The following is a 288358-nucleotide window of genomic DNA, read 5'->3' as shown; positions in this document are numbered from 1 at the left end:
ATACAGGCTGGGGATGTTTGGGGTCAGGGGGTCTAGGCAACTCTAAATTTTGTAGAAGAGTTGGATCCCAGAAGAGAGACTTGCTTCCACTTATGTCATTAGCCACTGTGCTTGACTGCATTCAAAATAGATGGTACCTTTTCTAATGCAATTTTAGGTGCCATACGTGAGGCCAGCAGTCCTGGTACAACCTCTCAAGTGTACCACCCAACGTTTCCCTGTCCAAATTGCCTTTGTCTAAACTGCCACTGTGGATCATGGTATAATGTAGGGCTCTGCTTTCCGGGGAGCCTGAAGATGGCTGCTCTTAGACAGTCTTGTGAGGCATCATTCACCCTCTTCAAAAGCTTCCATAATGCCCCTTCCTCACAGTGTATTCTCCTTAGAGGAGATTTGTTTATACACACACACTCCTCCAAGAAAAGAAGTTTGCCTTTAAGGTTTTCTACCCAAACCTCACAACATATAAGTTCCTAGAAATTTTTTGGCACTAAAAAAGTCAGGATTTTCTTCACAACAACCACATACTATGCACATTTTTTTATAGTGCTTGGTGAGGTAGCAAGAGGATGGGGGATGGGAGCAGGGGGGGGCACCTGGGTGGCTCAGTTGGTTAAGCATCTGCCTTTGGTTCAGGTCATGATCCCAGGGCCCTGGGATCCAGCCTTGCATTGGGATCCCTGCTCCTCAAAGAAGTAGGGGAGCCTACTTCTCCCTCTCCCTCTGCCACTACCTCTACTTGTGCTCTCTCTCTCACGCTGTCAAATAAATAAATAAAATATTTAAAAAATAAAAAGGAAAGAAGACTGGGAAGAAAAGAACAATATGTAATGAATGCTCACTGTGTTTTAGGTGCTTAATATTATGCAATTTCTTCTAATACCCTCACTATCCTAAAGTGTTATAATTTTTTATCATTTTTGGAACAAGAAGAAACTAAATTTCAGTAAAATGAAATAGCAAAATCAAGGTATGCGCCATTGCTAGTTCCATCTGAATTTCCACACAATTTCCAGCCGATCCTTGTTTTGTCTCATGCAAAGAGAGAAAGGTGAAGTCCTCACTTCTCTAGATTCTTCTATTTTTTATTCATCAGAGAGATGTACCATATACAACATCAGAGTCAAAGGGTCATCTTTTCATTTCTTTTAGAGATTAAGAGTCTAGGTAATAAAATTTGAAAAATTTTGAAAACATTTTCCTGTTACTCCATAAACAAATGTGGTAGAAAGAGAATGCAGACAGAAATGAAAAACAATGCAATAGGGAATTGAAAAGATGGGACTATAAACAACAGACTAGTGGAAAGGGGGTAGAAATTACAGAGAGGCACAAGCTGGCATTGGCTGATGTTACAAAGTTGGCGCAAGAAGCAGGAGCTAGGATGTGGACAGAACAGGTTGGGCCTAGCCAATAGGACTGGCTGCTTTGCAAGAGATGGGTGTAGGTGCTTTAAGGGATTATCTACTTAAAGCCAATGAGGTTCAGACAGTTAAAAATGTGAGTGGAGTACAGGTAAGCCCAATTTGAGGACAACACCAGGAATGGGAAAAGTAAGCAAACTAAAGGAGCTAAGAAATGGGAATAAGGTCTAAAAGTTTGAAGGGAGGAATGCTGAGGGGAATGATAGTGAGAACTGAGAAGCTATAATGACAGGAGCAGGGGCTGGTCAAAACTTCACTTCCAGAGAAGGAATGGGACCCAAGTCTTTAGAGGAAGTAGAGGAGTTGAGGTTTTGACTTTTAGGGAGGGAAGAGCATGGGTTTTAGTAATGGATCTTGGAAAGTAACAAGCCAGGACACAAGTGAAGGAAATTTGTATAAAATATTCAGGTGCAAAAAACATGAGACTAAATGATTCCTCCCCTTAGGCCTGTAATGGGTCAAATGACTTCATTAGTAATTTCAGGGGAATTAATTGCACATGAAGCATATTTTAACCAATGGGACTTGGGGAGCAAAAGGAGCCCAGAAGATGAATTCTCTTCCCTACTTTGTTTCCATGGACTACTCTATAGCGTGACTCCCCTTGATGTGTGCCCAGAGGTCTTAAATGGACCATTCTAGACACAGCAAGAGACTGTGTATCTTTCCAATTTCTCTTAAAGTGGTGGCAAGTGCTGTAATGCATGTCTCCATTGGCTGACATTCTTTTTATTCCTAGTACTCTTTCTCTTCTCCATCTTGGATTTGCACGACCCATCTCCCTCAACCAATAGCATTGTAACTTTCACCTTTGTTTTGGGTCATATTTCTAGATAACTCTAGCTAAGGCAACCACATAAAAGCTATCTCCTATATCTGAGACATATTTCAGAAAACACTGCAATGTGTCATGTTGATTCCTATAGGTGTAATGGAAAAGAGAATCTTTTAAGTTCCAGTACTTTTATTTGTCATGCGGCTTTTCAGTCTTTTGTCTTACTGCTTTTTAAAACTCTAATAGAGATGATATCACAAGATGATTTAACTATAGCATAGAGTTGTTGACAATATAAAAAAAATAAGTCAAAGTCTATATTACAAAGCAAATTCACTCAAAAGTTTTCATAGATATAGTTCATGAAATTAATTATACATTTTATATTTTTACATTAATATAATATACTATAATACCATATATAACTTCTATTTTATACTATGAAGTTTGAATATAAAATTGGAAGCATTACAGAGAAAAGGCTGACCTATATATGATAATATAGTTTGCCATAATCTAATCCAATATGTAATTGCTATTTTTTTCTAACATAAAAAATAAAAAATGTTAGGAAGGAAGAAATGGAGGAAGGGTGGAAGAGAGGGAAGAAGGGAAGAAGAAAGGACAGGAAGGGAGGATGGAAGAAAAGCTGGGAGAAAGGAAGAAAGAAAAATAGGAAAGTATTCAATTTATATTCAGGAGGCATGTACCAGGAAATACTCTTTGCTTCTTTGTAAGGGAAAAAATAGACTCTCGATTCACTGAATTTCAGGTTGTTGTTGTTGTTGTTTTTAGATTTTACTTATTTGTTTATTCATGAGAAACAGAGAGAGAGAGAGGCAGAGACACAGGCAGAGGGAGAAGCAGGCTCCATGCAGGGAGCCCAACATGGGACTCAATCCTGGGGCTCCAGGATCACACCCTGGGCCAAAGGCATGCGCTAAACTGCTGAGCCACCCAGGGATCCCTGAATTTCAGTTTTAAACTAAACTTTAGATTTTAAAGGATCAACGAGTAATCCTAATTTTACTTGTTGGCATCAATTGTATAAGAAAAATATATTGTTTTTCTGTTAATCTCAATTTTGACTTGCCACAAAAACAGTATTTATTTTGGTTAAATTTGAAGTTTTAGGCAAACACATCCTGTTGTACTGAGGTCTGTTTTCAGTTCTAAACCAAAGTTTCTTAATTAAAACAATTTTAACTCATACACAGGACCTAATATCACCTTCTTGACTATAATGGCTTTATTGCATTCTCTCGGTTCACTAATATCTGGATGCAATATAATTAAAATTAATGAAGGAATTCTAAGGTATGCTATATAGTAAATTTCCAATTCTATGTTGGCTTCAAAAGATTGATATGTAAAGTTTTCCTCATTCATTTTTTTAAAAAGGCTAAAAGCAGAAAACATGCTCTCAGGAATAGAAAATAGCTATAGAAGCCATTCCTCTGAATTTCTGCTCTAAAAACACACATTATTTTAGGAAAACTTGTCCAGTGCAATATTTAAGAGAGTTCATCATTAAACTATAGTTTGTACTACTATAATTTTTTACTGTAATAGAAGCCCATATTTTATCTATTTTTAGTTTTTTTATCTATGCTTAAGACAGTGTAGGAATGTAGAAATACTAATCATATAATTATTTCTGTGTACCAAGAAATGTTCATTTTTAAGATATGATACAGATTTGCACTTATCTAAATCTCCCCTAGGGAGTATCATATAAAAGCTAACAGGTGATACATTTTCCCTGAATATTTTTAGAGATTGCTCCAAAACCAGTATTTTAAATAAGGCAATGAATGTACAGTTTATGTCAGAGAAAGAGAGAGAGAGAGAGAGTGAGAGAGAGATGCAAGAATTTTCCATTACTTGCACTTAAAACTTAACAACGATTGAACTCCAAAACTACCTACTTGGCTGTTCATCACTGTGTTTTTCTGTCTTGAGAGTCCCAAATACATGAGCTTAATCCTCTGGAGTTTATAATCAATTGTGGCAACAAAATACATGGCTTAATTTTCCATTGAATTTTAATGTTTTCCTTGGGCCTCCCTATTATGTCTTCTCAAACTGATTTTATCACCGTAATATAAAGCAATTGAATTAAATATGTAAATCTTTGGCTGCTTACAGGTTTGCTTTTCTTCTGAGCCAAATTAAAATAGCATTAAATTTAAAACTTGTAAGTAGGTTTAGTTAAAATCTTCAAGAACTGACTTTCCATGCAGTATACTTTATTTTGAATGTCTCATTTCAAAATTTAGAACATAACATTCTACTACTTAAACAAAATATATCAATCCATAGTCCAAGTTACTGGACATGAAAGGAAAAAAGTAACCACTTACTAAAAGACAGAAAAATAATGCAATTTATGTGGACATACAAACCTTGAAGAAATGGTGACTGATAATCTGTGCCTTTAATGATTGCTATAATGTTAAAGATATCTTCCAGCTAATACACTATTTTATTTTTATTATTGTTATTTTTCTGTTTGCAAAACAAACAGAAACACAACTAAATTGGAGGTTATGATTTGGTAAAAATATATTTAGGGATTTAAAGTTATGCCAGTTTTAAAATATCTCTTTAAGAATGAATTCATGTAGTATACACCATTGGATATTGGATATTCACTAGGCTTTATTGAATAAGACTGTGAATTACAAGCAGGAAATAGTTATGCTTTTTAATATAATTTAAAAATCACAAAAAAATGTTAGCTGTATAGTTATAGTAAATCTAACATATATTTTAACTTCTCTTCCATATTGCTGAAACAGATACTAGATACTAAAGAATAACAAAAATAGGGGATCCCTGGGTGGCGCAGCGGTTTGGCGCCTGCCTTTGGCCCAGGGCGCGATCCTGGAGACCCGGGATCGAATCCCACGTCGGGCTCCCGGTGCATGGAGCCTGCTTTTCCCTCTGCCTGTGTCTCTGCCTCTCTCTCTCTCTCTCTCTGTGACTATCATAAATAAATAAAAAAAAAAAAAAGAATAACAAAAATAACTTTAAAGAGATCCACAAGGCATAAAAGTAAATAATTCCAAATCATTTAAAACAAAGAGAAAAGAAATGAGTTAAGTTAAAAATTAAGTGTCTGCACAGGTAACATCATATTCAATGATGAAAACCTGAAATGTTTTCCTCAAAGATTGGGAACAAAACAAGGATGCCCACCTTCACCAATTCTATTCAATACAGTACTGGAATCTAGCTAGAGCATTCAGGTAAGAAAAATAAATAAAAGGTATTCAAATTGGAAAGGAAAAAATAAAATTAACTCTGTTTGCAGAGAGAATGATCTTCTATATAGAAAGTCTAAAGATTCCACACTAGAACCAAACAATGTAAAATGAAACAAAAACTGTTCAAATAAACAAGTTCAACAAAGTTGCTGGATCTGAAATCAACATGCAAAACTCAGTTGCATTTCTTTACACCAATACTGAACAGTCTGAAAAGTAAATCAGAACAATTCCATTACATACAATACCATCAAAAATACTGAGGAATAAATGTAATTCTGATTATAAATGATTTTTACAGTAAAATCTACAAAATGTTGAAAAAAATTTAAAGAAGGCATGAAGAAAGGGAAGGGTATCCCATCATCATGGTCTGGAAGACATAATATTATCCTAACCAAAATGTTGTTCTTAAGAATTACTTTAAAGCTACAGTAATCAAGAAAGTATGGTATTGTAATAAGGGTAGGTAAAAAGTATTATTGGAATATAATTGAGATTCTGGAAAGAGATTGATACACACATATATATAGTCAACTGGTTTTTTAAAAGATGCCAATGTAAATAATCCATTTTGGGAAAGAATGACAAATGATACTGGAAGAATTGGATATCCAAATGAAAATTTATGCACATAACAATTTCAACAAAAACTTGGCCTTACCACACACTATGTACAAAAATTAACTCCATATGTAAGATCCTAGAGTTAAGTGTTAGACCTAAAACTTTAATACATTTAGAAGAATAGAAAAGGAAAAAATCTTATATATCTTGTTTTAAAAACATATTTCTTAGATAAGAAAAAGAAGCAAGAACTAAAAATTAAATGGTAAATTGCATGTTTCAACTGAAAACTATTTTACACTTTATAGTATACTTTAAGAAATTAAAAATTCAAGCCATCAATTGGGAAAAAGTATTTGCCGAAAGTAAACCTGATAGAGGGACATGGGTCCCCAAAAGATAAAGAGCTTTCAGAGTGTGATAATAAGATGGCAATCACCTTGATTACAAACATGGTTGCATAATTTGAAGAGGTAATGTTGAAAAAAGATTTAAAAATGAAGAATAAGTACATATACAGATGGTCAACATCATCTATCAGTGGGGAATAAAAATTCAATCATAGTAAGATATTAATACACAGAGCAGTGGTAAAATTAAAAAAGACTGACAGCATTTAATGTCTCATTAATTGATAGTGGTAATGAAAAATAATACATCTATTTTGAAAAACATTTTGGCATTTTCTTATAAATTTTAACATATACCTCCCCTCAGTGCAGCAATCCAACTCATTTACCCAAGGTAAATGAAAACATTTGTCCATAAAAATACTTGTATCCAAACATTCATAACAGCTTTACTAATAACTCATTTAGAAACAATGGAAATGCTTATCAGAGGAAAATAATAATAACATCTGGTATGTCCATAACATGGAATACTACTCTGCAATGAAAAAGACCAAACTACAGACACAGGTAGTAATCTAAAAGAATCTCAGAATCATTATGCCAAGTGTAAGAAACTAACTTCAATATGACGTACTTCTTATTCTGTTTTTATGAAATTCTTGATAAGTCAAAATTATAGAGCATAGCACTGTTTACCAGAAGCTAGTGCTTGGGACAGGGATTGACTCTAAGGAGGCATAAGGGAAATTTTTGGCATAGTAGATATGATCTAATGATTACAATAGCTATTGTGTGTCTAAACTCTGAATTGGTTAATTCATCATAAGAAACTGGAAAGAAAACTACCTAAATTAGCTATCCTAAAAAATATAGACTAATTACAAAGTCAAAGTAGGAAAAATAATTTTTCTATAACATTGTTTTGAGGCAGAGACATTCTATTACATTTTATAAGTTTTCATTGCTACTCTACTTTTTATACTTAAAAAAGATGTTCATAAAATTACACTGATTGTAAAGCCCTATTCTACTGAGAAAAAATTTGAAAATATACTGATGAATTTCAAGATTAAGAAAAACATTTTTTTAAGGCAAAGAAGTTGAAACTCAAAGAAGTTGTTTAAAGAAGGAAAAATTATTCTAAACATTTTAGTGGTCAGGTTATGAACATTTCAATTGAAAATAATGATAGGCAGTAAAACTATGGAATTATTAAAATATGAGATTAAGAAATAATGCCTATATTACCTAAAATTTAAAACATAATAAATTAAAGCATGGATCTTAGTACTGCATATTGCTCCAAACACTAAAGTATTCCAATCATGTTATTAAAATATCCAATCCAAGATCAAGAAATAGTGACTTTTTGTGACCTTGTAGGTTTTCCTAATGCTCTCACACTGCATGTTATTAGTGATAAAATATGGGGTCACATCCATATATTTGAATAAGTGGGAAATATTTGGCTAAGTAGTATATGATTTTGATGCTACAGTTTCTAAGGAAGTTGTAAAAGTTTTGGAAAAGCTGCCTTTCCTGACCAAGATTAAACACTTTGTGTGATGCTGTCATAAGAATTTTAATATTCCCTGCAGTTGATGTTTCATCATCGATCTGACAAAGTCAGAGCATGGTAATAACATCTCCTTATTTTCATTGCTTGAATAAACCTAGAGTCACCAACCAGGAAAGTCCCCCTTGTATTGTGCCCAACTTTTTCATTCATTCTTAATAATTATTGGTACTTTTTGAAGGAAGAATTCATTAGCATTTATATTGCTGTGATTTTTTACCAACACTTAAAATGACTATCTAGACCTTTTAGTAAGAGAACTATGCGATGTAATCAGGTTGGGTAATACATATGTCATTCAAGAAAAAAAATTGGCTAACAGAATGAAAGAAGACAAAGGGTGTGGCTAGAACTTCCATTACCTATAAAAAAGGGAGAATTTTAGTTAAAAATATAAATTTACAATTTTGCTAGTGTTTTTTATTTATTTAATTTTTTCTTGTTTTGCTGGTTTATTCATTTTCTTTCTTAATATTGTGAGGGAGAAAATATGAACCCTCATATCAAGTAAGGATTATCAAAAAATATTTTAAAATAACAATTAATATTAAAGAAACTAGAATAATGGAAAAAATAACACTTGAACAATTGGAAGAAACTTTCAATATATGTGCAACATATAGGACATAACGGGGAAGAACATTAATCAACTAGAATCCTGTATGCATCGGCTTTAGACAGAAAGGCACTTGTACTGTGAATGCAAGGAATCTAGAAACTTTTCCTCTTGTTCATTCTTACTTTCCTTTCAAAACCCTTAAACTTTTTAATAAGGCTCACTCACTTAAATTTACCTATTAATGCTTTATTTATAAAATTTGAATCATTTTCAGTTATTGGGGAAAAACATTAAAAATATTAGTTAAGGACAATTAAAAATTTATAGGAAAAGGAAAAAAAGCATATAACCTATATTAACCCCACCAAAAGCTACAATTACATCTGACATATTTTTTTTTAAGATTTATTTATTTGACGGGGAAAAAGGACAGATGGAGAAGGAGGGAATCTCAAGCCGATTCTGTCCACACTGAGTGTGGTACCTAACACAGGGCTTGATCCCACAACCCTATGATCATGATCTGAGCCCAAATCAAGAGTCAGATGCTTAACCAACTGAGCCACCAAGGCCCCTGACATTTGATATATTTTCTTTCTGACTTTTCTCCTATGCATTTATTTATACAAGTGTAATTTTTATGTTTCACTTTTTCTTTGATAGTATATCATATATATCTTCCCATGAAGAACTCCAAACAACAGGAAATATTTTGAGAAACTGAAATGACAGTCCTTTCTACTTCCCTCTACCTTTAGAATTCAAGAACAAAAGCTTATTTTCTTGGATAAAAAAAGAAACAAAAATGCAACAGAAGTCCTCGGGCTTTGAATTTATCAGTTGTATGATTTTAATGCCCCATCACATTTTGCCTGTGTGTACACAGAGCAATTTTGACTTGAATATATAAAGAGGTTTTATAATACTTTAATAACAAAAGTTTATTTTTACCCACAGCACAATTTCTCTTCGGGGGAGTTGTGTAAGAATAAAAGCAACTCTATTTCACCACAAACAGATCATCATATTAGCAGAAGCATCATTGTGATAATTAAGATGTTTTCAATAACTACACAAATGTTTTTATAAAAGGTGTATACTATAAAGCCATTAAAAAGTATAGCAAAGCAGAAGTAAGAAACTTAAACCCTAATTCATAACACCTCCCAGAAGCCGGTACCAACCTTGGCATTGAGTTGTCATACTATAGAACCAGATGGGAGCTCAGTGATCATTAAATGTTAAGTATAAATTCCCTATTTTAACAGTTGAGAAGGCTGAGGTCTGGAGACCAGAATTTGTTCTGAAAGGCTAATTTTCTTCATTACCCATCCAGCTATGTTTCTATTCCCCAGACAGCGGCAGAGTCTCAATGAGTTTACTGCAGGAGCAACTGTTCTGTGGAAAGTGGGAATGCAGAGGAAGCTGGAAAACATAGTCATAGGTAGTAGTAGTACCTATGTACTACTAGTAGTCATAGTAGTAGTAGGAAGACTTCTTAACTTCACAGTGAACAAAAATCATTCATTCCTCCCAACCCCAATAGTTGCCATTATTTATGTCAGGGATGTTAAGTAATTTTTCTTTTCTTTTCTTTTTTCTTTTTTTTTTTTTTTTTAGTAATTTTTATTTCATCATGAGTTTGAACAATTAAGATTCACTGCTAGGAACATTACGTTAAAGGAGGATTCTGAAAAAGTGCCATGAATTCTTAGCTAAAATGGTACTAAGCAAAAGAGGGAATGATATATTTCCTATATCTAGCTTAGATACAATTTGAAGAGGATAAAAATAACTGATTTTAATATTTGCAAAAGCAATTAATTCATGCATTGTTCTGAGGACTAACATCTTAGTCGACGACAAAAGTAATCCTGAATATGTGTTGCAGTTATTTGGGTCACATTATACTTAGGTTAAGTGCAACTTCATAAGGACAGCAGTTAAAGTATGGGTTTTAAAAACTTAGAGACATGAATGAGATGAATTTAATCTGACTAACTTCTCTGAAGCAAAACACTGCGAGAAGAAACAGAGCTGACAGCTGACTACTAATTTCAGAAAGCATAGAGGATGGCAGTAGTGGGGTGGGTACTTAGATTTACCAATTGGTCTTTAAAACTTCCCTTTATGTTCAATTTAACTTATACCTCATGCAAAAAAATCAAGAATAGAATGGAAAACATTTACAAATATAATTCACCAGGTTCTCACAAGTCCCTAAAAACAAATGTTTATTTGTTTTATATCACAATACTTGGTTAGGTAGTAATTTGGACATGATGTAAATATCATGGGAAGAAAAGAGGTTTGGGGTAACTATTTGGGAGTTGGTGTTGTAAGTAGCATGTTTAGTTTTAAGAAGTTTAGTACATATAGCTTTCTAGCTACTTCCTGGGTATAGGTAATAGCCCTACATCATTATTATATAAAATAGAGGTAAAGTAATGTAAGAGTCAACTCTAATTTGTATGAGTCGGTTTCTGTTTCTGATAATGTATTTTTTCCTAAATTAGCCACACTAATTACTTTCATTCCCCTTGGTTTATATCTCTGTTGATTTGTCTTTACATCTAAAATAGAAACTATTTCCCCTTAAATCATAATAAGGAAAACTTATTATAAAACATCATTTTGAAAGAAAGAAACAAAGGTCACTATGGTAGCTAAACAGACTGTTCTGGTAAGATTTTCTTAGTTCTAAGACCTATTTCTAATCATTATGTAGCTATTCTTCTAATATCTTTTCAAATTTAAATTTTAAAGCCTAGTTCCTACGGAAGAAAATACACAAAATCTTTACATAACAGCCAATTTCTTTAATATATTCTATTTGATACAGACTCCAACAAGGTACCTTCATTTCTTTGGATACTATTTCATAATAGGTGTCAACCACCCCTAGTATGCTGGTAGTTTTAATGGTGTCCCTAATCTATTCCATATTTCCAAAACTAAAATGGTTCCCCATGTGAACATGAAGATTAGTATAATATTGGTATTTTTTGTTTTATTTCCTCAGGATGAAATAAAAGCTCTGTACCTTGCAGCTGGCTCGGCCCTCTGGATAAATGACTCTTTCTTGCCTGCCAACCTGTACATACTCATTAAGCTTAGAATGTGGGGCCAACTTAGACCATACAAAAGAAAAAAAAGGTAAGTAAAGAAAAAAGAGAAAAGTATGTCATGGATAGGGTACAAAAATGCTGTCTTTGGCAGGCAAAGAAGTAAATGGAGCTCAGCTGCAAGAACAAAAGGTATCATTCAATGTGAAATTACTGTATCTTAACCCCAGGCGCACTTTGATGAGGACTTTTGCTCCATAGACTGAGAAAAGGGAAAGCAAGTGTTGAGAAGCAGAAGCATAGCACTAACAAGTGATATGCATAACCATACACTTTATCCTGCAGAAATATTTCTTTAAAAAATTAATAAACAGGAGAAAATGAGGAAATGGCACCAACTCCACAGAGTATTTAGAATTTTTTTGTTGTTAGTTTTGTTAATGAAAACATGCCTCTGATAATCTGAGAAGAGGGAAAAACACATAAAAGTTGAAGCAAGTGTTTATTTTACTTAAGGTTATAGGTTTCTTTTTCCACAAGTGTGTGAGAGAGTACAAATATGAGATGACCAGGGGCCCCCAGCAGCCCTTGCCAATTTTAAAATCAATGATGCATAAGAAAACATCTAGAAGCACATTTTTCTTAGTGATGTATGTTATCTTCCAAACTGGTAAAAATAGAACATAAAAGGAAAGAGAATGAGACAAATGATTAATTGTCATTTAAGGGAAATAAAAAAAAGTATCCAAAAAAATCATTCTTTTTTTTTGGGGGGGGGGGGAGGGTGCTTGTAAAGTCACTGATTATGTAATAATAATTAAATAAATAGCAAAAGTCTAATTTTGCTTTTTTTGAAGTTGACAATAGGGGAGATAGGGAGTGGAAAATTGTGTTTCTCATGTCTTCGTAGACTAGTCACTTAAGTAGTTTAAGTGACCACGGAAGTGTTAGAAATCACTAAGAGCCTCTTCTGAAAGATGTTTGAGACTGGATAAGCTATCGTTCTGTAAAGGAAGTTCAGGTGAATACAAGCAGTGATAACTAGTAGCATAATTAGCTTTACTAACAATCAACACTCAGTGGCCCCAAAGGTGTGAAGAAATTAAACTAAATGGACATATAAAGTGAACTTAGGCAATCAGCATTTATTTTGGGAGATTACTTCCATGCCTAAGAGAGGATGCTTCTCTGTGAAGATTTCAAAACCCATAGTTTATTTTTGATGCCTTCACACAGGCACATGGAGGAGACAAAAGAATGCCCAGATGAAGCGATGTTTTGTCAGCTTTATCTGGGTGACAGGAAAATCAGGAAAACAAAGTGTAAAACGTAATGTAAAATGTGGGCTTTAGTATATATCACTTGTATTAGTAAGCAATCTGCATCAGGCTCAGGAAAATACATAAGATAGAATAAAGGTTTGAGTGATTTATTCTCCAAAAGGAAATACTGACTGCATTCATTAACCATGTCTCATTCAATCTTTACTGAAATTAGAATATGTTTAAGATCTATTTTATTTATTTTTATTTTTTTAAAGATTTTATTTATTTATTCATGAGAGACACACAGATAGAGAGAGGCAGAGACACAGGCAGAGGGAGAAGCAAGCTCCATGTAGGGAGCCTGATGTGGGACTCGATCCCGGGCTCCAGGATCAGTCCCTGGGCTTCAGGCAGCGCTGAACCACTGAGCCACCAGGACTGCCCATTAAGATCTATTTTAAATTTATACCTTAATATTTATTGGTATACATTTACTGCTATATGGCACTCCATCGCATATACTAACTCATGTTTTATAGACCCATTTCCAGGGATGGGCTTCTAGGTTATCTGAAGAGCTTCACTTCTACAAAATAAACACCATACTTACAGAAATATTTTTCCATATCAATTTAAAGACCTTTTTGAAACTGCTTTGTGAATGGACTCCCCTTCTGTTCCCAATGTAAGAGTCCACAAGGTCAGTCTTTCTCCACTGCATAACAACAACCAGTTGGCCTCCCATTCCTGAGGGAAGCTTAATGGGAAACAAACCAATTTGAAAAGCAGCTGAGGAAATCCACACAGCCACCTAGAAAAATCAATATAATTCTTCATTCTTAACTACTCTGGCAAGATCCCATATTATTAATGACCCAACAAGAATCACATTTTAGGAAAATACATACTAATGTAGGAGAAAGACTGCAAATAAAAAAAGTCCCTTAATGGTTGATGAAACAAGAGATCTTTAAGAAGATAACTTTAAAAACACTGTGATATATAACCTCACCGTAATTTTGAGAAGATGAAAAGGATGCTAGGAGAAAGTCTATTTAAAGAAAAAGAAATAGATTGGACTTTAGGAAATCGAATTGTTAAAATAAATTCAACAAAATCTGTGAGATGTTAAAGAAACATTTAATAATACAGAAGAAATGAATAAACAAAATATAAATATATTCCATATGGAAAACAAGGATATATAAGTGTCATATAAGTAGTTTTAGTTTCCAACTAATAGGAAATACAAAATCTGACAATGAAAACTTATAAATGTTGCACTAAAACTAGAAGACATTGTCTTGGAATGAATAAAATATATAAATCTTATATTGAAAAAGTCTACAAGATCTAGGCAGAGATTAAGAAAGAAGTCACATCCCCAGATATCTAGACTAATACTTTAAATACTCAAAATCAAAAGGAATATTCCACAGGTAGTTAAAAGCAAGAAGGACTTTTGTACAAAGAGTTTAGTTTTCTTCTGTCTGGCTGCATCAGAAAATAAGATGCAGACCAATGTCATAAAATTTCACTGTGCATAGAAAGAAGAAAATTAAAGAGCTGCTGAATGTGATAAAATAGTTAAAAGAAATAAAGAATGGTAAAGAACTTTGAAAGGGCATCATCAACTGATGCCATTAATACTCCATTTAAGGACTGTGCTTATAGTAATACTTGATAGTAATTTAATTATTAATATGTAGGCTGTTACAATATTATGTAATTTATGAAAAAATAGGAAATTTAAGAAAAAATTGCAAGAGGATGTATTTTGCATTTTGATCACTATTTGTGAAGTACAAAAATAACAAAGAATAACAATGTGATAGAGATTTCAATTTGGGGGTTCATATGTATTCTAGAAAAAAACGAATGAAAATATTCTGATTTTAGAGAATACATAAGCAACTTTTTTTTCTAACCTTTTATAGCATATTATTCCAAGATGAAGAAAATAAAATCTATGATATCTTTTAGCAGACTTATTTTTCATATTTCAGATTGTTTAATCTGTTGCAGAAGTAAGAGGTTTCAGTAAAAAGCATAACAGATGTGATTTCACCAATAAGAAAATGAGTATTTAAATGTTAAGATGTGATATATGTTGGGAAGAAAATATTAAACCAATGAAAAGAAAATCATCTCTATTTATGATAACTTAAACTAGACTCTATGAATATCACAGGAATCTAAAGGAAAGTATCTTGCTTTACCTGTTGTCTGGCACTGCCTAAATCAATTGCTCAAAATCAAAATTAAAGGAGAAAAAGCAGAAAGATAAAGGCTGGATTTTCCCCTTCCTCCACCAAATTATGGTCATAAATATTACATCAACAGAGAGGAATTTATAGTTTCTCAAAGATGCCTTAAGCAACTTCATATGGCTCTTGGTCCATGAATATCTCCCATCAGTCTTACAAATAACCCCAAAGGATTATTTTGTGAACAAAAAGTCTTATCAAGTAGTAACGTTCCAACTTTTAAAGGAAAAACTCATCATTGCCACTTATTTCCTTTTTGAATATTGGGGAAAAAGAATAAAAGATAAAGATCTTAATGTCATTAAGATCTTAATATCATAAAGACACACACAAAAGAAGGTTTGACATGGGAATTCTACAGATCCTTTCTCTGTTTCCACTGTTTGAGTGAACATTTTTTAATGTCTATATATATACATATATATATGCTGTGACAAATAATACAGCTACACTTGTCCAATCCTGGATTCTTCACTATGATTAAATAAAGATGAGACAAGATTAGAAAGTTTCTGAAGATGCAGCAGATTTGCTTGCTACTTTCAGCTAATTAAATCCATCTGGGGTAAAAATATACCAATGTGAATTTACACAGCCGATGAGTTTCCTGTCTCATATGCTACGACAAAACAGTGTTCCAACATGCTGGTCTGTCACGTGAAGAGGAATTGTCTTATCTGCCCATAGCAACTATAATCTCACAGAGCATCTTTCAAGTAAACCAAACTAAGCAGATACAGAGTCTGGTGCTCCTTTTGGATTCCAAATCTCATTCCATTTGTTTAGAGTTCAGGGAATCTGAGGGAGTCTTTTTTTTTTTTTTTTTTTTTTTTTTTTTTTTTTTTTTTTTTTTCCCTGAATGGCTAGAGATAATGTATTTATGTTCTGTCTTTCTTATATGAATCATCTTTGGAGCAATGTTGATTTTAACATCGCCTTTTTTTCCTTTTCTTTTTCACCAACCACTTAAATATTATCTATCCTATGTAGTTTTGCTTATCCCTTGCAGAATTAGCTCATAGTTCCTTGCCTCTTCTTTTTCTAAAATTGATCTTTATTTCATTAGGAATAATAAACATGCATAAATCATGTGCCATTCTTTGATTATTAGAATTTATTTCTGCCTGTAAGGAGTTTATGATTTAGTTTGTGATTTAGACACCAGATGAAAAACACAAGGTGGCAAATCCTATCTTATGAAGTCTGAAGAAGTTATCCCCAAAGACTGAAGAATTCAGGGAGGCTTCCTCTAAAGGACAGTTTTTAAAGTAGTCCTTGAAACTGGACCCGGGCAGTAAGAAGTGCTCCAAAAAAAAATAAATAAATAAAATAAATAAAATCTCTAAGATGAAGATTTGCACAGTGTCTTGATGAAACCAACTAAACACTGGGTTTTTGCAGGATGCAGAGAACAAGACCTGAGCGCTACATAAAGCTGAGTGAGTTAGCTCCTAGACTTAGGAGACTTTGGTGGGAAAAAGCCAAGAAATACAAATAGGTATATTTCATGTTTATTTCAGAATATTTCATATATATTTCAGAATACTTCTTCCTTTGTCATACTTGATTGAGCATCAAATGATATATTCAAGAAATAGACAAGCACTTATGTCTCATGTGTTTAATATTCTTATACTAATTGAATAATCTCTTATTTTTATAATGATAGATTTTTCTCAGTGATATTTTCATAATTTTTATTTAATTTTTAATAATATGATTTTCTACCGGAAAAAGTCATTCACACTTATTATTGTTATAAACCAAAAAACCCTTCTCATTTGGTTTGGGATTGAAAACCCTTTTTGGTTTTGTTTTACTTTTCAGTTTAAAATGGAACATACTTTCTTATTTTAAGGCGATTTTGTGAAAAGTTGGAAAGCGTCTAAATAGTTCCTCTGAACTTTAAATATAATCATGGAAAATCATTTTTAAAATATTAAACATTTCAAAACTTAAACACATATCACAAAGTCAAAAATGGATGAGGCTTAAAATTAAGAGGGCCTGGACAAACAGGTCTAGTTTTTTATACTTTTTTAAAAGTGATATTCTTCTTAAATAACTTACCATAAGATCTACTTACTAAAGATATAACTTCTAATAATTTAATAGTTATGTTGGTTGAGATCTGATATGTGGAAATTTCAAAAGGGACAGAACAATAATAATAAAAACAAACAAATAAAACCTAATGATGACAAAGAGCAGTTACCAGATAACTTGGAACCAAGAAGACTGCATTAGTTGCAGGGAAAAGTATGCAATAAAAAGTTTTGCTAATTAATTTTGAGTTCAAAAGATTCTGCAATTATAATGTCTTGCTAAATGGGAAAACTGAAATGCTTATGCTCTGAGTTCTACATTCAAATTTAATTTATTAATGATGAAAATTCTTATGATAATGAAAACTGTGTTGAAGGTAGTAAGGATTTGGCATTCATGGATTTAAAAAAAATCTTATTGATTTACAGAAGGAAGGATTTTAAATGTCCTATTGAGACTAAAAGGGATATCAGGTAGATAGGTGGAAGGAGAGGGGTAACAATTATTAAATACCATGTGTACCATGTGCTATAATTACCATGTGCCATATTCATTATATAGAATACTTTTTAATTTACTCAAGAGTCTACGGTCATTGAAGTAACTTCAAGTCAGGGTATTTGCCTAAGTCCACACATCTGGGTAAGAAACATAACAAAGAATCAAATTTTTCTGCCTTAATATTCATGGATATTAAGGCCGATGGACCTTAACACCCATACTGATTTTATTCTAATCAAATACTTCTATGCAGGAGCCAGCTCTCAGATATTATTTGTCTTCTGGACATACTATTCCCTGAAAATGATTTAAATACAGTAATATTATTAATAGAGTCATTCTGTAAAACTATAGCATAGACCAAAGCAAAGACTGAAATTTCCATAACCGATAAGATTTTTTCTTCACACTACAAAAATATTCCTAATTTCATCAGAGAGAGTAAGTCTGCATTTTACATTTTCTCTTGCAGACTGGAGTACTCCTATAACAGAATTCTAGTGAATGCGATATAAATGGAAGTTGTTGATTGTACCTTTGATGAAAATTCCTTAAAATGTATGAGTGACAGGATGGAGGGTGATTGACTCCAAGGTGTGTGACATTTTTCCCTTGCCTTTCCTGTCAGATAAACTGTTTTAATGCCCAGAAATAGGAAAACATCTTGCAACTACAAGTTAACTTTTCACAAGTTAAAAATAAATGATTAAAAATTTAAAGGATTCTACATCCTTCATGGCACTGTGGAGGCCTCACCAGTTCCAGCTACATTTTTCTAAATTTCTCATGATAGAGACAAAAAAAAAATTAAATGTACAAGTCAATATTTTTTCCCAGACTTTGCAATCTACAGGCTAAAACAAAGCCCCAAATTATCAATCTACATTAAATCTAATGCCAATCTACATGAAAAGCTGTCTCTCAATCACTGTGTCTATGTGGCATAAAATATCCAGATAAGTTTTTTTAAAGAATTTATTTATTTATTTGAGAGAGAGAGAGAGAGCACACAAGCAGAAGCAGTGGCAGAGGGAGAAGGAGAAGCAGACTCCCTGATGACAGGCAGTCTGATGTGGGGCTTGATCCCAGAATCCCAGGATCACAACCTGAAATATAAGGCATATGCTTAATTGACTGAGCCACCCAGGTGCCCCTCCAGACAAGTTTTTTAAAGGCAATTCAAGAAATGTTGTTTTTCTCATCTAATTTTTATTTGTGTTTTTCTCATCTTAATGTCATAAAGATACACATAATGGCTGGTTTTCCTTCATGTAATTAAGCCCGGCTTCAGACTGAAACTAACCATAATGTAAAAAATTAAAAATGCCACTTATAGAAAATTTATTAACATTTAACAATTAGAAAATTACAGGAATAAAATATAGTTGAGTCCTAAATGATCTAATCCATTCCATCACCCTACAATGTCTATGAATCAGGTATAATTGGTTATAGACACTTTGAAAATAACAAGTTATGGTATCTCAACTTTCTGCAATAAACTTTTATGAGGAATAAGAGTAAACAGTCTATGAAATTCCATGCCAACATATTGCCACATAAATAAAAATATCAATATTTTATAGCAAAAATTGTATACAGGTACCAAAAACACTAGCCTAGTGTTTTTTACAGGGTTGACAGCATTTCTCATTTACATCTTCAATTATCAGTTACTAATTTTACAGATACAGAAGTATTTTGGTCAATTCTTTTTTCTTTCTTGTATCTATTATAGTTTTTAATCTATGAATCCTTTTTTTAGGTTTTTAATTTTAATTCCAGTATTGTTAAATACAGTGTTATATGAATTTCAGGTGCACAATAGAGTGATTCAACAATTCTATACATTACTCAAATGTCATTGTAAGTATATTCTTTAATCCCCATTACCTATTTTACCTACTTTCCTAGGTACCTTCTCTCTGGTAACCATTAGCTTCTTCTCCATAGTTGAGTCTTCCTTGGTTTCTTTCTTTTTTTTTTTTTCTTCCTTGGTTTCTTTCTCTTTCTCTCACTCTTTTTTTTCCGTTTGCTCATTTGTTTTGTTTCTTAAATTCCACATCTGAGTGAAATCATATAATATTTATTTTTCTGATTTATTTTGCTCAGCATTATACTCTCTGACTCCATCTAGGTTGTTTCAAGTGGCAAGATTTTATTCTTTTGTATGGCTGAAAAACATTCCATTGTAGTGTGTGTGTGTGTGTGTGTGTGTGTACACACACACACACATATATCTCACATATTCTTTATCCATGCATTTCTTGATGGACACTTGGTCTGCTTCCGTAATTTGGCTACTGTATGTAATGCTGCAATAAACATAGGAGTGCATGCATCCCTTGGAGTTAGTGTTTTTATATTTTGGGTGTAAATATCCAATACTGCAATTACTGGATCCTAGGGTAGTTCTGTTGTTAAATTTTTGAGGGACCTCCCTACTGTTTTCCACAGCAATGTAACCAGCTGCACCAGCTTGCATTCTCACCAACAGCATACAAGAGTACCTTTTTCTCCACATCCTCACCAACATCTTGTTGTTCCTTGTGTTGTGGGTCTTAGCCATCCTGACAGGTATGAGGAGATAACTCATTAGAGTTTTGATTTGTATTTCCCTGATGAGGAGTGATCTTGAGAATCTTTTAATATGCATGTTGGTCAATTGCATGTCTTCTTTGGAAAAATGTCTATTGATGTCTTCTGCCCATTTTTTAGGTGCGGCATTTGATTTTTGGGTGTTGAGTTATATCAATTCTTTATATATATTGTATACTAACCCTTTATCAGATATGTTCTTTGCAAATATCTTCTCCCATTCAGTAGATTGCCTTTTAGTTTTGCTGATTTCTTTGCTGTGCAGAGGATTTTTATTTTGATACAGTCCAAACAGTTTATTTTTGCTGTTATTTCCCTTGCCTCAGGAGACATATCTAGGAAAATGTTGCTATGCCCAATGTCAGAGAATTTACTACCTCTGCTCTCTTCTAGGATTTTTATGGTTTCAGGTCTCACATCTAGGTCTTCAATCCATTTTTGAGTTTATTTTTACATATGGTGAAAGTTGTCTCATTCTTTTGCATGTAGCTGTCCAGTTTTCCCACATCATTTGTTGAAGAGGCTTTTTTATATTGCATATTCTTTGCTGCTTTGTTAAAGATTAATAGACCTTTGAATTGTGGGTTTACTTCTGGATCTTCTATTCTGTTCCCCTGATGTATGTATCTATTTTTGTGCCAGCACCAAGATGCTTTATTACTAGAGCTTTGTGATATAATTTGAAGTCTGGAATTGTGATAACTCCAGTTTTGTCTTTCTTTTACAACATTTCTTTGGCTATACAGCATTCCATACACATTTTAGGATTGTTTATTCTACTTCTGTGAAAAATGCTTTTGGTATTTTGATAGGGATTGCATTAAATGTGTAGATTGCTTTGAGTAGTATAGACATTTGGACAATATTTGTTCATGCAATCCATAAGCATGGAATAACTTTCTATTTCTTTGTGTCATCTTCAATGTCTTTCATCAGTGTATTATACTTTTCAGAGTACAGGTCTTTCACCCTTTTATCAATTCTTGTTATAAATATGTCAACTCTATTCCTATAGGTCTGAAGTATATATATATATATATATATATATATATATATATATATATATTTTAAATTTAGTTATTTATTAATGAGAGACACACAGAGAAAGGCAGAGACACAGGCAGAGGGAGAAGTCCTACATTGGAGCCCAGTGTAGGACTCGATCTCAGAACTCCAGAATCACACCCTGAGCCAAAGGCAGATGCTCAATCGCTGAACCACCCAGGCATCTCAGGTCTGAAGTATCTTCTATGATCGCTAATATTAAATGTGTAGGCAATACAACTTAAATGATCACAACATCTTTAAACTTGAAATGTGCTTTTAAAATAATTTAAAGAGATATTGCCTAGTTAATTAAAATGTGTACATATAAACTAAAAATTTCAAAGATTATATTCATTTAATTTTTTAAAGATTTATTTATTTTAGAAAGAGAGAGACAGCAGGAGGAGGGGCAGAAAGAAAGGAGAGAGAAAAATCCTTAAGCAGACTCCCCACTGAGGGCAGGGCACAAAGTAGGGTCTGATCCCAAGGTCATGGGATCATAACTTGAGCCAAAACCAAGTTGGCTCCTCAACTGACTGAGCCACCTCGCCGCCCCATGTCCGTTCAATTTTTACTGAATATCTGATAAAATGTAGGATGTAATGTTATCATGATAAAATATTTTGTTTTTCAATTTGAAAATATAAAAGTTTCAAAATATTTTTCTTGGATGTCTCAGTGACTTCAAATAATTTTAATTAATATTCTTTGGGAATGTAATCCCATAGAATTTCAAAAAACACAGTCAAAAGAAAAATACTTTGGAATTATTTTTTCGCTCAATAGATACTATTTAACAGAAAGGAATAAAAATATGTTTCAAATTAAAATAAGTTTGTCACTCACCTAAAAAGACGAATATATAATTTCTTTGTGTTTGTTCAGAAAACTTGCATACAATTTTTAATTAGATGTTCATCAGAGCAGATTGAAAAGACTAATTTATTATCAAGGTCATCTTTTCCTAAGGGTTATATCTAAACACTAAAGGTATACTTTGAGAGAGAAATGAAATGGTATGCTATTGAATAGAAGAAAGAACTGACAGGGAGACCCATATTCTAACATTGCTTAATTAATATGTAGTGTCTGGCCATTATATCTTTAAACATAGATAAACAGAATATTGCTCTTGTCATCTTTACAAAATATAGCTAAAATAGACCAACATGTTTTTTCTTCCTGTTTTATACTCATTTCCCTGATGAAGTATCAAGCAGTTAGCTGGATGCCATTGATTGTTTATTTGTCTTAAGTATTTTCATTTCTTCTCTTATTTATTAGTTATTCTAAATGCATCCAGATGATTAAACTTAACATTGTAGTTAAACAAAATAAAATATTTTATATAAATTTTTTTTAAATTTAGGTTACATATAATAAACATACAGGATTTACACAATCCTTTTTTTACACAATCCTTCTTATATTTACTTATATAATAATATAATATAATAGTTGCCTGTATGAAGCAAAAGTTCATATATATATATATATATATATATATATATATATATATATATAGAGAGAGAGAGAGAGAGAGTGTGTGTCTATGTTTCTTTTTATAATGGCTTATACTTTCAAAATCTTAAGTTTACAAAAAATATAAGTACTAGATTATTTGAAAAAATTGAGGTAATATTAATTTATAATATTTTATTTATTTATTTTTTAAAATATTTTATTTATTTATTCATGATAGAGAGAGAGAGAGAGAGAGAGAGAGAGAGAGGCAGAGACGCAGGCAGAGGGAGAAGCAGGCTCCATGCACCGGGAGCCCGACGTGGGATTCGATCCCGGGTCTCCAGGATCACGTCCTGGGCCGAAGGTGGCGCTAAACTGCTGAGCCACCCAGGCTGCCCAATAATATTTTATTTTATACACTCATTCTTAATCCACACACTAATGAATTGGCATTAATGATTATAAAATACAGTAATATTCAAACACAGCTGGATAAGTTTGACATCCTGTTCTCATAAAAGAAATATATGAACAGTATAAAAATGAGTTAGTTTGCTAAAACATAGAGGGTTGCTCATAGAATATTTACTAAGATTCAACTTTATGTCTCGTATCACAGCCATTTGAACTAGCAAGGAAGAAAAACTCCTAAGTGATTTTTCAAATTCTGTTTTTTCTGAGTAGGGGCAGGTAACTAGAGGGGGGACAAACAACACTGAAACATTTTTACCAAGTACACTTATATCACTTGACATAAATACCTTAACTCCTACTAAAAAAAGTAGGAATTAAATCTCCCATTAAAGCTACATTTGCATTCTCTCTGCTAATACATTTAGCTAGCCATTTGATTAGGGTTGAGGAGTTCAGTATTCTAAGAGGAATACTGGTTTTTCTTTCAGCACTGATGTTTATTATATTCTTTCTGGATGACAACCCCATAAGTTTGATGTATCATATTAATTTGTTTTGTAGGAGTTGATCAATTAACTTGAGAAAACTCTATGTAGTGTTGATTCAATCATATAACAAGCATAATTTAATATAAATGGTGCATAAGACATTGATTTTGCCCAACTGCTCTGTAGAATTAGTGTCACTAAAGAAAGCAGCCAAGCTGAACTAACAATATTAAGCATTTGTGCAATTTATCTCTTGCTATAATGAACAGTAAATGATATAATGACCAACAAGATTAATGATAAAACAAACATGCTAGTTAGATTCACGCTATAGAAGACCAATTCACAATGTTACTTGGTAATCAATAATTTGAAGATTAATTTAACCAATAGGAGTATAAAAATCAAACAGGGGAAATGGAAACCTTTCCTGGAACATGTTCATTGCTATAGCCATTTAAAAATGTATTCAAGATTGAATATGCTATAATTAATCTACTTACTTTATGATAAATTTATTTTCTAGAGTTGTAACCTAAAATTATACACTATGCCAAATAAATTATTTAAATTTCCTAAACTGATGAACCCCCAGATAGTTAGGGATGCCTCCTTCCTGATTCTGCCACAAATATTTATCAATAGAAGTCATTCACAACCAGTGCGCTTTCCTTTGAGTGGTTTTGCTGAATATAATTAACTAAAGGAAGAAAAGTGTGTCCAAGACCAAACACATGGGTGATATATAGGAGAAATCTCTTAATAGAAAATAATAAAGGTGAGAAAAAAATCTTATTATATTTCTTTCTAGTCCTCTCCAATTCATGAACTTTTTTTAGACTCTCACAAATTCTTTAACCTTTATCCTCAAATTAGGGACAAAAAGGCAGTAACCATACATTCAACAGTAAATTGGAAACTTTTAAATTTCAAGCTCTATGTTTCCTTAGAAGGACATAATCCAAAGTAGTTCAAAGCCTCACAGTAAGTAGAAACGTTCCCTTTGATTCCATGTCTTCCAAGGAATGAAATGGCTGTAAGCTAATACTCTGCAGTTCCTTTACGCTGTGTGTCTGTTCATGACTTGAACTACAGCCAATAGTGACTTCCTCTCCAAAAGAGAGTTATAAGTATTATTCCCATGGTCAACTCCACTATAAAAACAAAGAATTTGTATCTTGGCTCTGTTTTCATTCAATATAAAACCATACAAACTAAATTTATGTGAATAAATTCTCAAAGAACTAAACATTCAGTATTAGTGTCTATGTTATTATTATATAAGCAAGAGCATTATTTTCTGACACGAGGAGATTAGGACAGTGTTTGTGGTTAAATGTACAAATAATGAGTATTTTAGCATGTGATTATGATAACATAATAATAAATAAAATTAACACTGAGATCTTATATTCCTTAGGTACTCCTCTAAGCACTTCAGCAGCAATAACACTTATTCATTGTATTAACTCTCTGAGATAGGTACTGAGATAGGTATGAATTTTGTCCTCATTTTGTAGATGTCGAAATAGATACAAGAAGGTTAAGTAACTTGCTAAAGATCTCACAGCTTTTAAGTGGAAGATTTGTAGTTGGAGCCAAAATTTACTGTCCTTGCTCTACTAGTATTTCTGCTTAAACTTGAAAAAGAAATCCCCATTTTACTGCATTTTCTAAAGATAATCAAAAGTTTTGTTTTGTTTATCCTAGGCTTCCAGAAAAATCTATACCTTGTCATTTATCTAATTAAGTTCATGTGCTTGTGAAGAACACAATTTCAGATGTATTGTAAGAAGCCAAACATCTCCTAACCTCAAGAAGGGCAGTAATAGGAGTAAAATATAGCTACAGGCTTTTCACTCTGATGTCTACATTAACAGGCCACCACTACTCCCTATACTTCTTTTCCTTGTGCTACAACTCCCTTGTGTCCTCCACTGTGTGAAGGCATGTGTTTAATTTATAGATTCGGTTTTCTCAAGCTTTGGCCTCTTCATAATTGTAACTTATGTTTTCTTAAAACTTTGGTTTCTATTTGTACTTATAACATCTTTCACCATAAACTGTCATACCTAAGTGTTTAATTTACATTTCCACAAAAGGATGTCTGATTTTGGCTTAGCCAATTTTGACAGACTAGATCAGATGGGGCTGGACAATATACTGATTGGCTCTTCTTTGGTCAGGCTCCAGAGCATTGTTACAACGAGGTGGTCATGGGTCCTTTTTCTTTAGTGTCTGTGAGTCAGTTGGGTGAGGATCATTTACAAAAGGCTATAGGCTAGCAGCCCGCATGCTAACACAAGTATCTAGCTTGTGCCAAGCGCAAGCCTGTGCCAGTGCTTTCCTAAACAATATAAAGATCTCAGATACTATCATACGTGCTTTTAAGAAATGTTCATGTATATCCTTTTATAACTCTACCACTTGTTCCAGCATTGGTTTTGGATGCTGTATGCAACCAGTCAGTGTTCTATTAGACAGTGTTCAGTTTGCTTGGAGGTAGCTGGGTAATCAAAAATGTCTACTCTCTGATTCAATGTGAACCATAAGAACTTTATGACCAAGAGTCTGAAAAAGCTTTCTGTTAATGCTGTCTAGCATTTGTTTGATATCATTACTTTTCACCTTTTGAGCCTGAAAAAGAGTTCTGGATTGATGCAATGGCAACAATAAACTTGCCATTTAAATTTATTCAATAACCCTACATCATCAAGGTGTCTGTCTGTGTCAAACCTGTGGCTACTCTATATGCACTTTGTTTACTCTTTATACAAATAAATATACTAGAGACTTAAAAAAAAACATCACAAACATCACTATTCACAAACATCACTATTCATCATTGTTTGCATGTGTCACATGCCAAAAACCAAGAATAATTTAAAAACAAAACAAAACTGAGCACCTGGGTGGCTCAGTTTGGTTAAGTGTCTGCCTTTAGCTCAGGTCATGATCCCGGGGTCCTGGGATTGAGTCCTGCATTGGGTTCTCTACTCAGCTTCTCCCTCTCTCTCTCTACTCCTCCCCCCTATTTGTGCTCTCTCTCTCAATTTTTGTTTTTTAAAATGAAAACAAAACATACCCAAGAGCTATTTTCAGTGTTTTTCAGTTTTATACTAATTATGGCTGAACAAGATAATTCAAGGAAAATATTTCATGAAAACATTTTATTTGATACACATGGTTGTATTATTTTAAAAAGTTATCATTCCTATCTACTACTTATATGTCTCAATGAACTGTTTTATAATCTTCCATTCACACTGGTATTTTGGAATATTGATGTTAAATAATTCAAAGGAATTACCAAATATATCATATCAACAAAAATAATTTGACATTTAAAAGACCCCTCAAAACATAATGATTTTTAAAAAGCTCAATCTGTGGGTTTTGAACATGCAGAGATTACAATAATCCCTTCTTGTTCCTCCTTTCTTAGCACTCGCAATCCCTTTGGAATCCTAGAGTAATTAAAACACCACCACCAACAGAGATGTTTAAAAAAATGTTTTATAGACTTTCATTGACCTCTTGATGTCTACTGACAATTAAAGTATAGCCCAACTTACGTTAATGTACAAAACTCATATTTAGATTGTATCATCTTCACGTTACCTATTTTTTCAGTCTTCAGAGTTACCTCTTTATCCTCTAATGACTATTACCAGTAAAAATGACTGACTGACTTTGCACAGCTTTGTTCATAAATCTAAAACAGGTAATTGTTCTTGAGTTTATACTCAGGAAGGTGGTGTGAAAGTGCCTTCTCAGAATCACAGTTGTTCTTCATAAGGTCTTAGCAGCTAAGACTGACAGAGCAAATAAGGAGAAGGTAAATGAACCAGCTCTATCAAACATGGTAGCCCAATAACAAAGTAAGATTAGGTTTAAAAGGAATGCTCTATGGCTAAGAGCATATGGAACACCTTTCCAAAGAAAGAGAACTCATATTCTGCTCCTTAACTTAGGTGCATTGTACCACTCTTCACCTGTGAATGCTCCTTTTCAATCTCATGCAACGGGGAATACTGTAGATTTTTCTAAATAAGCAACAATTACGCTATGTCTCAAAAAAGCCTAACAAAATTTATATAATATTCAAGGTTCTTCCTGAACCTTGAATCAGGTCTCCTGATTGTACATTTGTCCCTATTAATCTGAAGAACTTCTCTATACCTAATTTCTCATTTTCAAGTTATTAATACAATACATTGTACTCATAACATTCTCTCTGTATGTGCATATACATACACACATATGTATGCTAGAGACATAGAGTATTAAAAAGTTGTACACATTTTTCTAAATGAATACATTACATGTTTATTTAAAATAAATCCAACAGAAATAGTACTGAGTAAAAATAAAAGGTATGGATAACATTTGATTAAAGATACTATGTGATCTGCTTTGGGGAAACCACTAAAAATCTCCATTATGTGTTACACAAAGTAGAATATGAATGGAACTGTTTCAGTAAGATTGGTCCATATTGATGTCACAATTATAAAAGTATTTCTTTTCAAAATTTGTGTTTTTGGATGCTTACATGGCAAGTTAATAAGAAATCGCAATAGACTCGATTATATAGTAGGAAATAGTGAATTTTTTTTAAAACAGGGCCACTAAAGATCATTATAATTTTCAAAAAGGCACTGAAAAACATTACAGATATCCAATATAGTCAGTCAGAAGAAAGACATTGATGTGATGTAAGAGACAATAAAGAAAGTTATGAAATATAATCCAAAAAAGCTATCTGATTTTTCAGTTTATCTCTTCTGTAAAACCAATCTATTTTTCCCCAGGACTGATTCTCAGATAAAACTTCCTGAAAGGGAATATACAAAAAGAACTGACATTATTTAAATTTGATAAGAAAAATTATGTTTATAACAAAAACATATTTAAATTCTTAAGAGAATACTTTCGTCATAGGAAATTTTTTATCTTATTTTAAAATGTAAACATTTGACTATTAACAGTCCAGTCTGGTACAGAGTAGGAGCTCAATAAATACTAGTTGAACACATTTTTTTAAAGTTCAGTTTATATCTACTTATCACTTTTATGTTTTTAAACATAATATTGACATTACCACTGTGATGTCTATTTTTTTAATAGAGTCAGCTTATTACATTTTTCTGCTTTATGACATTTAGTACCTCCAGCATTTGATGGTTAAACCAGAGTTGTAATGTCATTCAGTAAAATTACATTCATGGGGTCTGGTATATAGTATATATTGAATAAAAACTATTTTATTTCCATTGTAAATATCAACCCCTTTTTAAATTTTATTTAAACTCAATTAGCCAACATATAGTACATCATTAGTAAATACCACTCTTAATAAAAAATAAATATGTTCATGGCATTTAATTCACATGACCATTACTTTGAATAGTTTATCAATAGTGACAAAAATATGGAAAATTCTTAAGAACACTATTTTTCTTGTGTTTTTCTTTGTACAATATGATTTTCAGTTTTGTAACTGGTACTATCATCCAAACATCAGTTATACATGAACAGATATGAAGACTGAAATAATTTGAGAAAATAACTTCTTAGTAGGTGATTTAAATATTTAAAAAAAATCTTAGATTGAACTACTTATTACTTAAAAGAGGTATTATTTCAAGAAATTTTGAAATTTTGAGATTGATCTAATAAATTAAAAATTCTTTGAAAGAATTTTAATATCTGAAATAAGAGAAATTCATGACCATTCATGCTTTATATATCTTTTAATCCTGTCAGTTTACTCTGTTAAACTATCTTTCTGAATTATCATCTCCTACTTTAAGACCATACCAAATTTATATCCTGTATTTCATCTACAAAGTTGTAATCATAGAGACATAATCTGAGATATTTGAAAGCTCTTAACTTCTCCTACAACCAAAATCCCATCACACATAGAATTTCATAACACTGAAATTTCAATACTTTTCATTCTTGCTTAGAATTACTTTCCCCTATTAAACTCAATAAAAATATATTTATATTATAGTCCTATATTAATTTTTGTATATTTATAAACATATTAATGATATCCATATATATTATGAATAATTATACATATTTATTTTTCCTGATTATGATTCACATGTTAGGAATATAGCATGGGAATCATGGTCAACTAAGTAAGGAAAAACAAATATGTATAATTAATAATAATACTTTGTTGAAAGTTATCTTCTGGCATTTTGAGCAGGGCTTAATGAAACACTAGGGAAGGAAGCAATTAATTCTGCTGGGGATGTAATGAGGTGCAGAAATTTTTCTTGAAGAACTAGATACAATAAACATGATCTAAAAAGCACTTTTTGGTACTATATGAAGATGGTATCCTCAGTATCTGGTACACTGGACCATGATATATGAGAAATAAACAGGAAGTGATATTTGAGGCAGCAAAGTGTCTGATTTGGGCTAGGTCCTGTGCCCTTAAATATTAGACTTTAGTGTATTAGCCTCTTTAAACTTTGATTCTGGGAACTCATAGAAACCACATTGTTCAGTGCAACCAACATTTCTGTCTGGGTCTTGTTTTCAACTGAACAAATTTCTTGAATTCTTGGGAACAGACTATCCTGAGAGATGGCTGATCACTTCCACCCCATTCAACCCTTCCATCATGCACTCCTCTGTCCAATACATTGGACAAAAATGGTTTAACTGGAATAATGGACTTGGAAAGAAACTAACAAAAGACCAGAGATTTGTATTTATCCATTTCTCTTTCCTTAATATTAGGACTGAGCTTACACAAGCAAGTATACCCTTCGCTCTGCCTCATTCCTCCACACTTTGTTTTACAGGGGTCTTCCTCCATCGTGGAGCTTGTGATGGCCCATCAGCTTGCCTAACTGAGCAGGCAAATTGATCTAGTTCCAGGGTTCATAAAAATTGAATTTGGAAATATCTAAGACACATATTCAAGTATAAATTATATTGGAAATAAAATAATGTTTAAGTCTCTATCTACTACATTATTTTTTAATTGAGTCAGAACTTGATAGGGGGAAGGCTCAGTTTTTCATTGGAAACCCAAAGTCCAACTTACAGCATTCCATACAGGTATTAGTTATATGAAATCAAACTGCCATAGGCCACAGGGGAAGAACAGGAACTAAAAAACAGAGTTACTGAATAAATTAATATCTTAAATCAGGGGTTGGTAAACTATGATTGTGGACCAAATCCAACCCGATTGTTTTCATAAATAAAGTTTTATTAGAACACTGCCACACTCATTTATGTATTGTCTGAGGCTGTGTTCACACTACCATGGAAAGGTTGAGTATAACACAGCAAAGTCCAAGATATTTACTACCTGCCTTTAAGAAAAAAAAGTTTTCTGATCATTTCTTATTGAAATTTTTAGAAGATAGAAGGAAAATGGATTGTAATGCAATTATGCTCCTGGTAATATATATTACAAATATTTCTCTAGTTTGAATAATGAGTTTCTAAAAATGTTGAAATAGTAATTATTTCATCATCACCCTTGGGGTAGAACATAACTCTGTGAGGGGACTTAGTATTTCTTTAAGAGGTAGTCATCACTCCTTTCACTCACATTGGAAAGAGGCTGATAATTAGAAGATGAAGATGCGTAACGGAAGCTTTACATAGGTAGTTTAAAAAAAAAATACCCTTCCTCTTTAGGCTTACTGTCCTGCAGTTTGTCTTTCAGAGGGTAGACGTCTGGCTTCTGAACAGAAGGCGCTAAGATAGCATCCTATGTATGGAGGAAGATCAAGAGATCGAATGCAAAAGCAGTGTCTGCAACCCCTAGTAAAACGCAATTGCAGGAGTTCAGACTGTCAAGGTCTAACTCATATTCCCTTTTCTGTTATTCCAAGCATTTAAAAAATGTATTTGTGCATGGTGTAAACTTATTTAATCTGTATAAACAGGTATTTGATTGAGTAATATTTGTTGATTTAAAAAAAATCCCACAATTTCAGTGGCTTAACACACAAAAATAGCTTACTTCTAATTCTTAAAGCAGTTCAATGTGAGTGTTATAGTTGGCAGGCAGGTTTCCTTTATGAGGTGATTCAGAGACTAGGTTTTATCCATGTTATAATTTTTCTATCACATCACTCCACTTGATGCCTGGAGACCACAGTAGAAGGGGGATGATGGGGAAATGTATGTCACTGAGCAGCTACTTCACTTATATTAAGGAAGAAGGTTCAATTTTTTGTGGCTTACAGTCTTTATCATCAATCAATCAACCAATCAATCAAGAACTATAGTTTAGTTACCCATGACCTATAGTTGGAGTAAGCGATTCCTGAAGCCATCTTGGTGAAAAAACAAATGTGTAAGGAGAAAGTGAATCTTGAAAATGAGACAATGAGGCCAAGCCAAACATTCTCCTTTGTAGGCAATTTTCCCACGATCAACTTTCATTTACTTAGCTTCATTTTATTAATAAAGACAGTTTTCTTGAGTGGGCCCAAATAAAATAGAGTGGAATAAATGTGCAGAAATACTATTGGGGCAGGAAGTGGTACAAACTCTGGCATCTGGTGAACAGAATTAATATTTAGAAAACATGAAAACTCATAAAAAAGAAAAAACACAGGAAGGTCCAAAATAAACTATTTTATATTCATATGTGGTAAAAATTCTCCAATAATGAATAGATTTTCAACAAAAAATATAATTTAAAGCTTTTTATTAGTGACTTAGGGTTTATATTCCTAGGAGTTTTCTTATGATGTCTTCTATTATTTTATTTTATCAATTATTTTAATGGAGAAAACTAAGCCTATAAAAAGTTGTGTGGTTTGCCTAAAGTCACATAATCGGTAAAAGAAGACACCGTTGTTTAGTCCAGGTTTTCTGACTCTTATTTCTATATTTTGTCTATTATACTACGCTGTGTCCATATAGTCAGAATAGAAAATATAAAGCACACATCAGTGTAGATCAAAGTGCTGAATTCACCAACACCATGTTTTCTTCTTTGGTGTGTGTGTGTGTGTGTGTGTGTGTGTGTGTGCTGGAAGAGGAGGCAACTTGCTTTTGATAGTAAAAAAATAGGTAGAAGATCTTCACCTAAAACTCCCTGGAAGAAAGTAAGCCAAATCTGATAGATTGATGCCTTTATTCTGTATGACTGGGTCAGACGGAGTTAATTAAGCACACTCAGGGCCCCCAAGCTAGAAGTGCTTTTGGATGAAGTTCAGAGAAAAGTCCCCGAAGCTAGCATGGAGCTGGCCCCAACATCCTCATGTTGGCCAATACAAATATTATCATTGGTCCTATTAATCAGTTACAGTTTTGACTCTATGACCTTCTAAAGGCAATATATTTCCACAATGTTGTGTGAAGTATTTCCTTTTATTTGCTCAAATGTATTTGATAATAATTTCTTCTAAGGCTTTCATATATACTTTGTAAAAACAGTAAAGAAACAATATGGATCAATTTTTACTACATCTTTCTTGAACTCACATGACTCATTCAGTTTCCACTTCATTTCCTATTTCTGGAAAACAGGAAAACACAGTCTCTAATATATTTCTAACCTTACTTTCTCATAAATAGTACTATGAGAACTGACCTTTTCAGGATACCTGATGACATATTCCTTTACTGAAATCATCAAATTAAATTCAGTACATTGACTTTTGTTTATTTTTACATTAGTTCAAGTTTTGTTTTTATATACTAGGAAGTATTTATAATATTCATAACCATTTTTATAAACCCTCCTATTATTTCTCTTAATAGATCTTTATATATCAGAATCTATTTGTGAAAAAAAATCACCAAATTACCTTTACCAATAAATCTGTATTTAATCAGAATTTTCATATTATTATGCTGGCCTGTGATTTTGGCTTTATCTGGACTTTTTGCAGACTCTATAAGTTTTTAACTAAGAGTAACGACTTAATAATATCAGCCTACTTCACTTTACTATCTGTTTCCTCCTTTAAATCATTAATTTCTATAAACAACTGGGTAAATCTTAAATGGTTTCTCATGTTTCTCACAGATAACATTTCTAGACATGGAGGGACAGAAAAAAGAAACCCCAGATTTCTACCACACAAGTAGCTAAGTGTATAGCAAATGGCATTGATACATGATTGCTTAGTACTGCTTGATATAATCATCATAAAAAGCAAGCAAATCACTAATTTGCACGTACTTATGCTCACCATATTTCAAAATGAATTTATACATGTAAAGTCATTTTAAAAATATTTTTGTAAATATGGTGCATACTTTTTGTGCTTTGTAATTAAACACTCTTCAGCAAATTTTATGAATAGGAAGTGTGATATCAACAAGGTTCAAAATGTATTAGAACACATTTATCTTTCCAAGATTTTTAGGAAAAAAAAGAATAAAATTATGCAGATTCCTTATTCAAAATGCACTTCGGTTATGCAGCTTCTCTTTTGAAGATGCTTTGGCATTACGATTATGGTTTAAAATCTTCTATATAGATTATTATAGTTGATTATGGTAGTTTTATTGTCAGCATGTGTAAGATCCTTAAGATAGTAATTATAACTCTAGTCCTAGATACTTCTAAGATTACATCCACATACATGCACATATACACAGGCTTCAAAGTAGGGTCTGTGAATTTTAGCTTTGATAATAAAGAGTTTGGGGCAGGCATGTTATTTATCAATGAACTAATATTTGTTGGTATGTTGACCAAGCATATAAAAATAACTCAATAAATGTTTGTTTTTATAATATCTAGGATAATTACAAATTATTTAAGCTTCAACATAGTTCAGTAAATGCACAGAATAATTTTTAAAATCAATTTTATAAAATGTATAAAGCCATGAAATTCTCATGGTGACATTGTATACTTTCAAGCATCTCAAAGGAAAATTCATTCTATAACTTTACCATTATTTCAATGTCTTTTTACCTGTCATAATGTCTCTACCAACAATAATCTAAAAAATATTTATTGAATAAGAAATGTAATATCTCAAGGCCTGAAGGCAGCTGTCAGTCAGATAAGACATTTTCAGGGTAAAGTTACAAATGCAATGAAAAATAATCTGGAAAATATCCCATGAGATGAGGTCCCTTTGGTAGATATATATGAATTATAAAGGCTCTTTTATGATTTTTGTTTCAATTCTCCTCTTTCCATGACTAAGAAATCTAAAAAGTTTGGATTTCAGATGAAAGTTTCAAGTCCTTATCTGCATAACAGTGCTAACATTTGGACAACAGAGGAAAGAATCAACATAGTTCAGGAAATACACAGGATGTACCCATATTGCCCATAAGAAAAAAGGAGGGGAGACAAATTTTCCTCATAACTCACTCAAATAGAAGGCTACTAAGAGAAGGCTATAAAGTAAGAATAAAATATAAAATAATATGGGAGGATAACACCAGTGAGTTAAAAAATGGAAATGCTTTAACTTAAAAATTAAGAGTCAGAAGGTCTGTATTGAGGGCAAACAGTAGTATTGATTCTTATGTTGTTTAAAAAAGATTCACCTAAAAAAAATCTAAAAATGTTGAAAACACAAAAGTACAAAATTTGAGAAGTGAAATATAAGTGAAAGTAATAACATAAATGTACAAAACCGTTTTCTCTGTATTATACCTCAATCCAGCATTTCCTCAGTAGTCATATCAAAATAAGAAACTTATAAAGTTTCAATAATATTAAATTTATAAGGAATGATTAAACAGTAAACTTTCATAGTAATTTTTAAGTAAATTTTACCTAAGAATGATCTTTTTTTATTTTTTGGCCAAAAAATATACTCTATTATGATTTAATTTTATTTAAATTATGATTTAATTTTATTTAAATGTGAAGTTTATATATTTCCTGCGCCGGCATTCTTTAATACGTTCTGCTATTTTATGCCCACCTTCATGTCAAGAATATAAATTATTTTAATTCCTGGTTTAAATTAATTTTCAAACTTGGCCAGATTCACAATAGGAAGTCCAAATTACTAAAACAAAACTGATCAAACCTTACAAGTAATCAGCAAAATCTCTATCAAAAACTGACATCACCATTTACAAATTGAAGTGACAAAGGTAACACAAAATAAGGCTTATTTTTGGAGAAGATATGAAGAAACAGACAATACTTCCAATAGGGCTATGAATTGGTTTATTGCAAAGGGTGATTTGAGTAACAGTCCCTGAGTCAGCAATTTGTCTAGAACTATAAAGCCAGGAAATCATTGTATGTAGTTGTATGTACAAAACAAAGCACGTAGCATCATGGTTTGTAATTTAGAAGCATATAAATGGGCTTTCAGGTAAAAACCAAGAAATGTGCTAAATTATGGTTCGTATCCATAAAAATAATACTGTTGGGTAGTTAAAATAATAAAAATGGTTATACTGGAATAAAATATTTTAATGAAATTGTGTGGAAAAACAGATTAGATATGTCACACTCTCTACCTACAGGTATAGTTTTTCACAAATATTCTGGCTTTCTCTAGAGACACGTGGTAAAATTCATCTTTCTTACCCATTTGACTTTGGGTTATATAACTAAATGGCTTAGTGATATGTGTCCCTTCCAGGCAGAAGCTTAAAAAGTCAGCACATGGTTCACTACCTTCTCTTCCTCTGCCCAGGGAATAATAGTCACTCTGTCAGCTTGGATCTCAGAGTGAAGAAAACAAGTACATGAATAACAACCTTCTAGTTGACTGGTGATGGACATGTAGCTTAAGCAAGGAATTACGTTTTGGTGTTTCAAGAAACAAAGGCTGTGGTTCTTACCACACCAAAATCTAGTTAATCCTGATATTTCTTAAAGTGTAATATCAAATATAGATACTAGAAATAAAATTATTCAGATATATCTATCAATTTTATGGATTTTGATATGACTACAGAATCAGAAATAAATTTGGAGGGGCATGAAACTCAAAATTTTGCTCTCTGACCCAGTAATAAGGAGGAAAAATATCAGGATTGTAAAATTTAGAATAGTTTAGACTTTTTGATACAAAGCATTGGGTATAAAGGAACTGGACAAAGTAAAATTGGACTGTGAAAGTTTACAAGTCCAAAGACAAGAGAACATCAGAAACTCTACCTCTGCGGCCGACATAGGAAGAATTTGGAGAAAGCAGATTATCTATCTATCTATCTATCTATCTATCTATCTATCTATCTATCTATCTATCTCCTCTTCATCTATCATCTATTACCTACTTATATACAATTTTTTAAAAGCTAAAACAAATCAAGAAGGACATGAACTGAAAATCACAGCATGGGGATATAACAAAATGTCAATATTTTTTGAGTCCTATTGTCCCTGCAAAATTTTGCACATTTAAAATGACTTCAAGATCCACAGAGCCATATTCCAATTACAAGAAGAAAGAGAAATTCACATACCATAAAATAATAATAATGCTTAATTTTGGGGGTTAAGAGTTCAGATACTGCTTTTGTTTACATATATCCTATATTGGGACGCCTGGGTGGCTCAGCAGTTAAGCGTCTGCCTTCAGCTCAGGGCCTGATCCTGGAGTCCCGGAATCAAGTCCCACATCGGGCTTCCTGCGTGGAGCCTGCTCCTTCCTCTGCCTCTCTCTCTCTCATGAATAAATAAATAAAGTCTTAAAAAAATACATATATTCTATATTTTTCCACAGTGCAGCTACGATCCTTAAAATACTATCTTAAAAATTTGGCCTTATTATTTATTGTTAATAAGCAATGCGTGCAGTGATTGGTTCAGTTATAATTGATTTATAATTAAATCCTCTCCAACATGCTCCTCTCCCCAACTGAAAAAAAAAAAAAACTGGTATCTTATAGAAACATAAAGTTTGATTCGTTTTTCATTTGGTGAATAGGACTTATAATTTCATTTGGAACTCAGGATTTTGAAAGTATGAAACCAAGAAAGTCTTAAAATTTGGGAATACAGAGAACACTGAGATCCAAAGGTTTACAGGCAGATCTTTTTGTCTGTTGCTAAGGTCTAAAAAGCATATCTCGGGAAAGTATGGAGATTGAAGGAAAATAGCTCCTCAGGACTGGTGGGCTGCTCTCTGTCAATTCAATAGTTAGAGATATTTTATGCTTTAATTGGGGAATTCTAGAGTAGAAATAGTCTGAACCAATGCATAATCAGAGGCAAGGTGTATGATAACCAAACATTTTATTATTAGGTGGTCATTGGGTCATTTTAGAAAAACAACCTGTTTGTAGGGAAATGGTTCTAAATTCTAACCTTGGTTCTGAGTAGTGGCTATTTCAGTCAAGTCCCTTAAACTCTAAATCTTGCTCCTCTGTGAAATCAGGGGGTAGGCAGTAGGCAGGGTATTTCCTTTCACATTTTTATATTCTGTCTCTCTCAAAGTCATAATTTGAAGCATACTTAAAGCTACATAGATTCTGAGAATAAACCTTACTTTTAGCACAGATCTTTGCATGACTTTTATCTCAGCATTCAGAGATCATTAGAGGACTGTAAAAATCATTGCACTAACTTTATGCCACTTTTTAAAATGCATTTTAAGAAGATCGGAAGGCCAGACCTACAATTATGTTTGGGTGTTTTAACTAATAAGTGATTAGCCATTTTGTGAGTTTATACAGGAATCATTCTCTAGTCACTCTCTGCAAAAGAGTTGCAGTCAACACCCACCAACAGCAAACTATGCCCTTGCCGTTGCCCAAGTAACAGGAGCTGTAAAAAGCCGTCACCAAATTTGGATAAAAGAATTTTCAGCATGATTCATTTGATATAATAACATTATAGATATTTGTAAGTAAAAACATCATAAAATAATTAGGAAGGATAAGGTATATAAATTAGGTATATGATATTTTTTCTTCTAAGAGAAGAAAATTAATGCATACTTGTTGAGATTCGAAGAAAAAAGGAAGGTAGGTTAGATAGATATTCCTTCTTCAAAAAATACCAATTTTGAACAATATCAAAGTGTCAGCTATCATTCCCTGCATTACTGATTCACATCTTTTAGTTCTTCTAAAAGGTGATTTTTATTTTCCCATTTTACGGATGAGGGAAAAAGGAATGAAGATAAATCTCTTAAAGGTGAAGTCATTTGCCCAAGGTCATAGAATTAATAAGGGTTCAACATTTCTAATCCTCTGGCTTTTCCTTGGACATGAAGCAAAAATGTCAGCCACACATTATTTGGTGAATAGGGTATTGCTATTACGTGAGAACTGTTTTTATGTTTTTATGCATGTGTGTGCTTCTGTGTGTGTTTTGATTAATCTCAACCACTTAATCAGCATTAAGACATGACATGTCTTTCAATAGAATTGATATCTAATGACACAGCCCTGTCATTCCGAAAAGGTGGATGTGATTAACATTTCATAAGACAAGCATTTGAACATTTGCTCACGTTTATTATCAGATAATATGACTTATTTTTTTGCTTGTTAGATTAGGCCCACCACTGTATCTGAGTAATGTATGTTTCCTACATTCAGTAAATATTAGTCTTTGGATCTGATATTTTTAATAACCATACATGCTGAGAACCATTTGGTTTGATATAAAGAAATGACTTCGTTACAATAATATTTGTAAAAGGCATTGATATCTTTTTTCCACCCACTTAACATTACAGCGCTTTGAGATACTGCCTCTAATTAAGCCCATGTGTTGATAGCCACAATTGGTCTATATAAAGTGTATAGTTACTTAGGAACTATTATTTAGGTTGCAGTTTTGTAAAAAAGGAAGGCTGATAGTTAAATCAAATAACTCTTTGATATAAAGAAAAAATACAACAGCTAAACATCAGTAGAGTAATTAAAAACTCAGGAGTTTAATATCCTGCAAATAGAAGTGACTATTACAATGTAGGTCAAAATAGATTACAGAAACGCAGGACTTTTTAACTTCGGAATAAACAGAATTTTCCATATACAAGAAAAGTTATGCCTGAATTGCAATATTTCTCAAGATTACAGATAGGTACATTTAGTTATTGGCTAGAGGGCATGCTAATAAGAAAATTACCCAATACCTTGAGGAAAAAAATTGCCTAGTGTAACTTTTCTTACTCAACCTAAAATAAGACATGGGCAATGGGGAATGAGTATTGCCATTTTTTTTTCCAAGTGTGGACATTTAAAGAGAAACAAACCAAGTTAACAGAATATAGTCCTACTTAAAACATGGTAAAAGGTAGGTCAGGACAAGTAGAATACCTAAGACTCACGGTGACAAGTTTATAAAAGAGATATTCCTCCCATGTCACCCCCACTCATATTCTTGACCTCTTTCATATCAATCTCTTCTAGTTCAAGAAAAAAATAGTGGAAAACAACTTTATTAGTCATAATCAAATTTTTTCATGTTTATATTGTAAAGCAAAAGTCTCCAATGTGACTTCATGTAGAAGATCATTCATTTCCTTTCTCTCTAGATTTAATTCCAAAAAATAAATCAGTACTCTAAAATATTTTAATATGTGATTCTTTTTTCAAGGAACTCTTTTTTCCTACTTTTAGGGCTCAAAGATGAGGGGGAGAGGGAATCTCTGCCTTGATGACAATGGAGAATGTAAACTTGCTAGGGAAATCTTTAAAAAACAAAGTCCATCAGGGCACCTGAGTGGCTCAGTGGTTGAGCGTCTGCCTTCAGCTCAGGTCACGATCCTGGGGTCCTGGGATCGAGCCCGCACAGGGTCCCCACACGGAACCTACTTCTCCCCCTGCCTATGTCTCTGCCTCTGTGTGCCTCTCATGAATAAATAAATAAAATCTTTTTTAAGAAGTCCATCAAAATGGACTTTTCCTACTTTGGAATTCTAGCAAAATGTGATAGAAAAAAAAACAACAACAACAACAACAAAAAGCAATCTTCATTGTAAGCAGTTGCTGAAGGGTATAGAATTATTTTAAGTTCTAAAGTCTTTTTAATACATGAGCTTAAGTCATGGGATCTTAGAAGAACTCAGATATTCTGCATTTATTTTTATTTTCTAACAGTAAATATTGTTAGTGGGTACAGAAGAGGTAAGGGAGTTATAAAAGCAAGATGTTTTATTTTTTTTCTGGGGATTTGTATTTGCTTTTTGGTTTTTATTGGAGTTCAATTTGCCAACATATAGCATAACACCCAGTGCTCATCCCAGCAAGTGCCCCCTCAGTGCCCGTCACTCACCTTCCATCAACTTAAATTTACCCAATATGTGAAATCAAAAGAGGAAACTCACTATATTTTTTCTTTCATTTCTTGACAAGATTTTACTTAGTGCCCTTTTTCTTTCACTGCTCTATGAAGGTATAATTAAAAGTATACTATATACATTGAAAGTATACAGTGTGGTGATTTGAAATACATATACACATGATATATATTTGATATATATATATATACACACGTGATATATGTGACATATATATGCATACACACACACACACATTGCAAAAGGATGCCCCCCACCATTGAGTTAATTAATACAGCCATCACCTCACAGAGTTGCTGTTTTTTGAGTGTATGTGGTGAGAATGCTTAGGACCTAGTCTTGTAGCAAATTGCAAGCCTATAATACAATATTATTAACTATAGTCACCATGCTATATATTAGACTCCCCCAAATTTATTAATCTTATAACTGGATGTTTGTACATTTGACCAACATCCAATTATTTCCCTCACCCATTAAACTCTGGTGAGTACCATTCTACTCTAGTAGTTCAATTTTTTTTTTTTAGATTCAACACATAAAGTGGGATTATATGGTATTTGTCTTTCTTTGATTTATTTCACTTAGCATAATGTCTTTCAGATTTATCTGATTGTTGCAGATGATGGAATTTCTTTTTATGGCTATATAATATTCTATCATATATAAATACCATACTTCATTAACCCATTCATCCATCTACAGGTACTTAGGTTGTTTCTGTATCTTGGCTACTGTGAATAATACTGTAATAAATATGGGAGTACAGATAATTGCTTTCGACAGCAATTTCATTCCCTTCAGGTATCAAGCAGTAGGATTGCTGAATCATATATAATTTTATTTGTAATTTTTTGAAAAGCTTTCATACCGCTTTCCATAATGGCCATACTAATTTACGTTCCCACCAACAGGGGACAAGGGTTCTCTTTTCTCCACACCAAAATATATCTCATCTTTTTGATAATAGTCTTTCTAACAGGTGTGAGGTAATATCTCACTGTGGTTTCATTTGCATTTTCCTGATGATTAGTGATGGTGAATCTTTTCATGTACCTGTTGGCCATTTGAATAATATTCAGGTCCTTTATCTATTTTTTAAATCAGCCTATTTAGTTATTTGGCTATTGATTGTATGAATTTGTTTAAATATATTTTGGATATTAACCCCTTATTCAATGTATAGTTTACAAATATTTTCTTCCATTTGTTTGTTTTTGCCTGTGCTTTTGGTGTCATAGTCAAACAAACAAATAATCATTGCCCAGATCAGTTCCGAGGAGATTTTTCCCCCTATCTTTTGTTCTCGGAGTTTTATAGTACCAGGATTTATATTTAACTCTTTAACCATTTTGTAAGTGGTGTAAGATAAGGGTTCAGTTTCATTCTTTTGCATGTAGATATTCAGCTTTCCGAACATCATTTATTAAAGAAACTGTAATGCTAAACAATGTAGATACAACATTAAGTACATTTTGGATAATTCTGGCATCCTTGGGTTGAACAGGGATGGATGAAAGAGGGCTTTCAGGGTTTGGCTAGAGAGTTAATATCTTGTATTTATATTTCTATACTTCACTTGTACTCTGAATTCTCCAGACAAAATTCACATAATTCATTCTGGTTCTTGATATTGATAGTAGTGCTTCCTTCAATCAGTTTCATACAGTTGACCAATTAGTTTTGATTTTCAAAATAGAATCCAAATACTAACAATATCATCACTGATAATTCCCTATAAATTGGATTTTCATATTCTCCATCTGCAGTTTTAAGTTATTATAAGCCAATACTTAGTGAAAAAATTCCAGTAGAATAAAGTGATCGGCAAATCAATGAGTGGGATACAGTTCTTGTATTGTTTATGAAAGGAATGTTTCAATACTCAGTGTGTTTGTATAGAACTCGACACTTTGAGTATAAACACACAGTCATGATGTTTGGAGCTAGTTAGTTAAACAATTAGGTAGTCAGGGCCAGGGTTCCCCCTAAAAAAAAAAAAAAAAAAACACAGGGAGCCAGGACGGCTAAGACAAACCCGCTCTAGCATCCTGTTTTACCATTTACACAAAATCACAATAGCATTCTCTGCAGAAGTGACTTTTGCAAAATATCTTGAGACAAAATAAGTAACCATTAAACACTGGTCACTATTGCAATTTGAGGCAGTTAGCCTCCAAATGCGAGGCCAAAAGACCATCAGCACATAAGCAATAACCTGATAGGCACAGGGGTATATGATCAAAGCCTGAATGGCACACCTTAGCTGCCTATCTGCAAGGAGTCCATGCTCTGGTTACTTAAAATAGTTCTGCAAAAGAGCTTGTAAAAAAATGCCAAATTTGAATGCCAGAACAGCAACTCTCTCTGGTCCCATCCCTCTCTGGGAACTTTGTGGTGTTGCTCAATGCACTTTACCCTGCTGCCCACCACTCTGCATCTGGTCCACCTTCTTCATTCTTTGGAGCTGCATGGCCAAGAATCACAAGCACCAAGGAACAGAAATCCTGTAACAATAATTGGAATTTCAAGTTCCAACTTCCAAAGATTTTAAAACAATAATGCACCTTTCCTCCCCTTTAAATTACTTAAAATGTCACATAACTCCCATTTACTGTTAGCAATGGTAGTTTAGACCTATTCACTGCTTTCTCTATTATAACTTACAAACTTGGGAATACCTATAGAGCCCCAGGTGGCTTTAGCGATTTTAGCCTAAAGAAGGAATATCTATCTAACCTACCTTCCTTTTTCCTTCGAATCTCAACAAGTATGCATTAATTTTCTTCTCTTAGAAGAAAAAATATCATATACCTAATTTATATACCTTATCCTTCCTAATTATTTTATGATGTTTTTACTTACAAATATCTATAATGTTATTATATCAAATGAATCATGCTGAAAATTCTTTTTTCCAATTTAATTGTCCAACTAGCTCCAAAAAAAATTCTTTTTTCCTTCTTGTTTTTCTCTATCAAGTATGTTTTATTAACTCCAAAGTATCTACTACTTTTCCTCTGCTTCTCTTACATAAATATGACCACACTGTAGTCATATTTTCAGAAAGATTACTCTTAAGTGCTAAATTGTAATGCCAAGTATTCTCTTCATTTCTCCTTTAAGAAGTGTCTGATTTCCTGAGGTTAATAACCTGACTATTCTACACATACATGCATGTGTACACATAAGTTACACCCATGTGCACACATACATGTGACCCTTTACCTTAAGATTTAAATAAAAAAGTCTAAAGACATCAGATGAATGGTGCTTAATGTCAGGTATAGGTGGATACTCTATTTTAATTCACATATTTCTCCTAACCATCCATGACAATGCACCTATAAACACTTTCACCCCAGATTAATGAATGCAGTTAAAAAAAAACATTTAAATCTCTTTCCTAATCTTACAACCATCTTCTCATTTACTCATTTCAACAAAACTTTAGGACTAAATGACTACATGACATTTTTATGTAGTCCTATTATCAAATAATTCTTGTTGCTAAATTCCCTTCACTGCAATTTGTAACCATTTCACTTCTTTCAATATTCTTACAACAAACACTCAAATTCCTAGAGTTACTGGCATTGTCCTTTACAACTAGCTACTACAAATATCATATTCACATATTTCCCTGCTTTTTAATTACATTAAGCATCTTGGCAACATATAGAGAAGCCGAGCCAAAACAAAACCACAAAAAAATAAATAAATAAATAACCCACCGTTTTTTTTTAATTTATTTTTTATTGGTGTTCAATTTACTAACATACAGAATAACCCCCAGTGCCCGTCACCCATTCAGTCCCACCCCCCGCCCTTCTCCCCTTCCACCACCCCTAGTTCGTTTCCCAGAGTTAGCAGTCTTTACATTCTGTCTCCCTTTCTGATATTTCCCACACATTTCTTCTCCCTTCCCTTATATTCCCTTTCACTATTATTTATATTCCCCAAATGAATGAGAACATATAATGTTTGTCCTCCTCCGACTGGCTTACTTCACTCAGCATAATACCCTCCAGTTCCATCCACGTTGAAGCAAATGGTGGGTATTTGTCATTTCTAATAGCTGAGTAATATTCCATTGTATACATAGACCACATCTTCTTTATCCATTCATCTTTCGTTGGACACCGAGGCTCCTTCCACAGTTTGGCTATCGTGGCCATTGCTGCTAGAAACATCGGGGTGCAGGTGTCCCGGCGTTTCATTGCATCTGTTATCTTTGGGGTAAATCCCCAGCAGTGCAATTGCTGGGTCGTAGGGCAGGTATATTTTTTGCATGTTATATTACATTAAATGATTCTCCTATAATGCCATCCATTTCTATATAAAATATCATAGCAAAACCCACTAAGTCTTAACAAAACATATAACATTTTTAATATTAGGATGACCATAATCCAACTGTTTCTATATCTCACGAAGCAAAAACAAATATAATAAAATAAATTGTAGTATGGTATTACTGAATAGTCAGCATATAATGGTTACATATCATGATAAGAACTTCATATGCATTTATTTATAGTGTTTACATTGATTTTATGGGGTATTTTATATTATTTGCACCATTTCCATATGATATAACCAATCTTTATGGAAGCTAACTAATTTGGCTGAATTTACCCAGGTTTGGGTCAAGCCAGGTGTGAACCCAAAATGCATCTGACACAGAGGTATATTCTCTTAACTGTTTTGTGATATCAAGGATATAGTTTTTTCCTGCTTGTATACTTCAGTCAAAGGTGCTCTCAGCTCAGAGTATTCTTTTTTTTTCTACAATTAAGAACTAATGTTAGATTCTTATGCCTCTATTTGTTGCTATATTAATACTGCAAAAAAGCATCAGTTATATCTTTCTTTTAAAATATTACATATTTGAGTAAAAAACTGAAATGGGAACTCATCAGAGAGGAAGAAAAACCTGAGAGACTCTTAACTATAGTAAACAGATTTGACGGAGGGGAGGTGGGGGGGTAATTTGGTGATGGGCATTAAGGAGGGCATGTGATATGATGAGCACTGGCTATTATACACAATTAATAAATCATTGCATGCTACACCTGAAGCTAAGTAGGTACTTCACGTTGGCTAATTGAATTTAAATTAAAAATAATTTATCTAAATTTTTTTAAATTATAAAAATATTACATATTTAACCAAGTATAATAGAACAGATAAACAACAGCAATTAAAAGCAAGTAAAACTTATCACACTACTTTAATTTAACCTGGCATCTGTGAACCTTAGCGTATGAGCTCTTATTTTTACACAACTGCCTTCAATACAATTTTTGTAGCATTTTTAAAAGATTTTTTATTTATTTATTCTTGAGAGACAGAGAGAGAGAGAGAGAGAGAGAGAAGCAGAGACACAGGCAGAGGGAGAAGCAGGCTTCACGCAGGGAGCCCGACGTGGGACTCGATCCCGGGTCTCCAGGATCATACCCTGGGCCGAAGGCAGAGCTAAACTGCTGAGCCACCCGGACTGCCCTTTTTGTAACATTTTGACATGCTATTATTTATAAACGTTTCTTTATATATACACAGTCCACATATTTATCACCTAATAAGAATATTTATTTTACCATGTGTCATGGATTTGTAAGCATATTTATAAATTTCATTTCACTATTATAAAACATGCAATCATTAATATTTTTAAAAATATGTTGCTATTTTTTCATTTGAAGTTTATATAAGCCTTTAGACTTAAAGAATTCAATAGAAAATAAAATTTTATCTTTTTGCTATTCATTTTATAGACAATGTAACTGAGAATTTGATAAGTTTATTACGTTGCATCATATAGCATAAGTAGCACTAGCAGACCTGACACTGAGACTCTGGGTGCCTAGGCCAGTGTTCTTTCTCTGATATTATAAACTTTATATTGCCTCAACTGTCTTTTAATCCTAGCCTTATAAATACAAAAATTCTGGTTTTCTCTTTACCTGTATTTTAAAAGCTATGGGTAATTAAATAAAATATGTAATATACTGTATCTTACATATTTATTTTGTTTGCTATAATCTCAAGGTTTATTTAAAGCTAAAATAAAACTTTTCAAAGAGACTTAAACTTCTTTTTTTCTGAAGTAACTGTTAAGCTCCAGACAGACAACATTAATACAATTTATAAGATATGCTAAACATTAGCTACTAAAATCTGCTAATGCAGCATTTAAGCAGAAAAGATAGGTCAGGAAATTCAAAGTGATGACTATGTACTATTGTTCATGCAAAACTATATTCCAAGTGACCAGGTCACCATAGAAACTAGATATATATGTATACATAATACATATTTTCTAGACTTTATGCATTGAAACTACCAAATTATATTAAGTTTGTTTATATGCATTCTTATTTTTATTATAAGCATAGATCAAATTGTATTCAAAGAGAGTTTAGAATACATGAGGATACTCAGATAACCAAATGGGAGGAAAACACAGCCTGTGTCTTTTTGGCTGTCATTGAATTTTTTTCAAAATCTTATTTGTTTTTATTTAAATTAACATTTCCTGTATATTCCATTAGGTTGCCAGTGTATTCAGCACAAATATTTTTAGGTTTTAAAATATATAGGTCATTATAATACCACTCTTAAAATATATGGACCAAATTATAATTATTCTTAATAAAATAGGTCTTTAGAAATTACAGTAAATATGTACTTTTATTTCAACCTATTTTTTAAAATTTGCTCTTTTGGGGAGGGAAATATTTATTTAACTCAATTTCTTATGGACATAAAAATTGATTAAAATATTTCCTTAAATAGTCTTATATTCAAATAAGATAACACACATCAAGGTTATGGTATGTATAAGAGAATAGTGTTTTATTATTCTAAAATAGCTTCTTCTCCACAAAGCTGTGAAATAGGCAGTATTTGACAGACTCTATTCTCACTCCCATTTTCCTCTGAACCCTAGTGTTTACTAGTGTTTACTAGTGTTTTTTTTACTAGTGTTCCCCAGCTTTACTTTACTAGTGTTCCCCAGCTCTTCTTCATTAGAGCACACACAACCTACCTCTTTACCTACTAGGTACTAAACATTTTTTGCTACCTATTTTGTACACAGAATTCTGTTTGGTGATTACAGTATAGGGTGTATTCTAGGTGTTGTAAGTGTTTAGGTGTTCTAGACACAACTGGACACATAATGAAAAATGCCAAAATGGCAGTATTGCAAAGGGTTATAGAACCATAGCAGAGGAGGCAAGTAGTTCTTCCTGGAAAAATCTTGAACTCCTCATAACGGAAGATGCTTTTGATAAAATATTTGATAGATGAAGTCATAGAGCTTGAAGGTGGGAAAAGAACTGATACAAAGGCACAAAACTGGGAAAGGTTAGAATGAATCAACAAGCAATAATGCTGGAATCATAAATTATTTGGTATGGGGAGCTTTGCTGGCTCAGTTCATAGAGCATGCAACTTGATCTTTGAACCTTGAGTTTGAGCCTCACGTTGGGTGTAGAGATTTCATAAAAATAAAATCTTTAAAAAAGTAAATAAAAATAAATTAGGTATGAATGTATTAATCATGAAGATTTGAGGATGAAATTACAGGCATCAGAGTAGCACGTTAGCGACTGAAGGGAAGAGAGGTTAAGGATAAGAAGACATAAAACAGGATTTCTAGGTGCAAAGGAAAGAATCATGTTGTCTACTTGAACTAAATACTTTAGAAATGTATCAATCATAAAAACAGGATTTTTTTCGAATCCTTTAAGGGAATACTAACAAAACACACTTTCAAGATATTTTAATGCTGCTAATTCACTTGGTAATTTAAAATATATAATATGATATGCACAGTGAGGAAGGGCAATGATATTTTCCAACAAAATATACTTCATTGGCTGGGAATGGGATGTTTCTGGCTGCAAAGTACTGCCGCCCCTTGCACTCTACCTTCTCCTACTTATTGTTTGTGAAAACTTTTACAGCCTATAGTCCCTCGTTTCCTCACTTAACATTGGTGAGATGAAGGATATAACAATAGCCATTAAAAATGTTCCCTTTTCAAAAACCTCCACAGCCTGTTCCAGGTTTTTCAAACCCTTTTGTCCCAGCAAGAATAATTTTCAAACACAAAAGATAACTGGATGAATAGACACTAATAGTTTTATTTGACATACTGCTGAGAGTACTAAGAAAAAAACTTGCATTTTATCATTTTATCTTTAGTCCATCTGGTTCAAAAATAGGAAGTATGCTATATCACCATATATGGCATACAGTGTTTTTCTTCTGTGTAGAATTTCCAGGAAAGTCTCTGTAGAAAACAGATCCTAGTTGTGAGGTCTTCAAATTCAAGCATCGTTATGGAAATCTTCCAACTCAGAAAGGAAGAAGGTAAAGTCTCAGTAACTTAAGTATATTTATTTTATGGTTAAAAGTTCAACTCTCCCAAATTTTCATCCAGGATCATATTGTGTATTTTAGTGCAAACAGAATGTTCATCAAAACATGACATTTCCTTTAGTCAGTCATGAGCTCCGCTTTAACTAAAAAAAAAAAAAAAAAAATGACAATTTTGGTGCACAGCCTACATACAAAAGTAAAATTTCAAACATTTGCAAGGTAATTAGTTATACCTATATTTTTACAGCTGCAAGATACTAAAAATGTATATGAACATTTGATTCATTACAGCATTTATCTCTCTCAAACACACACTTCCCTCCTCTTTCCTCCTTTCTCTGTATCCCCCCTACTTTGTCTCTCCCTAAGTAAATATATACATATATATATATTTACATATATATTATATAAATATATTTATATTTCTTCTCGAGAAGAACTGGAGGTAAAATTGATACTAATACAATGTTGTCAATGTTTGCATAAAAGTAAAACTTTTATATAAAAACTGAAGGCACTAAGACTATCGTTCTTATATTAACATAGAACTTTATTTCAAAATAATGGTCTCAAGATCATGTCACTTATGAGAAGCAGAGTGGGAACTTTAGCACAGGCCTGACAGGAAAATCCCATCTATCTTTCATTTTTTATTCTCAATCACTTTCTACTTTGTAATACCTAGAAAGTCCTTTTAGAGAATGTTATTACCTTTTAACATTTGGTCCATAAACTTCCGTTCTTCATTGGAAAAGCAGAGGCTGGCAGAGAGAACAATGGAGTAAACTTGTGTATGTTTAATTATTCATACTTATTTAAAAACTATAACAAATATACCCAGATACCTGCATGTTTATATCTATGCCTATGTACACATGTGTATCTATATGAATATCTAAAGGTATATCCATATTTATATATGTAGTCTTAAAGCACAAGTCAAATTTATTATTTAAATGAAACTAGCCAATATATAGGACACCATTAGTTTCAGATATTCAGTGTTCAATAATGTATCAGTTGCCTATAACACCCAGTGCTCATCACATCTTGTGCCCATAAGTCAACTTTTAATCTGCTAGCTCTCCAAATGATGAAGAAATAGTTGGTTATGTGGGAATTACTGATGTATCATATAGTTAATGGAAAACTATGTGTAATGAACTTTCTGAGCAATAGAAAGGATTTTTTTTAAAGACTTATATGTACATTTTATTTGTGCCTTTTGGGCTTATAGAGAATCAGACTTCCTGGTACCACTAAAGACAGGACAGAGCTGGGAACCAAACCCAACTAGTTCAATTTCCCTCTGTTCTCATTTTAACTATGGAATACAGGCAAAGTACTTCCATTTCATATATTCCACAGTCTAGATGAGGTGAAAAAATGCTTTCTCATAGAATTTTAAAGCACAATAAATTGTAAAGAATTATAAATTATCAAGCGTAGAACTTCACATACTGTTAAGAACTTAGCATATAGGCAAAATGTTTTAATCATTTTATTTATGAGATTCTCTCAAAATGATTATTTGGAAAGAATTTAAAAACTTGTTTGTCTAATTATTGGTCCCATATAATGACTTCTTTAATCTCTTGAATACTTAATCTCAACATACAAAAACATTGGTAACATTTTAAACAGAATATAAATATTCAATGAGGAGCACCCGGCTGGTTCAATGGTTGAGCATCTGCCTTGGGCTCAGGTCATGATCCTGGGGTCCTGGGATCGAGTCCCACATCAGGCTCCCTGCATGGAGCCTGCTTCTCCCTCTGCCTATGTCTCTGCTTCTCTCTGTGTGTCTCTCATGAATAAATAAATACATAAAAATTTTAAAAAGAATTTCAATGAATTAATAAATGATCATAAATGAAGGTCAACATATGCTTTTATTGGGAGAATTAACTAAGACATTTTGAATTGGAGTCTGAGCAAATGCATTAGATGTATCTGTTAATTCACTTAAGTAAACTTTTAGAGCAGCTCTTTAGTCACAGAAACGTACATGTACTTATACTTTTTAAAAGAATCCCCTATATTAGTTTATCTAATGAAATGTGGACAGTTTCTATATAAGTCTTTTTTGAGATATTAGTTTGCATTAGCATGTATCACTATGGTTCTCCAATAGAACCAGGAAATTGATCTATTGACCTTAAATTATCATTTAATAAATAAGTAAATTAATGAAAAATTATATAATTGTTAGTTAAGAGAGTTAGACTCTCTCCTAAATGACTGCTCTGTTGCCTTCCCCATAAATATAGCTTCCCACAGAGTTCTGTCCTTCAGACTTTACATTTTTAAACTGAGACTTTCTACACTTTTATGACTTCATGAATTCCTATTATGTGAATGACTTCCAAATATGTGTCTCTAGCACAGCTCTTTCCTCTGCACTTCAAATCTATACACTCAACTACTACCAGGCATGAGTACCTGATGTCCCTTGGGTCTACCAAAACCACAATGTGCACAACTGAAAACATTAATTTTTCCTCTAAAAATCAATATTCTTTAATTACATCACCAGCAGTATGGTCACACAATCATAGAACCTAGAATTTGTCTTCAAATCTTCTACTCTTCTCAGTCAGTATATAATGGTGATGCAGTCCTCTTTCTTCCATCTAATTAATAACTTACATATCTGCCCTTCCTGATCTATCTTCACCGGCACCACTTATTATCTAGACTATCACTATAGTCTCTTAAGTAGTCCAGGTGTTTTATCTTCCAAAATTTGGCAGAGAAATCTTTCTAAAACCAAGAACGACAGTGAAAATGTGAACTCAATTATCTCCAAATTTCAAACTATTCAAGCAGTTGCTTCCTCTTGTCTGCCAGAGTGAAAAGTCCTTAATGCAGTATGAAGAATATCATAATCTGGTCACTGTCTAACTCTCTAGAGTATTGTCTTCACATCCTGCAAATCATCTTAGAAAGCAATCAAATGGAACTACATGCTCATCCCAAACTACCTGTATTTTGCCACTGTGTCTAGAATACCGAATCCTTATGTCAAGATATACCGACAATAGAAAGCTCTATGGCTGATTTCAGTTCAAATAACCTGGACCTCTATTTCTTGTGCACTAATTGAACCCCATTAAATTTTAAAAATTGTTAATTTTTCAGAATAAAAATATTACATTTGTATATTTTCTAAACTCTTGTGGGCATTAAATTATGGTAAGCTCCCTGAAAGCTAGGCTCATACTTTATCTCTCATTGAATTTTCTCAATACCTATGCTTAATAGGTAATAGTAATTGACATAAAGGAAGTATCTACTAATGTCTACAGAATAAATTAATTCCAACCAATATTTATTAATGCATTTATCAAATGAATTGGACCAACCTTCTTGATGCTCATCGCAGGAGAAAAATAAACTGAGTTTGAAATTCTTGGAATAAAAGGAATAATAGACATTATTATAATGATGATATTGGTGATGATTAAGAAATGCCCCAAAATGTTAAGAAACTAACTCCATGGGCTTGGAGGGATGAAAGAGGGGAGGGATGAAAGGCAGTGTAATGTGAAAATTATAATAATAGGCAAGTAATGAATTTTCAAGGATGTGTTGTGGAAATCCTATGATATTTATAAATACATGACCCAGTCGCTGGCAATAGCAAATTAGAGAATTATAATGTCTTTCATTTTAAGTTGTATTTTGACCAAAAAAATAGAATTAGTATATTCTTAAATTGATTTTATGGTTATACTTCATTTATCTCACATTACAGAGGAAGGATATTATTCTTTACATTAATGAAATATTCAGATAACTGTAAGTATTCTTTAAAAATAAGAATTTATGGGTGCCTGGGTGGCTCAGTTGGTTAAGTATCTGACTTCAGCTCAGGTCATGGTCTCAGAGTCCTGGAAAGGAGTCCTGTGTCTGACTCTGCGCCAGTGGGATTCTGCTTCTTTTTCCCTCTCCCCCTCCCCCTGCATGTATTCTCAGTTTCTCTCTCTCTCCCTCTCTCAAATAAATATTTAAAAAAATAAAAATCTGTTCTATATCCATGGCGGCACCATGAGGCACTCTACAGAAATATTCCCTAAAGAAACAAGCACAGTTGGTGAAAACCACTGATATAAATAAAGTATGTCTCTGAAAATTGTCCTAAGGGCATACTAAGGGCACATATTAAAGAAAAAAAAAACATTTAAGAAAACCCCCCAAAATTCTACAAGAACAGTGGGAGTCTGTACATTAGAGCCACAAGTAACTCCCTCCCTGTCACTACCCAGGTCACCCTGATGGAGGGTACATGTGTATGGTGACTGTGGTCAAGGGGACAGAGTTTTTCCTGTCCTCATCTCCAAACCAAGAGTTACCATACCTGTGAGGGGCAGGCCACCAACATTTCTCATCACCCCCAACACTAAACTGAAGAAGTTAAGTACCTGGTGAATACATCTGATAGGTCAGGAGCTTTTCCTCTCTCAAGTCCCTACACATGGGATAGTGGTTCTCTATCAGGCATTGCCAGCCAAAAATATAGCTTAATGAGCATACCTTCATGTTGGAAGAGGCAAGATGGGGGGACCACAGGCTACAGTCACATTCTGCACATAGACTAGTAGCCCAGGGAGCTTTCCGAGAAGGATAGGATATCCACAAAAATGAGAGCTCCGAAGCATTCCCCAAGGCCTGGCTTTACTGGAAACGGAGTGTGGGAAAGTTCACTTACATGGACACTCTTAAAAATAATAGCTTAATAAAAATAATAACTTAATGAGTTAAACCACAGACCATCTAGTGCACCAGAGAGAACAAGTAAAAGAAATAGCTAAAAATAGCTCTTCTAGGGTCAGAACAAATTTCAAAGACTGGCCTTAATTTAATTCCTGAATTTAACCAGATCTGACTGCTAAGCAATTTGTGCACCAGGACATTGCCAAAACTCTAGGGCAATCAATCATTAATTAGGGTAACCTAAAATGTGAGGTATAATACCAATTGAAACATGTGTACTAACAGAGAGATCAAGGAAAGAGACAGCCAAAGGGACTAGAGAAATGGGATATCAGATTGAACGGGTAGACTTGAATGTGGTGGGGATTTCCCTTCCCCTGCCAGGCTCCCCGCTGTGATAAACTGTTTTTTACCCTTCAATGTGCCCCCAGCTCACTCCCTGCCACGGAGCAATGGTCCCCTTTGCTCCCAAATCTCATCTCCACCCTTCCTACCTTCTCCCAGATGTCCTCTTCCCAACCTTTAGCTGTGAAGTTTGTTCTGCGAGTCTTCAGGTCATTTTCTGAGTTACTTATGCTGATCTGAATGTTATCTCCTTGTATTCCTGTGACAAGGCGAACCTAGAGTCCTACTCGGCCACCTTCCCAGCCTCCTGTTCCTGGAGAGGTCTCCCTGCCTTCCCTGCTCTCTGAGCCACACTCTGAAATGAGGCAATAAAACTCTCCTTCCCATATGACCCTGGCATTTTTCAAACTGCTAATTCTATATGGTATTAGCTCTGCTTGCTGTTTGTCCTGCTGCATTTTTTTTTTTTTAAGAGCATGGACTCGGCTTCCTAATGCCCTCCTGACTCTCCCAGAGCCAAGCCACTGGTTTTTGAAATTCTAGGCTTTAAGTCCCACAGGTTGTAAGAACTCCCAAAACTCAGCCCCTCTTGCTCTCAAAGCCTCCTCATCTAAGAATAAAGGGGGTGGCAGGAGCCATTTCTTTCCCCTGCCCCCCAGCATAAACACATGGCCACCTGCAGGAGCCAGCCTGATGCCCATACCAGCTACCTAACTTGTTACACCAAGCCCAACAAACCGTACTTCAGTGGGTCTGCCCTTTCCTATCACACTTGCCCAGACCCAGTGCTGTTCCCAGTCTTCCCCAAAAGACCATTCCAAACCCTGTCAACACTGCATCTCCAGACTTGGGGCCTTGGTTCTGGTGGCGACAGGAGCAGCTCTCATTTCGCAAACAGACCAGCACACACCTTGTTAAAATGCACCCTACCCAGGTGGGGATCAAGCACTTCCGTGACAGGCAAAGGAGCCTCATAAATGACAGGACTGAAGGAAAAAGAGGCCAAGACACAATAGCAGGGCACAAGTAACACACATAAAATGTATGTGGCAGGCCCTGGAACAACCCCACACACACATACACACACACACACACAAAATCCCAACTATAATGAAAAATTTAAGAATTTAGTCCAAAATGTGAATATGCTATCTAGCATAAAAGTTTATAACCAAATTCTGTGACCATAGATTAAATGTTCTTTCGTAACTTCAGGCCATCACTCTGAATATAACTGACAGTGTCAGTGTGTTCAAAGGGCTATAAAACAATGTGAAGTTGAAATATACAAACAGTTTGTTGTGAACATAACTGCCTTCTTGTTCTTCCTTTTGTTATTTGTCAAGTAATAATCCCTTGTGTTCCTATCACCACACACATTAAAATGAGGAGCAGTGATTTACATACCTGTCCTATTTATCTTTATCCCCTAGCAGCCAGCTCAGGGTCCTATAAACACTAAACACTAAATAAATGTTCGAATAAAGACTCAACAGAGCCTTGGAGATTAACCACTCGAATTGGCTAACGGTAAGGACTCTATTTTGAATATTTCCAAAGCCCCTTACTGGCTGAACTTACTCAGAAAACGTACCGAAGCTATTTCTGTTTCAGTTTTCTCATTTATCACATGGAGATAAACATAATGCTTATCTCATAAGGTTGTTATGAGGATTAAATGAGTTACGACCTAAAAATAGCTTTCAGAACTGGATCTGATTTACAATAAACACTATATGTACGTGCCCATATTATTCATGTATGCATAGGCTAACATTTGTTTTGCTTGCTCTGGGAGATCTTTTGATACTTTATGTTCTCTAAATTTGAGATAGCTGAGCTTATCAGATAAGTCACTTCAGGATAAAAATTTACATTTACTGAGTTTTTTGCTATTTGTCTTTCTATCCTCCTTGAAGGCTACTCTAATTATAAATAGGAAAGAATAATCTCAAAACATGGGACACTGGTCTTTGCAAAGATTTGAGACTAAGAGTAAGAAGATGGGGAGATCTGACTTCATAATATTAATTGGATAGGGAAAACTCAGTCAAGAGAGAACCTTATGAGCAACATGGATCATGTTTTCTATATTGTTTTTATCCTCTGTAAATGGAACTTGATATTCAACATATTTTTGCAATCTTGTCACAACGCCTTCTTGATGCTCATTTATCGTTTCCCTGTTAAATGTTCTGATGGTTCACGTCAGAGAGAGAATGTTGGAAGTCATACCAAATCCATACCGGTTCTCATTGACTGACAGCTGGTGCTAACTTACAGGAATCCTGTGCTTTTAGAATGCTTATCTATTATTTAAAACTCTTTAAAAAAAGTGATAATCCTAAAGAGTCCTGCTGAGTAGCAAGAAAACAAGAACATCACTGAAGAAAAGGCGCTGCCAACTTCACTCATTGAATGTTTCATTTATTATGGCCAAGGGTTGTACGTAGTTACAGCAGGTCGCCAACTCTCACTTTTATTTATGTATTTACCATTTTACAAATCTTTCTGTCTTGTATGCAAGTCTTTGAGGTCCTAAAGAGTCTTCTGCTTTGGCATTACAAAAGGTACGATGATCTCTTTGTGTGTTCACACCACCACCCACAAACTTTGGAGTTCTGTGGTATGCATCAGATTTTTCAAAGACCTACGAGGCTTTCCTGATGAGAAAGAAAATGGAATGCGAAGGGAGTGCAGCAGCCAAATACTGAATTTTTTTTTACCACTAAATGCTTCCAATGAGACTCTGCAAAATGTATATGCAGAAAAGAAAGAAAACCTCAAGCATTTTACACATTCTGGGAAAAATGTTCTAATATGTCTGATCTTTGATTTTCTCATGTAGGTGGTAATTTCTTATTAATATCAAAACATAACTTAGAACTTAATCTTTATATGTAAGAAGTGGCAGATTCAGTTTCAAAACCTTGAAAATAGTGCTCTCCACTGGGCAGTATTTAATAACATCCTGCTCTCCCAAACAAAATGTATATGGTTGGGGAAAGTCCCTAATTTATTCCTAGAAAGTTGTTGTAGCCTCAAGATTCTAACTAGAGCGGTTTTCCTCTTCCAAATGCAGATAATGCTAATAAAATAGCCTAATCCAGAGGTTCTCGACCTTGGCCCTAGTAACTGCTAGAGCTTCATAGTCCTGTGCTTTGAGGAGCTGCCCTGTGCACTGCAGGAGGTTTAGCAGCATTCTGGCCTCTAGGTGCAAAAAAAAAAAAAAAAAAAAAAGAAAGACTCTCCTTTTCAAACCATAACAATCCAAAATACATCCAGACATTGCCAAATGGCCTCGTCTGAAAAGTGAGTGTCTTAGTTTTCAGGTCTGTGAAACAGATTACCACAAACTCCATAGCTTAAAATAACACAAATTTATTTTATCACACTTCCCATGGTCAGGAGTCTGAGTTAGCAGGGTCCTCTGCTCCAGATATCACTAAGCTCAAATCAAAGTGTTGGCTAGAGCTTCTCCTCATATCTAAGGATCACGATTCTCTTCCAAGCACACTGATTTGGGCACAATCATTTCCTTGTAGTCCTGTTACTGAAGTCCCCGTTTTCCTGCCACCTGGGGCCAGGACCCACTCTTGGCTTTTAGAGGCCAAGCTCTGTGACGTATGAACTGCACACTCAGATCACAACCTGGATGTTAAGCCAGTGGGAGTATGACTCTCTGATTTCAAATCCTCTGCCAGTCACTATGATTTGGTCCTACATAAAGCATAAAAAAGTTCTTATTCTTAAGAACATACTATGTAACTACATATAACACATCGTGTGGTCTGCGAATTGCTTTCAAATAGTTCAGCATTAGTTGGTCCATGGATAGATAGTGAATTATGTCCCCCCCGCCCCATATCTATAAATTAAAGTCCTACGATACCTCAGAATGTGACTATATCTGGAGCTAGGGTCTTTAAACAGGGAGTTAAATTGTAATGAATTTATTAGGGTGAACTCAAAATCAGCATGACTGCTGTTCTTGTAAGAAGAGTAAATTTGAGCATAGGTGGATGCAGAAGGAAGACGATGTAAAGACGGAAGACAGACATGAATCAGCCAAAGAGAAAGGTCTCAGAAGAAATCAACCCTGCCCACAAAGTCTGTGGTTCTTCGCTATAGCAACCCTAGCAAATGAATACAGATGGAGAGGGTGAGGGAGAGGGACACAGAGAGAGAGAGAGAGAGAGAGAGAGAGAGAGAGAGAGAGACACCCAGACAGAAAGGATGGATAGAAAGATAAATTAAGGAAGGGGGACGGATAACACATTATATTCCAGTTGTACAAATTCAAAACAAGGAGTTAGCCACTCCCATAATTATGCAGAAACTGTGGAAGAAGACATCAGAGAAGCACTGTCAAAGGTCAGTGAAGCAAACGTGAAAGGTCTCTCAGCCCGAAGCACCAAAGTGGGTAGTTCTCAGGAGCTCAGTAAAGAGCTACTGAAGTTCCTAAAAATTTCTAAGCCAAGCATCAGGAACTAAATTATGGTCTCTCCACAACTGATATGTTGAAGCCCTAGCTCCAGTACCTAAGATCTTCCTGGTGTCCTTCGAAGAGGAGGCGATTAGGAGATGCTAACGAAATTTTACAGGGGTCCTTACAAGAAAGAAGAGGACACCTAGGGAGCTGTGAGGCCATACGTGAGGGATGTGAGCATACAGGGGGGTGGTCATGTGAGGACCAAACAGGTAGAAGGCAGCCAGCTGCCAGCGAAGGGGAGAGGCTTCAGGAGAAGCCACTGACTGTGCCTGGCACCGTGTTTCCGAAGGCCTGGGGCTCTATGCACGAGGGTACTAAGTGCCTCAGTCCCTAGCAGCAAAGCAGCGGAGTCTCAAGATGGTGCCAGGGTAAAAAAAAAAAAAGAAAAGGCCAGGAAGCAAAGGTGAATCTCACATCAGGTCGCAACCATCTCTGGAAAATAAGAGAATCTCCTTCTGTTTTACTCTCTAAATCTCATGGGATTGTGAGTGCCGCACAGGAAAGGGGATTCTTGGAAACACTATTTCCAGCTTCTCTTGTCCATATAGAAGGGACTTTAGAAAATGTCACTGTCGAGTCCAAGTTGAAAACAGACATGAAGCCTAGTATTTATTGATCAGAAAGTATTTCCCAAATCTTAGCTTGTTGCTCCTTTTGAAGCCGTTTCTGCAGTTCCACGGTTGTCTTTTCTCTACACTTAGGACTCCTTTAGGGCTCTTACTGTTTTTCTTAAGAGTACCTTTCTCCCCAGGTGTTCTGTTTTGATAGGAGTTGCCTAATCCATGTGTTTTGCTTGTATTTTTCACTGGCCTACTAGTCCTCCTGGATTTGTTCTTCATTACTTATTTTTATTTTTGGCCTGCTCCTTGCTTTACCCCCTGGGGCAAATGGTAAGAGAGTTACTAGGTTTAATTTCTCTTTCATCCTGGGTTTACTGGTCAATAGTTGTCAGTGCCCAGAGCAGGTAAGAGACTCCATTCTAAGTCTACTAAATGGCAAAGGCTGGAGGTTTCTCAGTTTAGGAGACAGAGCACAAAGCAGGGAGGACTCACTGTGTCTAAACTCCACCCTTTGGAAGACCCCTGTGTGGGGGGGTCTCACTTCAGTATTTGCAGCACATTCTTTTATTCCCCAAATTCTAACATAGTTGAGACTTCAAGCCCTCAAAGCTGGGCAGCTCCAGAGACATAAATAGGTTTTCATAGTGTGAGGGAGAAGCTGGACTTGAGCAGTGGAAGGAACCACTAAGGGCAGAGTCCCAAATCCTTAAAAAGGGGATGATAGAGACATAAGCTGAAGGCAAGGACCTTGGTGAATAAGCTACGCATTGAAGCTCAGGGCACGACATCCTGACCTCGTGGTTTCCAAGACCCTGGGGCTGACAGAACCGGAGCCACAGGTGCAGAACCTGTGCTCTCATCCACTACCTCTGGCCCAGGCCAACCCCCAGCCTCATGATGGTGCATTTGCCTTGAAGGTACTGCCCCCACACCTCCTGGAGGAAGGTAGAAGTGCCGGGAGGGTCAAAAGTCTCCTTTCAACCTTCAACTGATGGAAAGCAGCCTCCATGAGAAACCACCCCACTGTACCTCCCAGCTCCTCCCAGCCTCAAGAGATCAAATAATATCCAATCCCAAAACAACCTAGGGGCCAGTTCCACCCCCCTGGAGCCTCCCCACTCCCTCCCACCTTGAAAGCACACTTTCCTTTAATAAACTGTTTTTTATTGGTCTCTTTCCTTCCTGTTGTCTTTATCCTAGCCCAGATCCCCACATACGAGTTTGGCTGGGGACTCCAAAGACCCAGACCTGCATTCACACCATGTAGACCCCCCTCCCTGCCCCGCCAGGAACAAAAGGTCATCATATTGTCATCATTCTTGACTTTGGAAAAAATCAGAAAGTCACAGAGCCTGATATTCAATAGCAGAAACAAAAACATAAGACTTTTCTTTTCCTACACCATCTAGTAGGATTTGACATTTTTAATTTCTAATAGTTCCCATAATTTACAGACAGGAATATATGACACAAATGACTAAATATTTCTTAGACTACCAACTATTCATCAGACTGCACACTCTGGCTAATTATCAGAACCGTTTTTTTTTTTTTTTTTTGCCACTATCTAGAAGTTTAAATCTGTACAAATAAATTAATAAATGAAAGGACCAGATCTCAAAAAGGAGATGGATGAATATGGAATAAAAAAGGATTCCTCATTTGTCATCTGGCTGAAATTCAAAAAAATCCAGACGAGGGAAAGAAACCTCCTTTCTGGATAGTAGTTTTCTATTCTTTATACAAGTTGCCTTAATAATAGATAATTATAGCCTGTCTACTGACTTCCTAGAGCTCAAATTGGATATCATTTTCTTCATTTCCTGCCTTCAGTCACTTTTAAAATTTGTTGAAAAATTTTAAACATCTGCTTAATTCCACTGAAGAGGTGGCTACGTTTTGTTATAAATGAGGCAATCCATATGTTTAGCTTATTTCTTATATGCGTATATTCAGCATGGTGATTTGATATAAATGGGCCTACACACTTACATCACACATCTATTCGCCACTTGGAAGTCCAGAGAATTTTGTAAAAAATCAGAAATTTAAGATCACGATCTTATTGTGGCTAAAACGATCGATCATATGTGAAGCCAGAGTGTTCTCTTCCATTTGATTTATTGGCTCCAATTACTATCTTCAGATTAAAAATGGGCAACCCACTAGTCCTGGGAGATAGAGGCTTTCGAAGCATCATGTCTTACTGCCTTTCAAGTCAAACTTAGTTTTTATTCTTTTGGCAGCTGTTCAAGCTTATTACTACATAATTGGCACCAGCAGCTGCCTCTGCTGGGTAAACCATATGAACATCACACAATCCAGATTCTCACCATCTCATTTAGTATTAGCTCACTTTTTGTGCAATGAAGTGTGTAGTCTGTAGTCACAAAAAAAGCAAACCAAAAACAAAGGATGGAGAATCTTACAATCATGAATCCAGAAAACTTATGGTCCACAAATACTCTTTTCGGTATTTCCATCCAATACAGTATCATCGTTTCCTTAAAGCGTTGTGCACATTCATTTTTTTCTATTAGTTTTCGCTTTCCTTGTAAATCAAAGGAAAAATCGATTTTAAAAATAATTGAACTAAACTAACAATTACAAAAGATTCGGTTTCTACATTCGACACTTAAAAAAACAAATTACAAATCCATCTTTACCTTGTCAAGCACAATTTAAAACAATGAGCTGGAAAGACTTAACTAAGGAGACCTTTATCAAGATATTTCCTTGAGGCATATAGAGTCTTATCCAGCTGATGATAAGGTGGACTGAAATCTCTGATTCAGAAGCATATCTCTTTTTGGTATCATAAACCAAACATTTATCCATCTGCCCTCTCAGTGGGATGTGGACCTTTGGCCCATAATGGAATTCACCTTAAGTATGTTCTTTAAAAAAACAGATGTTCCCCTTAATCACACCCCGTAAATGTGCAGTAAGCCTAGGAAATACATCCTGGCTGACGAAGATACATTGAGAGTAAACAAAGCCATTTAGTTCTTTACAAGGAGTAACCCTCCCTAATCACTAATTCATTTATTTATGCACTTCCACATGATGGTGGTGAATATCTTTTGGAGTCAAGGAACTGAATTAGGGAAAATATAGGAGATGTGGGCCCAATAAGTGACATAATGCACACAGACTCTAACAGAGGATATTAGATAAATATGAATACAAATATAAGTTGTGTAAGTACAAATATCTATAAATTAATACATGTGAGTGAATATACCCTGAATAATTTTAGTTAGTACAGTTGAATTTAACTGTTGCCAGAGAACAAAATAGTTATTTTAAATAAATGTTTTTTATCCTCTCCTCTCATGAAAACACATGTTTACTTACAGTCTAATTTATTTTCTTCTAATATTGAAGAAACAAATATTTCTAGTGTTTTTCTTACTTATCCACGTTTGTTATATATCCTGCCATCAAGACACCGATTGTCACATCTGGAATTAAACCCTACATGGTTGTAGCCCTTTCACCAACACACTTTAAATTACTCAACGATATTAAAATATATCAGCTTCCTAAAACAAATTTTTCATATCACGGTATTGTTTAGAAAACTAGAGAATTGTATATTTTTTCTAGCACATTTGTGTGTCTGTGTGTACATATTTTAAACTGGCCACTGTTCATTTATATATTTATAAATAATTTGTTTTACAAAACTTTTTTCCACCTTTGTAACAGGGGCTGTGCTAAATAAGCACTGGTGAGAAGAATAACCAACCCATAGTCTTTGGCCTTTAGGAAATCGTGTTCCTGCTGGTTAACGAAGTTTTCTGTTCTTCATTTGCTGAGCATTTTTAAAATCAATGAATATTGAATTTTATCAAACGAATTTTCTGTGTCTATTGAAATTTTATACAACTTTTCTTCTTTAGTATGTTAGTATGGTGAATTACACTGATTTTCAGATGATGAACTAGTCTTCCACTACTAAAAGAAAAAACAACTCTGGTTCTAATATATTATTCCTTTATACATTGCTGGATTTTATTTCTTAATATTTTGCTGAAGATTTTGTGTCTGTATTCTTCATGGATATTTGTAGTTTCTTTCCTTCTAAAATCCTAATCTGGTTATGATATGTGAGGGTCAACTGGTAATTTAAGTTGGGAAATATTTCCTCAAATTCGATTTTCTGGAGAGATTATATGAGTACTGTCTTGAACGTTTGGGGGAACTCAGCAGTGAAACTATCAGGAACTAGGATTCACTTTGTTGGATATTGTACTATTCATGGTTTTTTATCCATCTGGAATGAATTTTGGTTGTTTGTATCAGTCAAGGAATTGGTCTATTTCATCTAATTGATAAAATGCATTGCCATAGCATTGTTTGTAATATCGTCCTATTATTTTAATATCAGAGGGACATGTATCTTCTTTCTTTGTTGGCCTTGCTAGAGGTTTATCAATTTTACTGATTAAAACATCACTTTTGGTTTATTGATTTTATTTTTTGGTTTTTAATTTCACTGATCTCTGCTCTAATCATTACCTTCTTTCATCTTGCTCTAGATTTATTTTGTTTTTCTCTCTCTAGTACTTAAGGTGAAAACTAAGGTTATTGATTTTAAATCATTCTTCTGTTCTGATACATGCATGTAATGTTATAAATTTCCCCTTAAGCACTGTTTTAACTGTATCTCACAGGTGGTGATATATTGTATTTTTGTTTTCATTTAGTTCAGAATATTTTCTTATATTTCTGAGACTTCCTCTTTGGCTCATAGGTTGCTTAGAAGTGTATTATTTACTACCCAACGACTGTGGGATTTTCCAGATATATTTTTGTTGTTTATCTATAATATCATTCTATTATGGTCAGGGAATATGCTTTGTATAGTATCTATTTCATTAACTTTTAGATAATTACTATTTTCTTTGCTCTTTCTTCATTCCTGAAGTTATAAGATTTCTTCTGGAATCACTTTTTTTTTAGCCTGAGGAATGTCCTTCAACTTTCTTGGGTTGTTGTTTATTTGTTTGTTTGTTTTTGCCAGTGTGCTAGTGACAATCTTTTCATTTTCCTTGATCTAAGACAGTTTTTATTTTTGCTGTCATTCCAAAAAGTTATTATTATCGTATACAGAATTCTAGGTTGGAAGAAATTCTTTCCTTTTCTATTTTTTTGTTTGATTTTGTTCTGTTTTGTTTTCCTAGTTGATCTGGTTAGAGATTTGTTGATATTTTAATGAAACTGACATCTCAAGTGGTTCTAGCATCAGTCTGGTTTTCATATCCTTTGCTGTGCTTCATGGGTTGTTCTATTAAATTTTTCAGGAGTGAGGGATCCCTGGGTGGCGCAGTGGTTTGGCGCCTGCCTTTGGCCCAGGGCGCGATCCTGGAGACCCGGGATCGAATCCCACGTCGGGCTCCCGGTGCATGGAGCCTGCTTCTCCCTCTGCCTGTGTCTCTGCCTCTCTCTCTCTCTCTTTCTCTCTCTCTCTGCGTGTGACTATCATAAATAAATTTTTAAAAAAAATTTAAAATCAATCAATCAATCAATCAATCAATCAGAAGTGAGCCCAGACTCATTTACACTTACAGACAGAATCAGGAGCTCTCTTTGCTAGTGCACTCCTCTCCAGGATTTCCCTTCTACTCTGTATTCCAACAGCCCTTTACTCAGTCTTCTAGACCTAAATATTTTATTTCCCTAGTATTTTAGTTTCCCATGCTAAACAGGAAGAAAAAATGGGAATTTCCCCAAAACTCTATGGACCATGAGGTATCACTTCAGCAATTCCTCTGGCCAGGAAAATGGTTTTATTTTGGCTGTTGGGTGCCTGTGATAGTCTATACCACTGATAACTTCCTCCTCTTTAAATCCTCTATGTGAAATCAGGAACACTTTTCTCTTAGGGATTTTATAGTATTTCGGTAACTGCTCTCAGTCCAGTTTTTAAGTGGCATCTCTTCTGTCAATTCTATCCCATTCTTCTCTGATCTCTATTTTACCAAACCCAATAAAAGTTATGTTTGCACAAAAATGATGCTTAAGCTTTCCTCCCATATTTCCATTTGAATAAAAGGTTTCCTGGAAATATTTTCAAAAAGTCTACTCTCTGTTGCTGAGTAGATGGTTCTGTTATTTCACCACGAGCTACCACTGCTTACATTTAGAGGAATTTGGCAGGAAGTGAGCAAGTGAACCAGAAATTTGAAATATTGCCAAAGAAAGTAAATAGATAAGCAATCCATAAACATAAGCTACATCTGTGTGTATACCTATCAATTTCTTTAAATGTGGTTGGCAAAATTTTGTAATTTTAATGTGATCTTAAATGTTTTCTTAGAAAATAAGAATATTACACATAGTATCAATCATTAATTATACTATGACTATCAGGTTCAAGTATTTACAAAGTTAAAAATTATTTATTGTTGTGGACAAGGACTTTTTATGCTCCAGTCTTTGTCCTATTAGATGAATTTCCTCCCCAAACAATAAAAAACCTATTTAATTAAAAATTAGGAATAATTATAATTAAGGTATGCTTACTTGAGACACAAATGTACACAGTCAAAAGATTACTTTCTAATTAACTGAAAATGTAAATAAGTATAATATTTTGCCTATTTTCAAGTAAAAGTCAGAAAACTATTTTAAGCCACTTTAGCAGCGGTTTTATTCAAGTATTGAATGTAGTAATAAAAATAAACTTTAGGGGTATTTTTAGGCTCAAAACATGTTTTTTCCTCATACTTGTGATTCTTATATTACTCAATTCCTTTTAACAGATTATTTCATACATCTTTCATTTCATGTCATTTCTTCTTATATATCCTACAATTCAGATTCACCTTTTATTTCCCAATTGGGCACAATTAATGAGATTTTACTACAGATACTGTAGTGTGAAAGTCAATGCTAATTAGCAGCTTTCCCGTACAGAAAGGTGAACTGAAAATTCCTGCACTGGAATTAGGAGAGAAGAGAATACTAAAACATTGCATGTTGTGAGAAATAAAGAAATTGAATGGAAAAGAGAAATAAAAATAGAATGAACAGAATGTGCAATTTTATGCACAGCTAGAATGTAAAATAAAACACTTGAAACTAAAGAAATATCTAATGCCTCTACTTTGTGTTGAACAAAGTGTTGTCCAACAAAATTTAGTTTCACCTAGAATGACCCATAAAGTCCTTAATTTTTATTTAAATCTTTTTCTCTTAAAATATATAGAAAGATAATATTCTAACACTAGACACGTCCAATGGCTTAAAAAAGCTTGGCTGGAACTGTGGCTCCTATGTACATAGTTTACAGCATACTCCTGACTACATTATACATTTTTGCCACTGTATAAAAAATAAATTCCTTAAGGGAAAATATTTGTATGATTCATCTGTATATCATGAATAATGTCTAACACAGTAGCTTGAGCACAGTAGGAACAAAATAAATGCTTGTTGAATATATGGGCAGACCAGATTTTTCAAGGCATTTGACATCTGAAGTTGTTGTGTATATGTGTAATGTAATTATATTTTTCCTGACTCTAGGCACTTAAAATGTACCTTGCTAGACTACTGGGCATCACTTTTTTTTTTTTTTTTTTTTTTACTTGCACCAACCCAGACTCAAAGGAGATACATCTAAGAATGCAGAATTGAAAAAAAGTGTGAAGTTTTCCTTGTGAGTTCTTTTTTCAATTGTTAAAATACATGACAATCAGTTGATTTTAAAGAACTAATATAGTGTTATCACTTGTAATGTCTGATTCCAATGCCTCTTGCCCCTCTGAACTGACATGCCAAACAATATTAGTACCAATTTCTGTGAACTGAAATTAACTAGCACATATTTATTGATCTCCTAGATTTTAATAGGGGATAATTAACATGATAAATAGGTAAAGGAAGAACTCCGTACAATTTAGGAAACAAATATTCAAGCCTTAGGACAGTGTGATCTAAATTAGAAAATCCAGTGGAAACAAACATTGTTCTTCAAAAACCATGCTGTGGTCTGGTACGGTCGCTAGGTCAAGAAAAACATATTGTAATCTAGTGTATTTTCATCAATGGAAAGGATTTAAAAGAAAAAATGTTCTAATTGCAAGAGCAATTAGAAACAGTATATGTTGCCAAATGAAGAGATTAATCATATAAAATTATTTTTCGCATATAGTCTTAATTTTCCCCAATAGAAACTAAAATAGCAATAAAAGAAAAAAATAAGTTGGAAAGGAAAAAGGTTTGATGAAAAAAAAATCATAGGACTATAATAAAATTCTTTATGTTCTATAAGCAAAGAAGAATATTCTCAGATAAAAATATTTTATTTGTGGCACTTATGTCTAATTATATCTATAGTGGATTATTTTAATTAAATTCCCTGTTTTGTTTAAACTGGACTTTAATTTTATTGATATGATGAAATAAGATCTCAGTGTTATCCATTTAGATGATGGTCCTTGTTAATTTTAAATGTATTCTGAACAATTCTTAGGATTTAATTAAGCCTTTAAGAACTAGACATTCAAAGTTGGGAAGCAAATGGTGAAACCGAAAGTTTCTTTCTAGCGCAGATAGCTCATATACTTTTATATATAACTTCTCTGTGCTCAGCATCTGGAAACGTCTCCACTCAAAGATCAGACATATAGTGAACAAACAAAATATCAGGGTCCTTCCAGAAGTTTTCAGATCTGCACATTTAATGAAAATATAAAACTAGCCTTCGGAATATTTTTATATTGTTACTTTTAACATAATTGACTAATAATTACATCATTTAAAATGCTTAAATATTAAAAATATGCTCCAGGTAACAGTGCACGAGCTGGCATTCTAAGACATCTCTATCACAGTTAAAAGAAGAGAATTTACAAGGATAATTATTGAGATAAGGATAACTACCAATAATTATTCTCTTACTAATTGCAATCCTAAATAAGGGCACTGATAGATTTCTTTTGCTGAAACTGACCCAGGCTACTATATAGAAAGGGAGAAAAGAGTATTTTTCGGCACTGAGTGGAATAGCAACACACGGAATTTTTTTAAAAGCAAATGTCATTAGATTCTATAAAAGGCTCAAAAACTGACAATAGAGTTTGCTTGTCAGAGATGTTTCCATTAATCTCATCACTCCTAAAAATAAGCAAAGAGAAATGATCTTATTTGGACATTTCTGTTGCTAAAAATGTAATTAGTTAATTTTCTTTTATGTAAGTATTGAAAATTGAGGTGAGAGTGTATTAAACCTTTAAGTGTTGAGAATTCCAATTAATCTTGATCTTGTGTTGTTATATATTAAGTTTTTTTGACCAATGAATATTCCACATTTCTGAAATGTGAAAAACAAAAAGTATTGTGTGAAAAAAATATATTTTGGAGAAGTGGACATTAAAAGCAATTTATAAAGGAAACATGACTGAGCCATCATCAATGAAATCTGTTTCAAATGTCAAGAAGGCACTGAAAATATTATCAGTAAACGTAAATTCAAATACAGTAAAATGTTGAATCACCTTGTGAACTTTAATAATTTCATTAGCATACTCTTTTCCAGTATTAAATATTGACTATATAATTGTCTCCTAAATGACTCCACAGGATGCTGAGTAAAGGTGGTGGGGACTGTCTTAAATATTCCAGTGTTGAAGTAACTACAGAAAAGAGGCAGCCAACTGAATATTTCAAATAGAGGGTAGCAGATGTCTAGGAGCTGATTTATGGAATAGCTAAATGCAAGCTTCGTGTTGCCTTAAATCAATAGGTTTCAGGTGAAAGTTTTGAGGTAGCATTTATTCCAAATTTTTAAAATATCTTCCTCTTCAGAAAGTGTTTTGTGTTTTCGTTTACCTAAGGGTTCATATTTGGTGTTGTACACTGAATGGCTTTGGACAGATGCATAGTGACTTAAACTCACCATTACATCACAGAGAGTATTTTTACTGCCCTAAAACGCCTCTGTGCTCGATCTAGTCATCCCTCCCTGTCCCCAGCTGACAACTATTGATCTTTTTATTGTCTCCAAAGTTTCATGTCTTATATAACATCACATGCTTGGGATTATACCATATGTAGCCTTTACAAACTGGCTTCTTTCACTTAGTAAAATGCATTTAAAGTCCCCCATGTCTCTTTACCACTTGGAGCATTTCTTCTAAATGCTAGATATTCCATTATTTGGATGTATCACAGTTTATTTATTCCACTGTCTTTTTGGTTGCCTCCAAGTTTGGGCAATTATGGAAAAAAAAAAGCTGCTATAAATATCCATGCGCAGGATTTTGTGTGAACATAATTTTTTCTTCTTTTAGGTAAACATCAATGAGCACAACCAGTGGATTTTATGGTAAAAGTTTAGGTTTGTAAGGAACTGCCAAACTGTCTTCCAAAGTAGCTGTACCATTTTCCATTCCCAGTAGTAATGTATGAAAAGTCCCATTGCTTCATATCCTTACCAGCATTTGATGTTTCAATGTTCCAGATTTTGGCCAAACAGGAAGCATCTTGTTATTTTAAGTTCACTTTCTCTGATGGTGTGTTACGCGAAACATCTTTTCGTTGTATGTATTTGTCATCTGTAGGTCTTCTTTAGTGAAGTGTCTCTTAAGGACTTCAGCTCTTTTACATCAGGCTATTGGTTTTCTATTTGTTGAGTTTTAAGAGTTCTTTGTATATTTTGGATAACATTTCTTCAGCAGATGCTTCTTTTGAAAATATTTTCTCCCAGACTATGCTTGTCTTTGAAATCTCTTGAAATTGCTTATCACAGGACATGAGTTTTTAATTTTAATGAAGTCCAGCTTATCAATTGTTTCCTTTATGAATCATATCTTTGGTGACATACCTAAAAAGTCATCTAGGGTTTCTAGGGTTTCTCCTATGTTATCTGCTAAGATTTTTATAGTTTCGCATTTTACATTTAGGTCTATGACCCATTTTGAGTTAATTTTTGTGAAAATTGTAAGATCTGTGTCTAGATCCATTTTTTTTTTGCATGAGGAGGTCCAGTTGGTCCAGCACCACTGATCGAAGACACTATCTTTGCTCCACTGTATTGCCTTTGCTCATTCTTTTGGTTTTCAAAGTTCTTTTTTCTCATTGCTTTTCTCATTTCTCATTTAAATTTTAGAAATTTCTTTTGTCATATGCCAAGCCCAGAGATTCAGTGTCCTAATAAGATCATCAAAGGCATTCTTTGTTATAGTGTTTTTGCTCTCTAGCATTTCTTATGTATTCTTTCTCAGAATTTCTATTTCTCTGCTTACATTAACCCCCTGTTCTTGCATGATCTCCACTTTTTTCCCCATTAAGCCCCTTAACAGATGAATTATCATTTTCTTATATTCCAAGTCTAATAATTCCAACATTCCTGCTATATCTGATTCTGGTTCTGACGCTTATGCAGTCAAACTGGTTTTCTTTACTAAGCCTTTTATTAAATCTTGTAATTTTTTGCTGAAAGGTGAACATGATGTTTTGGGTAAAAGGGATTATGCTAAACAGGTCTTTAATAAGGCAGTGGCAGAGTGTGGAGAAAGAGGAACCATTATATAGCTTATAAGTATATCTCAGTCTTTTGGAAAATGTGTGTCCTTGAACTGTGAATTTCACCACATCTCAAGTTTTGTTTTGTTTTGTTTTCTCCCCTGAGGTGGAACAGGAGGGATGGAAGGGCTGGAGTTGTCTATTTCCCTTTACCCAGGAAGGTCAGGCTCTGGAAAAACCCTAGCAGGTTAGACCCTGGTGAAACAGTTCCCCCTGAGGGCAAGCCCAGGTTAGAAGAACAGGACGCCCTGGGCTATTTCAAGATGGTTCCTTTCCCCTTCCTCCTATTAGAAGTTCCAGGGGATTTTTCTCCAATATTCACCGGGAGGCCTAGCAGACCTCCAGCAGGTCAAACTCACACAAGTGTCAGGGCCCTCCTATGACTAGGTCCTCCTAGCATTTTTAACTCTCAGATTTGTTCACACTGAGCCTCCAGCAATTCATTGGTTAGAGCTGGGTTTTCCCACCCCAGCCTTGGTTCCCAGGTACCTCTGGGTTTCTACTTGTGAGTTTCTTCAGCGCTGGGAAACTGTAATTCCTTGTATTCACCCATCTGTCCAATATAAGGGGATAGCAGTTTGCAATGACATTATTTCTCTGACAGCTCTAAGAAGGGTCGTTGATCTTTCAGTTTGTTTAGCTTTTAGCCAGTTTGTAGGATAGAGTGGTAACTTCTAAGTTCCTCACACCTGGACTGGAAACTAAAAGTCCCAAATTGGTTTTTCCATCCATATTCTCTCTCTCATATATGTGTGTGTGTGTGTGTGTGTACTCACACACCTTGTTAAAAAAGATTTTATTTATTTATTTGAGAAAAAGAGAAAGTGAGTGGGAGGGAGAAGAACGAGAATGAAGCAGACTCCTTGCTGAATGTAGAGCCTGCCTAAGGGCTCGATCCCAAGACCTCAAGATCATGACCTGAACTGAAACCAAGAGTTGGTCACTTAACCAAATGAGCTACCCAGACACCTCTTCAATGGCTTTATATTAGAGGCTTTCTTCAGTTTTCTGGTAATCTTTGAGCAGCTAATTATAATTGTGAACAGGGGCATAGAAGATTGATGGAGAGCCCTGAGCACAGAGGGGTGAGGCTTGTCAGCTATGAACTTTTGTTAGGATGGATTGCAGTATCTTTATACTCTCACATGAAACTGACCCAATTGTGATTTCCAACCTAAAAGGATTTGGATGCCAGTATACTGAGAGTAACGCGTTGAAAGAGTTCCTGGTTTTCAGCATGACATGCATTCTGTTACATAAACATCACATTCCCCTAAGGTTTACTTTGTGATAACCCTATTCTCAAGTGTCTGTTGTTCCCCAGGCCAGTCTCACCACTTTAACCTCTCCAGAAAATGAACTTCTCATTTCCTTCTTTAAGAAGCTGTGTGGCATCGAGGAGATCTGGTGATCTAATTGCCTCTTAGGCTGCTCACAACTGGTCTTCCTCATTGTAGACATCTCCTTGTCCGTAACCCCCAGCACCACAAGACACTGCTAATTCTGGAGGCTAGGCAGGAATTCTACAGTCTAAGTCAAAATGATTCTCAGCTTGTACCACTAGTGACTGAGAATTTGGATTTCTCAGGTCTGCTAATTCACTATGAACACTACTACTCCATCTGCATTCTAACTTCTAAAAGTGTTTTTTTCCCCTTATCAAGTTTTTTTATTATTCAAGTTAGTTAACATACAACGTAATATTAGTTTCAAGTGTCAAATTTAGTGATCATCACTTATATACAACACCCAGTGCTCATCATAACGAGTGCCCTCCTTAACCCCCACTGCCTCCTCTCCAGCAACCCTCAGTTTGTTCTCTATAGTTAAGAGTCAGTTTTCTGGTTTGCCTCTTTTACCCCCTCATATTCATCTGTTTTGTTTCTTAAATTCCATATATGAACAAAATCATATGGTATTTGTCTTTCTTTGACTGATTTATTTCACTTAGCATAATACACTCCAGCTCTATCCATGCTGTTGCAAATGGCAAGATTCCATTCTTTTTTATGGCTGAGTAATATTCCATCACATATATATATTCTCTTTCCATTCATCAGTTGATGGATTGATAGATATTTGGGCTTTTTCCATAATTTGGCTATTGCTGATAATGCTGCTATAAACATGGGAGTGCATGTATCCCTTCAAATCAGTATTTTTGTATCCTTTGGGTGAATGCCTGGTAGTGCAATTGCTGGGTTATAAGGTAGCTCTATTTTTTAACTTTTTGAGGAATCTCCCCACTGTTTTCCAGAGTGGCTGCAACCAGTTTGCATTCCCACCAACAGTATAAGAGGGTTCCCCTCTCCCTGCATTCTTGCCAACAACATCCTGTGTTAATTTAACTAAATGTGTTATTGTCTCTTAGCTCTCTCCATCCCTGCAGTTTAGTGCTCTTAAAATATTCCCCTTCACTTTTATTTTTTAGAAGAATGTTGCTTCTAAAATTAGTGAAATTAGACACCAGCATTCAAGCCACTATTTTACCTGAAAATCTCCACATCACTCTTACTAATGTAGGATCAGGATATTGGTTTCCCCTTGTGAAAGAGTGCCCCCCAAACTTAACTTCACTAGGGACGTTTATCCCATTAATTCTAGTAATAAGTCAAAATATTAGAAAGTTGATCAAGCTCTATTAAAATCTTAAAAAAAACTTTTTTTTTCCCAAAAACAAGTCTGTATCTTTAAAAAATGAGGAAGAAAAGACGTTAAAGAAAACTGAGAAAACTGCCAGCCACAGAAAAACTCAGAGAAAGCATCAAGAAAAAAGCATCACAAAGCATTACCTACTCTGTGTTCCTCAGTAGATCTCCATCTGTCCTCCAAAAGGGAAATCTAGTTATTGGACTCATCAATCTGCCAGTTAATTTCAAAGGCAAATGCAAGATTAGTCCGAGTGCTTCCTGCTTTTTTGTGTGTGACTTATGAAAACACATAGTACAATTGACTGGCATATGAGAAAAAATATATTACCTGTGATATATAAAATCAACCTTTGCTAACTTTCCTATTCAGGGTGATTACATCAGATTCTTAAGCAAGTAATTTGAAACCTTAGAATATCTGATTAATTGAAGCTTGAGGTACCAATGATCATAACACTAGCTATACAGCCGTAGTTGTCAAAGGGTATGTGTGTGTATAATAAACATAGCATGAAACAGAACTGTAACGATTTTAGCAAGTAAGCCTCTTATTATAGCTGCTAAATTAATCTGTAAATTCACACAGTAGTCTGATAATGTGATTTTATATTAATTTATTAACTTTGGTAAAAACTTGTCGGCTTGAAAAGAAGTGCTTATCAAAGAAATGTGACACAATCACATTTTGGTGACTGCTATGATTAATATTATATTAAGAAATACCATGTATAATATTTTATACCATAAGGAATTCCAAAATACATTATTTCATTGATTGAGCTAATCTATGAGGGAAAAAAAAAAAACAATTGGAAACTGATGTTTAAGGAGGTTAAAATTCTTGTTCAAAGTTCTATACAAAAAATGACATCTGCCTTTATAGCTTTCATTTCCCAATTCTACTTCATATATACAGTAAAGATCCTTACAGGTTTTTTTAGCCTTTAAGTATTTTCTGCTGTATTTCTCCTGCATTATCACAGAATATCATCTCAAATAAAAGGAAATAATAATACATTCTAGCTGCTAGATCATTTTTACAGTAGAGAAATTGAGACACAGAGAAGTTAAGTAACTTATCCAAATCCACACAGTAAATATGGGGCTAGTGTTCAGGCTCCAGTCTCCTCATAATTAAGTTCTGCAAGAATCCCCTTCCCAGTTAAATAAATCTCCTTTACAGTTAAATGATTTTCAAAATTGTGACAAGTGAAAATATTTTGGTTTTTTTTTTGTTTTGTTTTCCATTGAGCACAAGTATATGCAGAGCTATTGGAGATAAAAAATGAGCTAAAGTATTACAGAATGATCACAAAACACAGGCTTATGTAAAAACGATATTGATGTGGGTATAAGTAAGGGACTTCATGCTTAAGGCATAACTTTAGTTATCTCTTTAATATGACATTAAAATGAACATAGTTTTTTTTTTTTTTTAAATGAACGTAGTTTTTGGGGTGTCTGGGTGGCTCAGTCAGTTAAGCACCTGACCAGCCCAGGTCATGATCTCAGGGTCCTGGGATGGAGCCGTGCTCCAGGCTCTGTGCTCAGTGGGGAGTTTGCTTACCCCTCAGTCCCTCTCCCAACTGGTGCATTATCTCTCTCTCAAATAAATAAAGTCTTTATAAACTGAACAAAGGTTTTAAAAATATTTTTATACACATGACATAAAATGTAACTAAAAGAAAACTGAAATATGTGTGGATTAATAAGACTAGCTTTTGGTAGCTTGAATTTACATTTGTTTTCAAATATGATTTAAAATATTGGTAATTTAATATTACTTTAAAATATCACATGCATTTGTCACACATATTTGAAGAAAACAAAAAGTGTTACTTTAAACAGAAACGAAGTAGTAAACAGACACACTTGTGAATCATGCAATTGATCAGGCTCTACAGTTTCTAATACAATCTCAAGTGAATATGCTTTTCCTTTCCAGGTTACTGACTTTCAATTAAATAGAATCCGGCATAAATTAAACAGTTGCAGGTGAACAGCTGGACCTTAATTTCTTCATGTGACTTTTAAGTACATGTATTTAAGATTATTTAATTAAATTTGCACTGGTGTCTCAAATTGACAAACACACTGAGGGCTTAATGGAAATGAAATTACTTTCACTTAAGAGTGAAGTTGAAAACAAACTCTTTTTGCAGTAATTCTACGAAGAGCTAAGATCAAAGGCCTCTGATAACACCTTGGCGTTTGAAAGACCAGAACCCAGAAAACTCAAATATTATTTTGAACCATTCTGGATACAGAATGTTGAATGTTGAAACACTTTCAACAATTCTTCAGAGAATCAAAATAGTAAGACTTTGGGGAGTTGCATTTCCTCCTTTGCCTGATAGAACCATTGTGTTTGGCTTGAATATCCGACAGGACTTATATATCTTTCCTCTGAATATATGGCTTGCTATGCCTCTGATAAGCAAAGCAAATGAAATAAGCAATGGAGCTTTTTAGAGCATTGGCTTGCGCTGTGCATCCGCAAGTGATTTCTAAGGAACAATAATATTCTAAGAAACTAATTTGTGTGGATTTTCTTTCTCCCTTGGGTACTAGATCACTTCCAATGTACAATCAGGAGGTTTGGCATTCACCTGACTTATGGAACTATTGGACTTTTTTATATCCCCAGAACAGACATTTAAGCGAAGAATGGGCCCATCATACTGTTTCCTGGACTTAAAACATTTCTTAGTACTTATGAAAATCTTGGGTATAAACATCTGCATCAACTCTCATTCACTCTTTCCCACTCCTGCTCTTTTACAAACATAAGCAAACATACTCAAAGCCTCATGCAGACATAAGAGCTGTAGGAAAACCAGATCCCATTTGGACAGATCTGTGCAAGACATCATTTTTGCATTACCATGGCATAAATTATGTCATACCCAGAGTTCTGACATATAAAATCAAGAATATAAGCACAGAACACTCTGACAAACATACAGAATGCCTTTTTTTTTTTTGTAGGGAAAGATAGGTTTTTATAAATTGAATTACAAATAGAAATGTGGAAACAAAGAAAGTTTGAGACATATAAGTGACTTAGGATTATTTTAAATATCAGCTTTAGATTTTAGAAATTAAAAATCATTTCAGTCATATTAACTTCCATTACAAGTAGGATGAAGAAAGCATATATCACTGTTAAAAATTGTGATTTATACTAAGACAAATTATAGATCACTATAGTAAGTTTTCCAACTATAATAACCAAGATAGTTTATGTGAAAGAAAAAAAATAGTCATGGGGATGAGATGTATAGCATGGTGACTATAGTTGATAACATTGTATTGAATATTTGAAGTTGCTAAGAGAGTAGATCTTAGAAGTTCTCATCACAGAAAAAGAAAATTGTAACCGTGTATGGCGACAGATGTTAACTAGACTTGTGATTGAGATAATTTTACAATAGATACAGAGTACATCGTGTTGTACACCTGAAACTAATATATGTCAATTATACCTCAATAAAAAAAAATACATAAGTAAACCCCAGCCCTTCCTCCTTGCTTTCCCCAAACCCAAAGACTGTTAGCGCCTTTCATCCCAAAGCCCAAGTCAGGGATCTTAGTCATCTCCTTGGTTCTTCTCTTTTTTCATCCTCTAGCTTTGTCAGGATATGCTAGATTATATTACAGTATAGCAAACACCACCACCACACCAACCCTCCGTGGCTTAACACAATGAAGTTTATTTTTCACTCTGATTATTGAGCCAGAGATGGGGCTCTATCCACTTTGTCACACTGACTCCAGGTCACAGGCGGATGGAGCAGCCACCATCTAGAACATTCTTGGTTACCAGAACAGAGAGAAGAGAGCTCTAAGGGTTTCATCCTGGTCGTTTGGTGCGCAGCCCAGAAGCAGCACACATAACCTCTATCAGAGCTAATCACTGGCCCATCACCCAACCACAGGAGGCCAGGAAAAGCGACACCAGCTTGTGCCCAGAAGGCAGAGAGTCAAAAAATTAATAAACGGCATTAATGACTACCACACTGTCCTAGGAGGGACTCCCTAGAAGCAGGCCCTCAGATGAGGTTACATGTGAAAATGATTTGCTAGGAAATGCTACCAGGAATAAACAGCAAGAGAGTGGGGAGAGAAACAGGGAAGAGGAAGCCATGCAAACATTCAACATCAAACAAAACCCCATGGGGGACAAGTTAGGCTCAACGCTCTGGAAGATTCTGGAGACAGTCATACCTCAGAGCAGCCTGGACCAGGGGCAAGAAGCTGGAGTAGTGATGCCTCGACACCAGGAGCCGTTTGCTTGGGCTTCTCCCAGGGAGATGTCAATCCCAGTTATCTAGGGCTCTTCTTGCAGGTGTTGGCTGTTAGAAGTGAAAGCACAGCGTGAAAATGGTAAAGAGCCCTGAAAACATACAGGTGGAACACTGATATCATGTGCTACACTCATACACCAAACCAAAAAAAGAAAGAAAAAGAAAGAAAGAAAGAAAGAAAGAAAGAAAGAAAGAAAGAAAGAAAGAAAGAAAGAAAGAAAATTGAAAATTGTCAGAAGACTATTTCATTTTAAAACACATTTTTAGACTTCTGACTCAATACCACCTTTTTTGTTCTCCTTCCACCATTTTTAGGTTTATAATTCAAGTCAGAGTTCAATTATAAAAAATAATCGCAGCCCATTAATTTACTAATTTTGAATTAATTTTCTGCTTAATTTGTTTCAATTTTCATTGTCCTGCAGATAATTCAAATCTTAGACTGAGAACCTTCACTGAAAACAAGTTAATATTTAATATAGTATTTTGCATGTATTCAGTTAATAGCTAGAAGGGTAATGACAAAGATAAACTTTTCTTTTCAGTCTACAGAATGTGTCAGGCAAACCTATCACTGCCCCTGGAGTTAAGATGGAAGAAAATCATACTCTATATTGTCTTCTTTTGAGACTTCAGAAGGAGATTCATAATACAGCCCAACGAAATCATATTTTTTTCTTTAAATGAGTTTAGATATACTTGAATTGTAATAATGATAAATATAAGTGTTGATTCTGTTTTGACAGGTCAATGTCACCTACAATGAATATTATGAATTAGTAGCAAGGTTTCTTCATTATTGCTGAGTCTATATCCCTTTAATAAGTGCATGTCAAAACAGTTAAGGAAGGTGTCACCCAGCAAAACTCTAATCTCAAATGATTTCACTCTACACACTTAACACACTTAACTTTAAGGCTTACTATACTGCCATCAATAAGTTTAAAATAAATTCCATGGTCATATGCTATAAAGAAATGATTTATAACCTGAAGCATGAAAAGCAATAATACTGAAATAAAGTCACTCTACGTTGACTATTTGAAATGAGACTCTAGCTACAAAGTAAACTTAGTTGTCAAAAGAATGACGTCATTTTAAAGGCCTCGAAGATCAGATACCTGGGTGGATATCAAGTAAAATTCTTTTATTTAAACTGAGAGCATAAGTGCCACAGACAAGTATCTTTCTCTTACTGAATGTAGGAATGATAACTACAAAGATTAATTGATTTGAAGAAAGAAACAAAGTGACAAGGATAAATCCACCCGATATAATTAATATTATTGATTTACAAAAGTAAATTAAGAAGATATAATCTGGCAGGTGAAGATACACTCAGTATCCCTTCAGATGTCTACAACTTAGTTAAGAAAGAGTCAAAGATATGCATGAGACGATTGCTTTAAATACATTCATAAAATTGGTAGATTACTCAGGTACATAGAGGATGATTATCTAGATTGGTAAGGAATTTGAGATTATACTAAATAAAGCCTCTACTCAGTCTTTCCAAGAAAATGGTCCACAGATATCTTAACGTTTTGCTTTGTTAAGGAAAGATACTACTGGATTTATAGATAGAATAACTGATTCTTTGGATTTCTCCTGCAATGAAAGTTAAAAAAAAAAAAAAAAATAGCTTCTGGGAAGTGAGGCTAATTCATGAGTTTGAGCTAAATGACATAAAATAGAAACTATAAAAATATTTAAAGACAAAAATAGGGTAAAATATACCCAAAATACCATAGGTTATTTTTTCAAACATTTAATAAATCTTATCTGAGCTCCTACAATGCACTTGGCCTCGTACAAAACCCTCAGAATTGAGCAGGGAGCACCATTCTTCTCACCTGCATAAATCCTATATTCATGTATGTTTATGAGGGATAATTCAATAAAAGATAATTACAGAATGCTTAAAGAGTACTGTACATGATATAAGAATTTTTTCCCCAGAGTCCTTCTAACCCATCCCAGTATGTTTTCTCTGCATTAACAAATCCAGTACCAAGACTCTACGACATCAAAAAAAAAAATGTCCCACAGGGATTCACATGGACAATTCTTCTCTTCTTCCATTAGAGTAGAAGTCAAAGAAATGAAAACAAAGGCAGACCACCTTCTTCCAAACTCTCCCTTATTTATCTCCTTGAGAGAGCCATCTACACCAGAAAGGGTTTTCACCCCTGTTTTGAAAGAGTTAATGAACATCATGTAGTGTTTAACTTACTGCTTAGCTACAGGAGAAATGAGAGCCTCTTGACATATTGTCCAGTAAGGGTTTTCAAAGAACCCTGGTTGAAAGCTGCTCTAGTAAAATAAAGCACCATATTGGTATAGACGGGTACGCTCAGCTTTCCTGAGTTCTGTGCTTAAAAGGCTGATCATAATTTTGTTACCTGACTTTCCCAGGCTGAAGCCTACAACATGCTTTTTCATCAGCAACCCGGGGTGTCTCCGACGTAGACAGCTCCCACCACGGCTGACTTTACCTCACGTTGATGTTAGAGGGAAACACAAACCCTGTTGGCAAGAGTGGTCCTTGTACACAACTTCCTCAATACAGTTGGGGCCAGTATCACTTTAAGAAAAGTTGCTATTAGTTGTGACAGATCAAAAGGCCACCAGAACCGCTTGATAGAATGTGTGGGGTGCAAAAGCCTCAGGTTCAGCAACTAAAACTTTCTTTTATGATGATGACACGACACACTTATTTTTCAAGCCTGTGCTTCCTACCTTGACAGTCTGCTGATAAAAGCGAGATATGAATTATGACTTTGGTAGCTTCCCATTAAGACTTCTATTCCCTTTAAGCAACAGAGTCCAGCAAAGCAACTGAGTCAACATAACACTTAGACATTTTAGCATTTTCAAAGGCCACAGCTGGGTTTAAATGCCAGAGCAAGAAACAAATTCTCAGATCTAGCTCCTCTTGTCTGATGTTGTGAAATGTAATCTGATTCTATTTTCAAAAGTATCCTTTAGGCTCTTCCACTCCTTAGTCTAGCCACTAGGAAAATAACATCAACATTTCTACAATAGATTTAAATGATCTATTAAATAAAATGAATTCAACCTCCAACTTGTTCTATGTATCTTCAATGTGATTGTATGGAGTCATGATTACTCTCTTTTCTGTTAAGTTGTTAAGTGCTTTTTTTTTGGCCTTTTGTTTTTTGTTTTGTTTTGTTTTGTTTTAGTAGATACCATGCCTAGCATGGAGTGGCCCATGGCCCTGAGATCAAGACCCAAGCTGAGATGACAGGTCTTAACCAACTGAGCCACCCCAGGCACCCTTCTGCTAAATTATTTTATTTTTCTAAAGATTTTATTTATTTATTCATGAGAGACAGAGAGAGAGAGGCAGAGACACAGGCAGAGGGAGAAGCAGGCTCCCTATGGGAAGCCTGATGTGGGACTCAATTCTGGGACCCTGGGGTCATGCCCTGAGCCAAAGGCAGAGGCTCAACCACTGAGCCACCCAGGCGTCCCATGTTAAATGATTTCAAAAGTCAATTTGGCGATATACTGACCATGCCACAAAGTGAATATATATAATCAATATGATGAACTTAGTATGATTTAGAAAAAGTAAAATGATATACATTTACTTTTTTAAAAAAATTAATGTTTGATTAATGAATGGTATAGTTTGTTTTTTTGCCTTTTACCAAACCCCCAATTTTTGCCAATTCCTCACCCCCAGCCCCTGGCAACCACTTTTCCACTCTGTTTCTATGAGTTTGACTTTTTTTTTTTTTTTTTAAGACTCCACACATAAGTGATACCATGCAGTGTTTGCTTTTCTCTTGACTGGTTTATTTCACTTGGCATAATGCCCCCCAGATTCATTTGTGTTGTTGTTGCAAATGGCAGAATTCCTTCTTTCTAGTGACTGAATCATATTCCGTGTGTGTGTATGTGAATATAGTGTGTGTGTGTATATATGTGTGTATATATATGCAACAATGTTTTTAATCCATTCATCCTTGATGGATACCTAGGTTTCCATATTTTGGCTATTGTGAAAATGCTGAAATGAATACGAGAATGCAGATCTGTCTCTGATATATTTCCTATATATCTTTCGAATGGATATCCAGAAGTGGGGTGGTTGGATCATAGGGCAGTTATATTTCTATTTTTTTGAGGAATCTCCATACTGTTTCCATAGTGGCTACACCAATTTACATTTCCACCAATAATCCACAAGGGCTCTCATTCATCTACTTCCTCACCAACACGTCTCTCTTGTCTTCTTGATGAGCACCATCCTAATAGGTATGAGATGATACTCTGATGTGGTTTTGATTTGCATTTTTCTGATGATTAGTCATGTTGAGGACCTTTTACCCACTGGCCCTTCGTACTTCTTCTTTGGAGAAATGTTTAGTTAGCTCCTCTACCGATTTTTCAAATTTGATTGTTTGTTTTGTTTGTTTTCCTTTTCTTACTTTGTTACATCTCTGCCCTTATAAAATGAAGTCTAAGAAGGAAAGGTATGCAAATGACCACTTCACTAGCACACACTGATCACTTATTATATTTTGCTACACAAAACAGGGCCCTTTATGAGACAGAACTTTTTATTTATTTCTCATTATTATTATTACACTGATTGTCAAGAAAACAACATAAAAAATGACCACTTTTTTTTTCAAAGTATGAAGGCAGGATTTTATGTTCAGGAAGTGGAAGGAAGTGGAGTGAGCCTTACTCGGTCAAAAAATATTGGTACTCCTACCTTTTTTTTTTTCTTTTTTACTGTGAATTAAACGTATTTAAAATACCTGATGTCTGAGGTGACTCTGAGTGAGGCCACTTCAAAGAAGGGAATCCGAAAGGCCCCAAGTGAAAAATTTTAATAAGAGTGACATGAGCTCAACAGTTGGGTAGGCCTCACTCCAGCATTCAAGGCTCCTCACTCAGCATCAAAGATATTATTTGGGTAAGAATGATGTGCTCTCATGGACGCAAACCTAAAGAGCTTTATAGAAAGAGAACTGTAATGTCAGCTAGCTTCAATATGGAACACTTACTGTGACAGGAACACTGGGAAAAGTCTTTCTCCGACCCCAGAAGCTTGAAATGTTACTTAAGAATTGCATGTACCTAAGAATTAGCAAGAATAATGGTTTCTGTTGGTGGATAAGATCTCAGCGAGTGTGACTCTTTTTTTATTAGTCAGGATCTATAGAGATGCCTCTTCCATTTAGCAGTGTCTTGTGTGGGGAGCTGACTCCTAGCAGAAAAATCATGGGATCCTGACAGCAGCAAAGATAGAGGAGGAAAGAGTCATTTGATAGACTGGCCAGAAATTTCAATTCCCTCTCTGTGAATCAGTAATTATCTGACTACTTCAACAATGTTATCACATCTGAAATTCTTCATCTTGTTATTAGAAGTAAACTCCACACAGGACAAAAATATTTAGGAGACTTGGAATCATTACAACTAGGACAATAAAAAAATAGAATATTATTGGATCATGTAAAGGAGAGTGTGTTAAATGCTTCTATGTGTGTATGTGTGTGTGTATTCAAAGCAAGTATTTTTTTTCCAGTAATCTTTTGAGCACTATTTCTTTTAAGGATTTTATTTATTTGAGAGAGAGAGAGAACGAGAAAGCAAGAGCAGAGTGAGAGGCAGAGGGAGAAGCAGGAGAGCAGAGAGCCTGATGAGGGGTTCTCAGATCATGACCTGAGCTGAAAGCAGACGCTTACCCAACTGAGCCATCTAGGTGGCCCCCTTTGAGCACTTTTAACCAAATAGGACTTCTATACGTATTGGTGAGATTTTATTGAATATCATATTTTCTTGAATAATTCCAAGTATAAATTTGATTTTTTTAGCCAACTATTTTGAAAAACTATGTTCACGTATCATGTCTCACATCCAATACATTCCCATTTTTTCCTTATATTTTGAAAAATTAGTGAAAACATGCTAGTTTTTCTGTAATTGCTTATGTGCAATGCATTTACATAATGTATGATGCAGTTTGATTTTTATTTTAATTCTCAAACAAACCTATAAATGTCTCAAAAGTCATCCCAATTCACACTCTTGCAGTTCTGACATAAATCCACTTTACCCTGCCAGCTTGGACACTGGTATGTGGAATAAATAAAATTTATATGTAGATTATTATTTGTGCATTACTAACTACTCATTATGAATAAGAATTTGATGTTATACTAGAAGTATATCCTAATTTTAAATTAAGAATTGTTTTAATATCAGTTATTTTTACTTTTTATTGTGGGGAATAAATTTTATATAATAGTAAAAAATTCCAAAATAGAACAATATTGACAAGCAAAAGTTGTACTGGTTTTATATAATTACTTGTTCCAGATTTTCAAAGAAACATTAATCACTCAGAGAAGAGAGAGTTCAATAAGGCCAACTACTATTATTATGGAATAATTTACCTAGATTGATTAGTTTCTTTTAAATAAAATTGTTGAACAAGTTGCAATAATTTGTTCATTCATTTTATTAGTGACAAATTTTCTAATATGTTGTCAAAACATTAAAATGAAATTTATCTGAAAATATAAATACCACATATATTAACTATGTATTCTATATAACTAATTAAAGAGACAAGATTATTAAATACATTTTTAATGAAATTTATTTCATAATACAGTTTCACTAATTTGGAAGTCATTTCTATCATTTAAATTACAAAATTAACTCCCTATTTCAACTTGGCAACATAGTTTCATATATTTTTCATATACAATCTTGACTCTTCTGGGGAAACAAAAGAAAAAAATGAAATAACATAAACATGTCAAATTGGGTAAGTTCCAAACTGGATTTGAAATAGTGATTAATTCATCTATTTCATTCTGGGATCAGATCTTTACACTAACCAGAAATGAGAGGTTTAGGCTTAATGATGTATTAAAGTGAGAGGGAGGCAATAGTCCCTTTAGGAAAGGTCTCATAGTTGAATATATGATCACATTACAACAAATATATATTTTCCTCTCATTTACTATTGCAGATTAATTCACTACGAATTGAGGTTTGTTTAAATGATTTGAACCCTTATTCCCTGTTCCATAGAATATTTTACCATAAGTCTAGGCAGTTAGTGATGGTACATATTTGTATTAGTTATGGCATACTTTTAAATTAATTCCTTATTTTGAATTCCAGTACCAAGGGTACTTTTTTTTTTCTAAAGTCATTGGAATATAATTAGCATATTTATTAACATGATCCCCTGTTAGCTTCTCTAATAATATTTTATCCTAATATTTGTTGCATTCCTCAGACAAATCTGAAGCTTTTTTTAAATGGTGATTTTAATTGTATTATAAAGACTAATATCTCCCAGGTTGGTTTCACTTTTTACGAATTCAATGTATAAGTAATTATGAAAAAGTTCATAACAGGTCATTCACCCTTTGAATTCTATCATCCTTTCTGTAGAAATTAGCATTAATTTGTTCAAATAAGGCTACTTACTGAATATCAAACCAAAAGTAGTCAAAGTAACAATGAAATTAACCAAAGAGATATGTGTGCATGTATACACATATTCTTTCTGACACAAATTCTTAAAATGAAGACATGAAATCAAGTTATTTTGGTCAAATGAACTTTAGGTTGAGTAAAAAACTGACTTTGTATTCTTCTCATATCCCTTCATGAACCATAAGGTACTCAAATTTAAGCTGAATTTATATAACCGTTGGTTTGATTAGTATTTAAAAAGTGAATAACTGAAATTTTGTAGAATTCCTGATTTATTCTAAATTCTGTATAGAATTCTAGGTTTCTAAATAGGAAAACAGGTGAGAAGTTGGATATAGGGAAGCATTTTTTGGCTGCTATCTTACCAAATGGGAAAAAAGTGGGTTTTTTGGTAATATGATTTTATAAATTCAGATTAAAATATTTTTCTGAAATATTTAGAGGATGAACATTTACATCAGTTCATTTATTGTTATTTTTTTGAAAAATTAGTGAAAACATGCTACATTTTCTGTAATTGCTTATGTACAATGCATTTGCATAATGCATTATACAGTTTGATTTTTAAAATTCTCAAATACAAATAATAATTGTAGTTTTCAATAGGGTATCTTAACTATAGAGGAGCATATATGAAAAACATAGTCTTTGACTTCAAGAGGCTTATCGCCTAAAGGGCAATCTGACATATGAAAGAATGTAATACAGAGTGACATATGCTCTGATAATAGAATATGGGAACACAGTATTTGAGTGAAGGTTAGAAAAGATTCTTTGGAGGGAGAAACATTTCATAGGAATATTAAATAAACACTAGGCACTATTCAGCCTTGAAAGGGTCATGAGACTCTTCAGACAAAGGAATGAGCATGTATGAAAAGAACAATAATACAGCCTGCCGCATTTTTGGGATAAAAAAATATATTGTCTTAACTCTGTGTGTGCCATTGTGTATCCATTTCTGTGTGTGTGTTTGTGTGTGTGTGTGTGTGTGTGTGTAACAGAGAGGGAGGGAATCACAGAAAACAAAGAATGTGATAGACCTAAAGATAGGTCTGAATGTCTGAATATAAAATCGAGGATAGGATTATGTTAGTTCCTTGATTACCATTCATGTAGGCAATCAGAATCCACAAAACATATATTAAACCATGTTTGTCCCACAGAAGGCAGTCAGTAATAACATTGATACTAGGTATTTTTATAATATTTGCAGTGACTCTATGCTTAGCTAATATGTCCGCCTAAGGAAGGCAAAGCTCAGAGAAGATTAATAATTTCCTCAAGAAGGACTAGATGAAATTAAACCAATACCAGCCTTTTTCCAAAGTCTATAATATTACATAATACCCAACTGCCTCTCAGAATTAAATGTGCCTTTGGAATATTCTCTGATAGAGAAGGGACTTAAGAATGATGAGACTAGGGCAGCCCGGGTGACTCAGAGGTTTGGTGCTGCCTTTGGCCCAGGGCCTGATCCTGGAGACCCAGGATCAAATCCCACGTTGGACTCCCTGCGTGGAGCCTGCTTCTCCCTCTGCCTGTGTCTCTGCCTCTCTCTCTCTGTGTCTCTCATGAATAAATAAATAAAATCTTAAAAAAAAAAAAAGAATGATGAGACTAAAAGTAGAAATACCAGTTATAGGCTCTTCCAGAATTCAAGAAAGAAACAATAGAGGATTAAATCATGTTAATGAGAATGGAGAGAAGTATATGGGGTCTAAACAAGTGTAGGAAATGAATATACGATGTTGGTCAGCAAGAACATATTAGACACTTCTTGTGCACCACGTCAAAATCCATCCTCCCTTACTTTTCATCCTAGCCATTACTTCACTACTATTATCAATGCAATCACCTGCTAACCTTTTGAAATGCATTTGGGCACACTGTTCTTTCTCTGCCTTACTTTATTATGTGTCCTCATCTATGAAATGGAATAAAAATTTGAGTAAATGGATGCAAATGGCCACTATCCTTGGCACACACTGACCACTGTCTTATAATTAGGGAAAGAGGAAAAAAGAACCTGAAAGAACATAGTGAGGCAGAACTTTTTTATTTTATAATCATTGCTAAATCCCCAAATGATGGGTATGTGTTAAAAGGACATAGGAGCCAAATTAAAGAGCACCCATTGGCCAAAGTGAAAAATTTGACCTAGAAAATAAATAAAGTGTTGGTTTAAAGCTCTAGGTGTAAAATAAATATCTAGCAGTCTATACTGATAGATAATTATACAGATAAATACAAGTATAAAGGAGAATAGACAAATATTCCATGCAGAAGACTTCCAAATAATATATGTAGATATTTTGCCCTCAATGAGGTCGGATGAAACTACCCACTCCTTGAATGCGGACTGCATATAGTGACATTTTCGCAAAGGTACAGTAGTAAAGAAGGTAAAAGAATAACTTTACATAAGAGGAACCAGATAAACAATATCTCAGCTAGTTGGTCCATGTTAATATGAAAATAACTCAAGTTGATAATGCGTGCTCTTGTGATAGGATGGGAATGATACTTTACCTCTAGTTTTCCTACTCAAGTAATAATCTTAATGTAATCATGATAAAAGTTCAGAAGAATCCCAACTGAAGGGTATTCTATGAGATATGTGACCAGTACTCTTCAAAACTGTTATGGATATCAAAATCAATGAGATTCTAAGAAACCATCAACCAAGAGAGCCTAAGAAGACATGACAGCTAAATATAAGGTGGTGTCTTCGATGAGATTTTAGAAGAGCAAAAGAAGGAGGAAAGAAAGGAAAAGCTAATAATACCTGAATAAAGTATGGGCTTTAGTTAAGAAAGTATCAATATTGGTTCATTAATTTTGACAAATGTACTATATTAGCATAAGCTGTTAATGGCAGAGAAAACTATAGGCTGGATATATATGGATTCTCCGTAATATATTTGTAAATTTTTTTGAAATCTAAAACTATTCTACAGTAAAAAGTTTATTTAAATGCTCCAAAGTTTTGCTTTGACATAGACGTTTCCTAAGAAAATGAAAATATGAAGCCACAGAGTGGGAAAACTATTTGTACACCATATACCCGCAAAGAATTTATATTCAAACAATTTAAAGAACTCTCAAGACTAAAGACTAAGAACAGAAACAACCCAGTTTTTTTTAAAAAAGGGAGGGGGGGGACTTTATCAAATAGGATATATATATGGCAACTAAACACATAAAAAGATATGTGACACCCTCAGTCGTGAGGAAAATGCAAAATTAAGCCACAGTGACATACCACTGTGTACCTGCTGGAATGGCTAACGTTGAACACAGCAAGACTACCAAAGAGTTGAGAGGAACTCTTATGCTGGACTGGTAGGAGGGCAACACAGCAAGCCCACCCTGGAAAACCATTAGGAAGTCTCTTAGAGAGTTAAACATGTGTCTACCATATGACCCAGTAATCACACTTCTGGGTATTGACAGTAGGGAAAGCAACAACACCACTATTAGTCACTACTAAAACTGAAAAACAACCCTACTGTCCTTCCATAGGTGAATGAACAAATTGTGCTACAACCATTTTACACAATAATACTGAGCAATAAAAATGGAATGACCTCTCAATACAGGCAATGACACACATGAATCTCAAAGGCACTATCCTAAGTGAAAGAAGCCTGTTTCAAAAATGTATATACTGGACTGACTCCATTCATATGTCATTCTCAAATAGAAATGGTAGCTCTGAAGAAGAAATCAGTAGTTGCAGGGAGACGGGCGTTGGGGGTAGTGAGATTCTCTAGAAATAGCAAGAAGTTCTTTGCACAGCAAGGACTTTTGTTATCTTGATTGTGATGATGGTATAAAAATCTGTACATATGTTAAGGTCACAGAATGTAAACCAAAATATGGTCAATAAAACATCCAGTGAAATAGACATTGAACAATTACAAGTGGGTTACTTGTTACAAAAGGGAAAGCAGACAGAGATTTGGAAATACCTAGTGACATTTAGTGCATTGTTTCCTACATTTAGTACCTTTGGTACAACACATAGCTTGGCTGCTTAGAAGATAGTTTGAGAGGTATCCCACTGTGGAACGAGTGGGAATTGTGCATATGAGTGCACGGGATATTTTCAGCCAAATGGAAAGATAATGAGAATTAAAACCAAGTGAAGGTTTAGAAAATTCAGAGCAAACTCGCATATCTGTAATATCAAGTAGAAGTGAGAGAGAGAGAGATAAGGCTGGAAGATGGGAAGCAGCCGATCTTCAAAGACCCTACAACCAAAAAAAAAAAAAAAAAAAAAATTGAAACTATTGGTGAGTAAATTTATTTTCTTAAGGGTTAACAAACTTTGACTACAATACATCTTACCCTGTGAAGACATTGCTTAAAGCAGCAATACCCACTGGGCTTAATTTATAAAGCAGTGAAGTGTTGCCAAGCTAGTTTTATACCAGTTTATATGAGAGGAAATAGATATATTTTTATTACCAACACTGTTACAGTGGCAACCATGCTCAGACCTAAATATTAATCACCAATATCACATATGCCATACATAATTATGCTCATAAATATCAAAATATGAATACATAAAATGTACAAATAGAAGTACATATATAATGTAAATTTTAAGAAACTGTGAAATCTTGTGGCTGTAATGAAGCTTAATGGTCATCTCTTCCAAACTAGAATACTGTTTCAAAGGATGAGTACATAAGATGATTTCAGAGGCATACAGAGGGATATTTAAAACTTTTAAGAGCTGTCAATGTATTTTGATATATAATAGAAAGAATAAACTATGACTAGTACATAAATAACCACATTTCAAGAATACGATCATTTATGTTGAAGCCAAGATTTTTTTTAAGTAAATAAAATTAAAGCTGATTTTCTTTAACAACGTTAATTTAATAACTGAATTCATTAGGCAATATAAAATGAATTAAAATTTTTCTTGTGACCTATAGAAGTGTGAGCATGAACTAGTTGTAATGTAATTGCTTATGCTGATGAAGACATACAAGGGATGTTACCATCACTACATTCATATATCTGCCTAATAAGGGAATAGATGTCATTTTGGCCTCAGTGTAGCAGTTGTCTCTCCCATTAGAAAGAGCCAAGGATAAGTAACATCCCTACCACTGCCCTCCATCTTCACCTCGTCCAGCTCCACAGCAATGAAAAAGAAAATAGCATTTCAGGAGACAGAAGTTACTCAGGGAAAGTGTAAAAGGTACAAGGCCATACAAATAGAGAAACACTTCCTCACTCAACAATTCATAATAAACCTACTCTTCCAAGTTCTCATCCTATTAATGTGAATCCATTTATTCCATGTAATTATATTTTTTTTCTTATTTATTACAACAAACCCCCTTTCCCACCCACCTCTAACTACTTAAACAGATGTATGTGTTGCCAAGGGAGAAGTCAAGCACATACTATGCTTATTATTCTGGTGGTCAGAATCACCAGAAAAATAAAATACCTAAGAAAATGCCTCATTATCCAGTTTTTTCTTTCCATATATGCCACAATTTACACTTCCAGAAATAATCCAGTCACAAAAGCCAGATTCCTAAAAAGCATACTTCCCATTTATCAACTTCAAATTTCTGTTGGTTTGATCTTGTAAATATCTCTTGTCTCAGTGCAGAGTATGATCACTTTTTTTTAGTTTCCTAAAACTGGATTTCTTGGTTTTAGTCTTGTTTATTAACAAATGTGGTCATAAAAAGTGAAAAGCTATCTTTAAACATTCACAAAATCCCATATTTCCTTGACTACTTAGAAAAGAACTTATTTGCTCCTTTATGTTAATTATTCTCTCTGCCTATTTCCTATGTGAGATTTTAGAAGAGTCAGAAGCACAGCAGAGGAAAGGGTGACAAAGGAACACAGTACAAAGAAGATGCTGATCATACCTCTTCTCTCTGTACTGAGTATTTCTAACCTAAGCAAGTCAGAAAGAGATACTGGGGGAGGCCAAAAAATTGCCTTTAAATGAAGTCATGACTTTCCCTTTTATATTTGATGAGGCATTCTAATAACTAAAATTTGATTATTTTTATGACAAATATTGACCAATTAAATTAGAATTATGTAGACCCTAAAGTAACTATGTTTACCCTTCAGGCCTCTTCTTAAAAAGGGATAATAAAATCTCAAATTACAAAATAGTAAAAATACACACTGCACAAAACTCCTGCCATTACACATGTCCACTACTCTTAACAGTCATTCTGGTAATAAAGATTGACATTGATTGCCATGCTCACTGACTCCCGAAAGGATTTCACCAATGACCAGTCAAATGGAACCATAAAGCTCCATATTAAGTATGTCTGGAAATCTGGTTTTACAATAATCTGACTTGAAAAAGAGACTCTAGACATGCATCAAGTAAACAAGAAGTCAATAATATGCCAAATCTTGTAGAATAAATATTTAGGTTTAAATGCTAAATCAGTCCACCTTATGATGGACATAATTATAGGCTAATAATTCTGGTTCTTTGTTATTTAAAAAACTCATATCAGTTGAACAATATTCATTTTTTTATCTACATTAAGATTTCTATGAACTCAGCACACATTTTAGAACACCAAACCCTCCTTATGTCCTCTACGTATTTTTCAAAATTTTCAATTCCAAATGTGAAGAAGCATGGACATTTACTTCCTTAAAAAAAAGTACTTCATTCACAGACTAAATCAAATTTAGATACATATAATTACCACATTTTTATAAAATAGAAAAGAAAAAGTGGGCCATGTAATGTCTGAATAGACCCTCCATGATTTACTAAATAAGTTTAATTCCTCTACACTTGGATGGGAGTATTTAGGAGGCTCTGCTATTGAATATTCATTCACGTAGCCTTGGAAAAGTCCGATGTCCTCTCTAAGTCTCAGTTCCCTCCATTTTAAAGTAAGGGAATTTAAATAGTTGATATTTATGTTAACACTAAAAATATCCATTAGAAAAAAAATAAAAAACAAAAATATCCATTAGTTCTATTTCTAAGTTGGAGACAAAGTATGTTAGGCTTCCTAGCAAGAAATTGTCGGTATCTGGGTCTATAATACGCCGTCCAACTTCTTACTCATAAGCTATGCTACTAAGAATAAGAAGTAACAAAACCATGCTACAGAGCAACACATAGCCTGTGCAAAGATCCTTAGTATGTTTGGGATGCATGTTTGGGAAACATGGATCTTTCTCACTGCATTTTGCCTAATGATACTGTCTTTTTTTAAACATAAACATAGTATTAATCACAGTGTGGAATACAGATTCTAGGGAAAGTCTGCTAGTTCTCTCCCGTGGATTCATATAAAGGATGTTCCTCTCATCCAAGTAATTCCGAAGGTGACAAATATTACAGATGCTGAATTTATGGGAGTGCTTGCTCCCTGTTTATTAACTCATCCATCTTGTGAGAAATAAAGGGACCAAACAGTGAGACAAGTGGGCTTTTCTTATCCTGTCAGCTCAATGATGTTTTAAAGTAATCAATATCTATAATTACTAAATCCTGCCAGGGAAATTTAACTCTTAACTGTCTCGTTGTTGCCTACCCAATTCCTAACATGATGGCACAGGTAAATCCAAAATTGATTAGCAAGAATACAGCTTCAATTATGACATTAAATTCTTTCACCAAATCCATGCTAATGTAGCCTACATCACATTTCATCTTACTAAGTGGTTGTGTAGCCAGGTGTTCTGAATCTGGGACCCTTGGCAAAAGGAGGTCCTTGTGTGCATTTAAATGTCCAGTCTTGATAACAGTATGCTGGAGGTCTTATGTACAAGTGATCTCACAATTTCCAAGTCTGGTAGACTCAAATCAGAACTCTAACAGACTTAAAGTATTTAGTTTCGGACCCTATTGGAGATAGGGGATTAAAATTATCTTCAATTTATTAAAAAGCAAAGGTGACCTGAATTTAAATTAAACAAATGTTTAAAATCCAACCCTCAAAGTAGAGCAAATTAACTCCCTGTTAGTAAAAATGCAAATAATAAATATGCAAGAATAAATCATGAAAGAGGAAATAAGCAAATAATGACAATCTCCAAAGACAAAAGCATGTCTTCACAAGGTCTTTTAAAAACAGTAACTCTTAGCAAGACTGATTAGAAAAAAAGAAAACATAATTCCCAGCATCAATATCAAAGACAAAAGTGAAGGTTCTACAGACACTGAAAAAATAAATAACATATATTATTAACATTTTTCCTCAAAAAATGAGACAACTGAGATAGACAAATTTATGTTAAAGCAAAACCATCAAACTGAAATAATAAGATATATAAAATATAATGCCCCCAAATTAAATAAATTTAATGTACAAATTTCAAAATTTTCCATTAAAAAAGTTTTAAATAACTGGTAGTACATTCTGACAAGTACACACAAGAAGAAATAACACTAACTTACAGGAACTCATTCAGATAATATAGAAGAAAGAATCTCATTTTACAAGACCATAAATCAAAATCTAAAAAAGTTAATTTGGAAAAAGATTATTATAGACCAATATCACTCATAAGCATACATCCAGAAATGCTTGAGAAAATACAATGTAAAATAATCCCACAATATATAAAAAGAATAATATGTCATGATCAAGCAGGGTTTGTTCCCAGATTTCAAGGTCAATTTAACATTTGAAAATAGGGTAGTATAATAAGCCATACTGAAAGAATGAAAGGGAAAACCATATTATCAACTCAATAGATTCAGAAAAAGCATGACTAAAGTCAAAACACTTCCATTAGAGAAAATAAATCCTTTTTTTGATTTGACAATAAAAGAGTTATACATAGAGTTACAATGTGACCCAGTTATATGTTCAAGAAAAGTGAAAATATATGTCAAGACAAACACTGGTAAACAATTGTTCCTAGCAGTATTATTCCTAGTCGGAAATATGTCTATCAGCACATGAATGGCCCCATTGTGATACATTGAATGAAATATTATTTGAATAAGAAGAAATGAAATATTAATCCATATTATACCCTGACATGATAAGTCAAAAATGCAATACAAAAAAAGCATATATTGTATGATTCATTTTATATGAAATTTCCAGACTGGGAAAAATCCAGAGATACAAAAACCTATTAGTGGTTGCCATATGTTGTGAGTAGGGGTGGGAGCAGGGATTAACTGTTTAAAGGGTATGGGATTCCTTTGGGGATGATAAAAGTGTTCTAACATTACATAGTGGTAATAGTTATGTAAGTCTATGAACATATTAATACCCACTGAACTGTATAGTTTGAAGTGTGAATTTTATATTCTGTGAGTTACATTCCAATAAAGCTGTTATTTTTTTGAAAATTGCATTTCTGTGTGCTAGCAATGAACAAGTGGAAACCAAAATTAAAAACAAAAACAAAAACACAATGCCATTGCAATTGCTCCAAGTGAAATGAAACATTTAGGTATTAATTGAAATGTATACAGTACCTGTTTAACAAAATGCTTAAAAAGGGAATTTTAGAAATATTCAAATAAATAGGGTGGCCATGTTCATGGATTGGAAGACTCAACGTAGTAAATATGTCATTTATTATCAAATTAATGTATCTGTACTACAACTGCAGCAAAGTTGGGGCAGGCACCTGGGTGGTACAGTCGGTTGAGCAACCAACTTGGTTTTGGCTCAGGTTGTGATCTCAGGATAGTGAGATCTTGAGCCCTGCATCAGGCTCCATGCTCACGGCGGAGTCTGCTTGAGATCCTCTCACCCTCTCCCCCTGCCCCGCCAGCCTGCACTCACTCTTGCACTCTCTCACTCTCAAATCAATAAATCTTTTATAAAAAAATGAAATGCTTTCTTGAGAAACAGACAAAATCGGGACGCCTGGGTGGCTCAGCTGTTGGGCGGCTGCCTTCAGCTCAGGTCACGATACCGGATCGAGTCCCGCATCAGGCTCCTGCAGGGAGCCTCCTTCTCCCTCTGCCTATGTCTCTGTCTCTCTCTCTGTGTCTCTCATGAATAAATAAAATAACTTAAAATAAATTAATGAATAAAATGAAATAATAAATAATAATAAATTAATGAATAAAATAAAATAATTTTTTAAAAGAGAGAGAAAAACAGACAAAACGAAGGAGAATAGTGCCCCTCAAAGATGTTTACATCATATTCTCAGAATTTGTGAATATGTTGGATTGCATGGCAGAGGGAATTAAAGTTATAGATATTATTAAGGTTGCTAATAGCTGACTTTGAGATGCAACTGCCACATGACCAATCAACTGCATACTTGGGTATTTATTCCAGAAAGAAGAAAAGTTATGTTTACACAAATACCTGTATACTAATGTTTATAATTGCTCCATTTGTAGTATTCCCAAACTGGAAACATTGTAGATGTCCTTAAACAGGTCAATAAACAAACTGTGGTAGACAGACATATAGATATAGATAGATATTATGGAATACTGCTGAGTAATACAAAGGAATTATGTAGATACACTGATATAAGCCAAGCATTACCTGAATCTTGAGAGAATTGTTCTGAAGAAAACAACAACAACAACAATAAGTCGTATTGAATGAGATTCCATCTAAATAGCATTCAAATTACAGAATTTAGATAAGAATGACAGATTAGTGATAGATTACAGATGGGGTGAATGGGAAAGTGATACTTATGTTTACACAAGGGATTTTTGTGGTTTTGGAAGTGTTCAGGATCATGACTACCCAAATGATAAATTGTACAGAGCATAACACACACACACACACACACGAGTATAATTAAAACCAATGAAAAGTGAATATGATCATTGGATTGTGCCAATAATTTGGTTATGATATTATAGTTTTATAAAATGTTACATTCAGGCAAAATTGGATGAAGTGTATAAGGTATCTCTTTGTATTATATTTTGCAACTGCATGTGAATCTACAATGACATCGATAAAAATTCAAAAAATTTACTAGACTCCATACTTAAAATCAGTATACTTTGCAGTAATATATGCATATGACAATTAAATATATTTTAAAAATTAAGTGAAGAACACATCCTGCAGATCTCTGACAGTCGTTTTTCCAGATTAATTTTCTTGATCATTTTAGTCTTATGTGATGTTCCAACATCTACATAGATGTTCATTTCTTCTTTTGGGACAATAACTGTTAATTCTAAATTATGTGATTGTTAAATTCTACCATAAATTATTCATCAGATTATTAAATGTGTCTTTTACATAGGCCAATTCCTCACATAGTTTTAGAGACTAAAGTTTGAAATCAAGGTATTGCCAGGGTTGATTCTTTCTGAGTCCTCTGAGGAAGACTCTCTTATTTGCCCTTCCCCTAGCTCCTGTTGATGGCCAAAAATCTTTGGTATTCCTTGCTTTGTAAATTCATCACTCCAATCCTGCCTCCATCTTCACAAGGCATTCTCCTTGTGTCTGTATCCAAATTTCTCACTTCTTAGAAGGACACCAGTCATTTTGGATGAGGACCCACCCTAATGGCCCCATTTTAATTTAATTAATTACATCTGCCAAATAAGGTCACATTCTGAGGTAATCAGGATTAGGACTTCAACACATGTTTTTAGGCAACACAAATCAACCCATGATAGTCTTCCTTCTGGTTTCCCAAAACTCATGTCTTTCCTACATGCAAAATAGATTCATCCATCCTAATGTCTCCCGTTCTATGATCAACCCTAAATCCAAATGTTAACCCATTCTATGATCAACCCTAAATCCAAAATCTCTTCTAAATATCATCGACTCAAAGTTCCAAATCTCATGATCTAATTCACCTTAGTTATAGGGGACACAGGGTGTGACTTATTCCAGAGTAAAATTCCTCTATGTTTGCAAATCTTTGAAACCAGACAAGTTATCTACTTTCTTTTTTTTTTTTAATTTTTATTTATTTATGATAGTCACAGAGAGAGAGAGAGAGAGAGAGAGGCAGAGACACAGGCAGAGGGAGAAGCAGGCTCCATACACCAGGAGCCCGACATGGGATTCGATCCCGGGCCTCCAGGATCGCGCCCTGGGCCAAAGGTAGGCGCCAAACTGCTGCGCCACCCAGGGATCCCAGTTATCTACTTTCTAAAATGCAATGGTAAAAAAGACAAAGGACGAATATTCTCATTCAAAAAACAAAAAAATTCTAAAAGGAACAAAAGGTAAAAGAGGCCAAAATTTCCCAGAAAGTCCAAAATCAAGCAGATCAAATTCCATTAGATTTCAAGGCCTGAGAATAATTTTCTATAGTCTGATGCTCTGTCCTCTGAGCCTACAGCGTGGCCTCAATCCCTCAGTCCTGGGCATTGGCTTCACCCTCTAGAAGCCAGGAGATACAGTGGGCCTAGGTCTCTGTTCCAAGGCTCTGCCTGGGGAGTCACTCTTCCTCCATTTTGCCAAGTCTCTGTTCTTTACAGTCCAGGATGGCAGGGTTGATGCTGGTATAACATTTTCAATAACCTTGTGAGTCATCTGTGGGATGTCAAAGGAATTCACACTACTAGATACAAGTGTTCTCTATAGATCCTTCCTGGAAAACCGTAGCTCTATTCCTGGCTTTTGCTGAAAAGGTTTTTGGATCTACGAATCCCACCTAAGCTCTTTAACAAATCGTTGTTCAGTTGTACCCTTGGCCCTGTGTCCAGAGCAAGCTACGTAGATAGGCTAAAAATTCTCCTAATCATTAAGTGATCGTTCTTTAGCTTACCAATTCCTTCTTTGGTTTTTTAGTTTATCTCTTTTTTCTTGCATTTTACTATGGGCAGGACCAAAAAAAAACAAGTTGTACCTTCCACACTTCGCTTGGAAATCTCAACTACATATCCAAGTACTTCACTTAAAAGTTCTACTTTCTACCAATGAACACCAGAACACACAAGTCAAGTCTCTGCCACTTTATAACAAAGATCACCTTTCCTCCAATGTCCAATAATATTTTCTTTGTTTCTGAGATTTTATCAGAAGCATCTTTAACATTCATATTTCTAGCAACAATCTGTTCATGGTGATATATGCATCCAGACAATGATATGCATATGTTTATGCATTAGAGATGATAAGCTTCCTCTACAGATCTCTGAGCCCTCAGCAGAATTGACATTAACATTCATATTTTTACCCACAGTCTTTTCAAAGCAACTAAACATTTTCTATCATGTACTTTGAAACTCTTCTAGCCTTTGCCTAATACCCAATTCCAAAACCACTTCTATATTTTTAGTTATTACAACAGAACCTTGCTTTTTGGTACCAAAATTCTTATTAGTTTTCCTAGGGCTATGATACCAAGAACTACAAACTGATGTTTTAAAACAATAGAAATATTTTGTCTCATACTTATTTTTTCTCATTGTCTCATATTTCTAAAGGTTAAAATTACAAAATCACCAGGTCAGCAAGATTGCTTCCTTCTGAGAACTCAAAGGAAGTTTCTTCTAAGCCTCATTCTTAGTTTCTGATGATGAAGGGAAATCCTTGCTATTCTTTGGCTTATAAAATCATCCCTCCAATCTCATCCTTCATCTCTACATGGCATCTCCCTGTGTCTGTATGCTCAAGTTTCCCCCATTTTATAAGGACACCAGTTATATGGATTATGACTCACCCAAATGACTCTATCTTAAATAATTACATTACCCTGTTTCCAAAGAAGGTCACATTCTGTCTGAGGTAATGAAGGTAAGGACTTCACCATATATTTTCTGGGGGACACAATTCAACTCATTCAATGTTTTTAACATTGTCCTAAATAAAGTGGTTCTCAATAATTATTTTCTGAATTCAAAAATTTAACGTCCAAGTGAGATTTCACCATTTTGACTAGAAAGGATGTAGTATATACTTTGTCTTTTCTGTTGGGAATTCAATGGGTGAAATAGAAACAATGGAAAAAGGAAAAAGGACTCCATTTTGGAGACTAGTTGAAACTGGTGTAAAGAAAGGCTAGTAGTGTTGTTCTAAACTGCATTCCTGTACTGGTATGTTCTGAGTCATTGGTGATTTAAATAAATAAATACAATAGAATAAAATTAAATGAAATAAAAACAAAAATATAAACATTTCAGAAATCATGTGGAAATAATGCAACACCAGGAAGTTCTGACCATTCTCATTGACAAATAGAAAGCATAGATTTTCTAAAACATTGCTTGCATTGCAATTTTTTAAGAAACTCTATTAGCATCATTCTAGAATTCATGAGAAATTTAGTCATGTGTTCTGTGTAAGAGGAGGGTAAAAAGTTCCAAAATGGTCCATTATATCCTCTGTAAAGGCTTTAAGTCTGGTTTGGGTTTGGGGGGTTGTCTTTTCTGCCCTGATCACTATATGAAACACCCAGTTATTTGCATTATCTGTCATTTAAACTGTGTAGTTTAAAAATAAGAATATCGATTAAAAATAAGTTTCTATCTAAAATAGTATAATATAAGCACAATTTTTAAAAGGATTTTAGATTTGTTAAATAGTATTTCATTTGGATTGTATTGTTCCATGAATGTGTGGAGCAGTTCAGCCTAGAGGGTAATATAGTAATGTCATTCCTAAAGGACTGTGATCAAGCAAGCCATCTATCTCTATTCATATCTGTGTCTACATCTATGTCTATCTTCAACTATCTATATAGCTAAATGATTTACTTAAAAGTCAAACTTCTAAAAAAAAGAGTCAAACTTCTTACCATAATGTGCAGATTAATTAAAGGTCAAAAATTTCACCTTAAAAGGAAGTACCGCAAGTCACAATTTTTCTGTATAGAAGCTAAATGTAACTACGTACAGATGATAAAAATAACTGAACTGCAGAATACATTTGACATACTCATTCTTTTTATCCTCTGGACTTAGGACAATACCTTGTACTAAATATGGGCTTAGAATTGTTTGTTTAGAAATAAAGAAAGTTCTGTTATTTTCATCATGGTTAATCCCAATGTCTGTGACAAATATATTAATCATCTTAGAAATTAAATAAGCCCATAGAGGGAAAAATTCATTGTAGAAATTTTTATTGAGTAATAGTAAGAATGGCTTCTCTTTATACCATCCTTTAAAATTTATAGAAAGTAACTTTCACATACAGACTTTGTATGTCTCATAAATTATAAGAGATATGTATACTATATGTATTCATTCTTATTTTGCAGATGACTGTCCTGTGCTTAAAATTTCAAGCCTCCTCTGAGACACAAACTTCCACAAAATAGAGCCTCCAGGTCATCTGACTCAACCCAAGTAGTTTTACTCTTTCCAGTAACTATTCCCTGCACAACTTCTATCAGCATTTGTTCTCAACACTACCATACACATAGATGCTGTTTCAAAAGTCTTTCTCTGGGATGTCTGAGTGGCTCAGTGGTTAAGACTTTAGCTCAGGTCATGATCCCAGGGTCCATGATCGAGTCCCACATTGGGCTCCCTGCAAGGAGCCTGCTTCTCCCTCTGCCTGTGTCTCTGCCTCTCTCTCTGTGTCTCTCATGAATAAATAAATGAAATCTTTAAAAAAGACTTCATTCTCCTGAAATGAACTTCATAAACAAAATAAGGAACCTAAGTACATAATTTCAAAATAATTGATATCATGCTCCTCATTACAGAGAAGAAAATTAAGTAATAATGAAATAATGTGTATTTCTATACATGTATGCTTGAACATGACAATTCTAGAACATATACTGAAGGAATCAGATATTTGCACCAGTATGTAGAATCACTATGAATGCTGACTGGAACAAATTTATTAAGCTGAAAACTCCAAATTCTCAATGGTGAATAATCATTGGTAAAATTCCAAATATAACAAAAACATAAAACAAATTTCAAACATAAAATTTTCTAACCAAATTAGATTTTTAATATATATCTAATATAATACTAGTTGTATTCAGGGAAAATTTACTGTATATTAATGTTCAGCTAACATCACTTTCTAATTATAAATACTTTGCATTTACTTGAATATTAATAGGAGGCATGATTGTTCCTCACAGTGCTCCTAACAACCTCAGCCTTTGCATCTAACATCCCCAGCCTGTGCTCACTACATGCCTTAGAGTGCCCAAATATTATGGCAAGCAACACTGCCCCCTAAATTTCACAATGATCCCTCCTCTATTGTGCACTACTGAACATAACATGGGCATTAGGCAGAGTGACCAGGAGCTTCAGCTGCTTCACATTTCTGCCAATAGATAGTCAACACTGTTAGGACTTCCTATGTTCTCCCTATATTTCTCCCTTAGAGCATTTCTGCAAATAGTTTGAGGCCCTCTGTCCTGCTTATACTCAAGGAGTCTGCTTCCTCAGGAGAAGGATGAAGAAGGAATAAACCTAGATTTTTTAATCCTAAATTATATATACCTTCTCAAGAAAATAAGGAATTAACTACTTTCACTATCATTCAATAGATTTTCATTTAATATCACAAATTCTGTTATATCAATGCCTAAATGATGAAATAGTTATATAAAAAAAAAGATTTCTAATACAAACAACCAAAAGTGCTTACCTATTCATGAGCATCTCCTCAAAGGTCAAAAGCAGAAGCTTTTATTATTAAACTGTGTGGAAGCTAATTCAAGTCCTATGGTCAGAGTTACGGTGACAGGCCAAGATATCACTTGTAGACTGCCAACCGCAGCTTTTGTTATTGCACTTGTCAAAATATCCCAGTGGGATGGAAGATTTATTAGAATTTTCTTTCCAGATAAACCCCTGTTGCGAATCAAATTATTCATTTTGTACTGAATAGTATTTTAAGAAACAATTCTGGAGTTGCTTAGAGATTATTATTAAGACACATGTCATATATTTTTATAACAAAATCAGAATGTCCAAAAACTCAAGTGAAGAAGCAATATGTTTTAAGTTGACTTTTCACTGTTTGATGTTATTTAACTTCCCTATAATTTTATAACTTATTTGCCTCAGGAGCTACAAACCCTACTTATAGTTTGACAATAAGTATCCTTCCTTTTGATGTATGAAAATAGTTGAGAATTTCAATGAAAGATGGATTCATTGGTAATTAGTGGCTAAGAATTCTGAGATTTCCTTCCATATTTTGTATGTGTATCTAACATCTATAACTAGAGAAGCAGAACAAGAAAGTTTAAGCAATGTTAGTAATCTCTATTTGTTACTGGGCCCTTGGGTGTTTCACCAAATGTGATGGATGAAGTAGATAAAAAAGAGAGGCCTTGGGTTCTCAGAGGGAGGATCATCTCACTAGGTAAGTGATGGTCCAGATCTCCCTATGGGTCTTCTCTGAGTGAGGTCTGGAGCCACTGTAACTTTTCACCAGAAACTAAGCAGGTATCCTCAGGCACTGATCTTCTAATGAAGCACAACATTTCTGTAATTTGAATATTTCTATTTTAATTAAATCACAATGGTTCAAATGTGCACACATATACATACAAACATTAATCTGCTGCATTCAGAGGTCTGTGGAAATGAAAAATTAATAATGAGTTGATAAACTTCTAAAAGCTTGTCAAGGAAGGTTTTAAACTGTATATTTCCTTATAAAAAAGAACCATATTGTAATATGGCAATCGGCACTTGTAAAGAACCCTTGAAAATATCCCATAGCTACTCACACAAACCCATTAGTGAAAACAGACTTAAAAAATATGTTTGAAGGCTCTATTGCCCCCACACATATTCAAAAGTGACCCTAAAACAAACATGTGTTTCCCACCTCCTAACTAAATCTCTCTGACACTCCATTTACTTCACTAATCTTAAAAACACACTTTATAAAGTTACAATTCATTATATCTGAGATTGGTTAATATGGAGGACATCTGGGAATGGGTTCACTTAACATCTGGGACACATCACATCATTAGTCAAAAGAAAATGTTGATGAGTCCCTGAGTGCTCAATATGGTTGAACTTCATAGATCCATGGATCACTGCAAGACTGATTTTATATAGGTGAACACACACATAACCCTACACACACACACACACACACACACACACATTAATCAAAGATCGAGAAAGTAAGAGAAATAGAAAGAATAAAAGAGAGGAAATGAAAAAGAGAAAAATAAAAGTGTGTCTTTTGAAACCTTATATCAGATCATCTTATTCTACTATTTGTGGTTCCTTAGTGAATGTTCACTGTGCATAGAGTAAAATTCCACTTTCCTTACATACCCAGCATAATGCCACATGTCTTGGCTATTCACTTTCTTTGAGACCTCATCACCTGCTACACTTCCCTTGGTGTACTATAGTAGATTAGTAATATTAGCTTTTTTTTTTTTTTCCTGAATCTATAATACTTCCAGGTCTTACATCCATTATGACCTTTACACTTGCTATTCCCTTTGCATGAAATGTCTGATACCAAGTTTCCACATGGTCAGCATTTTTATTCAGATCTGATCAAATGTTACCTCTTCAGAGATAGTATCTGCCTAAAATTATCTGTCACCATATCTAAAGTCGCTAATCCTATTCACTCATCCTTTCTCACCATGTCAACCTTGTTTGGTTACCTTCATAACATTTAATGCCATTGAAAATTACCATATTTGCTTAAAAATTTATCTTTCTGTCTCTTCCATGTCGCATCGTAAGCACCATGTGAACACATACCTTCTTTTACCATCTTAGGCCCCTCAATCTCAAATATAGTAGGCACTCAACAAATAGGTTTAAAAAATTAATAACAGATATATATGAACTGGTTACATATTCCCATGACAAATTATGGCCATGTTTTGTTGACTCCTTAGTCTACTGTATAGTCCTGCAAATGTGGAGGGTTCAGATTCAGCTACATTTGGTCAGACCAAGGGTCATTACTCTTAACAAGAGATCGAGGAATCTACCAATACAGTAAGATAGTGCTAAAAAAGATTGATACTCATTAAAGTCTCCATTTAACTTGCCACAGATTTCAGGGCACCACGAGATAAAACAATGCTGCTGCTGGACTACCAATTTTACTGTCATGGCGTTGCTTGTAGAGAGCTTCTTTGTAGCAACCAAGAGGAGACTACAGAAGAGAACAGAGATTTTTGCCTTATAATTTGCTGTCATAGAAGACAAGAAACTTGTATCTTTTGAATTAGTCATAGTTTTTTTTTGGAAAAAGATTTTGAATAAAAAGGTTCTTCTTTAACAGAGAGGTTCAAAATATTTTACTGAAGCAATGGAAACAAAAGGCCGCAATGTGATAGTTTTGTAAATACATGGCCTTAGAATGTCTTGAAAATAGGAAAGAAACTAAATGCTTTATAGAATCAAAATGAAAAAAAAAAAAAAAAAAAAAAAAAGCACAGTCCAAAGTTTAGCAAATCAAGAGGAACACTTTGAAGATCTCTCTGCTTTTTACTCTCTTTATTTTCACCAGCGAAATCTGTCTGGAACTCCATAGGACATCTGAGGTCTACTCTCTTTCCTTCCTTGTCTTTTTGAAAGGCCTCAGAAAAACAAATCACCAACAAGATGCATTTCAAACCTGACCTAATTCTGACTAGGCCACAAGAGCATTTCAAGTACATATTTACCCTACAAGATTAATCTCATTTTAAGCAGTTATTCAGACATGTAGATGTCAGTACATTAAAACAAACAAACTCAGTAACTATAATTGCACTTTAAGTTCCTAGACACAGATTGACTATCAAGTGTAAATTTACATATCATGCTCTTAATAATTTGTTTATATTCTTATCACACTTAAAATAAATAAAACCTAATGCATGAAAACTTAACTTTCTGGTCAATAGGATTATTTGTATTTATTTATTAAAGCCAGATTTTTAAAATTTTTGGCTTGTCATGGAGCTAGATACATCAGACTATCTTAGACTATTGTTATTTGCTCTGAATCTGGCCATTTATTTATTTATTTATTTGGAGTCTGACTTTAGTAAGAAAGTTCCAAAATGGTATCTTTCCTAAATATTTATTTGGGGGTAGAGAAGACACATTTGGATGTCCTCAGTAGTTACACTTTCACTTTATATCTGTAAATTGCCATACAGGTTATCATAACAGATCCATGTGTCATTTAATTTCCCAGAGCTTAGTCACCCAGGAGAACATATAAAATTGTACTCATGGACATAAAAAAACTGAAAATAGAACCATGGACTTGAGTGATTCCAATAAGAAGTAGATATCACTGAGCTTATGTCTGATCAATAAGTAGTCACTCTATCTCTCTATGCTACTTAATCTGTATCAGTGACTAACAGAATGACTTAATGAAATAGTCCTAAAATAAATATTTTTGAGATATGTCAAAAATCCTAAGTATTTTTAATATTAATTCTATTTGTAAGATGTGAGAAAAGAAACAAGTATATTTAATGTGCCATTGTTATTACATATTAAGATGTGAATTTAAATACTATTAGAAGCTAGATTAATTTGGAGAGTGACCATTAATGATTTCTACTCCTTCTTACATGATCTTACTTGTTTTAATTCAGTTAACATCTACCATAAATCCATATACATCCCCCTTCCTGTCCATCATCATATCATTTATAATGTCCTGTGTAGGACTCTTCTACTGTGGCGAAATATTTCCTTATCTTTGTCCTAATTTCTAGTTCCTTCATCTCTATCCCTATCATAATATGCACTTGAATTTTGTAATGATTCTCTGAGTGATTTTACAAGTTTTTATTAGCCTGCTGCATGGCAATTGCTCTTCAATCACCGAGGATACAGTGGTTAAAAGAGAGATAATATGTCTGCTTATATGAAGCTTATATTATAGTGGGGAAAGGCAATGAAGAAAGGAAAGGAGAAAAAGTTAAAAAAAAAAAAAACACCTGGGATCCCTGGGTGATGCAGCAGTTTAGCGCCTGCCTTTGGCCCAGGGCACGATCCTGGAGACCCGGGATCGAATCCCACGTCGGGCTCCTGGTGCATGGAGCCTGCTTCTCCCTCTCCCTCTGCCTATGTCTCTGCCTCTCTCTCTCTCTCTCTGTGGGACTATCATAAATTTAAAAAAAAATTAAAAAAAAAAAAACACACCTAATATTAAAAGAGGAAAAGAATGAAATAAGAAAGGAATGGAAAAAGAAAGGAAGAATAAAAAAACAGAAATGTAGGAAAGAATTTTAAAATTACTTGCAGTGTAAGTGCTACATAGATTAATAAATTAATCTGAGGGGAATGACAGTAACTGGTGACTAGTTTAGATTGAATGATGTGGCTATACTTTATTAAAAAAAATCCTAACACTTTTTAAAAAAGTAGCACTTTATTCAATATTATTATTATTCAATAAGAATATTCTAACAGGGAAGAGAGATCCTGCTCAACTCTGAATCAGAAAAGACAGCTGGGATTTATAGCTAATGAGCAGAGTAAAGGGATCAGTGGATTGGAAATTCTAAGGGGAGACGCCAAGGGTAGGAGGATTCTTGTTAACTGACCTGATAAAATTCTTGCTGAAGGCAGGACAAGGTGATCAGATATCAAAGATAAGGGATTCTCTCTAAACTGGCTTAGCAGGATTCTTGCTAAAACTGAGGTTGGCAGGCCAAGCAAGGACTGGGGCCAAAGTCTAGGACTAGTTGAGGGGAGGGCTTTCAAAAGTCTGTCTAAAGTTTGATCAAGGAGAGTGTCTTTGTCAACCTCTTTCTGGCTCAATTTAAATTAAATTAGTTAAGATAGAGCTTAATTTTCTTAAAGGCTTTATTGATTTATTCATGAGAGATACAGAGAGAGAGAAGCAGAGACACAGGCAGAGGGAGAAGCAGGCTCCCTGCAAAGAGCCAGAGGTGGGACTTGATCCCAGACCCTGGGATCACACCCTAAGCGGAAGGCAGACACTCAACCGCTGAACCACTGAGGCGTCCCAAGATAGACCTTAATTTGAGTTCCAAATTTCAGTTAAAGGCCAGGTAAGCAAATAACAATGATAAGAACATTACAGACAAAGAAAACAACTATGATAAATGCTCCGTAAAAACTAGGTTGGCTTAATGGAGAAAGTAAAAAATAAAAATCTATTCAGCTAGAGCAAAGAGACTCAGGTAAGCAATGTCTATAAAACCAGGACAAATAGTTTGGACAGATTTATTACATGTCTTGGGAAAATAATCAATAGGAATTGAGTCAAATGTAGGGATTTCAGGAAAATAAAAAATCAGGAATATCTTCTAGGTGAGTTAGGGACAAATGGGGCTAGGCAGGGCTAGGTAGGGGGCCACAGAAGTAGGCTCACAAAAATCCCCAAAACGCTAAGGTGTAAGGAAACCAGAGATACAGGAACCAACCAAACCACCCTGCTCCAGATGTGGGCGGGGAGGGTGTCTTTTTTATGACAGTCATCTGTGACCAACAAAGAATAACCAGACCCCAAAGAAGAAGAAGTAAGCCATTAAAGATGTTAGCACTAGTCCTTACTCAATGGTGACATCAGTAGGTAATGCTAAAGGATTTAGGATCCCTGATTGGCTTCCAATAAAAGACCAAGCCTACGTACGAGCCCTCAGTGTCAACCCTGCCAGGACCTCCCTCACTCATGAGAGCTTTCTCTGTATCTTAATAAACTTCTATCGCTTTATTCACCTTCTGTTGTTTGCGAGATTCATTCTTCAACTCCATGAGACAAGAACCAAGCTCTCCTGTGTCATAAGTTGTCTTGAAGAAAACTTGGTGAAGGGTGGGAACATTGGCTGAGGTTGGGAGACTGTAGAGGAAGCAGATACGCAAGGAAATACTGGGTTTTATTAAGTTCAAGATGCTACTTCATATCCTAATGGGCAGGTCAGTTGGCATTTAAAGATACCAGTCTGGATTTTATGGGTGTGTCCAGGGTTTCAGATGCATGACAAATAGATTTCATTTAAAATCTTAGAATCGAATGATGTCACACAGAGAAATCAAGAGGACACAGGACAAAGATTCTAGGGCAGTCTGACATTTAGATGTCAAACCCAGAAGAGAGGCAGGCAAGAGAGCATGAATAAGTGTGTGCTGTGAGGTAGAATGAAATTCAGAAGGATGTGGCATCATAGAGGGTAAGAGAAGAATGAATTTCACAAAGGAGCAAGAGGTCAATTACACTGATTTCTCCTGAGAGATTAAATAAAATTCCATTGGAATTTCTACTATAGTAATCGCGATGGGTTTATTAGACTAGAATCTATATAAAGGATTCAGGGAAAGGTTAAGAATTTATCCCATTATTCCATGAATCTGTATCGTGGAATAGAGACATGGTGTGGTAGCTACAGGAAGATGCAGAATCAATGGAGAGTATTAATTTTTAAGAAGAGAAATAGCATATGTCTGTTTGCTAATGGGAATGATCCAATAAAGTGGGGAAAATTAATGAATTAGACTAAAGGGGAAATGTTTGAGGCGAGACTGGTTAAGATCTAGAATGGCTAGCCCTAGACAGGATTGAAGTCCATCTATCATCACCTAAGGAAAGGGAGAGATTAAGGAAACAGACTAGCAAATTTGTTGGTGGAAAGATTAGGTAGGTTTTGTCAGATGATCCTATTTTAGATGAAGTTCATCAGCTGCAGTTAAGGAGGATGTGTCTAGGTTTAAGAATTCAGAAGACACTGTTATATAAAAGCATAGAAAATCAACATATCTGAGAACTGGTATGATAATCGGGTGATTTTGAGTGAATATGACTCACACTGAACCCTTGTTACAAATTCCTATATATTTATATGTGTGTGTCAGGGAGGTCTTGTTGTTCTGATATTCATTAGTAAGTATACCAAAATTTTTAAAAGCAGTTTTCTTATTTTAGGAACTAAGCCTGTGTTTGAGTAGTGGCATAAATATATAGAGGACAAGGCCTAGCATCTACCAACTGTGGCGGGTTAATCTGAAATTAAGAGTAAAATTCCAAGGAGATCTATGGGGTCTACTATAGGATCAGAAACAGAGATATGTGTACAAAAATATTATAAATGAATTTAAAACGTTTAATTGAAGAAATAATTTTATGGAAACATAAATGAGAAAGTCTATCATTTTTCTATCATCTATCCATCATCTATTATTTAGTGGGGAAAAAAAAAACAAAAAAACCCACAAAGATTTCATGCTATTTGATGTGGGTTTTGAAGCTTCAAAAGAAGAATGGTATGAAAAAGAATAAAGACATGACTCAGTTCCTCTCTCTGCATTCTTAACAGGTCAGAACTATTCCACATTTGTTATTTTAGTTGAGTTGCTATTACTTCTATGCTAATAATTTCTATATTCTTAGCTTTGTCCTTAAGCTCTAACTTTATAATTTCAGCTCTCTAGAGTAAATTTGCACTTGAAAGTTTCATTTTTATCTTAAAATAAAAACATCTAAAATATGATTGATCATGTTATTCCATAACTAAGATCATCTACCTGCATTCTAAATCTCTTCATCCTAACACTATTTTCTCATTCCTGGAACTGAAAAAAATAAGATTACTGTTTAATTCTTGCTCAAGATGACAACTTCTATCCAGTTAAACCTTAAGGCTTTGAAGTCTTCCTAGAAATATTTTATGAAATGTTGCTGGATTTCTTCAACTTCCTAGAATGCCCTTTTATTCACTCTAAACTTAATTAATGCTGTTTCTTCAAATATGGTCACCTACATGATCCACTTCTCTTCCAATCCAGTCAGCATATCACCATCAAGTTTATCTTCTGTAATCTGTTTAATTTTATTTATGCCTTCTTAACAAGTCAATAATTTATCCATAAAATTACTATTTGGGTAATTACATTCTTTTTTCTGAAGTAATGTACAATATAGTGAGCAATGATGCCTACACGAATGCTTCTGTTATCAGCTTGATGAGTCTATATTTAATCCTGAATCCTGAGTTTATATTTAATCCTGAGTTATACTGAGTCCTGGAGAGTCACTCCTACATTTTTTACCAGGGAAATAACATTATCTTATTATATTTTAGTAAGTCTCTCTGGGAACAGAAAAAAAAATTATACTGGAGAACAGCAAAATAAAAGTTTTGCTAAGATACAAATACAATATCTCAGAAAAAAATGAAAAGAATATGGAAAAGTTAATACCTTTAAAAATCTTAAATGTTAAAAATCTTCTTTTCCATTTAACAAATGCAATATTCTATATCTCTGTCCATTCCTTTGATAAGTATACTGTTGTTGCTTAGTCAGTTGCCTCTGTGCCACTTTTCAAATATAAAGTAAGATAATATGGGCTTTCTCATTAGACTTTGCATCAAATTCCTTAGGGTATTACCAGACTGGAGAGGGTTTTCTGCAGTGCCTAGAGTAAGTGCCAGCAAGTAGGAGCCCCTGTGGTATTGTTACCTCTTTAAGCAGTAGATAATGAAGCCATTAATTCATTTATGCGACATCCATGTTACACTCTACAGTGATATGTACTACACATTTTAATATAACTGTTGAGTGCAGTATCAATTTTTATTCCCTCGCATTTCTACCTAGGAAAAAAAGTTGGAAATCTTCCATTCATAAATCTGGTAATTTGTGTATACTGCCTTATACAGAAATTGCACAAAATGCTTAACTTCTGTTGCAAACAGAAACTAAAACAATAGCTTTTCTCTATCATGGTGAAAGCTAAATTGAATCCTAAGTAAGGTATTTATTAAGCAAAACATAGAAACAGGAATAATGCAGGTATAATTCTGTTATTATAGAATGTATATAATTCTACAGTTAGTCTGTGCTTGTTTTTTCAATGGTAAATATAGAAAACATTTTGTAAATGGATTAAAGTTTGAAAAATAAATTCCAACATAGATATGTTTTACTTTTTTCTTTTTTAAATTTTTTTAAAATATTTTTTTAAAGATTTTATTTATTTGAGATAGGAAGAGAGAGAGAAAGAGACAGTATGCACATATGAGGGGGGTGGGGCAGAGGAGGGGGAAGAAGCAGACTCCTCTCTGAGCAGGGAGCTCGATCTCAGGCCCCTGGGATCATGACCTGAACCAAAGGCAGACGCTTAACTGACTGAGCCCCTATTTTACTCTTTTTTCTATAATTAATCTCTTCGTTATGCTTTTGTTAGGCTAGAATACTGGCAAACACATAATTTTACATGAAAATTTGCTTAATATAAAAATATGTAATCAAGTTACAGATAGCATCATATTTGGCAATAGTAACGTGTAACAACATCAAATGACAGCCTAAGTTAATATTTGCATCTATCTTAATCATTGAATCATTTTACTTGTTATGCACAAATCATTGATTCTAAGGATTAAATAATATCAACAACAGATTCAATGCTAAATACATATACATGTACAAACCACATGCATACCATATTGTTAAAATGACACTTTTCAAAAATTAAATAGATTTCTTTGGGCTATACAAAAACAAGATATATATTCTCTTTATTCTGCAAACATACAATATGAAGAGACACCAAAATAGTGAATTGAAAAAATAAACAATGACAGTAGTCACTAACTGAGACCTGTTAACAGGTATTGAAAATTAGCTACTGACCCAAGTTAAGATAGTCTCAAAAGATCAAACTGATGTTTCATCCTCTCTGATCCTACACTTACTATCTAGTTACTCTTTTTCTCCTCCAGATTCACTCTTGACCTTTTTTCCACCAAGCACTGTGGTCTAGAGTTCTGAACCTTGTCGCACTACATCAATAGGATCCCTTTGCTTTCTGGCTTCTCTCTGGGTATGACTAATAAGATGCACCCAAAGGAGAACCAAAGACCCAAGATATTCTTGTCTTAGTTCCTTTGCCTCTGGCCCACTGTGGATTGGCATTGTCTGCACTCCTCTATTTAAGACCACAGGTTCTGTATCATGGCTGTCTCCTAATAGCTACCAGCTTTCCCTGAGTTTTGATAGCTCCTGCTGCTGCTTCTTTTTTTTTTTTTTTTTTTTCATGAGTAGTTATGGTCATTGGTTTCTCTCCATTGTTAGCCCGAAAGTACTCCATGATTCTTGATTTCCATCAACCTATCTCACACCTTTGTAATCAGTTATTTTATTAAAATGTAATCATTTATCTTTTCTCCCCTTTTATTCGCCAACCCATTATCTTCTGGGATGCTGACACATAAAATAACTAAATGGCATGAATTTGGTGTTTAAAATAAATTAACAATGGCAATATAGAGTAAAGAAGATATAATCAAAACATCATGACAAACTAGTTATTTACATTAAAACACAAATACCTCTAGTTCCTCTGTTTGGCTTCCATACTTTATCCTTCCATTGTCTTATTAAATTAACATACAAATACTTGTGAAATACCAAACAAGAGAATGAGACTATGATAATAAGAATTATAGATTTCTTGCTTTAATTACGAAGGGAGGACTGATGCGATCAGATTTGCAGTTTTTGGGTCTCTGACAGTTGTATTGAAAGTAGATAGAGAAAGCAATGAATGGATGTGGAGAGACAGGTGAGGAGATCAGTACATTTGGACGGGGAAATTCTATCATTATCCTTATATTATCACTACTCTAGCTTGGCCATTTTAATGTTTTTTTTTTAATTTTTATTTATTTATGATAGTCACAGAGAGAGAGAGAGAGAGAGGCAGAGACACAGGCAGAGGGAGAAGCAGGCTCCATGCACTGGGAGCCCGATGTGGGATTCGATCCCAGGTCTCCAGGATCGCGCCCTGGGCCAAAGGCAGGCGCTAAACCACTGCGCCACCCAGGGATCCCCATTTTAATGTTTTAATGAGAATTTCCTCATTTTATGTTTCTTATTTTACTTGGCTTTCTTAATTCTTTATTTTTTTCCCATATCTTCAATGATAAGTTCCTTAATACTTTGTGTGTCAGAGTTCCCCATGAGAAACTGATGAAAACATTGCTGTTCTTTTGTTCAGAAAATGATTAATGAATGCACATACACAAAAAAATTCTCCACTCAAGATTTAGAGGATTCTTAGCCAAAATCCATACATAGACTTATAAGCAAACAATATATGAACCACAAGGGAACAATTTGGTAAATATTCTCACTAGATAACTAGAATCCAGCTTATGCTACTGTTTTAATGTTTATATCATAAAAATAATCTGAATTAATCAGGGATGTAAATATATAACATATAAAAGGTAAAAAAAAATGGGTAATAATTTGAAAAATATTAATGGATCTTTGCTGATATACTTTTTTGCTAGTTAGCCTGAGGCATTCAATTTTTTTAAATGTCTGTGTTTTTGCTTAGTTTGTTTTTGATAAGGCAGGTAAGGGAGAGAGGAAGGGAATGCTTTAGAATTATTTTAATAGCAATGAAGAGAAAAATATGTTAAAATTCTGATACAACAGGATTTTTAATCCCTCAATATGATTAAATTTTTCCTTCTTTTTTTTTTTTTTTTTTTTTTTTGAGAAAGCATGTATGTGAGCAGGGCTGGGGGTGCAGGGGGAGAATCTTAAGCAGGCTCCACACCCAGATCTCACAACCCTGAGATCATGACCTGAGCCAAAAATCAAAAGAGTAGGATGCTTAACCTACTGAGCCACTCAAATGCCCCCAATTAACATTTTTAAATACAGAAATTCTTACATCTAAAGTCCTATTTTATGGGGCACCTGCTTTGCTCAGTGGTTGAGCATCTGCCTTTGGCTTAGGTCGTGATCCTCTCGGCCTGATGCTGGGTTCCTGGGATTGAGTCTCGCTTCAGGCTCCCTGCGGGGAGCCTGCTTCTCCTTCTGCCTATATCTCTGCCTCTCTCTCTCTGTGTCTCTCATGAATAAGTAAAATATTTTAAAAAATGAATAAAGTCCTATTTTACAACACTACTATATACTTTAAAACCATACGTGTCGAGAGAGAAATGATTCTGGATTTCTCTATCCTATTAATTCAACACTGTATGAATCACATCAATATTTATTTATTTATTTATTTATTTATTTATTTATTTATTTATTTATCTATCTATCTGTCTGTTTATTTATTTATTTATTTATTTATTTATTTATTTATTTATTTATGAGAGAGGGTGAGTGAGAGAGAGAGAATGTACAAGCAGGGGGAGAGGTAGGGGGAAGTAGACTCCCCACTGAGCAGGGAGCCCTTAACCGACTGAGCCTCCCAGCGCCCCCCATATCAACTTTCAGCCTCAATGTAGGAAGGATAGATTTTTTTGCCCATAGTATAAGCCATGAGGGCCTTCGCCCTAGGGAAAGAAGATATAAAATCAATCCCAATTAAGAATGGAAGGTAAAAAACACCAGAATTTCTTATAGCAAGGGTGATTATATAAGAAAGAATGGAAAGAAAAGAGAAGGAAAGACGCACATGGAAGTGATCTCTGCTCTTTGGTCTTTGGTGCAATGTGATAAAGGTGTGTGTTAGGTTACTTAAGAAAAATGGCAAGTATAAGGGATCTTGTCTGAATTCAGATTTTTTGTTTTAGGCTCTTGAAAGAGATTTGTTATAGGCTCTCCAGAGCAGTCTGAATAGTGGGACATCAAAATAAAATAGTTGATACACTATTTCAAGACTAGGAGGTCTTGAGTTTTTCTTTTTCTCTAGTTCCCAGGATTCACAGAAGGGACCAGGATGTTCTGATTATCCCTGTGGGAGGCATGGTATTTAGCTGAGGGCCTCTTACCAGATAATATGCCATAAGGGAATTTCCACCATCAGGTATAAAGTAGTGGTTTAATGGAGGGCAGCAGAGCAGAAAACCTGAGCTGGGTACTATGTGAACTTAAGTTAGAACTTAAAACAAAACAAAACAAAAAATAGCACTAGTTAGAGAAACAAAAACAAATTGGACCAAAGACTTTCCAAAGAGGCCATAGCATAATACGAAGCAGAGAGAGAGAGAGAGAGAGAGAAAGAGAGAGAGAGAGAACAGACCATGAAATCCTTCTGTTTCAACTTTTAGAAACTAATTTTGACCTAATTCTCAGGAAAGAAACTAGTCACAATAGATACCAGGCCTGAGAACAGTTCAAGAATATTAAGCACAAATCAGAGGCATTTTCTCTCCCTCAACCAATGGGACCCAAGAGAGAGCTTAACTTGGAGAAAAGAGGGGTTCTTAAAGACTGAACATTAATCTAAAAGAGTTACTTAAAAAGAACGCTCAAACTGCAGGATCAAACTAAAATTACTGGAGTCAACCACAACTTATATTTTCTTATACTGAAATAAATTAGAATAGTTTCAGGGAAATGAAGAAATAGTATTTTTGCTTCACACTTTGTAGTAGTATGGATAAATACATCTCTGAATGTACTTACATGGTCTACAACACACTAAAATAATGTCTTTTTTTTTTTCTGAGTGAACAGTTCTGATCATAAAAGAATTTAGAGGAGAAAATCTATTTTACTAGAACAAGAAATTTGACTAAATGTAACAGAATGTCTACCTGAGACTGATCCATGCACACGCCCACTCTCTACCCTGGGAATGAGGCATCTATCTTATGATAACAGCTTTATGAGTCAAAAAACATAAAAGAAACATAGTAATTAGAAGTAGAATAATGCATAGTTTCATTAGTTCTTTTTTTATTTGTTTCACTAGTTCTTTTTTTTTAACTTTATTTATTTTTTTTAATTTATTTTTTATTGGTGTTCAATTTACTAACATACAGAATAACCCCCAGTGCCCGTCACCCATTCACCCCCACCCCCCGCCCTCCTCCCCTTCCACCACCCCTAGTTCGTTTCCCAGAGTTAGCAGTCTTTACGTTCTGTCTCCCTTTCTGATATTTCCCACACATTTCTTCTCCCTTCCCTTATATTCCCTTTCACTATTATTTATATTCCCCAAATGAATGAGAACATATAATGTTTGTCCTTCTCCGACTGACTTACTTCACTCAGCATAATACCCTCCAGTTCCATCTACGTTGAAGCAAATGGTGGGTATTTGTCATTTCTAATAGCTGAGTAATATTCCATTGTTTCACTAGTTCTATCTTGATTTAAAAAACTGGGAAGATATTTGGGTAGAGTTTGTACAATATGATGCAATATGATTTAATTAAAGATAAAATCTAAATTATATACAAAAAATGAAGCTTCATAATTAAAGATGCTTAAATAAGTCATATATCTATTGATTTTTATGGCTTTTGTTTTATTTTGGTTTCCTTCCACTGAACTTGTTTGAAGTCACCCAAGATATCAGTTCCCATAGTTGCATATCCATATTACATCTCACTTGATTTACCATCATACACTACTACCAAGAAACATCCATGGATTGAAAAATGGTAGATTATTTTCTTTCCCTGCTAAAAGCACTTAATCTGTTGCTTATGTGCTCTCACTTTCCCTTTAGGATCACCCAGAATGGGTGGGCCTACTGGCCATGATTTGACTGCAATACTTTCTAACCTTTACATAAAATTTAATGTGGTATTTGGCACTAAAATGTGGCCTTCTTATGAATACATCACATAGGCATTTCATGTTTTACCATTTGTTTATGTGATGTGCTTGTGCAATGAGTCCTAAACACAAGGTTTATCAACAAAAACCAGAATTGGCTACAGAAAATGGGAATATGAAGTGACAAAGGGTTTGAAAAGGAGTATCCTGACATGTTCTATTCCCATAATGCCCACTCGACCTAGATTACATCTTCCATTATTTTACCTGCTTTCTCTCATGAATCCACAGAAGCCAGAAACTTGGTTTAATTCCCTTCTGTATAGCTCCTGATTATATAACATTCACCCTCTCTGGGAGAACATGTATTAATTTCAAAATTTTGAAGATGTTCTGATGCAGAACAAAACTTTGCCATATAGGTACTTCGGCTTAACCTAAGTACGTTGTCATCAGTTGCAAAATAGCTTCTGAAGGTTAAGTCTCTTTAGAACACACAAAAAACGAGAATAGGGGCACTCTGGAAATAAATGGGCTTCAGCTCAAATATTTTCCAATCAGGGAACTGAAAGAAAAGAAAGAAGACAGTCTCTCATCTCACTAGCACAGCTTTATCATGCTATCTTGAGGACTGAGAGAGAAACGTGGAAATTCAGGGAAATCTCTCTTTGGCCCTATAATCCACTGTTCCAAGGGAGATGGCATTACCATCGACTGTTCAGTAGAGCTTTTTGTGTCTGCTTCAGTAAAGAAAAGCACCTGCGTCTCTATTACCACTGCACTTCAATTATACATTTATTATACTATGGATTTGACAGGCTATGTTAATTGAATTGCTGTCATGTTGTCTTCTCCACTAAAGTATAAAAGAGTATCTTTAAGAGGGGGAAAAATATCTTTTCACTTTTCTTATTAGTAGTATTTAGCAAACTAAGTACATACTCAGCAAATAACTGTTTAAATGAATAAGTGAATGAATTCAATTTTTGTTATTTTAATAAGAAACATGTATCTAGCATTCTATGTCACCGGTTTATGTGACTTTTAGGACCCCAGCCCCTTGGTAAGTTGAAGACAGCCTCTTCTCGTTCTTTTCTTTAACTTTCTCAGTAAATATTAATCATTGAATTTAGAACACAGTATTTGAAGACTGTCCATAGTATATATTATGGTTGCAAAGATACCATTCTTGACCTCAGTGTTCACAATGTCATTTATGTACCAAAGAAACAGGATTTACAAATAAAAGGAAACACTGGGCAGCCCGGGTGGCTCAGCGGTTTAGTGCCGCCTTCAGCCCAGGGCGTGATCCTGGAGACCCGGGATCGAGTCCCATGTTGGGCTCCCTGCATGGAGCCTGCTTCTCCTTCTGCCTGTGTCTCTGCCTCTCTCTCTCTCTCTCTCTCTCTCTCTCTCTCTCTGTGTATGTGTGTGTGTGTGTCTTTCATGAATAAATAAATAAATCTTTAAAAAAATAAAATAAATAAAATATAAAATAAAATAATAAAATAATAAAATAAAAGGACACACTAAATCAAACAATTTAATTCCTATTGAAGCTCCTTTATTCTACATTTTCCTTGACACAGCCAATTGACTGCTGTGTTTCCTGTTATGGCATTGTATGAAATTCCATTTTCAGTTTTCTGGCACCAGTCTATAGCAATTCTTTGATTCTGTATACTAAACATATATTCTAAATGTCAAGGTGGTTCAGGTTTGTTATCATAGCAATGACCTTTATGCCCTTAAAGCACTTTTTAAATAAAGGAACAGAAATCTTACTGATATCATGTATGCACACATGTTTTTTGGTGTCAGTCTAAGAGGCAGCAGAAGTGCATGTAGCCCATATGTATACCCTTTCTTTGTTTCCTTGAAGGAAGAGGTGGGATTTAGCCTGTCAGTGACCTCTGTGATGTGGTTACAGTGAAATCTGTATGCAATGTGACTGGAACATCTGCAATTTTTTTCAATAACAATTATAAAATTAAATCTTGACTATTTTTTTAGGGTGCCCACTTCAGGACCATACTAAAATTGTTACTTGCTTCTCTGAACTAGTTCTTTACCATGTAAATACCATTTACTAGTGCTGAGGGCCACGGCCATCTTTGTAAGTCTAGCTCTGTTCATAATATTCCATATTTCAAGAGTCTGTCAAATATTTCTGGTCCCCAAAAGACAATAATTATTGAGCCTGTATGCAAGACCCTCTATAATCGCCCTTCTACTGTTTTGTTCTCATTTTTCTTTTTCTATGCAACAGCACCCAACTCCAACCTCCCTGGCCTACTGTTCACCACACATGCATTTCATCTCTCTGCCATCATATACCAACAACACTTAATCTTTGTATTTTAAAAGTATCCTATGCCTGTTTGTCCAATTTTTATTATTCTTTGAATATCCATTGTTTTTTTCCACCTCTTCCATGAATCTTTCATTACCCTGAACTTTAAGCTATTACTTGTTCCTATGTTTGACTTTGGAACTGTTGTTTTGTTTGCTTTGACTGGCATATGTTTAAATAAATTTGTTAGGTTCTGAATTACTTTATATGTACCTTATACATGCTGAAACCATTCTCCCCTACACACAGCTGCTCACCAAGACACTAAATCAACAATAATACATCTCTGAGGTGAATGACAGAGATTAGTGTTGCTTTCGAAGGTTTGAGTATCCTCTCCAGGATAAAGGTAATGAGTATCACCTATGCACTCAGGAAAAATACTACAGCAGGGCCTGCAGTTTGTCCTACAAACCCTTCTGTAGAAACCTTGTCCAGAAATTGTGATAAGACCACCACCACATATTTAAGTAAAAAATGAAAGAAAAAGAAAAAATGAAAGAAAATATTCTGGAGTATAATCAGTTATTTTATATAAAATATGTCATTGACTTGGAGAAAAAATGTGTTATATTTTTTCCTCTGTATCTCTTCTGTTGCATTTATGCTCTTCTGTTACATTTGTACTCTTTGACATGTATTTTAGTAAAATCTTAACAAAATGGAACAGCTATCATGATGTTTTAGGCAATTTTATTATTTCCAGTCTATAAAAATGTTCTGATATTTAACTCAGAAATTATGCTTGAGTCTCTGTTCACACGTTTCTTTCTTTGACCAGTAAAGTCCGAATTAGACATTTTGAGATATAAAAATCATAAAATAGGGAATTTGAGACTATCATGTTCATAATTACATTAAAAGGAAAAACAAAAATGCACGTGGAATACTTTGAAAATCAACCAGCAGCACTTATAAACACTCAAATATAAGTTCTAATAATTCAGAAAATCTAGGTAAAGCCAAGACCTAAGGAAATATTTAACTCAAGGAGAATTACTGTTCAAAGATGAACACCCAAAAAAGCGTTACCCACTGCTATGTTAGCTGATAACTCCAAGTTACTCCCTTACCCAGCAAATTGCCCTTAGATGAATGAGTGCTGCATTGTTTTAGGACTCTTAGCTTCCTTTTTCCTGTTCTGAGGCAGCCTTCAGCCAACTAACTGCTGCAAGGGTATAAAAAATTCTCCTCTTGTTTCAAGGTGGTACTAACTCCATGGTACAATTTATGCTTCAGCACGTTCCTGCATGATCAAACTGTAGCTAGTCTCCAGCTAAAACAGCGTTCTTACTTGTCTTCTTTTCCTTCTTCTACCTGCGTCCCTCATTCCCCTTCTACCGAGAATACTCTCCCCCACTACAGCAATTGACCAAGATTCCCCACCCCAGGCTCTACTTCCATGGAGCCTTACCTGATGTAAGTCTTTGGCACAAGCTTTATAGTAAGCCAGTCAAAATTACCAGACTGACATGACATAGTTCTTTGACATCCAGAATGGTATCAGATTATAGGAACAACTCGGTTTGGAATAGATATTTATTTCCTCTAAGACTTTTGATATTATCAGAATCCAAAAGTAAGGAGCAGGTTCCTACAATCTTTACTTTTGATTAATTTTTAGCATTCAGAACTTACTGAGAAGGAGTATTATGACATTCAAATATCAGTTTTCTTGAAGTAAGCCTTCTCTAAATTTTTTTAGTTCTACAACTGTGTCAGGTCTTTTATTATGGGCAATTTGCAGATGAATATTGTAACGACTGTTATTATTAATCATAAAATGTTTTAATCAAAAAACTCTTAAGAACAAATCAGAATATATAAAGGAGGGGGAAAAAGCAGAAAAACACCAGATTAAAATTAAGAGAAAAAAAACGCAACCACAGCTGCAACTAGAACTGAAGGCATCATGATTACACCCACTGCATGAAAACCAAAAGTCTTTTATCTCAACAAAATTTTTGCTTTGTTCTTTCCTCTTTGTTCTAATACAACATGATGTCAACAGTCTTTGAAAACTGAGCAAAAATCTATTATTAACTTGAACTTCCAGCTCTGAAGGAAACAAAATAATGAGAATTTTACCTACACAAGAACTACTATAAAGGCTTTATAGTCTCTCTAGAATTTTATTTTTTATATCACATTTCTACATCCTCCACGGAAATGTGCATTACTGACCTATAATGAAATCAGTTATTAGATCTTTAAAAATATGTCTATGTTATTTATATATCAATAAAATAAAGCATCAGTACTAGAAAATACTATTCTCTACATTAAATAATCCTAAATTAAATTGTTTAATATTCTTTTCCTTTACTAACTAATTAAGGCATTTGTTAAACTTGTATAATTTTAAGGTAACAAGGAGAACCTAATGGAGTTCTATTGAATTTTTTCCCATTAAGTTAACATTATAGACTTTTAATGAATGTCTTAATTAGATACTCTTATTAACAGGGTTGATGCACAAATGAAAATCAGTCTCAATATATGCACTATACCTCATTAGCATTCACTGCAAGACACTGACCAAAACCTTCTTAATTAAAATTTTGTCTAATCCTCCTATGTATAACTGCCCATTCAACAATGCATGTGTTTTCAGAAACACACTATTAAATCAACAAAGAAATAGCATTTGAACTTAAATTTTATAAATTTGCACTTCTTTGATGCCTACTTTTCCTTGTGTCCTCCAATCTCCACATTATCTCTTCATCCCATTTAGTATATATACAACAGCTAATTTTGTACCTTGCTTTTAATATAACTCATATTTTGCCTTCCTTTCATTGCAAGTAAGTTAACGTTTTTCACTTGCTTCTTTCTCCTTCATTCCTCAACGTGCTTTGATCTAACCTTTGTCCAATCATGCTAATCGCTATTCTCATTATGGCCATTCTGATCTTTGTAGTGACACCAGGATTAGCAGACACTTTTCCTCTTTTCTTTATGTGATCTTTCTTAGCCATTGACCTAATTCTGATGAATTTCCTGGAACTTTATTTTTCTTTACCTCTGGATACTTTATTTTCTGAGTCCCCATTTATCTTTGTGGCTATTACTCCTCACATTTCAATTGTATGTAATGGAACTGACAGTATATATATGTGTATTTTCCTGATGACTGTCCTCTCAGTCCTCCATTCTTCTACTCAGGGGATCTCATCAGCATCTATAAACTAAATATCAAATACAAACTGATTTATTCATTCAACATATATTTACTGAATACCTAACTAGGGAAGATACTTTACTATGTGCTGGAAACACAGTAGTAAGCAAAGCAGACATCGTCTTTGCCTCTCATGAAGCTTATATTCTAAACTTCAGAAAAGAATGATAATTAGCAAATTATATCTAGTACAAGCTTCTATGTGGGCTTAAAATGTGTATATCTATCTGCGTACTATAAATAGCTCCTGGGATATTTCATAGCTACTCAAATTCCACATATTGAGAGCATAATTATCATCTGCTTATATTATTCTGCTCCTCTTTCTATTTATCTCACCTGAGTTTCATCAAGGTCCATAAATTTTTTCAAAAAAGAAATTTAGGAAATATCCTAATCTCTTTATCTTTTTCATCCCTGCACATCCAATCAACTCTTAATCCCCAAAAGTATTTTTCCCCTTTTCATTTCCATAGCTATTGTTTTGTTTAAACTCACATCATTTCCTGCATGCATTTAAATAATTAATTTTCCACCTTCCTTAAGAGTCTCATGCTCTGCTGACTGAGCTTGCCGGGCGTCCATCCTCCTTCTTTATAGAACTACCACACCACTACTAATAGTAGCAGTTGTGGAAGATGGAGGATCTTATAGAACACATCAAGTCCAGTCATTTATCTGCATAAAATATGAAGTTTTACTTTCCTATCGCTTTTAAAAACAAAGTAAATTTCCTTCATTCAACATGTATGAAAGAACATACATATATTCTTTCACACATATGATAATCTAAGTCTGGCTAGTGTCCTCAAATTAGTACTCACAGTCATTCCTCCCTTTAGCCATAGTAAACCACTTGCATTTTGCTGAATGTGTGTCATACCTCATTTTCAATTTCTTCCTAGGCACTTTCCTTTTTATTTATCTTTATTCCTACAACTTAAACTTCAAAACTCCACTACTCCCTCTATAAGGTATCAATCTAAAATAAATTCCTTTATTTTTCCTCTATCACCCAGGATACAACTGTAGAAAAGATTATCAAAAGTGTACATTAGTCACTGAATTACCTGTCTTATTCCCCAATAAAATCTAGTTCCTGTGGTGCTGGAATATAGATTTTAAGATCGTTCATTTCCCCAAAGATTTCAATTCCCCAAAGATGTCCATATCCTACTCCCTGGAACCTGTTACCTTATATGATGGAGGAGAGTTAAATTTACAAATAGTATTAAGGTTCCTATAAGTTTACTTTAAAATAAGGAAATTATTTTGGATTATCAGGATGGACCCAAACTAACCACATGAATTTTAAAGATAGAAGAAGGATACTGGAATGTGGGTCATAATTATAGCACATGAAAAGTACTTCACTCCTCTTGCTGACTGAAAATGAAGGAAGAGGATCACTGTCCTAGGAATGTGGCAGTGTTTAGAATCTAGGTGTGGGAAAATAGCAGTATACAACATTAGAAGAGGTTAAGACTCTAAGAAAATCACCTGTTTTTATTTATTTGTTTGTTTTTGAACATCACACCTTTTTAGACAGAAGAACAACAAGTGGTTTCAGAAAGTCTGGAATAAATCCCAAAGATAAAGGCATTCCCTAATTTTGCATACAGATTGACATAACTCCTGGCCTTACAATCAAGCTTTGCACACATAACACACACACACACACACACACACACACACACACACACACAGCATAATAAAGCCATTAGGAACTGAAATATCTTATATACCAGTGATCAAATCCCAGTCTAACTTCTGAGTGGTGTAAATGCTGGCGAATCAAAATACCATAGCAAAGAAATTGAAAAATGTACTTACATTGCAGCCACGATTCATAAAAGGCAAGATAAAACTTTCAGTCTAAACTACTTGATTGTCTACTATATTGGTCTGCTCAAACAAGATAACACTCACTAGGTGTCTTAAACACCAGAAATTTATTTTTTCACAGTACAAGAAGCAAGAAATCGTATATTCAAATGCAGCAAAACTCACCTAGATTAAAATTAACTGGGGCACCTGGGTGGCTCAGTGGTTGAGCATCTATCTGCCTTTGGCTCTGGGCCTGATCCCAGGGTCCCGGGATTGAATCCCTCATGGGGTTCCCCACAGGGAGCCTGCTTCTTCCTCTGCCTATGTCCTGCCTCTCTCTGTGTGTCTCTCATGAATAAATAAATAAAATCTTAAAAAATAAGAAAAATAAATAAAACAAAATTAACCTCAGTAGGTTTAGTTTCTAGTAAAATTTCCTTTTCTGGCTTTCAGGCAGCCACCTTCTTGCTATGTCTTCATATACACTCTTTCTTCTGTGTGCATGTGGAAAGAAAGAACTATGGTGCCTCTTCCTTTTCTTATAAAGACACCAGGTTTGGGCACCTGGGTAGCTCAGTTGGTTAAGTGGCTCCCTTTGGCTCAGGCATGATTCCAGGGTCCTGGGATAGAGCCCTGTTTGGAGCTCCCTGCTTTTTTCTCTGCCCCTCCCCTTACTCTTGCTCTTGCTTGCTAGCACGTTCTCTTTCTCAAATAAAAAAATGAAAATCTTTTTTTAAAAATAAAGATACTAGTCCCATTGGATTAGGTTCTAACTTAATCTTAATTACCTACTTAAGGCCCCATTTCTAAATATAATCACATTGAGAATTCCGACTTCACCATATGAATTTTGAGAAGATACGATTCAGTCCATAGCATCTAGTGAAACAAAAATAAAATTTTCTATAGGACAGTAAAGTACTCAAGTTACCAAGAAATAATGGTCAGAATTTCTAGGAGAGAATCCAAAATTCCTGAAATATAAAGAATTGTGAAAATCTGAACATATTTATGACAAAGGGCAATCAAAAGATAGTAACACCTAGATTATGTCATTTCTCTTTTACTTGAAGACCATCCTTTAGCATTTATCTTGTAGCATTATGGCGGATCATCTGCAATGACTCAGAGGTCACAATTACAAAAAAAATCTTTAAATCATCTATCATAATTATTCTTTGTAACATAAAACAGAACAATATTAAAATGAATGTAGAATGAAAAGTTCCCAGAAGGAAAATTAGAAAATAAGAGGTATAACTGAAAATTTTAACTGAAAATTACAATATCTGAAACAAAAAATTCACTGTAATGGACTCAATATCAGAATGGGGGTGACAATAGAGTCACTGGACCCATAAAATTTTCCTCATATAAGTAGAAATTATATAATTTTGCCCTGGGTTAAATAATATCCCCCCAAAATTCATGTCCTTCCCAGAACCTAAGAATGTGACTTTATTGGAAATAGAGTCATTGCAGATGTTATTAGTTAAGATGAGTCATACTAGGGTAGAGTGAGCCCTTAATCCAATATGACTGGTGTCCTTATAAAAATGGGGAGATAGACACACAGGAAGAAACTATGTGATAACAGAGGCAGAGATTAGAGTGATGTAGCTGCAAATCAAGGATGCCAATGATGGATGGCCACCACAAGAAGCTATGAAGAAACAAGAAAGGATGTTACTCAGAGTCTCAGAGGGAGCATATCATGCTGACATCTTGATTTTTTACTTCTAGGCTCCAAAATCATGAGAAAATGTTTCTGCTGTTTTAAGCCTGATTGTTTGTGGTATTTGTTAACAGAAGCCCTAAGAAACTACACATATATGACAAACATCATGAAACAAACAAAAGAATGAGTAGATTTACAAAGACCTTAGGACAGTATCAAACGATCTACAACTGTTGTCCTTTAACTCCCAGAGAGACAGGATAAGGTGATTGGCATATCAGAAGTATTTGAAGAAATACATTCTGCACATCTTGCAAATTGGATAAAAATAATAAACTAAATGATTGAAGATGCTCGGCATACCCCACAGAGGACAAACTCCAATACACACACACACACACACACACACACACACATACACATATGCCAACTCAGCCATAGTGTAATCATATTGCAGAAAATAAAATATAAATAAACAAATCTTGAATCAATAAAAGAAAATTGGCATATTGTATATAAAGTTGTGATGACTTAAATGGCAGTAGATTTTCAACAGAAACAATGGCAGTATGTCTATAAAGTGTTAGATGAAATGTCAACCTAGATTTTTGCATCAAATGAAAATATTCTTTAGCTATAAAGCTAAATAAACAAAGATGACAGAAAACTGAGAGGATCCATCACAGAAAAACTGCACTATGATAAACGCTAAAAGAAGGTATGTAAGTTGAAGGGAAATGATTCCAAAGAGAAACGTGGAACTCTAGGAATAAGAATACAACAAATAATGTAAATAATGTGGTAAATGAGTCTATAATTCACCTTTCATGTTTTCTAAGTGAATATGGATGATAAAAGCAAAATAAAATTGTGCAGGTGATTAAGACAGTGTAGATATTCAGGTTCTATGTTTTACTTGTGATTGTATAATATTAACTCTAATTAGACTAAAGTACATGTATTTATCCCTTAGAAATAACCATTAGAAAAAAAAAAGAAATAACCACTAGAAAACTGAAACAACAAAATATAGCCAATAAGCCAGTAAGTAGATTAAAATTAGATAATAAGGGGATCCCTGGGTGGCGCAGTGGTTTGGCGCCTGCCTTTGGCCCAGGGCGCGATCCTGGAGACCCGGGATCGAATCCCACTTCGGGCTCCCGGTGCATGGAGCCTGCTTCTCCCTCTGCCTGTGTCTCTGCCTCTCTCTCTGTGTGTGAAATAAATAAATAAAAAGAAGCTGCTTCTTTAAAAAAAAAATTAGATAATAAAATATAAGTAATAAAAAAATAAAAGGTAAGCAAAGAGCAGAGGGTAAAAATATAAACAGAAGACAAATAATTACATGGTAGACCTATATCCTACTGTATCAATAATTATATTAAATACAAATGGTACAAACACATCAATTCAAAAACAGATTCTCAAATTATGATTTTTAATAAATGCATCCAACTTTATATTGCCTACAAGAAACCCACTTTATTTATAATAATGTAAATAGGTTAAAAGTAAATAATAGAAAAGTTATGCCATGTAACCACTGATCCAAAGGAAGTAGGAGTGGCTATATTAATATCAGATTATATTTCAGAACAAAGAATATTACCAGGATATTCAAATGATATCATAATCTTAGGGACGCCTGGATGGCTCAGCGGTTTAGCGCCTACCTTCGGCCCAGGGCGTGATCCTGGAGTCCTGGGATCGAGTCGCACAGAGGGCTCCCCGCATGGAGCCTCTTCTCCCTCTGCCTGTCTCTACCTCTCTCTCTCTCTCTCTCTCTCTCTCTCTCTCTCTGTGTGTCACTAATGAATAAATAAATAAAATCTTTTTTTAAAAATGATATCATAATCTTAAATGGCTCAATTAATCAAGAAAATAAACAATCACAAATATATATGCAGCTCACAGAGCTTCAAAATATGTGAAGCAATAACTGATACAACTACAAGGAAAACGCATGTGCATTTAGACAAGACAAATACTATCAGAGAAGAACATGGCAGAAGGTGAACGTACAAAATGAAGGTCTATCAAACCAACTGAGCTAATTTGAATGAAAACACTGTAAAAATGTGAGTCATTAAAAAAAATTAAAATCTACAAAAGATGCTACAGTGGTTGAGATACAGGATTTTCCTAAGCAAACCGAGATGACATGTATGGCCATCTCTCCCGTGACTTGTATCTATGACTTCCATAATCCCCCTTAATAAATGTCACATAATTTACCTAGTGCTCATACTAAAAACCTATGGCTCACTTTTGTCATCTTTCCTTCACACCCCATATCCAATCTATCAGCAAGCTCTATTAATTCTAACATCAGAGTATGATAGTATCCAATGCTTCTCACTACCTCCACAATCTCTCTTAATCCAAGTCACTATAATTTCTCATCTTCATTACTGCAATAGCCTTCTAACTGCTTTACTAGCTTTCACTATTGTAGTTCTTCCACATTTTATTTTCTCTGGAACAGCCAGATTGGTCTGTCTAAAACTTAAATTGGACTCTGTCATCCTTATGCTCAGTATTTTCCTATGGCTTCTCCATGACAAAAGAGAATGAAATAGAAACTTCATGATATCAATCTACAAGACACTGGATGATTTGGCCTCTTTCAAATGGATCATTTTATGTAAAATATGGTTTCTTTCTAACAGACCATTTTATGTAAAATAATGTTCCTTCCCTAATCAACTCTGTCTCCCATCTAGCATCATTTTTCTATTTTTCTTCATAATATAACATGTGGTACTCTCAATATGTATCACATATTTATTAGTTCACTGCCTGTCTTTTCATGAGGATGGGGAATGTGTCTACATTGTACATCTGTGTATTCACCACATCTAAAAGAATACCTAGACAAGGGCAAACTAAATAAACATGTTTTGAATAAAATAATGAGCTATAATTATTCACTTACTATGTTTCAAGAGTCATGCTAAGAACTGAACATAAATAACCCTATCCGACCATTATATGAATATTTTAAAGCAAATATAATTTATTGGTTTTATAATGAATAAATTGTAAATACAATTTTTTTAGTATTTTCCTGAAGTTCAAATAACTAGTTAGTGATAGAAATAAGATTCAGACTAGAAAAAAAAAAGATTCTGACTAGACCTCTTTATTATTCCTACATTTCAACAAATGTGTTACACATATCTAAGCTATTGCAAGCAAGATTTTATGCAACAGACTGGTATATGCCTTTGTTAGTGCCTGTATTTTTCTTACGTGTACTTTAAAATAACATATTTACTAGAATAGCTAACTGGTGAGTTCACAGATGTTATTGCTTAGAGCAAGGTTAAATTCACTTCAGTATAAAATGTGAGGCACCCCTTTCAGGAGTAGGATGTCCAGTTATCTACAGAAAAATTCTCACTACTAACCACTTAAAATTGTTTCATAAGATCTTTTAAAATATGTTATTTTAGAGGACCTGAATGAACTAAGTGAAGAATAAGAGAAATTTGGGGGGCCCAGAATAGATGGCAAATATAAATACAGAAAGGTAAATGAAAGGTAATAGGCATTGTACTAGACATCTACTAATTCCTGGTAGCCTAGAGCTTGGGTTTCCATGTGGGACTAGAGATCAAATTTGAGATCCATGCCAAGTGGGGATGTAGGTATAGAGATCTTTCAACATAGTTAGAATCATCTAAACGTGTCTCTCCAGTGGTGAACTAGTAAGAAATCTAACCTACTAATGAATAGAGAAATCTGCCAATTTTGACTTAAAGCTTTAAATTAAACAGAAATTTTTTAAAAAGCATCCTCTGAGAGCTCCCAATGACATGGTTCTCAGACAGGAATTTATTCTACATGTGAGGCATAAAAACTGAGAGCTGAGATTTTCATTTAAAGTGATCTTGGTTTGTAACATCCATGGTAACCTGATATAAGCAAAGACAAACCCTAACTGGAAAATGCATTTAAAATCTATAGATTAAAAATTACTCTCAGATAAAAGTCAAAGTTTTATAATGTCTAAGAAAGAAAGAGAAAGAAAAGAATAATAATAAAGATCATATCAGAAAGTAGGAGAAATATGAGAAATTTAATGAGGACCATCAAGAAAAAACCTGCAAAAGAAGATACCCAAAATGCAAATATTAATATTTTATATATAAAATATGAAATGAACATTGTTAAGGAACAAGAAATGGTAAAACATCATTAAGCAAACTTAAAGAAAATCTCTATACTTCTGGAAATAAAGAATAAACATTCACATCTCAAGTGACAAGTAAAATATTAGGCTAGACACAGTTGAAGAGAAAATAGATTTGAAGAAATTAGAATCACAGTGGCAAAAAAAAAAAAAAAAAAAAAAAAAGGTATAATGAAGAAAAAAAATGGTTTTGGTCCCAGGAAGGAGAGATTTCAGGACTCACTCGCACCAGAAGGACAGAAGAGAAAGAAATGGAAAAATACAGTAATAATGAGATTAAGATTATGAGTTTCTTATAAACAATTAAACATAACTATCCTTAGATTGAGAAAGACATATTTCAAGCAGATCAAAAAAATCTATTCAAACAATAAATATTGAAAGAATACCTTAAAAACAAAGAATATTTTTAAAAAATATTCTAAAAAAGAAGCTTTTTAAAAAAAAATCAAGGACGGATTTCTTATAAAGGAATGAAAAGTTAGATAATATGACTTCTCAAAACCAACAAAAAAAGAAACAGGACAAAATTTTGATTAGGGAATGCATAATGACATAACAACTACAGTTGACTATAGTTTCCAAATGAAAGTGAAAAAAAAGTAAAAAGACATACAAGATCTTTGCATCAAAATCCACTTATTAAAAGTGCTTTTAAACTCTTTATTTCAAGAAAAAGAAAATTATTCCAGAAGGTACTTCCTAGGTACAAATAAAAATGTTGAACAAGAAAATAATAAATATGTAAGTAAATGAAAAACATTTTAAAAATATAAGTTGTATACAAATCAATTTGAAGGACATCTAAAAAATAAATATCTCAGATGTATGTGCACATGGCATATACCAGGATGGCAGTACAATGATGGCTGTCAGTGGGGACGCTCTGCTCCATGTTTCTGTGCCATGAAATAACATCAAAGAATTTCCTTACCCTTTAGATTACAATCTACACACGTCAGTTAAGCTCTGAATTAAATATCCTACATATGGTGGTGTCATAATTATAGTTCACTACCATGAACTATTAATGGACATATTTCAGTGCAGAATAAAATCTCAAGAAATGTTTGCTAAATGAATGAAAGCTTCCAATAACTATATAAAATATTTCAATTTTAAGTATATTTCTTTCCTTTTGATTATAAAAGATTATGTTGACAGTAATTCTTCTATTTCATTATATAAATATAAAATATTGTATAAGATGTTAAATAATACATGCATTAGTACATTCATACATATGGTTTCCAATTATAAAAAGTATCAGCTATATTCAACATTTAAACTTGAATATTTTAAGAATATGTAGTTGGTTGTGCTTGCCCAAGTATTCATGGTGTGACAGAGAATGAGCTATATTTGTTCATTATAACTCACAACAAGGAAGGAATCCTGCCTCAAGCAAAAATATTAGGCATCTATATATAGTTTGTCATAAGATTTGCAACAATAATTCCATTATTACACTATGATAATGCCAGGAGGTGAACTAGGTGTGATAATAAATTAACTTTATTTACATGGCATGTTCGTAAGTGAAGACAATCTAATTAGATCAACTTTAATTATCTCTAGAGGGAAAAAGAGTTGTTATTGATTGGTTTGTGAAAGGACAGTAAGATAATTCATTAAAGTTGTTTTCTTATTTGCCAACTTTAACTATAAAAGGCTTAAAGCACAGCTTTGGTTAGAACTAAATTCTATTTCTATGTAGATGTGATAAAGAAACATTTTTTCCCTTCCTTTGTTTCTCAGCTTAGGTATGATCTCCTTATGACCTGTTTTGTCTTACAGTCAGGGAATTTATAAATTACTATGCCCTTATTTTTATCTCAATTCAGAATTTGGATGTGGGAGCACCATATACAAATTTCAAATCTTAAAGTGAATTTGGTGTTCAATATGGTGATAAGTTTGACAGCTCCTGAATAGGCCACTTTTAATAGACAAAATGAATACCCATGCTCCAGTATATAAGCCACATATTTTATTTTATTTTTACAAATACCCTAAATTATGATAGAACCTCTCTACATCTTCAGAGTTGATTTTTATGTTATTCAAAATTAGCATAAACTGTGAGATAATCTGTCATAGGGTTGTCTAACTTCCTTTTGGTAATTCTAATCTGGTTTCTTTGTCAGTCTCAGATCCCATCTATGTCTCCTTTGGCTGATTACTAATAATGAACTCCCTTCTCTTTACTTTTACACTGTTTTAATTTAGAGGACAACAATAAAAAAGTACAGAAGAGTAATATGATTTCACAGTTCAAGAGGATAAAACTAATAAACAAATAGGGTCATCAGAGAATCATCAATGTTTATTCAACTATTGAGTTACACATTCTGAAACTTTATTTGTCTGAATACAGAAGAACATTTTGAATGTAGTTTATTCTCAATACATATTAATTTGGAAAGGGAATTTATGTATCAGCTACTAAACTGTTAGGTGGCAAGGTGATATTCACTACCTCCATTCAGGGATTCTTTTATTCTGTGATGATGATGATGCTACTTCAATATCAAAGTAATTATTAATTTGGCCTAAGAAAAATATTTTGTGTGAATTTTCCCAATATAATTATTGAATATACAAACATTCTACTGAGATCTTTGAAGTCTGATGAAAGGTATTAAAGGATTTCACCATAATGTCCAAAAGGATGATTTAATATAATAACTACAGAATTATGCATCTAGATAAAGTGAGATTTAAAAAATGTGGCTTTTATATTTGGAATTTACATTAGAATATTGAAATTTTACAGCTTTACCATAATTTTAAGAGCTGATTATTATTAGGCCACTGAACTTAAGAAAACTCATTTCAGAAATATTATTCTACCAACCATGCATACTGTTCCTTTATGACTTAACAATCAATTTTATTTTTTCATTCCAATATGTCTTTTTGATTGTTCTTCTCAGCTTAACTGTGATAAAATGACATGACTACACTGACAGTAAAATAAAAATACTCATTATCTATACATAAGGTGCAAAAAAATCTGTTATAAACTTTCTCTATGTAAAAATAAATTGAATATGGTTACCTAATAGTATCAGTGGATAGCAGGCAGAGTTAAACAAAAGATCAGATGGTTTACATGTGCCATTTGGATAAATCAAAGGTTTTATTGGAATATTTTCAGAAGTAAATTTTTTTCAGATAACAAGAAAGCTATATAGTAAATATAGGGAAGGTAAAAGAAAATTTTTCCTAATTTTTGTGTCTGTTAGAAATGAAAATCCCAAAAATGGTCTCAAATGATTTTTCTTAATAGTTTTGTGTAACTACAGGTGATTTCTAGAGTGTCTGACATCAGATTCTGTGTATTAGCCTAAATGTAACCAACCTAACCTGTCTCATATGCAGAAAACTCAACTCATTGGGGCCAACTATAAGTAGAGTCTTTTTAGGCTCTATACATGCTGTGTACAAAGGGCATTACAGATTGAACTGTGTCCCTCAGAAAGATATGTTGACATAATAATTCCCAGTACCTCAGAATGTGACTTTCTTTGGAAATAGAGTCCTTGTAGGTGTAATTAGTTAATTCAACATGTGGTCACAATGGAGTTAAGTGGGCCCTTAATCCAATATGACTGGTGTCCTTATAAGAGATACGGGGAGAAGACAGCATGTGAAGATATAGACATATAGGAAAAATGCCATGTGACAATTAGGCAGAGACTGAAATGTGGCTGCAAGCCAAGGAACACCAAAGACAGCCACCCTCAGAAGCTAGGCGATGTGCGGAAGGATTCTTTCCTGTAGGTAACAAAGAAGGAGTATGGCCTGGCAACACATTGATTTTCCACTTCTAACCTCTAGAGCTATAAGACAATAGATTTCTGTTGTGTGAGGCCACGCAGTTTCTGGGACTTTGTCAGGGCAGTAGCTCCTTAGTGGGATTTTATATATGCTAATTCCCAAATAGAGTCAAATAAGCCAATTTCTCTTTGGACTTGGTATACTCACAGAGTGAATCCAAGGTTTTACTGGTTCCCCTACCATCAAAGATAAATTCATGTTGCAAAGAAATCTACAGGAATGAGGAGAAATGTGTGAAATAGGACAGGGGAACCAAAGGGACCCCACAAAAGAAAAGGCTGACTTTTTCCTGTGCTTTTTTGCTGCTTCTCTTCTTACTAAGATGCGCACCCCTACATTGCACATGCCTTAATGGATGTCCACCTTGCAAAGGTCAAGGAGTTAATGATTTCTTTGGAGTTTTCCAGCACAGAAGATAACATGTAAGGACTGTCTGGGTTACCATGAACATTTTCAAGACCACTGACTCCAAACACTTTGACACCAAGAGCCCTGGCTACAGGCATAGATGACTTATGGAGGACACTTGAGCACTCGTCCTTGTCCAATCAGTTCCTTGATGCCTGAGAGGACACGCACACCAGACCAGTGTCCTCAGTAAAAACTTCAGACTCCAAGCAAATATGAGGCTCATATGTCTTTTCCTTTCTGAATCGCCCAGATACTCTGTGTATCTGCTCTATGTCTTCAATAAACGCTGCTCTTACTTCCTCCTGGCTGGTCCTGCAGGTCCCACTCTGGGTCCTTGAACCAGGCCTGCCTGCATCAAAACTACCCCAAAACTTTTTCTCACAGACTAGAAGATGGCAACATGTAAGTACTGATGGTTCTAATCTATAGGTTTGTTTTGGTATTGCTGTGTTTTAATTTTGCTTTTTTTTCATCTAAATCTCCCTAATAAGTTCCACATGGATGGATTAGCAATAATTTGTTTTACATTATCCATTTTTAATACACATTTTATATGCTTCACAAATAAATTCTTGTAAAATAAAATTCAACATAAAGAGGATAATTATCCATAAACTTCCTGCAATCTAAAATCTATACATACAACTCAATTTAGATGAAAATATGAAAAGTATTCCTAGAACCCCTCTTTTTGCAGATGTCATGCTGTGCAAACATGATAGTATTTCTTATGTCAGCAACCTTCCAACATGAGAGGACACAAAGGAATTTCAGCAAACCATTTTATGTATTTACTTTTTTCCTGCACTAAGTACTAGACTTTAAAATTATTCTAGAATTATGCGTATCTTGCTATGGTGAGAAGGAGCATCCTGATTTTTACTAAAGTGGAAAAAAAAGGAATAAATCAATGTTTGAATTTTTAAAAGTATAACCCAATTAAGAAAATAAATGGATACTCAGTGTTTACAACAATTTATTAGGCTTTGAAAAAAAAGATGAAGGACAAAAGTTAAGCTGAAGTACCTATTCACTACAACCTCATTGGCAAAGGCTGTTTAACATACAGCATCCCTTTGTATCCATAGTTGGAAAAAATTTGGATTTAATTTCTGGCTCTCTCATTTACAAGTTGCGTCCATATTAGCAATTTATATAAATCCCTAAGAGTCTCAATTTCCTTCTGTAAAGTAGATACATTAATAATAACATACAGATTTTTTTATGAGAATTAAGTAAGAAAATATATGTAAAGAACTTAGCACAATTCCTGATGTGAAAATATTCTCTCCGATAAAAACCAACCACAATTATAAGATAACAAGAGATTTTAAAAAGGAAAATAACTTCACTAGAACTTACGGGACAAAAGAGAAAAATGAAAGCTAGCAACTTCCTGGTTCTATTTTTTCATGAAAACAACCAAGAAGACAGGAAATGAAACCACTAGCTGATCAGCATTCATTATTTAACAGAAGTCTTCCTAAGACACGATATCAGTTGATCTGATTCATTTCCCCAACACAAGAACTGTAATGAGTAAATATTTAATTTAAGATAAAGTAGATGGGACATGATGTAGTTTTGGAATATAGGTGAGGTTTACTGGGGTGAGGTCTGGAGCTGACGACCAAGAAAGAATTGAGACATTTTTGGTGCACGATGGTGGTTTTATTAAAGCACCAGGAAAGGACCCAAGGGTAGAAAGAGCTGCTGCTCCAGCTTGTGAGGGTAGCTGCTTATATACTTGGGAGTGGGAGAGGTAAGAAAAAGGGACAATTCAAAAGGATTTTCATATGCTAAAGAGGACCTACAATACTGGAGGCCTTGCCATTTGCAAGTTAAGGTTGTTTTCCCCTTAACATTAAGACAGTTGGGAACTTCCTGAGGAATGTCACACATATCCCATCTTGTGGGGCGGGGGGTTCCTTTGTGGGAGTCAGCTTATATTTTATTCCCTCAGCTAGCCTTCTGTTCCCCATCAGACAGGCTTCAGAAGAACAGTACCAATGTCCAATCAAATCAAAAGTATGCAGCTGGTTTCTATTGAGAAACTGCTTCTATCAAGGACTGCCTTTGGCCTCCAACCTAAGTGATGAATAGGAAGGTAAATGAGGGGAGTTGGTGGGAAGATCATCAGAGCTTAGCCCCAGATGCTGTTTGGAGAAGGAACTTTCATACTATAAACAGCTATCCTTCCCCCACATTGAATTTCAAGCACTAAACACAATTACTTTTTTGAGAATTATAATTTTTTTATACTAATGATTAACAAATCAATGGAAAGAAAATATACACATATATATTAAGTGATAAAATTAAATACTTATAATGAGCACAGAATATCATTTAAACTGTTGATTATTAGGAGACATTATCTTACATGAATTTGCTAATTTTCCCTCACGATATCCCAAGAAAGGATAAGAAAGAAAATGTAAAATAGATAATCCTAAAGAATGAAGAGAAGTAAAGGAAAATCACTAGCAAATATAGAATTTCAGGATATTTATAGAGTCCACAAATGTGGTACAAAACACAGGAAGAATTTATGGAAGAAATTTATGAGAAAAAGGAAAGCAGATGCACTAAATGCAACACAGGAAGCCAAGGCCGTGAGTTCCCAGAACAAAATGCAGCAGGAAAGAGGCTACTTAAAAAATGCCATCATTGAACAGATACACCTACACTTTAAAATGTTGTGCAGAGGGACGCCTGGGTAGCTCAGCGGTTAAGCAGTTAAGCATCTGCCTTTGGCTTAGGGCATGATCCTGGAGTCCCTGGATCAACTCCTACATCGAGTCCCACAATGGGCTCCCCACATAGGGAGGGCTCGCTCTGCCTATGTCTCTGCCCCCCCCCATCTGCATGTCTCTCATGAATAAATAAAATCTTTAAAAAAATAAAAAATAAAAAAATAAAATGTAAAGATATCAAAGAGAGAAATGTCTATATACTGTATTACTCAAACTTGTTTCAAATACAGATCTTTCACAGAAAATTCACATACAGTATGTAAAATGATTTTTTTCTCTTTTCAAGAGGATTAAAAGAATTGTGTTGAAGCTGTGAAACAAGAATAAAATGAATTACATTCTAATATAGTACAATAATTCAAAGTGACACTGGAAGTGTTACCTGGTATGATCAATATAAAAATAATCACTTAATAAAACACATATAGGGATCCCTGGGTGGCGCAACGGTTTGGCGCCTGCCTTTGGCCCAGGGCGCGATCCTGGAGACCCGGGATCGAATCCCACGTCGGGCTCCCGGTGCATGGAGCCTGCTTCTCCCTCTGCCTGTGTCTCTGCCCCTCTCTCTCTCTCTCTGTGTGACTATCATAAATAAATAAAAATTAAAAAATATATATATATAAAAAACCACATATAATACTGAATTAAAATATGTAAACAAAATGGGAAAGACACAATTTCAAAAGAAATTAATGTAATGCTGAATAGATTGGGAGAAAAGATCACAGGCAAGAGATATAGAACACTGTGGCTCAGTATTCAAGTTATATTGTCATGGAGCTAGAAGACAACAAAATGAAGAAAATCAATATAGATTAACAAATGCTTCATAAAAATTTAAGCAAATGGCTACAAATCCTAGGTACTTGCACTTGTCCCATGTAAAAGGAACAAAGAGAAACTATTACCAAAGTATGTCCTATTATTTTATAAAGCAAAAGTAAAGATCATCCAAACAAAGAGAAGTTCCTTAACTTCAAAATCTGTTATCTCAATTTTATTAACTATATCAACCTAAGACAACATAGAGTATAGCCTGAAAAAGGAAGGCTACGATTTAAAGGTATTTCCCAGGCCAAACTGACATTTACTTGTGAATGTAACAGAAAGTTCTTCGCAGGCATGCAAGATTTATTTATTTATTCATTCATTTATTAGCATGCAAAATTCAGAAATGAGCAATAAACTTCACAAATGTGCATTCTGCTAATAGCAATGGAAAGAATGTTAGAGAATGGAGTGAAACGAAGAAAAATTAGTATATAATAAATAAATGCAGAAATACATACATATGCATACAAACATGAAGTGTATTCTTAATCAAAGATAGTATAATACAAATGTGTATGATTACTTATAACAGCAGTTCTGTATCTTAAAGGTAATTAATAGTAGTGAAATAACATTATAGAAGAGTTTTAAACAGGTCAAGAAAAAATTCAAACAGTAAGAAAAGGATTTTTCATCTCATGGTTCACTGCAAATATCTATATATTAGTTGATGAACTAATCAATGGGCACAAAAGAAAGCACAATGAGGGGTAACACTAAGGGTTAAGTCATGAAGAGCAAGTCAGAGTTTGAGATCAAGAGAAGAGAAATGCCAAAAGGAGGAAAATATTTTATCAACCATGAAAAAGTCCAAATTCTGCTTTTGGTTTCGATCAGGGGTCTGCAACTTTTTCTCTAAGGGTTCAAATTGCAAATATGTTGAGCATCTATAGACTCGGTACCAACTATCCGACTCTGGTCTTATAACATTAGGATGGTTAACAAAGAGTAAGTAAACAAATGAGTAACTGTATTCCAATAAAACTTTATGCACGCTAAATTTGGATGTCATACAATTTTATATGGCATAAAAAATACTTTTCTTGTGATTTTTTTCAAACGCATAAAAATGTAAACAACTCTCAGCTTATAGGCTGTAAAAAACAGGCTGTGGGTCTGTCCAATTGGGCTCATAAAACATAATTTGCCAACTCCTGATTTTGATAAATAGACTATGTAATATTGAGAAAATATCTTAGATTAATCAAAAGAGGTATTCTAGATAAAACAACTATGAAAGCACATTAAATACATATGTTATAAAAATGGTATTCAGTGAATAAAATAAAGACCTCTTTTATAGTGATATCTCAAAAATCATGCCTTAGATTTCTGTGTACTTGACTGAATGGCAGTCCTGTCTTCATGGAAATGGTTCTACACAAATACTTTTGAGAATTCCTATTGTGTATATCCAAAGTCCTTAAATATACCCATGCTCTGATTTTTTCTAGGGTTTTAGATAGAGTTGCTAAGTAGTAACACATAGAGTTCAGGAGGCACTGCTTTCAGGTCTATAGAATAAGTACTCTGTTTTCTGCTTGTTCACTTAGCTAATTTCTCCACTGAGCAATCCTATATTTCTATATTTAGTGTCAAAATGTGTATTGTTACTAACTTGCTCAAACATCATGAACTCTTTTAAATTCCCAGCACAGAATTAGCAAGGAAATAACATTTTTTTCAGTTCAGCTGCTTCAGAAATTGAGTATGCAGAAAAACATTTGGGATCCATAATACAAAATTATGGAGGGTGATTTGGTAATATAAATTGAAAATCCTAAAATACTAATCTTTGGACCACCAGACCACCATCTAATTCCTAGAATTTATCTTAAAGTAACCATCCTGGATAGAACAATTATTTTATTCAGCTGTATATTCAGAATAACATTTTTTATAAATACTCAGGATTATAAACCACAAATTTTTTCTGCAATAATTATAATTAAAATACAGTACATATGCTAGAATATATTTATAGAATTTAGAATGATGGCATAACTGGTAAAGATGATAGAAATGTAAGAGGCAAATATCTTATACCCCAAAAGACAATATGCTTAAACTGTTCTATATGCCCAATATGCCAAAAATTCATAACTAGACTCTCTATAATATATGAACTGGTTCAGGAAATGTATAAGAGAAAAACCCAAGCAATTCACTATAGCACATGAAGAAAACTTTGATTGTACAACAGGGAAAAAGGTACTGAAAAATAAAATTGGGTCAGATCCAAACTATTAAATAACATGAAAGGAGAAAAAAGGGACAATGGTTCAATATTAGAAAAGTTGATGATATAAATTAAATTTTGAATAATTTTCATTCGCATTTGCTTGACACCCTTCCTAAATTTAAAGAGCATTTTAATAAAATTCCACACCCACACAGAATAAACAAACAACAAAGAAACAAAAACAAGCAAACGTTCAATAAAAAATAGGGAGTGAATTTCCTTAATCTGGCAAAAGACACCTACCAAAAACTTAGCTCAAACATCATACTAAATGGTGCAACTTTCCAAACAAAACTAAAATTAGTTACGAGGCAGAGTGTCCATTATCAGTGCTACTCAACAGTGTTTTTGAGAGTTTAGCCAATGCATGAGAATGCCCATGAAATGAAATGATTTCTAGTAAACATAATTACTTTAAAAAAAGAAGAAAACATTTATTTGGGGATTCAAAGAGTCTCTTCCATAGAGGAGCAAAGTCTAATGAATATTGAATTATACTGAGAAGATGCAGTGTTAACACATAATTTGTGCAGTAACCTCAGTAATAATAGGAAAATAGATAAACCAAACATAACAGAAAGCCTGGAAGCTGAAACAGATATAAGGACTTGCCATATAAATATGTTAGCATCTCAAATCAGGGCATTCAGAATAACAATTCAGCAAGAAGTGAGAATTTCAAATGCAGGTAAGTTTATAAGGGAAAAAAAAGAATTCACATGCATTGCTAATGACGTATAAACCGATCCATTCGCCATGGATGACAAAAATTGACTGGAACAGAAGGAATAATAAAATCACAATTGAAATACATTTATGAAGTCTAAAAAGGCTCACTTCATTCCAGGAAGGCTTAAGAAAGACTCATTTTTAAAAATACAAGGCACCTGCCAATTAATATAATTTTGCCTGGGAAATTTTAGACTACCTGCCACACTCAATCCCTTTGTGAAAGTTTTTTATTTTTTCCCCCCAAAAGTTCACTATACTTTGTTTCACATGTTCCAAATACCTGTGTAAATATTATTTGAAAAAAAAAATAAGTGAACACCAACCCAGTCAGTAGGATAATGAGATCCTGACATTTTATTTAATATTTAATAACTATGTATTATATAATGACAATTGAATCAATCAGATCTATCCTTTTTGGATATTTACAGTGAAAATGTCTGGCCAAGAACCCAGAATAATGGGGTGGGGGGGAATGACACAGAGTTGCTAAACTGGCATCATTAAGGAGAATAGAGTAAGGAGTGATGATGGTCTGAGAGGGCAACATGTAATGGGGTCATTTCAAATATGCTCTATTCTAAGTGACGTTATATCTCTATACATTTATGTATTTAACACATCTTAATTTCATTCATCTGTTGTTGTTTCCATCTCTTGGCTGCTGAGAAAAAGATTGCAATGAACAGGGCAGAGCGGATATCTCTTTGAGATACCAATTTAGTTTAACTTGGAAATACACCCAAAAAGGGATTGTGGGATCATATGGTAGTTGTCTTTTTAATTTTACTGAGAAAACTTCATACTGTTTTCCATAATGGCTGTACCAACGTACTTCCCACCAACGGCGTCCAAGAGTTCCCTGTTCCCTCGTCTTCATGGAAATTTGTAATCTCTTGTCGTTTTTATAACACACATCCTGACTGGCATAAAGTAATATTACAATTTTAATTTGCATTTACATGGTGATTAGTGATGTTGAGCACCTTTGTGTGTATGTGTTGCCATTTATGTGACATATTTGGAAATACGTCTATTCAGGCCCCTTGTTCACTTTTTAATTGGATGTTTACTAAGATTGCCATTGAATTTTGAGTTCCTTACATATTTTATTTTTTAATAAATTTATTTTTTATTGGTGTTCAATTTGCCAACATATAGAATAACAACCAGGGCTCATCCCGTCAAGTGCCCCCCTCAGTGCCCGTCACCCAGTCACCCCCACCCCCCGCCCACCTCCCTTTCTACCACCCCTAGTTCGTTTCCCAGAGTTAGGTGTCTCTCATGTTCTGTCTCCCTTTCTGATATTTCTCACTCATTTTTTCTCCGTTCCCCTTTATTCCCTTTCACTATTTTTTATATTCCCCAAATGAATGAGACCATATAATGTTTGTCCTTCTCCGATTGACTTATTTCACTCCTTACATATTTTAGATATTAATCCTTTAACTGATTTGTGGTTTGTAAATATTTTCTATCATTCTGTAGGTTTCATTTTCACATTGTTGATGGTTTCCTTTGCTGAGCAGAAGCTTTTTAGTGTAGTGTAGTTTCATTTTGTTTTTGTGGGGTTTTTAAAATCTTTTTTATTTAAATTCAACTAATTAACATATAGTATATTATTAGTTTCAGAGGTAGAGTTCAGTGACTCATCAGTTGTATATAATACCCAGTGCTCACTACATCATGTGCCCTCCTTAACATCCATCTCCCACACTTCTCCCCTCCACCGACCCTCAGTTTGTTTCCTATGATTAATAGTCTCTTATGGTTTGTCTCCCTCTCTGATTTCATCTTGTTTTATTTCTCCCCCCTTCCCCTATGCTCTTCTGTTTTGCTTCTTAAATTCCACATATGGGTGAAATCATATGATAAATGACTTCCTCTGATTGACTAATTTCATTTAGCATAATACCCTCAAGTTCTATCCATGTCTTTGCAAATGGCAAGATTCCATTTTTTTTTTTTCTGATGGCTGAGTGGTATTCCATTGTATATATACCACATCTTCTTTATCCATTCATCTGTCAATGGATATCTGGACCCTATCCATAGTTTGGCTACCGTGGACTTGCTGCTATAAGCATTGGGGTGCAGGTCCTCTTTTGGATCACTACATCTGTATCTTTGGGGTAAATACCCAGTATTGCAATTGCTGGGTTATAGGGTAGCTCTAATTTTTAACTTTCTAAGGAACATCCATATTGTTTTCCAGAGTGACTGTATCACCTTGCATTCCCATGAATAGTGTGCCCATTTCTTGACTGGACTATTTGTTCTTTGAATGTTGAGTTGGATAAGCTCTTTATAGATTTTAGATATTAGCCCTTTATCTGATAAGACATTACAACCCCATTCTGTAGGTTATTTTTTGTTTTTCCTTAATTTGATCTGTATGTCTACGTGAGCCTTTCTTTGTAATTTTTCTGTGTACATTTGCTGCAGTTTGTTGCTTGTTTGTTGTTTTTCTATTTAAAATATTTCCACAGTTTGGGAAAATCCCTTTATGATTTTTTCGAAAATATCTTATTCTCTCTTGTTATTTGAGTACTTAGTTGCACATAAATCAATTGTTACTGATCATATATTTCAAATACACATTTTTATATTCTTTACATTTTTTCTACTGATAATTCACTTTTATAATTTCTATTGCCTCTATATTCACTCACACAGATTCATTCATTCTTTATCCATTTACCAATTCTTTTTTCTTATCAAAACAATTATTTTTTATTTTATATTTTATATATTTCTTATTTTATATTTTATTTCTTTTGTTTTCATTGGTTTCATAGTTTCTACTTCCTTCCCTTTGATCCATCCTCTGCCAACAAATGATTATCAATATTTTGCTCTTTATGTATTAATATATTTATCAGTGTTAAAGTATCTTTCCGATAACTAAAATTGTTAGGTAATCTCTGATTCTTCTTAAGATTTATTTATTCATTTATTTTAGAGAGAGAGACAGCATATGTGTGCATGAGTTGGGGAGGGATAGAGGGAGAAAATCTCTACCACATTCCCCACTGAGTGGGGAGTCCAACATGAGGCTCAATCTCATGTCCCTGAAACCATGACCTAAGTCAAAACCAAGAGTCCCCTGCCAACCTATTAAAGCACCCAGATGCCCCTCTGAATCTTCTTTATTGAATCTCTCTTCTCTGGGCCAAGTGACTTAATTAAATTAATTATATCACTTTCCCGTCACATAATATTTTCATAAAAACCGCATCACTTACTGTAAATAACTGGTAGTTTGTGTGGCGGACTCTATCGCTTACTTAATTCAAAGCTGTACTTGGACTTTGTTGCAGTCTTAGTTTGATAAATTTCACCAGTGCTTTGACTTTTGAATGTGAAATCAGAACTTCCTCTTCAACAGGACTTGAGGTCTGAGCAATGGTTAAGATATTTTTACGAGTTTCCAACTGAGTGGCATATATTTTGATATCATTGAGAAGTTCTCTTTGGTCACCAGTACCACTTTGGTCTTTCCAAATATTGTGAAATTTCTCTCATCTCTGTTTTTGCCCCCAGCCTTTAATAACTGATGCCTAGCACTTGGTGAAAATTATCGAGAACTGTTAAGAGCATGAAAATTTTCTCTATTTGCAAGCTAACACAGTAGCCTGCCACAATTTCATGAATGCTGTCAAAGGACAGGAGATTCCTAGGTTACAACAGGAAGTAACATGAGTTTCATGTTCACATTGGATCCCTTTCCCCATCAAGACCTACATAAACAAGGTGGAAGTAGACCCAATTAGATGCAACATACACAGTCAGTGTGCATCACAACTGAGTAACATTGAACTTAGGAAACCCAAATTTGTATAATGGCTGCAACCAAATCTGTAGAACCTTTGACCCAAAGGGAAATTTTATCTTTAGTGTTCTGGACATCAAAATATCAGCCCTGGGATCCCTGGGTGGCGCAGCGGTTTGGTGCCTGCCTTTGGCCCAGGGCGCGATCCTGGGGACCCGGGATCGAATCCCACGTCGGGCTCCCGGTGCATGGAGCCTGCTTCTCCCTCTGCCTATGTCTCTGCCTCTCTCTCTCTCTGTGACTATCATAAAAAAAAAAAAAAAAAAAAAAAAAAAAAAAAAAAAAAAAAAAAAAATATCAGCCCTTTCCTTAGACACAAACAGCTATCTCTCCCTTCTGAAGCTATTTGCTATAAAACATTCTTTAAAAGATAATCTAGAACAAAAGGCTGTAATTTCTCTGATCATATGCTATGCAGAAATACTAATGACCCATGTACAGTTGCCTATAAACAAAAATCTGCATTGCCTGTTCTGGATTAGCTTTTCTGATATGTCTTCAAACCTCAGTTTCCAGGGATCACTGGGTGGCTCAGTGGTATAGCGCCTGCCTTTGGCCCAGGCCGAGACTCTGGAGTCCTGGGATCAAGTCCCGCGTCGGCCTCCCTGCATGGAGTCTGCTTTTCCTTCTTCCTGTGTCTCTGTCCCCCCCCACCACCGTGTCTATCATGAATAAATAAAATCTTAAACAAAACAAAACAAAACAAAACATTCAGTTTCCACTGCTTTGTAGATAGAGAAGATCCCTCACAAATCTCAGGGGTTATGTTTTCCTGCTCTCCTACTCTGTCCTTTATTTTGGCTTACCACCTGATATCTCCACTCACTCAGGAATGCTCCATAGAAAACAATGACAAATAGCTGCAGACTTGCTCTGTGATTGGGGTAATTTAGGATTCTTTTTTATCAACACAATCCAAACATTAATGATTTGGCAATCTTTTCCTTATGATTAGCTACTCTTATTTTCCTACTATATTATTTTTCTTTTAAACTTATATCTCTGTTTTGTTCTTTAGGATGTGATTATTGGATAGTTCACTGTAATGCCATAGTTGATTTTAGAGCCTGAATGAAAGTTGCTTAACAATCTAACCAAACTCATATGTTCTAGAGATCCATGTCTAATGGACTCCACCTTGTCCCATTATTCTAATGGGCTGAAGAGTTGCAAGTCATCTCCATCCTGGAAAGTCACTCTCTGCATTTTAGCTCTTCAGGTTTTTGGTTTTATTTTGCCCTTCTGCTCTCTAGTAAGTTCACAATAGCTATGATTTTGTAGCATATCTCTCTTGCTTTCTGGGTTAGGTTGAGGACAATGGTCTCATAACTTTCCACATACTAATCAGAATTTAACAAATCTCCAACCTTCTTCTTCTGTTAAATAAATAGGTTAGTGTAATCATCATTATTTTCTAATCCTTCCTTCTGTTGTCCTATTAAAATAGGAAAAACAAAGGTCACGGTTGTTTATTTTTTTCTTGTAAGTCCGTGGTTTTTAGAGAGAATTCTATTCTTCTGTGGGGCTTCTACTTTTCCCACAGGACCAAGGAAGGGTATAAATGAGATCTTTCAAATTTTCCATGCAAATTATTTCCATTCCCAGCACTGCTTTAAGAATTATCTTGATTTCTGAAGTTATCTCTTTTTTTCAATAAAGAACATGTGTAAGTGTATTTTATGGTAATTATTATTTTCCTTAGTTTGGGAGTCCCTGATATTTTCTTTGGTCTAGTTTTATTTTATATGTTCATATTTTAATTTCATCAGATTTTATATGAAGGAGGTTTTCATAAACTGGCTTCACTTCTCTATTTGAATCCAGAAATTGCTAGTCTATTTTAAAAAACATAATTATCATGTAATCCACGTGATTATGTGTTTGTATGTGTGCATATAAAAAGTTAACTAATGTATAGACTAAAAATTTGGTAATTTATTGTCATTATACTTGAGGAAAACATATCCCCTTTGGTCACATTTCTTTTTTTGTCTAAAGCTAGTTTGATACCATTTGCACAAGGAAGCATAATCTCCTAAAAAGCAAGCAACAGTTATATATAACAATAATATGAGACCATGTAGGCAACTAGCAATGCCTACTATATCACATATTATGTACCTGAAATAATAAGATAGGTGGATCCTAATTAAAAGTTAATCAGACAAAATAGTCCAAATGTTCAGATTCTCTATTGTGCAATATTAAAACTTAAGAAATCAGAGACAAAAATCAGGTTTCCTGCTAAGGCACAGTTACAAATTAACATCATGTTAAAAATCTGTGCCAAATCATAGAGCACAGGGCCTACAGTGAGAATAATTGAAAAAAAAATGGAAAGGAAACATAAAACAAGTTTCAGATTTATAACTGAGAGTAACTGTCTACAATGTCCAATCTTCATTTCCTGTCATTTAACCACTTGTGGAGCTCAAAGCTTTGGGGGAAAAAGAAATCAAAAAATTTTTAAAGTTGTATTTTTCAAGCATAAAACAACTTTTATGTTTAATTTCACAATAATCCTAAGAAGTTGTTCTTCACAAAGGATGCTTAAAGTATATTCTTAATTATTCAGATGAAGGAACTGAAGCAGATTCTTAACATAGGAGTTTCAGCTAAAATATTTAGCTAATATCATGTGAAATATAAGAAACTCACCATTGGGTATTTTCAAAATAAGGCAAAGACCCAGTTAGGGATCGATTCTCATAAAGAAGTATAGTAAGAATTTGATTTAAAAATGTTTATTTATAGAGAACCGTGTTTTTAAAAAAAAAGTTGCTGTGGGCTGTTGACTTCCACCCTTCCTTCTTTTCATCAATGTCAACCAGGGAACCCACATCTCACTTAATACATCATGGAAAGCTCTCTATTAGAGAACTCACCTTCAAATATGATGTGGATGCCCTGAAGTAGGCTAGAAAATTGGACTGCAGTCTGATTCCCAGATAGAAAACCTAATGGCTGACAGCGAGCTAGTAAATTACTTTCATGATAAAGTGGAAGCGAATAGCTGTTGACTTGGGAATTACCCAGGACTACACACTGGTCAAGGTCCAGGACAACTTAAACAGTGATCAGTATAGACTGAAGGCCCATGTATTTCTGTCCTCCATAGCTCCCAGAATTCCCACGTAATCTCATCAAATGGGAAAACATCTGTAAGATTGGACTTTCCTGCCTCTTTCACGAGTGCCAACTTCTGTTTTGTTTTAAGAAAATAAAGAAATGACAAAATTTAGCTTCAGTGAGTTAAAATGAATATTCCTTCTATAAAAATGAAAGTCAGCATTTAAAATCATGAAAGTTAGCATCCTCTCAACAAGTTTGGTTCTGTAGTTTTCAACAATCTGTTATTATGACATATACCATTTTTTTAAATGCATGTATAGTTTCTTAATGCCAATATAATTATATTTATGTGTTGAAAAGCTTCATAAAAGGACCAATAAGGGAAGCAAAAGCAACTCTAATTTATCTACAAACCTTATTTTAAAATGCTATATTCTTATGTAATACATACTTTTTAAAACTGAGCAGTGAATAGTGTTTGTATTAGTTGAAACAAATGTGATAAAATAACACTGTGAAGGAAATATCTATAGAAACATAAATAATCTGGAAGGATCATCTAATAACCAAATTTCCAAAGTAAGTTAAATGAATAAATTGATTCTAAATGATTAGGTATACATTTCCAAGGGAATAATTTCTCTAAATTATCCTTTTAGAAAAAATATAAATTATCGACCTACATAATCATTGTAAATTGTCAACTCATCAGTTAGGTCTTGGCAAATGGCAATAATTACAATGATAACCAAAATGGGAGACCAAATTTGTGGGGCCATGTTTTGTTTGAAGGACTGAAGGTAAATATGGCAATAAAGTGTCTTGTTTTCATCATATTTATCCATGAAATCATTTGGTATATCAAATATGTTATTGCCTGTCAGCACAGCACAGCATGAAGTGGATATTTGGCGACTTTTCAATTAACTCAGCCAATGCAGTAAACCAAACCAGATAATTCAGGTTAAAAAAAAAACAAAAAAACAAAACACTTCTGAATTATCAGATCTGGCTGTCTGCATTAGGGACTAATTGAAAGCAGAAAGGACTGCTTGTCAAACACAGTCACTTAAAATTATTACAACTGATTAAACAGATCCCTCATTGCTAAATTACAAGACAAGTTAAATTTTAATAGCTATAAGAAGAACCTAAGGCAGGATCTCTATAATAAAATGGATTGGCTATTTAATGTCAGATACTAAGCACTCAATCTTATTATAATCAGCTGATTCAAGTGAGTAGTTCTAATATTTAAGCGAATAAAATAACCAGGCCATTATTGTGGGCAGTAAGAAGATAAAATCAGATAAAATTATACCTTTATAAACTTCAGTATTGAACTACTTTCACCATATTGAAATGCTTTGTGATTTTACTAGAAAGACTAGTATACAGTTACTGATTGTACTGTTCAACAGGTTATTGCATCTTAAAGTCATTATAATATAGAATTTCTTAGGATAATTTATTAAATTCATTCTGATTTTGTTAATTCAATTAACAATTGAATTAAAGTGAGAGGAAAAAACAAGATTCTTCACACCAAGCTCTTATTACTCAAATTAAGATGTTTCATTTTGATAATAAAAGATTATATAAATTTTAGAAAAATACTTAATAAACAATACAATTAATAAGATTTTAGAATACAAAATTGACTTTTTTATTTTGAAAAGAATGGGTTTGCTCTCTGAGGCAGTAACAGTGATGACCCTGAAGTATATTGTCAATATAAACCAGTGAGAATTCATCAAATAAAGTTCCTAAAATTAGTGCTTTTACATGAAAGTACATTTTGAAGTAATGCAATGGACCTTTTTTTTTTCTTGTAAATCTATGAGAGGAAAGTATATGTACAATTTTACTTCTATTTCTTTCTTTTTTTATAATTTCTTTATATATTTAAACGCATTGTTATATAGAAGCAATATGATATTCAACTTGACGTTGGATTACTATATATTCTTTGAAAATTAAATTATTCAATATAAAAGTAATCAGTTTTACATTATACCATTAATAATAATGAAGGCAGCAACAATTTTTAGAATTTCAATTTTATCACTTTAATCTTAGAATAAATGAAGGCTTTACTTCTTCAAACTCTGGGATTTTTATAAACTGATTCTAAAATGTAAAGAAGTAATTTATCTATTTTAATTCTTTCAAATCTTAGTGGACCTTCTAGTCATATTTCACACTGTACATATTTTACATTCACAAAAGAAGTGTCAGCAATGGTTTGGGGTCTTTGCTGTAGTATCAGGAGCATTTTTGGATATATTTTTCTGTCATTTCTTCTCATAACATTAACTCCCAGGATTGGTAGAAATTCACCAGATCCGAGATGAATAAAAAACCAACTGAAGATTTTGTATAGAACCAAGTACCTACACTTCACACTGTAAATACCATTTATTATGTAATGAGTGACCTGTATGAAAAAGGTGTAGCTACACTGAATAATGGGAGCTAGTACATCCCATTAGAGGCTGTATGACCAACTAGGGATGACAGCTCAAAGAATCCCAAGCTGATGGCTTCGCTGACATGAGCTAGTGCATACCTAGTCAGCCTCATTTTTGTGACATGTCCCAGTTCAGCTTGACGGGGACACCAGAAGCTGTGCCTGGAAGTCACAAGGTATCTATTACACTATTAATGTATATGCTTTTTTGTTCTCAGATCTGTGTGTATTTTTTTTAATTCTAAGTGAATTTGAACTGGATGAAGCCTATTATGTTTGATGTGTTTGACTATTTGAAATCAAGACCACTGCTTCTTACAGGGCAGAGAATTTAAAAAACTAACTCCTATAACTTAAAAGTAATACCATCCACAAAATATCAAGTTTGTATCCAACTACATAAAGAAAAAGTCCAAGATAACAAGAAACAATATGGACTTAAACATTCAATTAAATTAATAACCTGCTCTACTGTTCCGGAACTGTCCTTTTCAGATTATATTTAGTGTGTTTATAGAACCAAACTGATTACTTTTTTGGATATTATTTCACTTCTAAATTTCCTTTTGGGCTAGTGGGATTTGGGGGGAAATGTCTTTGCTAATTTCAAAAAACTGTTTAAATTAATTCACGTCAATTCAAATACCTCGAGAGATTTCCTATGTATAGATCTCATACCTGTTGCTGAAGATATATAATTCATGTTTCTCAAGAGCTTAGTTTCAATGTAATGGCAATTTGTGAATGTGTGTGCATGTGTGACTTCAGCTACTATAGCTCATAGCCTGAAAAATTAAGTATGAAATCTCTAAGTCCATGAAAAAGTATAGAGTGAGGTGACTAAATACATTTTTATTGTCCAAACACTGATTGATTTAAAAGAAAATGATTTCTACTAATTTTGTTTAGTTTGCTTTAGAACACTCCATTCAGTTCATTTTTCCCTAGGTATATTATTACAGGTACCCTTTCCAAGAACAAATGAAGAACCAAGCTTACTTGAATATCAATATTCAGTTAATCCTAGGAAGGATGTATTAGGTTCAATATTAAATACTTAGTGTCTATATCATCAGGTTTTTATGGCTAAATCTAATATGCATATTTTGTGAAATTGATAGAACTTAACAATTGAGGTCTATATAGTTAAGAAAATACAGCAAAATATAGCTGCATGTATTTGGGTAGAATTCAAAGATGACAAGATAGAAATTAACAAAAACTTGACTTTATACTTAATAAACAGAAGAAAAGTTTTCAATAAATCTTTTTTAGCTACTAAAATAAAAAAAAATGCTCCTTAACTTCACACCATTCTCTAAGAAACCGGTCCCAATAACCAAGTTTTATTTTATAAAGATGAAGCTCCATGCTCTATGTTTGCAACATAAATCATAGTATATATAAAGTCCTTAAAATTCTATAATCATGGTGCAGTGAATACAAGCTATGATCCAAAGAAGTCAGTTACCTGGAAATTAGTATCATCCTATGGTTAGAATACAAGGAAAACACAAGAAAATACAATTCATTATTAAGTTATAAATTTGACCTTTATATGTCCCTTTGGGTTATTCTTAGTATATATTAGTTGTATGTAGTTATTTGAAGTTTTATAGAAAACAGAATAATGCAAGATATGTGAAATTAATAATCTAACATTGCTTTTTTGGCTGTCTTTCATGCAACATCCTTGGGATTTAATTTACTTATCAGATGGTACCAAATCAGAGTTCGAACAATATTTTTCCAGAAGAAGTGAATTATATTATGCAGCTATAATTCTGACAGTAGAAAAAGAATTATTTCTAAATAATTAATAGCATTTTCCCCCTTTCTTTATCTGAAAGATTGCTCAAGTCATGTTCCCCGAAGGTTTCACTGTTCCATGGAGACAAAGTTGACAGGTGATGGCTAGATATTTTTAATTAGGAGAAACCCCAAAGTAAAGAGCTTTCCAGAAAGAGTAGCAGCTAGCCCCAGTAAACAATATTTGACACCTGCTTTGTTAAATTACAATGAACACCTGCCATTTGCCACTCAGAATGCTTACTGCTCACTAATTTCAAGTAAAAACTAAAAAGTTAGAGACTTCAAATCGGTAGGAGGTTTAAAGTTAAATAATAATCTTAACTTTTGTCTTCATCAGATTTTATTCCACAAGTAGCATATGAATCTATTTGCTTTCCAAAAAATTAAAATTTTCCATTAAGCCTAAGATCCCATTTGATCACCAAGTTTGATCTTAATTTGAATATTAACTTAAAATTGAGAGGCCTGTAACTTGCCATTTGGCTAAAATGATGTTTCCTATAGGGAAAATCATGAATAATTTACCCTGTATCTCCCTAGACTTTGTTTTTAATGGTAATTCATCCCTTCTCTCAATAAATATTTATGCAGTTGACAGACAATAAGCTAATTAAGAAAAGTACATAATACGTTAGAAAATAAGTATCATAAATTTCTGAGAAAAACTAATTGACAGTTCCTTTGTTGAGACAGATTACACTTTAAACAGAGTGGACAGGGTAGACTTTATAGGAAAGTTTTATTAGAAGAAACAATGAGACCAAAGTGAGGAAGCCTGCCATGGACATGTGGAAAGAGAACATGCCAGGTAGAGGCAAGAGGAAATAGAAAGGCCTTATAATGGTAGAAATCCTGGCATGTTTGAAGGCAAGCAAGATAACAAGTATGGCTGCATTAGGGTTGGGGAGTAGGAAAGGAATTGGTAGGCCTGGTTACAAAATCTGCATGGCCCAATGCCAAATGAAAATGTCGAGTTCCTTATTTAAACAACTGAAAAAAAGTACTGGAGAGGACACTGTATTTAAAACTTTTTCCTTTCTTCCCATGGTCTTTCTTGACTTGTCACATTATTTCCTATTTACTTTTTAATATTGACCTAGGTAGGGGGATCCCTGGGTGGTTCAGTGGCTTAGTGCCTACCTTTGGCCCAGGGCATGATCCTAGAGTCTCTGGATTGAGTCCTGCATGGGGCTCCCTGCATGGAGCCTGCTTCTCCCTCTACCTCTCTCTCTCTCTCTCTCTCTCTCTCACTTTCTCTCTCTGTGTCTCTCAAGAATAAATAAATAACAAATCTTAAAAAAAATATATATTGACCTAGGTAAAGAAAAATTAAACTTTTATAGACTATATTATATAACAGCAGTTTTAAATACAAATGTAAGGACACTGAATGCATATGTGGAATCACTGAAGTTACACAATATGCATTTTATTATCTCATACATGTATGAGATGTATATCTTGATGTAGGTCATGTGTATTTTGATGTAGATACACCAGAACAGCATAACAAACTCAACTATTTTTCATTTCCTGATATACAAAAGTTCTCCCAACCCTCTCTACCTTCAGCTTAATGACAAGTAAAGATGGACGGAAAAGGAAAGAAACGATAGGTTGACATGTCATAACCATTCCTTCTTCCTTCATCTCTAGTGTAAAAGGTTAGCTAATATAGGAGTATTTCATGTCAATAGGAACATGAGGATGAAGGAATGAGAGGGTTCCTTAGTCATGTGTGTTTCTTAGAACATAACACCATTGCCTTTTTCCCTTTCAAAGTAAGTTCTTGTTCAAATGGAAGAGCTGCCTCTTAGGACTGTCAGCACGATTCTGCTTGCACAGTCACAGACACAACACAGCTACCTTCTTCTCCCTTTGGATCTTGTGAAGATCCAGGCACCATGCAAGGGCTGGAATTCTGTGTTCATGGATCACTGCAAAGGTTATATGAGGATACCAGAGGGGGGAACGGCTGCAAGGAACAGTAGACATATTGTGTGAATCTCCTCACTTGCTTCATAAGCCATTGGACTTCACTTATAAATCACGTGTTGAGGGATAAAGTCATTAAGAAGGCAGCAGAGTGTTATATCAAACACAGGCTGTGAGTGGCTACATGGGTCAGATGCCCATGAAGCTGCCCTGGCAGGAGGAATGAAAACCGAAAGTTAATGAAGGGGCCAGTTGAGTTTGGCCTTGTAAGTCATTATAAGATTTTGAATTTATCCAAACTGAGACTGAAATCCACTCTAGGGTCTAATGGGCAGAGTGGTCATGCTGACGTGTTACATCAAAATTTAGGACAGTTCTCTCCATTTGCTGAAACTTTAGCAATTTAGCCCTCTGCAAAATGCCCCAATTATTTTGAGGGTCAACAGGGTATACTTCCTACATTTTGTGCTTCTAGAAATTTGTAGAGCTCCACCAGGCCATTGTGACACTTCTAATTCTTTTTCTAGTCATGGTGATTCATAAGTACCACTTCAGGAATCTCAAGCTATGTAATAATCTTTAAGAGAGGGTTCCCAAGGGATCCCTGGGTGGCGCAGCGGTTTGGCGCCTGCCTTTGGCCCAGGGCGCGATCCTGGAGACCCGGGATCGAATCCCACATCGGGCTCCCGGTGCATGGAGCCTGCTTCTCCCTCTGCCTGTGTCTCTGCCTCTCTCTCTCTCTCTCTATGTGACTATCATAAATAAATAAAATTTAAAAAAAAAAAAAAAAAAAAAAAAAAAAAAAAAAAGAGAGGGTTCCCAATAATACAGTATTATGCCCCAGTGTACTTCAGAGTTTAATAAAATCACTTTTGCATTAAAAGAACTGCACATGAAATCCATGGGACTAAACCCACATTTAGGAAGAAAAAAGAAGGACTAGGTTCAAATAATTAGTTTTGTAGTATACCAAAATCCTATTCCTTTATTAAGGTCATCCTACATGATATGCTCCCTCTGAGGTTCTTGATACATGCTTGGATATGGATTTTTGTCATTTTCTGCTGGGACGATCATTTCTATTAACATCAGCTCAATTAATTCCTTTTTTTCTCAGTCAGACTTTAGCAAAGAGAAGTTGCCCAGTCTGGTCTTTAACTCTAGGTTTCTGATGCTTTAGAAAAATATTGATTTAAGACTTAAAGTCATTGAATTTGACTGAATTCCAAAAACTTACTTCTCTCCATCATTGTAAATAGCTTTCAGAGCAGAAATGTCCTAAAACTAGATCCTGTCAATCTAGTCAAGAAGACTTCTAGAAACTACCTGAAGTGGTAGGGTTGTGGCAACTTAATCTCTAAAACTGTTGTTTCTTCAAGTTTTATTGTTTTTCAAGTTTTATATATTAATATCTTGAAGCCATCACATCATAGTACCAATGAGTTCCTGACAGAGAATTTTCCCACATAGCCAACACTGAAAACGTGTCCGCTGGTCATAATAATGGCCCGAGTATCAGACAAAACAAAACAAAAAAGAAGTCATATGGGTTTAAATTTTGGATTCTAGGAACTGGCTTGTTTATGCCTAATTATCTGAGTAATCATTACTAAAGAGCCTTAGATTTTGACAGGAGACCAGGAACTCTTATAGTTGTTGGGCTAGTCTTCTAACCCTCTTTCTGATAACACCTTTTTTTGCTAAATTTCCTAAATGTCCTTGATTTCTGTTTCCCTTGAAAACAAGAAGTACTTCATTCTAGAACCTTAAATGACTGTTATCACCTATAGATTGTAAAGTATAAAGCATCCTTCCAAGGTTTTCAGGGACTCCATGAGTAGACCTGAATTCCGCCTTCCAGATTTATCTCCCATATGGTTTATCACAAATATACAGATGGTCAGCCATTTCCAAGTCTTCTACTTATGTTCACACTGTTTCCCATTGATTCTGTTGATTGAAAGTATAATTTCCCAAAGGCCCACCTCAAATTAAAATTGTTGATAAAGCCTTTCTCAAATTCCCCATTTTTCAATTATTTAATGAACATCTTTAGAACATTAATATGTGGAACTCATTGTTCCAAACACTTAATCCTCCTGCTAATATGTCACAGATATTGTCACGCCCTCATTTTATAGATAAAGAGACTCCGGCACAAAAAGGTTGAGTTACTTGCTTAGAAGTAATGCAACTTTCCTGCTTCAATTCCAAGTTCTTAATAAATGTCCTGTTATTCCTCAAAATAAAACTTTCCTAACTTCTACTTCTTTATTAGTTTGCTCCTTCAGAGTACTTATTTAATTTTCCTTGAATTATAGGAAATAATAAAACTCCTATTCCAATGGTATTTTAAGCACATGAAATCAGAAACTGCATGCCATACTTAGCAGTATTTCCTACAGCATTTAATTCAGTTTTACTGAATCAAAATTAATAAGCAAATCAAGGTAACTTTCAAGTTTTATAGATTCATTATTTTCTATAGTTTCATAGTAGAAGTTCTTGCAATATAATGGCGTTCATGGTTGGTTTTGTTTTACGCTGTTTACTTTGCATGTTGCAGGTTTGTTCAGGAAAGTGTTACTGTACAATATTATATGTGCTTTTATTTATTATATAATACTATTATTATTATTGTTTATGTACAGGGAAACATGTTACGGAAGTTAAGTAATTTGCCTATTTCACATGCAGATGTATATATATTTTATAATATGTAACTGCATAACATTAATGTCAATGATAATGGATAAAACATTTTTTAAAAGACATTAATGTAATATTATATACACTACTAACAGAGAGGTAGAACTACCAATAAAAACTATACTATGCCCTGCTATATGAGAAAATGAACTGCTGGAGATAAAGATTTTCTTTTTAACAAATAGTCAGTGAAAATTTAAAATAAAAAATTTACTATTATTAGTGGACAATTAACATATGACTTTACATCTGTGTAGGTTTCCATACTCTAGAAAACACACTCTGGTGATACTAAGCTCACCTTTGAGACCTCTCTTCTGACAGCCAGAAAAAGACTTTGAGTTACTAACAGTGCCAACTCTATAAAAAAAAAATGAAGAATCTTGACTTCCAGTCCCAAGATCTCTCCAAGTAATTCTCCATCCACAAAAATAATTTACACAAATTTCCAGGGAAATAATTCATTTCCCTTTTATTCTGAAGAAAGCAACATTCCTGCTGGGTGGCTGACAGCAGGTGTTAATTCTGCAAGTACTAATTTAACATAGCAGGTGTCAAATACACTGGGTATTAACTGCATGGTTGCTACAAAGTGATGACAATCACTAAATGAGCTCCTATTAGGTGGCCACTGGCACTTGCAGGCCTTCTGCTCGATTTTATTACTCACCTGAGTTTCATCCGTAGGTACATCACATGGAAGCCTGTCACTCAGGAGTTTATAAAGTAATGATCATCTACTTCAGGGATATGGACATTTTCTCTATCTCCATCATTTCCTCTTTTCAGTCACATATGATGTGACATATCAGGGTAATTATAATCATTTTAATTTTTTTAAATGATGAATAATACTGTAGGAAAATTGCCAGCAGCTGCTTCAAAATTAACTTCTTTCCCAAAATATTGCCAACCACCTGCTCCCATCCCAGTCCTCTCCCCACTACTTATAAGTAATCTGGAAAAATATGCACACAAACACTTAAAACCTGCCATAATTTATGAGAAATATAATTTCTTGGAAGAACCATTTAAATTTATGCCTTGTCATTTAATCGATATTTTTGGTGTTGGTAAAATATTCTTTCTAACCTAGTGTCTGATTTTCAACATATAAATTCTAGATGTTTTCCACAACTGATGACATTTTTATACAATGCTCATGCTAATAATATCTCACAACATTTTGTTTAAATACTTAGCTGTGTTTTCACTAGTTGTTAACTTTCATGCTTCCATGTTCAAGTTTTGGTTATTCTTTTCCAATAATGTATTTGTTGTTAATAAGTCCACTTTGCATTCTTTCTTAAAGCACAAGTCTCTCATTTTTGCACTCCATCCTCACCCAGCAACTTACTTACTTTTACTTGTTTTGTCCTTTTCTTTAGGAATGGCTAAAAGCAGAGGAGACAGAGACCACAGCTGTTTGTAGATGGGACACGCATGTCCGAGATATTACTGATTTTCTGGAGGAAGTCGCCAAATGACTGAGAGATATTTTCAAATTACTTTCTTTTAATACAAAGAAATTTTATTGTTCAGGTTCACTTAACCTACCCTTAAATCTCCTCAACCTTTAGGTATTCGGCTGCAGCTGATAGATATAACAATATATGGTGTAAATTAATTGAGTTTTCATCTAAATCACCAGGCTCAAATTCTTTGAAACATCTACTCGCAGATAAAATCTATGCAAAGTCTGTCAGCTGTCAGCTTTTTACTATTCTTGTATAGTTGGTTAACAACCGTGTTCCGAAGCTGAGTGAAAGCTGAATTTGTCAGGCTTTTGTGAAACAAAGAACTCAAATTCAGAAGCCTTACCATGAGAATAAAGCCACCTACAGGGATGTTTTATACGAGTTTGATCTCAAAGAAATGAGATGGGGTGCTGAGAGAGGTGCCAAAGACAGGTAAGGGCAAAAGTCAGTGATAAGAATACCAACGTCCAGGGGAGCAAATCCCAACGTTACCTTTTATTTTTCTCTAATCAACCAATATGCAGTTTATGACTCAGTGCATGACAGCCCATTTGTGATGCTCTTTAGAGAGGTCTTACTTCATGAGAGGAAAGTAAGCCTGATGTCTTTGAAATGGAGATCTAAAAATGTAATGAGAATGTACTCTTCAGATCATAAATGTATTTTATGTAAGATCCTCTTTCATCACGGAGAGCTTATTGTGTAGACAAAAAAGAGTGCTATGGAGCCCTTATTTTAAAAGGACTTCTAAACATAGCTACCCTGCCCCCTCCCCAAACTGTGAAATGAGATGAATTAGCTAGCCAAGGCTCCTTTAGCAGTGGTTATCACATTTATGGAATCATGCCATTATAACAGGCTTTCTAAATCATAACGGGAAGCTGAGCCTTGATTGCAGGGTTGGCAAATGTGGGCCAAGAAAAGTCTCTAGATACACTGATTTAGAAATTGTTAGCAACTGTGATATATATAGATATAGATATAGATATATAGATATAGATATGTAAATCAGGGTATATTAAATATAATACTTAATGTAAAAATATATAATTTATATATATATTTATTTGTATATGTGTATATATAAATAACATAATAAAAACTGTTTAGCCCATGAGGTTTGCATTCATTTATCCTGAAACTAGGATGATGCCATAATGCTAAAGGTCAACTAAGTCAGACCTTAACCACTAATTATGATTTCATCAACAACATCTAGCTGTTATCCATGATAAGAAGTAAAAGAATCTACCTCTATAGAGGTTTCATGTAAATACTGTGGTGCCCAGCAAACTATACTTTCTGATATTAAATGAGATATTTGACAAATAATAGTCTTATGAAAAAACACGTCCTCTTAATGTATAAAAAACGGAATCTTAAATGTGGAAATGACCAAAATTCCATCTTTTGCATAGAGGATCTGAAGATGGCTACTTCATGAGAAACCACATAATTACTTCCACCTACTTTAAAACATTTGTTTTAGTTTCTCTTATTTCCCAAAGCATGCTTTTATTATTTTTGTCCTGTTGCTGATTTTACTATTTCACACTAAGTCAAATCTTACTCAAAAGCCAACCAAATCTTGGATAAAATTCAAGATTACAGTCAAGGCAAATATTCCTGTATAAACATAGAAGTCAGACTCATAGAAACACAGAAAGACACACGAAGACACACTACTGCACACACTTCCCTTGTCAATATACATACAGATTTAGGCATAGACAGTGATTTCTCTTACTAGAACATGGAAAATCAATAGCGTAACAAAGAGACCTTTGAAAACATCTGACCCCATAATTTACCTGGTTCATTTCTGCAATTCCAGAAAAGTAAGCAATTATAAAATCCAAAACAGGTTGTTACTTTGTCTTTTCCAGAAGATCTTCTTAAGTTCCTTAAACCCTTTTCTTTTCTTATTTCATCATTCATAGATAGTAAATTTGTGTTTGGTTACATATAATTTGGAACAAATTCTAAAATTACATAGATTATGGGTATGCGTGATGTCCTGATACGGACATCATGATATGGGTTTGCAAGTATTATAAGGGTTTGCAATTTTTATAAGCAATGATATATCCCTTACCTATCCGTGGAAGGGATGTAAGTTAGCTTTGGCATACAGAATAAAAAGACGGAAAGGGAAAACATTTTTAAAAGATGATACTTATTTTTAAGAGTTAATTGCTACAGTTCTCCACTACTGAAGGTTATCTCTTTCCTTAACCTCACTAAAGTCATTATCACGTTATTCTTATGCCACTACTGTTTACACAGAAGTGTAACACTTCTCTGCAAGCTTTGTGAAAATAGGATCATTGTCCAATCAATTTCTGTATCCTTCACAGATGTCCATGCCTACTCTCTACCCTCTATATTACAGACTTTCCATAATTATTCAATATAGTTTTAAGCTCTACAGAAGACAGGCAGGTAAGAAAACAAAAGCTCTACAGATGACAGGCAGGCAGGTAAGAAAATTACAAGATGGGCTTAGGTTGTTCTCATTAAAAACAACAAAAATAATAGCATGAAAGTTAATGTGTAAAACAAATACTTTCCTCACACTGAGTTCTAGAAGAACTGTACCAAATGGGTACTCACATAAGGGGGAATGGGACTTAATGAATGATATACTTAATTATAATTTCCCAAGACAAAATACACTTCTCAGGTAGATACTTCTTACAAAAAAAAAATATAAAAGTCAAGAACAACTAAAAACTCAGGGATACCATTTTGGCGAGTTAACACTTGACAAGGACAGAACGATGAGAATGTAGAAAGCCTGCCTGTTTTAAATGTCAGTCTTGGAAAACTTGTGACAAGTGTTCAAAGCCAATGTATAGATCAATTCTCTGCAGGATTCATACTGAATGTGAATTGGTTCACAATATTCTATTTCGTTGCTATATAAACAGGTTCCAGATATTGGATTCGTTAATTTTTCTTGCATTTAGATTTTCAATGAACATCTGCCAACCACAGCAGGCTGAGAAATATGAGCTCATGATGAAAATAAATTGCAAATTCCAAGAGCTATGAGGAGCTCCAGAAGCATGTACTCTTAGACATGAGAGTAAAGGATTTCAATGAGCAAATAATACATAAATTTAGCAGCTAATGTGCATAAGATGAGAACCCCAACCATCTACCAACACTCTTTTCTTGAAGGGAGTAAATTTAGTATTTTGGAGTCAAAGGCTCTTTAGAGGACTTAATAAAATTATGTGCCACTAACTTAGGAAAACACACAAACACAAAATATTTCATACCTTTGGATACCTTACGCTTTTCTTGGCTTCCTCCACTCTAGCCATCATAGCCTCTTTGTTGTTTTCTCAACTAGAACCACTCGGGGACTTTGCAGTGACAATGCCATCGCCAGTAATGATCCTCCTGGAGTTATCTTTTCTGGCTTGCTTTCGCTTCTTTCAAGTCCCTGCTCAAATGCCCCTTCTCATCTGGATGACCTCAAAAGATCTATGTAAAACTTTATTATCTTCACCATCCCCTACTCTCCAGACACCCCCTTATTTTGTTCTATAATTGTAGCACTGTGTAAATGTTATGCATTGTAATTGTTATTTTTACTCTTTATTTTATATTTCCTAATTGAAAATCAGATCCACAAGGTTAGGAATTTTTATATAGTTTTCTGTTCAGTCTTATATCCATGATACTTAGTAGATAACCCTAAATATGTATGGAATGAATGAATACTATTCAAGCAGGTAGTAAAGTATGGTGCTAAAGAATAACTTTTTTTTTTAAACAAATGGATATGGATGAGTCTTGGTATTTGTAGCCCTTTAGTGAGTCTACGGACAAGCAGCTTTAGATCTTTTAGCTTCTGTTTGTGTTAACTTACAGAAGGATGTTAAGAAAGCCTACAGTTATTTAGGGTTCAGAAACAGAATGCTGTCTCTTTCCACATATCCCCTCCTCTTTCTTCCAACTTGTGTAGAGAACTGATCTTCCTCAGACAAATCATGAATTTTTCTGCAGTATAATGTGACAAGCACAAAAAGGCAGAGTCATTAACACTTGAAGAGAAAGAAAATTACTTAGATAAAGAGATTAAGCCAATCTAAATTACTAAATTCTGAGGACAAAAAAGGATGAAAGTAAATAGAATAAGTAGAAAGTAGTTCCGGGGGAGAGAAATTAAGATGTTATCGGTGAGTAAAAAGTTTCAGAGAAGTTCAAATTGTGAAAATTAAGGTACTGAGAAATGTTGCCAGAGGTTATGAACTGCATTTTTTTTTTTTTTTTTTTTAGCGTCTTCGGAGTAAGGATTGGAATGACTCTCTTTTTCCTTGTAGCTGATGAAACTGAGTGGTTTGAATGGTTTCCAGGTAACAACAGACAGATGCTGACTCCAGAATGAATGTGAGTTACACATATAAAAAGCCTAGTACATTGCATGGTCTACTATTACTATTCAATAAATTCTGGGTATTAATAGGGTAAAAAATACTCATCATATTCCATTGCAATGAGAGCACTGATTTATTCATTTAACATTTATTAAATGCCTATTAGCTTCTGGAAACTATGCTTGCCATTAAGGATATATTACAGAAAAAGACAGCCCGGGCTCCTGGATTTATAGATTTTACTTTTGATGGATTTAACTGAAGATTAATTAATATCAGGGCAGACATAAGGATAGGCTTCTGCCAAATTTTATGAGTGTACTGTAGGTATAGGCATGTTTTTCCCCTGGGAGTTAGACCCTAAATCTTTAAACAGATTCTCAGAGTAATTTGTTACCTTATTGCCTAAAAAATTCCTTCCCTGAGTGAGAGAGGTTGGAGTCAAAAATAAATTACAGCTAACTGAGGGATACTTTCATCACTGAGTGTGAAATACTTATTTTAGGTTATTAAAAGAGCAAAACCAACCAAACGCACAAAAGCAAACTATTAAATTTTCATCAAGTAGGAGTTGATATTTAAATTCGTCTTCTATTCATCAGGGATCTTGCCCCTTATAGACCAAGACTGGGGAGAGGAGGAGATCCAGAACCAGAACCAGAAGGCAGAACAAGGGAAAATTCACTGAAAGGAGCGGGGAGGGGTAGGGACTTAACAAGAAGTGTTACTCTGGTGTATCACCAAGAGCACTGGAGCTCCTAATTCAAAACGCAGTACTATAGAGATTCAGGAGAAACTTGTTCAAGACTGAGCTTCCCTGAATAATTGTAGTGTTAATTCAGGCCATCTGCACTTGCAGTCCTCAAGCAAGGGATTCTCTGGTTAGACAAGAAATTCCTTTACCCCCATTTTACTCCAGATGATATGTAAAGGTGCAATCAGTCTCTGCACACTGCCCAACAGAGGGTACGTTTGAATGAAGCAGCCCTTTTTTAACACTGGTGCAGTAGAAACTCCCCGAAGTTGATATTGCAACTTACTTCCCAAGAGACATTTATGGAAAAAAGAGACATATTGAGCAAGAAGACCTACCTACTTGCTTGTGTCCTGCAAGAAGATAATCAGAATATAATCTGTAATTATACATTAATAAGTAAATTAAAAAAAAAAGTCTCCTGAACCTTGTCCCCATCATATGGCCACTTAAAATTCCCTCTTAAATTCTCAAGGGCTCAGCAAGATAGGTAGAAAAGTTATTTGGTGTACACAAGATAACACAAGAAATACTTTAATAAATTCCTGAAAAAAAATCATTAGGTAAAAGTCCTTTTGATCAGCATCCCCTAGCCTGATTCACTTCCTTACTCCTCAGAGGAAAGTATTTTTCTGAACTTGCTCTGTAATTTTTCTGTCCTTTTTGTTATATACATTTGGTTCATTTAGTACCCAAATCAGAAATATTGTATTTTATGAGAGAATTTCATTATTATTGTTCTTGTAAAAATACTGTTCTGAGACCATCTATTTATTTAAAGTAACATCTTGGGGATTTTTTTACAGACCTACTTCTTTATCTGAGTAGCTTGGCCTTACTATATATGTATATATGTGTGTATATGTATGTGTATATATATAGTGTATATGTGTATATTTAGATTGGTTTGATTTCTATTTGTTTGTGTTGGATCTGATTAACAGTATCACTTAGGGCTCTTGTGGCCTGTTGGAGGTCATTCTCTTGGTCTTTTCAGAAAACACAGAAATGACTTTGTACCGTCATGACTAGGGCATTTGGACTAACTGAAACTACCATTGGCTTTTTTTCTGTAGATCAAATCCTCAGCTAAGCCAAGAATGAGGATTCACGAGATCAGATATTAAAAAGAAAATGTCAAAGTAGTAGGGAAAAAGAGGGCATGTGCCACACAGTTACTTCAATGACAGACTAATTTGTGTGTGTGAGTTGGGGGCCTTTCTTGAAACTCCTAGTAACTCAGAATGTGCTAACAGAAGTTAATTTGTGTCAGTAAAGCTGGTGGGGGCTTGTTCCACTACAGAATTAGGATGAAAAGAACATATAAAAATTTGAAGGAAAAAGGTGACCAATGGCTGGCAAAGCCTAAGACATGTGCAACTACTTTATTTTAGGAAAATTGGTAGATATTCAGAAGATGGTTTTGGACTAAAAACACAAACCAAGAAAGGTTAAAATTCCCAACAACTACTTATGCTTTAAACTCTTTTTTCACATGCAAAATGAAGGGTTTGATGAAAATTATAGTATCCTTCTAATTCCATGCTTTCTACATAAATTTCATCAGATTCTTATTTTCTTTAAAATAGCAATAATAAAACCTCAGATTTAAATTTGATATTCAATAATTTTATGACCTTTCAGGAAAACAAGCAGTTAGGAAAATCAGACGAGAATCGCAGAGGTTCATTACAGGTTATCTGGCAATGACCTAACTGGGCCTGGGAACTTGTCATCCCCCCTTTCGGGAGAAGGGATTTGCCCACATTCAGTCTGTTCCCAGGAGCTAAAGACCTCTAATGTCCGTAAGTGTCAGGCAGATAGCATTTCCTTGCAGTCTCCTCAAAACTGGCAACGAGGCTAACCTTGATTAAAGCCCAAAATACTTATTCTCTGAAGACAAACCTGATTTTACTCTTACCCTCAAAATAAAGTAATAATAAAGGAGAGTTACACTGGTAGGACATAGCCTCAAATAAAGTCCCATGTAGTAAGTTGTTTCTCTCTGCAGTCAATGACCACTGCCCCTCTACAATTTGCCACCAGTTGACCCTGATGTCTCTCACTTCTACCAAATAACCTGTATTACTATTCACAGCAATATATTAAAGCTGCTCTCAGAAATTATTACTGAAACTAGCCTCCTGTTTACTTTCTACTTTTACACTGCATTAATCACTTTTCACTTTCTTACAAATTTCTAGATTATAATTTACACAGGAATATCAAAACATCTGTATAATGCTTTTTTGATAGTTAGTTTTTCATTCATATTCAATATTCATCAGGCTATTGATAATTTAACCCAGTAAGTCACCAAAAGGAACTTGAGACTTGCTTAAAATATACAAATATATTTTATATATATATATAATATATATAATGTTGCTTCAAATATATACATTATATATAAATATATAATATAATAAATATAATTTATATAAATTAAATAAAATATTATAATATATAAATAATAAATTGTTGCTTAAAATATATATGTTATGTATGTGTATGTTATGTATGTGGTAAATGACGTAGTGGGTTATTTGGGAAGGGGAGAGCTGTGGTATGAATGAAAAGCTTTAAGGAAAAGTCTAAATTATTCATATAGTTAAAACTTTAAGATAGTTCTTCCAGCTTTTTGATGATCACTATATTCTATAAAAGCATTGTCTTCTCGAAAATGAACAGCCTTTGAGCCCATCTACAAATTGCATACGTTGAAGCCAACACCAATGCAAGAACAGACTACCCTGTCTGTCTCCACTGTCCTGCTTTTACTTAAATAGTCATTCAGGTGGAAAAATGCCAGCCTTCCTGCCCTGGGGCTTGTTGAGTTCACTCACAGATGTCTGGCTCAGATTACAAGTGCATTCAATGGCACTGATGCCAGGCCGAGCCTGGGAATTTCCTTGACCTTATCGTGCAGTATAAAAGTTTGAATGATCTCATGAAACAGGTCTAGGATAGCTTTGGCTAATTTTAAAGTAGATCTTACCTTTCCTAAAAGGAATCTTCCTTTAAAAAAAAATCTATTAATCTCTGCAGCATATTGTGGTAGGGAAAAAGTACTAAAAGGTGGTGGAAGAATGACTTGTAATGGCAATCAGCAGAACACTATTAATCTGACATTGATGGGGAATGATCTGTACACATATGTTAATTTTGCAGATAATTGAAGCTTAACTTTTCAGGCACTGAAAGTAACCGTTTTAATAGAAATATTTCTAAAACATATTACACACATCTCTGCTTTCTAAAGCAGAGTGAATTTAATATAATTTTACCCTTCCATTAAAGCTCAAAATGTCTACCTACATGAATGCCAATCTGTTCTGTAATAGGATACCGGGTGAAACCAGTGTGTCTCGGGGAGCTACACAACAGGTCACACTCAAGCGTTTTTCAGTTTTTCTGTATGCCCATCCTATCAACTATGACTTTTACTATTATCCAGGTGCCTGACTAGCAATCTGCAAGCTTGAGTCTAATTTACTTTTTCCATTTTTGCTGAATCTTGGGAAATTAGCTAACTAGCCTTATGAGAAAAGATCAGGAGGTATGAAGCTATTTAACAAAAGTACGACATTTCTTTAAAGGAATATCATGGACTACATATCCCTTCATAGATTCACACAATGCATATATTTTGGATTCTTCCCACCTTCTAGATGTGAGAGCTACAAAGAGGAAAATGACATATGTCCTCAAGAATGGGGAACCTGTGCAAATAAAATTATAGGATAGGAAATATAAACTTTCAATACTGAGGTTATATTATGGGTCAACAACTTCAGATGAAATCACAAAAACCGGGATCCCTGGGTGGCGCAGCGGTTTAGCGCCTGCCTTTGGCCCAGGGTGCGATCCTGGAGACCCGGGATCGAATCCCACATTGGGCTCTCGGTGGGTGGAGCCTGCTTCTCCCTCTGCCTATGTCTCTGCCCCTCTCTCTCTCTCTCTCTCTGTGACTATCATAAATAAATAAAAATTAAAAAAAAAGAAAGAAATCACAAAAACCTTTAAATAAACATAAAGCAAGTAGTATTTTTCTATTTAACAGATGGAGGGGATAAAACGAGTTAAATAACTTGCCAGTGTCAGAAGTGGCAGAGCCAAGCTTTGAAAAGTTGTGTCTCTGAACTTAAAACCTATGAACTTTCCCTTATCCCTAAGTGCCATTTCTCTTCCTTTTTCTCCCCACTTCCCTTCCAGTAACGCACAAAAGGTTGTGAAAAATGGTGCCAAAGTGATGAGGTAATTTGCTCAAAGCAGCAAGGCTTCTGAGAGTCTATCTTTACTTCTTTCCCTTATAGTACTATGCTGATTCGCCCTCATGTATAAATCTAAGCTTAATGACTTTTTCTTCCACGTCTGGGGTTGTTCATGGCCAAATCCTATAGAATTAAGACAGCCAGACAACTGAAATCTGGATAAGTGAGATGGCGTTGACTTCTGCAGGGCAATCTTCTGCCCAACTGGTTGATTGTTTACGAACTTTAGGAAGGCAGAAAAAGAACAAGCACACAATGGCAATGGGGTATACAGAAGGAAAGCATGGGATCAATAAATGCGCATGCAATCAGGCTTGGAAAGGACCTGGATGGAGCCATATGGATGTTGAGGAGTTAGCTCTAAGCAGCATGTTCTGTGGGGCTTCCTGTGGTGAGCTACTCAGCCCAGGGAATAAAAGGCAAGGCAGTTTAGGGAGAGCAGAACCCTAATGTCAGGGGCAACTATTTATATTTTTTTAAAAAAAAGACGCTAAATCTTGGGACTACAGAAAAAATCAGCAACTGAGATATTTTTGGCTATGAAACACGCTTTGTGTGCACTCTGTGTTATTCTCTGGACTTAGTTTGCTTACTTTTTTTATAGTAAACATTGTTTTTCTTGTTAAAACATTAGTAATAATATTCAAAAACCTGATTTTATAACATTTGTACATGAAACACATCCAAATCTGGGTTTTTCCTAAACCAATTCAAAACATGCTCTAGAATAATTTATGCTTCAAAAAGCAAGGCAAATTACCTAGCATATAAATCATTAAGATTTACATAATGGTTTTGCCTTTGAGATTGGAACAAGGAATATATGCAATAGTGAGCTCAATATTTGGAGGATCAAGAGTCTTCTAAAATTTTCCTAAGCTCTCTTCACGTTTAATAGAATGGGTGAAAGAAAAGTTTCTCTTGAGCGGACACTCAGACCAAATAGATATGATCCCAGGATAAGAGCCAACAAGTGAGAGAACAATGAGATAGTCAGGGAACGCTAAGAGGTTGCTAAGATTTGCCTTAAGTCACTTTACCTTCAGGGACTCTTTATTTCTTGTCAGGTTAAGAGGAGACACCTCATATCACCGTCATCCTACCTAAACACAGGCTGTGATCGCCAAGGTTGTTAGGAGATACTGTGAAATCATAGAAAACAACATCAAGATTTGATAATCACCTATTGTTCTGTTCACACTTACTTGAAAGGAAACAAAGTTCTTTAGAGCAGAGCCAATGAACATTGCTCGCCAAAACAATAGAAATGAGATATTAATCAAACATATTCTCATGCCTCTAGTGAAAGAATGATATGAATAATAAAGTGATTAATAGGAGACAACAAACCTTTCAGTCCCTGTCAGCATTTGTATGCAGCATGCTTGGATAACTTAATGAATTAATATATCCTCCATGAAAGCCTGGAAGCCAGAATTATCTTCAGCGGGGTCACACCTTATTTTCAAGAGTTTCCAAGCTCTGTGTTAATTCCCTGCATTGATATGCGAACCAGAATTGTTGATTTAATATTCATTGCAGAACCGAGGTCTGAACATTAAAACATATCACAACCTAGTGGACTTTTAGTGAAGCGCTAGACAGACAATGTCACTTTTGATTGAGTTCTTCTTCTATCAGAGCCAATTTAGCACATGCCACCTCACTTAAACAACAACAGAATCCTTGTCACCCTGACTGTAATGAAATCTTGGAAGAAAAGCTGTACAAAGAAAACAGAAGATAATACAAAACAAGTTTATCAGAGAAACGTCAAGGAGGCAACCATGATTGTGAAAGGACATTCTTCTTCTACATAATCTTTGAGCCACGCAGAACTTACTGCCAAAAAAGATAACTTAATAATAATGAATCAGGTTGCTTCTTGCACGAGATATGCCTGTATTAAAATAGTGTCTGGCAGCCAAGTCCCGAAAACATGGCAGCACATTAAAACTGGCCATAAAAACGGTAAATGGTCTTAGAGAGACATTTAAGGAGACAAGCAACAGCATCTAAATTGCCATATGTTAAAACAAGTATTTGAGTGGGCCAGGCACGGGAGTCTAATTGTCTCCTGTGAAGGCAACCAGCTCTGAATGGGGCCTATGGGAAGGAACTAGATATAAAGGAAGGCAGGGATTTCATAATCCAGATTCTCTGTGCTTCCTCAGCAGTTTCTATTTTAGAACTTTTCATTGCTACCTTCATACTTTCTGTTAAGCTTCTGTAACTCTGGTTAAGAAACAGACAGAAGAGTAGGTCTGAGTTCTGGTTTAATCCTTTTGTACTGTTCCCTGATCCTTCATAAGAATACATTTTCCCTCCATTCACACAGATTACAGGCCATGATTGAACAAAGACATAGAAGGATGCCCTCTGTAGCTGAAGTCTAGGAAAAGAAAAAGAAAAAAAAAAAAAAAAGAGAAAAACTGTCCTGCACAGATTCCCCATGCTGACTCTCTCTGAGATGTTTGATAGCTTCCAACTGCTTTGGAAGTTGAAGATAAGTCTTGGCCTGCTCATGAGAAGCTCTGCCAATTTTGCAGAGACATCTTTTGGTGGGAAATATTGGGAACTTGGAGAGTACTCCTATTTCTTTATATATATATTACTGGAGTTCGATATGCCAACATATAGTGTAACACCAAGTGCTCATCACGCCAAGCAGCCCCCCAGTGCCCGTCACCCAGTCACCCCATTCCCCCATCCACCTCCCCTTCCACTACCCCTTGTTCGTTTCCCAGATGCCCTCTTTGAACTAACAGAAAGCTCTACATGCCTCCTTCCCCTCAAAACAGTATTTCTTAGATCTCTCTGAAAAACAGTTCATTCCTTCCCTCATGTAACCCCTTCAGTCAGGCTGCGGGCCCATGTCCCTGATGACAATCCACCATTTCCTACTAAACAAACAAAACTTCCCCTATGGAATTCCTAGGACTTTATAGCACTGTCTGAAACCCTACTTGTGACTATGAACTTTAGACAATATATTCATATTTATTAACATCCGGTTTACAATTCTCCTTCCGTCTAAATCCAGCTTTTGAGATAATGTCTCCACTGTTGTGGGAGCCTGATTTTACAGTAATGGTCCACCCTCCAGTCTACTCTAGCCATCTTCTTTTGTGATTGCCACCCGGACCTTCCCTAGTCCAAGAGACACGAAAGCTATAGTTTTCTAGTGCAGGAATAGAGAACTCAAAGTGTAGAAGAGAGCATAAAAGAAAGGACCAGTACATTAAAATTGGTGGGATAATACAGAATTTGAAAGAAGTGACACTGACTAATCAGGTACTTGTTAAGTAGAAGACAGTCAGGTAAGAACAGGGTACAAAAAAGTGAGGAATCAGGGACTGGAGGTACTAAAGAAATGGAGAACAGAGGTAGAATTTGAGTAAATGTGTGGGAGTAATAGACAAAACAAGTAATTGTGGTCAAGGATTCATAGGTAAAGGCAAAATTAAGAATACCAGGAAATAATTTTTAATTCAAATCTCTTCAATTCAATTGCATCTATTTGTCTCTGTATTTGATATGCTGAGAAAAGATGTTCTTTTTGTGATATTGATCCTACACTACAACTTTTCCAGAAATATTACGGGCTAAGTATTCAAGCTTTACTTTTTAACATTTCTTTAATTTATTCTTTTCTGGGGTGATCTTTACCCTCAAGCTACCAACTAACTCAAGTTTTCTTATCATAATTATCAAATTTTAAAATATAGTTTCTTTCTTCCTTCTTCTACACAAACTCAACAAAAGAGTATGCGTGATCTTCACCTCGCATTTCTTCTACCCCAACAACCACTAAAAATTTTCTTCCTCAACTTCTTCACCTTATCTGAGCATGTCTTGTCAGCATCCTTTGCTGGTTGACATCACAACTTGAGCAATACCATCATATGAAGTAGAATTTACCATAAAGAGCTTCAGGGAATTTTTTTTCTCTTCACTGCCTCTCCTACTAGACTGTGCATACTTTGAAGTAATGTCGTATTTATTCTTTTATCTCTTTGTAAAATGCCCCAGTTGCCTTAAAGCTTATCAAAAAGGTTGCCTGATGAATATTTCATTAAATTCCAATTAATTTTAACCCTATTATTTACATATATTTCCAGACATTTTACTCAAATACTAATGAAACTGCATGACCCTATTTATGCAACAGAAAACAGCCATGCACATTCTAGAGGAAAGTTGCTTTTTCTTTTTTCCAGAGCTTATATCAATAACCCATGTGAACAATTTCTTGCTATTTTTAAGTTTTAGAAAATGTAGAAAATGCACAAGTCATACATATAAAAGCCAGTAATTATCCTGTCCAAAGGTAACCACTAACCTGACTTTAAACATAATACATTAGTTTTGGTTGCTCAAAAAAATTAGGGAGATCATATGGATACATATTAAACTTTACATCCTAGTAATAGAAAACAAATCCTCTTTGTCAATACACCAAAACATTCAGAATTTAAAACATTTAATATTGATCCTTTATTAGAACTGACAGAAAAATAAATAATTCTATAAAGAAATTTCACAAAAAAACACCGAATCAATGTGCAACAAAAATAGAAATTATTTACACACAAAAATAAAGGTTTATCTACTTAGAACTTTATAAATATGCATCTACTATTTAAACATATACATTTATATGTAAGTGTATATGTGTTTTTTAAGTTCTATAATGATAGGAACAATTTCTTTCTGATATAAATAAAGGAAAATTTATTCTACCGATGACATTAAACTATCATCAATGGAGAAAGAGTAGGTGGTGTGAAAAGTTGACGAAGAACAAGATATATGTATTGTCTAAAAGTATCTTTCCACAAATCACTTACCATTTATAAGAGAATGTATGACGACTATATGTGGAGAATCTAGTGGATAGCTAACAAAGTGATCACAGACATTATTAGTTGCATCAAACGAATTTCTGGAAACTCCCCAAAATGACTAAAAGTAGATATTTTATATTTTTTCCTTATAGATCATATACTAATTTTTATATCTCTAGATTTCATGGATCTAAACTGTATATATTTTTCACTAAATCCAATGTGTGCAACAGCAAGTGCAAAGAAAAGCACTAACTGTACTGAAGACATAATGATTGGAATTCCTTAGGAAATAACTTGATTTAGAGTTGAAGAACATGCAGTTTAACAAATAATACTTTGATCGGGGTGCCTGGGGGCTCAGTCAGTTGAGCATCCAATTCTTGTTTTCGGCTCAGGAGATCACACCCACATCCAGCCAACTCTGCACTCAGCTCAGAATCTGCTTGAGGTTCTCTCCCTCCCTCTCCCCCTGCCCCTCCCCCCACCCATGCGTGTGCATGTATGCTCACTCACTCTCTCGCTCCCTCTAAAATAAATAGAATCTTTAAAGAAACAAATAATATTTTTGAACTGTACAGGAAAGATAGTGAAACATTTGTTGTACATCATGAATCAATAGATTTTTTTTAAATACAACGAAATGCATTTTCACTTTTTTGGTCTTTGGTACCTTCATTTTTTAAATTGAAATTTGTATTGAGATAATTTTAGATTCATATACAATTGCAAGAAATAGAGAACCCACATACACTTCTTGCAGTTTCCACAAACACTAATATTTTATAAAACTAAAGTTTAGTATTAAAACCGGGATATCTACATTGATTTAGTCTTCCAATATGAGTCAGATTTCTCTAGTTTTACTTGTACTCATTTGTGTATGGTATTTATCTATAAACTAAAGTTATATAGGCAAAATGTTGAACAGCTCCAATATAACAAAGACTCCTCCTTTTACTCTTCTTTAATCACTCTTCCCCCATGCCCCTCCTGTCTGTTCCCATACTGGCAACCACTAAACTGTCCTCCACTTCTAAAAGCTTTTCATTTCAAAAATGTTAGATAAGCTGAATCATGCATTATATATTCCCTTTGAGACTGGTATTTCTCATTCAACAGAATGCCACTGAGATTCATCCGAGTTGTTAACATATCTAGTTTGTTCCTTTTTATTGCTGAATTTTACTACAAGGGGTATGGGCACACAGCTTGTTTAGCCATTCACCTATTGAACATCTGGGAACATTATAGCTTCTTGGCTATGACAAAAAAAAGTTGCAACAAACATTTATGCATCAGTCTTTGTGTGAACACAAATTTTATTTCTCTCAAATAAATACCCAAGAGTACAGTTATTGTGTTGTATGGTAATTGTGGCTTTGGTTTTATAATAAAGTAACAAACTGTTTTACTGATTGGCTGCACCATTTATGTTCCCATGAGCAATTTTTGAGTGATCCAATTTCTCCCTGTTCTCACCCATTTGTTACCATCATTTTTAAAAAAGTTATTGTGCGAAGTATGTAGTGACATCTCATTGTGATTTTAATTTTCTTTTCCTTCCTGGCTAATGATGCTGAATATCTTCTTCCATGAAATGTCTGTGTCTTTTTGTCTATTTCCAAATTATACTTTTTGTTTACTTAATTTCTACTGTTGAATTTTGAGAATCCTTTGTGTATTACAGATATTGATCCCATGGTAGATATTTGCAAATATTTTCCCCCAGAATATTTCAGATTCTTCACATGGACTTTTTTAATGCAACTTTATTGAAGTTTAATTTATATACAAAGAACTAAATGCATTGAATATGTGTAATTGGATAAGATTGGACATATGCAAACACCTGTGATACTATCATAACAATCCATGTAATAAGCATATCCAGCACCTCCCAAATTATCCTTATTTGCTTTTGATTTTTTTTTTCTTTTCTTGTTTCTTATCTGTTTTGTATTTGGGGAGGAAGGGCACTTAATGTGACATCTTCCCTCAATAAATTTTGAAGTATGCAATACCACATTGTTAACTATAGGCACTATGTTGTATAACATACCTCTAAAATTTATTTATTTAGAATAAGTGAAATTTTATACCATGGAACAACTCCTTTTCCCCCATCCCTCAATTCCTGACAATCACTACTGTGTTTTTTGCTTCTATGAGTTTATTTTTGATATCTCAAAGACGTAGAATCATGCAGTATTTGTCCTTCTGTGACCAGTTTATTTCACTTTGCATAATATCCTTCATCCATTTTGTTGTAGTTGGCAGGGTTTTTTGTTGTTGTTGTTGTTGTTGTCATTTTTTGAGAGGCAGAGGGAGAGAATGTTAAGCAGGTTCCATGCCCAGCACAGAGCCTGATGCGTGGGGCTCAATCTCACAACCCTGAGATAGTGACCTGAGCCAAAATTAAGAGTCAGACACTTAACCAAGTGAGCCACCCAGGATATCCTTCTTTTTTTAGGCTGAATAATATTTCATTTTGTACATCATATTTTCTTTATCCATCCATTTGTCAATGGACACATGGATAGTTTCCATATCTTGGTGATTGTGAATAATACTGCAATGAAGATACTGTCTTGAGACCCTCATTTCAATTCTTTTGGACATATATACCCAGAAATAGAATTGCTGGATCATATGGTAGTTCTATTTTTTTAATTAATTAATTAATTAATTAATTAATTAATTATGATAGTCACACACACAGAGAGAGAGAGAGGCAGAGACATAGGCAGAGGGAAAAGCAGGCTCCATGCACCGGGAGCCCAATGTGGGACTCGATCCCGGGTCTCCAGGCTCGCACCCTGGGCCAAAGGCAGGCGCTAAACCGCTGCGTCACCCTGGGATCCCTTTTTTTTAATTTTTAAAGGAACCTCCATACTGTTTTTTATAGCTGCTATTTCATTTCACATTACCATCAACAATGTTCAAGGGTTCCCCTTTCTCTGCATCCTTGCCAATACTTGTTTTGTTTTGGAGGTAGCAATCCTAACTACTGTGAAGTGATGTCTTACTGCAGTTCTGATTTCCATTTCCTGATCATTAATGGTGTTGAACATCATTTCCTACACCTGTTTTCCATTTGTATGTCTTCTCTGAAGAGATATCTGTTCAAGTCCCTTGCTTATTTTTAACTGGGTTGTTTTCTGTTTTACCTTGTTTTTAGATTTTTGCTATTAGGTTGCAAGACTTTCACATTGGCCTTTGTAAAGCAAATGTTATTAATTTTAATGAGATCCAACCTATATGTTTCTTTCTATGGATTGTGTTTTCAGGCTAGGACTATGAATTCTGACTAGTGATAGGCCCCAGACATGTTCTTTTTTTTTCCCCTAAAAGTTGTATAGCTATATGTTTTATATTTTCATCTGCTATCCATTTTGAATTAATTCTTTTATCATGTTTAGGTTGAGGCTCATTTCTTTTTTTTTTTTTTTTTTTTTGCCTACATATAACCAATTGTTCCAACACCATCTATTGAACAGGCTATCTTTCTTCAATTGAAATGCCTTTGCACCTAGTCAAAAATCAGTTGGACATATCTGAGTGGTCATACATCAGCTCCATTTATCTATGTGTCATCACATGACAAGTAGCAACTCTCTTGTTCATTGTTGCTATGTAGCAAAACTTAATATTCAGTAAAGTAAGTACTCCCACATCATTCATGGTCAAAATTGCCTTACCTATTATAGTCTTATTACCTTTCTATATAAATTTTAAAATTATTTTGTCTATGTTTACAAAAACTTTGCAGGAATTTTTATATTAATTGCATTAAGATTATAGATCTGTTTGGGAAAAAATAACATTTGCTATCTTGAGACTTCCTTTCCATGAACATGGTATGTCTATTTATTTTCTTCTCTAATTTTAAGCATATGGTTTCTGTACATAGTTTATTAAGTGTATACTTAAGTACTTCACTTTCTTTGACATAGTTGTAATGGTTCTGTGGTTTTAAATTTGGTGTTCATTGTTAATACATAGAAATGCAATTAATTTTTTAACATACTGTTCTTTTTTATAGTTACCTGCAGAGGCAGACAGATCCTACAAAAAGTATAGCTCAGATATTGAAATTGACAATACAACACATATACCATGAAGGTATAAAAGGTTTATTATATGACTGAAGTCTCTGAGGGAATAGGGCAGACCTCTCAAGCAGGTCCTAAAGGGCTTAAGAGAGCTAGGAAAGAACTAGCTTAGTTTTATATCATGGTTAGGAGGTGGGGTCTGGATAAGCATTCCAGTACAGTGGAAGGCACTTACATGGTTTGAATTCCCTACTAAAACCAAAGGATGGACCACCCAGGCTTTTTCATCAGCTAGTCCATGTATGGGTCATAAGGGCATAAAGGATGAGTAACTCTTAAAAGTCCTCACTGTCAGGGTGCCTAGGTGGCTCATCTGATTAAACACTTGACTCTTGATTCCAGCTCAGGTCGGGATGTCAGGATTGTGAGATCAAGCCCTGCCTGGGGAGCTGGGCTAGTCAAGGAGCCTGCTTAAGATTCTCTCTCCCCTTCTCCCATAGCCCCTCCCTGCTCTAAAACAAAAGCTCTCACAGTCAACATCAATAATGAAGTCAGATACCTCATTACAGTCTTGTATCATGTAACTTTTATATGCTAACTTATTAGTTCCATAAGTGTTTTTTAGATCCTTAAGCTTTCCTACATTTATAATCATGTCATCTGCAGAGACCAGTTCATTTTTTCCTTTCCATCCTATACAGGTTTATTTGTCTCAATTTACTGTAGTAGCTAAAATTTCCAGGGCTAAAATGAAAAACTCTTTCTCCCAATCCTAGGGGAACAATACTCAATTTTCCATCACTAAACATGATGTAAGCTAGACATTTTTATGAGTTAGAGTGGATATTTCATCAAATGCTTTTTCTGTGTCAACTGATATGATCGTATGATTTTGCTTTTGTAGCATGCCAATGCTAAATGCCATTATAAATGTCAAAAATCAAATATTTAAGATTAAACTTATTGAAAGTCATTAAATTCCCAATCACCTTTTCTCAAAATCACTGTGATTTCCTATTGCAACTGATAGGGCAAACCAAACATTTATTCTTGATGTTACTTTGTATATTTTTGGTTTTACACACAAAAAAAAGAAATACAATATTTCATTTTTCCTTGGATATAGCATAGTAGTCAAGGACTTTCTGTATCTAGTCTCCTAATAAAATTTGTATTGTTAGTAATAAGGATAGTGATGTTTTGCCAAACTAAAAAGGGGCCATGTAAAACTATTCACAGATTTGTAAGTATATCCAATGTGTTTTTAATGATTATCTCTTGTGGTATATTAAACTCATAAAATGCTTTATTTTATAGTCATATATACTAAACTGAAAGTTGAGTGAGTAATGGATGGTTTATCTAGCTTTCACTATTTATCAGCTCTGATTCTTTTTCATATACAATCACTTATACATGAAGAAGAAGAGAAAAAAACCTCCCTTGGCAATTTCTCTCTGAACCATTACTCCCAATTAGGTCCAAGTTGTTCAAGGCACTCTATTTTTATGGTGAAGTCTTTTGTCAATTAAATGAAAGCCTGCATTTACTGCAAGTGTTCTTCTTGGAGGAGGCAGGCCAGAAATCACTGCTAGTTGGAACAAGAATTTCCTGCTTGGCTCCATTTATGATAATGACTAAATCTTTGATGAACACTGCATTGGTGACAGTGTTGGCATTTAGCAGCAGTGGCCTCCTGTGTGGTAGAGACAGAGAAGATAAACTTCTTCCACTTTAAGGAAGAAAAGGGCAATTAAAGCACTGTTGTATGTCTTCACTTACCCTGTTGTTTCATACATATTTTCAGATGGCTGAATATTGTAAATTTCTTCACATAAGTTTCATGTATAATACCATTAGGTGACAAGTAGTCTCCCACATATGAACGAAAATTCCTGGAGCACTTCCATGCTAAACAAAACTTTGTGTCAATGTCAGCTGTTCAAATGTACTTAAATCTTTCCAGAAAGCAGAAAGATGATAATGTGAAATCATGTAAGTGCTTGGGGATCTCCCACAGCCATAAATCATAACTAGAAAACAAAGCAAGCCCTGGGCAAAATTGCATAATAAAGGAAAGTGTGTCTTTGTTACTCCCCCAACTTTCTCAGTGTGTGTCTCGTCTATTTCTGGGTTTCTGTGAAATGCCTAACAATCTCAGTGTTATTTTTTATAGAACAGGGACCCAGCTCTGGCTTCCCATAAGTTTAAGGCTACTGACCAACAAGGCCCTTCCTGTGTCCTATAGAACAATGGTAACTTTCCTAACTTTAGTTATAGTTCTTAGGAAATATGCAGCTAAAATGAAAACACATACATAATAATCACTAAGTTAGTAAGTATTGTAAACCTAGCCATAGTACAGTACATCTAATAACTGCTGAGAGATAACTAATACATTTGAAATATAACAGGAGCATCTACAAGGAGCCAGTAACTTATAAGAGCTATTAACAATGAATTGATAAATATTGAATCTGTTTTTGAGGGGGTGCTATTAAGATAACAAAATTATGTCTATCCATCTAAAAAGTATTATTTTTTTCTAATTATGTAGGAGTATTTTCTAAGTTTTAATAGATATTATTTTTTGATACCCCCATATAATGAATGCAAAAAAAAAAAAAAAAAAGGAGTGACATGAAAGCCATGGCTGTTAATGAAAAACTAGTGATTCTGACAAATACCATGCAGTAGTGATTTTAAAATGTAATTGTTTCTGCTTCTGAGCCTCTACTTCTATAAAGTTTAAAAGTTTTGTAAAGAATTAAAATAGCTGGGATCCCTGGGTGGCGCAGCGGTTTGGCGCCTGCCTTTGGCCCAGGGCGCGATCCTGGAGACCCGGGATCGAATCCCACGTCGGGCTCCCGGTGCATGGAGCCTGCTTCTCCCTCTGCCTGTGTCTCTGCCTCTCTCTCTCTCTCTCTGTGTGTGTGTGTGTGTGTGTGACTATCATAAATAAATAAAAATTTAAAAAAAAAGAATTAAAATAGCTGAACTCTGTGCACAAAGACTAAGATAATATGGATGAGTTCTAAATGTCTATTCTGAATGTACATTCACTACCAGATGTACAGAAATGTAACATTAACTTCCTATAACAAAATCAACTTAGCCAAGAAGCAACTAATTCTGTTGGCAACTAAAAACTCTTATCTCGCCCCCCCATTCGCTCTATAAGTAATTCTACTAGAGCAGGGACATTGTTTTGTTTCTATATTATGGTAGATGTTCAATAAAGAACTGTATAATAAAATATTAAAATTTGCCATTTTATAATAATCTTTACTAGCAGAAATGGACTCATTTCTGTTTTAAACTTAGACCATCTTGAGTATATATAGTCATTACAATGTCAGCTTTAACCTGTGGCTTTCCCATTTTGAAGATCGTCCCCTGCCAGGCCTCCAAAAGGCAAGCATAGAACAAGAATGATATTGGCTTTACCCTCAACATATGTAGAATCATGTTTTCCACAGTCCTCATGCCCCAGGCTTAACTTGCATCATCCCTAGTCTACAATTTATTAGCATTAAATCTATCTTCCAATGATCTAGATTCCAGCATTATAAAGCCTGTCTGAACATTCCAAATTTAGTCTTTGGAAATTCAATACATACAGGTCTACATGCAGCGTTCATCACCAATAAGCTAAAACATCTCTTCATCAAGTTGACTTTTTTTACTCTAGGTTCTATCTACTACCTGAAGGAGGAGGGAAATATATTTGTTGAATAGCAAAAAATTTTTGGAGAAATAAAAATACCTTGATTAAAACCCTTCTAGGGCAGCCCCGGTGGCTCAGCGGTTTAGCGTCGCCTTCAGCCCAGGGCCTGATCCTAGAGACCTGGAATTGAGTCCCACGTTGGTCTCCCTGTGTGGAGCCTGCTTCTCCCTCTGCCTGTGTCACTGCCTCTCTCTCTTTATGTCTCTCATGAATAAATAAATAAAATCTTTTTAAAAAAACCTTCTAATATTATCCATGATAAAATGTAATGGAACTGTAGTAGTGACCAAAAGGACTATGAAATTAAACTTTCTAATAATAAAGGGTACAGAAACTGCAAAGAGAGAGAAAATGACTGGGAATTTTAGAGAAGTACAACACTGTGGGCCTCTTCAAATGCAAGTAGCTGATGCAAATAATCAATAAAGTGTAATATATTTGAAAGAATTCAACTTAACAAATGACCACAACTATCAACTTTCCCCTGGACCTGAAATGAATATGCATCTTTCATTGAAAAAGAGAGAGAGAGAGAGAGAGAGAGAGAGAGAGATGATTTCTTCTAATACTAGTTTTTCCAATTATCATCTTGAAACTAATGAAGTAGACTTTTGAGAGAATCTGATTTTATACTCTAAAACATTGCTTTCCTCATGGACATCTGCAGGTTGCTTTCTGTCCTGCCTTTAAAGAGCAGAACCTCATTTAATATTATTTTGAAGAAGAATAAGAGTGTTGTTTTTTATTTGTTTAAAATGTATATATAATGAAATCAAATGTGTTACAATTTTATTTTTTTAAGATTGATTGATTTGGGAGACAGAGAATGAAGGGAGGGAGATACAAGGGACTGAGCCTGGAGCCAGATGGGGGCTCAATCCCACAACCCTGAGATCATGACCTGAGGTGAAATCAAGAGTTGGATGTTTAACCAGCTGAGCCACCCAGGCACCCTTATAGTTTTTTTTTGAAGATTTTATTTATTTATTTATTTTAGGGGAAGAGAGAGCTCAAGCAGTGGCAGGGGGTGGGGTGTGAAGGGAGAGGGAGAGGAAGAGAATCTCAAGCAGACTCCACCCTGAGCACAGAGCCCACCTGGGGCTCCATTTCATGACCCTGAGATCATTTCCTGAGCTGAAACGAGAGTTGGGTGCTTAACCGACTCAGCCACCCAGGTGTCCCTACAATTTTATTTTAGACTATTAGGACCTTTAAGCATGGCTTGATCACTGGGTCTGTCTTCACTAATATGTTAACTGAAAGTAACTAACATTTCAGGCTCCATCATATACAGCTAGGGAAAATGTCCTAAGATGGGAAAGTCTCTTACTAATTCTAAACCACATCACATTGTTGAATAGCTATTGCACTCTTAAAATAATCTCTAGTCCCTCTCCCTATATCTTCCAGACAATAAGGTTTATATTGTGATGTTTTCCTCACTTTCGAAGATGAAATATTTACTAACCCACCTTTAACAAAGGCCTATTAACAGAAATAGCTGAATAAAACAACACATTAACATTTTGTTTCAACTCCTCCCAAGCTGTGAGTTCCTTTCTGAGAAGAGAAAGAAATGAAAACTTTCAACAAAAATGCACTTCAGCTTGCAAATAACCACTGCATAGTCCATTGCAATGATTAAAGAAAAATTACATGGAAGGAATCAACAGTTGTGTAAGAAATTACAAATTATGAAAAACATAATTGCTTGCTTGATGTCTACAAAACAGTTTGCTGACAAATACACCCTGGCTGAGAAAATACAACAACCTAAAATTCTACCATTGATGTCAAAGTGTCACACTTTCATTAGGCAAATGATCCATGGAAAGTGAACCCTTACAACAATTCTGTACTAGCAGTAAGCAAAAGACATGCCAAGTGTGTATCTGGATTGAAGTCCTCTTTTATGTATTTCATAATTTTTCTGATTGCTGTATGTGACCAGAAATTTGGGGAATATTTAATCACTGAGAATAAGGAAATAAAACAACCAAATAAATGGAAATAGAAAACCAATATAACATATGACAATGTGCCACCTTCTTCTATGTGAATAATCCACTAATTACGAAAGTTCCCTAAGATTTTTCAGAACCAAAAGAGTCAATTTTTCATTTTTTAGGACTTATTTAACAACGCTGATTTGCTATCTGTTATAGGGTGTACCTCATTATCTTTCAAATTTGCATAATCACAGAATGCTTGATTAAGGAATGGAAGCTTTGAGTGTAATGGAAATGCATGCATGATTAGCTATAGGAGGGGATCTGTAATTATGTGATGTATAAATATACATCTATATACTTTAAACCTTCATAATAAACACAACAAAGTCTTGACATTTATTTTAAAATTCTTCTAGTCATAGCTTAAAAAAAAAATCCCACAATAATGGTATGCTTAAAAGAACCATGAAAGGTCTTGATTACAATTTTCCAGAGGTTTAAAAATCACAGCATGATATAAATTAATATTCACTATCAAACATATTGGCGATTTTTGTAAAAATAGGTGGAGCCTTTGAATACCCAGGTAGTTTTGTGCTATGAGACCCATATTCCCCATTCATTAGGCAGAGAGAGTGCCAGTAGGATGTTTGTCTGAAATATCTCCACTCCACTCAGTTTAACTGAATTGGAAACTGGCACATCCTTTATACACTTCCCTCCTCCCATCACACCACCCTCCTGTACAGCTATACCCCCAAGCACATACGACACCACATCAACGTGAACTTCAAACTCACCAACTGGGAAGGAAGGAATTACCAATTGGCATATTTGTATAAAACGAGAATGAGAAACTGCTGTGAAATCTATTTCCACAGCAGACTTAAAAAGCCAATTAACTAAACTCAAACTTCAACCAAACTCTAAATACCCTAATAATCATAATAATCATGTTATAACAGAATTAGAAATTTATTTTTAGGAGACAAGCTTTTTTTTTTTTTCCATATCCCAGTTGATTAGTATTTATCTACTTACATGGATTCATTCCATAAACATATTTTATATTTATAAACATTTGTTTCAACAAAATGAGCGATGTAGCGTTTATCTTTTTTTTCTATTACACATGCTAAGAAAGAAAACTGACAACCACTGATAATTAAAGTCCTTTTTCTCCTAAATTATTCTGAAGCACTTCACCTATGATAGTTTAAAAAATACTTTTTTTAAAGATTTTTATTTATTTATTCATGAGAGACACAGAAAGAGAGAGGCAGAAACATAGACAGAAGGAGAAGCAGGTTCTGCACAAGGAAGCCTGACGTGGAACTCAATTCCAGGACCCCGGGATCATGCCCTGAGCCAAAGGCAGACGCTCAACCACCGTGAGCCACCCAGGCACCCCCAAAAATACATTGTAAATACATTTATTATTTTAAGGCAGTGTAAATAATACATATTTAACAGAATTATTTCTTATATTTCTTTATAGATTTCCTTTTGAAAAAGGAAAAATTACTGTACATATTTAATTAACTCACTTGCTGCCTTCTCTATTATCATGAACCACATTTTACTTCATTTTCAGCAGTCCAATATTTTATTGAAAAAAACTTAATAGGAAATCAGCCTTAAATGTCATCTTCATTTCCCACCTCACTAAAGAGCCCTTGTAATTTGCAAAAGTGAGAGTGAATTTCTTGGTAGGTCATTTATGTGATTCTCCGGAGTGAATTGATGCCTATGGTTTATGAAAAGCCTTGTGTGAAAGATCTACAATCAAAATGAAGAAAATAAGAATAAAACATCTCACGGTAACAAATGCGGTGCTAACTAGATCTATAAGCTTACACATTTCTCTGTTTGCTTGAAGGGAAGAAACTTAAAAATAAGCAGTGAATAAACTTAGTTTTATTACATCTGTAGTAGTCATATTTTCTAATATTAATATTAATACTGGAGAGGAGGAGGAAAGTAGGAGGAGGAAAAGATTGAAGAAGTAAAAGTGTATGAGAAAGTTACCACCAATAAAGATAAAAACAGTACAAAACATAAAAACTTCAGTTTACTTAGTATATATGTTCTTAGTTTTGGGTGATTTTTTTTCTATCAGGTACTAAGTAAAAATTTTTTTATGACACTTAATCCCTGTGTCATCTATATGTGGATTCATTGTTATTCCTGTATTACAGGTAAGAATACTGTGACTTTGGTAAGAAACCTTATATTTATCCAGTTCATGTTATTGCAGTTTGACTTAATATCTATTTCTGTCAGACTCTAATATTTGTGCTCTTGAACTGCATTTTTTGTTCATTCTTGAATAGTATTAGTCCACTAAAATTCATTCTAGTAAAATAAAGCATAAATTGTTTATGATGTAAATATTTGTCCACTTTACTTTCAGATAAAACTTGGGAAAAACTCGATCCAAATTTCAGCTATTTTTTCTTCCTCAAATAGCAAACATGTATAAAAATAAAACCAGAAAATGTAAAAATGTAACATAAATTACAGGGAATTATTTTTACTTCTATAATTAATGCACATGTTTTTTCCAACTATTACTTTTGCATATTTTATTTTAATATATATCAGCCTTGCAAAACTGTCTTCTGTCTAAATTAATGGGCTTTTAAATGTGTTACAATGTTTTTGCTGTTAAACCTAAAACCCCTTAAAAGAACTGAAGGAAAAAAGTAAAATTGTAATTAAAAGCCTTTATTGTTTGTGAGTTAAAATAATTATTCAAAATAGAAATTGTTACCTATTAAGACCATATGCTGTGTAAAATATTCTTGTTGATGTCAACAGGAGTTTCCATGAGGATGTGGGCAACATATGGACCTGGCATTTTGTTAATTAAAAACAATGTTTTGCTACATTGATGTGTGTTCCAAAGAGGGATTCCTAGAGCATAACACTAAGTTGCTGAGTTCACTGTTTTAGGAGATCGGTGGTTATACAGTTTAAAGTTAGATTTGAAATGCAAGGATATAACATTAATATTATTCACATGGTGACATTAGCATACAAGCATTCTATTTTTAAGAACAATAGAAGAGTTTTGTTGAAATATTTTATTTAGATGACTAATTAATTTCAAGTAATTTTCAAGTCTACTGAAAATTGAATACTAAACTGCAAATATTATAAATGGGGACTAAACATCTATAAGAAACTTTTTTTGGCCTTTTAAAGTATATGTAGAATTCCTTACAGTATATTTATTGAAAAAATAGTCAAATTCACCATGTTTCCTGCCCTCCACAATGAACTCATTCCATAAGAGGAATCTATTTGTCTACACAGTGACTCAGAAATAGAGTTCTGACATGCTTTGGTTAAGAGAGTGAGGAAAGTGATGATGCTCCAGTATCAAAATTGGGCCTAATGGCCTTCATTTCTTTCTGTCTTTTTCCTTTTTGTGGATTCCTACCTAATCTACACCGCCAGGGGGGAGCCTATGGAGCAGACCCAATCCAGTCTAGTTGTCCCAGCTGAAAATCCAGAAACAGGAAAGACCCTAGCAAATTTCAGCAAACTTTCAACCACTAACGTGTGGGTGAGAACCAACCAGAAACATGGCCCAGCAAGCATGTATGCTTATTAGTGTAAAATTGCAAATGCTTATGGTTAAGCCACTAAATTTTGAGGTGGTATTGTTATACAACACTATTATGACAATGTATTCCTACAACATTGCTTCCTCTCCCTCACATAAATGGTATTTGATGTCTTGATTAGCATCAGTTTTCAAAAACCAGAGAAGGGAAATTCACAAAGACCACTAGTCATGCAGAATCCACAGCAAAATATATGGTGCAGAATGCTTACGCGAGCTACCTTGATGCAGGAGAATATTGTTGTTTATAGTATACATATAGGTAGATATCTAGGTTCAATCAAACATCAGCATTTAGACACTGCCTCTAGCCATGTAGGCCAAGAGGCCTTCCTGCTCCCTCTGAAGATAGAACCTGATTTTTCCCATTGCTATTGCTACTTCTGATTAAGTAGAAATAGTTCCATACACCTTTTTTTCCAAGAAAAACTGATGTTTAAATGACTCATGTTAGGTTTTAGATTTTACCAATATAGATCATTGATCCTAAAGCCAAAAAGACATTTTGTCTACATGTTAACTTTTGGATACCACTGCAAAGAGAGAGATCAATGAAAGATACGAGGCTTGAGGGCAAAAATATGAATGAAAGACATAGCCTTGTGTTGTATTTGACAAGAGCAATTGTGAAAATGTATGTTTTTTGAAAGGCCTGTACTATATAAGAATGTGAAATGTCATTAACAGTTAACCCAATAGGAAAAAAACATCTCTAAGTCATCAGGAAAAAAAAATAAATGATACAACACACAAACAAAAATAAATTGCTTTTGCCCTCATAGTAACTCAAAATAATCAATAATACTTTCTATTCTGTGTAGATACATAAGTATCATTCATCTGTAAGGCTGCATGAGATGAATATACTAGTTTTTTAGATATTATGAATGGAAAATGCATGTGTATCATTCTACTTTCCACAGAGTAAGTTTCAGCTGTTCAATGTAATGTATAGCTTTTAATGAAATTCAGGGACACCTAGATGGTAATCTATAGGAGTGTGAACATCAGGAGCCAAATGCCTAGCACCGTATGGAAGAGAAATGCTGCCATTTTTGTTCCTCCAAACTTCAGCTAGTTCAGGACAAGCGCCTCAATGCACTGAAACCTACAAAGAATAAGAATCTGAAACAAAGTTGTATCAGAATCATACCTGCCTCTAACATAAGAGGAGAGTAGAGACTGAGGATGAAAATGAAATGGAACCAAAGGCATCACAATAGATGAAAACTATTTGAAAGTTAAGGTACAAAGGATTTGTTTGCTCCTAGAAATCAAAGTTAGCAATATATGTCAGGACACAAAATTTCTTAGTTATTCTGGACTGATTGAATGACCTGTGTATTCTCTCTTTCTTACTATCTTTCTTTCTTTTCCCTTTTCTCTTTTTTCCTTTCCTCTCCTTCCCTTTCCATTATCTGAGGTTTAACTAGGAGGGACCCATTTCCATCCATCGTACGTGCTCAGTTCCCTCCCCAAAATTGTTTAGATCAGAAAGGCCAAAGAATCAAAAAAAATATATTCTTTCAAGACATTTGCCAAGATGTATTAATCTCTCATTGACCCTCAATTTTCAGTGTACTACAGCACTTTCATGGTATGATGCATTCCTGGACTCCATGCCCTTGTAAGACTTCAGCATACAGGAAGAAATTTCCCATACAGCTGGCAAGCAGCCAACACAAAAATAGGTCTTCTGGGACGCCCAAATAAAGTCTCAGAAAGGAGCTATTACTTTGTCTCAGGAAATTCCAAAAGTAAAAGTACCTCTTTTTGCATATCTTTTTTTGTTGTGACATTGTTGAGAAACTAGATGTCAGCAAACTCTGGCTATTGTGGTTACCTTATTCTGGGTAAAAGTATGTTTATTCAAGACTGTAGAATTCATTACTTTCTATCTGTTAATATTCAAAACATACACGTAATTCACATCTTACTTAGCTCAAATATAACCAAATTTTAATGATCTCCTTGTAATAAATGATTATTTTTATCAGATAATCAAATTGAGTGAAATATGAACTATGTAACACCAAAGTCAATCTTTTCTAATGTAAATTATGTATACTGAGCACTTCAACTCTCAATTTGGAGAGTCTAATGCCTGCTGAAAGGCAAAAGAAATAAGGCTGATTTTATGCCTTCGATCTATTCCTTGTTTGTAAGAGAAAAGCAAATATATATTATAAAGCATCTAAAAACATCTACCAAAACAATTTGCCATGAAATCAAGAGTTCTGTGATTAACTTTCATACAATTAATGAGGCAGAGCCATCTTTTCTGTCACAAATCCCTTTTGACTTCAACAAATGTACAAACTTCAACTTGGCCAAAATAAACGGGTTTCAAAGTATGCAAGATGGCCCAACACTACCAAACAAATATTTGTATCAAACTACTCATTCAATGATATGAAACTCAGTTCCATGTATTCACATATTAGTGTTTACTTGAACCAGTTGACAGATGTATTAGAAAGAGCACAGGCTTGAAATTGAAATTCCCGCTTTAATTCTCAAAGCTCTGAACTCTTGCAAGTGTTTTAGTTGCTCTAAGTCTTATTTACTTAGAAGAAAATCTCAATCTTAAAATGCGAATTGATGTACGTGTTACATGGCTAGCATAACTGAGTAATCCATACAAGTTGATTGGCACTCAATAAGGAATCAATAAATGCTGATTCCCCTCCTTTCCTAATGAGAAATTCCTAAGTAGAAATTAAAAGAAGCCTATCTAAAACAATGCCATTTCCAGAAACAAATGGAAAATCTAGAAATCCAAGACCAAATTTGATGGTAAAAAAAAAAAAAAATCAAGGAAACAAGATACGGATAAATAACAAGATTTTTAGTGTCTGGTTTAATAAACCACATGGCTGCAATTTGGAGGAAGAACCATAAAAAGTGCTACTTGAGAAGGGAAATGTGATCTCAGAAAAGTGTCTTGGAACCAGTGCCTAACAAAACTTTCAGTCTTTTTTTTTTTTAATTATAATTTCTTGTGTTATATATTCACATAATCTCAGATCTACAACTATCTTAAGAACAAAAAAATTATAGGTGGATTTGCTTAATACATTATTCACTATCTCTGACAATATAGGACTTCCAAAATTTTTTTATTCCAGAAATTGCAGCAAAATTCAAAATGTATCTTTACCTATTTTTATTTTTTAACATTATTATTTTTTCAAATTTGAATATTAAATTTATGAGTCATTCAATTTACACTAAAATAAAACATGTTCTTTTTCTTCTTTCTGACTTTGATAATATTCTTTTCCAATTATTTTGAACATGTAGAAATATATTAAGATACGAAGATGCTAATACTATTTATGAAATGAATCAGTTCTCATATAACTATGGATCAGTATAAAAGTATCAAATAATGTATATATTAATGGAAGGAGTATATTAAATCATGCATCTCATATATTTACTCTTAAATATATGACAAATATCTAAAAATATAATTAGGTTACAAACTAAAAACATGTTTAAAAGGAACATGGTTTGTTTGGGTTTTTTTTTTAAGATTGTATTTATTTATTCATGAGAGACACACAGAGAGAGGCAGAGACACAGGCAGAGGAAGAAGCAGGCTCCCTGCAGGGAACCCGATGCAGGACTTGATCCCAGGACCCTGGGGTCACACCCTGACCCGAAGGCAGACACTCCACTGCTAAGCCACCCAGGTGTCTCGAAAAGAACATGGTTTTAAATTATAATGAACATGAATATCACCCTCATGTAACATTTAATCTTATTAAATTAAACATAGAAAGCAATATATATGTATAATTATATTAATAAAGAATGAGCATAAACTGCTTCAAAAAGAAGGTCTGTGCTTTCAAAACTTTGATCTTTAATAATCTTTTGAACTCAGAACTCACAAAAATGTGAGACATGTTCTTTAGGTTTCTCACCCAACCTCATGAAACCAATTTAGCTGCATTTGCAATAAGAAACTCAAAGATAGTATTAAACTGATTCAGGCATTTTGTTTGAAATAGAACCCTACTGAGTTAGCTTATCACAAAAAGGAGATGCATTTAAATGTTGCTTCTCAGATCCTTGCACTAGGGTAAGTCCTAACATCAGGAATAAATAAGAACCAGAACTAAAAGAGCGTCAAGATTCCTTCTCCCCATTTCTGTCCCCTGCAACTCTCTGGGCACCTTTTTCACTCTTCTGTCACTTTTTTAAGAACAAAGTTTTATGATTCCCATTCTGCATAGCTGAGCACAACAGACCTCAGCTTCCAAGTTTACATCCCTTTCATCGCAGATACACTAGATTATGGTTTGAATAGCTTTGTTCTTTAATTTCCAAAACAGAGAACTGTACTGGTCCTGATGAGGGGTCTAACCCGGACTAGTCAGTGGTACCCATGAGAGTGGTATTATATGTTATCGATTTCCCATTTTAACTATCTGTTTGGAGATTCTCGAGCTGCTAGTGATGCTTGTGAGAGGGATTAGAACTGTGAAGTTTCCTAAATAGCCAAGCCCACCAGAAAGCCACAGATGAGAAAACCACATATTTTGCAGCAGTGGCCCCATCAGGAAAAGGCAAATTCAGAAAAGCAGAATCAGTGGCAGAAGGAGACAAGGAAAAAGGTAAAAAGGAAAGGACACAGAACATCAGCCTCTCACTTGCACGTTTCAGACAAAGCTTTGACGGTGCACCAAGTAAAACCAGTGTTAGAAGCGCTGCTTTTCAGTATGTGTGCCAAAGGGAACACCGGCCTAGAATATGTCATCCTTATAAAAAAATCAAATGATTTTCTTTCATAAATTTTCATAATAGCATAGATGTTTTCCTATCATAACCTCAGTAGAAAAATAGATGGAAGAAAATTAATTTTTCGTAGACTACCTCTTCCAAATTGTGAATATACGAGACTGGATAAAAATTGGCCACAAGAATTTGCTTTATGTTTTAGATGTAGATCTCAAATGGTGTTAGAATTCTCAGCATACCATTAGCATAACTTTCATTTCCCTGTGGGCTTCCAGCTGAAAATAAACTCCAGTCAGTTTCCTTATCTCAGTTCCCAATAGAAGAGAAAAGATAGCTAATCTTTCAGTACAATTAGGTATAGAGAAAAGATCAAGGCTTTTTCTAAAAGAACCAGATACCTCCTGCCAGAAATTTTATCTTTAAGGGTTATCAGGAGTTGTCTTAAAGTCTATCCTCAAATATAAGAATTAGAGGACTCTCTGGGCTGCCTTTGAGGAGACATAAATGGAGTGGCCTGACAATAGGGTAAGTTGTGAAAAACAGCACTGGTCCTACCACAATTATCCTGAATTAAGAGAAGATAAATACAATGTGTGAACCTGTGTTAAATAGCATGTGCTCCATTTTCCTGCTGAAGATCAGCCAGGCTTAATGTAGGATATATCCTGAGGGATGAGTGAAATTATCCTCTAACACTAGTCTTTAGTCCTATTATCCTAGAGCAGTGGCTCCCATAATTTAGTGTGCATCCCAATCACTTTGAAAGCTTATAAAAACAGATCTTGCTGGGTTCCACTCCATGTTTTCTAATTCTAACAAATTCCCAGGTGAAGATGATGACGCTGGTTCTGGGTCTACACTTTGAGAATAATTATACTAAAGCCAAGATGCTATTGAGTGGTTCAAATATTAAAATATTTGTTTTTCAAGATTCATAGTATGTGCTACGTCCCTCAAGTGGCGAAGCCAAATAGTAATTATGAGAACAACAATAATAACGATAATGGAGTAAGGATACTCCCTATGTGGCTAGAGATCAAGATCGAAGTGTGTTGCTTTTACACTAAGATTGGTAAAGTCCTATTATTTTAATAGACACACCTTTTTTGAATAAAAATAAGAGCCCTAAAATCATAGATGTAACATCTCTACTAACACAAAAGTACAAACAATATATAGAACTCTTACTTTGCATAATATATTATTCCTTGGGAATTATATTGTGAATCATAATTCAAACATCAGGTGGGGAACTTGCTAAACATTAGATTTTTGGTGTATACCTCTAAATGTTAATTTTCTGAGTCACGTCTAGGCTCCAGAATCTATTTGTTTAATAGGCATCCAAGTGACTCCTATGTAGGGAACTAGCAGACTATATTCTGGAATAAACTGTCCCTAGATAACACTGGGAGTTAGAAAAAGCCTGGTTATTCTTCTGTGTTACTAATGTGGAAATATGGTTAGGGAAATAATGAATTAGTCAATGTCCCAAGGTTGTTAAGTGTTAGAGAACTCTCAAATCTTTTAACTTTGACTTCCATGCTTCTACTCTCCATATCACATTATCTTTTTTCTAAATGGATTTTTTTTTTTATTTTCACTTCTGGAGGCTTCAAGAGGTAGCATGAAGTCCCTTGAGATTTAGAATTCCAAGGTGCTGAGACACTGTACAATTGTAACTTCATTTTCAAGAACCTTATTTTAATGTTATTTTATCCAATTTAAGTTCCAATCTATTCAGAAATCCATGTCTCCTACCATCTTTTTTATCTTCTTTTCTCATTACCATATCACATTATCTTAAAAATATGGATGAAACTAGTATTCATAATGTTCAAGGGTAGAAACCTAACCAATATTGAAACAGCATTATTATTTATGTGTCATTACTTTGTCGGTATCATTTACTATTTTGGAATCCCAGACACCCATAGTCTTCCCAAATAGGCTTACTATTGGGAACCTTTTAAGGAAAGAGCATTTTAAGTTCATATAGAATGTAACTGATTCTGTCTACACACACTGAATAAAACTGCACAGGGAAACACATGGTTAAGCAGAGTCTTAACACGAAAAAACTTATTAAAATAACATGAAATGTGAACTGTTTTCTATCTGCTCTGCTTGGAAAAAAATGTAAGTTATATGAAATAAATCTGGTACAATGCCAGTGGGAAGTACCAGATTTACTTAATAAATACATATCACTTCTATCAAACTATTAAAAATGGGGAGGGCTTGCAAGTTTTCCAAAGTTTTCATCAGTTTCATATTTATGATTTGAAATATATGTCATCATATAAAAATGTTTGGAAAACATAGTCATTTTGTTCTAATACGGCATATCAAGTTTCACATGGAATTAATTCCAAATTTTAGTCCATTTGATCTCTTGACTCTTAGGAAAGAGGTTGCTCTACATTTAACCCCATGCAGAAATAAACTTTCTATTTTCTTTTCAGCAGCTTCAAGTTCCGTGTCGTGCATATTCATTCATATACTAGAACTTTTGTTATCAACTGAAACTATGAGTGCAAGAGAAACACTTTCCAGCCCTCACCAAGGATATGGGGTGGATCAAAAAGAGCTGTTAAATGATGATTAAACTCTTATATCCCTGTAAGCTCCCTCTGACTGGCTAATGGAAAAAAGATGGTGAAAAACATTTTTCTCTGTTGTCAAGCCAGCATTATATATTATGAACACTGTTTCAACTGGACTTCTTAGCAGTTTCATAAAAGAAAGCCATTAGGATATATATATATATATATATATATATATATATATATATGCCTTAGTTTATGTGCTACTTAATTGTAATGGAATAGTAAGAGTTTCCTTCTGGCCTGCTCAGTGATTTCCCTCTTCTTGAATTTCTATTTTCCATATGTGTTTAATATGTCAAACAATCATAGGTAAGAACCAAAAACCATATTCACCACATGCAAAAAAAAAAAAAAAAAAAAAAAAAAAAAAAAAAAAAAGTACAGATGCCAATCGATACCCATGGCTTGCACACTACGTGTGGATTTTGTGCTTCCCAGCGCTAAGCAAACTGGATAAGCTTTAATCAGTTTTGTTTTCATAGACTTTAGATCCCCTTTTTTAATTAGCATAATGAACAAATGACTTCTTCCATCTCATCCTTGTCTCCAAGAAGAGTCATTAAACTGATTGCATTTATCTTGTTAAAGAGCAACTTTCATTCCACCCTAACCCTGATTTAGTCTCATAAAGCTGAGCACTTAAGGAAGTAGAAACACTTTAAAAATACCCAGTTTTTGAACTTCTCAGTCTAAATCCTTTTGTGAGCTAAAAGAATTTTCCTTACTAAGCAATGCAGCGAGTCTATATAAAAACCTCTATGGGATAAAATGTCAGTTTATAAATCCTCTGGCTTTCTAGTTTATGTGAAGCTCTTAGGCTTTCTGTTTCCATCCAACAGTAAGATTGTTACCTCTTGAGGTGGTTCGAATGGAATAAATTACTAGAAAACATTTCCTAGAATAAAACTGTGGTTTTATTGTTGTCATAGTGGTAATCACATAGTGATTAAAATTGTCCATCCCTACTCCTTATCACACAAGAATACCGTCTTGCTCTTCGTGTCAACGCTGAACACCCATGACATCTAGTGAATGCAGATTCTTATTTACATTATATGCTATAGTCATATGATTCCTAGATTCTGACCCTGACCTCACTGTTTACGGATATTTCATACTTAACACATGGCCTAAAAATAGCTCTAATAATAACTTATACTTTAATCGGGCAAATCGTTTTTCTATCTGCTCTGGCAGTGTGGCCTAATTCAGCTTCTTAATTTCACGTACTACACAAAGCTATTGTACATAGCAAGAGAATTATCATACTAACTCTTTCCTTCCTCTAATAGTATCAATAAAAGGTTAACCATTAACCAAATATTTGTAATGAAGAAAATCCAGAATTTTAAAGGCTATCTCTAAATGCCCTGCTCATTTAATTTATTATTCTTTATCTTTTAAGGTCTTTATTTTTGAAAACATGGTAATGTATAGTTTATCCACACACAAAGTTGATCAGCTAAGGTGAAGTTTGAGAGATAACTTTAGTAGCTATGTAAATTTGTTTTTCTAGCTAAGAGCTCTTTTTTCTTAGGCATGACAGATTTTTGAAAATAATTTTTCAAGCTTCTAGAGTTTCACGTGCATTTACTATTACCTGAAACATAGACTGTCCTTTTGGTTAAACAAATTTTATTTTCTTAGGGCTTGAAAATAAAATCATATCGCCCTGGCTAGTAAACCTCCAGCTTATGCAGTCAATTCAATTTAATAAACATTTATGTTTAGATCATGATACTCAATGATGTAGGGAATCTCAAGGTGTAAAAAGTATGATCCTAATTTCAAGGCATTTATAATCTTGAAAATAATTAGAAATGTCTCACTCTAATGATAATGATAATGAGCAGCAGTTAGAGACTGTTCATTTGAGCAACCACAAAATCACATGATACATAATCATCTATATTATGGCCAAAATTCAGAAAGTTATTCTGAAAATGGCCTTCAATAAGTTACATATGAACAGCATACAAGCTTACAGATTTTGTTTACTTCATTATAAAAAAAATGGATAAAGGAAGATTTCCCCCCTATGTTGAGAATATTGCCACTTATCTGCTTAATATCTCCACTCAATGTCTCTTATAACAAGTCTTTTAAACATATAGGTCTTTTAAAGAACTGATCTATTTCCTTATACTGAATAGTGACAATTTTGAAAGCCCATAGCTTTACTTTCTTTTTGTGGACTTGATGCAAGGAGAAGAGTTAATTATTAAAAATATAAATTATTTTTAAATGACTTTTTAATTATTTTAGTTTGAAGCAGCGTTTTTAAAGTGAGACCCAGTGATGGCCACTAAAACTATTTCAGGAGGTCTATGAGGTCAAAACTAAGTTTCTGTTGCTACTAAGATGTCATTTGCCTTCTTTATTGTGTTAACTTTGCATTGATATTACCAAAGCAATAGTGATTTAATAGGGTAGAAATCAGGGTGAGGCAAAATTTAAGGGAAAACCAAAAAGCTTAGTAATCAAGACAAATAATATTTTAGTGCAATATTTTAAGAATCACAATTTATGCAAAAATTCATGATAAAAAATAAATAACAATACCATGCTGAGCTACATTGGGGTAAAAAAGTTTCAGTGTTTTAGTATTTTTAAGCTACATTAAAATTCTGGGGAAAAAATTAACAATTAAAAATATATAAAACATATATAAATATATACATATACAATTTAAATACCTAGGATATACAGAAAACAAACATACTTCATTTTTGTGTCAGGTTCAAATATAGCATGTGAAAGCCCCGATGACTAAAATTGCTATATGTCTTAACATGAATCAAGGGGGTGGCCAAAATTGTATTAGCAGTCATTGCATTCTTTACCATCAGGTACTTGTAGCAAAAGGAAAAACTTTTATTAAAAATTAATGTCTTCAATGAGGCGGAGTAAATCTTGGTTCTTGAATACATGTGTTCTTAATACTCACCATAATAAACTGGAAGTATGCATATGGCACTGCATACCACAGTACCCCTGATGTATCAAAGGGGAAAAAACAAAGTTTTATAATTGTTTGAGTTGTAATCTCAACTAGCCACTTTTCTAATTAAATTCCACTTTGACTCCAAAGGGTTGGTAATCAAAAAACAGAGTTGGGCATTTGGCAGAAAATTTCTTTCTTTCCTTTTTTTTTTTTGGCAGAAAATTTCTTGAAGATAAATGAAATGAGCTAGTCACATTAAGCAGACTAAAAAAATGACATGATTTTTTTTTTCCCCAATGATACAATTTGAGCCTCTACACAAATAGCATTTTGGAAAAATTTTATCTGCCACAATTTTGTAATAGATTGCATCAAAAATTGGAAAAGTTGTGTATCAGTGAGCCAAAATTTTCTGAAAGATGTAAATATCTGCTCAAAGTGTAAGACAGATCAGTTAATTTTAATATAATGGTGTATACAAAGTTAATTCATATGGATTCAGATTCCATATTGTAACTAGTCTTTGAGAGACTACTACTGGGACAATTTGGATAGGATATCAAAGAAAAATGTCCATGATTATCCAAAATGGTTATTAAAAGCCCTTTCCTTTTCCAGCTGCTTTTCTGTATGAGGCTACATTTTTATCATATACTGCAACCAAAAAAAAAAAAAAAATACTTCAATGAGTTGAATGCAGAAGCAAACCCAAGAATCTAGTTCATTGTTCCGTATAAAATAAGATATGGAAGAGCTTTGTCCAATCCATGCTATCTTTTCTTATATGATTTTGAAACTACGGTTACTTTTCATAAAATATACAACACATTTATGTTTCCAGGAAATGATTTATTATTATATTTAAGGAAATAAATTAAAATATTTAAATTTTTTTCAATTCTATTTCTTAATATAAATATTGTATCTACCCATGGCCATTGGCAAGACAGAACTACAAATCCAGAGCACTTAATGTAGGAACTTAATGTAAGATGTAGGTAGAAAAGTTGGTAGGGTAAAGTTTACAAAAAGCCTGTTAAAATATACTAAGAAATTTAATCTCTTAAACAAAGAAGAGACGTAGTGAGGAGTTTCAGAAATCTAGCTTTCTTGGCCACTTGAGAAAGAAACTGGAAGAGGAAAACAAGTAAATGATTGCAAAAATCTAGGGAAGAGATCACCGAGGTCTGAGCCAAGTCACTATCAACAAGAAAAGAAAGAAGGATTATATCCAAGGGATATTTATGATATAAAGTCTTCAGGAATGATTTAACACCAAATTGTGTACAATTAATGAGGAAACAAAGGGTTTGGTGAAGAGTCTGACCAACAGGGTAGATGGAAATCATATCATCTCAAATGTAAAGCACAAGCTGGGGTCACATTTGGATGACTAAATAAAGTAAGCTTTTGATTATGATGAACTTTAAAAGACTATAACACAATCATGAAAGTAGAGCAGACAAATATATATTTATATCTGATATCCCAAGGGGAGATCTGAATTTGGAAGCAAGCAATTAGAAGTCATTAGGAAAAAGTAGCAGTCATAAGCATGGAAGTGATTAAGATTACCAAGGGGAAATTTGTAGATTAAGAAAAACATTGAGGTCAAAACTCCACACATTACCAACATATATGCTCTTTAAAAAGAAAAATAATAATTGTTCTCACTCTAAAATGCCAGGACTGATTTTTACATAGCCCAGAGAGCATGTACTCAAAATGTCTGCAACATGAGATAAACTTTTATAAATCACTGTAGTTTAATTCCTATTCAATGGAGAAAAGCCTTTTTTTTTTCAAAGTGGGCCAATATAAATTTCACTATGCAAAATTTTATGATTCTTTTGAAAAAAATTAATAAAAAATATTTCCTCTTTTGTTCTTGCTTTTTTTTTTTGTTTTGTTTTTTAAATCCTGTTTCTTCTTTCTTCTTTGTTTCAACACTAGGGACACACAAATGGACTTCGACTACAGTTGACATGAGCAGTTGCTCTCTGAAGCCTGTTATTGTGTATTTTCTGCCCAGAATTTTGTTGTTGTTAGTTTTCAACATAGTGCTTTTGTTTAATGAAGTTTCAGGATCACTGCTCCAGATAGTCACTGTTGTATTTCTACCCACAGATATTCTATTTACATTTTAATACTTTGTGAGTAGGCTTGGTTTAGATTTGAACCACTAGTTTATAAGCTTCTCCTTTGTGACTTCTACCATATTTTTAAACTTGTTTCAGTTTATATGTCTTTTGACTGCCTCTATAAGGTACGATCCCAGTCTAACATGTTTTATTCATTCTTTTAAGTTGGCTTCCCCTAGAAAATGGAATCTGAGATGTATATCTCCATTTACATGGTTTATTAGAAAATGCTTTCAGAAACTATTCCTGTATGGAAAGGAGAAAACAAGTTTGAGTAGAGGGAGAAACTGAAATGTAAAAATATTATAACAAAGACCTCAGCCCATCCATGAGATGCTAGGGAACTAGGAGAGACCTGCAGTTGTTTCAAACTGAAGCAATGGTAGTAGTCATTTGTCCCTTTTCTCCTCATTTTACTAATCATTAAATGTGGGAAATTCCCAGGAAGAGTATAACCTCAAGTAAGATAGCCATTATCAGCAAAAGCCAATTCCTAAGGAGGGAATATGCTGTGAATTATTATTTTTTCTTTCTTTCTTTCTTTTTCTTTCTTTCTTTCTTTCTTTCTTTCTTTCTTTCTTTCTTTCTTCTTTCTTTCTTTCTTTCTTTCTTTTTTTTTTTTTTTTGCTGTGAATTATTCTAAAAAACCCAGCAGTAGCTAAAAATGAGTGCCTTGGTCCTAAAGGCAGAGTCTGAACACATAATTACATAATCTACGACAACATTAACTGCAAAAGTTGATTTGTAAACTGTTCATCTTTGTAGACACACTCATTCATTTATTATGAAAGTATTGCTCAAGAAATTCCTTTCCAAAGTTCTGGTTAAGACAAGAAAAAAAAAAAGTAAAGATGGGAGGAGGGAAGAGTTTTTAGAAAATAAAAGATTTTTGAGAAAAAGAGTCTTGAAGAGAAAGACTCACGGAAGTTATAAAACTTATCTATACTTCTTTTGCCCATCTTAAAGGCAATATATATATTTCTATCAGTTAAAGTGTTAAACATTTTTAAGAGTTTGTAATAATTTTTGACAAAACACTAGAAAATTTAAAAATATTGCAAATAACTTTTCAGGGAAAATAGGTATTTCAAAATCTGATTTTATTCCAAATGAGAATTTTGAAAGTCATGCCTACAACTGAGAGTTGTTGGCTGCTCCAAAAATAGAAGATGCTTTCTCCTGAGTGTTGTGTTTCACAATATTTATTGCTTTCTAAGATTTGAAAAGTTTGCTTCATTTAAGCATTGGTTGCCAAATTTAAGTGAGATTTGAATATATATATTCAAATATATATATAGCATTTTTGCCTCTAAAAAAATCAATAAAAATAATGTAAATACTATGAGTAAAGCTCTGCATTGGGTTCTGGTGATATAATTTGCAACTGACAGTCACAGACTATAAAATCGCTGCCTCTACTGTAGTGATTCCCAAACTATCACTGACTGGTATTTTTGTATGGCATAGTAAAAATATATTACCAGAGAAGTGAAATAGAAATACATGGCCAAATTCTTTATTATTACACCCATCAAATGTCAGGTTACTTTGTCATATTGCCAAAATAGTTTCTAAACACTTTCAATTTCTTATAGCATTTCCGATTAGTAGGAATTTGTAGATTGGCAACAGCTCATGGATAACAATTATAGTAAGGTTTTTTATGAAATGTCCCATATTTCAGCACAGATGATGATGCTGACCAATAAACTTCCAATTACAATAGAATGTAATAATAAACACTTAACTCAGACATTTTAAGCCAAGGAAGTCTGCCTAGAGGAAGTGATAGCTAATATAAATGCTAATGTTTACATGTAATTAGGGGAAAAAAAGATAAATTGGTAAAGAAAGGTAGAATTCTCTGCTTATCAGAAAAAAAAAACTTGATTCTGTTTTGATCAAAAAATGGATAATAGTTCAGTGACTGGAATAGAAAATTCAAAATCAAACCATTCACAGAAGGAAGGTGATGAGTTTAGTTATAAACAGGCTGAGTTAGAATCACCTCTGGGATAGCCAAGTTGAGAGGTACAAAATTCAGTCTAATGCATATGATTAAAGCTTAAGAGATATTTACCTAGAGCTACAGCTATAAATTTTATCCATTTAAATGGGCTAAGAAAATAGAAGACATTACCAAGGAAGAGGATATGCAATGAAAAGAGAAAGGAGTCTGAGAAAACAAAAAATTGGACAAAGAACATTCAAAGTTTTAGTACTTCCCACTTGAAAGGAACAGTTTCTACACAGATAGTACCTATGTACAGTATTTCTAAGATACAGAAAAGAAACACTTCAAAACTTCATAAAAATGCATATGACCATCTTACGACAGAACCCATAAGCTGAAGGTGCACTCACATTCTGGAACAAATAGCAAAATAAAATATCTTTAGCCTTGATGAAATTAAGAAAAAAAGAGTCTAGGAAACTACTGCGATTGCCTCTTCTTGATATGATTCCAAAATAAAGCATATGTTTTTAAATCAATGGTTTTCAAGGAGAACAGAAAAGCTTTGTTGAGTGGGAACTTGTCAAAATCACTTGGGGACTTTCAAACATAGCATACTCACTGCAACTAACTCTCTACACCCCAGGCACCCACAAATGATTAAATTCTGACATGCTAACTCTGAAGGTATGTTGTAGTAATACAGGAGTCATTTTCTTTCTGTGATAGTATCTTTGAAATAGCAATTTAATTCAGTGTGGAAATCTATTATTTATTTAACATTTTTTGTCCTCAGCACCAGGGATACAAGAAGAGTAAGAAACATACCTTATTAAATGTATAGAACTCAATAGCTGGGGGGGGGGGGGGGGGGGGGAGGGTAGTGGAGAAACAAACAAGCAAAACAAAAACACCTCTGTGATTAAAAAATGGCCAAAGAGGGGCACCTGGGTGGCTCAGTTGGTTAAGTGTCTGCCTTGGCCTCAGGTCATGATCCCAGGGTCCTGCGATGGAGCTCTGCCTTGGGCTCCCTGCTCAGTGCAGAAGCTGCTTCTCCCTCTGCCCTCTATCTCTCCCTTCCACTTATTCTCACTCTTTCTATCTCTAAATAAATAAACAAAATCTTCTTTAAAAATGGGCACAGAAACTGAATTGACATTTTTTTCAATGAAAATATACAAATGGCCAACAGGTACACAAAAAGATGCTCAACATCATTAATTATCATGGAGATGCAACTTAAAACCACAATGATATAGATACCAGGTCACACTTGTTAGAATGGCTATTATCAAAAAGACATGAGATGACAAGAATATGGAGAAAAAGGAACCCTTGTGTGCTAATGGTGAGAGTGTAAATTGGTACAGTCACTGTGGAAAATAGTGAGGAGGTTCCTCAAAAAATAAAACAATCAGGGCAGCCCCAGTGGCTCAGTGGTTTAGCGCCACCTTCGGCCCAGGGCCTGACCCTGGAGACCCAGGATCTAGTCCCACGTCCAGCTCCCTGGATGGAGCCTGCTTCTCCCTCTGCCTGTGTCTCTGCCTTTCTCTCTCTCTCTCTCTCTCTGTCCCTCATGAATAAATAAATAAAATCTTTAAAAAATAAAAAATAAAATAAATAAAACAATGACAATAGCCTATGATCAGAAATCCCATGTCTGATTATATATCAAAAGGAAATACAATATCTCAAAGAGATATCTGTACCTCCATGTATCTCACTGAAGCATTATTCACAATGGTTAACACATGGAAACAGCCTAAATATCCATGGACAGATGAATAAAGAAAATGTGTGTGTGTGTGTGTATATATGCTAATATATATATTTATAGTATCTAAATATATAGTATATATGCTAATATATATTATATGCTAATATATATAGCTAATATAGCTAATGCTATATATATATATATATACACACACATGTATATATGTGTATATGTGATACACACAGAGGAATATTATTCAATCATAAAAAACAAGTAAACCTGCCATTTGCGACCAAATGGATGAATCTTAAAGGCATTATGCTAAGTGAAATAAGTCACATGGAGAAGGAAATATACTGTATGATTTCACTTATATGTACAAACCTAAAAAAGCCAAACTCCTAGAAACAGAGAATAAATTGGTAGTTTCCAGGGCTAAGGACTGGGGAAAATGGGGAGGTGTTAGTCAAAGGGTACAGACATTGAAATTATAAGATGAATAATTTCTAGGCATCTAACAGCACAGCATGGTGATTATAGTTAACAATACTATATTGTTTACTTAAAAGAGGCTAAGAGGGTAGATCTTAAATCTACTCACATACACACACAAGATGGCAACCATGTGAGGTGATGAATTCGTTAGGTAAGCTTACTGTGGTAATCATTTTTACATATATACATATATCAAACCATCAGGTTGTACAACCGAACCTACACAACGTTATAAATCAATCTATCTCAGTAGAGTTGGAGGGAGAAAAAAGAAACCCTGAAGACAGAACTTCTTTTTTTCTTTGCAATGTACTTATTTTTAGAAAGATGCAAGCGTTGCAACATAATATAAATATTAACTTTGGGAGAAATATAATGATAAGTTATTATTAGAATGGTTGAGTAAGATTATGAATCAGAAGATTAACTCTTTCTAGTTGTGGTTCTGTCCCTCAATAGTTTTGTGATCTCGAACACGTTTCTTTTTTTTTTTTTTTTTTTTTTTTTTCGAACAAGTTTCTTAATGTCTTGGGTTCCAGGTTTCTTACAGGTAAAAAAACAGTGGTTGGGCGATTTGACTTTTTTTTTTTTTTTTTTAGAAAAATCAAGTAAGAGTAAGATACACAGATTTATAGATTCCACCTCAGAGTTACTAAGTATTCTCCATGATTAAGTCTCCCTAAAAAACTTTTTTAGGTGATACCTGTACAACCAACCCTGTAACAGTCCATTTGACCATCATCTGGGAACATCTGGAGTAAATGACCACTGCTCATGTACCCCTAAGTTATTTCCATAAATTAGGGAACAAATGAAACCTCCTGGAATTTGAAAAGGTTATGTAATTATATAAAATCCACTCTAGCTTTATAATTATGTTTCTGACTTTCTGTATTAATTTCAAAAGACTATTTTATTTTATAGCTAAGTTTGTAATGAGTAAACCAAATAGCTCATGAAGGTGAGATATAAATAAAACATAACTAAATAATTTTCCATTCTAATAACAAAGCAATATTTTGTACAAATAACCTTTAATTATAATAGATAGTCTCTATGTTAAGTAAATTTATTCATATCTTTCTAAGGAAAGGTGGCATCTTCTCATGGATAATCTTTTAAATTTATATCTACTCTCATAGCCAATCAAATCAGTCAATCCATTGATGTATACAAAATCTATTATAAATCATTGTGCTAATGGTTTTATCATTACTGATTATTCTCACCTTTTAAGAAGATCCATCATGAATACAAAGTTTTTCCCAAACTAAATGCTAACCACGAATTTGGGAGGGAAAAAATGCTATTTTTGTACCCAGAGGGAAAGATGTGCCGATATATTGCCTGGACAGGGCACTATCTTAAGCACACATCTCTTAGCATTTTATTTATAGTGGAAACATCAATTGATTCCACAAAAAATTATCTCATTTGGGGAGAAATTATTATTATAGGATTAGATTTCTTTCCTTACATTTCTTGGACTTGATATAGAATTTTATCAAAAAAATTAAGGACGTGTACGTGTAATGTGCATGTGAGTGAATGAAGAAAGGAAAAAGTGATACTCTGAATTTATATCTGGCTGACATGTGTGTACTCTAAATCTTGTTCACAGACTATATAAAACCCCTAGAAATGATTTTGGAATATTCAACAATATTCAATATTCATTCAATTCTATGAATGATTAGCATCTCTTTCTCACTGAAGAAACATGATAACATCTCTTTTGTGAACTCTCATTCGAAACAAGGTCAGAGTCAAACCAACTCATGAAATATATCAGTTTTCTAACGTGCCATGATGTTTAACAAAAAGATTTTTTTAATTTTATTAATTTATTCATGAGAGATACAGACAGAGAGGCAGAGACACAGACAGAGGGAGAAGCAGGCTCCATGCAGGAGCCCAATGTGGGATTCGATCCCAGGACCCCGGGATCATGCCCTGAGCCAAAGGTAGACGCTCAACTACTGAGGCCCCCAGATGTCCCTAAACAAAAAGATTTTTAATTGAAAAGGAACATGAATTCAATATTTTAACGTGGAAACTTTAGACAGTTTTCTAAGGTTTTTCTTCATGCAATGGTAGAAAATAATTACAGTGCCATATGCAATAATAATAGTGAAAAAATGCTTGAGTGTGCTCTACGTGTCATATACCATGTAAAACAGTACACTTTTGTTATCCCATTTAATCTTCACAGAAATTTTAGAAGATGGATGCTGTTGTTATTGTCCAAAAATGAGGAAACAGAGGTTAGAGAGATAACAATTAGTAATCTGAGGAAATTGCATTTGAATCTAAGCAGTCCAGATCAAGTAATTATTACATTAATTAACTTCTACCTAGAGGAATGGACTTTATTAGCAAGAATTCATATGGGATCCTCTAAATGTCTACACTTCACCACTAAAAATTGTAAGTCCGTGTCATCTAGAAAACACACGTATCTGTGGAATTATATTTTTCTCTCTAGGAAGAAAAATGTTCCATCAGTAGCATCAATATATAGGAATTAAATTTAAAGTGGTAGGATATGCTAACAACAGGAAAACTGATGCATGTTGTTTTCTTTGTCTTGTTATTTGGTTTGTTAGTTTTGTCCTTTAATTGTGATTTTGATGGCATATTGCCAGCCTAAAGTAACAAATTCTCTTAGTGGAGGTTACTGAGCTAGATGTTCAAATCCTGGGGGGGGGGGGGGTTCTTCTGCTTCTTCTTCTTCTTTTTTTTTTTTTTTTTTGTAGAAAACCACGGCAGAAAACTCCCTGTAGTTTTGTTTTTATGTACAAACAACCAGTACAATATTAAATAAGTAATTAAGACCTTAAAAACGTGTAAAAACATATTATATGAGTGTATTTTTTTATAGTTTACTTTAGATTCCACCAAGAAATCTCCCGTGGCTCTTGTATTTCATAAAAATTTTGTCTTGAGTTGGCTACGGTTTTCAATTGCTGCTATTCCTGATTATAATTATAGATTAGTGTTATTTTGCCTTCACAATCAGCACTTTAATTTGTTGTAGGTTTGGTTAATTATAAAGTGACGCATATTTCCATTAACAACCTTTTTAGAAGCATAATTTTTTTAAGCGGGCTCTTAGGAAGTGTATGCATTGTGGTTCAAATATGAATGATTCACACCTCTAATGCTAAAAGAAATGCAATTACAATTTTAAAACAGCACATTTGTAAAGTGACACTCCATTGGAAAATAGAGGAGGACATATGGAAGAAGGTCCTCTTAAGAAGGTTTCATTAAAAACTACTCAAGAATAACCTAAAAGCAAAAACTGTTTTCACTACCTAATTGTTCTTAAAAAAACTAGAATGTCAAACTTATCCTAATTTAATTTATTTGTTTAAATGTATATCATACTTCTTTCTCAAAAAGAGAATACACAAACAATATATCTGATATAATTTCAATGCAAAATCAAAATCAAAGAAAGAAAATGTTATAACCATATTTAACACAATTATTATAATTACCAATTAGTCTTGAGAATGCACCTTGATTTTGAAAAAAGATATTCAGAACCACATTTTTTTTCTTTTTTAAAGATGTTATTTATTTATTCATGAGAGACACAAAGAAAGAGGCAGAGACGTAGGCAGAGTGAGAAGCGGGACTCTATCCCAGGTCCCTGGGATCACAACCTGAGCCAAAGGCAGATGCTCAACCACTGGGCGATCCAGGTGTCCCAAGAACCATATCTTATCCAGGAATTGAGATTTTTCAATTAGTTCACTTGTACAGTCTATAGATCTTACAGGCAGTAACACCTTAAATAATGATTTATGTGGTATAGCATTAATTAGTATTACAACTATTCCCAACAATTAGAAATATACAAAGACTCTTTACACTGCATTCTGTAAATGCAGTTTATATAGTTATACATATTATACAGTTTATACTGTATATATAATGTATATATAATCTAGGTATTATATAAGACTAGAATTTGCACAAATTAAATGATAACTATTATTATTTTTATTTAAAAACCTCATGGGGTGGCTGGATGGCTCAGTCGGTTAAGTGTCCAACTGGATTTTGGCTCAGGTTATGATCTCAGGGTCTTGTGATCCAGCCCCATGTTGAGCTCCACTCAGCAATGAGTCAGTTTGATTTCCCTCTCTCCCCCTCTGCCCCACCCTCCAGCTCATGCATGCTCATGCATGCTCACACACTCACACACTCTTTAAAAACTAAAAAAATCTTTAAAAAAAAAAAAAAAAGAATGAACACCTCACTTTCCCTTAATTATGATTAGAGTTTACGCAAATTCCTTAAATTTTAGCATGGGCCAAAAGATGGCATGATGAAGGTAGGATTAACGTTATTATAAGAAGTTTCTTATTGTACCCAAATGCACACCCTAATTTCCACAATGCTCTCCCAGCAATGTCTCAAATAACATAATAGTTGAGGAAAGAAAAAAGATGTCACTGTAATGAAAGAGTCTATCATCAAATCAGCATTTAATTTCCTCCATGGATTTCACCTACAATCCTCAAAATAAGACTTCAGTGGAAGAGATTATAGCTTCCCTGAATACACCTAATTAAAGGGGGGAGGGATGGCTATCAAAAGCTCTGCAGAAATCAATGAACTTTAAGATACTGGTTGTTTCAAAATTGCAGAGCATTCTCCATAATTCCTTTGGAAAGAAAGCGTGGTAACAGCATGCTTCACTCTCTGATAAGCCAGCATATATTCATGGTTCATTTCATTGAGAATATCTTTTAGACATTTTAAGCACTAGAACTGAGAACACCTGGTATAGCAGTTCGTGACACCAGCTATAGCACATACAAATACCTCTATTTGAAATATCACTGCACTGGAAATCCAAATTTCTATCATTTGATAATATGCAAGTATGTGAAATTACACCACAATGAAGAGATATATCATTACCTATGTCCTTACACATTGAGACATTTCTCTTGATTAGGTCCTGTTTTTACTTTCTTCAAAGCTTGTATTATAACATCACCTTTATACCATGATACTTGGTTTTGAATATCTAACTACATATATCCCCCAAAGGATATTCCACTATACTGAGCTCAAGATTTACGGACTCAAAATCCCATTGTATTTGAGTATCACTGGGTGTAGTGAAACACTACAGTTGCCCAGGCAAAGCTGTGTCAAAGCAAAAATAAAAGAACAAATGGAATACTAGAGTATATGCCCGGAAAAGATTCTGAAAATGATTAGTTTTCAATAGTTTTCTAGTTTTGAGAATAAATTTTCAATACTTGTCCAAAATGGCTATTTTTTTAAAAAATTTTATTATGTTGGCTTTAATATTCAAACTATATATTCTATAGGTTTAATTTTTTCTAGCTTAACTAGTTGTTTTTGTCTAAAGTAATTATATAAACAAATTATTCTCTTGCAAAGTATTTGTTTCTCCTCTAGAATAGTTTTTGAAAGATGTTTTGCTTTAATTTCCCTATGCCATAAAATTTTAGTTTTCTTTCTCAATTTGCTGTTGATGAATTGTTGAAGATTTCCCCAAAATTATAAAATTAAATACTAGTGCTCTCAAGTACCAAGTCCTTATTAATTTTCACCTAAAAGATATTGATGTGATATGGGCTCAATAAATCCTAAAATCAAACCTAAATTGTATTCCAATTTCTGCTTATTAGTAGATATGTATGGTCCACAAACTTCATCTATCTTTCTAACCTAATTGTACAATATATGATCCTGACACATCTTTCTCTCAAAATTGTCTAGATGTCTTGATTTTTATTTCTTCCTTATGATCACATAGTCAGTTCTAGGAATAGTATATTTTCTAGATAAGACTGAGTTATTTAGGGTATTATCAATTTTCACAGAAACATCAGTTTGAAACTTGAGTAATTAACCTTATTGTCATCTAAAATCTAATTAAATATGTCAGGAGAGATAATATAAACCTCCACAGAATCTGTAATATAATATTGTATAGAGAGAGAAAGTGAAAGAATATAAATATATGTTGATAATTGTTGAGGTTAATGATGGATGATAGGTACAATAAGGTTCTTTATACTCTTTTCTCTACTTTTATATGTTTGAGTGCTATCATTATCAAGAACAAAGCAGGGATCCCTGGGTGGCGCAGCGGTTTAGTGCCTGCCTTTGGCCCAGGGCGCGATCCTGGAGACCCGGGATCGAATCCCACGTCGGGCTCCCGGTGCATGGAGCCTGCTTCTCCTTCTGCCTGTGTCTCTGCCTCTCTCTCTCTCTCTGTGACTATCATAAATAAATTAAAAAAAAAAAAAGAACAAAGCAAAAGTTATCCAAATGAAATGGAGTGTATTAAAAAACAACATAGAGAAAACAAATAGGAAAAGCCTCAGGAGCAATGAAAATATCGGATGTAACTATAAATGTAAATGTAAATTTTGAATGCACTACAGGATCCTAGGTACTAAATCTATAGGTTGTATTTTAAGTATCTGAAGTATGCTTGTCAAAAATGGTTTCAAACATCATAGAGACTGTTAAAACAAAAAATACTGCAAAAATGAACACATTTAAATCATACAACCCATTGATTACAACATTCATTCGGCAAATATGTATGCCATCAAATATTATTATATCTGCATGTGTTCTGGGAAAGGGAACAGATAGAAGGAGGAGTAGATATAGAATTGTTATAAGAATAATAGTGCCACAACTAGAGAAAAGAAAAGCAAAATAGTAAGTTAAGACTTACTGATTTTGAAGTTAGGAAATTTATGACATATTGAGCATAAAAATAATCTTAGCTTAAGGTCTCAGAATAATACACTATTATTAGAACTCAATGTAAATATGAGCTCCTTAAAATGCCCTTTACCAATAAGCTTTTATAAATAGCAATTATATATGATTTGAAATTCCTGTTGTTAGTTTTTAAACATTGTACCTGGTTTGGTTAAATCTTTTTCTTCTCTGACCTATCCCACATGGAAAAGGGCTCTAATGAAGTAAAGAATGAGTAGATTTTCTTTCAAAGATCTCCTCAACCGAAAATACCAACACAGTTATAGCCATTAAATATTTTTCTACCAAGCGTAGATAGTAGGTCTCTCTTACTAAATGAACAAACCATTTTAGTAATAACATTATCTGAGCAGTTTTTATTTAAGTATGCTAATGATTTGGTGTTTGGCTTTTTAATTGATTTAAATTGTGTGGTTCTCTTCTAGTTAAAAACTTTAATCTCTAGACATGTGATCAAAGATCTCCTTAAAGAGGGGCTCATTTGTCTCAAGCTTATCATTCATTTCTGTTAAAGGAACCTCAGGCTTCAGAAAACCATATGGATTTTAAATAGCCACAAGGTAAATAGTCAAAGGTCATAAAGAAGTCTGGGGATGATCTTCTGGGTGGGGAGGGTCTCTACAAAGAGTATTGATTCTCATGTTTCAGTGATGTACTTCTGCCTCAAGGCACAGGACTGAACCACATGACTGTGCAAAGTTCACCTCGGCCCTCTGGTTGTAAAAATATAGAAATAGGCTTGATCAAATGGCCTTGATCAAATAATTTTTCTCCCCCCTCCCAGCCTCTCCCTCTAAAAACTACTAAATTTATATTTGATATATAATGTTCTTTGGTTTACACATTTGTACTTTCTGTGATATAACTTTTGGATTTCAATGCTTTTAAAACACAAGGAGCTAAGCGTCTTGACTTAATTACTGAAAGATTTCCTAAAAAAAATGCATGTAGGTAATGCTATACTTCCAAACTGCATGCAGTTTTAAAATACATTATTCCAAAAGTTTATGAACTTAAGAGTAACACTCTTTATGATGCTATTCTTGATTTGCATGAGAGAAAAATTTGTAATTCTTAGGGTTCAGGATTAATCTCAAAATTCACTCAACCAATATTTTATTCTTTCAAACTAGTCGATAACTGTTTTACCTCATTTTCCTTCTCTTTTACATTTTGGGGGAAGAAAATTAGTTTACTCATTGAACTATCTTCACAAATAGGCATAAATAAGTCACTCTATTCTGGTTTCACTTTAAGCCTCTCCTTTAACCCATTCAAATTTTCACCCCCAAATTCCTACAAATCATCTGGTATATATATCTTTCATTTTTAATGCTAAGAAAGAGTACTTTTTCTTGACATATTTTCTGAAAAGTTAAAATGCAATGTAACTTAAATCTACAAAGGCAGTAACAACAGGAAGAGTTTCAAGTGATTTCCACTAAAAGATAAGAAAATGGTGAAGTGAATGGTTCATCTGCTCAATTGGGAAGTAGAAATCAAGACAAAATAGGTTTTTTACAAAGGATTCTCCTGCTCTTTATCTCACTGCTACTGACAGTTGGCTATGTAGGTTATATAAAATATTTGTCACTTAATTCAGAGGTCTTAACTGGCTTGTCACCTAAATATAAGGTCAGGCAGCAAAATTTATTAGTGAAAAGATCTCAAAACTTATAGCTGAATGATCAAATCTACATAATACTTCTCCCATTTGCTAGTCAGTACCTTTAACCAACTCTGTTTAATATATTTAGAACTCATTCACACACACATTATTATGTGACACATCCTATGCTACCCCCAACAAGACCCATCGAAACCCTCAAGGAACTCACAAGATGGACCAGTTAGCTATACCAACTAATCTATAGCAGTAAGGTTAAAATAATAACACTCACTGGAATCAAGGGGGGACTCAGAGAACACTTCAATTACGTGATATTCATTTTCTTTCACTGAAAAAAGAAATCATCACAGCTGCCCTGGAAAAAGTCCCAGAATTATTATGAGAGTAAGAATGAGAATGTAATTGTATGTAAAAGTCCATTGTTAACTAAAAAGCACTGCCCCTGTATTAGAATATATTAATGACTCTTTTAAGAGTATGGACTATTTAACTTTTAAGATAAAAGGATGAATTTGATTCAGCTATCATAAACGTTCACCCCTGTTTCCATACTGTAAAGGCTAAATGGAAGGAGAGTCCAACTAACAAAGTGTAGTTCTTCTGATCAAAAATGTAGGATTAAGAGGCAAAGAAAGACTTAAAGAAGAAGGCTATAAAAATATACTTCATAAAAGAGGCTAATGTTTCAGGGGGAGGAAATGCATTAAAAATGATAGAAATTCCTGCAGAATTTCTTTTTTCTAGATCTGACTGTCCTCAAATAATTACAGAAAATTCCACTTCTACTAGCCTTAGGCAAGACTAGTTGTGTTTTCTTAGGTGACAGTACTAAGTCATTGGATTGAATGTCCCAACTCCAGAATGACTCTTGTTTTGATTGGATGGTGAGACCTGCCTCCAGGTGAAAAGAGTTAGCAGAAATCAAATCAGTGTCCCTCATTTCAAGTCTACTGCAGACTCTGGTGTGTGTGTGTGTTTGGGGGGGTGGGGGTGTTACAGGAGTTTTAGGAAGGAGGGCAAGGGGGCAAAATACATCTAGTGGAGGGGCCAATAAATGTTCATTTCTTTCTGCTAACATATAACAGGATGAAATTGTAAAGCACAATAAAATAAAAATAACTTAAGTAGAAAATAAGGTGCACTTTCCAGGGCATCCCATGAGGAAGTTAAAATGACAAAACATAGCTAAATGTTCACAACATCCAACTACTTTTCAAGTACAGTTTCATTCACTAATAGAAAGACTTTTTTTCAACAGGTTGCATTATTCAGTTTGTAAATCTCCAGTAGAAAGGATCAATACTCAGGTGACTTCTATGGTTATAGGCAGTAGGATTTTAGCATCCTACGTCATTTAGGCATATAGATCAGTACATAAACCATTTAGGTCACCTAGCTGTCATCAGGAATTAATCAAAGGTCAAAGAGAATCAGAGTGTTTAAATCCAAAAGCAGAGCTAACCTGATCCTGTTATATCTGGAAAAAAAGCAATTCCCCAAAATCTGACTGGGCCAGATATAGAGACAGCTATCATATTCACCTGGTGGAGAAGAAGGACAGCGGCCAGCCAAATCTTCTGAACTCTGAGAGATGTGTATGGATACAAATCATTCCTCTTTAGTAACCAATGCATTTTACTAGTGTGCATTATTAATACAGGTGAGAATCTTCCCTCATGCAAAAATTTGGAACTCTATAGAACATAAAAAATAAGAAAACTTGATAAATTGATATAATAGAGTTGCTTGTGACCTTCTCTATGCCCCACCTGAATAATTACACTATTTTTGGAAAATTAAAATAATAAGCAATTCAAAGCATACTTAGACATTTTCAGAATAACTGGACCAGAAAACAGTGTCAAAAATCATTTGCTAGAAGTTAACAGTGTTCGTGCAGGAGTTTCCTGAGCTCAGCATTTGTTTCACAATAATACACATTTCCCAGCATGAAGAAAAAAACAAAAACAAAAACAAAAACAAAAGAAGCCACATAAAACTGATGATCTAATCTAGAAAATGCCTTTAAGTAACTTCAAGTCTGACATTCACAATTGGTGATTTTTAATTTATATGTCCCAGATGCTCATCGTTTGTTGAGTTCCAGTAACAAAGTCAACTCTTCATTATGGGATGGAATCTTATGGGAAGAGGTATTTGATTAGGAGTTCTCTTTCTTGAAACCTGAAATTCCATGTCTGGATTGAACTTTTTACATTGTATTATTATGGTATCTGGAAGATTTGGGTACATAACGATTACAGCTAAATACATGGAGTAAAGACAAAAACAATAGGAATGAGCAATGAAAAAATGATATTTATTCCTTTAGTGGTTTTCGTAAGTCTTACACTTTATTGAAAATAGGAATTGACTTAGGGGATACACTTTAAAACTTTTTGTTGAAGTAAAAAAATATGTGTAATCAAAAGCACATAAGTATAAATCCTGATGAATTTGTTTGCAAATCAAACTTATCAGTTGTAACCAGCACACCGATTAAGAACCCATTGCAGATTCCCTTACTCACCACCCTCAACCAATACCATTAGCCTTATTTCTAATGTTTACCAATTGGTTTTGCCTGCATTTGTACTTTTGTGTCAATGGAACAGTCCTTTTTTGTGTCTGACATCTTTTGAGAAAGTCATTCATATTATTATCTGCTGTTTTAAATCATTTATTCCCATTGCTGGGAATTATTCCATTCTACACCAGATTCATTACTTGGTGGTTTCCAGATTTCTTTCTATTATAATTAATGCTGCTATAAAGAATTCTGACCAATGTCTTTTGATGAATATTTGGGCACACCTTCTGTTAGAAATATACCTAGAAGTTGAGTTGCTGTGTAACAGGGTAGATGCATGTTTAGTTTACAAGAAACTTCCCAAAAGTTCTGGGTGATTTTACCAAGCTGCACTTCCATGGTATAACCTGTATCACACCCTCACCAATGCTGGATGCTATCTTTTTAAATTTTCCTATTCCACTAAGTGTGCAGCAGTACCACATCACATTTTTAATGTGCACTTCCAAGAAAAATAATGAAGTTGGACCCTCAAACAGATATTTACTGAGAATATTATTTTTTATTTTTAAAAATGTTTTTAAAGTAATCTCTATGTCCAAAGTGGGGCTCCAATTTACGACCCTGAAATCAAGAGTTGCATGCTCTGCTGAGTCAGCCAGGTGCCACTTATTGTTTTTATTTGTATGCGTATATATGGCAATAACATTCTAAAAAAATTTTTAATTCACCAAATCACACTTTTGCTAGGAAGAAAAATATGAAACAAAGCAATCATAACAGAACTTATTCAAGCTTGCTTATTAGTGTACTTCTAATAAAAGAGAAATTAAGAACTAACTTGTGAAACATCATTCCTCTTTACTGTCATCAGCTTTCATTTATTTCTTTTTTTCATCAAGAAAATGTCAAGTACACCTAATTATATGATAAAATAGAAATTCTAAACACTGACCACTAGAAATAGTGCTATTTCTCTATGCCTAACTCCTATAAAGGGTCTTGCTCCTACACTTCCCTGTAGAACAACACAGAGAGATACAGACAGGATGAGAACAAGAGTGAGAGAGATAGACTATCCCTTTTCAGAAAGATGAGTCACAAAATAAGGAATTCTTGTTTTGACTAGGAGTTAAATGCATAGTACAAAAGCAAGAAAAAAAGTTATTACTCTCTTCTCAGAATTAAGTGTATTTTCATATCTTCCTCCATCTATATAACCCCTTGCTAATTTTGAATTCCACATTCCAAAGAATTCAGATTGTTTTACAATATTATATCTTTTTAATTCTCTGATATCCTATAAGGAATAAAATGGTATATAAAAAAAACTTCTCTAACCAAGCATTAATATTAAATTATCTTTTTTAGATGGCTATATTTACAGGCATCTAAAAATAACATATTTTATGGGATCACAGAGCAGAATGGTAATTACTTTTAATCAAATTTCTGTATTTTCATGATCAGAATTAATCTTAAAGTTTGCCCAAAGTAGTATAGGGCCACTTAATGCCAGAATCATCTACTAAGCAGATCAATTTGTGGTCCTAGTATCTCTGGAGGACTTAACACTAGGTGCTAGTCTGTTATGGCTATATGGCTCCCCATCATTACCAGCTTGGCATTAAAAAGATATTGAGCATATATTTACATTTATGAGTTCATTGGCAACATTGGTGAACATGGTTGGATGTTCTCAAAGTACCTGTGCAACTCTACCCAGGATTGGAACCAGCTTTTGTGAGATCAATCTGTGAAACAATGTGTGAAGCCAAATGCAACAGATTACCACAATGCAAATACATTATTTTACAGTTCTGGAGGCTAGAAGTTCCAGAATTAGTCTCATGATAAAGGCATGAGCCCTCCAAAGGCTTCAGGGAAAAATCTATTTCCTTACCTTTTCCAGCTTCTTGAACTGTATTTTTATGTTCCCTGATTTGTGGCCCTTTCCTTCTTCCTCAAAGCCAATAGCACTGCAACTTGTGTGAATGGTCACATTGCCATCTGTGTCATTCTTACTCTGTCTCTCTCTTTCAGGACATTCTTTATTGCATTAGGTCCCACCAGATAATCTAGGCTAGTGTCCCCATCTGAAGATTCATAACTATTTACATCTACAAAGACTCTTTTTCTATTGAAGGTATATTTACAAGTTCTAGGTATTTGGATCCAGATATCTTTGAGGGCCATTATTCAGCAAACCCCCATAAATTAAAATCATCACAAAATATTGATAGATATAATAATATATACATGAGCTAACTCCCTTTCACACTACTATAATATATTCCTCTGCTGGATTTTTTTTTTTTTTGCAGGATGTTCTTTGATTCATTCTTCATATGACAACATTTTATAGTATTTTTTCTACTCACAGAAGAGAAAAAAGACTGTTTTTTTCTTCTAGCTCATTTAATCAAAACATGTATTTTTCTTATTCTTATTATCAATAGTTGGGATGCCTAAAACACGCGATACCATTCGTGTGTATGTGCATGGTTCCAGGTTTGTGCCTTATGAATTTTTGATGTTCTATTAAAAATCATATGGAGCATATTCTTATATACCCTGCAAGAAGGAACTTCTCTTTTGACTAGATGTTGATAACTTTGGGTGTAAATGAAATGTTATACAACTGGTGCTTGGAAGATTTTTGCACAGGCCAGTTTCTGGCTCCATCCAGTTCTCCTACTCTTCCCATGCCAGGTACCATAGGACAAATCCATACCACAATACCACCTAGTCCTTTGTGACTTTGGGCAATGCTGTGCAGTCAACACTATCAGCTACAGTAGAAGTATTTCTAGAATCTATCCCTACATTGGGCAGCTAACAATAACTTAGCCATATATAAAAGAAATGTGAGCCACGTAATTATACCCTTTTAAATTCAAACTGAACATATTCCAAAGTTAACTTTTCCTTAGCTGGATAAAAAAAAAAAAATCTCATGGTGCCATCAGTGAACCATGACACAGGGGAAGTAAAAATGAAGGAAGGTCATAGTGGAAAGAAACAGTGGTTTTAAGTAGTTATGGTTAAAATATCTTACTTCAACAAAATTTACAGAAACATGTGGCCTGTGAACCCATTGCCAGGGCTCCTCCCAGGACCTAAGAAGGGACCATGAAATGAAAAGCTATGAAGCTCAAGCTACTTGGCCTAACTGGAACTCTCCTTCTGCTACCTTGTAAGAACTTCTCTGCATACTAACACATCAGTTGATAATAAATACAGCTTAGGTAACATACAAAAAGCCCCACACACACATTTAAACATTGGAAGCCCTCATCATTTTCTACCTGTGTGGATGTCTGCACTCTTATTCATCATTATCACATGTGTGAACTCCGCTAATCTCAACTGCTATCTACTTTTTGATTATTTTATGATCCTTTCAAGTGCTTTTAGCTAGCCTCATTGATTTGAAATAACTGGGAAGAAAGTTCTCCTTAAATTAGTGTGTTATATGAACTATAGAGTCTTTTCTAAAGAAGTATACAGTTACTGACTTCCAGGAGCTGCAATAACAGAAAACAGCTTAACAAATACTCCAGCATAGAGCTTTTATGGGCATAGTATAAAACCAAAGAGATGAGGAATATTTTAAAAGAGTATATTCTTGTTTTGTAAAAGTTTCGGACACCTACAAGTAGATTAAATAACAAATTATCCTTTTGTTGTTGTTGATTAGATATTTCCCTTGCAATATTTCATATTACTAATTAGCTTTGACCAATCTGGATGAAAAACCCATGAACCTGACCAAAATCAAGCTACCCTCCTTCCCAAAGGCCCTAGGTTTGGGCACACACTTGAGCTAAAGCAAGCACTGGAAGTCAGAAGAACCTCAAGAGACCCTTTAAAGATCTGGCTGTCCTCAAAGAAAAATATTGTCTGTTTAGTAACTCAGTAACACCACCTGCCTACCCAACTACAGTCACAACCAGTTCTTCCTAGCTTTATTTACTCCTTCAATCTTGTAGTTGGAGCATTCTCCCCATTGCAATAGTTTTTTTAAACAAAGTCTCTTCTTGCTTGACTGTATTTATTTTTACTCAACAGCATGTTAAATTGTCCACTAACTTTTTATTTTTTTTAATTTTTTTATTTATCATTATTATTTTTATTTTTTATAATAATAAATTTATTTTTTATTGATGTTCAATTTGCCAACATACAGAATAACACCCAATGCTCATCCCGTCAAGTGCCCCCCTCAGTGCCCGTCACCCATTCACCCCCACCCCCCACCCTCCTCCCCTTCCACCACCCCCAGTTCGTTTCCCAGAGTTAGGAGTCTTCATATTCTGTCTCCCTTTCTGATATTTCCTACCCATTTCTTCTCCCTTCCCTTATATTCCCTTTCACTATTATTTATATTCCCCAAATGAATGAGACCATGTAATGTTTGTCCTTCTCCGATTGACTCATTTCATTCAGCATAATACCTTCCAGTTCCATCCACGTTGAAGCAAATGGTGGGTATTTGTCATTTCTAATGGCTGAGGAATATTCCATTGTATACATAAACCACATCTTCTTTATCCACTCACCTTTCGATGGACACCGAGGCTCCTTCCACAGTTTGGCTATCGTGGACATTGCTGCTAGAAACATCGGGGTGCAGGTGTCCCGGCGTTTCATTGCATCTGTGTCTTTGGGATAAATCCCCAATAGTGCAATTGCTGAGTCGTAGGGCAGGTCTATTTTTAGCTCTTTGAGGAACCTCCACACAGTTTTCCAGAGTGGCTGCACCATTTCACATTCCCACCAACAGTGTAAGAGGGTTCCCTTTTCTTGCATCCTCTCCAACATTTGTGGTTTCCTGCCTTGTTAATTAAATACCAAATAATCTTCAGTCCATATGACTGCAAGTTAAATACTGTTAATTTTCAAATTAATAAGATTTCATTTTCTTTAGATCCTAAAACCTATGTTTGTTTGTTTGTTTGTTTGAGATACAATCAACAAAACAGAAAATTCATCAGTTTAACTACTTTAAAACATACATTTAATTGACTTTTAGGATATTCACAATAGTGTGCAACCACCAATACTATCTAATTCCAGAATATTTTTATTATCCCCTAAACAAACTCAATATCCACTAATCATCCACTCCACATCTCCTTCCCCTTTCAGCCCTTAGAACCATTCATATCTCTTTTCTGTCTATACGTATTTGCCTATTTGGGGCATTCTATATAAACAGAATCATAAAATATGTAGTCTTTTGTGTCTGACTTTTTACTTAACATTTTTTCAAGGTTCATCCATGTTGTGCCATGTATCGTTGCCTTTTTTTTTTTTTTTAGATTTTATTGATTGATTGATTGATTGATTGATTTTGAGAGAAAGAGAGAGAATGGTGGAGGGGAGGAGCAGAGGGAGAGGGAGAAGGAGACTCCTTGCTGAGCAGGGAGCCCAATGCAGGGCTGGATCCTGGGACTGAGATCATGACCTGAGGTGAAGGCAGATGCTTAACCAACTGAGCCACCCAGGTGCCCCTATTTCAGTCCTTTCTATGGCAGAATAATATTCCTTTTTCTGATATGCCATCCATTGGTTTTCTTTTCATTAGCTGATGGACATTGGGTTGTTGCTACCCTTTAGCTATTGTGAATAATGCTGATAAGAACATTAATGTACAAATTTTGGCTTGGACACTCATTTTCGAGTCTCTTGGGTCTAAGGATAAGAATGAAACTGCTGAGTCACATGGTAACTCTATGTTGAAATTCTGAAAAAAATGGCTAAATGGTTTTCCATACCTGCTGAACCTTGTTACCCCCACTAACATATGAGGATTCAAATTTCTCCACATCTTTGCCAACATATGTTTTGTTTTGTTTTCTGTTTTTATTTGATATTTAAATTATCATTGCCATCCTAGCAAACATGAAGTAGAACCTCATTATGGTTTTGATTTGCATTTCCTTAATGAATAATGAGGTTAAGCATAACTGTCTTGCACTTACTGGCCAAGAAACAAAATCCTATTTGGAGAAATGTCTATTCAAGTATTTTGTCCACTTTTAAAACTGGGTTGTTTACTTCTTATTATGACGGTGAAAGCATTTTTTTATACATTATGGTTATTAGACCCTTATCAGATATATGATTTACAAATATTTTATCTGATTCCGTGGGCTGATTTTTAACTTTTTTGATTGCATATATTGATGTAAATTTTTTTCACTAAAGTCTGATTTCTCTTTTTTGCTGTTACTGTTGCTTATGTTTTTGGTATCATATCTAAAATCCCACTGCCAAATCCAAAATCATGAAAATTAACAAAATCCCAACTTCATTCTTTTATATGGGTAACCACATTCATTTGTGGTTTTCCTACAATCCTATGAATAGTCTTGGCATCTTTGTCAAAAATCAATATACCAAAGCTGTATAAATTTACTGTTGGACTTTTGAGTCTATTCTCTTATTCTATATACTATCCTTATGTCAGGATCACATTACTTTGGATACTGCAGATCCACAGTAGTTTTGAAACTGGGAAATGTTCTCCCTCCAACTTTGTTCTCCTTTTTTCATGATATTTTAACTATTCTTGGTCTTTTTCAATGCCATGTGATTTTTAGGATCAGTTTATCCATTTTCTCAAAAAAGGCAGTTAAAATTTTGATAAGGATTGCACTGAACTGCACTGGGGAGTACTGTCTTAACAGTATTAAATCTCTTAATACATAAACCTGGTTGGTACTTCCATATATTTAGGCCATCTTTAATTTCTGTCAACAATATTTGGATTTTGGAGTACACATCTTATACCTCCTTGGTTAAACTTATTCCAAATTAGTTTACTGTTTTTATGCTGTTGTAAATTGCATTGTCTTATCAATTTAATTTTCAAATTGTTCTTTGCTAGTGTATAAAAACACAACTAATTTTTGTATGTTGATTTATATCTACAACTTATTGAATTTATTTATTGTAACAGGCATATGGATTGGAAAGTAAGAAATAAAACTGTCTCTATTCACAGAAGACATAATTGTGTAGAGTATCTGAGAATGCTGACAAAAAAATTTTTTTTGCAACTACTAAGTGATTATAGTAAGGTAGCAGGATACAAGGTTAAGATAGCAGGATACAAGGTTAATATACAAAGTCCTCTGCTTTCCTATATGCCAGCACTTAGAAACTGAAATTTAAAATTAAAAACAAAATACCATTTACATTAGCACCCACTAAATGAAAGTACTTCAGAATAAATCTCACAAAACATTTATGAGATGAATATAAGGAAAAAGGCAAAACTCTATTGAATGAATACATAAAAGAACAAGGTAAATGGGGAGATACTCATGTTCACAGATAGGAAGTTTCAATTTTGTAAAGATGTTTATAGATTCAATGCAGTTCCCTAAGTCCCAGAAAGTTATTTTGTAGGTATTTTCAAACTGATTCTGAAGTTTATATAGAGAGTAAAAATACACAGAACAGTTAATATTTAAAGAGAAAAATCATGTTGGAGTACTGACTCCACTGTACTTCAAGACTTATCATAAAGCTATAACAATCAAGACAGAGTGGTATTGGTGAAAGGAAAGACAAATAAATCAATAGAACAGAATAGAGAGTCCACAAATAGACCCCCATAAATATAGTGAATTTATTTTTGACAAAGAGGCATAATTTTCAACAAGTGGTGCTGGAACAATGGGACATTCATACGCAAAAAATGAATTTAGACACAGAGTTTACAATCTCTGTAAAAATTAACTCAAAATGGACCATCAACCTAAATGTAAAATGCAAAATTATAAAACTTCCAAAAGAATACATAGGAGAAAACTTAGATGGCCTTGGGAATGATGATGACATTCTAGACAGAAATAAGGCACAATCCATGAGAGAAATAATTGATAATCTGGACTTACTAAAATTAAAAACTTCTGTGAAAGATAATATCAAGAGAATGAGACAACAAGCCATGGCTGGGAGAAAATGTTTTCAAAGACACATCTACTAAAGCACTGTTATTCAAAATATACAAAGAACTCTTAAAACTCAACAATAAGAAAACCAGTAACCTGATTTTCAAAAACAAGTCAAAGTCCTAAATAAATACCTCACCAAAGATGACATATGGAGGGCAAAAAAATACATGAAAAGAACAATGCTAACAATGCAAATTAAAACAACAATAAGTCACTATTGTTCACATACTAGAATGACCAAAATCCATGTTAAATTAATGAGAGTGTAAGAATGGCCCCTTCTCTGAGTCATGTTCTCATGAACTCTCTAGAAGTCCTCAGTTTTGGCATTTTAATTAGTATTACTTGTAAAAGAGAACTAAACACGCTTCATCCCTGGGACAACTGTGACAACTTATTCTCCCTGTCATTTTTGGGATTAGGCTGACCACAACGTCTGTCTGACCCAAACAAGCATGAAATCACTGGCATGTCCCTGACAGATGGCTGTCCAAGGTTGGACGGAAGTCCACAATGATTCCATATTTGTATATTTTGCCAAACAATCACCACAATATGGGCCCTGAACTGCATGACCAGGAAGAGGGAGGACCTATACTAGAAACCGATCCAGAGAACAGTCCTTATGATGGGTCGTTGTGGGAGCCCACCAAGGTCCTGCCTTGCAGAAACATCACCCAAAGATGAACAACTGCACAAGGAGAACGAGCAGCGCACTCTTCCACAATGAGACCCTGCATGCAGACACCATGCTGGTCATCAGCCCTAAGGCCCTGCTCTGTGTCTACACCTGTGTGCTGACCACCCAGCCCTGCTAATGGAGCCCACCTACCTTGTGGAAAGCCAGCGTCAGGGTCCAAGTGGCTAGTGACATCTCCTGTGTCCTGAAGGAAGCAAGGCTACCTCCTCCAGGGGTCTCCCATGGCAGGCACGCCCTTGTTCGCCCTGAAGGCCTACCTTGCTCCTTAAAGTTTGCTTTGGCTTCACAGTTGACCTGCTGTCCCTCAGGGGCAGGCAAGCTTCCCTGGTGCATGTTCAACTGCTGCCAAATCCTGTCCGCCCTTCCCTTGGACGCCACTTCTTACGAGATTGATTTCAAGATTTCAGAGACAATGGAAATGCCCTGCACCTGAGATTTATTTGGCTGGTGGGGGAGGGAGAGGGGCTGGGACACCTAACACTCCTTTTTTTTCTTTTTCCCCTTTTCTTCAGAGGGAAACTCAATTGTCCCCTGAAATTGTTTAAAATAAAAACATTAAGAGGTTTAAAAAAAGACTAGGACTACAAACAGTTTGTGGAAAGTGTAGGTTGATTAATCCAGTATAGATTAAGGATTACAGAGTTATCATTTTGGAGATCAAAGTTGGAAAACTGAACTCTTCTAAAATACATTGGTGCTTATAAGATAGAGATGTTCGCCTTGTGATAAATGTTGACTTTCATCATAAATACTGTAAAAGCATCACGCTGGGTCTCGTTTTTGTAGTTTCTTTTTAAACTATATTATGGAAGTCCAGGGATATACAAAACAAATTAAATGTATTGTCTCTTTGGCAAATTAAATTTAATTATGATAGTATGACTGAATTATTTTCCTATTCCAAATCGTATTTAAACATTAGGCTTCATAACCTATGATTATAATCTGTTCTATTTTCAAGAATTCACTTTATCATAAAAGAAATGTAGATTACAACACTGTAATACTTTTGAAGTATTCAGTCCTAGGCATACATTTTACAAGGTAACCTTAGGAAACATGGCCTGTTTTCTGCAAAGAGAAACGTTACAAATTACTAAAGATTTATGAAAAGACCTTGATTACTTTTGTCTTTTTCTTTCTACTATTTTGCCTTTTCTTTAAATCACAGCGTATTAAATTATTGATGCTTTCTTTAATTTTCAAACATAGGTTAATTTCTGTTCCTGAATTTTGTATGTACAAAGGCATTTAAAAAACTTCATGTACAACCACAGTTTAAGAATGGTTACACTAAATATACCAAAATCATTTGATATAGTTTTCCTATGAAACCATGGCATGGTTGAAAGAATAATTTATGAAGCTACAAATTTGGGGTTATAGCAGAAAGCAACTAGATTGAACACAAAATGTTCAAAGGTAAAAGGAATACTTAAAATATATTTATAATGCCTATATGTAATACATATTCACATAACAATTCTAAATGTTTCAAATATTTTGAAGTCTAGAAACTCTCCTTTATGGAGTGAATCAATGTTTAAGGTAACAAAGTAATACTTAAGCATAGAATTGACAGGAAACCCAAGAGAAAACTCAACATATGCTCCCTATATATAATAATATATAAATCCAACTGAGGCAGTAAGTAAATGTATAATAATGTGTAAATTCAACTCATACGGTAAGTAAATGTAGCAATTGCCAGTGTTCAAAGCCCTTTTCTGAGAAAAATTTTAAAAAGCTTTCCCTTTAATCCTAAATTTCAAAGGTTCTCCTGATACCTTTGCCAGATCTCTCCTTCAGATGGGAAACAAAACTTTTTGACAAGATATGTGCATCCATATTTGTTCAAATGTACCTGGTATGAATCTTATGTGTAGGTACTTTGGTGAAGGTTTTATGGTCAAACATTAATTTCCTTAGTTGTGATTCTTGACTTTTCAGTGAAACTGAACTTGGTGTTTATCCCCAGGAGAACACAATTAACGGTTTCTTGTTGCTGCAATCAATGCTTCATGTTATTTCACAAGACGTTCTTTGAATGCAAATCATTCCTTTAGAATATATCCCTTCCATTTATCTATGATGATTTTTTTAAAAGGTCGCCAATTTGAATTTTTTGATGCAATCTGAGAGATGAAATAATGCGTGCCAGACCTAACCTTCACCTCTTAGGAACTCAAATGTAATCTACTCTTCAAATGAAAACATAAATTTTACTACATGTGATTTTTTTTTTAAGTTCATATCTTAGTACATGTTGTACTGACCTTTAGAACATTCTTAGGGAAAAAAAAAAAGAATACTCTTAGGAATTGCTTACCTGGTCACAAGTAAGTTGCACACACATATACCCTTTTCTCTTGCTATGATACACACATACAGCTTTAAGCAACTGATTTAGTTGTCTAAAAATCTGTTATTAGTACATTAGTTTATTAAGACGGTTGAATATTGTTTTATTTTTTTAGCAGACCTGTCCTTCTCTTGGTTAAGATTTAATCACTTCCTGACATGAGATATCTGACGGATTACTGTTCAAGTTATATGCACAGGAATGATCTTCAGTATAGACCAAACTCTTTTAGGAGAAAGACAGCCGTCTGAATGATGACCAAGTATCCATAGATGCTAAGCATATCTCAAGACCTTGAACATGTCTGTTCAAAATAACTCTGATCGAATGACATAAGCCCTCTATCTATTTTGGAAGCCTTGGTCAAAGTAGTTTGGGGAGGGGTGGGGAGTGCAGATTAGATAATAATATCGATTTAATTCTGCAAATGTTGATAAAATACTTAGCACATGCAACATACTATGGATTGACCACAGGAACACCTATCAAACTATGATCATTGACAGTATCGTGATTATTTTTCCTTTTCTATATACAAGAAGTTCCCTTAAAAATGACACTGGCCACTAATATCAAGCACTCTAATCTTTCTGTTGCTATTCAAGTTGCTTTTGTGTCCATTTCCAGAGGCAATTTTTAGCATTAGCAAACCCATTATTTGCTTCCAAAAACAATTACCTCCAAACAAAAATAATTACTGAGTTTCTCATCTCAAATGAAAACCAAAAATGATGTCTCAAACGAAACCAGAACTTTTGAAGACTGCAAATATTTTGAAATGTTAAACTGAAACATATAATCCCACCGTAATTTAACTGAAAAATATTTTCTTCAAATTTATGTATCACATACTGTTGACAGGGAGTTTTGTTTCAAATAGTTCACCTGATGAGATGGAAAAATTGTAAACTTGATATTTTAAATTTAGCAGTATGTTCTCACATGCATGAAACTACAGTAAATAAAACAGAGTAACTTATGATATGCATCAATGGTGAGAATTGTAATGATAGTTTTAAATGTCAAATGTAAATTTGAAGATTGAAAATAAATTCCTACAGAGAAATTTACTGAGCATTTGTCAACCATCAAAGCAATGTAAAACATATAAATCTGATAAAAAATAGCAAATGGGAAGACTATGTTATTTTATTGAAGATTTTGATAGGATTACATATGATCTTGTTATTAGATGTTCTTTTTCTCTTACTATTTAGGAGTTGTCAGTTTTCAAACAAATATTTTTAGCAAAGAAATTCTGGTTTCCAAGCTTCAACGGCACTTAATATTCTGGTTGAAAATGAATATGGCAACTTCGTTAAACCTTAAGAAGAAAAGTCTCTTTCAGCATCCGTAAGACATTTACAAAAGGAAGATCGTGACTAGTTACTTCTACTCTGAAAATGGTTTTTACACTTATGGCATACTTGGAAATTTATATCGAGAGAAGCAAGAAAACATGCAACCACACAGCATGTCTTATGAAATACAGGGTCTCAGTTATAGTACAAAAAGTCAACTTTTTTTTTTTTTTTTTTTTTAACCGGAGAGTGGTTTTTAAGATGATCAGGGGAGAGGATGATAAAAAAAAAAAGAAAGAAAACCACCCCACACCCCATTACATTGAATTCAAATAAGTTTCTAATGTAATTCCTTCATTGACATTTCTGTATCCTACCTAGCCTAACGAAATAAGATACTACTATGATCCTATTGTTGTTAAACACTATTATGTTAACCTCCTGCTAACCTAGCATTTACTGACGCTACTCCCTATACCTTCACCCAAATAAATGAAAAATCACCATAGACAAAATTGTGATGTCCTTCATAATTCACTTTGATTGAATACCTTTTTCAATATTTATTATTCACATTTGTTAGGGAGATTAATACATAATTATCCCGTGTCAACTGGGAATTTATGATTCATATATAAATCTGTTAAGGAGATTAGCTACATAGTTACAATGTGTTAACTCCGTGACTACATTTTTGTTACTATTCTTACTGGATTGTAGGTACAAAGATTGCAGTATATTTAGACGCTAATTATATGATCTTTGGCAGGTAACTTGACTATTCTTATTGATGAGTTTCCTTATTTATAAAATAGAAACATAGTACCTTCCCACAAAGCTTAGGTAGAGCAATATATGTATATCAATTTTTTTTTGTAATTCAACTGGTAAGAAATTCACTTTATAAATTAATTAATATGAGGAAAATGACAGCTAATAATGTCCCCTAGAGATCTAGAAATTTTCTGATGGTATAACAGAGAGACATGGTTAAATCTCATTGAAATTTAGTGCCTCAGTTTAATTTTTGTTTGTGCATATGTTTTAACATAAAGCAAACCTGGGAAATCAAAATGTTTATGTTATCTACAAATCTGAAATTTTTCTTAGGAATAATAAAAAACAAATTACTTCAAACGTTCCATTATTTGTAAAAAGACAATTTTCCCTTCATTTTCCATACACCGAAGGCAAGATTTATCTTTAACCTCTCTGTGAAACAGAAAGGATATTTAGAACATACAAAATAATGTATAATAATGTCAGATTGATTTTGCTGCTCGGCAACTGTTGCCTGAAATCTTTCTTTGCTGGTTATATATTATTCTTAATTCTGAGGTTTATTTTCGGGTTGTCTTCCTAGGATAAGTGGCTTTTAAAGTTAGTGACAGATTGCTGCAGATGGAGAGGCAAATTACTGCCACACTGTTGTTATCTCTTAATTGACCAGTAATAGGGGCTATATCATCATGTTCCTAGACACACGGCTTCTTCTGTGACCAGAATACAGTTAGCAATTGCAGCAGTGTCCTTACATAGAGAATATCCAATTAACTTTTTCCATTCAATATCAGCCATAAATCCTCTCCTGGGTCTGAATGCTTTCATTTCAGTCCCACTTGGCAATATTGGGGAGTGGGAGTTTGGCCAGAAAGGATGACAAAAATACCCGTAAGCCTGCACTCTTGCTAAGATGGAATGAGGCACTCCAAGGCACCTGGGCTGCATGGTAATAGTTGCCTTCCACCCTGCACAATGGCTCCATCTTCTTTCTAGATTTACAAAGCAAATAAAATTACTATTGGTTCTCTGATGCAGTTGTAAGGCTAAACTTGTGGAAATGATAATCTCACGAAGGCTCAGCCTTTTCTTCTGCCTTTAGGCAGAGTCTCTTATCAATTTCTGGGACTTCACTCCTCAGGCCCATAAGAAGGAGCATTTTTATTAAATTAGTTAAAAGATCCTTCACTGAGAGCTCAGGAATATAGCTTTAAATTTCACATTCATGAAACTTTAATCTATTTTTCCAAAACAGGACTGCAGTGATGGAATACTCATGCAAAGACTGCCAAGCCTCCACACGGGAGTCCGTGCCTGAACGTGGTTTGTCTAGCATTTACCTATAATTAACACAACTAATAATATTTAAATTGACAATTACAGGCTCATAATGATTGTTCTGTACCTATAATGCAATTTTTCCGAGAGGGGCAATAGTTGATTCACACATTGATGAAGCAAAAATCTGGTTCTCCTCTGGAAGATTCAATTAAAAGAACATCCAAAATAAGCCTCAAACTGCCCAAAGTATCCAGCATCAATTCATGGGATAATATTAAAGAGCATAAATCAGCTTCTTTCGGGAATATGGAAAGCTGTTTTTTTGTACTTAGCATTTTGTTGCTGTTGTTAGAAATGATATGTTAGTGAAACAGAGATTAAAGTCGCCCTGTTCCACATATATGGGGACTAAACTCCCATGCAGACTAATTATTTATATTTGGTTTTCTACTTCTATTGATTCGCTAGGTTACTGAAAAAATAAGTATTAGACATAATTTTGAGGAATAATAACAATTACAAAGAACTTCTTAAGTCAGTCTCTCCAATGCATATTTTATAATACAGAGTCCAAATAGATGCAATGAATATTTTGTTTGCTGGTATATATATTTAAATGATATGCCAATAATTGAGGAAGAGAAGAATGATCTTTGGCATCCTGAGCTCTCCTGGAGCTGTCAGCTAGACTTTAGTGTTAGCCAGGAACCAGCCTGGCACTCACAGTTAAGCTTGTATGTTCTCCTCTTGAACCTAGAGAATTTCAAAGAACCTCAACATCACACAAGGCTATTCTGACCATGACGGATCACAGGAAAAACAAGACCACCAAGTAATCATATCTGAACACAAACAAAAAGAAACATTGTCCATCCTTAAATAACAAACATCCCCCACTTCTGGCGAATATTACACCTTTACCACCTGTCTAGTCATCCCTCCCAATATTTAAAAATACCCAATCATAGATTTACCCTAATTCTTGACAGGGTACAATCTGTCACAAGTCCCCACTTTCTTAAGCCTTCCCTCCAATCATCTAACATGCTCTTACTGAGACCTCCCATGGGTCCCCAAGGAATGTCTTCTTTGCTGCCGCACAAAACAAATGCAACTTATTATACTATAGGTGTGTCCAAGCTGGACTTTGGCTGGAAGTGACTGGCATGCTATTATGTGGAACTTCATGTCTGTAACAGTGTGCCTATGTGCCACCACAACTTTTGTCTCATCAAATAAACTATGAATAAAATTCTGGAAACTAAATTGAGTAAGGCATCCATTTTATGTGAAAACAATGGTCTTAGGGAATAAATGATCAGATTAATTCAAACAGCTTTTTGAGATGTGCTCTGAATTGTTCTGTATTTCTTGGGTCATGCTCTAAGTGTCATGGTCTACGGAGAACTTTCCCACATGTGACTTACATTCTAGTCAGGGAAACAAAAGTGCATAGCACTGTGGTTACAGGCACATTGTGAACACTATGCGAAGAAGACTTATGGGAACATAGAGTGAAATGACGTGTAAGTCCTTGATTCAAGATTTGTTACAATAGACATTTTGGCAATCTTCATTTCCCTCATTCTTTTACTCAAATACAAACTACTAAACTCTAAAAAATTGTGGGAAACTATAATATTCTACTACAGTCTTCAAAAGATACACAGTACAAGGAGAAGCTATACAGAATGCTAATAATATATTAAAAATCAATTTTATAGAAGGTTAGAAATCAATCAATGATGTATATCTATTTGGGAAGAAATGGGAAATAACCAAGGGATTAAAAAATAGTTAGCTCTTTTTAGTTATTTTGCTAACATCACCAACTTCCATTTGTGATCTATTACAGAAACAAAGTATGGGGGGATGGATAATTTTTGTGACTTTTTTTGAGATTTATAGAACCAAATATCTTACTTAATGTTTAACGCTTTTTAAATTTTATCTTCCAAATTGCATTTTTTGGCATTTAATTACACATGGAGTATACTAGAAAATGTTTGAACAAGTAGCGCTGATCAGTAGGTAATACAAAGTAGCTATTTTACAAGACAGTATAAAAACCCTCAATAAGCAAGCAAATTTTAAGGATTTCTTTTTCTCAAATAATACAGAATTGCTGCTAAGGAAGAGTTAATCTGTCTAAACTAGTTTGAATATTGTATATTTTTAAAATCTGTCTCTGCGTCAGTTTTTGTTGCATTTCAATTATGAACAACTGTAATGTCTTCATATTAGTAAAACTGAATGGATGCTGAAGAATAACAATTAGTCTCTGTAGAAGTGAAGAAAAATAAATTTTTTCTTGTTTTTTCTAACTTTTCATATTCAATATTATGCTTAAAAGGAACTCCCCTAATACATGATGTTGTCTGTCACAAGTGAAAACATTCTATATGTACAAGACCTAAAATAGGAAAGAATCTTCAGAATGACAGCTGATAACATTTAGAGTGTGGTTCAGTCACTGCACTTTATTTTTGCTGAGGATTTTTTAAAGCTGACGGTAACATTAATTGTGTTACAAGTACTTTGTTACCATTTTTTTCTGTAAATAACACTACCAGCACTTTTCAGTGTGTTCTTAGCAATACAATCTATTAAAAACTAGATGTTGTTTCAGAGGAAGTTGGGATTTTGCAACTCGACTCTTATCAATGAGCAGGAGCCACTAAACGAGAAAGATCTGAAAATGAAATATGAGAAGCTTCAAATAGATCAACTGAATAAACTGTATTATTGATTTTTTAAGCTTTTTTATTATCATTTTGGTCAGTTTATATGGTATTCTGAAACTCTGTTTTTGCTAATGCTATAAAAATTCACTTCAAGAACATGATAGAAAGTCAGTAATACTTTAAGACTTTTATCACATTAGTAACTTTCTTATGATATTAGAAATTCAATAAAGGACAGAAAAGTCACTGATCCTATAGCTAAATTGCTAATATAATGCAGCACTTACCACTATGACATGAAATATGCATTTTACTCTGATGCTTTAAAGCTTTCAATTTTTCTTTTCTAGCCCTTTGAGGGACTTTTCTTTCAGTATATTTTTTTAACGATAAATATATAATAATGTGTAAAAGTTCACAAATAGTAAAACAGCAGGACATTGATTCTTCTATACAGAAGGAAAATGTCATCTAAGTACAAATCGTGCATCCGGGCTCATATAGCAAGAACTCATGTTGCCCTAGGATACTTAAAAAGACAAAATGGGGTGCCTAGATGGCTCAGTTGGTTAAGCAACTGACTCTTGATTTCACCTTAGGTCATGATCTCAGGGTTGTTAGATTGAGCCTTCCCCGCCCCCCCTCCCCAGCCTCTTAGGCTCTGCACAGAGTGTGGAGCCTGCTTAGGACTCTCCCTCTCTTCCTCTGCCCCTCTTCCTATTCCCCCACCCTACTCATGTGCACTTACACTCTCTTTCCAAAAAAAAAAGAAAGAAAGAAAAGAAAAGAAAAGAAAAGAAAAGAAAAGAAAAGAGGCAAAAAGCTACCAAAACATTGAAAACTAAAGTTGTAACAAGATCACATTTTAGGATTTTGTATTTTCTAATGGAAATAAGAAGTATTTACTAGTTGAAACTCAACTGGAGTGTTATGAAAATAATTTAAAGGGTTAGTATCATATGGTTAATACTCTGAACAGATAATGCAATCTCTGATACCCATGGGCTTTGCTTATTAGAAAAATGGGTGTAGGGTATCTAAGTGACTCAGTTGTTTAAATGTCTGCCTTTGGCTCAGGTCACGATCTCAGGGTCCTGGGATCCAGCCCCACATTGGGCTCCCTGCTCAGCGGGAGTCTGTTTCTCCTTCTGCCCTTCCCCCACTCATGCTTTCTCTCTAATCTCTCTCTCAAATAATAAATAAAATCTTTTTAAAAAAGAAAAGAAAAATGGGTATATATTACAGAAAACTCCATCTGAGGTGACAATTGAAATTCTATCTCTATTAACTCAAAGATGTATTAAGTGCCTAATCTTGCCAAGATGCTTACAATTAATGTGACCTGTGCCAATAGCTAATCTTTTATTACATCTTTTCAGTAACCAAAACCTTAAATATACAAAATGTCATCTTCATTTATCATTCTTTCATCCATCAAACATATTACCATGTATCTCCAAACAGGCACTTTTCTTTTTTTATTTTTATTTTTTCCAAACAGGCACTTTTGAATGAGATTGGTATATAATATTGAACAAGTCAGGCAAATAAATTCTGTGAAATATAATAAATTATTTCAGGTAAATTCTAGGAAATCAGTATAAACACACAATATGATAGTAAATGATAGCATTGGTGACATGGTCAAGGAAGACTTTGCTGAAAAGGTGTCATCTGAATGGATATCTTAACAAATAAGGAAAGGCCACTTATAATGTAAAGGAAAACAATCAAACAGAAAAACTAAAACTTTGGATTTTTTTTTTTTTTTTGCTACAAAGACACAATGTACAATGCTGTTAAAAAATATCTGTAGTTTTAAAACTGTATCCACATGGTTATAAGAGCTCTTTTTCATGGGTCCTTTTTAAGAAAATGATTAATAATAGAAAAGGCATAAAATTAGTGACTACAACATAAATACCTGAAGAGAGAATGTCATCATAAAGCAAGCTGATTAATGCAATGAAACCAGGCACTGCAAACATGTATTGTTGAATTGAAAGCATAGAGTGGGACTGAGGGAAGAGAAGTGGGTGAAAGCAATTTTTGGAGCCCGTAGGTCCTCTTGGGTCTCTATCAGGTAAATTTCCTTACCTCAGCAGAAGATTAGAGATTTCTCTCTGGAGAATATGAACCAAAAACAGTATAGCCTTGGTGACACTCAGCATGATGAGGAAGGAATCATGGGTTGTACTGATACGAATGGCACCAAAGGAGTATCTACACAAGGAAGAGTAAGAAGAAAATTTTACGAAAGAGCAAATGCTTTGAAAATACTGGGGGGTGGGTGGTAAAGATGAGGAACAATGTTTAGTCACAGGGATACACACAGGGGCTCCTAGGTAGCTCAGTTGGTTAAGCATCTGCCTTCATCTCAGGTCATGATTCCAGGGTCCTGAGATCCAGCTCCCTGTCGAGCTCCCTGCTCAGCGGGGAGGCTGCTTCTCCCTCACCCTCTGCTCCTCCAACCCCTTGCTCATGCTCATGCTCTCTCTCTCTCTTTCTCAAATAGATAAACAAAATCTTTAAAGAGAGAGAGAGAGAGAGATGCGTAGAAAACTATCCATCAGAGGTAAGAGTAGAATAAAACATTTTTTTTCAGTTTTTGAATGTTAAAAGAAAATTACTCCCACGCACTTTTCCTCAGAACTAAAAAATGTGGGTGCTATGATCCACAAAATGAGACAGTAGCCAAGCAACAACCAATCAACAATAACATCAGTGAGAGCAACACTATCAAAAACAACAAAATGAAATATGAGGTGAAAAATATACGTGGGGGAATAAACTTACCAGAGGAATTGACAGGTGGAGGGTGATGATTAAGTTATATATTAAAATGTAAGAATGACCAGGCAAGATTGGTGGAGAATACCAAACCCCAGTTGGATGTCATCTTATACTCTATTGAAAAGTATTTTCAAAAATTATTGCAAACTTTAATAAGAAATAAAATAAGCATTCAAAATGTTAGAAAATATGACAAACCTTTTTTTTTTCTTTTCATTAAGTGTACCAACAAGATTTTTCAACTAGGCAAAAATGATAAAATTCATATGTTAAGTAGACCACGTAAGAAAAACCTGGGAAATAGTTTTTTTTTTAAATTTTTTTTAATTTTTTTTTTATTTATTTATGATAGTCACACAGAGAGAGAGAGAGAGAGAGAGGCAGAGACACAGGCAGAGGGAGAAGCAGGCTCCATGCACCGGGAGCCCGACATGGGATTCGATCCCGGGTCTCCAGGATCGCGCCCTGGGCCAAAGGCAGGCGCCAAACCGCTGTACCACCCAGGGATCCCTGGGAAATAGTTTTAAAAGCATGCTACTGTCAAGAGTAGTGATACAAATTTGGAGTTTTCTATAATGATATATTACATATAACTAATGGAAACCTAAGTATAAGCACACAGCAACTCAATGTGAAAGTAAATTCAGAAAAATATCCAAATATGTAAAGAAGTTAATAAATATGATATAAAGAAATCAATATATGATAAATAAGGCATATCAAAGCTGTAGAGAAAAGGGATAAAGTAGAAAAAATGAAATAATTGGTCAATCTTCTGGAAAACATCTATATCAAAAATTCTGAAATCCCCATGGAAAAAACTAAAAATATTAAACATACAATTTTAAACATGTTAACCAAAACAGTGGAAGTCAGAAAACAATTCAATAGTTTCTTGACTGTGTTGAATTCCATAAATAAATGAAAATAAGGAAAAAAAGATTTTAAGAAGACAATTTCAGGCAAACAAAAATATGTACTTCTAATACTGGTAAAATAAAAATGAATGCTCTTTTGGCTGTCGAAATTTATAAGAAAATGAAGCTCACTGAATAAATATTAATAGGAACAAAACTTTTAAATTATGTATCATGAAATTTATAAACAAAATAAATATGCAATAATCTTACAGATAAGTTAGGAGTAGGGTGGGTATATAAATATGAATAATACTTTCACAGTTTCTTTAGACTTTGGTAAATCAAGAATTCATGTTTCAAATTCTGGATGGTACTAGAGCAAATAGAAGAGGAAATTTATTTTTAAATTACAATCAGTCCAAAAAAGTAACAAAAACAATAATAAAATGGATACAAAAAAAGTAAACAGTAAATATAAATTTAAAATTAAAGGCATCAGTAATGATGTAAGTAATGTAATGAGGTAAATGGCATATGCTTTGATTTAAAGGAAAAGATTGGGAGGCTGGAAATAAAGTAAAAAAAATTATATTTTTGAGGGATATAGATAAATATAGAAAGGTTAAATGGGAAAAATGGAAAACAGTATGTTATATGAACATTAAGCAAAATAGCTTAGAGGCCACATTCATATTACATAAATAGACTTTAAGGTAAAAAATGTTATCAATGATAGAGACATTGGAAAGACAAGACAACTCTTTAAGGTGATATCTAACTTATGATATAGTCTGAAAATACATGCAGCAAAATAATTAAAAATCTATTCATTTGTAGAAAAACAAATGCCCCAGAATATCTAAAATCTATAGGAAGAGCTTCTCTCTGCTTTGGAAGGAATACGAATTTTAGTAAGCATATAAATGGTTTGAACGAAACACAGTCTTATTGACGTATGTGAAACACTACACCAAAAGCTGTGGGATACATATTCTTTGCAAATTCTAAGGGAATATTTACTAAAAACTGGCATTATACTAGGCCAAAAAATAATTCTGTTTTCCATGAACATAAGGAATTAAGTTAAAAATCAAAACCAAAATCAATTCAGACAAAACCAGTCTACTATTTCCATTTGGGCCTATAAAGAATTTGGAAGTTGTCAATTCCAATTTCACAACAGGAAAATTGTTGACAAAATGTCCAACAAATCTTTTCAGAACTATCAGAGAGACAGGCTCCAGGACAAATCACTGCTCTGAAATGTGGAGAGATGTGAATAGAGACATCTCAGCTTCACAGGAACAGAGGCTGCTAAAGACTGCAACTAGTAGAAATGTTTAAATAGCAATTGGTGAATTGCTTGGAGTTGAAGGTAGGTTAGCCTCTGAGTCAAAAACCCTACATCCCAGACCTGAGAGACCTGCAACCCGACATGCAGGCACTCTGTTAGTCTTGTTAGTTTTACCTCCAGGGGCTTCATCAGATATCCTCCGTGAAATTAGAGAAAAATTGCCTACCCCTTCAGGCAGAAAAAAGGGGGAAAGCAACCATTCTGAAGTATATGCTGAGCACTCTGTTCTTCATAAGAAAGACCACCCACCCCTCAAGAGGAAATATTTGACCAGAGCCTCAACTGACCTGAGAGAAGAGCAATTAGTCAGCTCCAGCCCTAACCAGCTTTCTTGTTTCAGAAAAGAAGAAGGAGAAAAGGATTATAATGTGCTCCTGAAGTTCTAGCCCATCTACTCTAGGCCATGAAGAAAAAAGATAAGTGTTAATCAGAAGATTTTAAATATCATTGTATACCTTATAACCACTTCAACAGGGCTCCAGCATAAAAAAATAATAATAATAAAGGACTAAACCCGAGAGAGCTACTACGTGACACAGACTATTTAAAAAGGAGTATCTAGGGAAACCCAAAGACAACGGGAGAAAAATAAGGTCATTAGAGGAAACTGAAGGCTCTGACACCTACAGCTACAGCAAACACTCAACATAGTATAACTCTGCCAGAAACAAAAAACTTCACAAAATCCTTCTTACTATGCAGAGAAAATGAAATTAATAAAGTCAGAAACTCAGATTTACATAAAATAAGGAAAAGCACTAGGGAAGAAATACTAAAGTCAAGTAAAATATTCTATTTTTTCAATTCTGAACTGAAGTAATAGATAACTTTACCCAAACTAATACCAGAACAATGTACTGAAAGATCATACAATGTGGATAGGTGAAAGTAATAAACAGCAATGTTATACCAGAAGGGCAGGAGGAATTGGGAATATTCTGTTATAATCTACCTGCACTGTCCTTCAAGTGATACAGTGTACTTTGAAAATGGATTTAGATTAGTTGTAAATGTATATGACAAGTATATATAAATATATATTGCAAATGTATATTATGACTCTGTGGCAGTTGATTTTTTTAAAAGATGTAACTGATATACTAAGAGAGAGGAATAAATGGAATCATATAAAATGCTCAGTAAACCCAAAGAAGGTAGAAGGAGAATATTTAAAAAGAAACCATGAAAAAGTACAATAAATATAAATATAAAGTACAATAAATAAATATAAAACAGAAATATGGTAGATATTAATCCAGCCATGTCAATAATCAGTTGAAATGAGAATGGTCTAAATATACCAATTAAAAGAGAGAGAGAGAATAAGAGTGAATAATTAAAAAAAATTTCAACTGTGTGTTGTCTATAAGAAATCTGCTTTACATTTACATATAAAGACATAGAAAGATTACACTTAAATGGATGGAGAATGATATACCACACTAACACTAGCCCAAAGATAGCTAGAGGAACTATATAATTTTAGGCAAAACAGACTTTAGAGCAAGAAAAATGACCAGGGGCAAAAAGGGGCATTAAATAATGATAAAGTAGTCAATTTTCCAAGATAGTCTAACAATTCCTAATGAATATGTACCTAACAAGAAAGTGTCAAAAATTGGAGGCAAAATTAGTAGAACTGCAAGGGGAAATAGAAGGAGCCACACAAATAGAGACAACTGATCTTTGACAAAGGAGCAAAGAAAATTAATAGAGAAAACACAGTCTTTTCAAGAAATGATAGTAGAACAACAGGGCACTTGCATTAAAAAGAGGAGGGATGCCTGGTGGCTCAGCTGTTGAGCATCTGCCTTTGGCTTAGGGCATGATCCCAGGCTCCTGGGATCAAGTCCCACATCAGGCTCCCTGCATGGAGCCTGCTTCTCCCTCTCCCTGTGTCTCTGCCTCTCTCTGTGTCTCTCATGAATAAATAAGTAAAATCTTAAAAAAAAAAAAAAGAAGAAAGAGAAAAAGAAAAAGATTAAGAAGAAGAAGGAGCAGGAGGAGGAATCTAGACATAAACCTTACAACTGCCACAAAGTTAATTCAAAATGGATCATGACCCTAAATTTAAAACACAAAATTGTAAAATTCCTAGTAGGCAACATAAGAGAAAACCTACCTACTCTGAGAAGGCTACATCCTGTACGATTCCAACTATCTGACGTTCTCAAAAAAGACAAAACTAGAAAGAGAGAAAGAGTAAAATCTCAGCGGAGCCAAGAGTGTATGGAAGGGAAGAAGGATAGATGGATGAAGTGCTGAGATTTTTAGGATGAAGATACAATTCTGTGTGGTACCATAATGATGGATACATGACATTATACATTTAGAAAACCCTTAGAGCTGTGGAATGCAAAAAGTGAACCCTCATGTGAATATAGAATTTAGATATAAAAATTAATTAAAAACAAAACTTAAAAAGTTGTATATTTGGAATTAAGAGAGAAATAACACTCCAATAACCTACGGTAAAAGAAATAACACAAAACTAAAATAAAATTTGGACTGAAGAGTAATAAAAATATTACATATGAAAACACATGTGAGAAAACTAAAACCATGTTTATGAAGAAATTTATTTTGTTAAAAATTTTATGGTTTACCATTTAGAACAAAAGAGCCAATTAAACCTAGAGAATCTTACTGAAAAGAAAAAATAAAGAATATAGAAGAAAATAATAAAATAAAAAACGAGCATGACACAGCATCTACAAAGCTGAAAGTTGGTACTTTGAAAAAGTTGAAAAGCAATGGGACATTGCTTCAGACCCTACACACATTAAAATTAGGTAATAAGATGATATTATGATGAAATTTATGACTATACATTTGAATATTTAACTTAAATGGGTAAATTTCTAAGAGCACAAGTTAATACAAATTTTTAAATAGAGAAATAGAAATTTTTATTGATTCAGTACTTCCCAAAGGCAAATGAAAACCCAGATATTTTCACTATGAATTTTCAAAAGGAAGAAAACAACTCAGCTGAAACCTTTTCATACTTCTGGCCTCCTGAACTGTAAGAGAATAAATCCCTGTTGTTTTAGCCACCCAATTTGCAGTCATTTGTTACTCCAGCCCTAGAAAACAAATGCAGAACTCCTGAGGTTCTGGCCACATTGTCTGTCTTTATTTAGGTTGCAGTTACTTTCTTTGATTTTTGTCTCTCCTCTTTTTCTCTCTCTCGCCTGCTAAGCATTATATTTCTATGAAAATGGCAGAGGATTAATAATTTATACTCTATATAATTACAATAATTAATAATGTGATATTCTTATTATCATAATCTCAGAATGGGGGAGGCTTTCCTAAGCAAGAAACAAAATCGGAAAAAATGCAATACAAATAATTGATCATTTGGATGATGTAATATTTTGAGGTTTGCATTTTTCAAAACACCCAGAAGCCCAAAGTCAAGCAATGAACCAGGAAAACATTTGCAACATGTTTGCAGTACAGAGGCACACAGGCACACACAGACATAACAACTATAGACCTTTTAAAAGAATTTAAAGCCTTCATATAAACAAATTGGTAAATACATGAAAATATGCTCAACACGCTTATGATTAAGACATGCCTAAAAAAAGTCTTGTAAAAATATTTATACCTATCAGATTAAAATCTATGTTTACAAGAGCTGGGCATGAATTATTCTCACCTATTTTGGGTTGGAATGTTAGTCTAAACTTTATGGAGGATATCTTGGTGATGTCTTTCAAAAGTAAAATAACATACTCATTGAGTCAGCGGCTCCATTTCTATGAATTTAATCTTTATCCACTAAGGACTCTGAACTAAACGATAGCTTTTGCTACCTTATGAATGTGTGACGTATGCATACATTATTTTTTAAATTTCTTCATATATTTTTTCAATGTAAAGTTTAAATACTCAAATGAAGGATCCAGATATTAACTTTATTTTATAATAATAATTATTTTCCTAACACTAATAAACAATGAACACTTATTAAAATGCTCCTAATGCTTTATTTGATAAGGTGATGATTTTAGGATGCTGTTTACCTGCAGGCCTTTACAAGATTGCAAAGTATTTGATAATAAAATGTATTTCTTCTAGGGGAATATAAGATACAATTGAAGAATTATAACAGTTAAATATATTTTGCAGATAATTTTAAGTTTCTTACAGCCAGAAGTGAAATGAAGTCTTATAAGCAACATCATGACAACATACCTAGCTGTAATTCCCAGAATCATATAAGAATCTGAAAAATAGTTCATATCTTTGCCTGTGAAAAATAACTACTATCAAGTAATTTTATAAAATTTACAAATGGATTCAACTTAACATATGTTATAATTTTGCCAATTGAAGCCATTTATAGAAGAATTTGAAACACACTCTATGCTTTGTAATACACTCAAAATAGTTTCCATTAAGGGAATGTTTCTGTTACATTAAACTAATACTGTGCAAGGAGTCCCTTAACTCACAATGGTTGCATATTTTCTTTCAAAATTCATTAAGAACTCATCCACATTATTCCTGTGTAAATAATATTGATATTGCTTAAGTTCCAATACAAAGCATATTTAGCTCAACAGGGAGCTACATTTTTTAAGATTTATTTATTTATTTATTTGAGAGAGCATGAGAGGTTGGGGAGGGGCAGATAGAGAGAATCTTTTTTTTTTTTTAAATATTTTATTTATTTATTCGTGACATACACAGAGAGAGGGAGAGAGAGGTAGAGACACAGGCAGAGGGAGAAGCAGGCTCCATGCAGGCAGCCTGATGTGGGACTCGATCCCGGGACTCCAGGATCATGCCCTGGGCCGAAGGCAGGTGCCAAACTGCTGAGCCACACAGGGGTCCCAGATAGAGAGAATCTTAAGCAGACTCCATCCACGTGGGGCTCCATCTCATGACCCTGAGATCATGACTTGAGCCAAAATCAGGAGTCAGATGCTTAACCAACTGAACCACTCAGGAGCCCCTCCGCAGGGAGCTATATTAACCTTCAAAGAATATTCAATCTTTATTTAATCACCAATCTGTAGCACCTGGTATCAAACAACTACACTGGAGGCCACTGTAGAAATGCCCCACAAGGCCTAGAAGCCTGCCCTTACATGGAATCTCAAAAGAGTAATTTTCAACCTTGGATTCACATTATACCTACTGTCTTTTTAAACTAGTCAGCGTTAATTCCAGACTACTTAGATCAGAATCTGCAGATCAAAAAATGAGACATCAGTGTTAAAAAGAGAGAAAAATGAATCACTAAATTATATTTCTCAAAGCAATATTACACTATATGTTAACTAACCAGAATTTAATGAAAAATTTGAAAAACAAAAGAATTGCTTTTTGATTCTTTTTTTTTGTTCAGTTTATTTTGATTTTTTTTACAATTTTTTTAAATTTAAATTCAATTTGCCAACATAGAGTATAACACCCAGTGCTCATCTCATCAAGGTTTTTGATTCCAGTCTGCAATTAAGTTGGAGAGTAACAATTCTAAAAGCTATTCCTGGGGAGCCTGGGTGGCTCAGCCAGTTAAGCATCTGCCCTCCGCTCTGGTCATGATCCCAGGGTCCTGGGATCGAGCCCTACCTCTGTGGCTCCCTACTTAACGGGGAGTCTGCATCTTCCTCTCCCTCTGCCCCTCCCTCTGCTCATGCATCTCTCTCTCAAATAAGTAAAATCTTAAAAAGAAAAAACTATTCCTGTTTTACACATTCTGTTTGCTTGCAGAAACTACTACTTTTCTGAAGATTAGTATCATTTTTTTCAACATAAGATTTTCATAAAAACAGAGACTCCCTAATGTGATGATATAACATATATTTGTAGGCATAGGTCATTGTTTGAGTATTTTAAGTCAATTACACCTGTAAGTCAATAGCTATATTTGTCTACTCATCTCAATTGCCCATGTCTGATCCTTCTTTCTTCTCCACAGTTAAAGCTACATTGAACATGGTATTTAGCTGAAGATTTGATTTAAAAAGAGTTAGAAAAAAAAAGTCCTAATTGGCTTTCTCCAATCATAATTTAGAATGTAAAAAAGTTAGTATTAATTCGTTCAGTTTAGGTAGCTTATCTCACTCTGAAGCACAGGACTTTTTGCTTTTGCATATTGCCTTACAGACACTTTGTAGTTAGCCTGTGTGTATAAAAAAGGAGAAAAGGAAGGAAGGAAGGAAGGAAGGAAGGAAGGAAGGAAGGAAGGAAGGAAGGAAGGAAGGAAGGAAGGAAGGAGGGGAGGGAACAAGGAGAAAAAAGGTGAAAAAAGAAAGAAGGAGAAAAAGAAAGAAGGTGACAGAAAATATTAAGGTCTTTATTGAATGGGAAACTAATAATTAGAGGAAGACCGCCTTAAAAAAATGATTGTGAAGAGACAAGTTGTAGCTGTCAATAGTAAGCATTTTAGAAAAAAATTACAGTGTCTTTAAGCTCTTTCCTACATTTTTTACCTTTCCTCCAATCTAGCCAATATCAATGTAACCATCACACAAAGTTTATGCTTGTTTCCTTCCAGAAATAAAGAGGGATCCATGGAATGATTGTCCCACGATGGTAACTTCGTGATCATCTTTACAAAATACGAACATAGGCCCACGGAGGGAGGAAATCAAACTCCCAGGCAATACACAATAAATTAATTTTAATTACTTTTGCTTGCAGATGATAAACTGAACTCCATTTGCTACATGTCAGGTTATTGGCTCCCATAAACAAGTGTCAAGGATAAACAATGCTGGACACTAGTTAAAGTGGTTAAGACAGATTTTCATCTGTAATGGGTTATTGCAGTAGGGAAAAGAGCGTACCATGAACTGAGCTGAACTGCAGTGTGTACAGGGGTGCGTGGGAGCCCTCAAGGAAGGATGCAAGAGTAGGGAGGGGGATAAGCAGTCTCAATGGAGTCAGGGAAGTGGAAAATTATAAAAAGCAAATATAGGGTTGGTCCATGTGAAACACATCTGCATCTGCTAACTAGCGCTTCTGGAAGGTAGGCTCCTACCCTCCCACAGAGACTGGGAGATAGAGCCCCATCTTTGGGTGTTGACTAGAACAAACAGTAAACCCATTTGGCATCCTTGTGTTTTCTCAGGCAGACATTTTAAGTAATACTAGGGTCATCTTAGGGATGTAGCCTTGATGTATTAGAAAATGTTCATGTTTGTTTAAGTCTTATTAGACCAGGGTTGAGTCCTAGTCAAGAAAGGTCTCAGAGGAACCTGGCTAGATTTTGGTTCGAAGAGAATCTTTTTAACAAATTAGAGCAAGAAGTATCACATGGCTGAAGCCAGCAGCTCAGATGACTTTGTCAATATTTATCTTTCTCCGCCTCACAGCTCTATTTCCTTCTGTTCTGGCTTCCCTCCTCAGCAAAATGATTCTTCTTCGTGATTCCTTGAGCTCCAAGATTTTCTGGTCACTTCAGTAATTCCAGTGCAGAAGAATGTCTGCCTTTCTCCTAATCACTCAAGCAAAAGTTCCTCCAAGAGTTTGACAGGGCATGAATCATGTTACCATCTCTGAGCCAAAACTCTCTGGGTGAGGAATGTGATGTCGTTGACTGGATCTGTGTCACATGACTCACCCTGGATTCAGGATTGTAATCACTCGACCTAAATTATGTGGGCTCCAAGTAGATGGGTAGCTGGTTACTGAGGAAATAGGTTCTGTTTTAAAGAACCTATATAGGTTCTTTATAAAAGGGGATGATAGATGCCTGTTAGCTAATGGAAAATAGCCACCAAACTAAAAAACTATGCCTTATTATTTTTTACTCTTACATATACCATTCAATACACACAGATTATTGTGTTTAAGACTTTATGAGGCGCTGGGCAGAAGCAGAGAAAGACATTGCTTCATGTGAGGATGCACTAATTGTTCCAAGGAATTATAAGTAGCCTATCCATAATTTATACAAATCATATTTGTGTTTCTTTAAGAACATGAATATAACAAGTTTTTTCCCCATATAGTGTTCCATTGCTCCATGATTCAGATTGCTTTTCATTCTTAAACTTAGATTTGAATGGTATTAGTCTGTAATCTTAACTAATTGCTTTTCTATACTTGAAAAGAAATATTTATAAATGACTAGGAAATCAAAATCCACATGACATCTGTTGTTCACAGCCAGAACATTACTCATTCACTTTTATTGTTCAAAATCATTTACATTCGACGTAAGGACAATTAACTACACACATCATGAAAGATAATCACATAATTAAATATTCTTCACAGCACCAGAACACTTTACAAATATTATTACTGTAGGAAGTTAGTTCACATTGGGAGGGCAATTTTAACCAAGTAGTAGAAAGAGTGACTAATTTTTTTTAATGCCTTTTTTTTTTTCCAGGTGTGAAAATAAGCTTCAAGTTAGAAGGAAAATAACAGTCAGTGTTTCCTTAGTCAGAACACTAGTATTTCTTTTTAAATCTTCTGTTTTTTTTTTTTTAAGAAATGTTTTTTTGTTTGGTATTTTTTTGTTTAAGTTTTTTATCTTAATTTCAGTATGGTTAACATACAGTGATAATAGTTTCAGGTGTACAATGATGCACCTTGTTGCAATGATGCAACAATTCTATATATTACTCAATCCACGTCATGATAAGTATACTCTTAAATCTCTATCACCTTTTTCACCTGTGTCCCTACCCATCTCCCCTCCGCTAACCATCAGTTTGTTCTCTATAGTTAAGAGTCTTTCTTAGTCTCTATTTTTTCTTTGTTCCTTTCTTTTGATTCTTGACTATATTGGGTGAAATCATATGGAATTTTTCTTTCTCTGACTGACTTCAGTTAGCATTATATTCTCTAACTCCATCCATGTTCTTGCAAATGGCCAATATTTCATTATTTCTTATGACTGAATGTATTCCACTGTATATGTTGTGCACGCAACATCTTCTTTACCCAAATTCATGTATCAATGGACACTTGGGCTGCTTCCATAATTTGAATATTACAAATATGTTGGAATAAACACAAGGGTGCATATATCCTTTCAAATTAGTGTTTTTTATATTCTTTGGGTAAATACCCTGTAGTGTAATTACAAGATCCTAGGGTAGTTCTATTTTTAACATTTTGAGGACCCTCCACACTGTTTTCAAGAGTGGCTGCACCAGTTTGCATTCTCACCAACAGTGCAAGAGAATCCCTCTTTCTCCACATCCTCTCCAACACCCATTGTTTCCTGTGTTGTTGATTGTAACCATTCTGACAAGGATGAAGTGATATCTCATTGTGGTTTTGATTTCCATTTCCCTGATGATGAATGACATCGCACATTTTTGTGTGTGTCTGTTGGCCATCTAAATGTCTTCTTTGGAGAAATGTCTATTCATGTCTTCTGCCAATTTATTAATTGGATTATTTATTTTGGGGCTGTTGAGTTATATCAGTTCTTTATAATAGTTCAAATACTAACATGTTTTTGGATATGTCATTTGCAAATATCTTCTCCCATTCAGGAGAGTGCCCTTTAGTTTTGTTGATTGTTTCTTTTGCTGTGCAGAAGCTTTTAATTTTGATATAGTCTCAATACTTTATTTTTGCTTTTATTTCCCTTGCTTCAGGAGACATATCTAGAAAAAAGTTGCTACAGTCTATGCCAGAGAGCACAGCCTGTGCTTTCTAGGATTTTTATGGTTTCAGGTCTCACATTTAAGTCCTTAACCCATTTTGAGTTTATTTTTGTGTATGGTTAAAGAAAGTTGTCCAGTTTCATTCTTTGGCATGTAGCTGTCCAATTTTCACAACATCATTTGTGGAAAAAACTGTTTGTTTGTTTTTTCCCCACTGCATATTCTTGCCTCTTTTGTTGAAGGTTAATTGACCATATAATCAAGAGTTTATTTCTGGGCTTACTATCTTATTCCATTGATCAATATGTTGATTTTTGTGCCAGTGCATTCTGTTTTGATTATTACAGCTTTGTAGTATAACTTGAAATCGAGAGTTGCAGTATCTCCAGTTTTGTGTTTCTTTTTCAAGATTGTTTTGACTATTTGGGGTCTTTTGCAGTTCCATAAAATTTTAGGATTGTTTGTTCCAGTTTTTTGAAAAATGCTGTTGATATTTTGATAAGGATTGCATTAAATGTGTAAACTGCTTTGGGTAGTAGAGACATTTTAACAATACTTGTCCTTTTAATCCATCAGCGTGGAATACTTTTCCATTTTTTTGTGTTGTCTTCAATTTCTTTCATCGCTATTTTAGTTTTCAGAGTATGGGTCTTTCAACCACTTGGTTAAGATTATTCCCAGGTATTTTATAATTTTTTGTGCAATTGTAAATGAGATTACTTTCTTAATTTCTCTTTCTGTTGCTTCATTATTAGAGTATAGAAATGCAATGGGTCTCTGTACATTGATTTTGTATCCTGTGACCCTACTGAAAGCATTGATTAGTTCTAGTACTTTTTTTACAGGTCTTTAGGAGTTTCTATATAGAGTAGTATTATGTCATCTGCAAGCAGTGAAAGTTTTACTTTTATTTTGATATAGTCTCTTTTCTCTCATTCCTTATTCTCTCTTAATAGTGCTTATTTCCAAGATTTTACTTATATACCATGTTATTTTTCTTAGTATCTCTCTTAATTTGTAGAACATTAAACAAAATACCACATCACAATATAGGGAGTTTCAAATATAAATATCAAAAATCATTAATATTACTAAAAATTTACTTCATAAGGAAAAATCTCATATTTAATTTATTCTTTTCAAACACTTTATAGAACAAAACATAATAAAGATATTTTATAAATGATGTAAAAATGGAATAAAAGAGTATTCTAAACTCTTTTATCTATCAGTAAAAATATTTATTGGCTCTCCTTCAAAATATTAATAATAATAGATTTTAAATTATAATAGTGGAATAAATAAGTTTAGTTATTTAGAAAATCCTGGTTTTATATTTTTAATACAATATATCATGGCTTTAATTTTTCTAGTTTTGTGTATTGTAATAATGATCATAAGTAAAAAATATAATCAACACATTTATGTAGATGAAAACAAACCAAGTTAATCATGAATTTTGCTCGCTAAAAGATTATAGATATTTTCAAATCTACACATCAAGAATTCATAGAATTATTTTTGTTTTGTGTTTTTATCTTTAATTGCATAAGAAATTGCTAACTTTCTTGAGAAGATTAAATTGCTCCTAAAACTTTAAAAATGGTTGCTTTAAAAAATTAGATAAATAGATTCATAGCTGTTGAAACTCCTACTTTGTGATATTAAAGAGCTTATATGTGAAGTTTGAATTTTTGAAAGTCTATAGACAATGGAATTTTTACATGTCAAATACATTATTTATGAAGTTTTGGAGCAACAGAACTCTCACTTGTTTCAGTGGGACTCCAAAATGGTACATTGATGCACTTTGAAAAGTCAGTTTTACAGTTCCTTACAAAACTAACCTACTGGGACACCTGGGTGGCTCAGTGATTTAGGCCTGCCTTCAGCCCAGGGCGTGATCCTGGGGTCCCGGGATCAAGAGTCCCACAATAGGGTCCCTGCAGAGAACCTGCTTCTCCCTCTGCCTATGTCTCTGCCTCTGTGTGTGTGTGTGTGTCTGTGTGTGTGTGTCTCTCATGAATAAATAAATAAAATCTTAAAAAAAGAAAAAGATGTAGGCCCATGTCTGCCTTTGGTCACTATTCAAAAAAAAAAAAAAAAAAAAAAACAAAAAACAAAAAACAAACCTAACATACTTTTACCATATTATCTACCAATGGCACTACTTAGTGTTTGCCCAAAGGAAATGAAACATGTCCACACAAAATCTGCACATGAGTGCTTATAGTAGCCTTTTCATAATTGCTAAAACTTGGAAGCTACCAAGATGTACATCAATAGGTAAATGGATAAACTGGTATATTCAAAATGTAATATTATTATAATGATAAAAAGAAATGAGTTATCAAATGACAACAAGATATCAGGGAACTTTAAATGCATGCTGCTGAGTGAAAGAAACCATTCTGAAAAGGCTGTGTACTGCATGATTCCAACTCTAAGATATTCTGGAAAAGGCAAAACTGTAAAGATGGTAAAAAGATTAGTGGTTACCTGAAGTTTGGGGTGAGGTAGATAGGAATGAATAAATGGGCCACAGGAGAAAGTTTTTAAAGATGTACTTTTTATAGAGCAGTTTTAGGTTTATATCAAAATTGAGAGTAAGGTATAGAGATTTCTTATATACCACCTGCCTCCACGCATATACCTCCTTTTCCATTAGCAATAGCATTCACAAGAATAGTGCATTTTTTAACCAAAGATGAACCTAAATTGACACATTACATTTACCCTGTCAGTAGTTTACTTAAGGGTTCACTATTAGTATAGTGTATTCTCTGAATTTGAACACTGTATAATCACATACAATCATCATTATAATATCATGCAGAATATTTTCTTTTTCTTTTTCTTCTTCTTTTTTTTCAGAGTATTTTTCACTGCCCTAAAAATTCCCTGTCCTCTCTGGGCCTGTTGCTTTCTGCTTTGGAAGTTTCTTAACTATCAGCAAATTTCTTTAGTAGATATGAATCTATTCAGATCTTCTATTTCTTCTTGTTTGAATTTTGACATATTGGGTCATTTAAGGTTATCGAATTTGTGGACATAGTGTTGTTCATAATATTCTTTTTCTTATTAACTTCCATGAGATTGGTAGTAATGCCCCTTCTTTCATTTCTGATATTAGTAATTTGTGGCCTATCTCTTTTTACTTAGTGTGGCTGGAGGCTTATTGATTTTATTACTCTTTTCTTTTTTTATTTTATTAATCTTTTCAAAGAAACAGTTTTTGTTGATTTTCTTTATTGATTTCCCATTTTTAATTTCATCAACTTCTGCTCTAATTCTTATTATTTCTCTTCTTCTACTACTTTGGATTTAATTTTTTCTTCTTTTTAGAGTTTACTAAGATGGAAAGTTAGGTGATTGACTTGAGATCTTTCTCCTTTTCTAATATATATATTCAAAGCTATAAACTTCCCTTTATATACTGTTTTCACTTTGATAGGTTGTGTTTTCATTTTCATTTAGCTCAAATTATTGTTAAATTTTTCTTGAGATTTCTTCTTTGCTCCAGGTATTATTTAGAAGTATGTTTTAAAATCTCCATGTATTATGGAATTTTCCAATTATCTTTCTGTTATTGATTTCTAGTTTAATTCTATCATAATCCAAGAGGAGACATTGCATGATTTCTATTATTTTAAATAAGTTAAGATGAGGATGCCTTAGTAGCTCAGCGGTTGAGCATCTGCCTTTGGCCCAGGGCATGATCCCGGGGTCGAGGATTGAGTCCCACATCGGGCTCCTGCAGAGAGCCTGCTTCTCTCTCTGCCTATGTCTCTGCCTCTCTCTCTGTCTCTCTCTGTCTCTCATGAATAAATAAATAAATAAATAAATAAATAAATAAATAAATATTATGCCCCAGAATGTGGTTAATTTGATGAATGTTTCATGTGAGTTGTGAAAAATGTGAATGAATCCTGCTGTTATTGAATGAAGTAGTCTATATATGCCAATTATACCCAGTTGATTGATGGTGTTGTTCAGTTCAACTTGGTCCTTACTGATTTTCCACAAGGAATTTTTGGGAGGCAAATTATGCAGAACAATACTGTAATGATGAATACATATACATTTATCAAAAGTTATGGAATACACAAAATGAAGGGTAAACTCTACTGTAAATTATGGGCTTTGGTTAATAATATGTCAATTCTTGGTCACCAAATGTAACTAACTAATGTACCATATTAGTGTGAAATATTAATAGGGGAAGCAAGGGGTAGTGTGAAGGTATATATGGGAACTCTCTGTAATTTTCATTAAATTTGTCTGTAATTCTATGACAGCACCAAAAAAAAGTCTATTAATTTTTAAAAGTGAAAATAAGACATAGATAAAAAGAAAAAAATACACAGTGGATTAATATACTGTTATGGATTCATATCCCATTAAATCTTTTCCTTTTGGAAATTGTTAAAGAGTCTAGATATGAATTTCTAATTTGTAAAAGTATGCAGATGATGGAATTTTTATATATGAAATACATGTTAGATGTATTTCCAAGGATCTGATTTTAAATTCTTTTACTTAACCAGTTTCTTTTGAAAATGATTGCTTTCTTATTATTTTTAAAACTGACCTTGAGAATGGTTAAAAATTAATTTTTTAAATATTTCATAGTTATCATACACATTCTACCATTGAAAACATTGGTAATTTTAGAATATTTCTCTTTTGGTAGAAGGAAATATGTAGCCAAAAGACTGAAATTTATTATACATTACCAAATAGATCTTGGTTTTTCTGAGATAGTCTCAATTTAAGCCTGTTGTCTCAATATCCTATCTAGTAAGTGCCATCTTTTATGTTCAAATGTGTTTCATTTGACAATATATTATATAGTCACCATCAATAAGAAGTAATAAGAGTGACACATATGAGATAATATGATCTTTAGTTATCATGAAGAAAAGTGTTGTCAATGGCTCTAGCTTGTGCTTCACTAATGGCACCATGGTAAGATTTTTGTCATAAATAAGTTTTACCAGATCTTATTAGAAACCTTGAGAGGAAGTTTGCTTTTAATAAGGAGTATTCTTAATTAGCATGTCGTTTGTCATTCCTTATACCTCTTTCCAGCTAATATAAGGTTTTTCATCTAATTTCTTATTTTCTTGAAAAGGGTTTTATGTGGTTCAAATTTGAGACTAGGAAATCTTACAAATAATAAAGTTATGTTGTGAAATCATTGTGTTCTGGATATTTACATGTATATATGTAATAATAGGAATAATTATATTTATTTTCTTAGACTTATTACAATGTTGAGGAACTGTTGAGCATTGATTTACTAATCTAATTCTCCCTATTAATGCAATAGCCTCAAATTTCTGGGTCACTATGTGAACCACAGTTTTGCTAAGATAATGGAACTTCTGTTTTTAGATGAGTTTTAGATAAGGATCAATAAGCATGTAGGCAATTTAATGCAACTATTTGGCTGTAAACTGCCTCGGTAGACATATGTTTCTTTAATGCATTCACTTTAATGTAGTAAAAGTAATTCTATTTACATTCATATGTATTAGTTGCTGTTTTTATTTAGCAACAAATTTTAAGGATTGGGAATACTTTTATTTTGCCCTGGCTTTCTTCCACCCCCTAAACTTGTATCTACTTATTCATAAACACACAGGGAAGACAGCAGGCAAACAATGATCCATCCTCGATTAAACATTATACTTTTACATCAAGGATAAAGAGGGTCCAGGGAAATTAATCCTTTGCCCTAGGAAGTTTATTAAAAATGCTAAATCAGGAACCGATGGCAGCTTAAATAGCTTGAAGTAATTCTCTAGGGGAAATCTTCTAAAATCCTATCTGTTAAGGTAGATTTGGTTCAAAAAAGGCAAAGACCAAATTTTTTTTAATTGCATTGTTATAAAACTGCTGATCTTAAATATCAAAGTTAAGAAACAAAAGAAAATTTTTACACAATAAACATTGTATGTCAGTAAGAATCTATTTAGTACTGAGCTTGAATCATTTTTTTAACTTAAGAAAAACTTAAGTATCTGAAACTATCTCTGAAAATAAAAATATTTAAGGATCAAGTTTGAAAAACTGGTAGTTAAATACATTCATGCATGATTGAAACATGTTTCCTACAAATATCTGCTGCAAAAATGACACAGATTGAAATGTTTCTGCACATAAGAGATGATCTTAGCTTTAGGATATATTTATTAAAGTGTAAGGAGATGGAAAAACTATCCCTATATATTGTAATTAATTTAAGTATGTGGCAAGTGTCACAAAGTATGATATGTACAAAAATATATTTTACTCTGCAATATATGAAAATCATTCCAAGACTAGTATAAATAACAGGTTTTAAAAACTCTAAGAGACAATTCCAGCTTCTGCTCTGAAATATAAAGATCTTGGAAATGATCACTCCCATATTCACAACAAGAAACAATCTAAACACCCTCATAATCAACAGCTCTTGTTAGATCCAGCAGAGCATTGAGGTCACATAGCAAACCACTGCTCTGAAAAGTGGAGACACAGACATATATAGTGAATCATAGCTTACAGGGAGCAAGTAATAGGCAGGAACTCTTAACCAGTAATTCACAAATGACTGAGAGGAAAATGTGGAATCATTGAGAGTTACAAACTCATGGGGGCCCAGTTTTAGGAAGAACCCCTGTGCTTTCATGAGCTCCTTCAGGGAAAGAGGCTCTTGCTGAAGGTCCAAGAGAAATTACCTCCTACTTTCAGTCATGGTGAATAAGAGGGAGAATAACAATTTTAAAGTATGCCCAGATCATTATATTCCCCATAACAAACTGCCCTTAAAGGAAAATATTTTACCAGAGCCTCTATCACCTAGTAGGGGTCAGGTCTCACAGGGGGAAGATAAAACAAAGGCTAAGAAATGCTTCTAAAGATCACATCCTAGAGACACTGGCACACTCCGAAATAGATGACGAATTATAAAGTTTTTTCACTCCAATACCTTATAACTAATTCCACAGGGATCCAGTACAGTAACAGTGGATTATTACTGACAGAGCTTCAGGACAGACCCTATTTAAGAAGGAGCCTCTAGGAAAACTGAGAGAAAGTGGAGACAAAAATAAGGGCATAGAAGGAAATTGAAGCCTCTGACCCTTTCAGCAACAGAAAACGTTAAATGCAGCATAAACCCTAGCCAGATAAACATATTACTTCTCACAAAAGCCTATTAACCTCAGTTCTTATTTCCTGATACCTCATGTTCAGCTCTCAACAAAAAAAAAAATCACAAGACATGGTACAAAGGCAAGAAAAAGCACAGTCTGAAGAGAAGAAAGTGTCCAGAATGAGATAAGGGAGATATTTTGGAATTATCAGACAGGAAATTTAAAATGATGATGTTTACCATGCAAAGGACTCCAATGAAAAGAACTGGCAATGTGCAAGAACAGATAAGTAATGTAACAAAGAGATGGAAACCCTAAGAAAAAGTTTGAAGAAAATCCAAGAAATCAAAGATTGAATAAAAGAATCAAAGAATGCCTTTGATGGATTCATCATTAAACTGAACACAAATGAAGATAAAAACCAGTAAACTTAAAGATACGCAAATCTGAACTGAAAAACAAAGAGATAAATAGATATTAAAAAAAAAAAACTCAGGAGAACAGCATGTTCGAGAACCACAGGACTGTAATAAAAGGTGTAGCATAAACACATTGGGGGATGCCAGAAGAATATGAAAGACTGAGAAAAGGGCAAGATAATTATTTGAACTAACAACGGCTGATAATTTTCTGGAATTAATAACTAATAGCAAGAAACCTGGAGAACAGTAAGTAAGCAGGGTAAATACTAAAAAAAAAAAAAAAAACTATATGCAAGCATATTATAGTCAAATTGCAGAAAATCAAAGACAAAGAAAATCTTGAAAAAAGTCAAATGAAAAAATGTTCCAGGTACAGAAGAGCAAATATAAAAATACCCTCAGACATTTCTTTTGAAACTATACAAGCAAGAAGAGAATGGAATACAATTTTTAGTGTTAAAACAATCATCTAGATTTCTATATCCATTCAAATTATTCTCGAAATTGACGGACCAACAAAAACTTCTTTCAAACAAAAAAACTGAGGGAATTTGTCACCAGTAGATCTACCTTATAAGAATCGTAAAATAAAATATTTTATTTTTCTTACCCTTCATTTATCAAGCTATTTGTTCAAAATAATAGCAACGATATATTGGGCAAATATATTTTATAAATAAAAATGAAGGACAGCCATGTATAAGGATGGAAAGAGGAATTGGGAGGACTTAGTTATAAGAGGAAAGACCAATCACAAATAAATAAGAATGCTAATTTGTTCCATGTGGGAATTTGGTAAAGGTGAGAGGTAGTAGTTTGGTTTGGATTGGAACAAAAGAGAATCTCCCTTTGAGGCAGGATCAAAAAAAGCAATGATGAGAGTGGTGAAATGGAGGAAGTTTATGGAAATGGCCTCCATCCTCAGTCAATTAGGTATAATGTCTCTCTGTGGAAAGACATTAATGATATTGAAAATTATGTTAAAATAAAGATCTGAGGAATAGAAAATTTTAAAATACTTCTACAGGTGAAGAATCCATATGAAGCAAATACACAGGTTTCTGGGTAATGATTAAGAGCTAAGATAAATTAAATAAATTATTTTACTGGATGCTTGTCACATGTTTCCATGAGCATTTCCAGCAACATCAGGCTGAACAAGAGCAAGAAATGAAGTAAAAACACAAGCAGAGTAGTGTCTTAGGGAGCCCTGCTTCTTATTTGTTCATTTAGTTAAGAGTTAACAATCTAAATTTCTGCTCTCTTTATTGACACTTCCTTCTGACTATTTGATTTCAGTGGCTAAGATACAGGGGAAGGGAAGGAAAAATTTTAAAAAAAAAGGATAAAAACAGAGAGTGAGACAAACCATAAGGAATAAACACTCCTATCTCTAAGCTTAAGAAAAGTAGTGTGATAAAGTATCAAAATTTCGATTAAGCTTTTAATAGTCTCTTTCCACTGAGCCAGTAGGAGCTGCAAGAGAATATTGTTTTCATCCTAATGATGACAATAGTCCAAGTAATCTGCAGAATCATAATTTTTATGAATCAGACATAGGATGCCTCTAGGTAACCAAATAAATGAACTCCAAAGTGTGAAAAGTCACTACTGAAAGAGGTTAGACACAGGAAATCTTTTACCTTCAGCAGAGCCTGGGAAAGAGGATGTTTACAAAAAGATAAGAAGAAACTGACTAAAATGTTAACCAATTTTCAAAGGCCAAATATAGGGCAGGATGACAGTTTGGAAAAGCTAGAACCCCAAACCCCAGGTAATTTGATACCCCTCCAAAGGGTGTTCATAAAAAGGTATGGAGACTAAAACACCAAATAAACAACAGCAACAACAAAATTGTGGGAACATGGTAGAAAATCAAAGAGTCATTCTTCCTGGTACAGGCTGCAGGAAGTGATTAGATGCTGCTAGAGAAAGACAGAAAATGCTGCTCATTTCCCTCAGAATATGCTCTTCTTGGAGCAAAAATCTTAGACTACTAGTGAAGGACAGCATACTCTCTAGCTCTCAAAAACCAAGCAAAATCCATGCTTCTAGAGAGTCAGGGTTGGTAGGAGGAAAACATATCTGCATCCAGGGAAATAAAGAGCACTCTCACCAATCGGATGCAAGTAAAGAGCCACTGTAGCTGCCGAAAGGGTAGGAGTAGCATTGTTGGATTCATTCAACAAATAAAGGTATAAGACTTCCAATTAAATTTAAATTTCAAATACAAAACAAATATTTTAAAATCTGTTTATTGCACGCCCCACGCTTGCACATTCTATAGGACATACTTACACTAAAAATGATTTATTATTTGCATGAAAGTAGAATTTAAGGTAGAAGCAAAGACCTCTGTCCTTGAGGGAGAAGCAGGAAATCCTCTTGTGCCTCAATATCGTTTGTTCTACAGTCAGAATTGATGCAGTATCTGACCAGTTTTCAGCAGCTGATTTGCCACTGTCATTTCTCACCTGAATTATTGGGAAGGCCTTTTAACTTTATTACTGTTTTTCAAGTGCTATAACTGCTTCCTTCTTTGTCTGCATACAGTCAATTCCCAAGACAGTGGTCAGAATGTTACTGTTAACATCTCAAGTCTTAATATATTAGCTCAAGTCCTATAATAGCTTCTAATAAGAAAAAAAGACTGAGAAGGAAAGCCAGTGTTCTTGAGGCCTACAAAGTCCTGGAAAGTCTAGTCCTTTCTCTGAATTCATTTCCTCACTCCAGCAACAGGACCTCTTGCTGTTTGTTAAAATTGCCAATCATGTCCCCATTTTAGGGCCTGTTCATTTGCTTTTCTTTCTTTCTTTCTTTCTTTCTTTCTTTCTTTCTTTCTTTCTTTCTTTCTTTCTTTCTTTCTTTCTTTCTTTCTATCTTTCTTTCTTTCTTCTTTCTTTCTTTCTTTCTTTCTTTTCTTTTCTTTCTTTTTGTTTCTTCTTTCTTTCTAGATTATTTGAGAGAGAGAGAGGAGAGGGGGGAAGGGGCCAAAAGAGAGAGAAAATCCTGAAGCAGACTCCCCACTTAGCATGGAGCCCAATGAGGGGCCCAGTCTCAGGATCCTAAGATCATGAACTAAACCGAAATCAAAAGTCAACCACTTAATCTACTGGGCCACCCAGGTGCCCCTCTCTTGCTTTACTTTCTGCCTGGAAGGTTTTTCTCCCAGTTATCAATATGTGGCTCTCTTCTTATTCTATGGATCTTTTTTCAAATGGCAGCTGTTAAGCCGAGGCCTTCTGTTAATTGTGTTTACTAAAATTCCATGTCACCATTCCCACCCATCACTCCTTATTCCCATCATGCTTTATTTTTAATTGCATAAGACACCATATATTTTATTTATTCATCTTGCTGTTTTCTATTTCCCCTCATTTTCCAGGGATTGGAGATTCTTTTTGTTTTATCCATGGCTGTGTTCCAGTCTTAGAAGAGCTCCTGGAAACATAATTGCTCATAATTGCTCATAAATATGTTTTGAATAAATGAAGAAATACATAAATGAATGAGTGGGTGAATTAAGGCACAAAATTGAGCAAATGTTGCAATCCAAATGAAAATGTACTCTTTTAAGACATATAATACTGTTTTAGAGATGCTGATAAAACATGGTTTTTTTAATATGTTGTTCCTTCTGAATATTCATTAGAGTATGACTTTTCTTGATTCCTTAGGATGCTGCAGTAACCCTCAATCTCACACTAAGTTTCTATATTGATATAAAGTGCTGCCTCAGATGGGACATACTGTAGCCTTTTAATACCAACATTCAGGGAGGAGCAAGATGGCGGAAGAGTAGGGTCTCCAAATCACCTGTCTCCACCAAACTACCTAGAAAACCTTCAAATTATCCTGAAAATCTATGAATTCGGCCTGAGATTTAAAGAGAGACCAGCTGGAATGCAACAGTGAGAAGAGTTCGCGCTTCTATCAAGGTAGGAAGACGGGGAAAAAGAAATAAAGGAACAAAGGCCTCCGAGGGGGAGGGGCCCCGCGAGGAGCCGGGCTGAGGCCGGGGCGAGTGTCCCCAGGACAGGAGAGCCCCGTCCCGGAGACGCAGGAGCTGCACCGACCTTCCCGGGCGGAAAGGGGCTCGCGGGGAGGTGGAGCAGGACCCAGAAGGAAGGGGATGCCCTCGGGCTCCCCGGGTCAGTAACAGCAACTGCGCGCCCAGGAGAGTGCGCCGAGCTCCCTAAGGGCTGCAGCGCGCACGGCGGGACCCGGCGGGACCCGGAGCAGCTGAAGGGGCTCGGGCGGCGGCTCCGCGGAGGGGGCTGCGCGGCCCCGGGAGCAGCTCGGAGGGGCTCGGGCAGAGGAAGAGGCTCCGTGCGGAGGGGGCTGCGCGGTTCCAGGAGCAGCTCGAAGGGGCTCGGGCGGCGGCTCCGCGGAGGGAGCTGCGCGGCCCGGGAGCGCGAATCCAACAGCGCAGGCTCCGGAGCACAGGGCGCCGGGACACAGCCCAGGATCCGGCCTCCCCCGGGACAGGCAGAGGCCGGGAGGGCCCAGGACAGCGAGGACGCTCCTGCCCCAGTTGAGCAGATCAGCGGCCCCACCCCGGAGCCTCCAGGCCCTGCAGACGGAGTTCCTGCCGGAGCTGAATCCAGGTTTCCAGAGCTGCCCCGCCACTGGGGCTGTTCCTCCTGCGGCCTCACGGGGTAAACAACCCCCACTGAGCCCTGCACCAGGCAGGGGCACAGCAGCTCCCCCAACTGCTAACACCTGAAAATCAGCACAGCAGGCCCCTCCCCCAGAACACCAGCGGGACGGACAACTTCCAGGAGAAGCCAAGGGACTTAAAGTACACAGAATCAGAAGATACTCCCCGGTGGTTCTTTTTTTGTTTGTTTTTGTTTTTGTTTTTGTTTTGTTTTGCTTTTTGATTTGTTTCCTTCCCCCACCCCCTTTTTTTCTCCTTTCTTTTTCTTTCTCTTTTTCTTCTTTTTTTTTTTTTTTCGTTTTTTTTTTCTTTTTCTTCCCTTTTTTTTTCTCTTTCTCTTTTCTTTCCTTCTTTCTCTCCTCTCTTTTTCTCTTTTTCCCAATACAACTTGCTTTTGGCCACTCTGCACTGAGCAAAATGACTAGAAGGAAAACCTCACCTCAAAAGAAAGAATCAGAAACAGTCCTCTCTCCCACAGAGTTACAAAATCTGGATTACAATTCAATGTCAGAAAGCCAATTCAGAAGCACTATTATACAGCTACTGGTGGCTCTAGAAAAAAGTATAAAGGACTCAAGAGACTTCATGACTGCAGAATTTAGAGCTAATCAGGCAGAAATTAAAAATCAATTGAATGAGATGCAATCCAAACTAGAAGTCCTAACGACGAGGGTTAACGAGGTGGAAGAACGAGTGAGTGACCTAGAAGACAAGTTGATAGCAAAGAGGGAAACTGAGGAAAAAAGAGACAAACAATTAAAAGACCATGAAGATAGATTAAGGGAAATAAACGACAGCCTGAGGAAGAAAAACCTACGTTTAATTGGGGTTCCCGAGGGCGCCGAAAGGGACAGAGGGCCAGAATATGTATTTGAACAAATTCTAGCTGAAAACTTTCCTAATCTGGGAAGGGAAACAGGCATTCAGATCCAGGAAATAGAGAGATCCCCCCCTAAAATCAATAAAAACCGTTCAACACCTCGACATTTAATTGTGAAGCTTGCAAATTCCAAAGATAAGGAGAAGATCCTTAAAGCAGCAAGAGACAAGAAATCCCTGACTTTTATGGGGAGGAGTATTAGGGTAACAGCAGACCTCTCCACAGAGACCTGGCAGGCCAGAAAGGGCTGGCAGGATATATTCAGGGTCCTAAATGAGAAGAACATGCAACCAAGAATACTTTATCCAGCAAGGCTCTCATTCAAAATGGAAGGAGAGATAAAGAGCTTCCAAGACAGGCAGCAACTAAAAGAATATGTGACCTCCAAACCAGCTCTGCAAGAAATTTTAAGGGGGCCTCTTAAAATTCCCCTTTAAGAAGAAGTTCAGTGGAACAGTCCACAAAAACAAAGACTGAATAGATATCATGATGACACTAAACTCATATCTCTCAATAGTAACTCTGAATGTGAACGGGCTTAATGACCCCATCAAAAGGCGCAGGGTTTCAGACTGGATAAAAAAGCAGGACCCATCTATTTGCTGTCTACAAGAGACTCATTTTAGACAGAAGGACACCTACAGCCTGAAAATAAAAGGTTGGAGAACCATTTACCATTCGAATGGTCCTCAAAAGAAAGCAGGGGTAGCCATCCTTATATCAGATAAACTAAAATTTACCCCAAAGACTGTACCCATCTATTTGCTGTCTACAAGAGACTCATTTTAGACAGAAGGACACCTACAGCCTGAAAATAAAAGGTTGGAGAACCATTTACCATTCGAATGGTCCTCAAAAGAAAGCAGGGGTAGCCATCCTTATATCAGATAAACTAAAATTTACCCCAAAGACTGTAGTGAGAGATGAAGAGGGACACTATATCATACTTAAAGGATCTATTCAACAAGAAGACTTAACAATCCTCAATATATATGCTCCGAATGTGGGAGCTGCCAAATATATAAATCAATTATTAACCAAAGTGAAGAAATACTTAGATAATAATACACTTATACTTGGTGACTTCAATCTAGCTCTTTCTATACTCGATAGGTCTTCTAAGCAAAACATCTCCAAAGAAACGAGAGCTTTAAATGATACACTGGACCAGATGGATTTCACAGATATCTACAGAACTTTACATCCAAACTCAACTGAATACACATTCTTCTCAAGCGCACATGGAACTTTCTCCAGAATAGACCACATATTGGGTCACAAATTGGGTCTGAACCGATACCAAAAGATTGGGATTGTCCCCTGCATATTCTCGGACCATAATGCCTTGAAATTAGAACTAAATCACAACAAGAAGTTTGGAAGGACCTCAAACACATGGAGGTTAAGGACCATCCTGCTAAAAGATAAAAGGGTCAACCAGGAAATTAAGGAAGAATTAAAAAGATTCATGGAAACTAATGAGAATGAAGATACAACCGTTCAAAATCTTTGGGATGCAGCAAAAGCAGTCCTAAGGGGGAAATACATTGCAATACAAGCATCCATTCAAAAACTGGAAAGAACTCAAATACAAAAGCTAACCTTACACATAAAGGAGCTAGAGAAAAAACAGCAAATAGATCCTACACCCAAGAGAAGAAGGGAGTTAATAAAGATTCGAGCAGAACTCAACGAAATCGAGACCAGAAGAACTGTGGAACAGATCAACAGAACCAGGAGTTGGTTCTTTGAAAGAATTAATAAGATAGATAAACCATTAGCCAGCCTTATTAAAAAGAAGAGAGAGAAGACTCAAATTAATAAAATCATGAATGAGAAAGGAGAGATCACTACCAACACCAAGGAAATACAAACGATTTTAAAATCATATTATGAACAGCTATACGCCAATAAATTAGGCAATCTAGAAGAAATGGACGCATTCCTGGAAAGCCACAAACTACCAAAACTGGAACAGGAAGAAATAGAAAACCTGAACAGGCCAATAACCAGGGAGGAAATTGAAGCAGTCATCAAAAACCTCCCAAGACACAAGAGTCCAGGGCCAGATGGCTTCCCAGGAGAATTTTATCAAACGTTTAAAGAAGAAATCATACCTATTCTCCTAAAGCTGTTTGGAAAGATAGAAAGAGATGGAGTACTTCCAAATTCGTTCTATGAAGCCAGCATCACCTTAATTCCAAAGCCAGACAAAGACCCCGCCAAAAAGGAGAATTACAGACCAATATCCCTGATGAACATGGATGCAAAAATTCTCAACAAGATACTGGCCAATAGGATCCAACAATACATTAAGAAAATTATTCACCATGACCAAGTAGGATTTATCCCTGGGACACAAGGCTGGTTCAACACCCGTAAAACAATCAATGTGATTCATCATATCAGCAAGAGAAAAACCAAGAACCATATGATCCTCTCATTGGATGCAGAGAAAGCATTTGACAAAATACAGCATCCATTCCTGATCAAAACTCTTCAGAGTGTAGGGATAGAGGGAACATTCCTCGACATCTTAAAAGCCATCTATGAAAAGCCTACAGCAAATATCATTCTCAATGGGGAAGCACTGGGAGCCTTTCCCCTAAGATCAGGAACAAGACAGGGATGTCCACTCTCACCACTGCTATTCAACATAGTACTGGAAGTCCTAGCCTCAGCAATCAGACAACAAAAAGACATTAAAGGCATTCAAATTGGCAAAGAAGAAGTCAAACTCTCCCTCTTCGCCGATGACATGATACTCTACATAGAAAACCCAAAAGTCTCCACCCCAAGATTGCTAGAACTCATACAGCAATTCGGTAGCGTGGCAGGATACAAAATCAATGCCCAGAAGTCAGTGGCATTTCTATACACTAACAATGAGACTGAAGAAAGAGAAATTAAGGAGTCAATCCCATTTACAATTGCACCCAAAAGCATAAGATACCTAGGAATAAACCTCACCAAAGATGTAAAGGATCTATACCCTCAAAACTATAGAACACTTCTGAAAGAAATTGAGGAAGACACAAAGAGATGGAAAAATATTCCATGCTCATGGATTGGCAGAATTAATATGGTGAAAATGTCAATGTTACCCAGGGCAATATACACGTTTAATGCAATCCCTATCAAAATACCATGGACTTTCTTCAGAGAGTTAGAACAAATTATTTTAAGATTTGTGTGGAATCAGAAAAGACCCCGAATAGCCAGGGGAATTTTAAAAAAGAAAACCATATCTGGGGGCATCACAATGCCAGATTTCAGGTTGTACTACAAAGCTGTGGTCATCAAGACAGTGTGGTACTGGCACAAAAACAGACACATAGATCAGTGGAACAGAATAGAGAATCCAGAAGTGGACCCTGAACTTTATGGGCAACTAATATTCGATAAAGGAGGAAAGACTATCCATTGGAAGAAAGACAGTCTCTTCAATAAATGGTGCTGGGAAAATTGGACATCCACATGCAGAAGAATGAAACTAGACCACTCTCTTTCACCATACACAAAGCTAAACTCAAAATGGATGAAAGATCTAAATGTGAGACAAGATTCCATCAAAATCCTAGAGAAGAACACAGGCAACACCCTTTTTGAACTCGGCCATAGTAACTTCTTGCAAGATACATCCACGAAGGCAAAAGAAACAAAAGCAAAAATGAACTATTGGGACTTCATCAAGATAAGAAGCTTTTGCACAGCAAAGGATACAGTCAACAAAACTCAAAGACAACCTACAGAATGGGAGAAGATATTTGCAAATGACATATCAGATAAAGGGCTAGTTTCCAAGATCTATAAAGAACTTCTTAAACTCAACACCAAAGAAACAAACAATCCAATCATGAAATGGGCAAAAGACATGAACAGAAATCTCACAGAGGAAGACATAGACATGGCCAACATGCATATGAGAAAATGCTCTGCATCACTTGCCATCAGGGAAATACAAATCAAAACTACAATGAGATACCACCTCACACCAGTGAGAATGGGGAAAATTAACAAGGCAGGAAACAACAAATGTTGGAGAGGATGCGGAGAAAAGGGAACCCTCTTACACTGCTGGTGGGAATGTGAACTGGTGCAGCCACTCTGGAAAACTGTGTGGAGGTTCCTCAAACAGTTAAAAATATACCTGCCCTACGACCCAGCAATTGCACTGTTGGGGATTTACCCCAAAGATACAAATGCAATGAAACGCCGGGACACCTGCACCCCGATGTTTCTAGCAGCAATGGCCACTATAGCCAAACTGTGGAAGGAGCCTCGGTGTCCAACGAAAGATGAATGGATAAAGAAGATGTGGTTTATGTATACAATGGAATATTACTCAGCTATTAGAAATGACAAATACCCACCATTTGCTTCAACGTGGATGGAACTGGAGGGTATTATGCTGAGTGAAGTAAGTCAGTCGGAGAAGGACAAACATTATATGTTCTCATTCATTTGGGGAATATAAATAATAGTGAAAGGGAAAATAAGGGAAGGGAGAAGAAATGTGTGGGAAATATCAGAAAGGGAGACAGAACGTAAAGACTGCTAACTCTGGGAAATGAACTAGGGGTGGTAGAAGGGGAGGAGGGCGGGGGGTGGGAGTGAATGGGTGACGGGCACTGGGTGTTATTCTGTATGTTAGTAAATTGAACACCAATAAAAATAAATAAAAAAAAAAAAAAAAAAAAAAATACCAACATTCATCATACTAAAATATATGCATGGCCTATAACTTCTGTGGAATAGCCTACAATGTGGAATAGGAGTGATCCCGAGGCAGAGCTTAAAATAAGCAAATAGGTCAAATGTTCAACTTACCTGCAATATTTTTAATTACTTGGCATATCTTTTTAAATGAATGTTCAGGCCCTATCAAACCATCGTGACACTAAACTTAAATGAGAGGAATACCAGAAGCCCCATGTGTTTCATCTTTTTTAATGCTCCAAGTAAAATGAATCTTTTGATTTTTTTTCATCCTGAAAATGTCTCTAAAGAGCCAATGGTTTAAATGCAAAGTTCTTCCCTTAAGGAAAAGGTTCGAAGTTTTCATTTTCCAAGAGTAAAATATTACTTTCTCACATGAAAGTTTTGTCTATTTTATTGCTAGAGTTGAAAAAAGAAAAAGTCTCAGAACTTCTTTAATATAGCCCAATTCATCAAACTGATTTTTTCTTGCTCTAGGTTATTTCTCATTGATATTCCCTTTGGTTGCTAGAAATTTCTAAATTAGTGTTTCATACATCTATGTGGCACACATTATTTAGCTAACTGTTACCTTTCATTTGTATTCATTATGTGTGTATGCGGCTTTATCATTGCTCAGCATTATAATAACCATAAAGGAGTGATTTATATTGCCATAGATACAGAGATAAAAGTATTTCATTTAAAAATCAGCATCTTTTCTTATTATAATCTGTTAAATAAAGGAACTTCATTAAACATAAAATGTCACTATGAACGTGTTTGTGTTTATTATCATACCAGTGAACAAGAGCTTTTAGTATCTTCTTGTTTGGTTGTTCAGATTTTGAAAATCTATAGTCTTTTAAACCTTAAAATACTGCCTTTCATTGTTGAAAGAGCAGTGAGGTAATGATGATGGTTAACAGTTCCATATTCTAAGTAAAAAAAGTTTATGTACTGTATAAATTAAGTATGCTGCCAAATTAAAGCATAAATTTACACTCTAGGATGAATTTTTTACTATCTTTTTTTTTTTGAGAATGTACATAATTGTTTTGAATTTTACCCAGTTACAAAATATAAACATGCTCTACTCTTACATTCATCTCTTTAGTTGATGGAACCACAAGATTCACTTTAAGAAGGATTTTCAATTTGGACTAATTTTTATGTGAATAGATATTCCAAATGTATTTTTTGAGGAAACGATGGACTACTCTATCAATTTAACAGATGAGAGTTGTAATGATTAAATAACAAATCATTAAATAACAAATCATTAAAATCCAAACAATATAAGCTATTTATCATTAAAAATAACTAGTACTAAATTGTAAAAAGGTAATTGGTTTATTTTCTGTCCCTATTTTTTTACTATGTAAAATTTAACTGTATAAATGTTCCTATGCAATGATACAATTGCTTACATTAAAATGGGTGTAATTATATTTACATTTAAATATATATTTTTTAAAATATCATTTTTATAGTTCTGGAAATTGATCTGTGATGATTGTGTTTATGTGTGAACTCGGCTAGGCTAAGCTACCCATATATTTGGTCAAGCACCAGTGTAGGTATTGCCATAAAATATTTTTTTGGATGAGATTGATATTTAAATCAGTAAACTTTGAGTAAAGTCGATTAACCTTCATAACCATCAGCCTCATTCAATCATTTGAAGGCCTTAAGAGAAAAAGACTCAAGCTCCTCAAAGAAGAAGGAAATCTGTCTACAGAATGCCTTCAGACTCTAGCTACAACATCAATTCTATGATTTTCCAATCTGCCCTCCCATCTTGCAGATTTTAGACTTGGCAGCCCCCACAATGGCATAAGCAATTCCTTTAAGCTTCTCTCTCTCTCTCTCTCTCTCTCTCTCTCATACACACACACACACACACACACACACACACACACACACATTCTACTGTCTTTATTTATCTGGAGAACCCTGACTAAAACACTTTCAACAATCTCAGTTGCAAATACCTTTCATTTTTTTGACTTTCCAATAGACTTTTCCTGGCCCTTTATCCCTCTGACTCTCCCCAAGCCACCAGAGCTCACTACTTTGGCCACATAAGCTTTTGTGAGAGAGAAAGTGGACTTGGAATTTTTGGTGATCTTATTAATTCATGGAAGGAATAATGAAAGAAACTAGAATGATAATAAAACAAATGATGTTACTCAAATCATCTCAGAAAATAATCAGCCTTGATGAATGTAAGTTCAAAAGTTAATTTTAAAAAATGGATTATCTTCAGAAACAATCACTGTAATTTTTAAAAATAATCTTTTGTAATCTTTAAGGCTTTCAAGGGGGCAACAATCTTATATTAGTGTAACATGGTTAAATCATATTACATTTTTCCTAAAATATAGCTAAATCAACAGCCCTTAATAAACAGGATTCATGATCATGTGGAAAGGCAATGACTTTGAACTATGAAACACCTTGGAGCAGGTCAATGGAATGAGTTGACTGGAGGATGCAAGGTGGGTGCCGTAAGTAAGGGCAAAACCCAGAACATTCTAGAGAATGGAAACTGGGTGAGAAAAGGGTACTGAAAGGGAGAATAGTAGATATCAAAAAAAATAGTAACTGTGATAATAAATAATAATACAACTTTGATATTTAATCTATAAAGAAAGAATTTATCAAACTCAGTACCAAAAAAGCAAACATAATCCAGGTAAGAAATTGGCAGTAGACACAAACAGACATTTTTCTAAAGAAGACATGTGGCAGGCCAACAGACACATGAAAACATACTCAACATCACTCATCATCAGGGAAATACAAGTCAAAACCACAATGAGTTACCACCTCACACCTGTTAGAATGGCTAAAATTAACAACAAAGGAAATAAGATATGTTGGCAAGGATGCAGAGAAAGGGGAACCCTCTTACGCTATTGGTGGGAATGCAAACTGGTGCAGCCCTCTGGAATACAGTATGGAGTTTCCTCAGAAAGTTAAAAATAGAGCTACCTTATGATCCAGGAATTGCACTACTAGATATTTATCCAAGGAATAAAAACATAGTGATTCAAAGGGGGCACATGCACCCCAATGTTTACAGCAGCAATGTTCACAAGAGCCAAACTATGGAAGGAGCCCGATGTCTATTGACAGATGAATGGATAAAGAAGATGTGGTATATATACAATAGAATACTACTCATCCATCAAAAAGAATGAAATTTTACCATTTGCGATGGTGTAGTTTGAGCTAGAATGTATTATGTTAAGTAAAACAAGTCAGAGAAAGACAAATACCATATACAAATAACATATATTTCACTCATATGTGGAGTTTAAGAAACAAAACAGATGGACATAGAGGAAGGGGGAAAAAGAGAGGGAGGTGAACCATAAGAGACTCTTAACTGAGGGTTGATGGAGGGAGGTGGTGGGGGAATGGGATAAAAGGGTGATGAGTATTAATGAGGGTGCTTGTGGTAAGCACTGGGTGATGTATTTAAGTAATGAATCACTGAATTCAACACCAAAACAAATATTACACTGTATGATAACCAACTAGAATTTAGGTAGATTTTTGAAACAACTTAGACCAATTTTTTTAAAACAAAAAAATAAATAAAACTTCTACAACTCAAGAAAAAAAAAACCTACCCTCAGAAAATTAAGGAATCTCTGTTTCTTCCTTTTGATATTTTATTGTCTTCTAAATGTAGAATTCTGAATTCAGGCCAGCAATATTAGCAGTTCATTTTTGCTACGTTATAGTTTATATGCATTTACGGACTAGGATGAGAACTGAACAAGCTTAATAGTATTATTCCCATTGAAATATATGTTCTAAGTTATAAATAGTCTACTTAAAATGAATGCTAGGAACACAATACATTTGTAATTTTGAGGCCTGTCAATATTATCAAATGTGTCGTCAGTCATATTGAAGACAATGCAAAATTTAAATATTTTGCCAACATTTTTCTTGATCTCTTATGGATCTGGATTCATAGAGACTTTCCAAGATGATTTTATTATTTCAAACCATAAAAAGTTCTGCCAATATTTACCAGAGGGTTTTAAAAACTGAGCAGTATTGTTTCTGCTTTGTGATTTTAAAGGTTTGATTGCTATGGGGACACATTTTCAGTTAGTTGATTGATACGAGAACTTTTTGAAATATGATAACATTCCATTTAGACCATGAATTATATCAAATTGCCCCTTTGTAGAGCCAACAACATTATTTTTTCAAAACATGAAAACATCTGGAAAAAGTTAAAATTTTTTGAACACACATAATCAAATAAAATAAATTGCTATTTACTGAATATCTACTCAGGAGAGGGAGCAAACACTAATTAAGCAAAATATGAGAAGGGTAAAATAGGGGACTTCTATTTAAAAGCTAAGACATTATAAAATAAGAAAGCTTTAGGCATTAGCAAGTCCTCAGGAAATCTTAGAATTTAGCACATTCTCCAAATGTAGTCCTCTTATTATCACATTCTCACTTTTATATTACCTAATAATTTCATTATTGTTAAATTAATATTTCCATTTAGAGCTAACACGGCATGTAATCACTACCTATTTTAGACTCGTCCTAGAAAATATCATTTTTGAAATCAGATTCAATGTGTTAGTTGCATTTTTGAGTATGTATTTCCTGATAATTTTTTATGTACCATCTAAGATCATCTTGTCTATGTAGTGTTGTATACATGCCAAACATTGTGAGAAACTGATAAGAATCCTGTCTGGAGAAAACTCAAGGAGATAGCATCAAGCCTCCAGAATATAGTATTGCAATGCTTAGCTCGGAAATTTGTTCCATTGGGTTGCCCTAGTTTTTTAAAAGCTCTTCCTTAAACTGAACTAAAAGTCTGTCTCCTAAAGGTGCGACAAGAAGACTAGAGAGAGATACAAATTGGGTTGTATCTCCCTTATTGGAAAATTATGCTAGGAGTAAAGTGACCAGGAATTCCTAAGGATTAAAATTACTTCTACTTTAGATAAATTTTATTAATTACTATGTAGATGGTTTGGGGTTTTTTTAAGATGTTATTTATTTATTCATGAGAGACACAGACAGAGAGGCAGAGACACAGACAGAGGGAGAAGCAGGGTCCCTGCAGGGATGCCCAATGTAAGACTCAATCCCAGGAGTCCGGGGTCACACCCTGAGCCGAAGGCAGACACAAGCACTGAGCCATCCAGGTGTCCCTACTATTTGGATGTTAATTTTTAATAAGTTCATACTTATTTATAGTGATCGTAGGGTTTTTTGTTTTGTTTTGGGGGGTTTGTTTTGTTTTTAGTCTTCTCAGCTCATATGCTTAATCAGGCTAGTGTAGAATTTTTTCAGCATGTGTTTTTGAGCCTCCCAATTCTCATCCTAAAACAACTTGCTCACCTGCAATTGGGCTGTTTACAATTCTCTTTAATTTCACAATTTTTTTTCTAGTTTTATCTTCTAGCTCTATTGATTCTACAATTTTATATTGATATTTTCAGATATTAGGTAATTTCATTTATAGATGCACTCCTGCCCTATCCTAATCTAACATTGAAGTTTGAGACTAGGTTGCCAGGAAAATGGGAAAACTGTTAGAAGAAATAAAAATAAAAATCATCTAGATGTAAGTAAAGTGGAATTAATAGTATCAAAAGATTGTATTTGTTTAAATTGTCCTGGCTGAGAATATTGATAGGCTTTGGCAAATATTGTAAAACTGCACTGATAACCAAGAATTTTACACACATTTCATGTTTCTAGAATTCTGTATATAGGCTTTAACACATAATTAACTTCAGTACGTGCATGTATTTCTTTCCATCCATAGGAAATTATAACTTTTTCCAGTTAAAATTTCCTAGATCAAAATCCATTCGACCAATTATCAGACACGGAAACTTAATTTAGTAAGATGACAGATGTTAAGGATAATGTTTTGACTAAACCCTCTGGTTATAACACTGTTGGGTAAATCAGAACTACACTCAAAATTACTTTTATTTAAAAATTACATTAATTCATCTTAGAAAATCTCTGAATTTATATTTATGAAGTTAATATTCTCATTGACTTTTAATATTAAGTTAAGAAGACTCTCAAAAAAATAAGGATTTACAAATCTCAGATAGGTTATTTAGCAGTTTTTACCCTAATATTGTGTTATTTTCATTTCCTGACCAAATAAATATAGGAAAAGTATTACTTTTGCTTAGTTAATAGGCTATTAAAGAGCAAAAGCTTTCTACCACTGTCCTCTTTAGGAAGCCTCAATTTGTGAATTGACAGTGTATACAGTGGGGGTTGGGGGGAGGAAGTAAGGTATGTTCTCATTACAGAGCTTCACCTTTACTAGGTGATTTTACTTCCCTTACTTTCCAGAGAAAAGAGACTTTAGGTGTAAATTTTTTGAGGGGCTCATATTACCCATATGCAATATGCTCACATTCTTAACTTTTTGGCTTCTGGTTTATTTTTGCCAAGTCTCCTCTCTATGTACTTTGAATCCCATTTCCTTTTCCTGCATCTAGAATTTAATCATTCTCAGTCTTCCTTAGTTTAATTCCCATAATTAAAAACACAAACAAAAGGAAAAATAAAGGAGAGCAAACATTAAAAACACTTTATCTCTTATTTTTTATGTCCTTTCTTTTCATCCTGTCATGATATGAGTTTCCTAGGGGCTTAAGAGTGTACGGGTGATCGATAGCTGTGTGTTTAATGAACAAATAAGTGCTTTCCCTTAAGGTATCTTTTATCTTAGTAATTTCCTACATAAGAGTTTAGACTAAGGTAAGCATACTTATATGGCTAGATGTCATATACAGAATAACGTCTGTAAAATATTGATAAATTTATTATTAAAATATTAAAAACAAATTTAATCAAATGGGAACAAAAATTGCTTAAATCTGAAGAAAACATTTTGTTATTTTACCCTACAATATTTACTTTTAAGAGTGATAGGAACTTATCAGTATTCAGTTACTCATGTCTTCTTTGTTTTCTGCAACACTTAAGAGTAGAAAAGACTAAGTTTAAAATATTAGAACACCATGAAACTTAGAGAAAAACTCTTTCCTGTTGAGATATTATTTATGTAAGAAAGAAATCACAAAATTGCAGGTATCATATGAATTATATTTAAAACATTATACTTGAGCATAGTATGGTATTTCCAAATGCAATCTATATATTTTTTACTACTGTATCATTACTATAAAATAAAGTTGCACACAAATAAGAAACTCAGTTTGAAGAGTTTTGACAGTTTTACAAAGCTATCGAACCACCACCCAAACTGAGATACAAAGATTTCCATCACCCTAGAAAGTCTCCTCGTGTATTTTTCCAATAAATTCCCTCTCCTGGCCTCTAAATTGAATTCTTTATTTCTGATGCTATAGATAGATTTTGGCTGTTCTTGAACTTCAAAGTAAAATTACATTATATGTATCTTTTTGTGGGTCTGGCCACTTTCACTCAACATAAAGTATTTGAGATTCAATCATGTTGTTATTACATGTATTGTTCATTTTACTGTAGTAAAAGAGCTTCACTATCATTTTGTTGTTGCTGAGTAGTATTCCATTGTGTGAATATGACACAATGTTTTTATCTTTTCTCTTTTGAAGATTTCTTTCTTTCTTTACTTATTTTTTAAAGATTTTATTCATTTGAGAGAGAGCAAGAGCAGGGGAGCAGGAAGGGCAGCAGGCTCCCCACTGAGCAGGGAGCCCGATGTGGGGCTCGACCCAGGACCCAGGACCATGACTTGAGCTGAAAGTAGATGCTTCACCAACTGAGCCACCAAGGCTCTCCAATCTTCTCTTTTGATAGACATGTCATTTCTTTCCAGGATGGGCTCTTATGAATAAGGCTGCTATTTAGATTCTTGTATAAATCTTTTTGTGGACATACGTTTGTAACAATGGTGGTAGCGATGAATATCTAGCAATATAATTCCTCATTCATAAGATAGATGTATATTTAACTTAATTAGAAGCTTCCAAATACTATTCTGAAGAGGTTTTTTTAGTTTGTGTTCCCACCAACACTCCATGAGAGTTCCAGTTGCTTCACATCTATATCAGTATGTATTTTAAGAATTTTAGCCACCCTTCTCAGTAAAGTGGTTTGTTTTTAGGATTTTAACTTGGATTTTCCTGAAAAATAATAGTGTTGGTGCCTTTCGATTGTGAGGTTGGGTTTTTTTTTTTCATTTTTCCACTTATTTTTTGCCATTTTACTTATTGTGAGTTTTTTTCCCAAAATTTAATACTGTCACCTCATTATCTTTTTTTCTCACTTTATTTCTAATAGGAAGTTAGCAATATTCACATCTTTGCTTCTCTGATACGATTTTTTTCTCTTGGCACCATTTAATATCTGCCTTTCTCTGTAGTCTGCACTAGTGAGAGTATAATAAAACTGGATGTGGTTTCTCTTTACAACCTTGATCAAAATTCACTGAATTTATTGGATCTGTTTTCATCCTTCATCAAACTGGAAAGTTTTCAGCCATTTTCTTTTCCATAATTTATTCTTCCCATATTTTTCTTTTCTTCTGGTGGAACTTCTGTTTGAAAGTATCTCAAGAATCTAAGACTCTCTGGTGTGCTTTTATAACTATTTTTCTTGTTTTTCTATTTAGGTATTTTTTTTATTTCCTGTCTCCAAGGTTACTCATCTTTTCTTCAGGGCTAGTCTGAATGTAAGCCTATCAAATGATTTCTTCCCTTCTGATCTATTTTTTATTTCTCGCATTCCATTCAGTTCAATTTTGGTGTTCATATCTCTGCTGAAAGTTCACACCTCTTCACATATTTTTCCACTTTTTCAAATACATGATTTGATTATTTATACCAAATTATTTGGAAGTCCCTGTCTGATAATTCTAACATTTCAACCATCTTTTAGACTGTTTCCATTAACCATTTCCTTTCTTGGACTTGGGTCATATTTTCTTGTTCAGGGGGATGTATCTTATATTTGATTTTCTACTGTTTTATATGGAATTACAATGGAGATTGAAGCAAATAATGTCAATATACAAAAAAGGGCATATCTCTTTCCTGTTATCCCAAAACAGGGAGTCCAAGTCAATCTAATCTATGTTTATTCTGGATCCGGGTTTTGTATGGCCTTAACATGGTTCAGACTACAATTGTTTTTGAACATTTTGAGGATAGAACCAGAAGTAGAAATCCGAACACTGGGGAAGATTCCAAAGATCTTCCTGTTTCATGGTTAAACTTCCAGTTTTCAAATATGTCGAAAAATCTCATCCTTCATTGAGGATTCAGTGCCAGGTTTTTTGGTTTTCTGTGGAAGTCTTTGATCTCTAGTGCTGCCCTTTGTTTTCTGAGCCTGAGTAAACCTCTTCCAGTTCAGTTGCCCCCTTCCTAGCTTCTGTATGACTAGAGTCACAAATGTGTAGACATCTTCTCCCTTACTATTTTATTGAGATATGATGGACATAAGGTATCGTATGAGTTTTAGGTATACAACATTCTTTAGAAGTATGTCTCACCATTTTCTTGCCATCCTCCCAGCACTTTGTAGGTGAAAGCCCAGAGCGCCCAAAGTGTTTCTCATGCTCTCTTAACCCTGATGAACCATTTTATAGCCAAAGACCTAGGGGGGCTCTCAATGAACTTCTCGCAGTACTCCTGGCTCCTTCACTGCTATCGCATACGTGAAGAATAACAGGTAAGGAGTGTGTGTAGATGCGATTTCCTCTTTTGGAGAATGCTCTGGATTCTATTTTGCCACAGGAGGCCACGTGGCACTGTTAAATGTCTGTTAAAGTTTGACTAATGTCTCTTCCCCCACTTGTGGTTCGCTCTCCCTGAATAGTTCTTCCAAGGATAGGAATAGTTGTGAGTCTTTTCTCTCCTTCCTGAGTAGAATCCAGGGATTTCTGAAATGTATTTGTTTTTACTTGTGTGTGTGTTTGTGTGTGTGTGAGAGAGAGAGAGAGAGAGAGAAAGAGAGAGAAAGAAGTCAATTTTATAAGGGGTTTTGCAAAAACATGATTTTTTAAGCTTATTCGGGTTATCTTTGAATTTTAGTGAGGGAATAACCATTTCATATTTCTCAAAGTTCACTAATGAAAAATATTTTATCCAAAGTATCCATTACTATTAACCAAATAAATAGAATGGAAAAAAATATACAGAAATTATATACGGCTCTGCCTTTATTTCGGTGGATACATACACAAAGAGAGATAGGTAGAAAGAATGGGAAATGCTGAATAAAAAGACTTTATCTTTGACACTTACTCTACTTACCCTCTTGCAGATATAGATATTTTTATCAACACACCTATAAAAATGTTGATCTATATTTAGTTAAAAATGGTATGCTAAGAGTACTGAGATGATATTGGTTAAATAGAGGATATCCATAAATGCCCCCTGCAAAATTATATGCTATCTGCATTTATTATCATATTTAAATCTTATAAAATTATATGAGATATGTATGATTGTCATTTTGATTTTATAACCATGAAAAGTTGGAAGGGCACTTGGAAGGGCAAGGTTTAAAAGCATCTGATCTTATTACTGAGCTTTCCCTTAGGTTGAATGTGGCATTGCCTTCAACTCTTTAAGGCATGATAAATATAATTTAAGATAGATATACTTTATAGAATAATAACAAATTGACTTATCTAAATCTAATATAGGCATGAACAAAATTGCTCTTGGTAATTTTTTTTTAGAAAATCATACATTAGATTAAGTTAATTAAGCATGGTCATTGTCATAAATATAATTTAGCAAATCTATTATATTAAATGATAATACATGTATGTCTACTCTGTCCAACTTCCCCAAAGGTTTATTTTCCACATCAAAGAATTACATTGAGCCACTAAACTGTATTTCTCTTACCAGAACACTGATCTCATTGTCAATTAATCTGATTAGTTAAAATCTTTTTATACTTTAAACAAGATTGTATTTTTTATAGATGCATGCAAAGAATAGAATTTCTGGTAAACTATCTTAGTCATTATGTGAGTTAAACTTCAGCTAGGAAAGTCAATTGCCTTTTATAATGTTCTATTATATGTACATAGGCATATTATACACAAAGTAACAGTTAGATTTGAAGCAAGATAATAACCTTAATGATGAAGTCTAATGAGATGGCCATGGAAATAAAAATATATTAATCTGAAATGTTCCATTTTTTAATAATATAGTATGCTATATCCCAAATTTATGTATTCTTTTTTTCACCAGTTCACTTAGATAGGTATTTCTCAAACTTTTGCAACTGAGGTCAACATAATGTTCTTCAACATGGAATTGGAGCCCAACTCCATTGTAGGTAAATTTTGGTGATGGAAGATTAGTTCCAAACTAAAATGGATAAAATACATTTTGTTAATATGATAATATTAATGAAACTAATAATTCATATGTTTAAGAGGGATTATATGGTTTATCCAGTGACCTCTAAAGGATCTTTTTGAGACTTGATAATTGACACACTGAACTTTAGTTCAGATTCTTTTTCCAGTTTCTTTTTTTATATAATTATTTCTCTATAATCTTTAAAATTCTCAACTCATAGCTATAGTTTGGGGAATGGCAGCAAGTGGGTGGTGTCTCACAATATGAATCTGAATATTTGGCATGGACTCAGAAATAAGGAAATATTTGTCCCCAAAATGTTTAACAATCTTATGTAATATGCTAACATGATGTATGTATCAGATTTGAACCTTTTAATGTTGAGTATTTCAATTTGCAAGCCAGAGCCTAATAAAGTCTTAATCAGTCTTTATGTTTAAACAGTGAAAAGAATATCTTAATTCCTGTGGCATATTTAGATTTTTTTTTAAAGACAGCCAATAATGCATAGTCTAAGAAAGGAGTAATGAGTCAAGCTTTTAGATTTCAAAGTATTCATATCAGAATTTGTGCTTTAAACAACTGAATTTTTATTCTCAAGGTTAAAAGGAATGATTTTTATCTGTGAAATTATAGGCTCTCACTACACAAGATATTAAATATATTCCTGGTTATGCAATGTAGCAGATCACGTGAAATAACTGATTTTGATTTTTTGTGTGTATTATCAATGCCATCAATAAATATTTTGTGTCTTCTCTTAGTAGCAAAATGCATGGGAGCATTTTTTCCTTGGCAGTCAGGGTACTGATTTGGTACTCAGAATATCACTCTACTATTAAACAAATAATTTTTACATAAACTCATTTTTTCCTCTTCTACAAAAGTACCATATTAGTAGGTTGAATGATGATGCTTCTTTAGTTTTTGGGGTCTTGCCTGCCACTAGTGACAAAAACTTATCAGTTTATACTGGAAAACATTTCATGATTATTCAGTAAAACGTGAGCAAAAAACAATATTTTAACAACAATCTCTGTACTTTGTTCTAAACAGTATGAAACCTTAATGAGTATTGACAACATTTTATAATATATAGACAAGTAGGAAAGAAACTGTGAATACATAGCTGGTCTAATGCATATAATTTTAAAGATAAACATTATTTGCTCTTTTCATAATTTTTGAGTTACTTATGTAGAAATACTTTTTCGCATGTTTCCTTATCTCAGAATATGCAAACTTACATTCTGTATTTTCTGAGTTCAGTTTACTATTTGCCTCCATAATTTTCTATGTAATCTTTTAAAAATATAATTTTTAATATTATCATTTCAGCATATTTTATGTTATATGAATAATTTTAAAGTGATCTGTTTAATTATGGATTGGAACTACAACATGATATTTTTAAAAGGTCACAAATTTAAGAAATGTAAATAATAGTAAAGATAAAAAACATCAAATTAAAGAGTCTTTTAACTGAAATGCTAACCAGGACAAAATGACCACTATATTACTTGTATTGCCTGATAAAACTTCTAAAAATTAATAACCTAGCATGCAGAATTTCTATGAAAATAATCATTTATTAATGTTTCAAGTTTATGCAACAAATACAAAAAGGTAGTATTTTTTTTTCCTAACTTGTATATATGTAAGTCAAAAGTCCAGTAGTAAACTGATGAACAAATCTCTAAATTCTCTCTACAACTTAATAAAATTTGCCATTAACTAATTCATTGCAATTTATTTCTAATTTTTACTGTAATTTATTTTAAGCAATTTTGTTTAATATTTTCAAAATTCTCTTGCTCTTTTACACCATATTATTCTCCTTCATGGTTTAATTGTATTAAATCCAAGAGTCCATCAGGGAGTATGTCAGATGTAAATTGACAATACACACAAATTTGTATTACTAGGTTAAAATGTATATCTTATTACACTAAAATACTTCAGATATATGGAATACAAAATTTCAATATAGTTCACATTTTTAGAAAATTGTATATGATGTGGAATAATCTATATACACGAGAAAGTATAACCTAAAATATGTAAATACGGTTCAATGAAATCCGTATCACGTACCTTTCACACAAAGTGTGTACTTTCATTTTGTTTTCCAGGATTACTCTGTCATATACAACTGTGTGGGAACAGATATTTGTGTAATGGTAGACATTAAGCAACAAATCTTCCTGGCACAAACTTATTTTTTCCTAAAATTCAGTTCAGTAAATTGTACTGAATGAGTAACTCCAGCAAAGATCAGTGTTAGGACATTCCCTACTCTTGTGGCTTTTTTATTATTTAAGATTTATTTATTTATTTGAGAGAGAGAGAGAGAGAGCGCGCGCACATGTGAGTGGGAGGAGGGACAGAGGATGAAGGAGCTAAGCAGACTCCTAGCTGAGCAGCGAGGCTGACACGACACAGGGCTCCAAACCCAGGGCTCTGAGATCATGACCTGATCCAAAATCAAGAATCAGACTCAACTGATTGAGCCAGCCAGGTGCCCCTACTCTTGTGGCTTTTATGGTATTGTAGTTTCTATGGCAGCTTTCTCCCTTCCTGAACAAAGAGAGGACCAGTCAACATGTTTCATTTCCAAGGAAAAGTACTTAATACATCATAATGAGTTTGGTTTCCATAAAAGAATTTAGCCTAAGAAAAGCAAAGTTCTTCCCCTAACCCTGCCAAGTAAATGAAATATTAAAGTCAATAAAAGGTGCAGAGTTTTAAAATGTTGAAATCTACTATGAAAGCTAAAATGCAGGCTGAATTTTTCACAGAGCTACAACAAACAATCCTAAAATTTGTATGGAACCAGAAAAGACCCTAAAAACCAAATTAATGTTGAAAAAAAAAAGTGGGAGGCATCACAATCCCAGACTTTAAGCTGTATTACAAAACTATAATCATCAAGACAGTATGGTACTGGCCCAAAAACAGACACATAGATCAATGGAACAGAATAGATAACCCAGAAACGGATCCTCAACTACATGTTCAACTAATTTCTGACAAAGCAGGAAAGAATATCCAATGGGAAAAAGGCAGCCTTTTCAATAAATAGTGTTGGGAAAACTGGACAGCCACACGTAGAATGAAACTGGACCACTTTCTTACACCACACACAAAAATAAATTAAAAATGGACTAAAGACTTAAATGTGAGACAGGAAACCATCAAAATCCTAGAGGAGAACACAGGCAGCAGCCTCTTTGATTTCAGCCACAGCAAACTTCTTACATTCCAGATGCAAGGGAAACAAAAGTAAAAATGAACTACTGGGACCTCCTCGAGATAAAAAGCTTCTGCACAGCAAAGGCAGCAACCAATAAAACTAAAAAGCAACCTATGGAATGGGAGAAGACATTTACAAATGACATATCAGATAAAGGGCTAGTATTCAGAATCTATTAAAAACTCATCAAAAATCAACACTCCAAAAATAAACAGTCTAGTTAAGAAATGAGAAGACATGAACAGACATTTCACCAAAGAAGAAATACAAATAGCCAGCAAACATGAAAAAATGTTCAACATCACTCATCATGAGGAAAATATAAACCAAACCCCAGTGAGATACCTGCCAGAATGACTAAATAATTTTAGCATAAAATTATGGCTAATTATAAAATTAGTTCATAGCACAAGAAGCAACAGATGTTGGCAAGGATGTGGAGAACAGGGAACCCTTTTGCACTGTTGTAGGGAGTGCAAAATGTTGGTGGGGGAAGCCACTCTGGAAAACAGTATTAAGGTTCCTTAAAGTTAAAAATAGAACTACCCTATGATCCAGCATTTGCACTACTAGGTATTTATCCAAAGAACACAGAAGAGCTAATTTGGAGAGGTACTTGCACCCCAATGTTTATAGCAGCAGTAACCATATAGTCAAAATAGGAAAGGAGCTCAAATGTTCATCAACTGATAAATGGATAAAGAAAAAGTGATAGATAGATATAGATATAGATGATATAGATATATGTATATATATACATATAGGAGTATTACTCAGCCATCAAAAACAATGAAATCTTGCTATTTGCAACAACATGGATGGAATTAGAGATATATTATGCTAAGCAAAATAAGTCAGAGAAAGATAAATATCATGATTTCACTCCTACATGGAATTTAAGAAAATAAAACAGATGAATGTAGGGCAAGGAAAGGAAAAATAAAATAAGGTAAAAACAGAGAGGGAGGCAAACCGTAGAGATTATGAGTAGGAGAACAAACAGGGTTGCTGGAGGGGAGGTTGGTGGGAGATGCGCTAAATGCGTGATGGGTATTAAGGAGGACACTTGTTGGGATGAGCACTGGATGTGAAATGTAAGGATGAAGTTCTACTCCTAGAACCAGTGCTACACTATGTTAACTAGTGTAACTAACTAACCTGAATTTAAATTTAAAAAAAAATTGTTTAAATGTGGGCTGAGAGCAAATTGCTTTTCTCGAATTCTTCTGCAAGTTGATAAAGTAAATATATCCCGAAGACACAAAAGAAAACAGAAACCTCTTATTTTCTATTTCAGCAGTCACATGCACTTGAAAACTGAGACATAGTGATAATTTTCACCAATTATCATTATTCTGAATTAGCAACCTAATATATAGTTTGTGTGTTTAGCATAGATCAACAGAAACATTTTTTTCTTGACTCTAAGCATCACAGAAAGGCAAATATTCTTATCCCCATTCTAGAAATATGTAAAAGAAAGTGGATTGTTGGTTTAGCTCCCTGCGCATAATAAATCAGTTAAATGCCAAGAAATAAGCAGCTGCTGATGATACTTGATATATACTTGTTGAAGCAATTGAGCTAAAATGTAACTGGCATTTTATCAGTGTGTTGAGTTGAGGATCATGGTCTACATCTAATAATTCTGCCCTTTCTTTGATTATAAGGTGAATGCGAACCAAAGAAAAATCATATCCATAATTCTTTTTTTTTATTTTTTTATTTTTTTTTATTGGTGTTCAATTTACTAACATACAGAATAACCCCCAGTGCCCGTCACACATTCACTCCCACCCCCCGCCCTCCTCCCCTTCCAACACCCCTAGTTCGTTTCCCAGAGTTAGCAGTCTTTACGTTCTGTCTCCCTTTCTGATATTTCCCACACATTTCTTCCCCCTTCCCTTATATTCCCTTTCACTATATGTTCTCATTCATTTGGGGAACATATCCATAATTCTTAAAGGGCCAATATCAACAGGTAACCTCGCCCATCCACTCCCACCCAACATAAGAGAAGCAGAGGAACCATTCTTCTCTCTTTCACTTTCTACTTTAGCCAGTTTCTCTTTGCATGTTTTAGCATTACTAGACACCTGTTTTTAAATTGGAAAAATAAATAAATAAACTCCCCTAAATAAATAAATAAATAAGTAAATAAATGATCTCCCCATTTGGCCTCAAAATTCAAATACCACTTTGTTCCTGGTTTTAATTTAACTCATTATTTTTTTGACACATTTTTCAACATATTTGATAACCTCTGTCGGGAGGTTGCCATGACCTTTTTTTTTTTTCCTCTGGTTTGTACAATTAGCTCAAAGCAGTAGATTTCCTAGTCATTCCTTGTGTAAGTGACTCCATGGAGGATACTTGGAGTAAGAACATTCACGTCTTTTATTTTATAATGGCGATTTCTCCTTCTGTATAGTATCAGTGTGAGTATATGAGTGTTGCTCTCCATTTAAAGCTTATAAAATAGGCTCCTTTGAAAGATTTCTTTCTACTTCCGTTGATGCTTCTCAGAAAGTATCCTGAATGGGTCTTTAAGGGTATTAGAACATGTGGAGCAGCAATGCCTTTTCTTGTTGTGAAAGGGGATGATCCAGTATTGCCTATATACAATGTTCGAGGATTAAGTTTCTGCACAATTTCTACTATTCATTTTTTTATTTTTATACTAAAAGAGAATCTTCTTGTTCTTTCTACCAAACAAGGGGAGGAAAATAAAATGATTTGCCAAGTTGACAAAGCTATCTCAGCATTCGCTCGGTTTGTGAGTTGGCTCTGTTGTCAGAGGACTGCAATTGTAACAGAATTAAAAAACATGTTGTTGCTTGAAGCACTGTGATGTTAATTTACTACTCAATAAATACAACAGGTTTCCACTGAGGCTTGGAAGCCTAGAGAGAGAAGCAACATGAAGGTACCTATGTGAACAGTTGCTTAGCTAATTATGAACAATGGCTGATTAGAGATGTGCAGGGTGATTCTTCTACCAAAGTTTTATTCCCCACACTTGTACCTCTGAGTCCAAATGTTGTTAGTGGTATAAAAACCCAATGATTTACAAGATAACGTCTGAATGTATAATATCTTCAAAATATGATCAGTGCCTATTAAAATGATAAATATATTACAATTTGACAGATGGGACTTTAATAAGCTGGTCTCTCCTAGGATTTCTGATAGTCTGCTGTTTGCAGCTACGGAGAGCATAAATCTCATGACACACTTCTCTCCTTAGAATTCTCCAGTGGCTTCCTATTGCAATCAGAATAAATATATCAACTTACATTCTGTTCGACAAGGTACTGGACGTTCCAACCAATGTGCAGATCTCTGATCTCCTTTCTTTCTTCTCTTCCACTCCATCATGACATTTCATTCCCATTGGCCTTTATCGTGTAGCTTAAACACACTCAGGTCTTTTACCCTGTGATTTCGTCATCTATGATTGTTCTTCTACTAGATTTTCCCAAATTTGGCTTCTTCTTTCAGGTCTCCAGGGAGGCTTTCTCTAACCACCATGGCTAAAGTGACTCCTTCATACACCTCTTTCCTCAGATTATTCTCTACTACATCGCCCAGCTCTTTTATTTTAGAGTGCCTATCAATATCTAAAACTTCCTTTGTTGACATGTAATGAACAGATGTTAATACGTAATTCTTCACTAGAATGTAAAACTCTAAAATCTAGGCCTCTGTCTTGTTATATAGCAGGCCTAGAAAAATATTTGTTCACAGTTAATGAAAAATAAAGCTACTACTAATTAATGTATTCATTTATGAAACTATGGAAAGTCCATATATACTTATGAAAATGTCCACTATGAAAACTCTTATTAAGGTGGAAAGTAGGAGCATAGATAAGAATGCCCCCAAAATTTCATGAATATATTTCTGACCTCTTATTTTATCTACCAGACAATATATTTAAAACACTAGTATAATAACTTTAACTCTCAAGTGTATTTTTGAGGGCTTTAAGTTGTTTTATAAGTGACAAAATGAAATATAGTTTTGTTTGACAATTTTTGCAAGAGCTAGGCACTTTATCTCTCAAAAAGCAAATGTATTTGAATTTGAAATGTGTTTTTTATGACATTTAAAAGACAAAAAAAAAAAAAAAAAAGACCTAGAATACGGGTACTTAAGGGCAATCATAAAAAATACCAATGCATCTGCCGAGCAATGTGACAGACACTCACTACTTGACATTCTTTGCGATATAAATTGAATTAATCATCACAGTAGTTATGAGGTCAGTGTTCTACTTCCTACCTCACAGTCTACAAAACTGAGACATGTGAAGTGACATAGACTTATGGAGGTAGTATGTGTTAGAATTGGAATCAACAGGCTTGCCTCAGAGGATAAAAACCTGATTTGAGAATGAGAAAAATAAGAGAAAGTATTCCCCATTTCCCTTCAAGGAGTAAAATCCTAAAGACGACAACAACAACAACAACAACAAAACAATTTATAGGCACTTAAATCCTAAAATCTCTGCTGTTTTATTCAAAATGCATAGAGTAATGTTTGCAATTAAGTAAAAAACAAGACACCCTCCTTTTTGAGAAGCAGAATTTAGACTTTGTATAACCATACCCAACTCCTCTTCCACTGAAGGCATATTTGGCAAATAGATAAGATGGCATTTCCCTTCTGTAAGCCTTTTGAGCCTTTTCCACTTGTTGCACTGACATGTTTATCTAGACAAAATTGCTAAATTTGAATCCTACATGAACAAATAATAGATGGATATCTATAACTAATAAAATATTGATGGGTTATTACCCAGCTTTTGCCACTTCAAAATAATTCTTCATCAGTTTTATAGCAATATTATACACTCAAATGCATATTTCCTCTGAATTTTTTCCATGTCATGGGACTGCAAATTAAGTTTATCAACATAATTTACTCTTCATGTAATCATAAAAGATTTTTATTTTACAGCATGTATTTCTCAATCCATAATTTACCTGGCCACATAACCACATAAAACATGGCATGTGTGTGTTTCCTGTTTCCATAGAGCTATAAAAGCCATGATATATACATTAGTGGATAGGAAAGTAACCACATCACAAGCAATTCCTTTTCTCCTATAATTTACTAAGCCCTATGTTTATTAAATTTATTTAATAGAAGTGTCTTATTGATCTCTCAAAATGACTCCTTCCCTAAGAAGCTGACTAAAAATACAAGACCCAACTCCATGTTAATTTCTTTAAATTAAGCATAAATGCTAATCTGTTAAATGAATAGTGATGAGACTACTTCTGTTAAAAAAAAATAACAGAATGAAAACAAAGTATAGAAAAATCTATTAATAGTTGAACACAAAAAATGGAATATAAAAATACATAATTTGGGCAGTAATGGTAATACAGGTAGGTGAATCGAAACCAGATACATTTCCTTTTCCTTATTTATTATTTTTTATATTTATATCTCTACATCTCCTGGCTAGAGGTATATTTAACGTCACGTGTACACAGATGTATTCTATAGATCATATCTCCATTAAGGCAAGTTGATTAAGTTTGAAAATATGAGCTTTGGCTTGTCTTACCTGCAAAATCAGTCAACAGAACTTATTTTTCTGTTCAGTCTTAGGTGGGAAGAGAGGGGGGCAGGTAAGGAGGCAATAAAGTCCAAGAACAGAGGTTTCTTTTGGCTCAGTTGGTAACCATGTCTGAACAGAAGCTAGTACAAAATCAGCACTGATTCCAACAACAGTGACTCTATCCTCCAGTCCCAACGTAACAAATCTGACAAGTCAAGGTTAAAAATACCAACATGGTATGAACACAATTAATAATTTTCAAAATTGATAAATTATTTTGAAGAAAAATAATTGTCTTAGTTTTTCTTAGGTTTGCTTTTTAGAAGTAAAGCTTGAGCCAGAGCTTGTAGCATGTGATTTATTCACAGAATGTGCTTCAGGAAAGCCTTTAAGAGAAAAAGGGAAGCAATATAGTGAAGGGGAAAGAGCTGAGCAAGACGGTGGACCCAGGGAAAAGCCCATTGGTGTTCTGAGCCAAAGAAGAGGATGTCTTTTGAGCAAAAATCACAACCAAGAATTGCCCTAGGTTTCTATACTTTGGCCATTCCACTGTAGGAAGGCAAAGTGACCCTGAAAAGGCAGCTCCCTAAAGCCTAGCATCCCAGATCAGCACCATCAGTAGCATACAGAATTTGTTAGAAATGAAAATTCTTACTTACTCTAGCTCTGGAAGTAGAATGGGATTTAGCAATTTGTGCTTTTGCATCCCTTCCAGAATATTCTGATACCCCCTAAAGGTTGAGAACCTCTGGTCTGAAGCGATTCCTTAGATAATTTTGCAGAGAAAGAAAAGTGACTTTGAACCAGTAGCAGGTAAACTCACAGCAGCTATGGGATGGATTTTCTCGTGTTGTGAAAGAGATCTGCATCAGGCACTAAGAGTGTCCACTAAATTTTCTTCATACTGTCACCTTTTTTTTTTTTTTAATTATGGACAGACTATTTGGAGAAGACTGAAAGCAAAAAAATAGAGATTTACAGAGTAAGACCTGTATTGTCAATAAGAATTACATCAACTATATGACATCCATATCAGCCACCATTATTTATTACACTGTTATCTTTAAAAAAAAAAAAAAACTTAAAGCATTTAACTGTTGAATTAGCCATTGGAGAAAACACATGTAGCATTCAGTGATTACAATGAAACATTTTGGAATTGAGAAGGAATAAAAAATTAAAAACCAATTTTAGAGATAGCTAAAGATCAACTGAAAGGCAGCCTCCAGGCAAAACTAAGCTTTACACACACATACCCACACAATGGTCTCATGAAATTGTCACAATTGATGACCTTATACAGTGGCCTTGAAGAAGATAACTTTTACAGAGGTTAATATTCTCCTTGAAACTTATACATAATTTGTTTTGATTTTTTGTTTTTGCTATTAAAGTTTGATTTGCCAACATATAATACCAGTGCTCATCCTGTCAAGTGCCCTCCTCAGTGCTCATCACCCAGTCACCCCAACCCCCCGCCTGCCTCCCCTTCACTACCCCTTTGTTCATTTCCCAGAGTTAGGTGTCTCTCATGGTTTGTCTCCCTCTCTAATTTTTCCCAATCAGTTCCCCTCCTTTCCTTTATGCTCTCTTTCACTATTTCTTATATTCCCCATATGAGTGAGACCATATGATGATTGTCCTTCTCTGATTGACTGACTTCACTCAGCATCATACCCTCTAGTTCCATCCATGTGGAAGCAAATGGTGGGTATTCATCCTTTCTGATGGCTGAGTAATATTCCATTGTATACAGAGACCACATCTTCCTTATCCATTCATCTGTTGATGGACACTGAGGCTCCTCCCACAGTGTGGCTATTGTGGACATTGCTGCTAGAAACATCGGGGTGCAGGTGTCCCGGCGTTTCACTGCATCTGTATCTTTGGGGTAAATCCCCAGCAGTGCAATTGCTGGGTCATAGGGCAGGTCTATTTTTAACTCTTTGAGGAACCTCCACACGGTTTTCCAGAGTGGCTGCACCAGTTCACATTCCCACCAACAGTGTAAGAGGGTTCCCTTTTCTCCGCATCCTCTCCAACATTTGTTGTTTCCTGTCTTGTTAATTTTCCCCATTCTCACTGGTGTGACGTGGTATCTCATCGTGGTTTTGATTTGTATTTCCCTGATGGCCAGTGATGCAGAGCATGTTCTCATATGCATGTTGGCCATGTCTATGTCTTCCTCTGTGAGATTTCTGTTCATGTCTTTTCCCATTTCATGACTGGATTGTTTGTTTGAAGTTCTTTATAGATCTTGGAAACTAGCCTTTTATCTGATACGTCATTTGCAAATATCTTCTCCCATTCTGTAGGTTGTCTTTGAGTTTTGTTGACTGTTTCTCTCGCTGTGCAGAAGCTTTTTATCCTGATTAAGTCCCAATAGTTCATTTTTGCTTTTGTTTCCTTTCCCTTTATAGATGTGTCTTGCAAGAAGTTGCTGTGGCCAAGTTCAAAAAGGGTGTTGCCTGTGTTCTCCACTAGGATTTTGATGGAATCTTGTCTCACATTTAGATCTTTCATCCATTTTGAGTTTATCTTTGTGTCTGGTGTAAGAGAATGGTCCAGTTTCATTCTTCTGCATGTGGATGTCCAATTTTCCCAGCACCATTTATTGAAGATACTGTCCTTTTTTCAGTGGATAGTCTTTCCTCCTTTGTTTCATATTAGTTGACCAAAGAGTTGAGGGCCCATTTCTGGGTTCTTTATTCTGTTCCATGGATCTATGTGTCTGTTTTTGTGCCAGTACCACACTGTCTTGATGACCACAGCCTTGTAGTGCAACTTGAAATCCGGCATTGTGATGCCCCCGGCATTGGTTTTTCTCTTTCAATATTCCCCTGGATATTCAGGGTCTTTTCTGATTCCATACAAATCTTAAGATTATTTGTTCCAACTTTGTGAAGTCCATGATATCTTTTTTGATAGGGATTGCACTGAATGTGTACAATGCCCTGGGTAGCATAGACATTTTCACAATATTAATTCTTCCAATCCATGAGCATGGAATATTTTTCCATCTATTTGTGTCCTCTTCAGTTTCTTTCAGCAGTGTTCTGTAGTTTCTAGGGTATAGATCCTTTACCTCTTTGGTTAGGTTTATTCCTAGGCATTTTAGGCTTTTGGTGCAATTGTAAATGGGATTGATTCCTTAATTTCTCTTTCTTCAGTCTTCGTGTGCAGATGCCACTGATTTCTGGGCATTGATTTTGTATCCTGCCACATTGCTCAATTGCTGTATGAGTTCTAGCAATCTTGGGATGGAGTCTTTTCGGTTTCCTATATACAGTATTATGTCATCTGAGAAGAGGGAGAATTTGACTTCTTCTTTGCCAATTTGAATGCCTTTTATTTCTTTTTGTTGTCTGATTGCTGAGGCTAGGACTTCTAACTATGTTGAACAACAGTGGTGAGAGTGGTGAATAATCTTCTTAACGTACTGTTGGATCCTGTTGGCTAGTATCTTGGTGAGAATTTTTGTATCCATGTTCATCAGGGATATTGGTCTATAATTCTCCTTTTTGGTGGGGTTTTTGTCTGGTTTTAGAACCAAGGTAATTCCGGCCTCATAAAACGAGTTTGGAAGTATTCCCTCCCTTTCTATCAGCTTTAGTAGAATAGGTATTATTTCTTCTTTAAACCTTTGATAGAATTCCCCTGGGAAGCCATCTGGCCCTGGACTTTTGTGTCTTGGGAGGTTTTTGATGGCTGCTTCAATTTCTACACTGGTTATTGGCCTGTTCTGGTTTTCTACCTCTTCCTGTTCCAGTTTTGGTAATTTGTGGCTTTCCAGAAATGTGTCCATTTCTTCTAGATTGCCTAATTTGTTGGCATATAGCTGCTCATAATACGTTTGTAAAGTTGTTTGTATTTCTTTGGTATTGCTTGTGATCTTTCCTCTTTCATTCATGATTTTATTGAGTCTTTTTTTCTTTTTAATAAGGCTGGCTAGAGGTTTATCTATCTTATTAATTCTTTCAAAGAACCAACTCCTGATTTGTTGATCTGTTCTACAGTTCCTCTTGTCTCTATTTCATTGAGTTCTGCTCGAATCTTTATTATCCTCCTTCTTCTGCCTGGTGTAGGTTTTATTTGCTATTCTTTCTCCAGTTCCTTTAGGTGCAAGGTTAGCTTGTGTATATGAGTATTTTCCAATTTTTTGAGGGATGCTTGTATTGTGATTTATTTCCCTCTAAGGACCACTTTTGCTATATCCCAAAGATTTAGAATGGTTGTATCTTCATTTTCATTAGTTTTCATGAATCTTTTTAATTCTTCTCTAATTTCCTGGTTGACCCATTCATCTTTTAGCAGGATGCTCTTTAACATCCACATGTTTGAGTTTCTTCCTAATTTTTCTTGTGATTGAGTTCCAGTTTCAAAATATTGTGGTATTAAAATATACAGCGGACAATCCCAATCTTTTGGTAACAGTTGAGACCTGATTTTTGACCCAGTATGTGGTCTATTCTGGAGAAAGCCCCATGTGCACTTGAGAAGAATGTGTATTCAGTTGCATTCAGATGGAAAGTTCTGTAGATATCTGTGAAATCCATCTGGTCCAGTGTATCATTTAAGGACTTTTTCTTTTGTTATGTTGTGCTTAGGAGGTCTGTCATTTACAGAAAGCACCTTCTTGAAGTCTCCCAGTTTTAGTGTATTATTATCTAAGTATTTCTTTTCTTTGGTTATTAATTGATTGATATACTTGGCAGCTCCCACATTAGGGGCATAAATACCATGATTGTTTGGTTTTCTTGTTGGATAGATCCTTTAAGTATGATATAGTATCCCTCTTCATCTCTTACTACAGTCTTTGGGATAAATTTTAGTTTATCTCATATGAGGATTGCTACCCCAGTTTTCTTTTGAGGACCATTTGAATGGTAAATGGTTCTCCAACTCTTCATTTTCAGGCTGGAGGTGTCCTTAGGTCTAAAATGAGTCTTTTGTAGACAGCAAATAGATGGGTCTAGCTTTTATACCCAGTCTGAAACCCTGAGTCTCTTGGTGGGATCATTAAGCCCATTCATGTTCAGAGTTAACTATTGAAAGATATGAATTTAGTGTCATCATAATACCTATTCAGTCCCTGTTTTTGTGGATTATTTCTTTGGGCTTCCTCTTTCTTTTACAGGGGTCCCCTTAAAATTTCTTGCAAAGCTGGTTTGGTGGTCACACATTCTTTCAGTTTCTGCCTGTCTTGGAAGCTCTTTATCTCTCCTTCTATTCTGAATGAGAGCCTTGCTGGATAGAGTATTCTTGGCTGCATGTTCTTCTCATTTAGCACCCTGAATAGATCCTGCCAGCCCTTTCTGGCTGCCAGATCTCTGCGGAGAGATCTGCTGTTAATCTGGTATTTCTCCTCATATAAGTTAAGAATCTCTTGTCTCAACGCTGCTTTAAGGATTTTATCTTTATCTTTGGAATTTGCAAGT

The 288358-nt window shown here is 34.3% G+C and overlaps 2 long non-coding RNA genes across 12 annotated transcripts; one reads left to right on the top strand and one right to left on the bottom strand.

Annotated features, from left to right (window-relative positions):
* Positions 1–49001: 49001 nt before the first annotated feature.
* On the bottom strand, positions 49002–108327 carry LOC102156808. The gene is made up of 5 exons (XR_005356577.1): positions 107938–108327; positions 77797–77924; positions 52633–52678; positions 49979–50028; positions 49002–49410 (listed from the first exon to the last, which is right to left on the bottom strand). It is a non-coding gene; the product is annotated as an uncharacterized LOC102156808 (long non-coding RNA).
* On the top strand, positions 108244–255949 carry LOC102156861. Of its 11 annotated transcripts, none has more exons than XR_005356579.1 (6): positions 108244–108389; positions 157264–157389; positions 157965–158486; positions 162345–162455; positions 227615–227682; positions 228398–228875. It is a non-coding gene; the product is annotated as an uncharacterized LOC102156861 (long non-coding RNA). The 11 variants fall into 11 exon arrangements; XR_005356586.1 differs by lacking the exon at positions 108244–108389 and adding an exon at positions 152012–152027; XR_005356583.1 differs by lacking the exons at positions 157264–157389; positions 227615–227682; positions 228398–228875 and adding exons at positions 176363–176442; positions 181646–182195 and having other exon boundaries at positions 108263–108389.
* The last annotated feature ends 32409 nt before the right edge of the window (positions 255950–288358 follow it).

The sequence above is a fragment of the Canis lupus genome, chromosome 3, assembly GCF_011100685.1.
Source record: "Canis lupus familiaris isolate Mischka breed German Shepherd chromosome 3, alternate assembly UU_Cfam_GSD_1.0, whole genome shotgun sequence".
Lineage (NCBI taxonomy): Eukaryota > Metazoa > Chordata > Mammalia > Carnivora > Canidae > Canis > Canis lupus.
The sequence above is the reverse complement of the archived record's forward strand: the minus strand, read 5'-3'. Positions and strand labels throughout refer to the sequence as shown.